The sequence below is a fragment of the Panthera tigris genome, chromosome C1, assembly GCF_018350195.1.
Source record: "Panthera tigris isolate Pti1 chromosome C1, P.tigris_Pti1_mat1.1, whole genome shotgun sequence".
NCBI classification, from domain to species: Eukaryota; Metazoa; Chordata; class Mammalia; order Carnivora; family Felidae; genus Panthera; species Panthera tigris.
This window is the reverse complement of record NC_056667.1, coordinates 14,575,879-14,858,471: the sequence shown is the minus strand read 5'-3', so window position 1 is coordinate 14,858,471 and position 282,593 is coordinate 14,575,879. Positions and strand designations below refer to the sequence as shown.

Genomic DNA, 282,593 nt, shown 5'->3' with positions numbered 1-282,593 from the left:
GTAACTGTCGCAAAAGTCCCCAACACACATTTGCTGACCCAGTGGAAGATGAATGAACCCTTGTCTTTGGTTCTAGGCCTACACCATCTCCAGTCAGTTCACATGCTTCTCCCTCACTGCGTGTGTCTGTGCTGTGTGCATGAAAGTGGGGAGGTGCGGGCAGAGGCCATGCCTATCAAGGCCAGTGGGGAACTGGGGGCACTCAGGTTCTGGTGGGTGAGTTGAGGGGCTGAGGGGGTGGGGGTGACATGTGATCACATCCAGCCTTGGCTCAGAGTGGTGGTCCCCTGCTGGGAGGCCACTTAGCCTCTCCGGAGGTGACCAGCTGGCCACTGGCATAGCACAGCATCCTGGCCTTCCCTCCTGACCGAAGGCTAGGGTGGGAGCCAGCCCTGGCAAGGCCATGGGACCCTGGCCTGCGCTGTGGGCAGATGCAAGGCACCTGGGGCCAGGGTATCCAACAGCCCCACGCTTCTCCAAGTTTTGCCATCGCTCTCTGATGTGGCCGCTTGTGCCTCAGTTTCCCCATCTGGGTAGGAGAGAGGGGAAGGGAACAAAGGGAACCAACATGTGCCAAGCATCTATTTTGCACCAGGTACTGCTGGGGCTGACTTTCCTTTTCTCTATACCCCAACACTGGGGTAGGGCTCCGTGCTCAACAGGGACTTGTGAAGACCTATTACTTTAACCCTAGAATGTCTGGGCCGAAGGGGCCATGGAGATGGTCCAGTCCTGTGGTCCTCAGTTCTACAGAGTCTTAGAGTCCAGTGAAGGAGCTTTCAGATGAAGTTAGAGCGGGGAGCCCCCCACCTTTGCCTCAAGCAGTTTTTGTCTGCTTTAGATTTGGGAGAACCGGCTGATTTTGCAGCTGGAAAAAAAAAAAGCTGTGATTTTCTTCAAGTTTCTCATTTTGTGATGTGGGGGTCAGAGGTGTAGAGGAGAGAATGAGCTTAGTCAAGGCCACAAAGAGTCAATCGCTAAAAATGGTAACTACATTTCTCCAGGACTCACTGTGTACCAGGCATATGACGCATGTATGATTTTCTTCCCTAGAGCAAGCCCGACCAAATAGGAAGAATTTTTATTATCCCCATTTGACAGATGAGGAAACTGACGCACAATGAGGTGAAATAATCAAGGAGTTAGGAAATGCCGGAGCAGAGATTTGAACATGGCGGCCCCAGTGAAGGCTGCCCCCTTCACCCTGGGCTACTGCACTGGACTGTGTATTGCCATTCTTCCTTGCTGGGTAGCAGGGAGGGCAGCTTCCACTCTTACATGGTCCAATTCCTCCATCTGGACCTGGCAAACTCAACACAGCCCTGGGCATCTGGCTCAGAGCCAGCCCCTCAGCTTTGGAGGGGAAATGGAATCCCAGGACACGTCTGTTTCCAGGTCTACTGCTTTGGGGTAAAGGGATGCTCTGAAGAAGGCCGGACAAAAGAGAGGATCGAGTGTGGACTTTGTAAGGGAGACAGTTGGGAAAGGGTACAGGTGGAGAATGTCCATGCAGTGTGGATTTGGAGACGCGGGTCAACCTTCAGGTCCCTTATCAGCAAAATGGGCTGGTCTGTCCCAGTCCTGCAGCTTCTAAAGGCCAAGGGGAGGCTCTAAGAAGGTTAATAGTCATGGAAATGCTTTTATGCCTGGGGTGTGTGTGTGGGGGGGGGGTGAGGGGGGCGGAGTGTGTAGTTCAGGAAGGGGGTGGGTACTGAATTGGGAAGGTGCAATGCGGCCACCTTTAACCTTATTTGGAACAAGGCAAGGAAAACATAAAAACAGATGGGGTATAAAAGCCGGCTTATCTTCTTACTCTCACTTGCCGGGTGTGCAGGGATTCATCTGCCCTCCCTGTGCTGTTCTGCTTACCTCTGACTGGGGGCGGGGGGCACTGTGGCAGGTGCTCAGTGTGTAAACTGCTTCGGAACACAGCAGCAAGAAAGGAAGCAGGTGAGTGCGAGAAGAGCAGAGTAGTTCCAGCCCTGCATGCTAGCACCGCGGAGTATCCCTTCGAGGACCTGGAACCACAGCTGGAAGAGTGGCTTCTCCTGGCTCCATCACTAGTCTGCGACCTTGGCAAGTCACTTACCTCTTTCTGGAAACATCAGTTAGACAGGGATGCAGCGGGCTCTTCTTTCTACCTCAGAAGGTATTTATTTCGAGAAGCAAGGTCAGTAATGGATGTGAAATGCTTTGGGGGAAAAATAGAAAGCAGGGTACAAACGGTAAGAGCTTCTTGTCGTAACCTAATCATCCTGCTTGTTATGCTTTTGTTTTCTCTTCCAGCAATTGGCCTGGTGCTAACCTCAAAGGGGACACTGTGTAAAGCCTTCATGAATGGAGCCTGGGGACTGTGGAGGGAAGCAAAGGGAAAGCTGACAAGCCGTGGGATTTGGGGACAAGCCCCTGAGCCAGTTTCAGTTTCCCCCTCTGTAAATGAGGGGGTTGAACTACATCATCCCTAAGGATCCTCCCAGCTCTGACAGCTCGGAAGCGGCAATGAATGCAGTAGTGGTGTTCTTTCTCACTCGGGAAGCACCAGGAGCCCGATTTCATTTTGTCTTCCTGACAGTCCTTGAGGCACAAAGGCAGCTGGCCAGCCGCGCGCCCCATTTTACAGCGGAGATTATGGAAGTTCAGAGAGAGGAGGTGGCTTGTCCAAAGTCACACAGCTAGCAAATGACGGGACCGGGATTCAAACCCAGGCCTGAATCTCATTCCACACCATTCGATCTGCCCCACTGTCTCTTTCCCATCGCTCAGCCTGCTTCCTCCCCTCTCTGCAAGGTGCCTGCCTCTGGGGCCCTTCTGCACCGTTGGAGGAGGGGGGCTGGGGTAGCTCCCCTCAGGTAGTCTTTCTATCACATGTTGTGTCGCTAAAAAAAAGCACACCCCTTTCCCTCCAACCTGTCCCCCACCCAGAGTTCTAGAATTAAGGGGAGAGTGTACCTGAGGGTGCTCTTGCACTAAGGATGGGACCAGGTGCAGGGAAGCAAGTTGAGGCAGTTGAGACCTCACGGCAGGGGTGGGAGGAGAACCTAGATGCGTTCCCTAGCCCTGCCTTCAGCAGGTTGCACGACCTTGAGATGGTTGCCCCTCTCGGCGGGCAGGCCGGCTCTGCTGAGTGAAGGCGGTCTCCAGGGGGAGAGCAGGTGCTGTTGGCTCTGGGCGAGGATAACGAGCCCTCCTCATGCACCTTGCCCCCTCGGAGTTACCATCTGCTTGGCAGCTGCGCCTCCCAGTCCTCTGGGGCTGCCCCAGCCTCGGCCCAGAAGCCAGTCTCTCCCCGGGGCTCAAGGCTGTTGCTGGCAGGGAGGTCCCCCCCGGGCAGAGGGCTGCAAGGCCCTGGGCGTCCCCGGAGGAGGCAGCGGACGCCGAGAGCCCGGCATCCCGGGCGAGCCCGGCATAATGAGGCGCTCCACTCTCCTCCGGGAGGCGGGGCTGCCCCCTTCCTTCCCCCTCCCCCCTCCGCCTCCACCCCGAGGCCCCGCGGGAGCCCGAGTCTAGAGCCGCGGCCCGGGAGCAGGGCCTTCCAGGACGCTCGGGGGTGGGAGGGATGGGAGGGAGGGTGAGAGACCCAAAGCGCCGAGCCCGGAGCGTGTGAAGCGGGGCGCAAACGTGGTGGGGGGAGGGGGCTCCCTGGTTTGAGGCCGGCGGCGGGGAGGCGGGGGGCGGCGTCCTCGGGTCGCCCTGGCGCCCTGCGACCTTTCGCCCCAGCGTCCGGCCTCCGGGGAGACGGGCGTCCGTCAGTCCTTCCGGGCGTGAGGTCTCGGGTCCGCTCCCCCTCCCGTCGCCGAACCCCCGCCCCCCACCCCTCGGGAGGCCGAGCGGGCGGCGGGTCCGGCGCGCACCCGCTCGGGGCCGGGTAAACACCCCGCGGGAGGGGCGCGGGGGGGGGGGGAGGAGGCGCCCGGAGGCCGCCGGGCCGGGGCGGGGCTCGCGGGGGGCCCCAGGGCGCGGGCGGGCCGGCGGGGGCCGGGGGCGGGGGCAGGAAGCGAGCCGCGGCCCGGGCCGGCCCGCGCGGCCCCGTGACGTCGCGCGGCTTCCAGGGATCTCTCCTCGCGGCCCCGGGTCCCCTCGTCCCCGCCCTCCTCCCGCCCTCCTCCCCGCGCCTCGCCTCCGCGCCGCGGCCGGCATTTCTCGCTCGCAGCTCGCTCGCGGGCTGGCTCCTGCGTCCCAGCCACCTCCTCCGCGCGCTCCCACTCTCCGCCTTCCCTCTCCGACCCTCTTTCTCTCCCCGCCGGCCCGGTCCCCTCTCCTCTCCGCTCCTCCCTCGGCCGCTGCGAGCCGGACCCATCGCCGCCTCCCCTTTCTTCTCTCCCTCTCTCCCTCCCCTCGTCCGCTCCCCTCCGTCTCTCCCTCCCGGTCCCCCGGCCTCCCTCTCTCTTTCTTCTCTGTTTTTCTCGCCGTCTCCCTCCCGGTTTCTCTCTCCCCTCCCTCCCTCCGGGCATCCTCTCCCCTCCACCCCCGTGCCCTCCCTCTTCCCTCGCTCCCCTCCCCCTCCGCCCCTCGCCGCCCCGCCGCTCGCCGCTCCCCAGTCAGCCTCCCCGAAGCCGCTCCGCCGCCGCCGCCCGCACTCGCCGCAGGACCGGCCCGCCCGGCTCCCCGGGGTGCGCCCTCCTCGGCCCCGCGCCCCGCGGGCTCGCCGGGACACCCTCCCCTCCGGCTCGCGGCCCCGCCCGGCCCCCGCCCAGCGCCCGAGCGCGCCGAGGATGTGAGTCCTGCTCGCCTTTGCCGGAGCAGCAGCCACTCGCGCGCCGAGCCGGAGCGCAGCGCAGCGCCGGGCGCTCGCCGGGTCGCTCGGGCGGGCGGCGCGCTCTCGCCCAGCGGTGCCCCCCGGCCGCTCGCCGGCGCCACCGCCGCCGCCGCAGCCCGCGGGCCGTCCCCGGCCGGCCGCCCCCGGCCCCAGCGCCGCTGACCCTGTCCGCCGCGGGCGGGGACGCGGGCGGAGGAGGCGCCGCCGCGGAGCCCCCGGACGCGACCATGTCGGAGGTGCTGCCCTACGGCGACGAGAAGCTGAACCCCTACGGCGACGGCGGCGACGTGGGCCAGATCTTCTCCTGCCGCCTGCAGGACACCAACAACTTCTTTGGCTCCGGGCAGAACAAGCGGCCGCCCAAGCTGGGCCAGATCGGCCGGAGCAAGCGGGGTGAGTTCGCTGCCCCCGCCCCGGACGCCCCCTTTCTCTGGCGCCGAGGCCTGGCCGAGGTTTGTGGGGGCTCTTCCGCACCTAGGAGCCGGTTCCGACCGAATGGAATCCCTTCGCGCGGAACTGGGGGGGATCCCGCACTGCAGGTCGGGCACCGGCTGGCCGCGGAAACCCCTCCCCCTCAGCCTGATTCTCGCTGGGGTCACCTAGGGGGCGTGGCGGCTTCTAGCGGCCGCGGGGGCTGGAAGGTTATTCCCGGGTCCCCACCCGCGCCAAAGTTTGCTTTGCGATTTCTCCCCCCTCCCCTTTTGCGCAGTGTAGTCGCAGCTGCACTCGCTCTGCAACCCGGGGTGGGGGGGGGGTCCCAGGGCTCCCCAAGGGACGGCGTGGAGAACTGCGGGGCGGGACCCCACTCCCGCCGGGGAAGGCGAGGGGCTTTCGGAGCGCCCGGGCTTCTCATTGTTACTTAGCAGGGGGGGAGGGGTGGCTGAGCCCGGGCGCTCGGCGCGGGAGCTGGAAAAGCCCCGGGGGGACTGGGACGCAGAGAGGCTGGGAGAGGAGCTCCGGAGGCGCGGGGACGAGGAGGGGGACCGACAGCTGCCGGGAGAGACTGAGACGCAGAGATGGGGGGGGGGGGAGGCGGGTGGTGGCTTGGGGTGGGGGGGAGACCGAGAGGGGCAGAGACCGAAACAAAGATCCGGAGAGGGAGCCAGAGCGGGAGAGACCGCGAGCAGGGGACGCCAGTCTGCGGAGGACAGGAAAGCAGCGAAACAATGAGGGCGACCGACACCCCAGATGGAGAGAGACTCAGAGACCCCGACAGTTGACGGCCACGCCGAGAGACTGATGGCGGGACTGAGGAAGGCGAGGCTAGGTAGAGATGGTGAGCGAGGCGGCGGGGCCGGCGGGAGGCCGGCCTCGCGGGGAGGCTCCGACCTCCGCGGAGGGGGCGCGCAGGAGGGGCCGCCCGCCCTGGCGAGGCCAGACCCCTGACCCGCCGCGCGCTGTGGTCCCCGGAGTCCTCCCTTGCACCCCGCACCTCCGCACCCAGAACCTTGGCCGCCCGCGCCGCGCTCGGAGCACCCCCGAGGGTCCTTGAGCCGGAGACCTGGGCTCCTCCTCCCCACCCTCTCCAGCCCTGGAGCCTTTTTTTTTTCTAAATAAACGCGCCCGGGGAGAGGTGAGGTGGGGTGAGGACGCGCGGCCAGAGCGCGTTTCGGCCGCGGCCCGGCCTGCGGGATTTGCGCCCTCTCTGCTGCCTTTTCTCAGAACGCTGCCGGGACGCAGCGAGCGGCTGGGGGGAGTGGTTCGGAGGGAAGCAGCACAGGGTCCCCGGGCCCAGGCCGAGGAGGATGGGGCTGTGTAGCGCTCGAGGAGCGCCCCCTCCCTCGCCCTCCCGCATTTCCCCGTCCCCAGGAGCCATGGGTAACGTCCGAGACCACCCCCGCCCCCCGCCCCCCGCGAGGCCCAAGCGCGCTCACGTCTCGTTTTCTCCCCTTTTTTTGCAGTTGTTATTGAAGATGATAGGATTGATGACGTGCTGAAAAATATGACAGACAAGGCACCTCCTGGTGTCTAACCCCACCCCCCCCCAAAGACAATGAGTTAAAGGGAGAGAATAAGAACGGCGGTAACAGTCATTGGCAAAACGCATGAAAAGAGAAAGCACTTTGAAATTTATTACTAGCTTGCTACCCACGATGAAATCAACAACCTGTATCTCGCGTCAGGCCGGGAGACAGATGAGGCGGGAGAAGGAGGAGGAGGAGGAGGAGGAGAAGGCTCTGGGCTCCTCAGCAAAAACAAAAATTAAAAAAAAAAAATTAAAAATTTAAAAATCACTCTATACACACATATAAAGAAATAAAAAAGACGTCTCAGTTGCAGCTACTTGTCAAAAGTAATATCTATTTCTTTTTATATACAGTGAATATTGCACAATTATAGATCTGGATTTTGAGCCACTTAAATAATGAAGCGGCAACACCGGGTGTTTTGAATGTTGGCATTGTTCGCTGATTTGGCTGTTCCCAATGTTTACATTATTTAATCTTGCAAAAATGGTTCTGTGCTCTTGGATGTGAAATGCTGTCCAGTTTTCTTTTTTTATGTTCTCCTTGGATGTACAAGAAAAAAAAATCAGCAAATGATCTCTATAGATATTGTTTTATTTTTGGTCATCTTTTGAAGTTACCAGGAAATGTGTTTAAAACAAGAAGAGAACTTTTCTAAGGAATGATACCTAGACTGAATCCTTGTCTTACTTTAAAATGACTTGTAAAGCTTGTGTTTCTCTGTTGCTGCAAGCTATTTGCCCAAGTTAATGCAAATGGACACATTTTATATGTCAGGAAAAAAAACACACAAAAACAAAGAAAAAAAAATGCTTGAGCTTTTTCTAACCTCTTCCTGCAGTCTGTTGTGTGAGCAGCCTGTTTTTTCTCTCTAATATTGTGTCAGTTTATTCTCTTCGATGGGCTGTAAAAAAAATGTAATCACAAGAGTGCCAAATATCTTGAAATGCCAAAAGGCATTTTGGTTTCTTTCTTTTTCCCTGTGCTCTGAGTCCACGTTAAGGAATGCTTGGAGAGTCTTTTCTGTTATTTATAGGGGTTCTCTTAAGGCACACCAGCTGCCTGTTTTGCATGGTATTTGCAAAAAAACGCCTCTTGCGTGAGGAAATCTTTTACCACTTTTTGTTTGCAACTTTGGACCTCAAGAGGTTTCTTCCCTGCCCTGTTCCCTCTTTTCTTAACTCGATATTCTGGATGTTGCACCTTTAACCAGCACACAGGGCTATTTCTCCAATGTACAATAAAAGAACTGTTCCTGTGTCTCACTCCTCTCTTGTCTCTGCTTTGGTCGGGAGGGGTGGGGGAGATTTGCTTTCTGTCTGCCGGCTGCAGACAAGGAGGGAATGATAGCTTTGGTCGGCGAGGCGGTGTAGAGGACAGTGTGGGTTGGGCGCAGATGGCAGGAAAGACAGTGCACTGGCAGGGCCGTCGCCCAAGGGAGAGCTTACCCGTTTGGATTTGCATTGGTCTCCCTGCTTCCTGAGGTTTCTGACATCCCTTGTGGGGTGTGCAGAGAACGAGGTCCTGTGTGTTGGGAGGCCGTCCGTCTTGTTTAAAAGCAATGTTTAGAGGCTGGCAGGCTTGGATTAAAATCCCAATTCCTTCACTTCCCAGCTGTATGGACTTGAGCAAGTCTCCTCGCTTCCTGAAGCCTCAGTTTCCAAATCTGTGGGGGTGGGGATAACGCAGGGCCTGCCTCATAAGGTTGTGGGAGGGACGTTGGTAGCACTCCGGGTCGGGCCACTGTATGCCCATATAACGCTTCACCAAAGGGCCACTTGTCCTCAGAAGCTGGGTTGAGGAGGGACTACATACCTTTGACTTCACAGCAGAGTTCACAGGTCACCGTATGAGGGATGAGCCCCAACTTCAGAGGCCCACAGCCTGGTAGGTCTCCGGCTTCCCTGAGTCACCACTTGAGAAAAAGCTCATGACGAAAACAAAAAAATCTCAATCCCTTGTCGGGCTCTGGAGCAGTTAATGGTGGTAGAGCGGGGCCATGTGGGAGGAAGGGTTGGGAGAAGGATTTTGGCTGAAGAAAGGCCTGGAGAGGTTTTTCTCCTGGGCTGTTCCGCATCCAGGAGCCTCAGTGCCGGGAGCTTTTAATGTGTTTGTTGTAAAACTGTCAGCCAGGGAGTCACAACACAGCTCACAGTGACAGGAGCCTGATTGTGACTCAGACATCAGGTAAGACAGGCCCCAGGGTGGTGGCGGTGGGGGGTAATGGGGGCTCTGGAGGGCCTGTGGGGGAGGGAGTGAGGTCTCATCCCCCTTCCCAGGCAGTGTGGGCCTTGAGCCTCAGGAGGGCCCAACAGAGCTGGACAGCCCATCAGTCACTGGTAGGAACAGTGGGCGAGCCGGGGCTGGTGGCACCAGCAGGATGATCAGGGGCGCTAGCTTGATTTTCCCAGGCGCACAACCCTGGTCCTGCTCTCCCTGTTGCCAACCCCGGAGAGTCCCAGCGTTTTGGAGCTGATGGGCCTTTAGGTACCACAGAGCCCGCCTCTCTTTTCCCCTGTGCTTTTCCCATCAGAAGGTCGAGTGGCGCCGCACCAGGAGTTAGGGGCAGGGCCCACTTTTTCCGTTCGGCCTCCATCTGCCAGGAGGGGCAGGGGCCCTATGAAAAGATTCATCCCGAAGGCACGTCTCTGTCCATACCAGGAGTAACTGCTGCTTCCCTGATCAAAGCACTGGGCAATTACATTGCTTCCCTTCTATTCTGTCACGGAATCAGCCCAGAAACCCTGGAAACCCACAGCGATGAACTCTCTGGCAGGTGAAGAAATCGATGGCCCAGAGGGGCTAAAAGGACCACAGAACAACTACATTCATTGAGCTTTTACTGCATGCCAGGCTCACAATAGCCCTAGGAAGCAGGTGTTAATCTCACCTTGACTGTACAGGAGAAAAGGGGGCTCAGAGATGTTCACTACCTTGCACAGGGTCACTCAGCTAGTAAGTAGGCTAGGCAGGAGTAGAACCCAGAGCCCATACACTCCGGGACGGGGATGCACAATGGTCTGGCCCCAGACCCAGGCTCCGTCCCAGCTGCAGCCCTGGTCCTTCAGCCTTAAGGATCCTTGTGTCGGTTCACTGTTTTGAGGTTATGTTCTCTGCTATTCTGCACAACAGACAACTGCGGAAGGGGTCAGAAGGGAGGCAGGGCTTGGATGTGTCAGCAAAGGCCTGGAGCTGCCCTCTTCTGGGAAGGGGTGGGGGGAGCCCGGGAGTCCTCGGCCAAGGCTCTGGGTCCATTGTAATAAGTGATGTATTAAAATGTTCTTGCTGGAGGCCACCCCGTCAGCCAAGGCAGGATCCTCTGCCCGGGGAAGACAGAGTCTGTCTTTCCCGAGGACTCCATTCAGTAAAAGGGAATATAAATCTTTTAAATATACTCTAACACGGGGGTAAACATTTGTTGAGAAGGCACTTTGGGGACTGGGCAGCTATCAAATTATACCAAGTACAGAATATGTTTGAAGTATCCGGTTAGGTGGCAATAAATACGGAAAAGGCCATTGCAAGTCCAAGGTGGGGAAGGTGTCTCTAAGCCTCCACGCATCGCTCCAGCAGCCAGGACTGCATTATTCAAACTTCACTAATTGAATGCTTGTAATAAGTGCCCATCTCCCTGGATTCTGCTTCCGTGGCCAGTCCAGGCTGACGGCCCCGAGGAATACCAAAAAGTACCTCTAAGGGGGAAATTGGCAAATTGAGTTTTAAAAAAAAGAGGCTCGAACACTGCCGCCGTCCGGAGGCCACAGATGAAGGAGTGAGCACAGGGGGCCTCTTCGGACAGCAGGGAGCAGATCCTGGGCCCAGTGGAAGGGGAAGGTATTATTAAGGTGGCTGGTGTTGGAGCAAAGGGCAAGGATTTGGGTCTTGCATGGCTTGGATTTGAAACCTCTCCCCTATACTTCCTAGTTGTCATGTGGGGCCAGTTTGTCAAGCTTTTCTGTGAAATGGGGGTGATGGTAATGCCTACCAACAGAGGATTAAATGGGAACCCCTCCCTCTCCCCCACATAGAGCCTGGTGCATAATAAATGGTAGTCGTCAATACGAATGCATATGAAGTGCCTACTGTGTGCCAGGTAACGGACTTTCAAAACCTAGCAAACAGATCTTGTTGCATGAAGCGTCTTTGTAGAAGTGTCCTTTGGGGGTACCGAGGGGGCAGTGGAGGCACCACTGTGGGGTTGGGGAGCGGCGGGATGGGGAGCAGTTTGGAGGAGTCTGCCTGCCTATTATCTACCAGCTCCTCAAAACCCCCAATAAATGCAATCGTAAGTAAATCTGAATGCTTGTTCTCCAAAGGCCGTGTTAAGAGAAGTCTCTTACCCACTTCTAACCAGATTGCCTGAAGCCATTCTCGGGATGGGAGCTAGCAGGTGCTGACTTCTTGCCCTGGGAAGGGAAGAGCATGGCTCTCTGCTTGGATCTTCTCCTCCGATGAGTCCTCAAGTTTCATTCATTTGACAAATATGAACTGGCACCCGCTATGGACCGGACACTGAGAATACAATAGTGAGGAAATGGGAGTTATCCTTGGGCTTGAAAATGACAGCTCCAAGGAAATGAGGTTGGGCCGGGGTACCATTAAAGTCAGCAGCTCACACCCTTAGTACAGGCAAAAAGAGGGAGCCAAGGAGAACTGGGTCTTGGGGGTTGCCTGAAACCCAAACATGGGGCCCACTTTTTAAAAAAATAAACTTTAAAAAAAATTTTTTTAATCTTTATTTATTTTTGAAAGAGAGACAGCATGTGAGCAGGGGAGTAGCAGAGAGAGAGAGGGAGACACAGAATCCCAAGCAGGCTCCAGGCTTTGAGCCGTCAGCATAGAGCCTGACGCGGGGCTCAAACTCACGAACTGTGAGATCATGACCTGAGCCGAAGTCGGTTGCTTAACCGATTGAGCCACCGAGGCGCCCCTAAAAAATAAACTTTTACTTGAGAATAGTTTTAGATTCACAGAAAAGTGGTGAACATAGCACAGAGTTGTCAATACCCCTGACCCACTTTCTCCTATTGTTAATATCTGACATTACTGTGGTACATTTCTGGAAGCTAAGGAACCAACACTGGTATTTTACTATTAATTAAACTCCATAATTCATTCAGATTTCATTGACTGTGTACCTAACATCCTTTTTGTTTTGCAGGACCCCATCCAGGACATTACATGTAGTCTTCGTGTCCCCTTAAACTCCGTGATAATTTCTCAGACTCTCCTTGTTTTTGATGGAGTACCGGTCAGGTATTTTGTAGACTGCCCCTCAACTGGGGGTTTTGTCGGATGTTTTTCTCATGGTTCAGCTGGGGTTATGGGGTTGGGGAGGAAGATCCTGGAGATAAAGTGCCCTTCTCATCACATCATATTAAGAGTACATGCTATCAACATGACTTAATCACCGTTGATATTGACCTTGATCACTTGACTGAGCTGGCATTTGTTAGGTTTCTCCACTGCAAAGTTACTCTCCCACCTCCTTTCCATACTGTCCTCTCTGGAAGGAAATCATCATGTGTAGCCCACTCAAGGTGTGGGGAGTAATTTGGTATGGGAGTATCTCCATAAATTACTTGGGATCCTTCTGCCCAGGTCATGTGAATGACCCACTTTTCAGCCGTTCAACGTTGCCCCTGTGTTGGGCAAGCCCACTGTGGTTTAGATGTAATCATGGATTCCAGGCAAACCGGGGAAAAACAAAAGTGCCCACAAGGCCCAAGGTGCTGCCTGATGACCGATAGATGGAGCCTTACCAAAAAAACAGATTTAAAAAAAAAAAAAACCCAACAATCTTAATAAAAGCAACTTCCTGTGGAGGGGAACTGTCACCCTGGTTAGAAACTGTGCAGAATTTTCTCTTGGAAGCCTCAGGCAGCTGCTCTGGTTTATAGAATCTGCCTATTGGAGGGAAGCAGAAGGGGAAAAAAATGTTGTCATTATTCCAGCAACAGAGATTCTCTCAAACCATATGCAAAAATAAATCCGAGGACCGGGCTGTATCCGGGGAAACCTGGCAGCTGGGCTGGAGCTTGTGGGGTGGCCCCTAGGGACAGAGAGACTGTGTCTATGGGCCCCAGCCTGTTCTCCAGCAGAACCCAAAGTCCCAGAGAGATAGCCCCACCTCGGTACCCCCCCACCCCCCACCCCACCATTCTGTGAGGAGGATTTGGTTTTTCTTGTTACCTCTCACATTGGAGGGTTTGTCCTTAACCCGGGGCTGTGCACACCCAGGGGCCTGGAGGAAGGTCCTTGACCCAGAAACAGCTGTTTGAGGACAAAGGGTCACCAGAGGGAAAGGGAGGTCGGGGAGGACGGGCTGAAGGGAGGAGAAGGATCTGGGAAGTGTGCCATGGGAAATCCTAACAGAGTGGCAATGGGGGCTGGGCAGATGGGGGACAGACAGGGATGGCAGGAAGTTGTCAGGGAAAGGGGTGTTCCATAAGGCAGAGAGCTGAATGGCTAAGGTCATAAGGGGCTTGGTCTGGGAGGGTGTTTGGGCAGTGGAAATGAACTAAATCTGCATTCGCTTAAGGACTCCTCTGCTAGGGATGGGGGTGGGGTGGAATGGGTACTGTGCTTGGCACGGGGGAGACAGAGCTGGCCAACATGAGGCTTCCTGTCGCCTTCTGGGACCTCACTGTCTGGCCAACAACCCTTTGATAATAGTGTAGCTTCAGGATGTTGGGAAAGGGGGGGTGGTCCCACAGGAAACTTAGGAAACTCTTGGGGAACCCCAAAAGTATGCTGCCAGCCTTGGCGGTAGGTGTCTTAGAAAGGACTGACAATTTCATTCCAATCCTGAATGTGCCAATACCGTGCTGGCATGTGTGACCCTGACCCCTGACTGTTCACAGGTATTTTGCCCCTCTGGGGCTCCATTTCCCAATGTGGAAATACTATTTATGAGGCGCTCACTGGTAACTGTTCTACACTCTTTGCATTTATATCGCTTAATTTTCACAACCCAAGGAGGTAGTTACTATTATCCCCATTCTACAGCTAAGGGAAACCGAGGCACAGAGCCACGGAATCTTCTGCCTGTGGTAGCCCAGCTGGAAAGTCGTGAAGCTGCGACTGAAACCTCCAGGCGACAGGTGGACGCTGACCCCCAGAGTCCCTGGTTTCACCTCCTCCAGAATGAGAAGGGGGTCGGACTAGGCTACTTGCAGCCGTCTGTGGCCCAGCCCAGGGCACAGCCCCAACGGCCCATGCTCCCGTGGGGGAGGGGAGGCTGAGGATCCGGTTGGCCGTGAACCCTGGACCAGCGGTTGCCATGGGGACGGCCCGCAGAGGCGGCAGGCGGGGAATGGGTGCCCCGCGGGGCAGTTCCGGGGAGCCCCAGCCAGTGGCAGGGAGTGGCCCGAGCTGGCACCTGGGGCCGCGTTTTCCCCGGGCAGACGGAGCCACATTAGTGCTCCTGCTCCCCTCTCAGCCGGGGAGACCACAGGTCCCCTGCAGCCGTCTGCGCCTCCTCTGACCTGAACTCAATCCCCCACGAAGCCGCTCTTATCTCCAGTTCATCTGTGTGAATTATTTACTGTGCCTGGCGGCCTCCCCAGCGGCCTCCCGCCTGCCTCCGCCCTCCTGATCCTCGTGGCTTTTTCACATCCTGGTTTGCAGCCGGGGCCTTGTCTTCCATATCCAAGAAGTTCCAATGTCAGGCCCCCACGGGAGCTCGGGGCAGGGGCTTCCCACCTTCTCCCACCTTCCCCTGGGAATCCTTGTCCTGGATGGAACCAAAGAGAGCACTGGACGAGGAGTCAGGAGCCCTGAGTTCTCACCGCGATCCTATCAATCAGGGTCACTGTAAATTATCCCCATTGCACATATGAAGAAAGCGACGCCTCGAGGGTTGGAGTAACCTGTGCTCAGTCAGTCCTCAGAAGCTTACTGACTCCTAAGTGGGATGCCACGTTGTCTCCCTAGGCTGAAGGCCTTTTACCAGCCCCAGGAGTTTGTTTGGGCACCGGTCACATCTGTGACACACCATGTACACAGAGCAGTGAGCCAGCCTGGTGGGCCTGGCCCGGGGCCGGGTGCTGGGGACACATGGATGAGTAAGGCACAGCCCCCCCTGCCCTCAAGGTGCTTCTGTCTGGAGTTGAGGGTGGGGGGGCGGGACCAGGAAGCAGGCAGGGCCAGACGCGGTCATGACTAGTTATAGTTCCAGGCAGAGAGCTGGGCAGGAAATAGTGAGTTCTGGGCTGGGGAGGGGGCATTCAGGGAGCAGGTGGGCTTTGGCAGGGCCTGGGAGATGGGGCTGGGGACGGAAAAGGCAGTCTTGGTGTAGGGAAGACGCAGCGGGACGGGGACTGGCAAGCTGGGGATCTGCTTGAGAAAGGTCCTCTGGGTATTGGTGGAGCCAGGCATTTCTGGTGGTGCCAGGGTTGGAGGAGGGGGCTTTGGGTCAGATCCTGAAAGTCCTTGAATGAGCCCAAGGGTTGATTTAGAAAAGCTTCTCAATGGGGGCAACTCTGCCTTCCAGGCGACATTTGGCTGTGTCTGGAGACGTTTTTGGTTGTCAACACGCAGCAGGGAGGGTAGCGCTACTGGCAGCTGCTGGGTGGGGGCCAGGGATGCTGGTGAACATCCTCCAAGGCACAGGCCAGCCCCCACGACACAGAATCCCCAGCCCCAAGTGTGCTGGGGTCGAGAAATCCCGAATTGGCGTGTTTAAGACCCCTTTCCGCTAACCAGAATAAAACTGTGGGCAAGCCACCGAGCTCCTCCTGCTTCCGTTCCCTCCTCCGTGGAATGGGCTGGTGATATTGGCTTCCATTTGAGGAAATAGCTGGTATTTTCACACTTGCCGCCAGGCCAGCCTCACCCTAAGTGCTTTACTTACACTATCTCATCTAATCCTTGTGACCCGGTGACAGGTGCCACTGCTACTAATAATCCTGAGTGTTTGTGGGGCACTTGGTAAGCGCCAGGCCCCATACTAAGCTCTTTACATATATGAACTTATTTTTTAAAGATGTTTATGTTTGAGAGAGAGAGAGAGGCAGAGACAGAGACAGAGACAGAGACAGAGCGTGAGTAGGGGAAGGGGAGAGAGAGAGGGAGACACAGCATCCAAAGCAGGCTCCAGGCTCTGAGCTGTCAGCGCAAGTGGGGCTCGAGCCCACGTTACCGTGAGATCATGACCTGAAGTCGGATGCTCAACCGACTGAGCCACCCAGGCGCCCCACAGATATGAATTTATCTAATCCTTGCAACAACTCCGTGAAGTGGGGACTGTCATCATCTCCGTTTCACAGGGAAGCAGGATAAGAGAGGGTGGAAGCCTCCCGAGGGCAGTGTCTTGTTTTCTGCTGTCTTGCCAGCATCTAGAGCAGCGTCAAAATATTTGTTGAGAAGGAAGCATATAAACCCTCCATGGCCTTCGCGGCTCCCGAGCCTCCTGCAACTGCGAAGACGTGGGGGCCCCGAAAGGTTGAGGGTCTCGTTTGGAGACACACAGCAGGACCTTCACCCTTTTGCTTTCCGGCTGAGGCCGCAGCAAAGCCCCTGGGTGGTTTCTCTGGGCCCCCGGAGCCTCACTAGGTTCCTACCACCTTCAGAAAGGGACCCTGGGACTTTTCTGAGATGTTCTGAGGGCCATGGGTCTCCCTGGAGTGCTGCCTGAGCTGGAAAGGACTGGCATCTTGGACAGTGACCAAACCTGGAAGTCACTTAGCACAAGAGTGTGTCTGGTGCCTGGGATTGGATTTACGTACTCCTCTGATGAATGCGGAACGATTTCAAACTCAATCCGATCCTAGTGGGTGCCTGCGGGACATGTGGGAGCATCAGACACAGCGTTAGGGAACCAGCACAGCTGCTGTGCAGTCTACGCACCACATGCTTTAGGAACACATCTCAGCCAGGCCTCACGGCAGCCCGCAGAGGTAGTGGCACTATCGTCACTGTAGGGACAGGTGTGAAATCGGGATTTAAAGAAGTGGTAATTTGTCCAAGCGTGCCAACGGGGAGGCTGCAGCCCAGCTATTCAAACCCAGCCTCTCCGATGCCTACGTTCCCCCGAACCCCAAGCTCACAGTCCACGAGTGGCTTGGGCCTACGTCACCACTTCTCTGACCCTCATCTGTGAGATGGGACCGTGAATCCAGGCTTCAGAGGATCGCCGGAAAGACCTAAAGGCGATACCCAGAACCTGATGGGTTCTTTCCCTGAGCTTCCTGGGGCTCCATCGAGTCTGAGCTTTGGGGTAGCCCCGGTGGGCCTAGAGGAAGCTGGGGGAAGCAGGGGCAAGAGTGGGCAAAGGCTTGGTGGGGAGGCCTTTAAAGACTGCCCTCCCCACCCCTTGCCCCCCGCCCCCAGCCACCATTCCCATGGGGCCCTTCCCATGATGCTGTGCTGCTCTCAGGCTGCAAAGTGGGTGCTGCTGCTCTTAAGGGTGCCTGGTGAGGTTGCCTTGCTGGGGAGTGGGTGTGCAGCACCCTCCCCATTCCCTAACCAGTTATGGGATCCCTGGCAGTTAAAAGAGCGGGGGGCGGGGGGGTGTCTACACTGCAAGCCTCCCCTCCTTCCACTTCTCTATAAATCTGCTATGCCCTGGTCATGCTTTCTTTTCAGAATATCATGCTTTTTTTTTATGCCTCTGCACTTTTGCATATGCTGTCCTCTCGGTCTCCCAGCCCTTTGTTCTAGCCAAATCCTGCTGGTCCTCCAGGTTTCAGCTGAGATGCCGCCTCTTCCAGGAAGCCTTCCCTGAGTCTCCTCCACCTGAATTAGGTCCCTCGCTTAGGCTCCTGCAGGGCCCATGCTGCCCTTTGTTCAATCGCTTGTCCTACTGTGTGTTATTGCTGGTCTGTCTTCCTCCATCAGACCGTGTTTCCCTCTCCGGTGGCACTGGGGCTCTCTGGCTGGTCTCGGTTTCCCCAGGGCTTCGCACAAATGCCTGGCATGTAGCAGCTCCTCAGGGGATGTTGCTGCATTAATGTTATAATAATAACAACCTCTTGCATATGCAGAGCTCTTTCCCGGGGTTCAAAAGCCTTTTTATGGCAATTTTGTCATCTGATCGTCACAGAGCACTTGTCATTCGAGGTAAGCAGGGATGGTTTGCCATTTTATAAGGAAGAAAGAAAGGCTGGTTGTGATGAGGTGCGTTCCCCAGGTGGCCGGGGGAACAGGTGCACAGCCCACACTGTCTGGCAGGCGTGGGTGTATTTGCGATATATTTGGTCCGGGGGGTGGGGTGGGGGGGCCTCCTCGGAGTTCCGGGAATCCCAGGCTTGCCGTCTGGGGGGCTGGGGCGGGGAGTGGGGGTGGGTGGGTGGGGAATCGGGGGCTAGGAGTCGCCTCTATCGGGTCCTAGCGCGGACTCGGGGCCAGCCTTGTGTGGTGGCCATGGGGCGGGTGCGTGTGAGCCCATGCTGTGGTGAGGAGGCAGCGGCTTTCTTCTGCAAAAGTTCGTTCACCATGGTGCTGCTGATGCCGTAGAACATTCAGGAACATTCAGGAAGAAGAGTTCCAAAATAGAAGAATGACTAAGTGAACTGTAGTCCCTCTACTTGGAATATTTAGCAACCATTACAAATGACGTTTCTGCAGTTTGTGCCCTGATGGGGGAAAAGCGCCGATGTCATAATGCTCAAGGCCAAAAGGAGGCCGTCAGGTGGGCCCATGATAGAAGGCGTCGCTGAACGGTTTGAACCCAGCTCTGCCCCTTAGTGGCTGTGACCTCAGACAAGCTAGCCTCTCAGTGCCTCAATTTCCTCATCTGCAAATCAGACAGAGAGTGCTACCTCAGAGGGCTGTTAGGAGGATTAAATGAGTTAATACATGTGAGGCACTTAGAACAATGCCTGCCAGATATTAAGATATACTTATTCTCATTAATTATTATCATCTCAGCCATTGTCAATGTATATAAGAAGAAATAAAAACACGGGAGAAAAGATCAATGCTGTTTTCCTTATGAGGGTTAACGGATGAGTTTTACTTCCTTTTCCCCCACTTCCCTGAATTCTCTAAATATTTTACAGTGAGGGTACATTGCTTTTATTATCTCGAGAGGGTAAGCTGTTTCCCCCCAAACCACGATAGTAGGGAGGCAGACTCAGGAGCACTTTCCTTGTGGACTCAAGAGGGGTGACCGCAGGGGAGTCGCCTCCATAATTAACACCTGGGATGCCTCGAGAACCCACTCATGGCTAGTTTTCCTCTGCCGGGGTCAGAGGAAATCTTGTAATCTTTCCCCAGGTAATCTTTCCCCAAACAGATCAGGCTGTCCCTCCCATCTCGCATCTGCTTGGTTCATAATTTTATATGAGGCCTATCGAAACAAATAGCCGAGCTGTTCGAATACCCACAACCATAAACTGTCACCACTGATGACAATGAGAATTCCCCAGGCATGGCGCCTCAGAGATGAAACTAAATCATTCTGACCACCCCTGTCATCATCACACTCTCCTTCTATCCAGGGAGACAAGGGCATTTACAGTGAGGGAAACACCAACTGCTGTGTAAGCGGATACGGGCTCTGTGAGTCGGCTGGCCAGGCCCGGGCCGGCAACCGGCCAGAGGGAGGAAGCCGGCCAGCCGGCCAGCTGGTCAGCAGAAGACTGTGCCCAGCACACAGTAGGTGTTCAAGAAATATTCCTCATCATATTCAGCTGGAATTTTGTGGGGTCTGGCCGGTGTACATGACTCTATCCTGGACACTGTCCTGTGTCCTTTGCTGATGGATGGTCTTCACCTTTAGGGAGCAAAGGCCCGTAGATACTTGCAGGCCCTTCCGCTGAGGGTGGCATGAGTTCTAGGCTTCGGGGATGGTGGTTGGTCCCTGACCTAGGGGTCTATGCTGAACCTTTATTTAATTTTCTCCTAATCCCTCGTGGAATAGGATTTTAAATGATCAGGAGAGCCGTCACTGCAACATCTTACCACCTCTCACCTCCCCATCCTCCTAATTTTTTTATCCATTCATCCATCCATGATCCATCCATCCATCCATGATCTATCCATCCGTCCAACCACCTAAGCGCCCATGCATCCAACCATCCACTGTGAAGCAGTATGATGGTGGATAAGTCATTGGACCGTTAGGGTCAGACTGTCTGGCTTTAAATCCCTTTGTGTCTGGGATGCAGACAGGTAACCAAACCCTGAGGTGGCAGCGTGAGTTCAGGGGTGAGACAGAGAGGAGGGGTTTGATTCCCAATTGGAGCCCCAGGGGGGGCTGCACGCTGGGTACCACCATTGCCAGCACCATCGCCACTGGGATTCCTTGGACCAGTAATGGGGCCTCAGTGAAATGGGAGTCACTGGCTTGGAAACCTTGGCCTGGTCCCTGGCATGCCTCGTCTTCCCCAGCAGCCCGCACCCCGCCCCCCCGCCCCCTATTTCTACTCTGCTGCCTTTCCTAGCTTTGTTCCCCATTCTTCCCTGACTCTTCCAGCCCTACTCCCTACCTGTCAAATCCATCTGTTTCCAGAGTCCTGATTCTTGCTGGATGACAACTAATTGGGTTGATAATCCAGCTCATGTAAATGGGCCGACGGGTGTTGACATGTTCCTGTGATACCCCCCCTTCCCCATGCCGGTAACATTTGTCATCACCAGCAGGCATCTGAGAAGTGCATTCGCTGTGCAGTATTGACTGCATTATTCAACACCAATTGTGTGCAGATGTCATGGGTTTGGAGCACCGGATGTGTGCATCGACTGTAATATCTTTCATCTCATGTGCACCTTTAGTGCCGAAGATAGAATGCTGGGAAGGGTGAAGTTCCAGTCAGACAGGCCCGGGTTCAGGTATCACCAAACCTCTTATTAGCTCTTGGGCAAGTCACTTCACCTCTCTGAGCCTCAGTTTCCTTATCTGTTAAGTGGAGAGAGTCGTACCTACCTGGATGATGTACATTAGGTCTTTGCAAGCTCTCAAATACCACGTTAGTGTGAGAGTCATTCCAGGACCTTTACGGCTCTGCAGATGTTCCCCCTGCAAAGGCAGAGGCATAGGTGGCTGGAGATACAGGGAACATTCGGAGTGGCCGGCCGAGACATGGTGTCACGGTGGCCTGAGACTGGTTGGTCTCTGATTGTCCTCCCCTGGGTCTCATTACACAGGGCCACACAGAGAGTCTTACAAGCTGATTTTGCCCACACGGATGTCCCCCAGAGTCTCAGCCACCATTGCTGGGTGGCCCCCCCGCCAGATTCATGTCATCTATCCGTGTATCTCTGTGTTCCTTGCCTGAAGGGGCGCTTTGGCCTCCCACCAAGCAGTCCGACCCCCTTCCTTGGGTTTTGAATCGGCACTTACCCCCCCACACCAATCCATTCATGCACTAATTCCGCACATGTTTGTTCAGGCCTCTGGCATGCTGGGGCCGGCTCGTGGAGCAGCGGGCTGTGGATGACCTGTGCTGAGTGGGGGTGCATCTGGGGAGTGGCTTAGTGCCCGCCCTCCCAGGGTCTGTTCACGTGCCTCAGTGGGCTCAGTGTCAGTGAGGTGGGCCGGGACCAGTACTTGATAATAAAAAGCACAGGGGCGCCTGGGTGGCTTGGTCGGTTAAGCGTCCGACTTCGGCTCAGGTCATGATCTCACGGTCCGTGGGTTCGAGCCCCGCGTCGGGCTCTGTGCTGACAGCTCAGAGCCTGGAGCCTGTTTCAGATTCTGTGTCTCCCTCTCTCTCTGACCCTCCCCCGCTCATGCTCTGTCTCTCTCTGTCTCAAAAATAAATAAACGTTAAAAAAAAATTTTTTTTTAAATAAAAAAAAATTGAAAAAAAAAAAAAGCACACACACACTTACAATTGACCATACCCACTTTTATGTTTCTGGGTCCAGACACTGTCAGTTTGCCTCAGCCATCGGACACGGGGGCGTCAGGACACTGGTGGAATTGGGACACGTCAGACAGAGAAGAGAAAGGAGACGAGGCTGAGGACAGAATCCGGGCAACAGCCGATGGGAAGACCGGGCGTGCTCTGAGAGGTGGGAGCAGAACCGGCAGGGACCAGAGCTTAAGGAAAGGGCGATTGATGGTCAATAGTGTCAGAGGAGATGGCCTGGCGGTCCCTGGCACTGGTGACCTTGGGTATGGCCACCTCTGTGAGCACGAGGCAGGAACCAGAACGTAGGGAGTTGGGCGTCAGAGGGGTTGGGTTGCCTCGGCCATTCTTTGGAGCAGGTGGGCAGTGAGGCAGAGGGGGTGCTTCTGGGGTGGGGGACAGCTTTGGGCGGGATGCGGTTTGAGGCGGAAGGCAAGGCTCTCCCCGGTGCTGTGCATACGCCAGGCCAGTGTTTGTTGGCCTGTCATCCTTTTATGTCTACAGCACCTTTTTCTTACTCCCCAAGCCCTGCCCGCTAATGGTGGTAGCTCGTTCACCCCTCAGTGACCACTGAGCACCTGCTACGTGCCAGCTTCTGTTCCAGGCATCGCGGATGCAGCTGTGAAAAGACAGACTGGAGCCTAGCCTTCGAAGATCTTCCCAGGTAGCCTGGTGGGAAAGAAATGAGCATATTAGAACTCAACTTTAAGGGCTAAAATGGAGAGACTATCCTTGGGGTAGCCATCAGAGAAGCAGCGTCATTACAGATAGTACAGAACATGGCTTTATCATCGGGGTTACACCTCACGCGAGTTCGAGAGCTCGTGGGGCGGTCTGCGCGCGCTGCCGCCCCTGCATCTGGGGTGGGCCTGAGACGCCGTAGGGGACCTCCCCTCGCCAACACGGTGGGGGGCAGATTGGCGACCCGGGTGGACCCTGCCCCCTGAACTTCAGAGCATAATAAACACACAGCTGTTGCCGATTCACTCCCGGCTTCCAGCTCTCACGCGAGATGTCTCTTCCCCCCAGCACCTGCCAGGGGAGGGAATCTGTGGAGAAGTCATTTCGGCTGGCTCGTACCTTGTTAGTGCCACCGACACAGTGGCGAGCCTGGAGGTGACGGGGGATAATGAGGCCAGAGTGACAGGGTGGGGTTGTCGCTCTGGCTCCGGCGGGTGGAGAAAGCCCCTCGGAGGAAATGGCATTTGTGACGAGGCCCGGGGGAGACAGCTGCCATGTTCCAGGGACAGGGAGAAGGGTGGGGTGACCGGGGCCTGGAGGTGAGGACAGAGGCCGAGAGGGGTTTGAGAGGACACAGGAGCCACAGCAGGCCGTGGATGGGGTTTGACTCGGGTCTCAGTGGGAAGGGGGCAGGAGGCAGTGATGTGGCCCAGCTTGTGCTGGATGGAAAAGGGAATGTTGTGTGTTGGGGGGGGGGTGGTGTTCGGGAAAAACCGGAAGCAGGGAGAGGGGGGTGGAGATGGGGGGCTGGAGGGGCTACCACAGTGGTCTAAAGAGGAGACATCAGCTAGAGAACTGAGGTGTCAGCTGTGACAGGAGAGAAGGGTGGTTGGATTGTGGGTCCATCTGGGGGTGGAGACAGGACAGAGGTGGGCTTGGGATGAAGGATGGAGAGGAATTAAGGTCCCCAAGAAGAACACTTTTGGTCCTTGCTTCTGGGAAAGGCTGTCCTCTTCTCCAGTGCCTTCCTTGCCGGTGGCCCCTGCCTTCACTGGCTGGGAGAATCCATCCCGTGTCCCCACCTGTCTCGTAGTGGCACCTCCATGCCTCCCCTTGGCGGCTCCCCGCCTCTGGGCTTCGGCCAGCTGTCAGCATCCCGGGTCCTGTGCCTTTAAGGCCGGGTGAGAAGGGCCAGATGAAATCTGTCTCCTCAAAGTCCTGCGGGTAATGAGAGGCAGAGAGAGAAGATAATAAAAGCGAGAACCAGCCTGGGGGGGAAAAAAAAGAAAAGCTTTTTACCCTCCCAACCCGGCAAGTTCCCCTCTGGCTCTGAGAAGCCTCAGAAGATTTCACTCCGAACATATGAGTAACACCCAGCAAAAACGCTGTCCTCCGAGCAGAGGGAGAAGACGGAATGATTCTGTCTTTGATTAGAATTTATTTCCAACCTGCAGCCTCCCTGCTGCCAACCTCCTACGTTCCCGCCCCTGCAGAGCTGGGCGGCCAGGGAGGCAAGGGGGGGTGGGGGAAGGGAGAGGGGAAGAAGGGACCCACGGGCTCCGGAGAACATCCAAGTGTCCTGCTGGCCGCAGGGACAGGGAGAAGACAGGCGTCCTCCACTCGCTGCCCCCCCCCAGAGAGAGGGTCCAATGGGGCTGCAGCTGTGGGAAAGAGCCGATTGGATTTACTGAGGCCGAAGCGGGGATGGGTGGCGGGAGCCGTGGGTCGGGCTGGGCTACCAGCTGGCTGTGCGGGGGGCTTATGTAGCCTCTCTGGGCCTCAGTTTCCTCATCTGGCCTCGACAAGTTTTTAAGGACTATAGTGGCTATGATTTTCAGGACAAATGCCACCTGCCTGTCTGGGAGCCAGTTTGGTTTTCACTGTGTTGGGTTGGGGAAGGTTCTGGAGTAATGTAGAGCAGAAGGGCAGGCTAAGACTGGAGTATTGTGGGGGGGTGCCTGGGTGGTTCAGTCAATTACGTGTCCGACTTCGGCTCAGGTCATGGTGTCACTACTTGTGGATTTGAGCCCCAGGTCGGGCTCTGTGCTCACAGCTCAGAGCCTGGAGCCTGCTTCGGATTCTGTCTCCGTTTCTCTGCCCTTCCCCTGCTCGCACCCTGTCTCTCTCTCTCTCTCTCTCTCTCAAATATAAAATAAAACATAAAAAAAAATTTTTTTTAAATAAAAAGACTGGAGTATTGTGACTTGGGGTAAGGGCTTTCTCCTTTATTGGGTCATGTCTAGGGGACGGGGTAAATCATACCAAGGGACTCTCTTTCCTCCATCATCTCATTCATTCATTCATTCATTCATTCACTCACTATCTATTCATCACAGGCCACATGCCCAGTGCTGTGCTGGGTGCAGTGAACAAGATATGGCTCCTGACCATATAAGGCTCCCAGTGTGGTGTGGGGTGGGGGAGGGGCAAACACAGGGTGCTGGGGACACTGAGGTGAGGCCCCCAACGTGGGTTTTGGAGGTCAGAGTCTTCCGGGGGAGGCTGACACCAAAGAGTGAATAGGGGGAAGCCAGGGGAGGAGGTGAGGAAGGGGGGCACCAGAGAAGAAGGGGTCTGCACGGAGATGTAAGTGGGAACAAGCAGGGTGTGCGTGGGGGGGGGATTGAAACACGCCAGCGTGATGGGAAGGAGGCCCAAAGCGGGAGGGGGTGACTCAGGGGTGGGTTCAGACTTCACGGTGGGGCCACGGGGGCCATGGGGGGCTGTGGGCGGCGACTCTCCTGGAAGGCATCGGGCCAAGAGCATTTCAGGGTCGTGGGTGTCTTTCTAAGACTCTAAGGCTCCACCTCCGGGGCTCCCTTCTCTCACCCTGGAAGTGCAAAGTTATGGTTGAAATATGTGTGGTGGGAGCTAGGCTATTTTAGGATCTAGCGCTCAGATGGGTAAAAGCTTTGTAGAGACAGACTTTGGCCCCATCACGGAGTCTCAGTGCTGGATCTGGGTGCCCTGGTAGGAGTTGACTCCTGTTCACGGACACCCTGGGTGGTCATCTGTCCAGCTCTGCAAGGAAGGGTGATTGGGATGGGCAGACCTTCATCTTAGAGTGGAGAGGCATGAACACTCATCGCGGATAGATCTGGTTTCCCGGTATTGGCTCTGTCATGCATAAGCTGTGCATCTTTGGGTAAGTCAATTGGCCTCTCTGAGTCCCAGTTTCCCTAAGGTGTAAAATAATATTAATACAGCCACTTCCCAGGGTGGTTTTGAGGGTTAAACAAGGTGATGATGATGATGATGATCTTAAGAGCCAATATTTACTGAGTCCTAATCTCTTTTTTTTTTTAATGTATTTATTTTTGATAGAGAGACAGAGCGCAAGTGGGGGAGGGGCAGAGAGAGAAGGAGACACAGAATCCGAAGCAGGTTCCAGGTTCAGGGCTGTCAGCACAGAGCCCGACTCGGGGCTCGAATTCACAAACCGCGAGATCGAGACCTGAGCCGGACGCTCAACCGACTGAGCCACCCAGGCGCTCCCCCTTTTTTTTTTTAGTCTTAAACTCTTTTAAGCAGAGGACACAGTGCACTGCTGAGGTCCCCCTTCAGGACCAAGGCACTCATTCCCAGTTTCCAGGAGTGTTGCCAGCTAAAAGCTCACTGCCGAGTGCCTCCTTGGAAGTGCCCTCAGCCCAAGCCCAACTTCCCCGGGTGCAGCAATCTGGTTTCAGTGTGGGAGAGCTGGAGGGGCGATCCCTGCCCTGGAGCTGCAGAGCGGATCTACACTCTGCCCAGCCCTGCCTCCCGCACCCCTCACGGGGGCTTTCCCCAGAGTCCTCCCTGACTCACTCCCGTGTGCAAATCTCCATCTTAGAGGCTGTTCCTTGGAGCCCGATGTACGACAGCCCTTTGCCTCCCACCTCATGTAATCCTCCCCACAGCCCTTTGAAGGAGGAGAGACCCCACGATGAAACCATTTTGACATACAAGGTAACTGTGGCATAAAGAGATCAGATCTCTGCAGCCACACAGGCAGGAAGGAAGTGGCAGGACTTGGTTTGCACACTGGGCACCGGGCTCCACAACCTGGCTTGTAACTACCCTCTGGAGCCTGGCTCTGTGCCCCCGGAGCATGGCTGAGGGTGACTGGACCACTGCCATTTGCTGGGAGACCCCACACCCACTCCCCAGCTGCCCATGTCACACCATCATTACCAATGCAAGGGTGGGTGTCCTCACCTGTGCAAGCCTCACGCCCCAAGCCCTGTGGTAGGTGCGGCCCGGGAAGCTGCTGGAAGAAGAGATTTGGAATCTGCTCTTACGTTGCCCCCAGGAGACCTGAGACCCTGCAGGACCAAGGCTCTGGCCAGGCCCGCACTCATGATGAGCAGCGTCCTGGTCACGAGGAGACCTGGTTCTATTCCCAGGAGGGGTCCCTGTTCTTCTCTGGGCGTCAGCTCCCCACCCAGAGGTGGGCAACAGACATCTAAGGCCCTTCAGAGCTCGTGTGACACAGTTCACCTCCACGTGGAAGCCCCGTGTGACTTTTGTTTCTTCCAGGCTTCCACCTCTGAATGTCCAGAAAGCCCTCTTCCCGTTCACCGGTGCAGAACTTTACAGTTTGTCAACACCTGCACAGACATGGTCCGGTTTGGACCCCGCAGCACTGCTGGGAGCCTGCACGATCACGTTCTTGTGTCAGATGCTAAGTACAGGGGGCCCCAAACTTGCCCCTTTTGAAAACCCTTGAACCCCCCTCATTTGTAACCTGCAAATAAAAATATATATGTTGCTGGATAGTAGAACTGAGAGCTCAGAAATCATTCTGTTGGGATCCTTTTGTTTGACAGATGGGGACCTGAGAGCACCTCTCCTCCCACCCCGTTTGCGCAGTGACCAGCGGCAGAGCCGGGACCAGGGCTGAGTCTAGGGCTCGTTCAATTACTCTCGGCCAGGTACTTTACACATTTCATGCCATGAATTATTTCCTGTTTAAGACTAAAACCTGAAGCACTGAGAAAACAAGCTTGTGGTCCTTTGATCCCTGTGTCTGATCGCCCCATTGGGGGAGGGGCACAGAGCTCTCCAGGCTGAGGATTGGATCTGTTTCCCCTTGTAACACACTGAGGCAGGCAGGCGGGCTGGGTGCAGAGGGCTTTGGGTATTTATTTTCCTATCAGAGTAGCGCAGGCGGTCCAGAGAGGAGGTGAGGGCTGAGCAGCAGGGACAAAGAAATGTGTGTGTTCTGGGAAATTTGGGGAATTAACTCTGAGGTTGTTCCAAGGAGAAAATGATGTTTTGAATCAGGATTTATTGTACATCTGAGCTCACTGCCTTTTAGAGTACACCTTGTTTACTTAACTGTTCTGTATACAGATTTATCTACACCTGGCTCTGTTTCAAAAGGAATCTGAAGTGGCTAATTATTTAATTAGATTGTGAGTTCCTTGAGGGCAGGAACTGGCCTCTTCTTGTGACAGGCTAATTCCTGGTTGCCCCGACCCCCTGCACACCCTTGGCTGGGTTTTCTGCCTCTCTATTGTAATAATCTGTTTCTGTCTCTTTGTTTTCCACGGAACTGTGAGCTTAGTGAGGACAAGGACTACATATTACACATTTCAGTATCTCATCCAACCATTTATCTATCCATCTGACAAGTAAACATCCATCTAACCCACCATCCATCCTTCCATCCATCCATCACCTGCCTATCCGTCCAACACCCATCCATCCATACAACCATCAAACATTCATCCAACCATACATGATCCACCCATCCATCTATCCATCCATCCATCCATCCATCCATCATCCACCTATCCATTCAACACCTATCCATTCATCCATCCAACCACCAAACACCTATGCAACCATTCATGATCTATCTATCCATCCACCATCCACCATCCATCCATCCATCCACCCATCTATCCATTCATGCAACCATCCATCCATTTTTTCAAAATCAAGAAAGTTGCACAAATAAAACCAAACAGGATGAACTACAAGTAGTCGTCCTTTCCCCAGTGTTTATTTTTTTCTAAGGACTGTGCTAAGTGTGGCACATACATTGAGGAAATGAAACTGAAATCTCTCAAGACTCCATGAGGTAGGATTATCACCACATTTCAGATGAGGAAAGGAAGATGGACAGAGTTTTAGTAACTTTCCCAAGTCACATGGTTGGTAAATGTCAGTGAGATTTAAAGCCGGGGGTCTGACTTCAGAGCCTGTATCTTTTGCTTCACCGTGGTGGGAAATATCTCTGAGGGAATGATTCAAGCTGACCTGTACATCTTTCCCCCAACAACCTAACCATTCTCATCCCCAACCCTCATCTTCTCTAGCTCTGACCACCTCCCTTTCCTGGTCCCCATTTCATTCTAATAAGGACAATGGCTCTTGATAGTAACTCCTGGGGAGGGGAAGAGAATGAGAAAAGTCCTGAAAGGCATTCCATCTGGGCTAGGTCTGAGGTGAGGAAGAACACAACACTTCACAGGCAGCCCAGAGCCCTCTTCTCACCTCCCCTCCTCTGGGGAGGATCAGATCAGCATGAGGTGTTCAGCTCTGCTGTGAGCGGGTGGTGGTGAGTCAGTGAGTCCAGGAGGGCCAGGGAGGGCCAATCGATGCTAAAAGCATTAGGCTTCACAAGCCCCCGGCGCTTTGGGGAGAGGAAGTTTGGCTGTTCCAAGTTCACAGGAAGCCAAATGGGCTTCCCAGAGAGGACTCCTTCCGAGTCTGATGCCCTCCTGGCAGGTTACAAGGCTTTAAAGATATGAGTCCTGAGCTCTTTGCAGTTGGATAGAGAAGGACAGCAAGACACCAGGAGGAAGAGGGTGTCCTAAAGCTGCCTGAGGCCAGGTTACAATTGCTCCTGAAGTCCGCTCTACTTCTGGCTTCCTCTTGGTTTGTTTTCAGGGCAGAGGTGACCGCGTGGGTAATACATTTGCTCTTTTCTCATATGATGTTTCTGTCACTTGCAATCAGAGAATCCTGGTGATCGTATCGTGCAAACCAGCAACGCAAGTGTCTTCCTTGGTTCAGCGCCCCCTTTTCCTTCTCATCCAATCAAAACCAAATTTCTTCTTTTTTTATTTTTTAATTTTTTTATTTATTTTTGAAGGAGAGAGAGAGACAGAGCGTGAGTGGGGGAGGGGTGGAGAGAGAGGGAGACACAGAATCCGAAGCAGGCTCCAGGTTCTGAGCTGTCAGCACGGAGCCCGATGCGGGGGCTCGAACTCACAAGCTGTGAGATCATGACCTGAGCTGAAGTCGGACGCCCAACCGACTGAGCCACCCAGGCACCCCTCAAAACCAAATTTCTTAAAGTCCACATTCTGATAAACTCTCAGCTCTGCTCACTTCTCTCCAACCATACACAGCCTCCTGGATGATTGGTGAGTCTATGAGTCCAGGCTTAGCCCCCTCCAATCTCTCCCTTTAGCCAGAACACTCGTATCTGTTATTCCATGGCTATAAACCTTCCAGTGGCTCCCCCATCACTCCTAAGATAAAGTCCTAGCCTTCTCGGATACAACCTTTTTATTTTGAAACAATTTTTGATTTGTGGAAGAGTGGTGTTCCCATATATCCTATACTCAGCTTCCCCTAATGTTAGTGTCACATAACCACCGTATGTTTGTCAAAACCAAGTAATTAGCATTGTATGACTCCATTAGCTAAATTACAGACTTCATTCTGATTTCACCAGTTCTTCCAGTATTGTTCTTTTTTCTGCTCCGGCCTCCAATCCAGAATACTAAAGTCCTAGCTTTTACATAGGGCATTGAAAGCCTTTTATGGTCTGATTTCTGTTTACCTTCAAGCCCATCTCTAGCCCCTCATCCTACCCCTTTGTGCTCAAGCCACCCTGAATCACCTGCAGTTCCTCAAAGAGCCAGGCCTTTTCTTCCTCCAGGGCCTTTGCACATGCTGTTTCCTCTGTCTGAGGGGTCCCTATTCCCTTTCTTGGCCTCATACTCATTCATGTTTCAAAACTCTGTTCAGACATCTCTCCTTCTTGGAAGCCTTCTCGACCAAACCCAGCCAACCCTTGGGCTTCTCCAGCACCACCCCCCCAACCCCAGCCCTCACTCTCTCCATCCCTGAGCTCAGAATCTGATGACCCATTTCCACCTCCTTCCCATTGGATTGGAGAGCCTTGGGGCCAGTGCCTTGCTTTGCCGTTCTCTGTGGGAACTCACTGCATGCTTGTAAAAGGGATGAAGCTGGGAAAAAGTCAATATCCACAAGAGTGTTGGCAATAGCTCAGAGGGAGAAATCGGCTGGCCAGGGGAGGCTTCTTGGCTTGAACAGAGGAGGATGGAGTAATAAACTGACATTTACTGGGGCACCTGGGGGGCTCAGTCGGTGAAGCGTCCAACTTTGGCTCAGGTCATGATCTCATGGTTCATGAGTTCGAGCCCCGTGTCGGGCTCTGTGCTGGCAGCTCAGAACCTGGAGCCTGCTTCCATTCTGTGTCTCCCTCTCTCTCTGCCCTTCCCCCACTCATGCTCTGTCTCTCTCTCTTTTTTTTTTCTGTCTCTCTCTCTTAAAAAACATGAATAAAAATTAAAAAAAATAAACTAACATTTACTGAGTGCAGACTATGTCCCAGACACCCTTCTAAACAACTTACACATTCTAACTGAATCCTTGCAGAAACTCTATGAGGTAGGTACTCATACCCATCTTACAGATGAAGGAATAGCAGTGGAGCAACCTACCAAGACACGCAGTTATTAGAGGTAGAGGTGGGGTACACCCTGAGCCACTTCTGCTTTGCTAGACTTTGGGGTGTGTGTGTACAGCCTATGGACAGGATAGGGAGCAGTATTCCAGGCTGGGCAACTGGTAAACCAAAAGCATTTTTGCAGGTAAGCCTGGGTGATCCAGATTCTTGACGAGATTCTGTCCAAAGGGATGTGTTGTGACCCCTAAGGGTGACAGGCAAGGGGACAGCTGTTTGGAGATGGGTACCTGGAGGAGGGGAGTTGGCCTCATCCTGGTGGCAAAGGCCACTGATACTTTCTGGAGAGTAAGTTGGCCAGGGGCTAATTAATTAGCACCGAGATCTAGGAGCAACCCAAGGGGAGAACGTCTCAAGAAAAGAAGAACATAGAGGCCCAGAGAAAGTGGAGCCCCCAGGCCCAGGGTGGGCATGGAGTCCGGAAGAGCTGCTACAGTGACAGCTTTGTACCAAATTCCTGCAAGCTGGATGATGCGAATCCTCTGGGCACCTAGGAACACCACCAGGTTTATCATTTACAGCCTGAGCTTTCCTCAGGCTGCACGTGTAAAGCTTTGTGCCCTAAATGGCCAAGGCTCTGGGACCTAGTAGATGACCCACAAATGAGTATTAAATGAAACTTTCTGAAATCTAGATCTGCTCTTGACTCTCTGGTATCCCCAAACTCATCAATGGATGTTCATCTCCTTCAGAAGTGCAGGGTAAGCTCTTTAGCCTGGCATTTGAAACTTCTTGTCATCTAACCCCAGAATCACCACCTCCCAGTACTCCCCGTAGCCCTCAGACCTGGGTGACTGGGGACCCTGCCCTGGGCCTGAGCTTTAGAAGGTTGGGATCTGGCCTTCCCTCTGGCCAGGCCCAACCCCATGGGCGCAAGCAGTCTGTAAGTCCAAGGGAACATGTCCACTCAGAAGCCATACCCCCTCTCCTGGACTATGCTTTGGGATCTAGGCCCCCAAGTCCCTGCTGAAATGGCCCCATGTTTGCTTCCAGGGCCCGCCTGGACCTCTTCCCTGGGTCATCTTCCGTCAGTTGGATGACACTTTTGGTGTGCTTGTCCCTAAGTCCAAGGGATGGCCAAGGGGTGGCCACTCGTCAGACCTGTGGATGGTGTTTGGCCATATTCATGTGAGGCCCCACCTGTGCACCTGAGGCCACTTGCAGAGTGTGATGGAACCAGTGTTGGGAAGAGAGGGGATGGGGGCGATGCTCCTGACACAGACCTCCATTTGTCTGCTTGCCCTGGGCTGCCCAGCAAATGTTAGAGGCGAGTCCAGAGCCCCCATCTTTCTCACTGCCCTGCAGGAAAGAGGGTGCTCAAGTGTGGGGGCAGGGAAGTGTGAGTGTGGCTTTGGAGGCCTCTGTGTTAGCGACTCCTCTGTTCTCTGGGTCTGGAGCTGTCCTACCTGCTGGTGCTGCCTCTGGGCAGGGATGGGCTGCTCTGTCCATGGGGAGGAAGCATTCCGACTCTGGGGACAAGGTGGCCATGAGTGATGTCAGGAGGTTCTGAGGAGGCTCTCTCCGGCCTGGGGTGGGACTGTAATGCCACCTGTAGCTCCGCTCCAATTTCTGGCCTTGCCCAGGAGCTGGTGAGGGAGGGCCACTGCAGAAAGGGAGAGCAGACACAGTGGGAGCCCCAAACCCCGTCCAGTGACGTCCAGGGCCAGGGCGTGCTGCGTGTTGTTGGGTGGGCCTCTAGGAGCAGCCTTAACGAGGGGCTCGGCCAGCTCACATCTGCTCCCAGCTGGGCTTTACCCACCAGGGTCAGTGATAGCCTGGCATTTACGAGGCCCCAACGCAGTCCCCAAGTAGACTCAAAGCAAGGCGGTGGCTTGTGCGAGAGAAGGGATGGTGGGGCTGGCACGCGACCCCAGACCTCCTCCTTCTCCCTTGTTTGGGTACTTCATCAAGGTGCAATTCACGCGCCAGGAGGCGTGTCGATTCCACACGTACAGTTTGATGAATTACGACAAACATGTACAGTGGCGTCACCATGACCACAGTCGTGGTAGAGAACTTTGTCACCTCCCTTGTGTCCCTTTGCAGTTGTCCCTCCCCCGCCCCCCACCTCCCGGCCCCAGGTAACCACCGATCTGGTTTCCGTCACTGTGGTTTTGCGTCTTTGTAGGATTTCACACAGATGGGATCATACAGCGTATGTCTTCTGCGCCTGGCTTCTTTCACTCAGCACAATTATTGAGAGACTCAGCCATGCTGTTGCTGTGTCTGCATATTCCTCTTGGCGGCTGAATAGTGTTCTATTGTGCACAGGCGTCACACTCTGACCGTTTGCTAGTTGATGGATGGCTGGGTTGTTTCCAGTTTGGGGCCGTTCTGCATAAAACTGCTGTGAATGATTGTGTACAGGTCTTTGTGCGGACATATGTGTTCATTCCTCTTGAATGAAATTGCTGGGTCCTACGGTGAGCGGACGGCAAGCGTTTGCAAAGTGGCTCTCCTCGTTCCCTTTTTCTCCAAACGGGTGTGAAAGCTCAAGTTCTTCCACATCCTTGCTAACACTTGGACCCGAGACTCCTGCCCCCAGAGCCCAAGCAGCAGACAGACGGTGAATGGAAGAGGGCAGGTGGGCGGTGGATGGGCTGCTTATCTCTGTGAGGATCTTAGGCTGTCGGAGTCATGAGAACCTCCAGGGATGTTAAGCTCTGTGTTGTCATTTTACAGATGGGAAAACAGAGGCCCGGGAACCAGCAGGGACCTCTGTTCCTCCGAAAGGGATTTGGTGCTGGTACAGTTTGGAGGAGGTAGTGGAACAATGTGGGATGAAAAACAGAGGTTTTAGGGGCGCCTGGGTGGCTCAGTCAGTTGTGTCTGACTTTGGCTCAGGTCATGATATCATGGCTCATGAGTCCAAGCCCCATGTCGGGCTCTGTGCTGACAGCTCGGAGCCTGGAGCCTGTTTCGGATCTGTATCTCCCTCTCTCTCTGCGCCTAACCCACTTGCATTGTCTCTGTCTCTCTCAAAAATAAATAAACATTAAAAAATGTTTTTTTAAAAATTGAAAAAAATCCCAGGGATTTTGGAGTTGGCTTAGCTCCACATTCTAATCTTGGCTTAGCCAATTACCAACCTCTCTGAGCCTCTACTCTTCCTTCTGCAAAATGGGGACAAAAACAACCTCATAGGCTAGATTGGGAGGATTAAGTGCCTGGAGCTTGGTAAGTCCAAGAAACACTTATTAAGCACCTACTGTGTGTTGTGTGCCAGGCACTTGGTACAGGGGATATAGTGGAGAATAAGATAAACACGGTCCCTGTATTCTCGGAGATTTCAGACAGCGGGAGGAGAATTATAAAGAAACAAACAAACAAATAAAAATCATTAATTGGGAATGGTGACAGGTGCTATTTGGCAGGGTGATCAGAGAATCTCTCCAAAGAGATGGTACTTAAGGTGAGGCCTGATGACGGGGAGGAGGTGACCATGTAGGGAGGTGGCGTTCCAGGGCATGGGAACAGCATAGGCAAAGGTGCAGAGGTCGGGAAGGACTGACCATACTTCAGACACAGAAAAGACAGGGCGACCCTGGCAGAGACCCAGGAGAGAGGAGTCTGGTGACACCAGAGGGATATGGCGGGGTCTCAGTTGTGCCGAGCCTTGCGGGAGTTTGGATCTTCCGTGAAGTACAGATTTATTTTAGACCCAGTGAGTGTTGGTTTTTGTTTTTCTTCTCATTTTCCACTGCTCAGGGGTCTCAATTCCCGGTTCAAGCTTTTTCCAAAAACCCGACGCGGGCAGGTGCAAGGCTGGGGTCTGCAGCCAGCTGAGCTGGGCCCCCACCCCGACCTCTCCGGCAGGCCTGGCAAGCCGAGTGGCACCAGCTGGCGGTGGGGAGGGTTGGGGAGACCATCTGCTGTCCTCCATTGTCCATCAGCCCATTGTCTGGTCCACGCCCTCTGCTCTGAGGACAGCGGGGACAACGGGGGAATGTGATCTGCGGGCTTCTGTTTCCTGGCCTGGCCCCTCGCCCCCACGATGACACCAGGAGAATGCCCCCCCTGGGGGTGGAGGCAGGGGCTCTGCCAAGCAGGAGGCAGCACCACTCGCATCCCTCATCATCTCCCTGGCAACCACAGCTGCCAAATTGTTGGTTGGAGGGTTTTTTTTAGCGTCCCGGGTGGGGGTTTTCTTCCTGCATCCCCCCCCCCCCCCGCAGGGGTGGGTGCTCTTGGGAGAGGATGGGCTCATTGCCTCCTGAGGGCCCCAGCTCGGGTCCTGAGACACCACAGGCCACCTGGGAGCCCAGGGCAGGAACGCGCCAAGTCACGTGCTCAAGACGCCAGCAAGACGGAGGCACCAAAATAAACTCAAATAATATGCAAGACAAAGCGTTCGCGCTCTTCTCTTCCCACAAATCAGAACGCTGTTAAACTTCCGTGCGCTCCTTTCCTGGTTTGGTATCGCTTTTATTTGGACTTACACGGTGGGGGTGGGGGTGGGGGGGGGAGGTGGCACCACACCCTTCTCATTGCACTGGGGTCTCTAAACGTCGGGACCGGCCCTGGGTGGTGGGGGGATGTGAAAGCAGAAGAGCAGAGCCCTGGACTGCCACGCCCCTCCCCCCCCCCCTCCCGCCTCCAGCCTACGGATTCGCGCGCTGCCGTAGAGGTGTTCCGTCTGGCGTCCCGGAAGCCAAGGGGGTCGGATGGTGACACGACAGATAGATAGAAGAATAGCCGAGGTTTGTTGATCATTTACTATGCGCTGGTAATTGCTTTCTGCGTATTAACTCACTTAATCTTTAGTACCAACCTGAGTACAAGTGTTATCATCCCCGTTTTATAGATTGGCACACTGAGGTGCAGAGGAATTAAATATATCACCCAAAGTCACACAGCTGTTGGGTGTCAGAACCAGGATTTGAACCCTGGAGGCTGAGTGAGCTCCATGTGCCAAGCTGTTCTGCCCCTCCCCCCGCTGCTACCCTGATTCCTGGCAGGCTCAAGCATACCCTCCTCTCTCAGGAGGTGAGCCCCAGCTCCAGCCCTACTCCAGGCCAGAACTCTGTGGCGATAAAAAGAGGAGCCCAGGCGCCTCTCCAGGCCACTCCAATGACTTGGCGTATCTTGTGGTTGGGCGCTAGACTGACCTAGGCTTGTGTCCCCTCTCCCATACGTATTAGCTACGTGGCCTTGGGCAAGCCACTTCACCTCCTTGAACCTCGCTCTCTCCTTCTGTCATCTGGGATGACAATCATACCTTCGTCAGGGGTTGGTGTGAGCATCAAATGAGCTAATAGATGTCAAGCCTCTAGAACAATGTGTGCGCCCTAGAATGTGCTCGGTAAATGCTAAGGGTGGTTGTTGTTATTGCTTTTTGCCCTCCCTTTAGGGTGATGGCGGGGACTGAGTAATGGGTGAAGGCACTTGGTACACGGAAGACAATTACACAAATGTCAGGGCTTGGTGTGACTCATATAAATACGGAGTGTTCAGTCTGGATAGCAGGAGGGGGTGGGGGCTGAGATGAGAACCAGCTTCCTGGGTGCTAAGTGCCAAGCGCCCGCTCCGTGGGATTGTAGCAAGGGCACCAGCAGCTAAGAGGCACGAGAAGGCTGCCAGTCTGCGCTGCTCCCTGAGCCACAGGAAAGAGCCTCGGGCAGCAACCCCTGGCACCTTTCTTTCCCTCTCGGGGCCTCAGGCTCCGCATCTGCAGAATGGGTGACTGGGGACGAGCTGATCTCTAAGCCTCCCCGTCCCAGCTCTGTCTTTCTATGACTCTGATAGAACGAGCGGATGTGAAAAATTGAAAGTGGGAAGCATATATGCAGTGAGGTAGATTGATTGCAAAAGTGTGCCCCGTTCTTCCCTTTTCTCTGTAATCACGCTGTCTGCAAATGACTTTGCAGCTTCTCCCTTTGGGAGGCGGGGTCTGTGTCCCCAGCCCATGAGTCTGGCTGTCCCGAGGATTTGGCTAATGCAAAGTGGAGAAGCAGGCAACAGAGGGCCGTAGCTTCGCCCCTCTCTCTCCCTGTCTTTCCCTTCCCCTCGCTCACATTCTCTCCCTCTCCCCGACCCTCGCGACAGCCATGCCGGCAACTGTGGGCTAGGCTGCTGGAAGTTGAGAGATACGTGGCCCAGTCACTTCTGTCATCCCAGCTGACAGCCCGCTGATCGTCTGGCGGGTGAGAGTGAGACCGTGCTACACCAGCCAGTCAGCTCAGCGTCCAGTTGTGGGCAGACACACGGGCGAGGCAAGCTGAGACCAGGTGAGCCCGGCCCGGAGCCGGGGAACCACCCCGCTGACTTGCAGACAGGTGAGACGAAACACGTGTGTCCTGTTGTGTGCATTGGAGGTTTTGTGGTTGTTACTCAGCATTACTGATACGCATCAGCCGATAACTGATACACATGGTCAGTGGAAAAAGCGTGGCCTCGATCCACCGCCTAACCTCTGCTGGGGACTGTCTGTTGCTCTCGTCGGGAGGGTTTAGTGAGACGCTGGAGACCTTAGGCTCCAGACGGAGACTGTCCTTCTCGCTTCAGATTCCAGCTTTCCCACTTTCTAGCTGCGAGGGTTTGGGCAAGCTACTCCACAGGGAAGGCTCTGTTTTCAGTAAAACCTAGCTGATCACAGAACCCATCTTTGGGGTTGTCCCGTGGATGGAGTTAATACACGTCATACACTGAGAGAAACCATGCCAGGGTCTAGTTTCCAGGAGTTTCAGGTCTGAAGTCAGAGAATGTGACATTGAATCCTGGTTCCACCACTTGCTGGGGGGGTGTGACCTTGGTCCTTTCCAAGCTGCCGTGTCCAGATCTGTAAATTGGGGCTCTGACTAGCCTCTTCCTCATCGCTGAGGTTGTGGGCGCGAAGGGCTTGAGCTGGTGACTGCCCCAGAGGGTGCTCAGGGGGGTCTCAGTTTCAGGGAGCTGCTCTTGGGGACGGGGAGACTCAGAACCGGATGTCCCTTGGAGAGCAGTTCTAAGTCAGATTCCTCAGATCAAAGACAGGGAGCCTGAGACCCAGGGTGGGGCTTGCTCAAGGTCACATGGCCTGTGGCTACGACCTACACATTCTGACCTACAGCCTGGAGCGCTTTCCCTGGTGCGAAGGTGGTCATGGCCTTGTGTTCTGGGATAGGTGGCTCAAAAGACCAGACCGAGTTAGACCCTGCAGCCTGTCCCGCATAAGCCATGGAAGGAGCAGGCCCTCCCTGGGTGGTGAAGCCTCTCACCGGCCTCTCCCATGAGCCGGTCCAGTACTGGTGCAGGCAAGGCCCCAGAGAGAGGGGACCGGGCCCCTGATCCTGCAGCACCGTGCGTTGCGGGGTCAGGATGTTGAGGTGGCTAGTGACCCACATGACACAGGCCTCCGTATGAGCACAGACGACAGCAGGGCCTCGGTTATTGCCCTGGGTATGCATGGGGAAACCGAGGCAAGGCCCGTTTGTGCAGAAGCAGAGCCAGGCCTAGAACTCAGGCCTCTGGGTCTCCATCCTGGGGCTTTTTGCTCAGCTTTCGCCACCCACCCCCCACCTCCCACACCTCTTTACCCACTACCTAAGGCTCCTGCCCCATGGGTGTGACAGACAGAAGGAAGGAGCTAGGCAGTTTGGAGACTGCCCCACCTCAGGCCTCAGCCAGGCTCAGGGAACCTCCCTGGGGCTGTCCTCCAGCCCCACCTCTGTCCCCGATGATTACAGGGCTGCCCGGCCTGGCTGCAGCCCAGACACTCCCTCCTGGGTCCTCTCCGGGGAACTGGTCCCTGATCTCATTGTCTGCAGGGGCCCACACAGATGCTGAGTCAGAAATTCCCCAGGCCTCAACCTGTCTCTGTGCCTGACCCTCCAGGTCTCAGCTTGTCTCCAGGGAGGAGGCAAGGGGTTCCCCTGCCTCTTTCTGTCCCTTCCCTGGGCTGGCCCCGAGGGGCTTGAGGGTGCTGCGTATGTGTGCAGAGGTTGTTCACATGCGTGCTGTATTTGTTCTGTGTGCTCCCTGAGCACGTGGCGGGTAGACTCTTCTGTCCGATGTGTGGGTCCCCCGGGCACGGGTTGTGCGTGTAAGTCACCCACAGCATGTGTGCATGCACTGGTGGGTAAGGGAGCCCTTGGGACCGGGGCACGATGGGCTGACACCCTGAGCATTTACTACCCCCACTGTGTGCACTGTGTGTGATCAGAGTGTGCGCACGTCGTGTGTGTGTGCACATGTGTGTACACATCGTGATCACACCATTTGCCGTACATGTTGTGAATGCGCAGGGGCTGGTCCTCAGAACCAGGGCTGGCTCTGGGGGTGGGCTGGGGAAGGAAGGGCTTCGAGTTTCAGTGCTATGTGTGTGTCCCACTAGCTTGGCTTAGATCCTCCTCCCACAGCGCAGACAGGCCCAGGGAGTGGGAACTGTCTGTAGAGGGTCGGGGGAGGTGGATCACCCCAGGCTGGGTCCTGCCCTGGAGGCTGGTACCACGCAGAGACCTCGGCACTGCGTCTCCTGCCAAATAGAAATGGTGAAGGCAGGCCCTGGGGTCTGCTCTTGGCCAAACGCCCCTTAATCTTTGGCCGCCAAAGATCTTTTGCCTCTGGGACCCCTGCTGTCTTTGAGGGTCTTACCTGTAACAGGTCCTTGAGCCTCCACGCAGGGGGGTTGTGGGCTCCTGGAAGCCCCTTGGTTGCACTTGACCTTACGGCTGGCCCTGCTCTCGCCAGGGAGTAAGGAGCTAGGTAGCCTGGAACCTAGGTCCGTTGGCATCTGGGTCCTGGGTCCCCAGCCTCTGCCCCATCTTGCTAGAGACTCCTGCAGCCACCTGATGGGGTTGGGGAGGGAACAATAACAGTGGAAGCTCATATCCATCCACCCATGTGCCCTCATGTAATCTAGGGCATAAGACACAGCATGGTCTCCTCACCCCCATTTCAGGGCTGCCATGGCAACGCAGAAGTTGGCTCACCATCTGCTGCCTGTGGGGACCTCAGTCAGGCCTTTGCTATGCAAAGAATTAGTGTGGGGAGGCACCTGACCTGATCTGGGATGGCTATTGGCCACATCTGGCACCTTTCAGCCCTGGAGAGTTCGGAGATGATGCAGCCTGGGGTCCATCTGGCTGCTGGAAAAGAGCGGACATCGAAAGAGCCCATGGATCTCCCTGGGGCTAACCTCTCCCGGTAGCGGCCTCTTCCAGGGAAGGATCAAAGACTTCCTCACGCTACAGTGTAAATGATTAACCCCTTCTGCGAAGGCAGTGGGTGGAGGGAGTGTAGATAGTCGGGCTTTCCTAGAAATAAGAAGCTTAAAATAACAAATGACCAATAGAGAAGGTTTGGGGCATGGGAGGGAAGTGTAGGGATGTTAAACATTTAAAAATGTAATTGCCAAGGAGCGCCTGGGTGGCTCAGTCAGTTAAGTGTCCAATTCTTGATTTTGGCTCAGGTCATGGTCTCACCATTCATGAGTTTGAGCCCCACGTCTGGCTGGGTGCTTGACAGAGTGGAGCCTGCTTGGGATTCTCTCTCCTTCTCTCTCTGCTCCTCTCCCACTTGCAAGTGCTCTCTCTTTTCTTCTCTCTCTCTCTCTCTCTCAAAAAAAAAAAAAAACCAAAATATTAAAAATAATTCAAAAAACTACTTGCCAAGGTGGTTCTAGGTCAGTGGTCTGGCCACTGCAAATCTAACTTGTCCCTGGGAGTTGGTGGGAGTCGGGGAGGGACCCTTTGCCTCTGCTGGGAGCTGAGTTTTTCCTAGTGGGCTCAGAGATGCTCCTACCCCCCACTTCTGGCTCCTCTGCATTTGTTTTCTTTGGGAAAATGTTCTCATGTTCTCCCTTGGATTTTCTGCTTAGTGTGAAAAGAGCAGTGGAGAGGGGGAGGAAGTCAGGATTCCAGGAGAGGAGTGAAGTGGGGGTGGGGAGGAATGGGTGGGAGAGGGAGACAGAGAGGGGGAGAGAGAAGGGAGGTCTGAAGAAATATGAGACCAGTTGCAGGGTCTGTTTGCATCTCTGATCTGTCCCTAGAGGGCACATGAGTGTGGACAAGTGGCTTTTCCTCCACTCCCCTGTGCCTCAGTTTCCTTGTCTGTAAAACGGGTACACTAGCTTCCCAGGGTGGCCGTGAGGACTGGGGGAGATGCCTGTGGAGGTCTGGCACCGCGACAGCACACAGCAGTTGCTAGGGAAACGGCAGTCTGCACCCCTGGCCCCTCTGCCATGAATTCTGTGACAGAGAGGGAAGTTTCCAGAACCTATCCCAGGGCCTTCGCTCCTAGAAGGAGGATGCTCTGGCATCTGAGCCTGTCTCCTGCTGACCTGGGTCCCACAGTCTGCCTGAATGAGGAACCACCTCCCACGGGCCCCGGGCAGGTGCCACAGGCCTCCTCATCAGGCGACAGGTCCACAGGCTGGGAGTAACCCACATAAATCGAGGTCAGTGTACTGTGCAGAGCTGGAATGCCCCAGTCCTGCACCTCAGGCACCCCCACCCCCGTCCCCCCCCACCCCCCCAGCCCAGGCCCAATCCCAGGCCCAGGAACTGGGACAAAGCGGGAGATAAACAGGGGAGTGATTCTCAAAGGCGGAGCCTACCTTCTGGTCACGCCCAACACCCGGGCCCAGCCAGGCCCCAATGGCACCCAGCTTGGTTCCCTAGGAAAGATGGGGGCGGGGTTAGAGATACCGATGGGAAGGCAGGAGCAGGGCAGGGTATCCTAACCGGCTCCACCAATGAGCTCCTTTCTGTGAAATTCTAGCATCTGCAAATTTATTTCCGCCAGCAATTTACCTTTTCTGCAAGCAAGAGAAATCTGTTCTTGTTTATGAGTCACTGCTTTTTTTTTTTGTTTGTTTCTTTGAAAGATTAGAAAAAGAAGCATCTGTGGTTGGGAATGAAATGGGGGGGGGGTGGTGAAGTTCAGCAGCAGGGCCAGTAAAAATAAGCTCAGGCATAAAGTCTAACAGGCTCACTCCCGTTCAACCAGAGAGATTATTTTGTTGGGTGGAGGTACCTGGCTTTACTAATATCCACACGGCATCCTTTTTGATAAAGCAAACATTTTCTAAGTAAATAAACTTTGAAGCTTAAAATTGGAAGCTCTGCTTGACACGATGTAATAAACTGGGAAATAGGCTGTCTGTAGAAACCTTTTAGAAACTATTAAGCCAAGTTAGAATGGTCTGGGGGAGCGGTTTAGCGTTAGATCCACAGCTGGGGGCTGGAGAAGGTGGCTGGACCCTGTCTCTGGGGATTGAGGCTGGGCCATCATCCTGTCCTCTGCAGGGGACGGGGTCCTCCTAGGAGCTGCACTCCTTCCCCCTTGGTGCCTCTGTCGGGCACCTCGGGCCACACTACCTGGTGTTGTAGCCTCTGCCAGTTGTCCTTACCCGCCCCTACTCCCTGATAGCAGTCCCCCAGCTCAAGACTACATTTCCCAGCCTCCATTGCTGTCAATCTGACCATGTGACTGGGATCTAGCCAATGGGATGTGAATGAAAGTGCCCCAGGCAATTTCTGGGTGTGCCCTTTCAAGGACGGAGTATACTTACCCTTTCTTCTTCTTAACTTCCTGCTGCTGGAAGACCTTTGGATCCCAGTATGGAAGCCGCAGGGGGAGGCTGGAAGAGCTGCCCCGGACATGTACCTCCGGACTGTCATATGAGACCGAAGTAACCTTTTATCTTATTGAAGCCGGTGTCTTTTGGGCTCTGTTACAACAACTTATTTTGTACCTTACCTTCTTCAGGTGGTAAACACAGCTTGACAACTGGCCCAAATCCTGAGTTGCTGTGCGTGGTGCAGCAGCAATTTGTCGAGCACGGTGGTTCCAAGCCCGTGAGACCTGCCTTCCAGCCCCTGTGCTCTTACCTGACAGCTGTACGACTTCCGGCCAATTACTTAATTGTGCTGGGAAGATCTCAGTAAGAATTGCTTTTTACGTGGTGACCCTGTGTCCGCATACACATGTCACTGGGACAGAACTTAGCCTTGTTACAAGCAGTGCCCTCTGATAGCTTCGATCCCAGTGGTTCTCAGAGTGGGGTCCCTGGACCAGCAGTACCAATATCACCTGAGAACTTGTTAGAAATGCAATTTCTTGGGCCCCATCCCGGACCAGCTGAATCAGAAACTGCGGGGGGTGGGGGGGGGGTGGGTAGTGCCTAGCAAACTGTTTCAACAAGCCTTCTGGATGGTTCTGATGCGGCTAAAGTTTGAGAACTCCTGTTTTACTACATTAAAAAATGCTAGTTATTACCTATGAAAATTGATCTCATAACCCACTAATGTGAGTCAGACTCATGTAGACTTCACAGATGTCAGTCGTTTTCCTGACAGTGTTCATTTCTTCTTCTTCAACTTCCCGAAATTTCAGTGGAGGTACTACCCCTAGTCCATGGCTTCAAGGATAGGTCAAGACCCCTAGCCAGCTGACTCAGTGATTGGTTCAGGGGTGAGCATGGGATCCTTCCTGTCCAATGAAACCCACTCCTAAGACTTTTGCTGGAACTATCGGGAAAGATAAACTCTTTCCCCAGGGGTTGCTGAGCTGTAGGAGGAGAGTCCAGGACTGTCCTTGTCACTGTCACTGCCACTCCGGAAGAGGCTGCCTGACCCCAGAGGCATCTCATGGGAGGGGCGGGGGGGGGAAGCTGAGGGGTGGAGGAGACAGCTGTCAGGGTCCACCTCAAGTGTCTCCGGAGCTGAGGAGCCCGCCCAGCCAGAGAACAGGGGTGGCTTTGCCACTCTGGGAGGTCAATACCCTGCGGGCCACTGTCAGCCCATGTAGTGAGGGGCTGCTAGGTAAATGCCCCCGGCTCCCGCTCTCCAGAAGGACAACGCTGGGAGGCAGCCTGCTTCTCAGAGATTCCAGAGGAGCCCAGCCCGTGTTACTTATCATAGCAAGTGTGGAAACACACCCTTTCTCCCCTTTCCTTTTCCTTGGTCTCAATCTCCTCCCTCTCTCTCCCTTCCTCTCTCTCTCTCATTCTTGTTTTCCCGTAATCCCCTCCCAAACACCACCAGGTGTCCAGGTCCTTGTCTCAGGCCTGTCCTCACAGAAACCCAAGCTAAGACAGAGTCCTGCTGACATTTGAGCTTTTGGATCCGGCCATACCTGAAACAGACTCTACTCCTGGACTTTTCAGTTCAGTGAGCTAAAAAACGTCCCCCCTTTTTCGTTACGTGTGTCAGTTATCTCTCACCAGATAGATAGTAGTTATCTGTTACTGTGTAACAAATTACCCCCAAAGTTAGTGGCTTTAAATGACAACCTTTAAATTAAAAAAGAATTTTTTTTAACGTGTATTCCTTTTTGAGAGACAGAGAGATAGAGCACGAGTGAGGGAGGGGGCAGACACAGAGGGAGACACAGAATCCGAAGCAGACTCCAGGCTCTGAGCTGTCAGCACAGAGCCCGGCACGGGGCTCGAACCCACGAACCGCAAGATCATGACCTGAGCCGAAGTGAGACGCTTAACTGACTGAGCCACCCAGGCGTCCCAAACAGTAACACTTAGTATCTCACAATTTCTGTGGGTGAGCGATCTAGGGGGGCTTTGCTGGGTCCTCTGGCTCAGGGTCCCTCATGAGCTTATAAGGAAAGTGTCAGCTTGGGCTGTATCCTCTGAAGGCTCAGCAGAGAAAGGACCTGCTTCCGGGCTCACTTGTGTGGGCAGAATTCAGCTCCTTGGGGGCTGTTGGATTCAGGCCCTCGGTTCCTCGCTTTCTGTTCTTTGCCATGTGAGCCTCACCACAGGCCAACTCACAACATGGCAGCTGGCTTCCATCCGAGCGGGCACGGGAGGGAGCCCGAGAGGGGCAAGCAACACAGAGGCCAGAGTCTTGTGTCCCCTAATTCTGAAAGCAACACCCCCGTAGTACTTCTGTTGCATTTTCTGTGTTAGAAGCAAGTCGCCAGGTCCACGGCACATTCAAGGGGAGGGGATTACACAAGGACACGAAACCAGGAAGTGGGCATCATGAGGAGCCATCTTAGAATGGGGGCCATGGGGAGGATGAACCCCGGCTGTTGTCCTTCTGTTTGATTTTCACCACGCACGCCGTTACGGCACCAGCTAACCTTTATTTAAGGTTTCTTCTGGGTCCATCCCTGGGCTAAGAACTTCACCTGCATGATCTCGTTTAATCCTCCCCTGTGAGATCAGACCTGAAAGCGTCCTCATTTTACACGATGAGGAAACTGAGGTGCAGAGAGGGGAAGTAACTTGCCTGAAGGCACACAGCTTATTAAGTAGAGTCTTTGGAATTCATCAGAGACAAAGCCTTCGCGTGCCAGGCGATCAAAACCACCTCGGCCTGGTGAACACAAAAGCATTCGAGGGGCTTGAACAAGTTCATTCACTCTGAGTCTTAATCTTCTGCCCTCTCACAAGGTCTCCATTTCCTCACCCGACGGGTCCAGTGCCTGTTACTGAATTTTCATTTCTGCCAGCATTTATAAACCTCCTTTGGGCCATGGAGGAATGGGGAATGTATTGAGGGCTATGGACCTTTCCCTCCTCTTAAGAATGCACTCATGCACTCAAATCCATAGTTGCCTTGTGATTTCATGGCGACCGACTTCCTGGAGGGACCCAGAGCGCCAGAATGGACTCTCATTGGCTCACCTTGAGTCATGTGCCCACCCTGGAACCAATCACTGCAGCCTGGGGAGTTTGGCGCTCCAGGTGGCCAGATCCTTAGGGACCATGACATCTCACCCTCTCATTTTACAGATGGAGAAACTGAGGCAGAGAGGGGAAGAAATGACTTGCTCAAGGCCACACAGCACTGGTGGGCCCTGGTCAGACTCAGGCAGTAAAGTCACGACTGCCCCTCAACCTGCGGGCTCCTGCCAGTCTGGGAAGAGACTGACTCATTAAGGCATCCCCAGCCACTTGTGCTGGGCCTGGCACACAGTGGGCATTTACTAAGCACTAGGGAAATTGATGTGAAAAGCCCCTGAAGGGCACAGAGCCTGAACCAATGGAAGTTGAAGTGGTGTTTACTCAGTGAGACCCTGGAACCCTGTCCTGCAAGATGTTATTAGGTATCCCAGAAAATAAAAGAAGAGGCTTTATGAGGAAATAAGTTTGTGAAACACAAAATGAGTTGACTTCTTCACATTAGAACTCAGAATTCTTTTTTTTTTTTAATTTGAGAGAGAGAGCGAGAGCGAGAGAGAGAGCGCATGAGTGGGGGAGAGAGGCAGAGGGAGACGGGATGGGCGGGTATCTTAAGCAGACAGTGTGTTTCAGTGCAGAACCTGTCATGGGGCTCGATCCCACTGACCGTGAGATCATGAGCTGAGCGGAAATCAAGAGTCAGACACTTAACTGGCTGAGCCATCCAGGCACCCCAAACTCAGCATTCTTAATAGGCTCAGTGCAGCGAATCCTTCAAAAGGAGGATATAGCATATGCAGTGTTTCCCAAGCTTGTTTGGCCACACAATCCTTCTCATTAAGTGGGATTTTTAAAGGATTAGTGTTGAGAAACGTATTTGGGGAAATGCCAGATGTAGAAGTAACAGCATGGACCAGGGTGGCGAGGAAAGGCTTCTTGGAGGAGGAGGCACCTCAGCTACATTCAAGGATACGAGGATTGAGGGAATCAGATGAGAGCAGGAAAAGCATCCCAAGTGAATCACAGGAAAAAGCACTAACTATGATATAATATATACAAGTGGAAAGACTTATAGCGGTCAAGACTCCATTGAAGATAGGCATCAGAAGTGCAGTTCAGATGGGCTTAGGCAAAAAGGGAATTTTATTGGTCTCTGTAACTGATTTCAGGCATGGCTGGATCCAGGTGCTTGAACCATGCCCTTAGGGATAAGTATCGGCTTGGTTCCCAGGCAGGATCTCTTCCCAGGGGTACCTGGTATCTCTAGGTTCAGATGCTGCCAGCCAGCAACCTCAGCAGGAAGTGAGATGCTTAGTATAATAATTTCAGTCAAAGTCCCAGGATGGACTCTCATTGGCTTAGCTTGGGCGATATGCTCTGTCGGGGACCAATCATCGTAACCTAGGAGATCTATCTGGGGCTCTGATTGGTCAGAACCTTAGGGATCGTTGCACCCCATCCTCTCATTGACAGATGGAGAAATTGGAAACCAGAGAGGAAGAGCAACTTTCTCAGGGCCGCCCGGCAAGTGAGTGGCAGCGTGAGAGCAGGAACTTTCAGTTCAGGGCTCTTTCTGCTGCGGCTGGGGGGCGGGGCGGGCACTTAGACCAGTGTGGCTGGACCGGTGTCTTTGTACTGAGTGCTGCGGGGAAGCCCCGCCTGGAGGAGCCCAGCCTGTTGAGGGGGCTGGAAAGGACAAGAGTTCCAAGGCCTTGAAGGACCAGCAGGCCGCGGCAACAGCCTTGTGACCAGGTTGGCTCTGAGCACGTACGGAACTGGTTGTGGCCAGTAAAGGTGGACCAGAGGCGAGTAAAGGGAATGGCTCCCTGGCTTCTGGTGGGGGTGGCTGGGGCAGGGGTGCGTGTGAGGAGGGAGAATGGGGGGGGTCTGTCTGAGGCCGGGTTCCTTCTCCCTGCGTTTCCGTATCTAAGCTGGTGCTGGGCCTCTTGGTGCTACCTTCTAAATACCTCCAAACTATCCACTTCTCTCTGGTTCTACTGGATCCCACCTGGGTCTGAGTGACCATCATCCTGCACCTGGCTGGGGCGCCTGGGGGGGCCCAGCCGGTTAAGCATCCGACCCTTGATCTCAGCGCAGGTCACGATCTCACGGTTTGTGAGTTCGAGCCCCGAGGCGAGTTCTGCACTGACAGTGTGGAGCCTGTTTGGGATTCTCTCTCTCCCTCTCTCTCTGCCCCTCTCCTGCTCTTGCATGCATGTGTTCACGCTCTCTCTGTTCTCTCTCAAAGTAAATAAATAAACTTGAAAAATGGTCCCCCTACTTCCATTCCTGCCCCCCTGCCCTTGCCCCTCCCTCCCCCCACTGCCTTAGCTTAGTCTCTTCATAGCAGTCTGGGTGCCCTTGGAGAAACTCAGGTCAGATGTCATCGTTAACATTTTCAATGGTTCTTCACCGCTCCCAAGATAAAATCCAAACAGTGGCCCCTCAGCATCAGTTTTGCCTCCTCATGGAGAATTCTCCCCACCGCACGGAGGACATATGCGTTTCTCCTTTGAATGAGTTTCTTCTTGAAAAAGCCACATTCCCTTACCTCTGAGCCTTTGCACACGCTGTTCCATTTGCCTGGAGATCTCCTTTTCCCTCTTCTCCTGGCTAAATCCTCATCTTCCCTCAAATTTTTTCTCAATGTCCCTTTCTTTCCTTGAGGAGATCTTTAGTGCCTTCCTTGAGACCGGACAGGGGCCCATCCACTACAGGTCCCCACGGTGTCCCCTCCCTGGGAAGCGAGGAAACTGAGTTCCAGAAACGGAAGAGACTCCTCTGACGCCAGATGACTGGTAAATGGCAGAGCCAGTGAAGTTCACTTCAGTGAAGATGTACTGAGTGCCTGCTATAGTCCCCTCCTTGTACCAGGTGTCCCACTCTAGGGGAGCCCTCAGACCAGCTGGGGAGACAGGCCTGTGAACAGGGGTGAGGATGGCAGCTGAGGGAGCTGGGAGAAGGCACTCCAGACCTAATCTCAGAGAGACAGGGAGAGCTCTGGGAGGTGGTGATGGCTGAGCCAGGATCTGATGGACCGATGTCCAGGTACATGTGAAATAATTCATTTGCTCACTGAGCGAATGAACGAATCTGCACATCTGTGTCTTTGGGGAGGTAGACATCAGGGGTAGGTGCACGTGTGTGAGTAGATGTTAGAAGGAAGCAATATCCGTGTATGTGCACTGGGGTGTCAATATCATGCAGAATACGCTATGCGCATAGATACACGAACAGGTGCATTCACAAGAGTGTATGTATGTGAGTGCAAATGTGGGTTTACGGTGTATACACGCATCCTGAGGCAGCATCATGTCGTGGAACCTGGCTGCCTGTTTGAATTTTCAGTCTGTCGCTTATGCATCCCGGGCAAGTTAACCCCTTGGCCAATCTGTTCATCAATAAAATGAGGAAAAAACCAGTTATCTCCCTGGCTGGGGAGGGTGCCCTTAGAAGCCTCCAGACAGGCATTCTTACGCAAGTGACTTATTTTGGGAGAGTCTGTAAGGGAGTGAGGGAAGCAGGTAGCACTGGAGGTGGCCAGGCACCAAGCTGAGAGGCGGGTTCATCCGCAGCTGGTATGATATTGGCCCACCCCAGGGAAGGAGGCAAGATCTTGCCAGTCAGTCCCTGGCTGTGTGTCCCCAACCCTTCACCTGGAGGAGGAAATAATCTCGTGGCATTTTCCGGTGAGGCAGCTTGGGTTGGCTGAGGGCAGCGTTCCAGAGAAGGGGGCCGATGGGAGCCCGTTGCAGCCTGAAGCGGCCGGGGGACAGGCCCTCCAGCCTTGACTATGCCCTTGCCTCTCAAATGACCCTCCGGTGGTATCGGCCTCCCCTGGAACCTTCCTATAAATGCAGAGTCACAGGCCCTACCCCGGACCCGCTGACTCGGAACCCACCTTTTCACACGATCCCCGGACTCGAAAGTCCCAGAAGTTCAAGGAGCACTGTATGAAACAGTGACCTCAATGGGCTGTTGCAAGGATGAAACGGGGTTAAAGTGTAGGAAGCACCTGAAAAGCGCGGAGTGGGATTATTTGTGCTGTGTTTGTGGGCTCATCCAGATACTTACGTGCAAACGAAGGCACACAGGGAGGAGGCCTGGCTACAAAATTGGCAGAAATCAGTGCGAAATGAAATGTGGGCCCCTTGTTAAGAGATTTGACAGTGGACAGAGCCTTACACTTCATCTTAGCCAAAAGGCCTAGAAGGGGAGGGACAGAGCCTTAAACCAGGCGAGGGTGGGGGTGGGGGGTGGGGGCTCTGAACTCTGGGGCCCTCTGGGAGGGCACAGGTGGCAGAAGGAAGCAGGCCTGTGAATGTGCATGCGCATTTGCGTTTCTGAGGCCTTGCTGATCCCTCGCTTTCCTTTCTACCGTGAGTTGGCCCATCCTTGTGGTTTTAGAGCCAGAGCGAGGAAAGTCTGGGTGAGGGGTGCGGCCGGGAATGGGGCTCCGGTCCCCCCCTCCCACCGTCTCTTGGGTTCGCCCCCACCCCGGAGCAGCACGTGCACGTGTGTCGGAGCCCGGCCTGGGCGACTTGGGGGAAGCGCGAGAACTCAACGGCTGAGAAATGTTCTCTCACGTCTGCACGCTGCGAGGAGAGTTATGTTCCCCCCATGAATCGTGGGCATCCGTTCCGGGGAGCTCTGACTGCTCAGGAGAAGGGGTGTGAAATTTAATTTGCACTAATTACCCCGAAGTGGGGGGCGGGAAATGAGCTGGCTCCGTGCACGTTCGGGACTCTCCTTCTGTGTCAGGGTGGGGGTGGGGTGGGGGTGCTGGTACCATGGCAACTGCAGCTGCTGGGATTTGGGGGGAGGCATTGGGGGAGGCTGGGTAGACCTGGGGCCTTCGTCCCTGTGACTGTGGGGGTCTCGAGGGGGGGTCAGCCCCAGGGCCTGGGCTGAGCTGGGGGGCAGAAATCCAGAGGGGCAACTGGCAGAGAGACGGTTGCAGGGGGAGGGGGGCTCTGGAGCCAAGACAAATGCCCTGCCGGTCTCCTCTGGCTCCTGTTCCTTAGCCTCAACTGTCTCTCCTTCTCTTCTCCCCTCTCCCCTCCCCCTTCCCGGCCACCTACCCTCCCTCCCGTCCTCCTCTCTCCCCACAGCCGCTCTCTCCTGCCACCACTAGAGGGCGCCGAGGCGCCGTGGTCGCCCTTGATTTACCTGCCTCGGTTGGGCTCTGGGCGCCCGGACCGGGTGGGTGACAACGTGCAGGAGGCCCCACAGCAACTGGGTCCTCAGAAGAGCTGGGCTGATTTTACTCTGTTTGGAGCCTGGGGCAGGTCTGGGCTGCCCCCAGTGGCAGAGACTGTCATCATGACCTGTCCCTAACAACCTTAACTAGAGGGAGTTTTGGAGGGGGAGTGGGTGTTCCCTTGCCACCCGGAGGGAAGAAGCCTGGGTGTCCATCCAGCCCTCTCACTTCCTCCGGCCCGGTGTGACCTTGGGCAAGTTCCATCACCTCTCCGAGCTACAGGGTTTTGATTTTTGTTTTCTCCTCTGCAAAATAGGGGCAACCAATGCCACCTCAGTAGTGAGGACAGCACAGAGTAACATACGGGCCCTCAAGTGGGAGCTTTCCATTGCCTTAGTAGGTCAGCCAGTCAACAAATGTTAATTGGGCACCTACTAAGTTCTAGGAACTCTGCTAGGCACTGGGGACAACTGGGAACAAGGAGGACACAGGGCTTATCGTCAGGAAGCTTTCAACCTAGCAGGGTGAAATTATTAAAAAAAATTTTTAAGTGTTTATTTTTGAGACAGAGACAGCTTGAGTGGGGGAGGGGCAGAGAGAGAAGGAGACACAGAATCCCAAGCGGGCTCCAGGCTCCGAGCTGTCAGCACAGAGCCTGATGTGGGGCTCGAAATCATGAACTGCAAGATCATGACCTGAGCAAAGTCGGACGCTTAACCTACTGAGCCACCCAGGCGCCCCGGGATTAAATGATTATACATAATTGACAAGGCATTTGAAAATTTTTATAAATTCTTGAGTCATTATAAATGTGTGTAACGCGTTATGAAAGAAAAGTTCAGGATGCCTTGGGCACGAGGATCAAGGAGCCTGATCCAGTCTGACATTCAAGTTCAGTTCTTTTTTTTGTTTTTAATGTTTATTATTTTTGAGAGAAAGAGAGCCAAAGAGCAAGCAGGGGAGGGGCAGAGAGAGAAGAAGACACAATCCGAAGCAGGCTCCAGGCTCTGAGCTGTCAGCACAGAGCATGACATGGGGCTCGAACTCTCAGACCGCAAGATCATGACCTGAGCTGAAGTCGGCTGCTTAACTCACTGAGCCACCCAGACGCCCCTCAGGTTCAGTTCTAAAGGAAGCTGGGCTTAGTCACAAGGGAGACAGGAGGGAAGGGTCTTCCAGGCAGGAGGAACAGCATGTGCGGAGGCCCTGAGGGAGGAGGAACAGGATGGCTTCCAGGCTGTTCTGTGTGGTGGAGGGGGGTGGGAAGGAGTGGGGTCTGAGATGAGCTGGAGAGCGGGCAGGGCCGGGCACCTGGAGGAGAGGGGTGCAAGTCCGGTCCTGGAGCAACAGGATTGCGAAGGAGAAGGCACAGTGGCCCTTTTGTGACAGGGGAGGTGGCGTGATCAAAGGGAGGTCCATGTTTCTGAACAGGAAAATGGATTTTTTTCTTCTTCCCCAACAGTCTTATAGCATCTAAAAATAAAGCAGACATGGAGAGGACTTCCCGGTAGTGGCATCATCACGCTGGATCTCAAATGTGGATAAGAGGGGGCCCAAGTGGACCAGGAGGCGAAGCCAGCCTCACCGCATCCAGGGGAGGACTGAGGGTCAGGACCCTGGGCTCCAGGCGGCTGCTCGTGGAGGGTCTTTTTACTATAGGTTGCCTCAGTCTACCCATCTGTGACATGAGGAGAGCTGGTCTTGACTCCCTCTTAGGGACCCTGAGAAAAGCTACTGTGAACTCCTTGCCAGAAAAGAGGTTTGCAGGTGCCACACAGTCAAGGTTTGGCCCATCGCTTCTAGTCCTAAACAGCCACAAATCTACTCCCTGTCTCTGTTTTCTCTATTCTGGACGTTTCACATAAATGGGTCATACAGCATGTGGCCTTTTGTGTCTGGCTTCTTTCGCTTAGCGTAATGTTTTCAAGGTTCATCCACGTTGTAGCATGGGTCAGTCCTTTGTTCCTTTTTGTAGCCCAATTATGTTCCATTAGATGATATACCACATTTTGTTTGTCCATTCGTCAGTTGTTGGACATTTGGGTTCTTTCTCCCTTTTAGTTATTATGAATAATGCTGCTGTGAATATTTGTGTACAAATTTTTGTGTGGACATAAGTTTTCATTTCTGTCGAGTATGTTATACCTAGGAACAGAATTGCTGGGTCATAGGACAATAGTTTAAACTTTTGAGATTCTCTTCTAGAGTGATCGCATCATTTTACATTCCCATGAGCAGTGTTTGAGATTTCCAATTTTTCCATATCCTCATCAGCGCTTGTCATTATCTGCCTGTTTGGTAATAGCTGTCCTAGTGGGTGTGAAATGCCATCACACTGAAGTTTTGGTTTGCATTTCCATGATGACTAATATCGTTGATCATATTTTCAAGTGTTTTTGGACATTTGTATGTTTTCTTTGGAGAAATGACTATTCAGATCCTTTGCCTATATTAATGAGTCTGTAGATCAGTTTGGGAGATATTGCCATCTTAATAATATTAAGTTTTATAGTCCATAAACATACCATGTCTTGTGTTTTTCTTAGGTTTTCTCTAATTTTTTCTATTCTTTATTTTATTTTATTTTATTTTATTTTATTTTATTCTTATTTATTTATTTACACCCAAGTTAGCATATAGTGCGATAATGATTTCAGGAGTAGAATATATATCTATATCTATATCTATATCTATATCTATATCTATCTATGTATATATATGATCATATCATCTGTAAATAGAGGTATTTTGCTTCTTTCTTTTCCTTGTCTAAGTGCCCTGGCTGGGACCTCCAGCACACTGTTGAATAGAAGTGGTGAGAGTGAATATCTTTGTCTTGCTCCCAATTTTAGGAGACTAGGAATCTGGTATTTCACCATTAAATATGATATTAATTGTGGAGTTTTCATAGATGCCCTTCATCGAGTTGAAAGATTTCCTTCTATTCCTAGTTTGTTGAGTGTTTTTTTTTTTTTTTTTTTAATCACGAGAGGGTGTTGGATTTTGTCAAGTGCCTTTTCTGTGTTTATTGAAGTAATAATGTGACTTTACAAATTTCTATTGATATGATGTATGACATTAATTGATTTTCAGATGTTTTTAAAAAAATTTTTAAATGTTTATTTTTGAGAGAGAGAGAGAGAGCACGAGCGCAAGTGGGGGAGGGGCAGAGAGAGAGGGAGACACAGAATCCCAAGCAGGCTCCAGGCTCTGAGCTGTCAGCACAGAGCCTGATGCAGGGCTCAAACTCACAAACTGTGAGATCATGACCTGAGCCAAAGTCAGAGGCTTAACTGAGCCATCCAGGTACCCCTGATTTTTAGATGTTAAACCAATCTTGCACTCCTGGGTTACGTCATCTCACTTAATCATGGTGTATAATTCTTTTTACACATTGATGGATTTGGTTTGCTAGCATTTTATTGAGGATTTTGCATTTATATTCAGAGAATGTATTTGGTCTATAATCTTGTGATTTCTCTTTCTGCTTTGGTAATACTGGGGTTGTCTTTATTTCTTCTTTTTTGAAAGATAGTTTTTCTGGATATAGGGCTTTTGACTGGCAGTATTTTTAAGCACTTTAAATATGTTTTCCCAACTGCCTTCTAGCCCCATTGTTTCTGTTGAGAAGTCAGTCTTAATCTTACTGAGTTCCCTTGTAAGTGATCACTTTTCTCTCACTGTCTTGGAGATTTCCTCCTCTTTGATTTTCAGCATTTTTTCCTACTTTGCATTTATCCTTCTTGGAGTTTTTTGAACTTCTTGAATCTACAGATTAAAGTTTTTCATACTTTGGGATGTTTTCAGCCATTACTTGAATTTTTTTCTGCTCATGTCTTTGTCTCTTCTGTTTCTGGTACTCCCATTATACACGCATTGGTGGACTTAATAGAGTTCCCCATTTCCCTAAAGCTCGTCTTCTTTTGTGCTTTTTTCTGTCTGTTCTTTGGATTGCATTATCTCTATCAATATATCTTCAAGTCTGCTAGTTATTTCTTCTGCCAGTTCAAATCAACTGTTGAGCCCTTCTAGTGAAATTTTCATTTTGATTATTGTACTTTTCAGCTCCAGAATTTCCATTAAAAAATAATTCTGCCCCCTTTTTTATGCTCTCTATTTGATGAGACAGTGTCACCATATCTTCTTTTAGTTCTTTAAGCATGGCTTTCTCTAGTTATTTGAAAATATTTATAATAGCTACTTAGAATTCTTTATTAAATCTGACATCTGGTTACTCTCACAGACAGTTTGTTTTCTTGTGTGTGGGCCAAAATCTCTTGTTTCTATGTATAACTTGTAAATTTTTTTGATGGAAATTGAACTTCTTAAATAATATATGATAACAATTCCAGTCTCCTTTGAGGATATAATTTTTGAGGTCATTGTTCGAGATTTTGTTCTGATCCAAAGAGGGCTCTTTTTATCTGTCTCCTTCCATGGTTCTCTCTGATAAACTGGTCAGTTTATGGTATCACTGAAATGTCAAATGAACTCACTGGTCTCCTCTTGTGTTTTTCACAGCAATCTCTATTGGTTTTGATAGCGTACTTAAACTTTATCTTCCCCAGACCGTGTTTGCAAACGAATTCAGTGCTTCTGAGATAAGTTTTGCAACTATTTGTGGTCTGTTTCTCCCTTTGGGCAAGGTCTCTGAGCCAGGTCTCTGGAACTTAGTGTGGAAATAGTGGCACTCTCCTCTCGTGAGTGACATCCCTCCTTTAGGAGCTGGGCACTTGATGGAGTAGGGGCTGGCTGTTGCCTCTGGTCTTCTCAGTTTGCTTCTCCTGGCATGGAAATTCTGCCTTATGAATGAGCCAAGATGAGGGTGATTAGGGCCCCAGCATGCAGGGCACAAGGCAGAGCTCTGATCCCCCTGGTCGGGGCTGGGAAGAAGAGGGGAGCCCCCACCTCTTAGCTGCACGCACCTAGACTTAGTCTCTGCAACAGTAAGCTGAGGCAGGATGAGATATACTGATATTCTGCCCTTCCTGGAAGATACTGTGGGTCTCCCACCAGAAGCCGGGACAGAGAGAGCCCTGTGCTATTGACTACACCCATCTGGAGTGGCGTTTTCATAATGCTGAGCTGAGAGAGAAGGAGGAAGCAGATCATAGTTCAAATGCTGCAGACTCTTGCTGCTTTTATAGAGTTTTATTAGGTTTTCTTAAATGAATGTTTCTTCATTTGCTGTGTGCCCTTAGGACCATTTCCACAGACTTTAAATGGTTGTTTTAAAATAATTTTCAGCAGTTTCCCTGGGAAACATATCTGCAGAGCTCTTCACATTGCCATGCCAGAGTGGAAGCCCAGCTATCTGATCCTTTGCTACATAAATTGAGGATTTAGCTCTCTTTGCTCCCTGCCCCACGACCTTGCTCTTCTGGTCTCCTATCCCCCCCATAATGCTATCACTGTCCCCCTTTTCTGTGCAAGTTTTTGTTTTCCCTGGAGTTACCAATTGTCTTTTAAAAAAAATCTTTATTTGCTTGTACTCATAACTAAGTAAACTCCAAACTCTTGGCCAATAATGTGAATCTCCTCTGGACACATTTGAATGCATCAATTTCCTATCAGTTTCGTCTCCTGAAGAAGTCTTCCAGAACCTGTGACCTGCTTCCCCTGGGCGGGTTGCTTTCTGCACCTGTTGTACGGGCGTCATCCTTGGATCCTTTGCTATCAGTCCAGAGGATTCCTCTGTCTCTCTCTTGTGTTGGATCTCACCTCCCTGTATTTCATGTCTTCTTTTCTCTTGGTTGATTCCTTGGTTTCAGTGGAGCACATCCACAAGTAGCTCCTGGCAAAAGATCCATGGGATGTTAAGTTTTGGAGATTTTGGACATCTGAAAATGGCTTCATTCTACCCTCCTCCTTGATTGGCTGTTAGGCTAGGTATAGAATTGCAGGTTGGAAATTATTTTTCTCTAGAACATTTGAAGGTTTTGCTCTATTGCCTGTTCCAGGAGAAGGACACTGTTCTCATTCCTTATCTTTTCAATCTGGAATCTTAGAGAATCTTCCCTGAGGTCCCAGGATAGTGACATTTCATGATGAGATGCCTTGGTGTGGGTCTATTTTTATTTATTGCACTGGAACCTCTGTGATGTGAGTCCTTGAAATTTAGAAAGATTTTTTTGATCTGTCAAATTTTCTCAATCTATTTTATTGATGATTCCTACACATTGTCTCTCCTACACATTTTTCTATTCTTTATAGAATTGTTATTATTTGAAGATGGAACTCCTGGACAAGTTCTCCAATTTTCTTTTATTTTCTCTCCTTTTTTTCCCCTTATCTGTCACTCTGGAAAAGATAAATCTTATTTTCCAATTTTTCCTTTTTCCTTTTTCCATTATACTTTTCATTGTGAAAAGCTTTTTTATTTCATGCTTTGTCTCTCTCTCTTTTTCAAAATGAGAATCCTAGTTTAATTCCACCTATGCATGTCTCATGATGATATTAAGACAGGTTTTTTCAAGTTGGTGTTTTCTGTTTGTTTTATTTTTATCTTTCAGGTTAAAGGCATTCTTCAGATGCCTGGCAAACCTTTGGTATCTGTGCATATTTAAAAATAGTAAAGTAGGAGCTGATTGGAAGCTCTGAGTACATGGGTAGGTCTTGTGGACTGTGGGCTTCCTCGCAGGGTGATCTGTCAGTGCTATTTGGTTGGAAAACCTCCACTGTTGGCATCTAGGGTTGATCTGGGTCTTTTCTGCTTGGTGCATCATGTTTCCCAGAAAAAGTTCTTCTGGTTGTCTGCCTAGAGGGTGTGAGTGTGTCAGCAGAGTGGTACAAGAGGGTTAGGTCTTGACATCTAGCCTGCTCGTATATGCGGAACCTCCGTGTCGTCAGGAGAGTACCATCCTGTACGCTGTACCTGGTGTCCCTCAGTCTGTAGGTGTCTGGGGTCCGGGGTGATAGCAGCTTCTTAAACAGCCTTTCGAGGAATCTTTATTTGAACTGCTCTTTACCCCAACTTCCAGAGGCACCTATGTGGTTAATCCCTGAGTCTTCGGGGGATTTTTTTTTCTTCCTGATTCCTTTTCCTCAATTGCCCATTCATTTTTCAGCTCCTAAAATTTTGTTGCCGTTGTCCCCTCCCCCATTCTCCCCATCCTGTGGGCTCATATCTTCAAGCATTTAAAGAAGCCTCTTTGCTATTGTTTCAGCATTCAAGGGGTGGGGGGAACCAAGATGTTCGTGTGTGTTCCGTTTGCCATCTATACCTGGACATGCTCAGGTCTCGCCCGAGAGAGTCCTGCAAGATCCAGCTCCAATGATGCCACCTCAGGGAAGCCCCCCAGGACTGCCCAGGGCAGAGTCAAGTGCTCCTTGCCTGCTTTGTCAGAGTTATGTAGACCCTGGGGGTCGGGTTGTGCTTAAAACGGGGGCCTGAACTGGACGTCAAGCTCTGCCACTCACTAGCTGTGTGACATGGCCAAGTTTCTCAACTCTCTGGGCCTCAATTCCTTTATCTACAAAATGGGGAGAAAAATCGTCCTCCATCCCATGAGGATTCAATGAGTCAATGAAATCGCTTTACATTGCCTGGCACAGAGAAGGCACGTGATAGAAATTGCTATTCTTATGAGCCAGGCATTCCCCGGCCCTGGCCCACCGGTTCCGCACCCCACCAACAGCAGGTGCCTCCCCCTGACTTCCTCCTGGTGCCCAGGGCAGCCAGCTGAGTCCCTGGCCCCCCAGCTTGGCCCTCTGCCATTTAGGCAGATTCGCCTGTCTACACTCAGTGTTGGCCTCCAAACGGCCTGGCCCTGGCGCATTGAGAAGTTACCTGCTGGCCAAGCTGGGGACAGTCATCACTGGGGCCACTGAGGCCTTTCCTGGCATAGCAGCAGGGCAGAGGGCAGCAGATGAGTGGCATCTGGGATGCCCCCAGGACCACAGCTGCCGCAGGAGCCGAGGCGGGCAGGGCTGCCGGGGCACGTGCATAAGGGAGAGGAGGAAGGCATCTTTATTTTTGTTGTGCTTTTAAAAAGCCAAAAAGAGTTTGTCTCTAATCAAGGCCTACAGATTTCACATGCCAGTCTTCTTTGGCAGGTTTTCAACTCCACACTAAGCTAAGATCCTTAACTTCTGAGGAGGAGATCCTACAATTCCTTTCTTGAAGCCTTGAGATATGGGGCTGGGGGCCTTGCCTGGGCACTCTGTGACCGAGTAGGCATTTCCAGTAGAACTTCTGTCCTGTATTATAATTAACTATTAAATGCCTGACTTCCCTCCAAGAAGATGTCAGGGTCAGGTCTATTCAACTTTGTGCCCCTTTTGCGTCCGGTGCAACGCTTACCACATAAGAATAATTATTATAGTTATCTTTTAAAAAATATTTATTTATTTTTGGGAGAGGCAGAGAGAGGGGGTACAGAGGAGCCAAAGTGGGCTCTGTGCTCACAGGCCAACAGCAGCAAACCTGACACAGGGCTCGAACTCACAAACTGCGAGATCATGACCTGAGCCGAAGTCGGATGCTCAACCGACTGAGCCACCCAGACGCCCCTATAGTTCTCTTTTAACGACCAGTTACACTGATCCTGAAGTACGTTCTACTACTCTGCCCACTTTTGGATGAGGAGACAGGCTCAGAGAGGGTAGGGGGCCCCAGACTGGTCACACACTTCCCAGGGGGCACTGCTGAGATCTGACCCCTCCAAGACCTGCCTCCCGAACTATTTCGCATGCCCTTTGCCATATTGCGCAGCACTTAGTTGAATGGCTGACAGTGATGATGTGCAGTGATGGGTGCATGTGTCAACAGTAAAGGGTTTGAGCAGCTAGCCTCTGCCAGCTGCTGGGTCTGTCGGGGACGGGACAGGAGAGGGTGACCTGGGGCCACCCCGTGAAATGGCTGGAGCGGACTTGGAGATCTACCAGAGATGGAGACGTTCCGGTGGGGACCGGAGCTGCCCAGGTTGCCTGCAGCCTCCCCCTTGGATGGGGTAGAATCTGGTCCCCAGGGCAAGGGGTTCTCCAGGCTCTTTTGGAGCCTTTCCCACAGTGGGGAAGCAGCACCCTTTTCAGGGATGAAGAACCCGGGTTGTTAGGGAACCTCTCCTCCCCACGCCCCACTTCCTTGCTTGGCCCCTTTTTCTCCCCTGGGGGTCCTGTAGAATTAGGTGGAGTCAGTCTGATGCCCCTCTTATGGGCGTTTGTTGAACAAATAATATAAAGTTGCCAGTCCGGTCCTTGGGTTGTTTAATTATGAGCTGAGATTTCTGCCCCCTTATCTCGTTTTCCCTGTCGTTAACATCTTACATGACTACGATAGGCTTGTCAAACTGAGAGAGACCAACACTGGTACTTGATGATTCACCCAGCCCCGGACTTCCTTAGGGTTTCGCCGGTTTTTCCGCTAATGTCCTTTTGCTGTTCTAGGATCGCACACTGCATGGGCTGTCCCATCTCTTCCACATCCTCTGGTCTGTGACAGTTTCTCAGCCTTTCCTTGCTTTTTGTGACCTTGAAAGTGTTGAGAAGTAATGGCCAGATGCTTTGTAAAACGCCCCCTAATTTGGGTTTGTCTGCTGTTCTCATGACGAGGCTGAAGTTATGGGGTTCTGGAAAGCATACACAGAGAAGTGCCCTTCTCTGTCCCATCACATTGGGGCGCACAACATCACCGGTGATGTGAACCTTGACTATTTGACTATCAGGTTAAGGTGGCGTTGGCCAGGGCACTCTGACAGTTAAATGCCTGATTATGTACTGACCACTCTCATGAATGTTAATTCATTTAATTCTCACACCACCCCAGGAGGGAGATTCTCTTATTCTGCCTGTCTTAAGATGAGGAAACGGAGGCACAGAGTTAAAGTAACCTATGCAAGGTGAATCTTGATCCCAGCAACCTGGTGATAGAGCCCATGTTTTAACCACTCCTTAGCGTGTCCCACTGAGCACCTCCACTGGCCATGTGGATTCCTGCAATGGCCTCTTCTTGTTTTCCTTCTGATCTCATCTACTGCCCCACGTCCCTCTATCACTCTGGTCCAGTCACACTGGCCTTGCTTCTTCATGAACATGCCAGGCACACTCCCACCCCAGGACCTTTGCACATGCTTCCCCCATTTCTTTTTATTATATTTTTTAAAATGTTTATTTATTTTTGAGAGAGAGAGAGCATGTGAGCAGGGGAGGGGCTGAGACAGAGGGAGACAGAGGATCCCAAGCAGGCTCCATACTGACAGCTGAGAGCCCGATGCGGGGCCCAAACCCATGAACCGTGAGATCATGACCTGAGTCGAAGTTGGACGCTCAACCAACTGAGTCCCCCAGGCACCCCCTTCCCCGTTTTCAAGAATGCTGTGTTAGTCGGCTTGCCTGATCTGCATCCTCTCCTTTGTCTTGTTAGTGAGGCCTTCCCTGATCATATTTAAATGTAACCCTCACCCTCCAGCACTCTATAGCCCCCACTTTACTTTTTCTACGGTGCCTACCAGCATCTGATATTCTCTTTCTTTTACTTATCAATTGGTTGATTATCTCTCTCCCTCAACTAGGATGTGAGCCCCATGAGGAGAGGTTTTGGTCTGTCTTGTTCACAGGTGTGTCCTCAGTGCCTAGAACAGTATCTGGCACAGAGCACCTGCTCTGTGAACATCTGTGCACGAACACCCCAAGCTTGCTGGGATCCAGGACTCCTCCATCATTACATCCTTGATGAGAATGTCCAAAGAAAGAATCGTGGAGCCAGCGATCAGAGACTTCCTGCAGGCTGACATTGACTCATTTACCAGCACCCCTTGAACTGGGTCATTTGATTATAGATCTACTGAATCACCCAGTCCCTCAGCCCTGACATGTAAGCTCCCAGAGGAAAGGAGGTAGGTCTGTTTTGTTTGCTCTTGGAAACAAAATATATTTAATGCATTGCCTTGTACACACTAAGTGCTCAATAGATGTTTGTTGGAAAAAAAAAAAAACATCGAAAAGAGCCAGCAGTGAAATGGTCTCCTCTGAAGTGATCTATAAACTGTCTTGTTTCCTTATGGTGCTTACAATTCCCACAGACCCTTTCTCAAGGGCGGCACCGACAGGAGGGGGATAACCTTGGCCTTGGGAACATGCATTTAACAAACTTTCACATACACACACACACACACTCTTTCTCTCTCTCTCTCTCTCTCTCTCTCAGATCGATCGTGGTGGGGAAATTTGTTTACGTACAAATATCTTAGTGGCCTGATTGGTCTGAAAAGAAACCAGGTGATGTTCTCCAGGGACAGCAGGGAAAATATCGTGTGGGTGGATGTATTTGTACCCAAAGAGTTTGCTGCTATCAGAGGCTCTGGGGAGGCTGGAGTAAGGCTGTGAGGGGGGAGCAGAAAAACAGAGAGGTTCCCTCTCCCCTTCCGTGGAAAACTGGGGCTCCAGGCACCTTTAAGAAATGAGATCTGTTAGGTGTCTCCTTCTCCCCAGCCCTCACCTGCCCTACCCTCTCCAGGTTTGGGGCCTGCTGGCTTCTGAAGTAGAGGTGATCCAGCCCTGAGACCATGGGGTGGACGACGTGACCTCTCAGACACCTGCCGCGTGTCCTTCCTTCCCCGAGTCCCTTCTGGTTCCTTGAGCCCCGGGCCAGGTGCTGCAGGAGGGCCGCCTGGCAGGCCCCGTGCCACCGTGGGAGTCGTGAGCCCGGCCGGTGAGGCAGGGGCAGGGGTCCTGGGAGGAGGGTGGGGAGGAGCCACGAGAGACGCCTTCCCCACTTGCACGTGTCGGCCTCAGCTCTGGAAATGAAAAGCCTTTTAATTTCATCGTCTGCTTCTCTGTTTTTTTCCTCTGTGAGGCTGTCTGGTGCCAGGAGGCCCTTGGCCACAGGATGCATGTTTAACTAATCCAATAAAGCCTTTATTTGGCCGGCTGCTTGCTCCCGGGAGCTCCCAGGCCTGGGAGACGTTACCTCATTCATGCTCCTCACCTGTGCACAGGGTGGGGCGGGGTGGGGACCAGGAGCGGGGCTGGTGAGTGGCCATGAGGGGTGGACACCAGGGAGGCCTGTGCTGCCCACGAGGGGTGACAGATAGTGCCTGGGGCAGTGTCCTGAGACCTGAGAGCCGGTCTCAGCCCTGCCGCCCCTTGTCCGCTGGACCTCAGTCATCCCTGGGTGTACTCATTTTAGTTTTCCTTCTGTGAAATAGCAGGATTAGACCAGGTCATTTCCCCACGAGGAATGGGCCTTTGGAAGTTTCACCTTGGATGGATGGCTCTGGCCCTTGGTCACTATCACCCTGAACTTTTTGTCGGTTTTTTTTTTTTTTTTTTTTAAAGATGGCAGGCTTGTTTCTGCCTCAGGACCTTGGCACTGGCTTTTCTTTTTGCACGAATATCCTGCTCCTAGAATCATGTGTACATAGGTGGCCCTTGGCAATTCAGGGGTGAGCTCAGAGGTTGCTTCCTCAGAGAGCCTTCTCTGGCCAGCCTGGCTAATGATGCTCTGCACTGGACCACCCCTCATGACCTCGCTCCTCCTACAGTCTTTGAGGCTCCTCCTTGCCCCCCTTTCGGGTGCCACAGAGCCCAGTTTGAAAACCACTTGGACTTAATTATCTCTGTGGCTCCTGGTCTGACAATCCATAACCAACTCTGTCCGAACACTGTGGTACAGCCAAGCGGTGCTGCGGTTTCAGAGAGATGCAGAGGGAGCAGTGGTTCCGGTCATCTCTGACGGGGTGGCCCTTGACGCTGGCGTGGAGATTCAGAGAGGCGCAGAGAGCCTCTGAGGAGGACACGGAGGGCTGGGAATGGGGGCTGGGCCTTTTCCAACAACGGGGAGTCAGCCCGCCTGGCAGAGGTCGGGACCGTAAGTGGGAAATGCTGGATGTGGCCGGGTGTCAGGGGGCCTCGAACGCTCAGGTGAGGTGGCCGTGCCACTTGGTGTGGGAGCGGGACGGCAGCTTTGGGCAGGACAGCAGGATGGTCGCGGCCTTGCCTGTGAGCCGCAGAACTGAGAGGGTAGAAGTGGAGGTGGAGACACGGGGAAGGCCGACGGTCCGGAGTCACGGGGCCTGGACCATGGCGGTGGGGGTGGAGTGAGGATGGGGTCAGGGAACTAAGGGTGGGGATGACAGGCAGTGAGCAGCATGGTGGGAAAGGAAGAGGGAACAGACTGAGGCAGTCTGAGGTTTCCCACCAGCTTGCGGGGATGACGCTGTTGTTCAGGCATCTGGACTGGGTGACTGTGTCGGCAGGGGTGGTGGGGAGGACTGGCTTGTGGACTACCGTTCCCCCCACCCCCATCCTTTCACCGCACCCCTCCCAAAGCCAGGAGGGGAAGGCTTCTCCACTCAGCTGCCCCCCCCCATCCCCCACCTCAGACTGCCTGGGCAGAGAGGAGCGTTTGGGCTGCCCTTCAGCTTGGCCTCTCCTGGAAGGCCCAGGATTAATGTGCTGATGGTCACCCAGGGGCCTTGGCAGAGAGTAGAGATGACTCAGCATCGACTCATCCCCACTGCAGAGAACAGGGTACACCATGGAAAGTGCTGGAAGCACTGGGCCAGGGGAGCTGCCTTTGACTGTGAGGGCTGGCACGTACCCACATGTCTGGGGTGGTCTGCACTTTGGGTTGGAGGACAAGGTCAATCTCCTCAACCCCTAGGCTCATCCCCAGCCCCTCTCCTCCAGCACGAGCCTTGAGTGCTCTACGGTCCTCACAGTTCAGACAGAAAACCAGGTCCTGGGAAGAATCTACTCACGAGGGAGATAAGAACTTAAGGACATGTTTATTCCGGGGCGTGTTTTAGAGTTTGGGGGAGCTGCCTGCAGAGTGTGCCAAGACAGCCAGAAGTGAAGGGTATCCTTTGGATATCTAGAGTGTGTTCTAGGCCTTGGGGAAAGTATTCTGGAATTCAAGGACAGATTTTGGAATTTCAGGCTCGTTCTGGATCTCTGGGCTCTGTTTCAGAATCTCAGGGATGCTTGAGGAGCCTAGGGTGTATTCTGGAATTCCAGGGAAGGTTTCAGAAACCTGGGGGCCCCCTGGAGACCTGGGCTGGTTCCTCATCCTTCGCCTCCTAGACCTATCTTGTCTGCTGTGATGTGCCGGGACACATGGTTGCAGGGAGGCTGTTGCTACGGCAACAGTAACCATGGGGTGTATCAACTCCCAGAATTTACTCTGAGCCTGTGACATTTTAGCTGGTGGAGAACCGCGGTGAGCTCCCGAGTGCCTGATGAGCAGAGATTCCTGCCAACCCTGTCTTTGTGCCTCCCTTCCCCCCAGCCTCAGATAACCTCCTGCAGGGCCCAGGGATCTGGCTGCCCGACACTCCCTTGGGCAAATGAATATTCAAAGGCAGCCAGAAAGTGTATTCAAATCTTATAAACTTCCGCCTGCCTTGATCCATTTAAATGTATCAGTATCTTCTGTTTTGCCCCATTTATCTGCCAGGAAAATGAAGGGTAATTCCAGGAGCTGAGAATAAGTGCTTTTCCCAAGTCGCTTTAACCTCCTAAGTGGGGTAAGAGAGGGGTGGGGCTGGGCTCTTCACTCTAGAGATTAGGCTCCTCTGACAAGTCTCACAGAGTCCTAGAATCCTGGAACGCATCCACTGAAACTGTAGTCTAGGGAGGGGGAGTGACAGCAGATAAGTGGCAGAGGCAGGCCGACACCTGCCTCTCCTTCCTGGTGGCTGTGTTCTTAACCTGTAGCGCACACCCCCTGCTGCCAGCTCCCCCCACCCCCTGGGCTACATGAGTAGGCTTTCTTGCCTGAGTCCCTGCTTCTGTCTCCAAAATCACAGACTGTCATGTGTGGAGGACTCTTGAGAATCACCTGGGCTCTACAGGTGGGGAAACTGAGGCCCAGAGACATCCCTCAGATGGTTGGTTAGTGGTGGAAAAGGGACCTGAATTTCAGGCTCCTAGTTCCCAGCCCAGAGCCCTTGCTGTCACACTCATCTCTTGTACCTCATACAATTCGCCTGTCCACCCATCCATCCATCATCCATCCATCCATCCATCCACCCAAGCATCCATCCATCCATCCATCCACCCAAGCATCCATCCATCCATCCATCCATCTATCCATCCGTTCATCATCCATCCATCTATCCATCATCCATCCATGATACATCCATCCACCATCATCCATCCATCATCCATCCATCCATCCATCCACCATCAATCCACCATCCATCCACCATCCATCCATCATCCGTCATCCATCCATCCCTCCATCTATTCATCATCCAAAGATCTATCCATCATCCATCCATCCATGATCCATCCATCCATCCATTCATCATCCATCCACCATCTATCCATTCATCATCCATCCATCATCCATCCATCATCCATCCATTCACCATCCATCCATCCATCCATCCATTCACCATCCATCCATCCATCCATTCATCATCCAAATATCTATCCATCATCCATCCATCCATGATCCATCCATCCATCCATTCATCATCCATCCACCATCTATCCATTCATCATCCATCCATCATCCATCCATCCACCATCCATCCATCATCTGTCATCCATCCATCCATCCATCCATCCATCTATTCATCATCCAAATATCTATCCATCATCCATCCATCCATGATCCATCCATCTATCCATTCATCATCTATCCATTCATCATCCATCCATCATCCATCCATTCACCATCCATCCATCCATCCATGATCCATCCATCCATCCATCATACATCCATCCATTATGCATGTATCCATCCATCCATCATGCATCCATCCATTATGCATCCATGCATTCATGTATCTGTATCCATCCATTCAGCCAATCGGAAATATATTAAGTATCTGCTGAATGCCCTGCACCACCTTGGGCTGAACATGATAGGAAGTTCATGGTTGGGCCACCTGGTCTACCCCACCTCATTCATATCCCCTTCAGCCAAGCAGATATTCTCCTATTCAGACCAATTCTTGCCCATCCCCACCTCCACCCTTAATGTCAACACTCCAAGCTCCTAGTTTCTGCCTTTTTGCTCATGATGTCCCCCTGCCTGGAATGGCCTCATAACTCACAATTTATCCAAACCCTACTCATTCTTTAAAGCCCGTGAAAAAGCCCCCCATCCTCCACAAAGCATTTCCTTGTCTCGAAGGCCATCTGAGCCCTCCTTTCTCCCAGGACTGTTTGAGTAGGAACTGCACAAATGAGCCTCTATTTTTTTGCTTTTTGGTTTTGTCCCATGTTACTCCCTGGGAGCAGTCCCCATGCTATATTATTATTAGTAGTGCTATTGATATATTATGTTTGGGCAATGCCATGATGTAAACAAAATGCCACAAGATGTGGAGTCAGACAAGGGGTCAAGTCTCAGCTCTACAGATGAGATACTGTGTGGCCTTGAGCAAATCACTGAACCTCTCTGAACTGCAGAAATTTGCAATGCAGTTTCACAAGATAATGCCTTTGAATACTCCAAAGTGCTGAATAAACAGAAGTCTTCCTCATTTCAGGATCTATTTAACCCTGTGCTACTTAGGCTTGTAGTCTTGACTAATTACCAATAGCCTGAGGCACAGAACCCCCCTCTCTTATTCCTTACACCCTGGGAGGTGGGGAGGCTTTGCTTCTGGGCAATCTCCCAAGAGGGGTCTTGCTAATAAGCAAGATTTTTTTTAATGTTTATTTTTGAGAGAGAGAGAGTGGGAGCGGGGGGGGGGGGCAGAGAGAGAGAGAGAGAGAGAGGAGGACAGAGGATCCGAAGTGGGCTATGCTGTAACAGCAAAGAGCCCCACGTGGGGCTCGAAGTCACCAACCGCGAGATCATGACCTGAGCAAGCTTTTCTTTTAATTCTCTTCTTTCCAAGTAAGATCCAAGGCAGTGGTAGGGATAGGTGGAATTTTTTTCTCCCTAGAAGGAGGGTTTCCTGATTGGTGGAGGGTGGGCTGGGGCCTGGACAGGCGTTGGAGTATTTCCCAAGACAACGGGCCCTCTCGCGACTGGGAAAACAGAAGCACTTGATGGCTTGGCTCGCCCTCTGTGAGCTCCCGACTTTCATCCTCACTTTGCTTCTCTTCCCTGTGGCTTGAACACTCCCAGGGGACCGGTGGGAGGAGGTTGATGCCTTGAGTACCTGTTTACTGTTTACCACCCCCCTCACCCCCCCCCCCCACCTCGCTGATGGATCTGTGATTTCCAGAGCTGAGATTTGTTCGCATCTCAGTGGCTCCAGGAGAAAAACTCAAAACCCATCTACGTCATGTGTATCAGCCTCAACCATGCATCCACGGTGCCCACTGCACACGCAGGCCCGGGGGTGCACACGCGAAACCACGTATTCACACGGGGCTGGGCCCACTGGGCCCGCGCATGCGTGTTTGCTGCCCTGCCGGCGCGCCACAGGTGTCCGCGTCCCATACCTTTGTGCTCAGCTGCGTGTGCCTCTCCCGCTCATAGCAGGTGTCCATTCAGGTCACCATTACATCACTTGCCCAATTTCCCACAGCTAGGACGTAGGAGGGCTGGAGTGTGAACCCAGGCGGTCAGCTCCACAGTCTCTATTCATCTCCGTTGGTTTTGCGGGCGCCGCAAAGATCAAGCCAATCAGTCCCTCGCCTGGCTCACACGGGAGTGTGAGTGTAGAGATGCCTTGCCCACGGCTGTGAAGACGGGCACGTGGGGGGTTGTGCACGCCTGCCTCGAGCTGCGTCCTCGGGAGCCACCAGGAGCACTTTGGTACTTTTCAAGGGGCCAGTGCCCTGTGGCTCCTGAGCCTGTCTCTCTGGCACTGGCCACCTTCCACTGCATTTGCTTTTCTCACATCGGGTACACCGAGTCCCAGCTGGGCCCCACCAGGCAGGGGGAGGAGGATCAGGCCACTCCCGCAGTTCTGGGTCTTGCCAGGTGGTCACGAAGTCCTGAGAGCCCCCACCGCACTATGCTCGTGTCCCTCCTCCCGTCTCCTTTTGTTGAGATCACTTTTGAGGACAAGACGCCTTCCCCATCCCGGACCAGCGTGACGGAGTTAGGGGCCCCCTCCCTGAGCACCTACGGTGTGGCTTGGGATCTCCCTGCGTCCTACGTTTGGCCCTGCTGCTTCTCAGCTGTGTGACCTTACACAAGTTTCTTAACTCCTCTGAGCCTCAGCTTCTTCATCTGTAAAATGAGGACAATATTGACACCTGCTGCAGGAGTGAATGGCAAGATTACTTGAGCTCATACATGGGAAGGGCCAGAAGTGCACTTCTCCTTCTGCTACCACCATCCCCTCACTGCTGCATTTGTCAGCCCCCCCAGGCGGGTAGCATGTGCTGTCTAAAGGCGGGGACCACAAGTTGTTTCTTCTTCTGTCCTGGGGCCTGGCTTGGTCCCTGGTGCAACATTGATGCTGCCTGGCACTGATTGGATGTCTGAATGAGGGAGCCCCGTCCTCTCCCCAGTGGGACCAGTTGCCCCATGAGTGGGATAAGCCCCGTCTCTCTGTCTTAGGGGGTGGGGTGAGGCCGCCTGCTCTATGCCAGGGATATAAAGTAGGACAGGCCTCCCCAGGGGGGTTGCCGTGGCAACAGGGAAAGTTCTGCTCAGAGGCAGACGTACAGAGGGTTGGCTGGGAGGCATGGCGGTGTTGCTTGCCTAGAGTAAGGAGATGGACTATGGAGATGACTTTCAAGCCTCAGTGACTCATCTGTACAATGGGGGCTAAGCTTCCAGCTCACGACTAGGGTCATAGGCAAGGGGTCATGGATGTGGAAGGCTGTTGGAAGCTCCAGAGGGGCTGTCCAGCCTTGGCCACTTTATGACCATCTTCCCCAGCAGCATGGACGTGTCACAAGAGGAAGGACATTGCTTTACTCACTGCTGCACCCCCAGCACCTAAAACAGTGCCTGACACATAGTAGCTGCTAATCGGCATTTGCTACCTGAAGAATTATTCAAATAAGAAGTGGGGGGGGGGGCACCTCAAGGTCCTGGCCCAACCCAGCATCTGGAATTCTACCAGGTCCTGATTCTGAGCTGCTTAGAGACTCTACATTAGAGACCCCCCCCCCAACTCCATCTATGACCTACCCCAGATCACCCATGGACCTCTGAGGACCACCTCTCCCCCAGGTGTGAGCTCTGAAGGCACACAGGGGACTAGGGTCCACCTAGCCTCGGGAAAATTGTCCTAGCCCAGGATTCTCAGACTTTGGCTGATGACAGAGGCTTGGGTGGGGATGGGGATATGGGTGTGGGAAGTGATCTTGGTGGCTATAAAGAATACCGGTCCCCAGACCCCTCCCACATCCTACTCAATCAGACTCTCTGGGGTGCTGCCTGGTGTTTGGGATTGTAACAAGTTCCCAGGGGATTCTGGTGACTGGCCAGGTTGGGGACTCCTGCTCAGGACACAGCCTCCTGCAGTTGGAGGGACTTTAAGGGGTCTCCCCAGTCAACCCAGGGTCTGGAGCTTCTTGTACACTTGGGGAGACTGAGGTCCAGAGAGTGGCATGACTTGGCCGGGCCCCCACTCTGGCACTCTTTTGCCCTGGGGCTCGGGGTCCCTACGTGTGCCTCTTTGTCAACTCTCACGGTGTCCGGCCGGCCCGGCTGACTGAGGGCTGACTGGACGGCTCTCACTCATGCATCCTGACCAAGACACAGAGCGGCAGGGAAGGAGCTAAGGGCTACCCTTCCCCCGCCCCCCCCCCCCCCCCCACCAAAGCCCTGAGTTTGCAGCCTGGCCCTTGTTTGGGGCTTCTTGGGCAAATGCTTTATTTAACCTTTTTGAGTGACCGTCTCTCCCCCTGAAAAATGAGCATAACAGGCCACATTTCACGGGCAGCTGGGTTGGGGAGGCAGTTGCGAGTTTGAACTCCGCAGCCAGGGTGTATTGGTTTGAGTCCCGGCTCCACCGGCTTGGCAGCTGTGTGACCGAGCAACTGACTTTTACCTCTCTGAGCCTTTGCGCCCTCATATATGAAATGAAGGGGAGGAATCCCAGCTTCATGCAGGTCACCGGGAGGATTAAGTGTGAGGTTGCCCATGAAGCACCTAGTTCGGGCTCAGCTAAAATGAATGCTCTTTTAAAGAAAGGCGGGAAGGTGAGGACCCACGGGCCCAGCCTGCTAGAGAGAAGCCAGAGGACGGGCCGGGAGCTTCGCCTCTGTGTCCGAAGGGCAGCCCGGAGCAGGGGCAGTGGAGGGGAGAGGTGTTTGTTGGAACAGCCAGGGACGCTGCGAGGCCCCCGGTGTCCAGCCATTAGCCGGTTCCTGCTGAGCTGCAGGGCGAGGGAGGCTGGGGAAGTGATGAGCCACGCACAGCTGTGTGGTACTTTCTCCGCTGAAAAGCAGTTTCCAACTCGTTGTCTTAATGTGTCCTCACAATAACCCTGTGATTGTTAGCCCAGCGATCGGGCTTCCTGTTTCAGCCGGGAGATGAGAGCTCAGAGGGGTCAGCCGGCTGGGCCAAGGTCACGCAGCATAGCAGCGGCAGGGACAGGACAGGTGGGGGGTGGGGGCGACTGCGTTTCCAAAGGATGTGACGGCCCTAGGGGCCTCCCTCCTGACTTCTGTCTAGCTTGCCTGCCACTTGCCCCCATGCTCTGGAGCCACAGGTCAGAGTTGGATTCCTGGATCGGCCCTTTCCTAAATGTGTGCCTTAAGGAAGTGACTTAACTCCTGTAAGCCAGGGTTCTTTGTCAGATGGGAAGCATAACAGGACCCATTCCATGGAGTTGGTTTTGGGGGAGTAGCCCGGCCAATATTTGTAGAACACGTATGTGCCTGGCACGCGGTAGGCTGGCTGTCTTATGCACAGCTGTGTGGCTCCCTAAAGTCATAGCACCTGTCTGAGCCTCAGCTGTCTCATCTGCCAAATGGGCATTTATTTCGTGCCAGGCATTGTGCTAGGTCCCCGCGAGTCAGGATGTTATTTAACATGAACAGTAACCAATAAAACCAATTTCTCTTAGTCCCATTTTCCAGATAAGGAAACCGAGGTGCAGGGGAAGCACCTTGATGTGTCTGTAGATATTTGGCTAACGACCAAGATAATCCAGGTCAGACTCAGACCACAGCCCATGGCCCCTACACGTGTCAGCCTTAGGTTTCCGTCCAGGGAATTCTTTAGGGCTTATGCGCTTGCCTGGGATTGTGGAGTCTGGGGACCGGTGTCTGCTCGAGCAGCAGCCTCAGGCTGATACCCCCACCCCCCAACAAGGCTTCACAGACTGTGATCTCCCTCTGTACCCTGCCTCGGCATGGGGCTCAGGTCCTACCTGGGCCTTCCCACTTCCCCCGGGGCCGGGAGGAGGCTGGCAGGCCCCAGGCCATGTTGGGAAGGCCATTAGCTGGCACTGGAGCCCGAGTGCCGGTAATGACCCTATTTTCACACGGAGGCAGCTCACAGCCTCTCCCCACGCTGGAATCTGCTCCCGGAGCTCCCATTCCGGAAGGAAGCAGCAACAGATTATGTAACTCAGAGCAGGTTATGTAAGGATGTAGCAGGCCCTGGTGGGACTGGGGAACAGGGCAGTGCCCCCAGCCCCCAGCAGAAGTCTCTGGGGGGCAGGACCAGGCTCCTGGCTGTCGCCTTGGGACCGAGACCCTCAGCTAGGCCTGGGCAGGAGAGGGGAGGGCGAGGCCGCCGTATGGAGTGGGACAGCTCTGGTCAGGGAGCCAGCAATCCTAGCTCGGGTCCCAGCTCTGTCATGAATTGGGCAAATCCTTTCCCCCTCCAGGCCTCAGTTTCCCTTTTTGGAAAACCGAAGAGGGGTGGCTTGGGTAAGCTCTAGGGGCCCTGCGGGTTCTGGGGGTGCTGTGTCTGTCACCTTGGAGGCGAGGCCCAGATTTCCAGGTTCTGACGCTCATGCGGTTGCCAGCTGCTTGAGCAGGGCACCGTCTCTCTCTGGGCCCTGACTTGCCTGTCTGTCTGTAGGGAGCCGGGCTCCCCTGTCAGCCTTGTTGGTGCCAGATGGGCCTGCACTTTTGGGGTTCCAGAGGTGGGTGAGAGAGCGGAGCCGGGACATTCCGCCCCTAGTCTCTCCTTCGCTCCCTGATGGAGTCCTTGCAGAGAGCCCCCACATCACCAAATAGTAACAGGACGAAGACAGCTCCAATGGCCCCGTCGGGCCTGTGCTCAGGGCCTCTGCGTGCGTCGTCCTAGCTCTCACAAGGGCCCTGGGAAGTATGTACCTTTATTACCTCTATATTACCAGTGGGGCCGAGGCTCAGAGGGGGGCAGGTGACCTACCCAAACTCACACAGCCCGTCAGCGGCCAGGCCAGGATGTGACTCCGGGTACATCCGACTTTAGCGCCCATGATACTGCAAGTCTGCACAATGCGGGCCTGCTCCTCTCTGGAGACTGGAGAACTGGGTACGGCCAGATGGTGTAAACAGCCCTGTTCCGTGGTCTAGGCTCTGAGGAATGTCCGTCCCCCTCACTAGCCACCCCCGGGCCTCTCTGGACTCTCCACCCCCCCTTGTTCCTTTTGTGCCACCCACGGCGTCCACGATGGCATCTGGGAAGTGGGCAGTGCAGGCTGTGTGGGCACACGGGCACTTGTATTTTTAAACCCTGGCTCTGGCCAAGCTCTGAAGTCAATTCAGACAGGGCCAGGGGTTTTTCTGTGGCTACTGTTGACCCTGAGTGGGAGGGCTGGGGGGCATCACTGGCATCAGGAGGCACCCCGCTGGTCAGTGGGACTGTTATCAGCCGGGGAGATGCTCAGCGCCGGCTGGGATCTCTGCCCCTTGGACCCTGGGAGCCCCGGAGCCTGAGCGAAGAGCATGACAGCAGGGGGCAGGTCGGAGGCTTGGAAGGAGGAACCTGGAGAGAGCAGGGGAGGAGGGAGGAGGTGGAATGAAGGTTGAAGGGGCTGCAGAATATGGGCGAGAGGGCCTTTACAAAGCTTAGAGTCCAACCCCCTGACTCTGAGATGGGGAAGCTGAGGTCCCAAGAAGGAGAATGTCCGGGTCACAAAGGGAGTTAGAGGCAGAGCCAGAACTCGAACCCAGAGTGCTTGACCCCCAAGCAAGAGCAATTTTGGATGAGCTTCTCATCTGGGCTCCCAGGGAAGTCCTGCTCACGGAGGCTCTGCTCCCAGGTAGGGGAGTTTTATCTGCCCTTTAGGCAGGCTGGGGAGGAGGAGGCCCCTCCTGTGCCCACCGATGCCACCTCGTTGAAGAAGTCAGGGCAGGATTTCATAATCAAGGCCAGATGACAGCGGAAGACGTGACTGGGGAGTGAGAGGACGCTCTATAGCCACTGGGTCCCACCGGGGCTACCCCCAGTCTCTCCCTCCTGGTTCTTGGCGTGTTGGCTGCTTTCCTTGCCCTGACTCCGGGCACCAGGAAGGTCCCTGATACCATTATACAGAGCAGGAAATTGAGGCGAGGCCACTTACCCCTCATGATAGAGAAACATGATAAAACTGAGGCATGGAGAGAGGGAAGACACGGCTTTTGCCCCAGGCTTGGATGCTCTCGAGCTGTATGACTTTGTCACAGCACGTTTCTGGGCGTCAGCTTCTTCATTTATCACACGGGGACAATCAGCAGCAGCATTTACCAAGTGCTAATTTTATGCCAAGCTCTGGAGCGATCACTTTCATATGTTATTCTTCTCAACCTTGAGATGGTCCATTTTTCAGATGAGGAAACCGAGGCTCTGCATGGCAGAGCGGGGCTGGGGATACACACAAGCCAGTATTTTCAGCCCTCTTCTCTCACCTCTGCCCAGACCCAGTCCAGGCCCCTCTCCAGATGCCTTCTTGCCCACCCGTGCCTAATCCACTCTCCACACCACTGCCACCAGCGCTGGCCTTTGGAAAACATGAGCAAACTTGGTTACCCGCTCCCCAGCTGGAATCTTCATGGATCTGCACTGCCTCTGGGGAAAGTCCGAATTGCCTAGCTTGGCATTCAGGGCTCTTTTGTAAGCCAGCCCCTTGCTCCTCCAGAGTCCCTCTACCCTGGCCACATCATTCTCTGGACAAATTTTCTTCTCCTCCCTCATGCCCTCACTCAGGCAGCTCCCTCTGCCATTTTCACTTTATCATCACACTCCTATTCCTCCCTTGAAACCAGCCCAAAGTCACTGCTTCTGTGAAGATTTCTGTGCCTGTCCCTGGCGGAACATCAGTCCCTCACGATGCTCCCTTGGCCTTGAGAGTGGTTCTCATCACGTAGTTTCTTAGGTACTTGCTCATGTGGTGCTCTCCCCAACTCACTTCACATCACCCAAAGATCCCCGGGGGGAAAGGAACTAGGTGAGCCTCTCCTGTGTCCCCAGCCCCGAGGCCGAGCAGATGAGTAAGAATGGATCAGGAAGCGGCAGAGAATGGCAGATCAGAAAAAGTTCTCTCTGGGTAGAGGCCACGTCTTGGCCGAACAGCTTTGTCTGCATCCCACTCACGAAGGATGGTTCAGGTTGAGAGCTAATGGCCCGCAGTTAGACAGACCTGGAATTGAGATGTGTGGTTTTGGGTAAGTCACTGAACCTTTCTGAGCCTCTGGTTCCTCATCTGTGAAATGGGCAAACAATATCGTTAAAATGAGGAATCAGTACTCTAGTGCCTGGGAAACTTCTAGAGCAGAGCCTAACCTGCAATAAGGTAGGTGCTCAGTACAAGTTTCTTCTTTATTCCTGCTATCGTCTTCCATCATCATCATCCCCTTCCATCATTATAACCAACGTCATCATCTCCTTCATCCCAACATCATCTTAATCACCTCCATCATTACAACCAACATCATCCCCTTCATCTCCCATCATCATCACCTCCATCATCATCACGTTCAACCCAACATCTCATCATCACCTCTGTCAATATAACCGTCATCATCCCCTTCATCCCAATGTCATCATCATCCTCACCACTGTCATCGTCATATCCATCCCCATTGTCATCATCATCATCACCATCTTCATCATCATTCTTCAAAGCCCTCTTCTTTCCCAGATACCTGCCCCTTGCACTGGAGATGCTGCAAGTATGAGGTGCCAGCCATGTGCCAAGAATTGGGCTAAGTGCCTTCCTTTCATCATTCCATTTAATTTTCACCCTGAAATACAAACGCAAGCAAAAATCACTTCTTTCCTGTGGAGAATCTTCACAGGCACCACATGGGTTGCTACAATGATCCCCGTTTTACAGATAGATAACCTGAGGCTCAGAGAAGTAAAGCAACTTGCCAAGATTATCCACAGCTTGTAAGCAGAGGAGCCTGGTCCAACTTTGGTCAGCTCTTTTAGCAACACCAAGCTGCTTGGGGCTCCTGATTCACTTGCCCTTACGGTTTTCCGCATTTGCTGCTTGTTGCCAGTGCTCCCTGCAAAGGGTCAGTATAAGTTTTCAGCACTTTCCTGGGTTCCCTGGGCCCAGCAGAGAAACAGCAGCATTTTTTAGTGAGAGTTTTACTCAAAATCTAGAAAAGCAAAATTGGGCATGAGCAAAGATGCCAGGGAGCTGGGTGGAGATTTGTAGGCTCAGAAGCCGGGGTCTTGGGACCTTACCAGCTTGCTCACTCTGGACACACGTCATCATTACTCTGGACTCACAGCCTGGGCCAGGGTGTTCCTGCCTGAGGATCCAGTCCAAAGGAGCCACTCCAGAGAAACTCCACTCCCACCTCAATCTCATTTCCAATCCCCTTCTCATCCTTGTCCTCTTTCCTTCTGGAGAAGCATCACTGGCATCTCTGAAGTTGGAAAAAGATTCCCATGTTGGCTTTTTTTTTTTTTTTTTTTTTTTTTTTTTTGGGTATGTCTGGTGAAGCTCAAAGGGGAAAATGGTAGATTCATTCATTCTTCAGATCTGTATTGAACACCTACTGTGTACCACAACGTACCACATGAGGACCCAGACATGACTCAAACACAGCCCCTGCCCCAGAGGAGCCCCTCTTAGATCGTTACCTCTAATTGTAGCTGAGACCTTTCCCACTGCCCTGCCATTGTTCTGCGAGGGTCCAAGGGTAGGAGCCCATCTTCTATCCCACAGAGATGGACACAGAAGGGCTTTCGGAGGATGTTTGTAGAATGGAACTAAACCGAGCTCAGTGGAAATCAACCTCACCATGGAACTATGACCTGACCCTCTTTCCATGGGTCCGCCCAATGTCTCTATGTGGAGGTACCCTCAATGGGGTTTGACTGGGGAGGTCCAAGGGGGATGGGGGAGGAGAGTGAGAGGTTGGGCATTTTGTATAAATGTGCAAATCCAAAATTCTATGTGAGAATATGGAGGTCTTTTGTTTCTTTTGCTGACCTTGGTCAGGTTCCTAAAGCTAGTAAGTGGCTGGTTTATTATTCTGTGCCTAACACACAAGGTGCTCAATAAGTGAATGAATGAGTGGATGAATGAATATTTATCAGTATTGTCTCACTTATTTCAGTAGATTTTGCTGATTGGAGGCTCCTCATTGATCGAGAAACATTGGAGGCTTACTCTCTTGGGATTTTGGGTAAGTGACTTATGAGGAACCCTCAAGGCAACAGTGCATAAGTTTTCATGCTTAGAGGAGTAGACCAACTGAAAGGGAAGAGGAGATCAGGGAGTCAACTGTTCATATACTGACTGACCCATCCATTCACCTACCTATCCTGAGTTGGGGCCAGACATTGCAGGTTTTCATCACCAGAGGGGTGGGCCCATCAGATGGGAGAGGTGAGGAGAGTGTCCACATTTCATCCATCCATCCATATACCCATCTATCCACTATTGACCCTTTAATTTGTGTGTTTATGTATCCATCCATCCATCCCTCCATCCATCCATCCATCCATCTGAGTCACATTGTTCATTGTTGTTGAGTGCCAGCCTCAGGACTTTAGACTGAAAACTATCTTCTGTGACAGCTGTCAAGGAGAGGAGGTTAATCTGCATGAACAGCCCCAATGCATGCTGGAAGCTAATTGGGCTTAAGCTGGGATAGTCAGAAAGGGACCTCTGCACACCGTCATGCTAGTTTTAGAGAGAGATGGGAAGCAGATGGGACATAGCAACTCTCATGAGCAAACACCCGGGTTATGCACTTATTAACCAGTTCATACTAACTCTAGAGTATAGGACAGCAGACAGATTGATCTGGATTGGCTCTCAAAAGTTCTTAAAAGGGAGAGTACCTACTTAGGCTTTCTGGCACCACTGTTGGGTTCAGGACTGAGTAACAAATACTTTTTGAATGAATAAACAATCTGGGAGGGGGTGACTTCCAAAAGCTCAGGGTCAAAGCCAAGATTGGACCTGCAAGAGGGGCCAGGCCTCTTGGAGGAACTGTCACCTTCTCTTTGCCTCCGTGTTCCTTTCTCCCCACAGCCTGTACTTGACTTCAGCCTGCACTCAGTGTCTGAGATATAGTAGCAATGTTTCCAGAATGAGTGAGTGGACAAATGTATCCACTAGTTGCACAAACATTTATTGAGTGCTTACTGTGTGTCAGGCACTGTTCTAGGAGCTGGGGGTACAACAGTACACAAGACAAACGCCCCATCATCGTGGATCTCAGTTTAATGCTCAACGTATTTAAAAAACAGAAGTGAGTCACACCTCTTGTGGGGCAGATGCTGCCGTTGTTGTTTCTTGAGAGTCTGTGCCAAGTGGTGTTTCCAGGTGCCAGTGGGAGATGGTTGTCTTGGAACCAAGGCTCAGTGGTTGTTTCTGGGCAAAAAAAACCCAAAACCAAAACCAAAAACAAAGCCCTCCCAAAACGGTGAAGAGCACCTAGTGAGGAGGCCAGCCTGGTGGAAAAATCCTAGGTGCTGTTGACTGAGTACTTGTTACACGCCAACATATAGGATCTCTCTCTGATGTCTCTGCCTTAGGAGGTAGGCTCTTTTATTTCCTCTGTCTTACAGAGGAGGAACTGAGGCCCCAGAAGCTCACCCAAGCTGGGACTCACCCAAGGCCACCTGGGGAGAGGGTGGTGAAGCCAGGATTTGATTCCAGGTCTGTTTGGATGCCCTAGGCCCAAGTTCTTGTCCTATGCTCAAATTCTTAACCACTTGGCTTGACTGCCAGGGAGGGTGGCAGGGGGTAGCAAGCTGCAGCCTATACAGGGACGGGGCCTGGCCGTGGAGAACTTTAGAGCGCTACCTTGGATGCTGTCTTAGCCCTAACACGCTCTTGTCCTTGATTGTGAAGCTGTCACGGGTGACTTCAGACCTTGCTCCTTGCTGCCTGCCCACCAAGAAGGCCATTCTGCAAAGCAAATCGTGTCTGCCCACAGCCAATATGGATCCTATACATTTACACACATCGCTGAACACAAATTACAGATTGTTGTAATTTCTAAACACTTCCCTGCCACTTGGAGCTGCAGGGGGAAGCCCTGAGCCTCAGGGAACACCATCAACAGCTCTCAGCCCTGCTGGGCACGCTGCAGCTCTGGGAGGGGACAGTGAGTCGGCATCGTAGCTGCTCCCACTGTCTTGGTGGCGGGATAGAGAACCTGGTTCTGCTGCGGCTTTGAAGGCTGACCCCATCCCAGCTACTTGTACAAATTTGCACTGATTCCCTCCCACGTCTGGAAGCCCATCCAGAAACTAGAGATGCTTATTATACTAAAACCGTGCACACAGCCACCTCTCATTGAGCACTTCCTATAGCCCAGACACCTAAATCTCACTACAACCCTTGGAAATAGGTATGTGTCATCCCCACGTTATTATGAAGGTGGAAACAGGTTCAGAGAGGTTAAGCAACTCACTCAAGGTCACCCAACTATTGTTGAAGTAATTGTTGGAGATGGTCACAAATCTGACTGTGACGGATTTAAATGTCTGGTTGTTGGCTCTGATGTGGTCCTGTCCCCGACCTGCCTCTTCTCTCTGAGACCCACAAGGAGACCTAACTTGGGGGAGCAGCCAGCAGCAGTGGACTCAGAGAGGATCCACAAGAACAAACTGAGGGGGCCAGCTTACCGTGTGTGCAAAGGTCTTAGGGCACGTGTCCTTTTGTGTTCACATCCGTGTCCTCACGTGTGTCCTTGAGGTGTTCCATATGTTCACGTGCTCGAAGTTGTATGTTCTGGATGTGTTTGCATGCTCACATGTATTTGCAAGTGTGGGACTGGGTGCTTTTATGTTCTTGTTCACAAGTATCAGTGTGTGTGTGTGTGTGTGTGTGTGTGTGTGTGTGTTCGTGCTAATGCGCATGGAGTGTGTATCTAATTTTCATCAGGTTCTCACTATGTTCCAGGCACGAGCTAAGTGCTTTACAGGTATTGACTAATTTCATTCTCATAGTAATCCCACGAGGCAGGAACTGTTAACATCCCCAAATCACAGATGAGGAAATTGAGGCACGGGGAGGGTACCAAGTTGTCCAAACATCCCTTCTTTGTGATTACAGAAACTCTTTACGTCCTTTATGCTGCCTTCCTCATTTTGGGTCCATGTGACTTAGGTACTGGCCCCCACGTCCCCCACACCTGGGTTGGCTGTGGGACCCACGTGTGGCAAATCAGAGCCACTGTGATTGGTTCCAGCAGCTGAGCCAAGCGGCTCATGAGAAGCATCTGGGGGTAGTTCAATGTTACTGACAGCGTGGTCTGCAGATGGCAACATCCATTCCTGGATGCAGCCCAAACCCCTGGAAGCGGGAGCCTGCTTCCACAAGCCCTCTAGGTGACCCTGTGCATTTGAGGATGTGGACCTTGAGGTCAAACTGCCTGGGTGGCTGGAATCCAGCCCCACCAGCCACAAGCCATGGACAAGTTATAGAAGGTTCCTGTACTTCCGTCTCCTCATCTGTGAAGTGGAAATAAGAGGGGTCCTGGCATTTTTGAGGACAGAATAGGCTTATACATGCAAAGTGCCTAGAGCAGTCCCTGGCGTGTGTCCAGTTGCGGGAGGGTTCACTGTCACTCTGTTATTACTCGGGGACAGGTAGGGGGCCCAGTCCTGCCCAGTGAGCGTCAGCCCGGAGACTTTTGCTGGCACCGGTAGAGAGAGTCTCCTGCTGAACTAGGATTAAGCCTGGAGCTGCCGTTGGTGACCTTGTACTGCCTCGGGGAAGGGTGGCCTGGGAATAAAGCGGCCAAGAAGGAAGTGAAGGGGAGAGGCGTCCTCTGGGACACTTCTCGAGTGCCTGGTCCATGCCTGAAGCCACTGGACTTTTCAATGTCGTGGGCAAATCCATTTTGTTCTGGCTTTAGCCACTTTGAGCTGGGCTCCTGTCCCTCATCCCTGAAGGACTCCCACCAGGTGCCTAATCTGACTCAAACCGTTTTTGCAAAGAAGTGACTCAAGTCAGTCCAAGACCGGACAGAGAGACGGGGCGGTTCTTGGATTTCTGACCCCCAGCCGGGCACCTCTTCATGGCTGTCTCATCCTGACAAAGCGACCCCAGGCCTCATCTCCTGCCCCGCCCCTGTCATTCTCTCTGGCAGGCAGCCTCAGGCCGCCCTGCCCGCTGGAGGCCCGCTGCAGGCCCACTGCGTTTCTTGCCAGCATCATTGCTTGCCTGAGTCCCAGCTGCACGTTAAGCAGCCTCGTCAGGAACCTGGGCACTTAAGCCACGTGGGGCCTTTTTGAAGAGGCCCTTTTGCCTTTTGAAGGTCAAGTAGGTCTCTCTTCTGCCAGGCCCCTCACCCCCAGCCTGGAGATGGGCTGAGGTCAGAGGCAGATGGACCTCGTGGGGGGTGGCTGACCTTGTGCCAGGACCGGGCAGGTGTGGGCAGGCCGGAGGGCATTTTCTGCCTTAGCTTCCCCAGTGTGCGGGCCTCTGGCTTCCTGCTTCTTTCCTCAGCCTGCTCAGGCTCTCTTTGCCTTCTGCCATCACTCCTGGCTTTCCATCCGTCTCCCCCAGCTCCGCTTCTCCCACCCACCCCCAGCTTCGCAAGCCCCTGCGGCCTCCCAGACCTGCCCCTGTCTGACCTCTCCTGGGTCCTGCGCCCCACCTCCCCAGCTCACCCCCACACATCCCAGGTCTCTGTGACATGGGCCCCTCCCTCTCCCCAGGCCTCTCCTGACATCTCCATCCTGTCTGCCTCTCCCTGCCTCAAGCAGCACCCCACACCTGTCTCCCTCCTCCCTCCCTCTCCTCCAGGTGGCCCGCTGCCAGTTGGGTACCAGTTGGGTTGCCATGGAAACCACTGAGCTGCTTAGAAAGCTGCCATAGATCTAATCATGGGCCATGAGGTTTCAAGGAACAGCTCACTTTCTGGACGAAGGACTGGTGCTGACAGCCGATTAGGCCGAGCCTGGGATGGGAGAAGGGGAGCAGGAGGTGTGGAAGGTGTCAGCCAAGGCAGGGCTAGGCCTCAGGGGCACCTTGGGACTAGAGGCCGGATCTACCCAGCCCCCACCGTCCAGCCTCCCAGACCTTCTAGGGTTTCCCTGAAGAGATCAGCGATGCTCGATTTCTTCTCTCCTTCTTCCCCATCACTCACATTCACTCATTCACATTCATTCATTCACACATCAGATTGCCCCCCACTTTTGGTCATGAGCTTCCGAGGCCTTCCCAGCCCAGTGGGAGGGACAGATCCTCACACGGCAACCTTCCCCCGGGGGCTGCGCTCTGCTGGACGGCATCCAGGGAGACGCAAGGAGGGCGGAGGTCCATGCCAACTGGGGACAGTGAGGGGATGGGGGAGGTGCTTCCCAGGGGATCCTTGAGCTGAGTCTCGAGGGATAGGAATGCATCAGCTAAGCAAAAGGTGAGGGCCCTTCTGGACCCACAAGTTCTGTCTCTGAAGGTGGGGCCACGGGCTCTGTTTTGGGGTGCACTTGAGTGAGGGCATAAGGAGACGCTACTGACTCCTCCAAAAGGTGTGCCTTCCGAGCAGAACCTTCTTACAGCTGTGCTGAGGATGGGTGGGCAGGGGGGTGACCCCACTCCTGGAAAAATAGCCCTAAGTTCCCAGCACCCAAGTCCCCCCGGAGTTGATGGGAGGACAGGAGGGCGGGGGATTTTTTGGAGGAGATGCTCTCACCTGCTAATGCCCCCCATCCTTAGTTGTGTAGCCAACGGGTTGCGTCAGAACTTTATGGCCAGAAGGGCCTGCCAGCTTCGTCTAATCTCAGATGGCTCCCCCTGGTACCAGGCTTTTGGTTTCTCTCATCCAAGCCAGAGACTGTGTTTGCACATAATTTGCATACATTTGCATGTGGTGTCGGCAGGGCCCAGCATAACACGGGAAAAACACATTTTTCTCGCCAGGGTGCTTGCAGCCTGGATTAGAGCCCAGGTGTGCAGAAACCCAGCCTATAAAGTTCTTCCCTTCTGGGGTCCTCTAGGACAGTCTTTCCTGCATCCCTCCCCTCACTGTGGAGCTTGAACCCCCAAGTCAGCAGGTGGGGAGTGTGTCCCAGTCAGGGAGCCTGGATTCTCCTGGTCCTGGCCCAGATGTCTACTTGCTCTGTGACTTGACAGGTCCCTTTTCCTCTCAATGTCTCCATCTGCCTTTGTAGAAGTCTAAGGTTTACAGAAGATCAGGAAGTGGAGGGTGTACACCTGCAGAAGCATCATGGCATTCGTTCATTTTGTTCTATGCGTCGTGTGCTTAAGATGTACCAGTGCCCTCTGTTCTGGAATCACAAAACCAGCCACGATCCTTGCCTCTGGGGAGTTCTGGGGAGACTGGCATTAATCAAATGTCCACACAAATCAATGCACAATCACGACTGTGATAAGTGCTCCATAGAGATAATGTGGTGCTTTATGGGAACCCAGAATTAGTCTGGAAAGTCACAGAAGACTTCCTGGAGGAAGTATCCTTTGGCTGAGATGTTAAATACAAGATGCTATTTAGGTAACAGGGGCTAGAAGAGCTTTTCAGGGAGAAGAAAAAACGTGTGCAAAGGCCCTGGGGTGGGAAGGAGCAGGGCAAGTGTACAGAAGGGAGAGGAAGGTGCTGTGTCTGTCTGAGTGAGAGGGGTGTGAAGAATAGACAGGAAGATGGGGCCAACCCACAGGACCCTCCTGACCCACTAGGGAAGGTTGTCTTTAAAGCAATGATGCCTTTATTCTAAGAGCAGTAGGAACCATCAAGCCAGGAAGTGACATAAGCAGGTTTGCATTTTGCAAGGATGGGTGTGATGAATGCAGGATCACCAGGCAGGAGGGTGGGATTGTCGCTGGAGAAAGCTAGGGCCTGGCTTAGGTCACAAGGGTGGGGATGCAGAGGAGGGGGGGCATGGGGCCACCAGGTGGTGGCACAGACCAGGCTCAGTGATAGGTGAGTAGGAGGCCGGTAGGGGGAGGGGTGTTGGCAACGCCCTCTTGATATCTGAACAGCCTTGGGGCCGTGGCAGTGAATGTGGGACTGGCAGGCTTGAAGATGAAAAGCAGGAGCTGAGTTATGGTCATGTTGAGTTTACACTGCCTCTGAGGCATCCCAGTGGCAGTTGGTAGAAGCATCTGGAGCTCAGGGAAGGGGTGGATGGGGACGTTGTGTCCTCCCAGTTCTCAGACCCAGGTAGGGGACTCCTCAGGATCTCCTCTGCATCTAGCACCTTCCAGAAGCAACCAACCTCATCTGTCTTTAGTATTTTAGACTTATTTCTTTTCTTAATTTATACACACACACACACACACACACACACATATATATATTTAAAGTTTATTTATTTTTGACAGAGAGAGAGAGAGAGACAGAGCATGAGTGGGGGAGGGGCAGAGAGAGGGAGACACAGAATCTGAAGCAGGCTCTAGTCTCCAAGCTGTCAGCACAGAGCCCAACGCGGGGCTTGAACTCATGGACTACGAGATCATGACCTGAGCTGAAGCTGGATGCTTAACTGACTGACCCACCCAGGTACACCTATAAATTTTTTATTTGAGAGAAAGAGAGAGAATGGGGGAGGAGCAGATGGAGAGAGAGAGAGAATCCCAAGCAGGTTCTGCACTCCATGTGGAGCCTCATGCAGGGCTCGATTTCATGACCCTAGGATCGTGACCTGAGCTGAAATCAGGTGTCAGATGCTCAACCGAGGTGTCCCTAGATTCTTTCTTTCTTTTTTTTTAAAGTTTATTTATTTATTTTGAGGGGGGAGGGACAGAGAGAGAGGGAGAGAATCCCAAGTAGGCTCCATACTCAGTGCAGAGCCCCGCGTGGACCTTGAACCCACAAACCGTGAGATCATGACCTGAGCCAGAGTCGGATGCTCAACTGACTGAGTCACTGAGGCGCCCATCCCCTAGACTTATTTCTAATCTAAGGATAGACAGAACACTGGGGAATGTGGCAAGCATCTTCCCACATTACCTGTATTAAACTTGCATCCTCCCTAAATGGGGAAGATATTTTCTGAACCCCAAGCACCCACAAAGGAATTCTAGGAAGGCTGCACATTCTGGAGAACATGATTCGGATGTAGAAACTTTAGGACTCCTGGGATCTTTGATGGTTTGTCGGGACAAAGGGACAGAATATTTGAGATCAGGACATTCAGAAAATGGAGGCTCTGTGGTTTCCATGTTATTTAGGAACAGGAGAAACCAGGAAGGAAGGGAGGGGAGAGAAAGAAAAGATCTATTATTTAGGAACTGCCAGCTGCCAGACCTTAGGCTAGCATTTTTTCTTTTTAGTAGTATCATACTGTTTACTTCTTACAAAAGTGAGGTAGCTATAAATCAGCCCATTTTATAGGTGAGAAAATAGAATCTCAGAAAGGTTAGATCACTTGCCCCAAGTTGGGTCGGAGCTGGAATTCTAGCCCAGATTTGTGCTCTTTCCACCACATCAGCCGTACCTGAAAGTGGAGTTTTAAGCTGGTGCCTAGGAAGGATTTGGCTTTCTTAAGGGCCAGATGCTGGGAGGGCAAGGAGGCACTGCCCAGTAGGAGTGCAGGGCTCAGCACAGGCTGTGTGAGGCTCCCAGTAGCCCTGCTTTCAGACCAGGGATCTGCACCTGGCCCTGCCTCTCACTTAGCAGTCTCAACTCCCCTTTGTCTGCAGGAATTTTCCAGCCACATTGCTTTCCTCACTGTCCCCTGGGAATGCTACCTGCTTTCTCACCTCCACGCCCTTGTTCCCACTGTGGCTACTTCTAGAAAGCCTTTTTCTGCCCATGCCCTGCCTGCCCTCTGCATCCCAGCTCCTGGCATAGTTCTCCTCATTCTTTGTGACCCAGCTCAGTGGTCTCCTCTGAACCCCCCTGCCTCATCCCCCAAGTAGAGTTGGCCCCCTATCTCCTAGGCCAGGAGGGTTCCTAAAAGCCTCAAAGCCAGACTCAAATCCTGACTCCTCCACTTAGGAGCTCTGTGACTTAGGGCAAGTGACTTCCCCTCTGTGGCTCCCTGGCTGCTTCTCTGCAAAGTGGGGATCCTAATGGCTCCAACTTCACAGGCTCATGGTAAGATTAATGTAATGAGATGACAGAAGTAAAGCCCTGGGCCCAGTGCCTGGCACATAGTGAGTCCTCTGTGAGGGAAGGCCATTGTATGGGTTGGAGCCCATTCTTTTGCGAGTATTTATTTACTCTGTTTTCCTTACCAGGCAGGGAGCTCCTTGAGAACAGAGCCTTCTTTTATTTTAGTATTCCCAGTACATACCATAGACCCGATACATTCCAGGTGATGAGTGCATGTTTGTTGAATGAATGGACAGACACCGGCATCTTTATTCTCTATATTTTGCTTCCTTTCTCCACACCTGGCTTTTCAAGGTAACATTTGGGTTCCATACTCAACTGTACCCCTTTGCAGAGCCCAGCCCTGCACCCGGCAGGTGCTCAACAAAGGTCTGTGGTTTATTTCCATAGGCAGCCCCTTTCCCAGACGAGTGGGATTCAGTCCCTGATCCACACAGGCGTCAGCCATCCTCTGGGGTGTAATGGATACGTATTTCTCATTGCCCACGTGTCTTGCCTTCCCTGCTGAACACTGTGTTAAATGGTTGTTTAGTAGCTCAAGTGCACAGATATTCCTTTCAAAATTACTACCTTCACCTTTTGTTGGCAAAACATGCCATATGAAACATCCCAACCTCTTACTGAGCGTGGCTGTATGCTTTCTGTTGCCACCTCAGTGGCAGTTCTTGAGGCCAAAAGGCCTTGTCAGGGTTTCAAGTACCTGCTTTGCCAAATATTATCTGGACTCAAGGGGCCAGTGGGAGCTGACAGGCCAGCTGGGTTAACCTGAGCTGACTTGTCGTTGCCATCATGGCGTCATCCTCTTTATCACTGACGCCACCATCACCACCATTACAGTCGTCACTACTGCCAATGCCACCAGCAACACCACCATCACTACCACTGCCATCACCCTCACCATCATCCTCATCACCACCATCACCACCATCCTCATCACCATCATCACCACCATCACCACCATCATCTTCATCACCACTGTCACCATCACCACCTATATCACCATCACCACCTCACCACCATCATCCTCATCACCATCATCACCACCATCACCACCATCACCACCATCACCACCATCATCTTCATCACCACCATCACCACCATCACCATCACCATCCTCATCACCACCATCACCACCATCTTCATCACCACCATCACCACCATCACCATCACCATCATGACCACCATCACCACCATCATCTTCATCACCACCATCACCATCCTCATCACCACCATCACCACCATCATCCTCATCACCACCATCACCATCACCACCTATATCACCATCACCACCATCACCACCATCACCACCATCATCACCATCATCACCACCATCACCACCGTCATCTTCATCACCACCGTCACCATCACCACCTATATCACCATCACCACCATCACCGCCATCACCACCATCACCACTATCATCCTCATCACCACCATCACCACCATCATCTTCATCACCATCCTCACCATCACCACCTATATCACCATCACCACCACCACCACCATCACCACCATCATCACCATCATCCTCATCACCACCATCACCATCCTCATCACCGCCATCACCACCATCACCACCATCATCCTCATCACCATCACCACCATCATCTTCATCACCACCATCACCACCATCACCGCCATCACCACCCTCACCATCACCACCTATATCACCATCACCACCACCACCACCATCACCACCATCACCACCATCATCCTCATCACCATCATCACCACCATCACCACCATCACCATCACCATCCTCATCACCACCATCACCACCGTCATCTTCATCACCACCATCACCATCACCACCTATATCACCATCACCACCACCACCACCATCACCACCATCACCACCATCATCCTCATCACCATCATCACCACCATCACCACCATCATCCTCATCATCACCATCACCACCATCACCACCATCATCTTCATCACCACCATCACCATCACCACCATCTTCACTACCACGATTAATACTATTAAGTATTAACATTTTGAGAACCTTGTCTGTGATAGATGTAGAGCTAAACATCTTACATGCATAACTTTATATAATCCTCCAAATGACCTCATAGGTATGTATGTTTTTTATTTTTGTCTTACAGATGAGAAAACTGAAGCTCAGAAAGGTAAAGAAACTTGCCCAATATCACACAGCCAGCAGGCACTGAAGTCAGTTTTTCAAAAAAATCAAGTCAGCAGACATTTAATGAGCGTCCATTGGCACACAGGTTACAGCACCCCCCCACCCCCCGCCATTACCAGGGTTGCAAAAATGAGTGTGCTTCTTTTTCTTTTTCAAGTTTATTTGTTTTGAAAGAGAGAGAGAGAGAGAGAGAGAGAGAGAGCAAGCAGGGGAGGGGCAGAGAGAAAGGGAGAGAGAATCCTAAGCAGACTCCTGCTGTCAGTGCAGAGCCTGATGCGGGGCTCAATCTCATGAACTGTGAGATCATGACTTGAGCTGAAATCAAGAGTCGGATGCTTAACCAGGCGCCATGAGGCGCCCCAAAATGAATGTGCTTACTGACTGTGGGGGTCTTTACAGCCCTGTGAGGGAGATTGGATGCGTATCGTCAATACTAAGCAGCCTAAACGTGTGTCCTGGGCAAGCTACCTGAGGGCAATGGGAAAGAAAGGTGATATGCGGTTAAGACTACACCTAGAGGCACTCTTGTGCCACATACATTTTGACAAAAGCCATCCTAGGCTTCTGGTCACTTAGGAGCCTTCTCATCTTCATGTATTCCTGCCCCAGAAATGTGACCAACCCCAGGGAAGTCTTGGTCCTCTCTAATTCCACGTCCCAAAGTTCCAGGCCAATTTCTTTTGCTGCTCTAGGTTTATGAGGACCCCATCTTGGTTTCCAGCTGGAAGGGAGTCTAGCAGCCTCTCACAGATGGACAAGCTGAAACTCAGGGAAGGGAAGAAACTTATTGAAGGCTCAGAGTATATTTCTTTTTTGTCAACTCCCTTATAGCACAGACATTCTGTGAGGACTGTATGGACTCTAGGTTTATCTGTAATGAAAGGGGATGAAAGGCACCCCTTTCATCCTGTCTTTCCTCATTGCTGGTTTATACAGTAGATGGTAGGGGAGGGGCTCCTCCGTCAGTCCCTTCCAAGGGGACCTCAGGACAGGCTGGTTGAGCCTGGAGGTAGGGGACTGAGAGCTCTTTGTCTACCAGTCTTTCAGGGGTTCATATTTCCCATGGCAGGCCAGGGAATCCTTCCCTTAGAGAAGGAAGGTTCCAGAGCGTCTCTAGATCCCTCAACGAGAAAAATGACCAGCAGCATCTCAGTCTGGGCTTCTGGCCTAGACTGGCCCATTTTCCTGAGAGGCTAGAGCAGGCCAGAGGCAGAGCTGGAGAGATTTAAAGATATTTGGTCTGAGTGATGGATGTAACCCATACTTCTGGCATTCTCTCAAGAAACTACATAAAGCCTTCAACTTGCCTTCTCGTGATTTCTGGGTATAAGACTAATGTTCTTCTGACTGTGACTCATGCTGATGTTGACTTCAGGGAGGAGGAAAAATGGTCTGGCTTGAAGAGGGTTACACTTGATTCTTTCATTGGCTCCCATGACAAACATTTTTACCTCCCACAAAGTGTCAAGCATTGTGGTCCCAGTGGCGAGGACAAAGTAGAAGTGGTCCTTGCTCTCGTGGGGAAGACAGACATGACTCCGGTAGTTACACAAATGGAAACGTAGTTACAAACACTTTTAAGCTCTACCCCAAAGAAGCAGGGGCTGCTAAGAGAAGTTATAACAGGGAACTCGAAGTGGTTTTAAGAGTCAGAGCTTCCTTGAGGAAGTAATGACCAATCATTATTTTACAGACTGGGAAATTGAGGCTCAGAAATATTGAGTAGAGTCCAATGTATACAGCTAGTAAGTAGCAGGGTAAGGATTTGAACCCTGGCCCTCTGGCTTTGCAAGCTAGCTTCTCAGCCATTTCACTCCCAATGTTTCCAGTGGATGAATGAGTTTAACAAGGCAAAGTTGGCATGGGCGTGGGGATAGGGGTGAGTGCCAGACAGGTGGAACAGAGCTCCATGGAAAATTATGGGTGGTAGGAAGAGTGCAGAGTGTTCACAGAGCCAGATGAGGGCCAGTGCAGCTAACATGAGCGGTCCAGTGGTAGGAAGGTGGGGGGGGGGGGGATGGGCAGGGCCAGATTGCATGGGGCGTGGTAGGAGCATTAGGGTTTGGGTCAAGATTGTGGCAGAATGAGCTCCACAGGGCAGGCACTCTGTCTTTCTTCACCATAGGTACCCAGCTGTGAGCACACTGCCTGGTGCACAGTAGGAAATAGTGAATGGCTGAGTACAGAGGGAGAGAACTCCCCTCTCTCCAGCCCTTGCCCTGCTTGGCTTCCTTAGTTGCCACAGTCCATTGAAATCCCCAGGGATCCTGTTAAAAATATAAATACTGGGGCTCCAGCCCTGGAAAATCCAGTTTAGTAACTTGGCTAAGCCTGGAGATCTGTATTTTCAGTAAGCTGCCCAGGTAATTCTGACCTGGCTATCCCCTGGGTAACCTTAGAAGCCAACAGTTTGATTTGCAACGGGCCACATGAAGGTAGGGTGCTGCCCTTCAGACACTTTCTGGGAGACACATCTCACTGTCTCCTATTACAGTGTTTACCTACAGTGCTCTGGAGAGAAACCCTCTTGGTAGGCGGTCTTCTGATGGACCAGCAGCCCTCTTCTTTGGGGAATGCAGAGCTCAGTTCCTGGACTGAGCCTGACCACCTGACCACCCGACCACCTGACCACCCGAGAACCCTGGACTGGATCATTGTTGACCTTGAGTTTCATGTATTCCTAGAAGTCTGTTGGGAACCAGGAGGGAGAGAAATGAATCAATCAGTCTATCAACCAATCAACTAGCCAATCCAGAGAAGAGAGGAAGAAGAAGGCAGGATGGAGACAAGGGAACAAGGTAAAATAGGAGAGGAGATGGAGAGAGAGAGGATGGGATACAGAGGGAGAGGAGAAAGAGAATGGAGAGAGAGACTGAGAGGGGAGAGAGAAGGCACAAGGTGGGGATGGGGTGGCTCTGCAGGGACAGTCCTGAGTAGTGCCAGTTCTGGGCAAGGCACCAACTTTCCCAGCCATTCTTGGAGGGGCTCTGAGGGGTCACCAGGAAACACGAGCATAGCTTACAGGTGTTGAGGGGGGTGGTGAGAAGATGTCTGCCCCCCCTTCCCCACACTCTCAGCCAGGTTCAAGTCTTCAGCTGCTGGGAAAGAGCCCCCTTCTCTGCAGCTTCACAGACCCCATCTGTCCAGGATTCCTTGTTTGTCTGATTGGGATGGCCACTCCCAAGGGCTCTCCTAGACACAAGGGCCACCCCTTCCTGGCATCCAACACTATACGGTGTTAAGTCACAGGAAGCAGGCAAGGCTGGAGGTTGCCAGAAAAGGTGGCCATGCCAGTCCCAGTGCAGTCTAGGGTTCCACCTTATCTTATTCAGAATGCCATGTTTGACATGTGGTGGCCCTAGGTACCCTCTGGATCGGAATGGACCACTGGGCCATTAGCAAATGGACTGGCAGTAACATGAGCCCATCTGTAGGACTTCTTCAGCTGGAAAATGAGGACATGGGAGCAGAAGATCATACCTACAGCTATTATGCTGAGCTCCCGTGATGTGTCCTATTTCTGTAAGCATTCTAGGACCCATCCTGACCTGGCCACACTCCCTGACCGAATCTCAGCCCCTGCCAATTCCTACCACTCCTTGTCTTCAATCTCTCTTGCCTGCTCTTGCCTCTGCAGAATGTCTCCCCCTCGTCTTTGCATGGCTGGCTCCTTCTTGCCATTCCTCCATGAACACCTGTCTCTAGTCACTTGTGATTGTATGACTCGGTTTGTATTTTTTGTCACTCTACTCTTTGCAGCCCCCAGCACGTGCAGTCCATTAAGACAGGGACCTTGTCCTTCTTAGTCTTGGGTATTCCACTCCTGTCCTGTCCCCATGCCTTGTTCGGTGCCCAGCATACACAGACACAACGAATGAGTGAGTGAATGAAATGCAGCAAAAGCAGTCAGTGCTTAGTTTGTGTCAGTTCATGTAGCTATTATGAATACTTACTTTCACTAGGTACTGGGGGGTAACATGGTCAGCATCCTACAAATGAGGAAGCCAAGGTTCTGAGAGGTGAAGCCAGCAGCGGAGGCCCAGACCAAGGACTCTGCCTCCAGAGCCCTCAGTCTTTCCATCACCCTGGGCTGCCCCACCCTTTGCTGAGCTTAGAGGAGACACAGGCAATGAGGAGGAAGTGGGAGTTATTATTTGCATTTAGACAGGAGGTGGTGGTTCAGGGTGGATCGCCAGCTCTGGCTGGTGGCACTCAGCACTGCCACCCACAGGCCTTTGGTGGTGATGACCTCCATGGATGGTCTTGGTTCCCACCCTCTGCAACTCTGTGATTTGGGGAGGCCCAGGGCAGGGCTGGGAGTGTTGTCCACCCACCCTGCTCCTGTAGAAGCCAGGGACAGATGCCCAGTTTGAACAAGGTTTTGGGCCATGGGAGAGACAGCGCTGCTCTCAGAACCACTTGGGCTCACTTCCCAGCCAGACCCGGCATGATGTTCCAAATGGGGAGAGGGTAAAGGCCTGACCTGATTTCTCCCTGGTGGCGTAGGGCAGCTTGAGGCATCCCACCCACAGGGCAGAGGCTCCTTGTCTTTGTGGTCATCAGAGAAGTACCACATGTGCCCTGAGCCTGCAGGGATAGGCCTTCATGCATCGCCTGTCAGGGGTGGCCTATACTCTGAGAACCACTGGGCTGAGGTTTATCAGGATCAAGGGGTAAGATCATGGCCTTTAGAGCTACCCAGGTATGGGTTCAAGTCCTAGCTCTGCCACTTACTTGCTGTGTGATGGTAGGCAAGTCACACAACTCTGTGAGCCTCAGTTTCCCTCTCTATACAGGGGAAAGCACTTAGCAGAATGCCTGGTCACAGGAAATCAAGCTAGAGGCACGATCTCCTCAGCATCTGGCCATACTGTCACTGTGGGCTACTGCTGGCTGAGTCCTCCTCTGTGCCTTGGCACACACTGTTCTCGCCTTGCCCTACCTTGCCTGCCCGGGCAAAGGCCTCATCCTCCTGCATGGTGGTCACCTCCTCAGATAAGCCTTCCCAGATACCCCAGAGGGCTGGGCAGCCCTGGCTTCTCTGGTGGGAGCTCTGGAGTGCTCTGGAGTGATGGGGTTGCAAAAGTCCATGTTGTGCCTTAAGGACCCAGGCTGTGTCTTGTTCATCCGTGTCGCCAGCGCCCAGCACAGGACTCAACACAGAGCAGGAGGAAAAGGGCTAGCATAGCACTTGAACAAATAGATGGGAGAGGAATTAAAAATAGGAATGAATTAATGAGGAGGCAAGGAGGGAGGAGGGAAAAAAAACAAATGAAGGGAAAGAAGGAAGGGAGAGGGGGAAGGAAATGGGGAGAAAAGACATGAGAGTGACAGACAGAGGGGAGATGAGTTTCGGGGGTGTGTCCTAGGCCCCTGCCCCCCTGCCACAGCACTGCCACCTCAGGCCTGTCCTGTCTCCCTGCCTGGTCCTCTCTGCCTGTCACTCTGCAGAACCCTAGTTGCCTCCGGCTCCCACAAAATATTCGTTGTTCTCTTGCCTGTTCTGCTCCCTTAGGTGCCAAAAATGGTGGAATTATCAGAGGTAAAACACGTCTGTCACCAGGCCTGGGGAGTGGGGGTGCTGCCACCAGCGGATTCATCCAAAGACACGCCTCTCCCCAGGGCAGGGCTTGGGGTCCAGAGGCTGACTCAGGCCTGACTGTGTCTTCCTCAGAAGACTCGGGGAAAGTGGCAAAGCCTACGAAAAATGACAGTCCTTGGGGCTGGAGAGTCCTTGGCTAGGGGTGGGGGGCTCGGTGCTGGAGGGGGCCTGGGGGAGTGGTGCACAGTCAGCTGGGCATCCTGGGAGAAACCTATGGGCAACTCCTTGAGCATGATTTGGGGCTGCTGGTATCTGGGGATGGGCTTGTGCTGGGGGCAGGGGACAGACTCTCCAGATGGGGCTGGAGGCAGGCTGAGAGGGCGGCAGAGAGTCAGAACTGCAGGTTGAGGGACAGAGGCCAAGACTCTGGAAGGGGACTGAGGCCGGAGCCAGAGCGGGTGCGTGATGATGGCCACACAAAGTCCAGCTAATAGCCGTTGTTTCCTGTGCACCCGCTCTGTGCCAGGCCATGCTACGTGCTCTAGAGGCCTTATCTCACTTTATCCTTACACTAAGCATCACCACCATCCCCATGTGAGGAAATCACAGCTCAGACAGGTCAAGGAAATCATCATGCCCATGGGTAGCAAATGTCAGAGTCAAGATTTGAACCAAGGACTGACAAGCCCTGCTGCCTCCCTATCAAGGCCAACTTAAAAGAAAAAAACGTTTTATTAATCTTTCTAGAATAGAATAATACATGTTAGCTGTAGAGATTTGGAAAGTAGGGTTCAAAAAGGAAAACAGAATTTATTCTAAGCCAAGTATTTTTTCCTATGCCCTTTAAAAAGAACCGTACAGCTCTCCACATTTGGCATCTTGTTTTTCCTACTTAACACCAGAGCACAAGCAATTTTATACTCCCAGTAACTATAATTGTTAACGGTTGTCACAGTGTTCTGTTTGGGGATATGTACCCCAATTCCCTTAGCCATTCCCTAGCAGCCAAAATGTGGACTCCAAGTTTTCCTTGCCTGAGCACAGATCCCTGGAAGGGGGGTGACTGGACCAAAGAAAGGGCTGCTCTCGGGGTGCCTGGGTGGCTCAGTCAGTTAAGCATTGACTCTTGGTTTCAGTTCTGGTCATGATCTCACAGTTTCACGGGTTTGAGCCCCGCATCAGGCTCTGTGCTGGTGGCATGGAGCCTGCTTGAGATTCTCTCTCTCCCTCTCTATCTGTCCCTCCCCGACTCACACTGTCTCTGTCTCTGTCAAAAATAAATAAATAAGCTTAAAAAAAGAAAAGAAAGAAAGGCTGCTCTCAGGGTTGGGTAAGTGGGAAGGGGAATCCGAGGTTCCAGGCAATCTGCCCCTGGGAGGTTGGTTTCTTTCCAAGGGAGACCAACTCATGAGGGAGGCTCCCTTCCTTTGGACTAATGTTTCTGATTTCTGGCCATGGGAATGAGACCTAAAACGCAGGTTGGGTTGATACGCTTTTGACTGTTTCCCCACCGTCTCTCCCTGGAGCTGGTGGTGGGTGGTTTTGTGGGGGGGAGGGGTGCGTGGGGAACTTCAGGTAGTCACTTAGCTACTGGAGGCATCCAACAAGTCAGAGATCTTTGGGATCATCCCATCCAATGCTCCCCATGTTCACACAGGTGTGCGTTTGACAGGTGAGGTCCCAGCAAGGACAAGGAAGTAACTTGTCAGAGTCACTCTGCCTGATGGTAACTTTGCTGCGGCCAGAGGCAGGCACTGATTCCCAGTCCGTTGCTCTACCCACGATGCTAGCTGCTTCTCATTGTTTGATTCTAGGCCATATAATTCTACACCCTGAGCATAATGAATACAACCGCTGGTATCATGGTTACCATGGCAACGTTGGCCCCAAATGTTCTCCCAGAAGTGCTGGGCATGGGGCTTGGGCTGGGAGAGACCTCAGGCTGGGTGGGAGCTGACCTGGATGGGGCTGGAGCCCACTGGTGTCTCAGGCTGGCAGGATGACATCACCCTGATGCCCTTAAGGAAGCCCCAGGGCTGGGCCTGGAGCAGGGACTGTCACCAATGATGTTCCAATTTGGTGTTGATGTTTCTGTGGAAAAAGAAGCAGGGTCTATGTTTTAGATTTTTTTTTTTTTTGAGACCAGGAAATGAGAGTTAGAGCTGAGTCCTGGAGCAGATAAGCCACTTAAGCAGGGAAAGGCCACTGGAGAGAAAGAGTGTCAGACTCTTTCGAAGCTCCAGGAAGTGCTGGTGAGTGGCAGGTGTTGGTTTGTTCAGGGGAAAGAGCACAGAAAAGTGCCTGGAGAGAGGCTAGGCCCAGAATAGGGTTCCAGGGATGGAGAGGCTCCCAAGCCAAAGTCCTGGGGCTCACATGCAGGACCAGCCCCCAAATCCTGCTCCCCAGGTGTCCCCAGAGCCCTTATGCACTTGGGGGCCTCACCCAGGCTGAGGCTGTGAAGGAAGAAGGTGCTGCCACAGAGGAGAATGGGGGCAAGTGAGGCCCTCAGAGGAAGGTGGGACAGAGCCCTGGGACTGAGGGGAGGTGGTCCCCACTTCCTGCTGTTCTCTATTCCCTTCTGTTCCCTGCTTCTTGTCCACTCCTTCCTCTCCACTCTGTCTCCCCTCTCTCCCTCTCCGCCCTTTGCTTTCTTCCTTCTCTCTTGCCCTCCTTCTTCCTCCTCTGCCCCTCTCTTCCTCTTCTCTACCTCCTTGCTCCTCCTTCCTTCTTTCCTGAAGGCACTCTCCATTTCTCTCCTGTCTCTGGTCCCTCACCAGGTGACTAGAAACTCAGCAGTTCTCAGCCTCCCTGCAGCAAAGCCAACCTGAACCTTACACATACACATGTACGTACATTCAACCACATGGGCTCTTCCTGCCTTCCAGTCATCACCTGGGCCTGCCACTGTTTGCTCAGGGAATCTAAACAGCAGCCCAAAGCAAATAAAACTGAAAAGGAAAATCTATTGCTAAAATCCCAGGTTAAATAGACATGCACCTGGGACAGCGCTTCCCAGACTGTGGCATGTGAACTCCAGTCCTCAAGGTGGGAGATGCATTTCAGTAATGCAATTTAAGTGTAGGCTCTGGAGCACACTAGCCACATGACCTTGGGTAAGTACTTAACCCCCGGTGCCTCAGTTTCTGTTTCTGCAAAAAGGTAATAATAGTATCTGCTTCATAGGCTGTTGTGAAGATTAAGTGCCTTAACGTTGGGAAGATCTTAGAACAGCTCCTGGCACATGATAAGTGATAGATATAGATAGATGATATAGATATAGATATAGATATAGATATAGATATAGATATAGATATAGATAGATATAGATATAATACTGTTAGCTATTCCTGTAGGTGTTCCACGAAAGGATGTTTGAGAAACACTGAGAACTTCTTGCCCGCCATCTCAGAAACAATCAACACACAATAGCACATTCGAGGGCCCAGAAGTCCTACAGCAAACAGATCTGTTTCTGTTTACCGTCATAATTCTCAAACGTGCTTTTACCGTAGTATTTCCCCTCCCTTCTTTGGAGGCACAAAAATGCCTGTCTCTTGGGACACGCTCACTTTTGAGGGTCACAGTTTGAGAAATGCTGGTTTGTATTATTCACTGTTTTGAGACCATGGTGAGTGGGGTAGAGGTAGAAAGCATTATCTCAGTCATCAAAAAGATCTGGGGTCAAACCCCAGCTTTGCTCTACCAGCCACAGGGCCCAGGAAATGGTGCAGTCAGGGCCAGAGAGAGGAAGTGGCTTGCCCAAGGGAGAGACTCAAGACTGATGCACAGGACTCCTAGTCCAGAACCCTTCTACTTCCCTCCTGGCTTCTCCCTCACTGTCAAGTAAAAGCAGGAAGCCTTTTTTTGGCTGGGGCGGTGTCCCTCATCTTTGAGCCGTGTGTGAGCCCACCCTCCCCTCCCCTGCACCATTGGCTTTTCATGTCCTGCAAGTCTTGGGCCTCAGTGGCCACACAGAACATATGCTTTCCTCCCAACTAGGGAGAGGGAGGAGGGAGGTAAGAAGATCCTCTTCATCTCTCCCTACTGAAAAGAGTAAAAGAGCTAAATTCCCAGCATGGGCAGTGACCAGGAGCTTTTGAGAGAGCCTGTGCATGTGCCCCTGTCCCTGGTGCTGAAAGATGTCTGGCCCCTGCGTGGTGGTCCCTCAACCCCAGACCTGGCTGGAAGGGCCGCTGCAGAATCTCCTAAGGAGAGTCCATCAGTACTGTGATCCCCAGGCCTTGCATCTCACCTGCTCACTCAGAATCTCCTGAGATAAGTACCTAGCTTCCTCATGTTTGGAAATCTTACGAGGGGTGGCTTGGGACCCCACTACCTTGGGGAGCATTTGTGTATCCCAACCCCAGCCTGCTTCTCCCACAGATCATTGTTTTTCAGTGATATTATTTCCTGAAAACAATTTGTAATTTCGATACTCTCACAGGAAATATAAATCATTTTATATGTTTTATATCAATGGAGCAGATTTTATGGGTGGTTGGCAGTTCCATTATTTTTACAGCAGTAGCGATTTTTTTCCACTGTTGGAGCTTGAGAGTGGATAGTCCCTCCTGATTCCATATTTGCAGTGCTCTGAAGTCCACTCCATTCTTTCCCTCGGCCTGCAGGCCTGGCAATTTAGGGCGCTAGAGCGGTTTTAATTATGTTTCTGTGTTCTCTGTCCCCACGTTGTAATGCTCCAGGCATCGATGAGATGCCTCTGTTGCTGTATTTACTCTTTTCAAATCTTTCTCTTTCCCTCTGGGACCCCAAGGATAATCCTCAGTGGAGAAGCAGGTGCAGTGGACATTCTACCAAGAAAGATGCAGGCAGGGGCCAGATAGCTTCACCAGCCTCTGATGACACCCTTGGGCTCTAATGCTGGTGGGGAATTTGGATCTGACCCTTGAAGTCTCATCACCTCTGATTTCCCTGATGCCGGAGCAGCTGGCTCTGAGGCTGTGAAGAGATACAGAGTAGTGATCACAATTACAGGCTTTGGAGTCAGATCTGGATTCAAAGTCTGGTTCTGTCTTTGGCTAATCATGTGATCTGGGACAAGTTGCTTCCGTTTCCTGGGTCTCCGTTGCCTAATGTGTGAAATGTGGACAGTGCTACCCATGCCCCAGCAGGTTGGTGTAGAGATATGGGAGAAAATGGACATCAAAGTGTCATCCTTTACATCACCATAAGTTATTCTCATCATACATACGAATCTCTATCCAGGTGATGGCAGCAATTTTAAGGAGGGCATTTGTATGTTAACACAATATTCTTCGTGTCCTGCAAACTTCCACTTCCATCCTCTCCCCTGGAAATCAAGTTCTAAGAATGAAGTTGAAAGTAGATGTTTGGGGTCATGGAAGGGCGGGGGTGTGTGTCCAGAGCAGAGTATTGCTCACTGTCCCCTCTAAGGCATCTTCTCGGGGTGCCTCTACAGGGCATTCCAATCCAGAGGAAGAAAAGAAGCTGTCCCAGGGGTTGGAGAAGGTCACTGAGTCTTCCCAGGTCCCAGGTGTGGAAGCCTTGGGCCAGTGTGGGCTTGGAGCTGCTCAGGTCTTAGGGTTGGGCTCAGGGGAGAGAACCAAAAGTCATAAACTGGGGGTCCCTTTACCCCCCTTGCACAGATGGGAAAATGGAGGCCCAAAGGCAACAAGCAGCTTGCTCAGGGCCACAGGGTTAGTTGGCAGCAGAACCAATGGAAAGAAGCTGGTGTCCTTTTCATCACCCCACGTGGCCTCCTGGACACAGCACAGAGTGCAGCCACTGAGTCTGTGTAGAGTAAAAAAGACAAGACTCACGAGGTCCTGGGTTGGTTTCTGGGGAGGTGGGTTGGATTGGCTCTGTGTGACCTCAGGGAGAATCAGTAAACTTAGGTGCTGGGAACATAGATTTTGGCATCAGACAGACTGAAATGTGAACTCAGGCTCTGCTGTCCTCCACTTCTGTGAGCTTGGCCTCTGAGAGACCCAGTCTGTTCACCTGTGCAGTGGGACTAAAGGGAAATACTACGTTAGTGATGTTGTGAGTCTATAAAACAGCCAGTGGCAATGCGTGTGATGATGCGCTTTGCTCCTTTTCCAAATGATACTTGAGTTCTGTGTCTGTGCATATGCTAAGATGCTGCGTGCAAGTGAAGAGGTTATGGTGTGGCCAGAAACAGCTGAAATTGTGTGTGTGGCCGTCCAAAGATGGAAGGAGCTGCCTCATCACTGGAGGTGAGCAAGCCCCTGGTGGGGATACCACCGAGAGGATTCAGGCATCTGCTAGAGAAACGAACCAGCGCCTCTGATGTTCTGTGATGCCACTCTCCCCCTTCTCAATTCCCTGGCTCCTGCTCACCAGGGGCCTCTGTTTTCCAAAGCAGCAAGCAGCCTGCATGGTAATTACTTTTGGACTTATTAAGCATAATTATCCCCTAATCGCATACAACCAGTAATTACTGTGGCTGTTACCAGGGGCCTACCCAGGCAGTACCGCCCGCAGCCCCGGGGTCCAACACCCAGCTGGGGCTTGAGGTGGTGCCGGTGCTCCCTGCCACAGGGTTTGGCGGGGGGGACCTTGCCTGCCACAGGGCTGCCGCACCCCCCACTGGGTGCTCCTTCAGCCTGGGCACCAGGCTGGTGAAGAGTTGCTCACGTCCGACAGCCCTCGGACCACTCCAAGCTCCAGCCTGGCCAAGTGCTCCCCACCCTGTTTCGCTTGTCTGATGCCACCCTGCCTCTGCCATGCTGTTTCCTCCTCCAGGGGCTCTCTTTTCCCCGTGCACTCCTCTTCCTTCCCTCCAACCACCCACCCTCTCTTCTTCCCTTCCTTCAAATATTTTTGAGTCTCTTTTATTCTTGGTACTAAAGATACAGCAGCAGTGTTGGGGGCGGGGGACAAAACTCATGCTTTCATGGAGCTTACTATTTGGGAGAGAGAGAGAGAGAGAGAGAGAGAGAGACAAAGAAGAAAATGGGTAAGTCATGTTATTAGAAGAGGTTGAGCACTGGAGGTTGAAGGAATAGAAAGCAGAATGATGACCATGTACAGGAGGGAGGGGTTAGAGAAATTCATAGCTTTAATAGGATGGCCCTGGGTTGGCCTCATGGAGAATGGGACACTTGAACAAAGACTTGAAGTAGGTGATGGGTTAACCTATGACGATATGTGGGGAGAGAATGTTCTAGGAAGACGGAGCAGCTAGTGTGAAAACTCAAAGGTGGGAACAGCCAAGGGGTCTAGGGTGGCTAGAGCAGGGGATGGGCGGAGGGGGGAGCAGGTCAGCGCCAAAAGGGAGCAGTGGCCGGTAGGGTCTGGTGGGCCCTTTAAGGATGCTGGTTTTCCTCTGCATGAAATATCTGAGCAGAGGATGGGCTTAATCTGACTAGTATTTCTGTGTCTCTACTCTGTCCATAGAGAGACAATGGGGAGCCCAGTAAGCCTGAGCTGTTGCAGCAGCCCAGGTGGGAAATGGTGGGGGCCTGGCCATGGAGCTGGGAGGAGTGGAAGGATTCCAGAGATGTTTTCAAGGCGGAGAGGACAGGATTTCCCAATTGGAGGGGAGAGAGGCATGAAGGATGCAGGTTTTTGGCCTCAACAACTGGAAGGAGGGAGTTGCCACTTACCAAACGGGAAAGAGGAGGGTGAAGCAGGTTTGGGAGGAGGGTGGGTGCTGGGCTGGGGGCATGTTCAGGTCTTGGATGCGCGAGAGAGGTGCTAGTCTGTGGTTCAGAGGAGACAGGTCTGGCTGGAGCGCACATGAGGGAGCCTTCCACACAGGGACAACATGTAAAGCATCTAGAGTGAAGGCACTCATCTAGTGAGCCAGTGGGGACAGGTGAGGAGAGGCCCATGTCCCAGCCCTGGGGTCTCCCAGGGTTAAGGGACGGGGGGGGGGGGGGGTGGCGGTGAAGAGGAGCGGGCAAAGAAGCAGAGACACAGGAGGAGAAACCCAGGAGGAAGTGTGTCAGCAGGAGGGAGGGAGCTCTCTCCTGTGTTATCCTGGGACACCAGATTCTGCCTCTTCTACTGTCCTCACTCCGCTCTTCGGATTTATCCCTCTCCTTCCCAGCCCCCCACTCACGTTTTCTCTCTCCCCACGGCATTTTTTGTCTTCCTCCCAGTCTCTCTCCCTTGGGCTCCTTCTCTGGGCCTCAGCTTCCAGGCCCAGCCCCGCTGCGGGTGAGGCCCCTGGGGCGCAGGGCACCTGCCAATGTCCTGGGGTCTTGGAAGCAGCTTGCGGGCCTCGGGGCTGCACCTCCTGCCCACATAAAGCGTTCTATTTATTTACATGCCGTTCAGACTATTATTTATTAAGGTAACACTGTCAGCTATGCGCGCGCTGATTGTTCTTAATGTGCCCCCACCCCCACCTCGGGTTCACAAGGCGACATCCTCGTGGCGGCAGAGCCAGCGCGGTTCGGAGCGGGGAAACCGAGGCCCGAGCGCGCGGAGGGTGCGGGGAGAGCGGGTGACCTCGGGGTGCGCGCCGGGGGCACAGAGGGTGCTGGGAGCGCGCAGTCGGAGAGGTGGGGGTGCCGGGGCGCGGGCTGGGGGTCGCGGAGCTCCCGCCAGGAGAGCGACACCGAGTCTTGGAGCGGGTGGGGGACCCCGAGCACGAGGGGGCGGTTCCGGGGGACTCGGGTGCGGCTCTCGGAACGGATGGGGGACATCAGGACGGAGGGGAGGTGCAGGGGACCCAGGTGGGGGTTTTGGAGCGGATGGGGGACCCCGAGCGCGGGGCCTGGCGGGAGTGAGGTTGGGACGCACGGCGCTGGGGCCTCGCGAGGTTCGCCTGCCTTGTGGGCGGACAGACGGACGACCGCTGGGCCCCGGGAGGGGACCGTCGCCTCCCCCCACCCCACCCGCATAGGCGGCGGCCTCGCCTCGCCCGGTTCTCCCGACGTCAGCAGCGGCCGCGGGAGCCAGAGGGAGCGGTTTAATTGGCAGGATTTTGGGTTAAGGACAGATGTGGCTTCGCCGGGTTTGGAGGCAGGGCGCGCGGGGGCGGGGAGGGTGCTGGGCGGATGGGGGGGAGGGGAGCGGGGAAAACAGATTGAGAGAGACCCAGGCTAGGCGCCCCTAGAAAGAGGGGACAAAGGCAGAGTTGGGGGGTGGGGTGGGAAACAGTGGGAGCGAGAAGCGGATGAAGGCGTGCGACAAATACAGCTGGGGAAGAACAGAGGCGACACGGAGGCCGCAGAGACCGCCAGGAGAGGGCGCTGGCGGGCTGGCTTCTAACCCCCGCCCCGCTTCTTGCCTGGGACCACCCCCTCCCTGTATTAGCCCAGGCCCATCCCAGGCAGCTTGGGACATTTATTCATTTAATTTTATTACTGGTATTGTGGGTACAGGGCCTGCCAACTCCCAAGCCTTGTTGGTGTCACCCTGAAAGTTCTCTCCGGGCTGGGAATCGCAGCTTAAGAAAACCAAGGGAACTGTGCCCTGCGCCTCCCGCCCTTCTCCCCCCCTTCTCCCCCCCACCCCCCAACTCTGTAAAAGCTGACTTGGGGCGGGCTGCGCAGGGGCCCCTGGGTCCCCCTTCCGAGCCGCACAGGGACAAACACTTTCTTCCTGCGAACACCGTGAAGGGAAGGATGGTGATTTTCCAGATAGGCACACGGGGGCTGGGAGAGGTGAGGTGAATCGCCCAGCCAGTGACAGGAGACAGGCTGGCTGGAGACGCCGGCCCAGAAACTCACACTTTTTCCACTACTCGGGGCCAAACCTTTCATTGATGGTGGTTGTCATTTCATCGGGCCTCCGGCCCTGAGGGACAGTGTTGTGGTGGCCTGGAATTGCACCCAGTGGGTCTGCGGGGTTGGTGGCTGTTCTGCACATTCTCTGGGTTCCCAGAGGGCGTGTCTCCACCCCTGAGCCAGGCGTGGTGGCACAGGACTCTGCCACCTGCATGCTGGGGCCTTGTGGCCCGAGGGAAGAGTCCTTGTCTCCAGGAGAGCTGACAACCTCTGGGCAATCCCCACCACCCCTCTCATCCTGGAATGTTCTGAAGTCTGGAACCAGGATGGTAAAGTCACCAGCCTCAGAGTCGGAGGGAACCTTGTCCAGTCTTCCTCCCTCATTCCCTGAATGAGGAAACTGAGGCCCAGAGTCTGTGTGCTTGGCGTGACCTGGGCCTTCACAGCAGGACTTCTGGGGTGTGTGAACCGTGCCCCCCATCTCCTTATTTCAGCATGGGGGGGGCTGGGTTTTACCACAAAGTGGGGGAGGGCAGCAAGATTTGTTTTGTGTGCCCCAGCCTTCTTTCCAGCTCTTGTTCCTGGTCACCTAGTGCTCTCTGCTGCCCCAGGACTCGAACTGCCCTGGGATAGTAGCCTTCTGCCCACCCTGGAGCTCCCGTTTCCCTAATAACGCTTCATTTTTCTGCCTTATCACCTTTTGCCTTAATGTATATTTACTTGATTTTGTGTTTCTTGTCCATCTCTCTCCACTAGAACATCAGCCCCACGAGTGTAGCATTATCGGTGAAATTGTGTCCCTCCACCCAAATCCATTTGTTGAACTCTTAACCCCTAGGACTCAGAATGTGACGGTATTTGGAGATAGGATCTTTCCAGAGGCAATCAAGTTAAAATGAGGTCATTGTGGAGGGCCCTGAGCCACCAATATGACTGAGGTCCTTATTAAAGGGAAATTTGGAGGGGTGCCTGGGTGGCTCAGTTGGTTAAGCATCTGACTCTTGATTTTGGCTTAGGTCATGATCTCACAGTCGTGGGATCGAGCCGCACATGGGGCTCCACGGAGCCTGTTTAAGATTCTCTCTTCCTCTCTCTCTGCCTCCCCTCCTATGCTCTCTCTCAAAATAAATAAATAAATGTTAAAAAAAAGGGGGGGATTTGAAGACAGACACATCACAGGGAGACGGCCATGTGAAGACAGGTTCTAGGGCCACAAGCCAAGGAAGCACCGGAAGCCGGGAGAGGAGCCTGGAACAGACCCTTTCCTTGTAGTCCTCAGAAGGAGCCAGCCCTGCCAGCACCTTGAACTTGGACTTCCAGCCTCCAGAACAGGAGACATGAAATGTTCTGGTCAGTGCCTGTGGATACAGGCAGAGGCTGCTGGGCTCACTATGTGGCCCCGGGCTGGAACGGGTTACCCTGGCTTGTGACATGCAGTGATGAGGGCCAAATTCTGGGTGACCGCACAGATGGAACGGGGGAACCTGCAGAGGCAGAGCCGACATGTGGTACAAACAGGGAGTCTGGTGTCTTCAATCCTTTCCAATCTCACCTACCTGCTTTCTGTTCTTTTCCCGAATAGTATCTCTCCTCTGATCAGACCCATCTTTCTCCCACCCAGTGTGCAAAGCTCTCTGATCTCCCCTTAGGGGAGGAGGGAGGAGGGCTGTCTTCAGACTGATGATTGCCTGGGGACAGAGACCTAAGACAGGTGTCACTGGAGGTGCACAAGAGTTACCTCAGAGAGTGAAGGGTCTGATGGGGGAGACAACCCCTGGTCAGATGGAGGACGTAAGGCCTGTGGCCTCAAAGACCCTCCAGTCTGATGGGAGCTACACAGCCTTGCCCCGGGAGAGATCTGCAAATATGGTTGGGAGCCCCCTGTCTGATGGGGGAGACAGAACACACATATGTATACACTAGTAAATATCCCGTAAGAAGCTGCTGCTGTGGGAAGACCTGGGAAGGCTTCCCGAAGGAGGTGGGTTCTCGCGGAGTCTGCAAAAGGAGGGGTGCTAATATGGCGGAGAGGAGGAACAATGGGCAGAGCAAGGAAGCCCAAGTAGTCCCCTTTCCAGGTCCCGGGAGCTGGCCCAGCGTCTGGACTCACGGGTGAGTACGTGACCGGCGCAGCCTTTCAGTGGGCTTCCTAGCTATCACGAATCACCCATTTTTAGCAGGGAAAAAAGGCTGTTGACAGGGGACGGGAATAGCTTCTGAAGCCTCTCTCCATCCCTGCCCCTGCTGCCCCTCCTCTCTCCCGGAATGTTTCTGCGGGGCCCGGGTCTGGAAGGCAGGGCACGCCCACAGCGCCCTCTGCTGGAAGGCACCTGAACAGCTCTTCAGGCCGGGGTCCCTGCTCTGCGGCAGCCCCAGATTCCGAAGCCAGGAGTGAGGATAGGACCTCGGTTAGTGCCTGGGAGGGTCCATATCTGTGACCTGGAAGATCTTGGAGTTTAAGAGTAGTGGAGGGGTGGTCAGTTCTGCTTGGAGCGGCCAAGGGAGCAATGGTAGACAACTCCCCCCACCCACCCCAGATCACACCGGGAGGCTCAGGAGCTCTGAGTATCTAGGGACCCTCCTCCCCCCAGGCTAGGAGAGGGCCATCTCCCAACAGATTACCCATGTCTCATTATATCAAAGAGGATGTGTCCCTTTCTTTCTCCAACCGTGGGTGTGGGGTGGCTAGACTTTGGGTGGGTGGTCTGGATCCTTCCAGGAGGGATTTAAGATTGGGAGATTCTAGGTGATGCTGAGAATGAGGGTGGCTGGTGCTGGGGGCAGAACAAGAGAGCTTGGCAGAGCTAGGCCGGGACTCACCGTGATGTGTTCTCCCCATTTCAGACCAGGATTAAGACTAATCAAGCCTAATGGAGCTCAAGTTTCCCAGGGGGTCAGTAGTGCCTTGGAAAGGACTGGCAGCCACAGGACAGAGGACCTAGGGGGCCAAGAGACCTGAACCACTGGGCTCTCTTCATTGTCTCCGTCCACCGAGTTCCTGGAGAGAACCCAGGGGTCCTGAGTTTCTGCTTTCTTGAGTATGTTTTCATAGCATGAGGAGTTAGGAGACCCTTACTGCCATCCCAGCAGGACACACACACACACACACACTGGCTTTTACAGAATGCACAACCGGAGAAGGAAGCAAAGAAGCAAGTTTAATACAAAATGGAGTAGTGCCTGCTCACATATTAGTGAGATGCTAAAGGAACCTCAGGTCGAAGCTGCTGGGGGCTCAGAGAAAGGGCTTGTCTATGTCAGCGAAGGCCCATCACTCATCTGAAAGTCATCCAAGAGGGCCATGCTTGTGAGCAGTATTTCTGTTAGCTTTTGTAGTCTCAGCCCATTGGCTTCTCAGATTGTTCCTATTAGGGGCTGTTAGTACGTCACGGCCATGTTTCTGGCCCCTTAGGAATTCCTGTTTTAATCAACCGTCCTCCCTGGAGGCTGCAAAGGGATGACCGATGCAAGGATACGATGTAAGCTGCTAACGGATTTCCAGATGACTCAGGTTTGCTTTGGGGGTCCGTTTGTATGGGCTCTCAGGCAAGACGGTGGCTGGCGATGATTTTCGAAGAAATATATTTGTGATCGCTAATTGCTTCTGGGGAAAATCCGAAACGTGGACGTCAGCTGTGCAGAACGACTGTAGCAGGTGCTGTCAGCACCTTGCATTGTATCCCCACGGCTGGTTTTCAGCTCCGGGGCATGGGGGCTAGATACCTGCCAATACCTGTACTTCTTTGACCGGAGGCTTTCTCTAGTTGCAGAAGTGAGCCCAGCTCAGCCCCCCGTGGCAGGCCAGACGTGCCAAGGAAAGAATGCCTGGGAGTGACCCTCAACCAGTGACCGAGTGGAGCTGGAGCCTGCGCTCACTCCTTCCTTCTCTGTGAGCTTTGAGATGGGCATGTACTTTGGTTTCCAGAGCCCTGTGGGATGAAAGTCCACACTCATAGTAGTAACCTGCTCACAGGATTCCCTTTGTTGGTGTTTTGTGCTGCGATTTCATTTCCTCACTTGCCTAAGGGTGTGCTTCCCGGGATCATACGATTACCCTATTTGCACTGAATCCTTATCTCAGGCTCCTCTTCTGGCTGAACTACTGCGACCAACTTGTCCCGATTTCCCCGGGGTTGCCCCAGTTTTAAAAGTGAAAGCCCCACGTCCTGAGACTGCCCCACACTTCAGTCCCAGGCAAACAGGGACACTTGATCAAGGGGGATCCCAAACCAAGACAGATGTGACCACACTAAGCAAGGCGGACAGAGCACTGAACCACGAGTTTGAAAGCCCAGTATCAGTTTCGAGAACAAAAGAACAGACACAAGTATAATTTTGCCATATCGTCGGGTTCATTAGTTTTTATGAGCTAAATGCCTATAAGAGAACAGTAGCCACCATTTACAAATAAGCCATTCCTTTGAAGACAGACACGGTCATACAGCCCCAGAGCGTGGTTTGCTAATTATTGGTGGACATAAGACAGCTGACATCCAGGACTCCCACAGTGTTGACATGACCGGCTACCGGGAAAAAGGCAACGTGTATTCTGAGGACAAGAAGTATCACAGGCACGGTGGGGACATTACAGATGAGCAGGCAAGGGGATGGGGCAGCACGGTGTAGGCACTTAAGGCTCCGAGGGGGACAAGCACCGGCCATGCCACTTGAGCCAAAGCCACCTGGGCAAATAGTGAAACTACACGGCGTGTGTCACCACATTCGACCACATTGAGGCAAGGTGCTTTGCCTCGGGAAGCGGCTGTAAGCTCAAGGCAGCTGGCTCCGAGCCAAGGAGGTTTGCAGCATGAACAGGAGAAATCCCACTTTGGCGGGTAACCTGGGAGGCAGTGCTGTTGAGAGGCCAAAGTCAACAGGCTGGGGGCCGGGTGAACACGCAGGTCAGGGGGCTCCACTGGAGGGGGGCTGGGAGCCCGGCTGGGAGATGCAGCCAAGCTCCTGACCTTAGGACAGATCTCTGAAGATCAGATTATCCAGCTGCAAAATGCCACACACGCCCCTGCCCTGGTTATTTTTGTACTGGAGCTGTGGTGCGTGCTCTGGCTGAGGAATGCGCCCGTTTGGTTGGGGGGGGGGATTGTTGATTTCCCTGGTCCCTGCTAGTTGGTGGCAAGAAAAAAAAGATCTCCCACGGGTCGTGAACACAACCCGTTCCTGGTAGCAATGCCCTTCTCTTTCCCTTCCCAAAGCCCTAGGATACAGGATGCGTTTGTGTCTGGGGGCCACTTGGGGATGCTCCAGGACGCAAGTAGGGGACAGCAGCATTTGGATACTGCAACAGCAGGTGCTGTGTCACAGGCTGTAGTGGGGCAGGTGAACGGGGTGGCCGGTCACACAGATCAGGGGAGACCCGTTTCCTCGCTTCCTTTCACCGGGAGTCCCTGCCAAGAAAGAGAGAAGGTTCCCCTCCTAGAGAGCAGGTGAAACCCCCACCCCCACCCTCACCCCCACCCCCAGCAGGTAGTTTTGGAACTAGCTACTCCATTCATCCATCACAGCAGCACAGGCCAGTAGATGTCGTTTGTCCACAGGCAGGGGAAGGACTGGGCAGCCGCAAATGCGTCGGCTGGAAACCAATGCCTCTTCTCAAATCCAGTGCAGGCCTGCCTAAGTGCGGGGCCCAGTTTTCCCCGGGATCCAGAGTTGATCTCCTCCGCTGAGGGAGGACTCTGGGTGTGGCGGGAGGCTGGCTCCTCGGGACACTTTTGTGGCGGGGACTCCCCTGCTCCACCTGGCCAAGGAGGCTCACTGCCGGTGCTCCCGCGAGAGTGCCACGCCGCCTCCATTCTGGCTACACCATACACGCGCTGCTGCGGGCAGCTCTATCGTGCCATCCGTGTCAGAAAGCTCAGGGGCTGGCCTTGGGTGCAAATGATGCCCAGACAGCACAGTCTGAGGCCACACCTGCACGTGACAGAACCACAGGCCGGGGATGTCGCAGCTCAGGCAGCTTAAGATACAGCGCCCCCCAGGGGTGGGGAAATGGTTCACGGAGGAGACATTCTTCAAATACTTCTCGCCAAGCTCCAAAAGCACAGGAGTACCACCCGACATGTTCACTATGCCGCCCGGTGTGCCTGGCATCCAGAAGGATCTCTTTGAATATCAGTGTCTGCAAACCCCTGAGGGAGATCTCCACCAGAATGTTCCCAGCTGAATAACCCAGGGGACAGCAACCTTCGGAATCACCTCATTGGAGCCTGACAATACATATTTACATATTCATGACTCTGAGTCGTCTTGACCTAAAGAGATCTGTTTTCCTAGTGTTTCCCCAACATATTTGTCTGCCCTGACAGTTTCTCATGAATTGCTAATTCACATATCCACCAAGGGATAGTGTTGGAAATGCTGATGGAGCGTGACCTCCTCATTCTACAACAGACAAAACAGGGCCCAGAGAAAGCAAGCAACTTGCCGGAAGTCACACAGCACGCTGGTGGAGTTTAGACCAGCACTGAAATCCCCCACTCTCCTCAGCGTTCTCCCCACTGAAGTGTCCAGCCTTTGCTGGTCAGTACCACTAGGCATTTGTAGTCTCCTGATTCCCCAGCCAGGCAGGGCACAAACGTTTCTTTCCGTGACCTAGAATGCAAGGGTTAGTTTAACAAAGGATCCAGGTTAATCCAAGTTAATCCCAAGTGCAGGGATGATGTTTCCCTCCTTGAGAATTTCTGGAACCGTCTTAGCTTCAGCGCCTGTGCTAATTACCTAACGTTCTTAACTTTTCCTTAAAGCGAGTCCCTTCGGTTCTCTGCTTGGCAATCCTAGGGGCAGATTCTAGAGAAACATGCCATCTCAATACCTCTGAAGGTTTTAAAAAAAAATGTCTTTTCCAGATGTCCCTCAGAGCCCTTGGGTTATTTGCAATCAATGAGAGTTTGTCCCTTTGCACCTTTGGGTGCTGGGCAGGAGAGCCAGGGGGTCAGAGGTCAGCAATTTGCTTATGCATCAAAATTGCCTGGAGCCCCAGCAGCCACTAGAGGAGTAGGAACTGAGGACGTTCCCTGGAGAAGGGGGTGGTCCACCCACCACCTTGCTGGGTGCTCGATTACCCCTTTCAGTTCCACACTGGGCCACCTCGAACCTGTTCATTGTCCACACTGAGCCTGGAGGCCCAGAATCAGGTGAATCGCGAGGCCAGACAGCCCAGTCCAACCTCACTGTGTAAGAGGAGGGAGGAGGCCCAGGAAGCCCACGCCACTGGCTCAAGATCACACAGATAATGAGAGCAAGTCCACGGTCGCTAAGAGGGAAACATCTCAGAGGCAGAAAATCTGGGAACGTCCGAGCACGGGGGAGCCTCCCAGCTCCAGGGCACCCAGCACGGGGAAGCCGTTGCCCAAACCGGTGCCAGGAGTGCGCACTCTCAGCCTGACTGTTGTTTCCATTCATGGTGAGCCAAAGAGGGATGTCACACTCCTCTCTCCTGACCCTGAAGCTGGGCTGCTGGCTGCCGGCTGCAGAACCACTACTTTTGGGCGGGGGTGTGTGTAGGGAGATAACGCTGTCCTTACACCTGCTTGAGGCCTTGGGCACGAGAGCCTAAGACCCTTGTCCCTCTCAGTGGCACTGATTTTAAGCCAACACCCCAGACAGTCACCCTGCCCCAGCTGGGGTCGTGGTGGCCACGGTGTTGGTGACTGCCCGGCTTGGTTCCTCCCCAGAGGGTGATTCGGAAGCAGAACAGTGGGCCGGGCAGCAGGCGGGACTTTATATGAAGCCTCCAGCCCCTTCCCTCCCCTGGGGATAGATCAATTGCCTGCTTTTTGGAGCCTCAGCAGAAGGCCAGGGCAGAGCTCTGCTCAAGGGCGGGCTGCACAAGGGGCACATCCAGTGGGGACTCCTCTTCTCCATGCCCAAAGGGCATTCTGCTGGACGCCCTCTCTCCCTCAGCCCCTGCTGCAGACCGGGCATTTCTGGAGGCTTTGTGAGGCCGGGACTTGTGCCAGAGCCCATGGCTCCTTTCCTCCACAGGTCAGTTTGCTCCGTGGGGACCTCCAGACCTCCCTGAGGGGGCTTTGTGCCGGGGCCATGGGGCCTGAAGGGACGGCTGATGGAGACATTAAGGCCTTAGGGAGGGGGGCCTGTGGGTTCAGCCTGGGGTCTCAAGCTCGTGGACTTCCAAGGGAGTCTTCGGGGCAGAGATGACTGGGACCAGCCCCCAGGGAACCTGAGGCGGCCACAGGCCCGCCACCACATGGTGTCACAGGTGGGCCGGAGACAGGGAAGTCCCCAGGGGCTGTCTGCTTTACAATTCAAGCCTTCCCTGTCTTTGAATTAATCTCCCCTCCCCGCTGGAGCTGGTGGCCCCAAAGGCATGGCAGCTGAGCACTGGTTCTCTGTGCAAAGGGGGCCCCTCTCCCCCACAGTGGTGTGGCTGGAGAAGGTTCCAACTGCCCCCCGGTGCAGCCAACACGGGGGTCCCTCTAGCCCCTCAGGGCAAGCTGAGTTCGCCTCGCACAATTCTGGAAAGTGTACAAATGACTTCAGGGGTCTCCTGGTTTCTCCTCTGACTTCTGCCAGCATGTCTATTCTTTTGGGACTATTTTTGCCCACAATGAAGCTTCGTTTCAACACCTCAGCTCATAGGGGGTCTCAGACCCCTTATCTTCCCCGCCTCCTCTCCTTAGATAGGAAGTCACAGTAAATCTGCAAACTAAAAAAGACCGAGGGCTTCCTAGCCCAGGGAAAAGGCCCCCAACGGACTCTTTTGTAACGTGTTGGGAAGGATGGTTCTCCAGTCGGTCTGTAGGTGGGATTTTGGGATTTAGGGGTCCTGGACCGTCACTGTGGAGCGAGCAGAGGTGGTCTCCTCGTGCTTAGATGAGGCTCGCAGTTCTGGTTACTGGCAGCCTTTGGGTTCGCTCATCCACCCTTTTATTTGGCGGGGGTGGGGGGCTTTGCCTACGTGACTCTCCTCCAGGAGAACTTGGGTTTAAACTGTATTTTCTCTCTCCCCACCCAAGGCTCCCTGGATGTCCAGCAGAAAGGAACCTCCAGAGCTTCTAGAGATCTAGTCCACCTCCCTCACCTCACACGCTTATTTTACAGGTGGGGAAACTGAGGCCCAGACAGGGGGCAGGGGCCGGCCTAAAGTTGCACAGCTAGGTGGTAGCAAAGTTGGGATTGAACTCAGGCCTCCCGGCTGCCAGTCCAGGGCTCTTTCTAGCAGCCGATATATTGGCTGTAGCTTCAAAATCTCCCCCCACCCAGGCCCAAATGGTCCCCTCCCTCTCCTCCCACCCCCCCCCACCCCCCACTACACATAATTCGGGTTATAGCAAAGCATATCGAACTCCAGATTCTCGTCCCAATGCCGCAGGAGCACGAACAGCTGGCGGGCGGCCGCCTTGAGCGTGCCCCGCGTGCGGCCCTCGGGCACCTCCTGCTGTTCCAGCCACGAGTTGGCTTTGGCGGCCACCAGCTCCCACTCTACAAAGTAGGAGGCCGAGCTGTGCTCCAGCCACGCCAGTGCCACCACCGTAGCCCAAAGCTTCCCTGTGTGTTCGATCGCAGCCCTGGTCTCCCAGCCTGGCTTGCCCCCCGCCGGAGGCTCTGGGGAGAAACCATCACAGGAGGGGTGCTGGGCCGAGGGGCCGGCGGTGCACAGCTGGGGACTTGGGGTCTTGGGCTCGGGCTGGCGGGTGAGGGGCACTCGGTGGCAGGTGAAGGGTGAGGTCCACTTGAGCTTCTCCATGGGGACGTGGATGGCCTCGCAGAAGACTTGGTTGAGCAGGAAGGCTCCGGAGGCCAGCTGCAGAGACACCTGTGTGGGGGGGAGCCCCTCAGTGGGCCTCAAACTTTTCAGCCTGTGCAGCCCCGGGCCGGGCAAAAGCCTGAGTCCACACCGCCCGCCCGTTCATCCCCCCCTGCCCCTAGCCTGCCCCTCCTGCCTGGGAGACTTGAGGGGTACCCAGGCCAATTAAGCCTCTTAGGATTGCCTGGTTCCTGGTCTGTGTCCCCACAAGACACTTAGTGCCATGAACTTAGGGACTCTGTTCATCCAGTTCAAGGTTGTCTCCCAGGGTCTAGCACTGTGCCTGGCTCAACAAATACTTACTGTAAGCACAGTGCTGTGCTGCTCAGGATATTTGGAAATTCAAAGTGACACTATGCCTCGGGAGTGTAGGGACTGGGTCTGTGCGGTGAAAAGCTCACACCGCGTCCGTCTCCCAGCACCCTCTGATCCCCAGATATGCTGGGGCTAGGCCCCTTTGTTCCTCAATTCAGAGACGCCCCCGCCAGACCTGGGCACCTCACCCTGCCCGCAGCACGCCGGGCTGTCTGCAGAGCCGCTTACTAAACACATCACGTGTCCCTGGGGTGTTAATGTTACTCACTTGTGAGCTATTCCAAGGCTTATTTTTATGTCTTGAAAAATAAACACACATAGGTGGTGGAGTAGAATGCAAAATTCCTGTGAATTTTTAAAGCAAAGACAGCGGATTGCAAAGAATGTTCACGATGCTGGTGCTGGATTCGAGCGACACTCCGAGGCCCCAGGCCCTTTCCCTGTTGGCTACTTGGGTGGGAAGGTGTAGGTCTTCTTCCCTTTGTGAAGGGGGAGGGGTGGGCAGGAGGCTCACAGGAAGGCCCCTCGGGGAGTGTGGGGGGCTGAGGTCTGGGGTCTGGGGCCACTCACCAGCGGAATGTAGTCGAAGTTCTGGCTCCCTGGGGTTGGCTCCGGAGCCTTGGTCAGTGGCTTGCTCAGGAAGCCCTTGGCTGCTCGAGTCAGCAGCCTGGACTTGTGCAGATTCAGCCTGTGTGGGGGGAACCGGGGACAGGAGGCCGTAGCTGCCCCCATGGTGTCCCTGGGAATCTCCCCCCTCCCCCCTTGCTCACTCAGCAGCTTCTGAAAGTCAGGGCCAGAAAGAATGTGACAGATGGTTTCCTCCGACCTCCTCATTTGACAGCTGGGGAAACTGAGGCCCAGGGAGGGAGGTTTGCATTTCCCGAGACATTCAGTGAGTTAGCGGCAGCCTGGACAAGGAACGTCCCGTATTCTTTTTTTGACCCTCTTCTGATCATGTATTCCTTTCAGCCCTGGGGGTCAGAGAGTCTTGGGGCAGCCCTCCCAGGGGATTTGCACCTGCATAGAGACCATGGACGTGTGGGGGCTTCTGCTGTGTGATGATGGGAAGATGGTGATATTTCTGGGTAGGGAGCCTCCTGGATCCCTTTCGGATTGTTCGTTTTTGTCTAAATGTCAGGCTGGGCCTGCTTTCTGCCTTTCACACTAGGGGTGGCCACAGGGAAGCTGATCCCACGTACCTGGATCCAAAGAGACTCTCTGAGGCCTTCAAGGAAGACAGGGTATTGGTGGCCAGACTGCGCAGGGGACCTGGAGAGCCACAGAATGACAGTTGGGACCTGCCAGATGACCCTGTCCAATGGCTCACTCCCCAGCTGGGAAACAGCGACCCAGAACGGGGCAGGGTCCTGCCTAGGTCCCTAGGGATCCACGCTGATCATTAGGCTGTTTTTATTTATTTATTTATTTATTAAAAACTTTTTTTAATGTTTATCTTTATTTTTGAGACAGAGAGAGACAGAGCATGATTGGGGGAGAGGCAGAAAGAGAGGGAGACACAGAATCTGAAGCAGGCTCCAGGCTCTGAGCTGTCAGCACAGAGCCTGATGCGGGGCTTGAACTCACAGACCACGAGATCATGACCTGAGCTGAAGTCAGACGCTCAAACGACTGAGCCACCCAGGTGCCCCTCATTAGGCTGTTTTTGACCCAGGTGGTGTGGGGAAGGGTGAAACGTGTGTCCACATATAAGAAATAGGCCTCCAAGTTTCCTTGGGTGGCAGCCACTGGTATCTTCTGGAAGGTTACCCGTGGGGGCAGTGACAGTTTCTCATCAGCCCCCCTCACCCCCGAGTGGGGACACTGAGCTTCCTTCCCTGGCATATTGCTGGAGGATTCTAAGCAGAGTTAGGTGCTAGAATGCTCCCTCCACGGGGAATTGGGAGGTCTGATTCCAGGCCTCGTGTTGTCACTAACTTGCTGTGTGACCTTGGGGAAGTCACTTCACCTCTCTGAATCTTAGTTTCCATGTCTTTCAATTAAGGATACTCCCATTTATCTCACACAGGGGCATTTTGAGGAATAAATAAACCACCAAAGACTTTGTTGGGCTAACACTCTCCTGGCTCAAGGATCAATCACTCCACTATCTTAATGAAAGAGAGAGTCAGCTGACTGCCTACTCACCTTCCGAAGCGGCATGCTTTTCGCGGCCCGGGGATGTGGTCTCTCTGAAGGGCGCACTGGAGCTTTCCTCCACATCTACAACAGAGGAACCGGTGAGGCCTGAGCCCCCTGGGCCCTCCCTTTCCCCACCTCTCCTGCCCCCCAAGGAAAGCGAGGGCAAGAATTCACAGTCCCTGGGGGTAAGTTGGACGAACAAGGCCAGGGTTTCCATCCCTGTTTTATGGTCCTTCGTCTTCCAAAGATAACACCATCGCTCCACCGTAAGAGTCAGAGAAGCCTGGGTTCAAATCCCAACTCACCCATTGACTAGCTGTGTGACCTTGGGAAAGCTACTTCCTTTATAAACTGAGGTCGCAAATTGAGGATAATAGTATCTACCTCGCAGTGTTGTCTTAGGGATCAAGGGAGACAATACACAGATGACAGTGCCGGGTGCCTGGCCCATGGTAAGTGCTCAATAAAGCCCTGAGCTCAGACCCAGCAGAGAAATGCAAGCAGCCCGGGGGTCTGAGGGTGGGGGGCGAGGTGGGCATTCGCTCACCAGGTCTGTGCCTCACTGAGAAGGGGCTCCTGCCAGCTCTCCAGAAGGCATGAGAACATGGCACTAACTTGTCAGAGGGCTCTGAGCCTCAGTTTCCCCATCTGTAAAATGGGGATAATAACTGAACATAGCTGGTTCAAAATGCATACTCACGGTGCTTATTCTTATGATTGTTTCAAGGGCTGGACAGCGATGGGCAATATACCATAAGGGAATTTCCAAAATATGGAAAAAGCTTCATGCATAAATGTTTATCAAAGCCTCTATGTTCCCTAGGAGGCCATTAGTGGCTCTGTGAGGGCCAGGAAGATCCGTTTATCGCTGGGGGTGCGGGAATAGCACAACAGTGCACCAGTGACTGAACGCCTGAGTGACGGAGGCACTGGGAGGCAACATGGCAGTTAGCCTCATGGCTCTGGAGCCAGACACTGCCTGGGTTCAAGTCCCAGCTCTCCCAGCTGTGTGATATTGAGTAAGTCACTTAACTCCTCTGAGCCTCAGTTTCCTCATTTCTCAATGAGGAAGAGAAACCGTGTCAGATAATTAGAACAGTGGCCAGCACACAGAAAGTTCTCAGGAAATGTCAGCCATTGTCATCCTTGGGGAGGGAAAGGGCTTGGGATAGAGTCAGAGTGTAGAAGTTATAGACACTTGGGTGTGAATCAGAGGTCAACTGAAAAGAAGGTATTTGTGGGGCGCCTGATGGCTCAGCCAGTTAAGTGTCTGATTCTGGATTTTGGCTCCAGTCATGATCTCCCAGTTCATGGGATCAAGCCCCACATCCAGCTCTGTGCTGACAGCATGGAGCCTGCTTGGGAGTCTCTGTCTCTGTCTCTGTCTCTCTCTCTCTCTCCACCCCCCCGCCCCTCTTCTGCTCATGCTCTTTCTCTCTCTCTCTCTCAAAAATAAACTTAAAAACATATAAAATTTAAAAAAAAAGAGAGAAAAGAAGGGATTTGTGATTTTGAAGGAAGCCATGGGCCACCAAGAACTGAGCTATGGAGAAATGAAAAGGTAGACAGAAATTTCCTCTAGACTGGAAGCCCGGCTTGGTTCAGGGGTTACAGCATGCTCCCCCCAGTTTTGGAGGCTCTGAGGGACCAAAGAAATGGCAGAGCTTTTTAATTCTGGAGTTACACTCTCTTCTACCCCTCACACACTGTTCCTTTTTTAACCCACCAATGTCTGTAAGGACTTTCTAGTCTCTCAGGTAAAAAACAATCAGGATCTGGGTGCCTGGCCTAGTGGTCAGGTGGGACTTCTGACGTCCTTCCCATGCACAGAAGAAGGCAGGACATCCTCACTGAACATGAGAGGGCACGAAGGAAAGGGTTAGGACTAGTGCAGCAGTTAAGCTGTCTTTGGAGGGACCAAAGGACGCACATACATTCAAGACACGCAGGGTGAAAGCGATCCCGTGAATTAGTGCAAGGTCACAAAAGGGTCGAATCATGAATGTTTAAGGACCCAAGCTGTAGGCACAAGGAAATCAGGCGAAGGCAGAAAGGAAGCTTTGGGAATCCTGACAGAAGCAGATGGTAGGACCCAACCAGATGAAACTGCCTCTTTGTTCCTGGCTTTCCCCCTGGTTTGTTAGCTGTCTTGGCATTTGCTGCCTGGGAGGACTCGGGAGACTGGAGTCAGAGAACAGCCACCGGCTTGGCAAACCGTGAAGGGGGAGACGTGGAGGGATGGCGCGAGCATGCAGGTGCCCCGCAGCTCGCTCCGCGAGGCTGTGTTGATGGTGGCATGCTTGGGCCATGCTGAGCCTCGGGGAGCCCGGGAGGCCTGGCCCCACCCAGGCCCTGTGAGGACCCAGAGTGCAGACTCAGAGACTGGCCTCCGCGGCCTTGGACACGGGGCCCAGGCTTCAGAGCACGCCTGAGGCAGCTCTTACTCAGGTTCTGGAATTTGCCATCTCCTGCTGCCGCCGAGTAGTCCCCGAGGAGGGTCTGGGACCGTCTGAAGCCGGCAGAGGTTCCCCTCCACTGCCGGGTCAGGACCTGAGAGCTGACCATCCGCCATGCAGCACCTTCACGAGGACAAGGAGAAGGGGGTCAGATGGGTACTGTTGTGTCAGTCCTTTGCCTCTCCCCGGAGGCTAGCGGGAATGATTCTGGCTTCAGTCTGTCACTTATCCAAAGGCAGAGAGACATTTTACAAGGCAAGACCGTGAGCTTTGGAGCCAGAATGACCTGGATTTGAACCTCAGCCCCATCTCTTAGCAGCTGGATGGGGTGCTCACCACTCTGTGCCTCAGTTTTCTTATCTAGAAAATGGGGATAATAACCTTGCTGCGTACATGCTATTGCTGAGCTAGCATTCAGAAAGCAGCAATGTTTTCTAGTTAGTTAAAAGGCTTGTTTTCTCAGGAACACCCCATTTTCCTTCTCTCTTAGTTTACTGTCCCAGAGACTGAGGTCCCAGTTCCTCTCCCACAGGGAAGGCCCCTGAAGTCCTAGGGCCCCACAAATGGGGGATGGGTAGAAGACAGATGAAACTATAGCACCCTCGAGTATGTTTTGGGGAACCCCACTTTTGGATAACACTAATCTGTAAATTATGTCTTAAAAGATACCAAGGAGTTCTATGGGGAGGTAAGTTTAGAAGATGCAAACTGCAGTCCATTCTCTGAGCCTCCTGATGTAGATTAACGTACTAAAAAAGGCTCTGACAAGTTCTGCAATCAAAAGTTCTGAGCTTAATCCAGTGGTTCCTAAATGCATTTCCTAACTAGTACTTCCTAGTTTTGTGCTGAATGGCCATGAATGGCACATGGAACTAGGGTACTGATTTCCTGGAGCACACTTTGGGAGGTACTGATCCAGGTCTTAAGGGGCTGGGGGACTTGGGTTAAGACGTGGGCCAGGTCCTCAGACCTTACAGGCTGTGGGCTACAGACACTAGGAGGACAGTCTGAGATGGGAGGGGAGGGAGAGACATCCTGAATGTCATTCAGGATGACAAAAGCCCCGTGAATGAGAATGCCCAGTGGAGGAACAGCCTGGGCTTCTGGCCAGAACCTGAAATGAGACATCTGAAAGAGGGAACGGGTCATTGATTATTTTGGTACCACAGATGAAAAACAGCAGGGGGAGTGGGGTGGGGGTGGGGTGCACAGGAGAAATGAGGAGAGGCACATTTTGTTTTCAAACATTCTTTCAGGAGGTTTGCTAAAGGAAACAAAAAAGAAAGAAAAAAAGAAAATGGAGCTGGCAGCGGACGGGAAAATGAAATATAGGAAAGAAAAAGTACATATAGTTTATGCCCCTATGGAGAGTAACTCACCAAAAAAAAAAAAAAACAAAACAAAACCAAAAAACCAAAAACAAAAACCAAAAACCAAAAAACCTAGAATAATTCCCCGAAGAGAGAATCTTTCCTTGTCTATGAGCCTGGCAGCGTTTAGAAAGATAAGCAGCATGCAGTGTTGGGGAAGGGAGATTTCTGAACAACCTCTGGGCAGGGTCAATTTTGCACAATACATCACAGTTTTCAACGGGCAGAACTTTGGATGTGCACTCTTACTTCTGAGAGTTAATTGGCCCCAAGGAGATAACCAGACAGGGGCATAAAGATGTTTTTTGCACCGTAATTTACAATAATCAAAAGGGGGTTAAAATGAAGGTCTAATAACACAGGGCTGGTGAAATAGGTTCTGATAAACCTTAAGAGGCGGCGGAGAGGAGCAGGAGGGAACACGTGCTGGAGGCAGATCGCTGGGATTCAAAGCCTGGCTCTGCCCCTCCCTGCTGTGTGACCTTGGGCAAGTAACTTAACTCCCTCTGCCTCTGTCTTCCCATCTGTAAAGTGGGGGGGGGGGGCTCATAACAGCATCTGGGTTGCAGCGCTGTTTTGAGAATTAAGTCATTTGCTGTAAAGTGCTTTGGGACGCTGTCTAACTGGCTGTTACAATGATGAAAGTAGAAAACCCTGCAGGTATTAAAATGGTGATATAGATTCAGCTTCGTGGAAAGATATTTTCTACACCCATAGTTTGGAAAATGTAGCGCATATTGGTATGATCCAATTCATGAAAAAATTATCTGTCTTTTGATTTCGCTACATGTAGATATTCATAGAAGTCTGGAAGGATGGTCACACCAAGGAAGTAATTAGTACTCATTTCTGGAGGACTGTCAGTTCCAAGCACTTTTATTTATTTTAGGTCTTTCTGTATTTTGGAACTTTCTCCAGTGAGCACACATTGTTCCAGTTGGAAAAATACAATAAAATCATATTCACTTGGTGGGAAAAAGGGAGTGGGGTGGTTTCATGGCTTTCTGCAGAGCAGTGGGAAGGGGGCTCATGCGCCCCCCACCCTATGGTGACCAAGTCATCTGCCAGGGGCCCCTTTTGCTTCTAGGTCATTCCTTGTACTCCTCTCGGTAGGCCTATGCTCCTTTGTGTCTCAGTTCCCCTCTGCCAGCCAAGGGGGCCACTGCTTGTTCCTCAGGCAGGCCCCAGCCACCCATCCGCCTTACCAGAGTTGGGGTACCCCACCACGGTGGGCAGGTACCGGCTCTCGCTCACGTCCACAGGAACAAAGGCCGTGTATTTGCTGATGATGTTGCAGGCCTTGCTGGTGTGCACAGCGTTTACCTGGTAGCGGCGGCTGGACCCTGCAGAGGGAGAAGTTGGGGGTCAGTGTGCAGGCTCGGAAAGTCCCTCTTGACGCGGAAGTTATGGAAGCTAAAAGAAGGGCTAGACCAGTGGTCCTCATCTTTGGGATTAAATAAGCCTTTCAGGGGTGCCTGGGTGGCTCAGTTGGTTAAGCGTCTGACTCTTGATCTCAGCTCAGGTCATGATCTCAACGGCTGCGTGGGTTTGAGCCCCTCATCGGGCTCTGTGCTGGCAGCGTGGAGTCTGCTTGGGATTCTCCCCCTCTCCTCGCTCTCTGCCCCTCCCCCACTCGGACTGCTTCTCTCAAAATAAATAAATAAACTTTAAATAAATGAATAAATAAATAAGCCCTTAAAATTGAGGGGATGGCTTGACCTTAGCCCCCACCCCAGATTTTTAACCTCTGTCATCATTTCCTAAAAGGACATTTTAATGTCAAAGAGCTAAGACGTCTTAAGACAAAAAAGATAGTTACACTCCTTAAATAATTTCAGCATTATTAAAAAAATCCTCTAGGGGCGCCTGTCTGGTTTGGTCTACTGAGCATGTGACTCTTGATCTTCGGGTTGTGAGTTCAAGCCCCACGTTGGGTGCAGGGATTACTTAAAAATAAAATCTCAAAAAAAAACCCCAAAACCTTTCTGTTGTCTGTATTTTCCATTTTCATTTTGCAGCTATCTGGTAAAAACTTTGTAGCAGGACTTTGCAGTTTCCCTGACTGGGTGGGGACCCCTGGTCTGGCCCATTGGGACAATCTTGCCAAGAAGAATGAAAACCAGAGAGGAAGAGGGGCGAACACAGGGTCACACAGCGAGTCAGTGATGGATCTGAGTCAAATAGATCCATGGAACAGGTGAGCAGTCTCTGGCTTGCTGCCTCCAGAGGGCGGTCTGTGTGAGGATCCAAGGAGATAAAAGGTGTACAAGTGTTTTGTAAACTGTAAGGTGAGGTGCTCATGGAAAGAAAATGATGATATATATTAAACGAAAGTACAAATAATATAAAATATAAGCAATACATTATTGTATAAACAAAGCATGAGCCTATAAACAAGTACTATTCTCTATTTATATCTATATCTATTCTCTAAGTGTGCACCACCCTGATCCCAGGAGTCACCATCTTAGGAAAGTTTGTCCCACTTCCTGAGCTAAATTAGCTCCCCTCTCTTCCCGTTATAGGATTTCTTGGATCCCTGTATTTCTTAATAGCACTTAGGACAAATGCACTCAATTAATTGTGTGTATAATTATTTGATTGATGTCGGCTTCCTGGCTAGTCCTTGTCAATCAAGCACTCGTAAGTAAGGGTAGGAATTGTGGTGGTCATCGCACTGTTCAGCCTCGAGCCTGGCCCCCCGCTGATCCAAAATCAATAAAATGACCTTGATGAGTGAGGGAGTGGACCTACTGGGTTTGGGGGGGGGGGGTCCCTAAGAAGGTGCGTCCCAGGGGAGCGGGTCAGGTGGGACAGGGCTGGCTCCATCGTTCTGTCTCCGGAGCCCTACAGGGGGCGCTGTAAGGGGAAGCCGTGGGGAGTGAGGGGGAATGGGGGACCTGTAGTAGAGGGGAAGAAGGAAAGAGGAAAGGACGGATCACCGGAGGGGGTGAGAGGGGTGGAGGAGTCCCTGGGGAGGAGAAGGCGGCTGGGGGATGGGGGCTGATCAGGAGAGGATGGAACACCTGGCTGTGTGTGTGTGGGCGGGGGGAGGTGGAGGGAGGGCTGGGGGGTTGGGGGAGAGGAGAGGCACTTGGAGGCTGCAGTGTAGGGAGAAGAGGTGGAGCATAGACAATGGCAGCTGTGGGAAGACAATGGCACCTGAAGCCAGGGGAAGGGAGCAGATCTCCGGGTGGGTGGGCCGGGAGGGCGACGGGGCATTGGGCGGGGCTGTGGGGAGGGGCCGAACGCAGCAGCTGGGAGGGGGCGGATCATGGTGGGAAGCGTGGGATGGGCATTGGGCGGGGCTGCGGGGAGGGGGCGGATCATGGTGGGAAGCGTGGGATGGGCATTGGGCGGGGCTGCGGGGAGGGGGCGGATCATGGTGGGAGGAGTGGGATGGGCATTGGGCGGGGCTGAGAGGAGGGGCTCCGGGAGGGCAGATAGGAGTGCGCAGGCCGTGGGGCTCACCTTGCTCGATCTCGTTCTCGCGCTCCGCCAGCTGCTCGAAGTCGCGGATGATGGCGCGGGCCGCCAGGTGGTGGAAGGTCTCGCTCCACAGGTCGGCCTCGTGTGCCCCTCCCCTCTCCGGGCCGGGGGGCCCCAGCTCAAAGCTCACTTCCCACTGCAAACGTTGGCTGTCGCGCAGGCCCTTGACCACGGCCTTGCCCAGCACCGGGGCTGGGGTAGGGGGCCTGCTGGGACTGACACGATCCTCGGACTCGGCCAGGGGTTCCCAGTCTGAGGACGTCTCGGTCTCGAAGGTGGAAGGGTGATGGGACGGTTCTGCGAGTGGAGGGACAAGTGCTCTGAGCTGGGGCACGGAGGGTCAATCCCTAGGGACATCATTCCTCCCCAAGGCGCAGACATCCCTAAGCAAGTACTGTCTTCCCCCGACCCTCCCCACCTCAAGGAACACAGAATTCCTTCCCTCGGACAGCTGGAGGGTATGGCTTCTCCCCAAAATGGGGCAGACCCAACTCCCAGGAATCCAGTACTTGAGGTGGCCAGATAGAATGGTGTGGGGACACTTGGGCGGCAAGAATGCAGCCTCAGGGACATCTGGGATCCTCACAGCCAGCCCAAGGGCTAGGTTGATTGGGAGAGTGAGGTTCTCTGGCAGGGATGGGCAATATCGGATCCTTCTCCCTCAAGGGCACAGAGGAAGGCATTTGCCATCAGTCCTATCATCTGAAGGTGAAGGATTCCTTCTTGTCCCCAGTCAGGTCCTGGACCCTGCAGGCACTTACCCAGGTCCCCAGGGCTACGGCTGTCTGAAGCAGGCTTCAGGTTAAACCCAAGATCGGGCTCTTTCATGGGGCTCCAGGTCTGGGTCTCCTGGCTGGAGGGCAGGCTGGGCTGGCAGCCTTGGGGCAGCAGAGACGGCCTGCGGGCACCTGGGCCTCGGAGTTTGGGGCCCTGGCTCAGGTCCGGACCGCTGTTGAGCAAGGGCTAGGAGTGCAAGAGGGAAGGGAGGAGGCTGAGCTCCTGGTGGCTGCCCTCTTCCCTCCACCCCTAGCCACAGCTCTTTCCCTGGGCACTTCAGCTCCTGCGGTTCCCAAGGACAAATAACCTACTCTCTACTACCCATGAGGAACCATCAACACAAACAATCCCAAAGCATGGATAAAGCCCAAAGCATGGAAAATCATGGAAAATCACATACCATGGATAATATTCTAAATCCACTTTTTTTTTTTTTGCCATAAAGTTTAAAACTTTGTGTGTGTGTTGGGAGGAGGCTAAAATTATCAGCATTTTCCTTATGTCTTCTCATATGTCATGCTTAAAAGGTCTTTCCCACTCAGAAAAACTCTTCTGGAATTTTTATGATTTATTTTTGTTTGCTTAAATCTTTGATTCACATGAAATTTATTTTGGTGTCAAGAAATAGAAACCAGCCTTTTCCTTGATTTTCTGAGTAGTACAGATCTCAACACTGCTTCCTGAATATGGTCCATTCATTCAGTTTCTAGGGTTTATCAGTTCCCTGCCTCTCTCCTGTCAAAGCTCTCATGTACATTTGGTTTTATTTCTGGACTTTCTCTTCTGTTTTGTGCGTTTAATCTGTCTGTTCTTGCGCTGGTACAAAAAAAAAAAAAACATCAAAAGGCAAGGGATAAACTGGGAAATATATTTGCAACATGCATGACAAAGATCATTTTCAAGAAAAAGCGCTTGTAAATCACTGGGGCAGGAGGGCAGAGGTAGAATGTGGGTTCAGGGTATCTACAGGCAATTCAAAATGTATCAAATAAACCCATGAAGAAATGTTCTGCTTCGTGAGCATTGCTCTAAATTAAAATAAGTTATGATTTTTTTCCGTTTTCCAGATTGGCAAATACTTAAACATTTGATGACGCACATTGTGGCTAATTGGGGAGACAGGGTAGGGTCTCTCTCTTGGACTGTCGATGTGTGTATAAACTGGTGCACGCCTGTGGGAGGAACCTTTAGCAGTGTGCTATCAACATGAAATGTGCACAGACTCCTTTGACCCAACAATTCCATTTTCAGAAATTTAATTCTGTGGAATACACAAGGATGCAGATATCTACGTGCACGTACTGTAGATTTGTTGCAGTATTGCTTGTAAAAGTGAAAAATCTGGACCCTGTCAAAAACGTGCATCAATAGGGGTTGACAAATAAGTTATTATGGTCGATCCATACAATGGAACGCCACACAACCCAGAAATCAAAGTGGCAGATCTCTTCCTACCAACGTGGGAAGCTGTCCGAGATCAAACATATTTTAAAAAAGTAACTTGCAACTGTTCGGTGTTTTGATTGTGGAGATAGTTACAGGACTATGCGTTTGTCAAAAGTCACAGAACAATTCACCAAGAATTGTACACTTTACTGTATACAGAAAAGTGAATTAAAAAGAGGCACCTGGATGGCTCTTCCAGTTAAACGCCCGACTTCGGCTTGACTCATGATTTCACTGCTCCTAAGTTTAAGCACCATGTTGGGCTCTCTGCTGTCAGCACAGAGCCCGCTTCAGATCCTCTGTCCCCACCCCCTCTCCTCCACTCGTTCTCTCTCTCTTTCTGCCTCAAAATAAATAAATAAACTAAAAAAAAAAAAGACATTAACAAAGTAAATCAGAGATTTACTTATGGACTTTGGAGAGATCCAATAATAATTGGATAGATTGGAGATTTATAATGTGATTCTTCAAAACATGTGTGTGTGTGTGTGTGTGTGTGTGTGTGTGTGTGGGTGTCTTTGTAGTATTTCTGAAAGGAAACACTGAAAATCCAGTGGGTTTGGGCACAAGGAAGGGCTGATTTTAGTTTTACTTTATATCTGACTGCACTGTTTGAGGGTTTTTATTGTAAACTCTGAATGTGTAGTACTTCTCTAATTAAAGAGTATTAATTAAAAATGAATTTTGTGCGTCCGGGAAACTTGCTATGCTTGGTAGGGGGAGCGGATTGGGAGGGGCCAAAGGCACTTACAAGGTGAAACAGAGAAAGCGCCTCTTAGGTTTTAAGGCCAACAGTTAACCATGGAATCTTCCTCATCTCTATCAAGTATTTACTGAGAAGAGGACTGTGCCTCTCCATTAGATGGGGACTCCTTAGGGCAGGGGCCGGGATCCTCCTTCCCATCTCCTCTGGGGCTGGGGACAGTACAAGGGTGTGGGAGAAGGAAAGGACCGTCGGTCATTGTTAGGATGGCCCTGATGGGAGCTGGTACCCAGTCAGGGCTGCTGGGTCCCAAGGGATCCTTAGTCCCCCTCTCCCATGACAGACTGGGATTCCCCTCACCCCTGCCCCAACATCACAGCCACAGCAAGAAACAGACGCTGCTACAGCTTCCATGGTAACAGATTGGTCTAAGATGCAGTCCTTCACCCAGCCAGAGGCTGCAGGGTGTGTGTACATGTGTGTGCTTGCATATGCAGGTGTGTGCGTTTGTACCAGCATGTTGGGGAGAGTCAGACTGGAGAAGCCAAGCAGGGGCTCAGGGAGAGACGAGCAAAGGTGGGCCAGAAGCAAGCAGGAGGGAGCAGATGCTAAGCTGCCCAGAGCTCTCACCAGCTAGAGGTGCATCTAAGGGACACCTACTGCATACCAGCTGCTGCTCCAGGGCACTTCATCTCTTATCAGCCATTGCCTGCAAGAGCCTTCCACTACAGTTGGCTCTCAAAAAAATCTGTTGATGGCTGTTATTAGCTCAATCATCTGCACAAGCTATTCTCCCCATTTCACAGAAGGGAAAATCAGGGCTCAGAGAGGGTAAGCAACATGCTTAAGGAGCAGAGTCTGCCTGAGTCCAAGGGTAGTGTCTTCCAACTGGCTAAGCACAGAGAAGGGCCTAGGTGGCCGAGTCTCTGCCCCGGGGGGGAGGGGGAGGGCAGGAGCTTACGGAGGGGCGGGGATGGAGGGGGCGGTGGGTGGCATGGGAGAAGTTAACGGCTGCTTTTATGGAACCAGGACCTAATGATGACAAAGCTACATGAAACCCATTCCTAAGAAAATGGGAGAAAGGCATGCAGATAATAAGAAACCCCAAGCTGGTTTAAGACAGTGTTTCTCTGGTGACTCTACCCTCTTCCCCAGGGGGATTTGGCAGTGACTGCTTTTGGTTATGGTGATTGGGGGTGCATTTCAGTTGGTAGAGGCCAGGGCTGCTGCCAAACATTCTACAAAACACAGGACAGCATCTGCCACAAAGAATTATCGTGTCATAGTGCTGAGGTGGAGACACTCTGGTCTAGCTGAATGGCGGGCGACTGGTCCTGCTCTGGCTCTAACTCTGCGATGATCTCTGCCAGGGGTGAATGTGCAACACTTGGGATTTGCAGAAGGTGCAGTGCGATGGAGGGAGGGAAGCAGGGGCTTTGTAGGGAGAGGGTCCTGGGTCGCAGTCCCCCGACTGGCTATGTGACCCTGGATAAGTCACTTTACCTTTCTGGCCCTCAATTTCCACATCTGTACAGAGTGGGGGCGGTCAGCTCCCCCACCCGCTCGATGCTCCCTGCTGGCTGGGAGGTGTTTGTGTACACGGAATGAGTGATGTCACTGGCCAATGGGTACCATTATTAGAAAGGGGGTCAGGCAGGTGAAGATCCAGAAAAATGAAGAGGAAGTGACTTGTTTGGCAGAATAGGATGTGGCAGAAAAGGCCCCATCCTTGTGGCTGAAGCAGGACACACAGTTCTCTCCCCATCTATGGTCTCCCCCAGCTCCAACTTGCCCTGCTCGGTACCTGCAGATCAATCTGCCACCACGATGCCTCTGTGCTGGTCTGGTTGGTGAGATCCTGCGGCTTGGCTTTCCGCAGTGGGTATCTCCTGGCAGGCACTGTGGGGTCGCTGGCTGTGGTGGCCCTTGGGGAAGGCTTGTGGTTGGTGATCTGGTTGGTGCTATATGCCCGCCGTCGCTGGGAGAAGTCCAGACCTGGGTAGGGTGGTGACAGGGGAGCCGTCAGGGTGGAGAACAGTGGGGAAGGAGAGAGGGGCTTGTATGCTCCTTTCCTGCTTAGAAACATCTTGCATTTTCTACCTCTTGCCTGGTGAAAGATTTGCAGGTGTCTCGGCTCACCTGGCATTTAAAGCCTTGCCTAATCTGGTCCCAATCCATCTACCCAGCTACTGTCCTTTCTGCTCATTTTTCAATGTATTATGTGCTCCAAATATGCCAGATGAGTAATCAGTTGTGTATGTGTTTTCTAGGTGTCACACTTCCACATCTCAGGTCCATTTCTGCTGCCTGGAATCTCCTCTCTTCCCGCTTCTAAGAATCAGTGCCCTCATTATGTCTTTGTTGATATCCTCTACCGATGTGTCTTTCCTTGGGACCCTCACAGCTTGTTAAACTTTCCTGTGGTCCCTGTCACTCTACTTCTATCAGAGTTAGGGCCAGTTGTATCTGTTTCACTAGGCAGAGAGCTTCTGAAGGACAGGAGTCCACATTTGGGGTATCTTTGTTTCCCAGATCTGTGCTGGGTAGCCTAGCCTTAGTAAGTGATCCCTTCTCTTTCTCTGCCCCTCGTGTGATTCTCTCTCTCTCCACCCTTGCTCACTTGAGCCCCCCCCCCCCCCACCAAAGTAAGTAAGTAAGTAAGTAAGTAAATAAATACCTAGGACCAGAAATTAACACCATAAAGAAGCTTTGGGTCCAGACAGCTCTTAGACCCTTTGTTTGTACTCTCCCCCTCTTTCAAGTTTCATGATTTGGCCAAATTGCTTAAAGTCGCCAAGCCTCCGTTTCATCATCTGCAGATAGGGAGAGCAGTACTCATCTGCACAGCTGCAGTGAGATTGTTTGTATAAAACAGCTTAGCACATAGTAACTGCTCAGTAAAATGTAGCAACCATGGCCTCCCTGGAAGAGAGAGTGGAGCACAGGCTAACCAAGATTGGCGATGGAGTCTCCGGTGGACAGCTGGGCATCTTTGGGCTGCCTTGGGCTGCAGGGTGCGCCCATGCCCCTGACACAGTCCCTGCTGTCTGGGCTGGGCCCCTCGTCCTGTGAGTGGTAGAAGACAGAGCTGCTGGACTCTTGAGAGTGCAACATGCTGTATCGTCTCCTTTTGTCCTGGAGGGAGGGAGAGAGAAGAGGGCAGAGAGTGAGGCTAGGTGTCGGAAAGAACATGTTCAGGGCAGCAAGCGTGTGACAGGAGGTGATGGACATTCCATCTTTGAAGATCTGGAATAACAGGAAAGCTTTTCGCTTGCTTGATTTGTTTAGGCAGACTTCTGTTTAAGAGATGGTGAATGGCATTGGCTCTCCATATCATTTATACTATTTATATTTTTAATTATCTTATTTATTGAAACATGTTTAAAAATGTCATTCTAAATGCCACTGCTGTCTCCAAATAGGTCATCAAAATTAACAGAATGAACCATCTGTTCCTTCCATTCCATTCTCCATGATATAAATATATATATATATAAAACATAAAGGCTTTGGAGGGTCACTTTTATTCTACCAAAGCTGGACTGTATTACTTACATTTATCAGTATCTTGAATTTTGCACTTAAAACATTTTGGAAATCCTGCATATCAACTATTCTTTTTAACAATTGACTGAATAAATATTCTCCCACCCTTTATTTTTAAGCATTCACTTTGTGGCCATTTATTTTTGCCGCCATAAAAAATTGCTACGGTGAATCCTTGGGCACGAATCCATTACATCACTTTTATTTCTATGTGTTAGATTCTTAGGAGGGATTTCTGGGCTGAAAAGTTATGTATTTCAAATTTCATTAGGTATTTCTAGATTGCTTTCCAGGGGGAAAAGTCATGTTTCCACCACGATATACAAGGGTACCCTTACCCAACAGCTTTGGTAAGAGTGGGAGAAAACTTTGCCATTCTCATGAGTAAGGAAAGGGAAGGGATTTGATGGTCCCTTCTAGTGGTAGGGTCTGCTGGTGATCTGCTGCCTCCAGACCTCCGAGAAGGGTCTATACTGTTCAAAGACTGACCAACTTCTCCCTGCATTTGAATGCCCTGCTCTCCACAACACATTAACCATTACCCTGACCACGATTCTTAGGAGATTCTATAACATTCTAAAATCTGGAAATTGCACATAAAATTCTAACTTCTCTTGTAAGACTGAAAACACATTTAACACAGAGCCCACATTCCTGCATGGGAACAGTTTGTTAGAGCTGGGTAGGGGACCACCCAATTTAGATGGGTGCATGCTGTCCAATTTGCCATATTCCTTATCACTCCTTATGGCCTTTCTATGGACTCAGTGATCACTGCTATCCTTCATGGCGTTTTCCCTTTTATTTTTATAAGTTCATTTCAATCATTTTATACCTGCACAATCCCTCTAGGCAATGAGTTTGTGACTCCTGCTTAAAAATAAAACAAGAGGACAAATCCTTCAAGCAGGAGAGGAGAGACTCACTAAAGAGGGAAGATGGATGGGGAAATAGCTTCTCGGGCAATCTCCCACATTTTAACATGAACTCCACCTTCCTTATAGACATTCCTCACTTTTATCTCACGTCTGTCACCACATACAAGAGAATTATCCATGCAAATAAAACACAAACTCATCTGAGGAGACATGACCTGAATAGAGTGTTTGGGGAAAGAAACCTGAACGCAGTTATTCTGAAATGAATTGTTTATCAAAATCACCTTGAGGAGATTATATAAAATATAGGTTCCTAGGCCTTACCCTCAAAGACTTTGATTCAGTAGGCCCAGGTTGGAGGTTGGAGTCTGCATTTTAAGCACGTTACCCCAAGTTTTCTGCTGCAGGGGATCTTAAGAACCACGTATTGCGAAGACAGCACTTAGCCAAGCAATGTCATCATGACCACATGCCCTTGGCCTGGCCACCATGCCCCACAACTGTAAACACCAGATCCAATTAGTTCCTAGTTCCCAGTAGTCTTTCCAGCTAAGGATGGCGTTGTGGGCAAGGTTCTGGAATGTCTAAGATACTTACATATCTGGGATGGGAGATGTATAAGGAGGCATCACACACAATGCCATACCCCACCAGCCGCTCTCCAGGGAAGAGGCAGCTGGTGCTGACAGGTGAGATTAGGACCTCGGTGGTCTCAGGGAAGACCCACTCCACAGTTACATCACTCAGGACTGGGGCCATAGCCTTCTTCAGGGATTTGATCATCTGTTGGGCAGAGTCAGAACACAGGTTGGAAGCATGCGTGAGCAGGGACATGCACATATGAGGAGCACCCACAAAGATCGTGTGGGTATGAACACGAGAGGGTGTGAGCAGATAAGACACAGTGGGCTTTGGGTGGCTTGTCCAACAGTGAACATGCCTCTGAGCTTCTTAAACTACCAGAATGCTCCTCTAAGCCTAGCATATTATAATGGGAAAACCCAAGACCCAAAGTAAGGTTGTGACTAGCCCAGGGCCCACAGGAAGCTTGTGTCAAAGCGTGGACTGGAGAGTGATCTTGAGCAAGTTAATTTGCCTCCCTGGGCCTCAGTTTCCCTACTGGTAAAGTGAGTTAGTAATTTTCAACTCTCAACGTCATTGGGAGGATTAGGCGAGATACTGGATTTGAAGTAGCTGCCTCATGATAAATGTTCAATACATGTCATCTGTGGGGGTGGCCTGGGTGGCTCAGTCAGTTGAACATCTGCCTTCAGCTCAGGTCATGATCTTGCAGTTTGTAAGTTCGAGCCCTGCGTTGAGCTCAGAGCCTGGAGCCTGCTTTGGAATCTGGGATTCCCTCTCTCTTTGCCCCTCCCTCACTCACACTTTGTCTCTCTCTGTCTCTCAAAAAGTAAATAAATGTTAAAATTTTTTTTTTAAAAATGGAAAAAGTTTCCATGCTCCTGGATAGGAAGAACAAATATTGTTAAAATGTCGATACTATCCAAAGCAATCTATATATTCAATGCAATCCCTATCAAAATAACACCGGCATTCTTCACAGAGCTAGAACAAATAATCCTAAAATTTGTATGGAACCAAAAAAGACCCCGAATAGCCAAAGCAATCTTGAAAAAGAAAACCAAAGCAGGAGGCATCACAATCCCAGACTTCAAGCTATACTACAAAGCTGTAACCATCAAGACAGTATGGTACTGGCATAAGAACAGACACTCAGATCATTGGAACAGAATAGAGAACCCAGAAATGGACCCACAAACATACAACCAACTAATCTTTGACAAAGCAGGAAAGAATATCCATTGGAGTAAAGACAGTCTCTTCAGCAAATGGTGCTGGGAAAACTGGACAGCGACATGCAGAAGAATGAACCTGGACCACTTTCTTACACCAGACACAAAAATAAACTCAAAATGGATGAAAGACCTAAACATAAGACAGGAAGCCATCAAAATCCACGAGGAGAAAGTAGCCAAAAACGTCTTTGATCTTGGTCGCAGCAACTTCTTACTTAACACGTCTCTGGAGGCAAGGGAAACAAAAGCAAAAATGAACTACTGGGACCTCATCAAAATAAAAAGCTTCTGCACAGCGAAGGAAACAATCAGCAAAACTAAAAGGCAACTGACAGAATGGGGGAAGATATTTGCAAACGACATGTGAGATAAAGGGTTAGTATCCAAAATCTATAAAGAACTTATCAAACTCAACACCCCAAAAACAAATAATCCAGTGAAGAAATGGGCAAAAGACATGAATAGACACTTCTCCAAAGAAGACATCCAGATGGCCAACCGACACATGAAAAAATGCTCAACATTACTCATCATCAGGGAAATACAAATCAAAACCACAATGAGATACCACCTTACACCTGTCAGAATGGCTAACATTAACAACTCAGGCAACAACAGATGTTGGCGAGGATGTGGAGAAAGAGGATCTCTTTTGCATTGTTGGTGGGAACGCAAGCTGGCACAGCCACTCTGGAAAACAGTATGGAGATTCCTCAAAAAACTAAAAATAGAACTACCCTACGACCCAGCAATTGCACTACTAGGCATTTATCCAAGGGATACAGGTGTGCTGTTTCGAAGGGACACATGTACCCCCGTGTTTATAGCAACACTATCAACAATAGCCAAAGTATGGAAAGAGCCCAAATGTCCATCGATGGATGAATGGATAAAGAAGATGTGGGATATACATACAATGGAGTATTACTCGGCAGTCAAAAAGAATGAAATCTTGCCATTTGCAACTACGTGGATGGAACTGGAGGCTATTATGCTAAGTGAAATTAGTCAGAGACAGACAAAAATCATATGACTTCACTCATATGAGGACTTTAAGAGACAAAACAGATGAACATAAGGGAAGGGAAACAAAAATAATATAAAAATGGGGAGGGGGACAAAACAGAAGAGACTCATAAATATGGAGAACAAACAGAGGGTTGCTGGAGGAGTTGTGGGAGGGGGGACGGGCTAAATGGGTAAGGGGCACTAAGGAATCTACTCCTGAAATCATTGTTGCACTATATGCTCACTAATTTGGATGTAAATTAAAAAAAAAATAAAATTAAAAAACAAACAAAAACGACAGCTGTGGTTTAGCACCAGCTAGGCTGATTTCTTCAAAGGTACTGCAAAGCTGGAGAAAAATGATTTGGGGATTGTGGCAGCCATAAAGGCGCACTCCCAGATCTCCCTCGGAGGAAGACTGTGTTCTTTGCAGCAAGGCATGAAGTTAGGTGATAGTCTCCAGATGTAATGCTCCAGCTTCTGAGCCAAGACCACACTTCTGCCTGGAAGCCTCGAAGCAATGGCTGAGCAGGGCGGACCTGATGTTTCAGCCTAATCTGACTACCTAATGGGAGATCTTTGCTCCAGAGCTCTCTGTTGGGTCCTTGCTGAGACCTTGCCAGACCTGCAGTCAGGCTCTCCCTTCTCCATGCTGCTTCCCTTCCTCCCTTTCACAGGCATGCAAATGCATCATGGGCTGAAGAGTGCTCTGTCCCGCTTCTTCCTCTTTCCTCTTTCATAGATATTATCCCCCAGTGAACCTCTTTCACTCTTAACTCCAGAGCTGTCCCTGGTTCCTGGAGGACCTGGGCTGACACAGGGTTTTTCTAAGGGTTGAGTTATTTGTGCCAACTGTGCAGAAAATGGAGAGAAGACTATAATCCCCTTGATTTCTGGGTCCTTTAGATTTCTTCTGAGCCACCATTTGTCACCATCAGGAATGTGGTCAGAAATGACCCCAAACACAACTCGTATCCATAGAGGCAGTGACTTTCAGAAGCCCCTCTCCTGCCCAGCCAGGGGACGGAGCACGTAGATCCGGTGACTGGAGACCAGTGGATCTAGTGTCTTGGACTAGCTCCAGAAGGTGCCTGCTCTGTGGCCTCCACCTCTCTGATCCTCACTGGGGTGTAGTGTGGCCTAGCGGGGAGCTCAGACCTGGATGAAATGAAGTTCCGGCTCCACCCCTGAGGTACCAGCACCAGAAGAGACTGAGCCCCTGTCGCCCACCTTGGGTTGCAGCCGTTCTCCCTCCATCAGAAACTCAGCACTGCCCTTGGACACAGTTGCCAACCCTTTCACCAGTCTGTGGCACACGTTGGGTCCAATTCCAAAGCTATAGCACCTGGGAGAAGGGGAGGAGAGAGGCTGCTACTTCTGGTCCTCTGTGCCACCTTTGTCCCTTTGGTGGGGAAAGGGACAGAGCATGAGCCGGCAGAGCTATCTCAGAGCTGGTCCTAACATCAGGCAGAGGGTGAAGGTGAAGGAAGAGGTCCAGCAGCAGGCACTGACATTCACAATAGCCCATCAACCCCCACCCCAGGACAGAGTCAAAGCAGCAGGAAGGACTTCCTCTGACGAGGCTGCCCTTTGGAAGCAGAGGTGTGGGCGTCTCATTCCATCTGACCTCTTGAGGCAAAAAGGCAAACTCTGAAGTCAGCTACACCACCCTGGACGCAAAGCACTGTAGGAATTGGGAGTTCTCTCCTCCCCTTCTGGCACTTTCCATGATGCCCTGGTTCAGCCACCCCCAGCCCAGGGCCACCCAGGATAACCAAGCCCTAGACCTCCAGCCTGTGCCCACCTGGTGGAGAAGGCATGGTTTCGCACCAGTTCTAGCACCTTCCCGGTGTTGTTGATGGCACCGTCCGTGATCAGGAAGAGAATCCGTGGGTGGCCTCGGTGCACTGGCTGCCGGATGATCCACTTGAGCGGGGAGAGGATATTGGTGCCACCCATGTCAGCCCGCATTCTCTGGATGTTATCACAGGCCATGGCCACGCTCTCCTGCAGGGAAGTGCCACAGGCAGGGAAGGTAGTCCCCAGGATCACCATATGGCTCTGAGACTCCAGGCCCCCTGGAGGATAAGTCCTTTGTTTCCCTAGATCTTAGTTGGGTCTCGCTGGATTGACTCATATTCCCAATTTCAACCCTGTCTGTGCACAGGAGGAATAGATGACGACTCATTTGGGGTGATTCTGCCCAATAACACCCCCTACCAGTGCCCTAATGCTGTTGATGGTGTGTTAACTTACCTTTCTCCTTTCTTTGTTCCTCATTAAAAATATAAACACCCCTTAAAAGGTAGCATATCAAGCCCCAACTGCTCAGCACAAATGAGGTGTCCTTTTCTGATGAGCAAGGCAGGAGGTGTAGTGATATAAGAACATTACACTAGAAATCTCAAGACTTGAGTCCTGGCCTGCCTGGGATGCTAACTCCCTATGGTGCTTTGAGGAAATCAAAGTACCCCGACGTGGGCTTCAGATTCCCCTTCCCCTGGATCAATACCGTGAAACTCAACTGGCCAAGGACTGCTGTACCAGATGGATGTCACTGCAGCAGGAACAGATTCTCACTGGACATCAGATGTCCTGCTCCCGATTCATGAAGATGCGCTTTCAACTCCCATGATTGGGGTAACGGCGTATAGCAAAAGTCTTGAAATGTATATGTCCCTTTTGAACCAACAGAACTAAGGATTTATCCTAAAGGAATCATTAAGGATGGGTGCAGAGTCTTTGCTACAAAGATGACTGAATAGAAAAATAAATGGAAGCAATTTAAATGCCCAAATGTAGGGATCTATTTAAGTAAGTCCTGATTTACCTGTGTAGTGAAATACTAGGCAGCCATTTAAATTATGCTGCAGATTAATAGTTACTGGCACGGAAATATGCTTATGATAGGCTGTTGTGTTGTGGCAGGTCTAATCCTATCTTTATTAAAAATGTGTGTAAATACATAGAACAAGGTCTGGAAGGCTTTATACTAAGCCTATAACAGTGGTCTTTCTTTTTTTTTGTGATGTGATCATGGGAGATTTAGATTTTTTTCTTTTTGATTATCCAGATTTAGAAATTGTGGGACAATCAATATATAATTTTTAAAAAATATTTTAAAAACCCATAAAGTTATTTTTCACTGAAAAATGTTCTTCCTTCCTCTCTCCTCTCCCTCCCTTACTTTCTTTCTTCCTGTTCCTAGGTCTGGATAGGATATGCTCCAATTTTGAACATGCTGCTGGGGCCCCAGCCCTCTTGTTCTAAATTGTAGTTTGAACCTTGTGAGTTCTATTCTTAGCCCACCTCCCCACCTATTCACTCCACAATCCCCTTTCCATTCCCTCCTTTAGCTCAACCTTGCATGGGTCCATCGTTCTCTTGAAACATAGGCTTCAGTGAGTGGCAGGCCTAGGATATATCCTATCTCCACCCCTTCCTTGTATCCCCTCTTTGTGCACACCTACACTTTGCCTAAAATATTCCTTATTTTCAAGAGGAGACAGGGCGCCTGGGTGGCTCAGTCAGTTGAGGGTCCAGCTCTTGATTTTGGCTCAGGTCATCTCAGGTTATGATCTCATGGTTGTGGGATTGAGCCCAGCATGGAGCTTGCTTGGGATTCTCTCTCTCTCATTCTCTCTCTGCCCCTCTCCCACTCATGCACATGTGTGCATGATCTCTCTCTCTCTCTCTCTCTCTCTCTCTTAAAATAAATAAACTAAAAAAAAAAAAAAAAGAGATGTTAGAAACCGGCCTACCCAGAGATAGCCTCCCTGGTTCTCTGCTTGTGGGCATCACTGAGGTGCCACGTGAGGGATGGCTTCTGAGGCTGGCCTCAGGGTTACCTGCTCCTTCTTTTTCTTCTTTTCCTCTGCTCCTCACCACCCATCCACTCCTGGACCCAGCCCTTCCCCCTCCTTACCTCACTGTAGGTCTGGCTGGAAGGGAAGAGGGTCTTAAATGTGGATCCAAACCCAATGACATTGAAGAGGCAGGCCGGCATGAGGCTCTTAAGAGCCACCAGCATGGCATCCTGGCAGGCAAGAAAGGGATGTTCAGAATTCAGAAAGGAGCTACGACCTTTGCCACCACACACCAGTGTTCTCATCCCAGCCAGAAGCGGCCTCCAGGCAGGCCTTCCACCCCCCGCCTGCACCCAACATTGCCTTCTCCCTCAGATCTAGAAATTTGCTGACAGGGAGACCAGAGGCTGGACCAAAGCCATCATCATAAAACTTCTCACCCGTGTAGCAAGCCTGACTTCTCAAAGTCCTTCTATTATATTTGCCAGTTCCCTTTCACCTCCTGCTGACCCTGAGAGTTGGGGAGAGCAGAGAATATCCATTCCCTTCTGCAAAAACAAAATCAATGTCTAAGGGAGGCACGTGGCTGGGTCCAGGGCACACTGTTGATGGAACAGGCTTCTGGCTTTCATCCAGGGCCTTCTGCATCAGATGGGCCCCCTCCCCACTGTTAACTAGGGACAAGTCTCTTAGGGACAGTCTCTTCAGCTCATATTTGTTAAATGCCAGGAGATACTTAACACACATTACTGTATGTAATCTTTGCAATAACCCTTTAGGCAGGCACAACATTATTCCCCTTTTATACAAGAGAAAATTGAGGCACAGAGGGGTGCGATAAGTCATTGATGAGCATTCTGACAATAGTGGAGTCAAAAACTCAAACATGTGTCACCTTGCCTCTGAAGTTTGTGAACAGTAGAGTCCTAACCTGCTTAACTAGACAACACCAGGAGACCTTGATGAAGGTCTGTTGAAATAAATAATGACAAAGAAGAAAGGTGGAGAGATGGTGGGGGCGGGGGATGATGATGATGATGATGATGATGATGTTGATAATGATGATGATGATAGAACAGTGCAGTGGTAAATATCAAGCAATTACTATGTGCCAAATCCTGTGCTAAGCACTTTCTATTAATTATCTCATTTAATCTCTTTAACATGCATTACAGCACAGTGGTTAAGAAGATACATTTTGAAGTTAGATGTATGTTGGTTTAAATCTCACTTTTGCCCCATTACTAACTTGACCTTGGGTTAGTTATGTCCCTCCTCTAAGCCTCAGCCTGGCACTTAGTAAACATTCAGTAAATGGTTATTATTACCACCCCAATGAGAAACATATTAATAGCAATGCCTCTGTTTTACAGGTAAGAAAACTGAGACTCAGGGGCACCTGGGTGGCTCAGTCATTTAAGCGTCCAACTTTGGCTCAGGTCATGATCTCACAGTTCGTGAGTTTGAGCCCCACATCAGGCTCTGTGCTGACAGTTCAAAGCCTGGAGCCTGCTTCGGATTCTGTGTCTCCCTCTCTCTTGGCCCCTCCCCCCACTCTCTCTTCCTCTTTTTCTCAAAAAGAAAAACATTAAAAAGAAAACTGAGGCTCAGAGGGTTAAGAAGTTGCTCTGGATTGCAAAAACTAAGACAGCTTTTAAAACATAGCTCTGAGATCCTTATTCATGTTGGCTCTGCCTTGGCACAGAGCTCAGAAATGAGGGGCTCTCTGTCACCCTCAAGGAGTTTATTGATGGCACCCCAGGGATCTCAGCTGACTTCACAGAGAGACAAACTGTTATATTCCAGAATCCAGAAGGAAGCACTTGCAAGTCTGTCTTGGCAACTTCCACAGCAATACAGCCTTGCAGGCTCCACAGACCTGCAGCCCCTCTCCCATCCCCCTCCACAAACATCAAACATTAACATCAACCTTCACCGTTCTCTCCGTCTCTTTTTGTTGCCTGTGTCAATACATTTTGTTTCTCTACAAAAGAAGTCAATATCTGCTTATTTTTTTCATTAGCCACTAATGTATATTCCTGCTAGCGGGAGACTCTGCTGATCCATACAGATTGTCTCTGCTCACACCTATTAGAATTTTTAAAGCCACGTTTTTGGCATCGAGTGGCAGCTGAAGAATGAGACCAGCTGCAGGAAATTAAATTGGCTGAACTTTCCCCCTTGGTGTGGCTGTTTGGATTTCTATTCTCTCCCACCTTCCTGAGCCTAGTTTTCCCTAAAATGTCTACCTAATGGCACACAATTAATGCCCCAAGCAACCCCCCTATGGCCTCGTTGTCAGTGGGGAAAGGAGCGTGTGCCTGAGTGATTTCTGTACCTTTTTCTAAAAGGGGCATGTGTAGCAGAATAGATTGTGCCAATGCAAAGCCATTTGTGGAGAGATGACCTTGAGCTCAGTGAGCTGAACTGGAAAAGAGAGCAGGGGAGACTCCAAAGGGGGAAAGGACTGAGAAGAGAGTCAGAGGAAGTCATTGTCTGAAAATTCTAGAGGGTAAAGTTTGGAAAGGTCTTTAGTTCAGGAAATAGATTTCCACTCATAAACTGACTCCCTTTAACTGGTAGTAACAGCCTGGACCACTGAGATGACAAGGGTGTAGAGAATGAGTCCAGGCTCAGCATGAGAAAAAAATGCCATGGTCAATTATTGATGTCTGTCTGGCCTTAGGAGAGAGGAACAAAGGGACGTGTGACATATGTTTGCCCTCCCTGAATTAATCGTTCTTGCTCATTTTGCAGAAAGGATAAATGAATCCCAGAGTTGAGAAGCCACTTGTCCAAAGCCACATAGCAGGTCAGTGGCAGAACTGATCCCAAAACCCAAGCATTGCTCTTTCTATTAAGCCATGCAGCAGAAATGACATAGAGAAGAGAGCTTTTCTCAGTAAAAGAGTATTCTAATACCCTACCAGCAACCTAAGGAAAATGAGCACTGATCCAAGATATGGGAGGCTTTGACTTCCTCATTAGCCCTGTGGTGCTGGGGAGAACACCTGGCTTCTTGGGGACTTAGTTTCTTTACCTGGAAAATGGCAGGAAAAAAATGACTTAAATGCTAAGAGCTATCATAAGATCCCATGATACTTAAGAATAACTGAAGAGATGTCTTAAAAACTGATACAGCTATGGAATGAAATACACATGGCCACACAGTCCTGGAGCATACTTCAGCAGAACTATGGACAGCTCCCCATTCTAATTCTTGCTTTTGATGGCAGACAAAGGTGGGGAGAAGGTGAAAACTAGTCCTGTACCTCAGCGTCTAGAGGCCTCAAACAGGAGCTTGGGTCTCATACATGATTGCTCAGGCATACTTCAAGATTAAACCTAGTCATGGAAAGCCTGAGGAGATACCTGGCATCACAGATCCCATCTAACCCCTCCCCTCCTTGCCAATCCTGTTGCCCTGGGAACAAGAGTTTGCTCCAGAGACAAACTAGGGGGAGGGATGACATTTCAGGTGACAGCAGCAGAACTGTCTCTCTTCCTGTTCCCGCATCCTTCATTTCCTCGAACTATGAGCCTTTACCCAGTTCAATAAACAGCAACTGGGGGCTTTTTATGAGTAAGTACAGAGCGAGGCTCCATGGGGAGAGATAGATGAGAAAGATCTGGTCCTTTCCCTTAATGAGTTCATAACTCCAGCAGAGGAGACATACATCTCCACAATGAAAAATACAAAGGAGAGTTAGATAATGCCATAATCGAGGTGAATAATCTTCTGAAGGAGAGGAAACGCTTCTGGATATGTGTGTGGGGGGGAAAGTTTATCACTCTTCTGTACTCCTTCAGAACTTCCCACTGCAGTGGGACCACGCTCCCAGCTATGACTGGTTAGCAGGGCTGCTCCCTCACTCGACTGTGAACCCCTTGAGGCCAGGAACTACATTTACAACCTGTTGTCTTTCCAGATGGCCAAGCACTGGACTTTGCCCATATTAGGCACTTGAAAAAAAAAAAAAAAGAATGAACCAAATATTTTCTAGTGGTTTGTACACAGTCCTTAATGGCTGAGGCCATGTGCAATGAATCTCTGATGTCAGGTGGTAGGAACAGACAGACATGAGTTTGATCTTAGACCACACTAGCTGTGTGACTTTGGGTAGGTTACTGAAATTTTCAGGATTGGCTTTCCCATTTGGAGAATGGTGACAAGAGGGCCAACCTCATGGGATTATTGTCTGGATTCAACACCACGCTGTGCATTAAGTGGCTGGTATTGTATCTGGCACATAAACCTGATGCTATGTGAGTTCCCTCCTCTCTTCTCTGTGCCTCTTTCCACTCAGTACCTGGTGAGATGTCTCAGCCCAAGCAGGCACTCAACAAAGGTTTGCAGAGTGCCAAGGAAAGCTATTGATGATGACTTTATCCCTTGGTAAATGGGCAACAGTTCTACCTCTGCTCATCCATTTCAGGGTTTTATTTGGGGAACAAGTTGAGTTTGGGTGTCTGTGTTCAAATGGATTTTAGAAAGTTGAGTTGTTCCTTTTAGTCCCGGAGTAACTTAGGAAAGTAGTTCAGGTGTGGAAGGAGGGCTGCTTGGAACAGAGAGTGCTGAGGAAGCTGGTTCACCCTGAAGCCCTAAATCCCGGGGCATGGGTCCTCTTATAGGTACCTTGACACGATGGATGTTGGTCCCACTCATGCTGCCACTCCGGTCAATGAGGAAGATAAACTCCCCATGGGTCTTTCTCAGGTTCGGCTGGACTGACTGGAGGTCGGGACAGAAGTTGAGCATGATGACCGAATGGTGGAGGATGTCCTTGTGGAGACGTTTCCGGATGATTTCTGTCTGGAGAAGAAAGGAAAACTCTCTCACTTGAGCACTCAAGGCGTCCAGAGCTGCTCCTGGGGGCTCACGCTGGTCCCCCATTACTCACCAGGTTTTGTCAAGATCCCACTCATGCTCCGCACGAGAGACACTTCCAGGTCGACCATACCCGGTTCTTCCGTTTGCTAGACTTTCACAGTGGCAACAAACAGCAAGCATAGACTTTGGAGGCAGAAAGACCGGGGTTTAAATCCCAGCTCTCACCGTCCAGCTGTGTGATCTTGGGCACGTCCCTCCTCTGGGTCTGTTTCTTCATTTATAAAATGGGGCAAGTGGCATCCCCTTCTCAGGGTGGTTACGGGATGGACACGTGCAGGACCTCAGCTGAGAAGTGTGTCTCTGGCTTTCACCCCCAGCGTCTAAGCCACTCCCTCCGGCTCATCTTGGCTGTGAACTTGGTATCCCTGGGTTTACCGCTTCTCTCCCTCTGATAACTTCCTACTCCGTCTTCAGATTTTACCTCTTTAGAATGCCTGCCCGCATCTTCAGGGTGAACTGACTATTGCTTAATTTCCTCATGCATGGAGTGAAGACAAGAGTACTGATCTCACGGAGTTATATGGACTAAGTGCAATGCCCATGAAGCCTGCCGCCTGGCGCAGAGCAAGTGTCTTTACACGGGAGCCACCATCACTGTATCTGCTGCTGTTTGTTGTGGGGACCCAGGCGCTTCTCACATTGCAATGTTTTGCTTACCTGGCTGCCTCCTCCTAGCTTGTACGCTACTTGCAGGCAGGCCATACCTGAGTCTCTTTCCATCTTACCAGGGCTTACCTCAGAGCCCGGTACAAAGATGGACTCAAACATCAAAGGCGGGACAGCACCACACTTCTTTATCTTTCTGTGTGTTCTCTTCACTTGCCCTGGCACGCTGCTGCTGAACCCTGCTTCCAGACTCACCACGCACGCTGTGCCGAATCTCATTTCCTCCATCCTCGCCCTACCTCTCTCTCTCTCCTCACCCCCATTTCCTCTGTCTGCCTCTTCGTCTGACTGTGTCTGCGTGCGCGTGCCTCTTTGTGTCTGTTTCTCAGTGTTTTCATTTCAGCCCCTTCCCCAACTCGGTAGGTGACATCATCATCCACCCAGGTGTGTTCACCCAAGACCTAGGGCTTGTCCTTGGTTCCTCTCTTATCCTCCTCCCCCCGCCCCCACAGCTCGTCGTTCAGCAAAGCATTGTCAGCTCTGTCGCTGAGATGCGCTCTGAACTTGTCTTCTTCTCTCTGTCTCTACCCCCACCACCAGCCCAGTTTGGGACCGTGCTGTCTCTAGTCTGGACCTTTAATGCCTCTGTCAACCACTTTTACCTCCCTGTGGTCTGTTCTCTACATAGAGCAGGGAGTGTGATCATCCTTGTCGTTCTGCTGCTTACACAGCTTCCCCCATGCCTTGCACATGGTTATGAAGCCCCCTAGTGCCTGACCCCTGCCTACCTGTCCCCACCATTTTTGCCCACTACATTTCGGCAACGCCGGGCACCTGTTTCCCAGACGCATCGCCTTTATTCTGCTTTCAGTTCTGTGCACGGTCTTCCATTGTTCACCACTCACCAGGCCTCATTCTCAGACAGGCTTTCTCTAAACACCAGGCTAAGCAGCGCCCATGCTTATCACGCATTATATCCCATCATTCTGCGGTATTTCTTTCTTGGTCCCCAGCCCTCTCTGCCCTTGAACTTGCTCATTCGTTTACTTCTAGTCTGTGCTGGAATGTAAGCTCCATGAGAACAAGGACATGTCATTTTTAGTGTCCTCCCAGTGCCTAGAACAGAGCCTGACATCTCCTGGGGGACATAGTGTTTGTTGAATAAATAAATGAGAAATGAATCTGTGTGGGCACCTATGTGTGCATCTCTGAGTTGCTTTTTTTTTCTTTCTTCCAGTCGCTGTCTCTACTTGTCTCTGCTTCTCTCTGCATCTGTCTCTTGTACGTGGCGTCTTCCTCTGTCATTTGCCCCCCTCTTTGCTAAATCACAGCCTCTGACGGCTTGTCATACCCACTCTTCATGATTGATGTTCACCTTCTGGATGCCTGCCTCCCTCCTCCGTGAGGGATCATGCTCTCCCTCCCACGTGGAGCTCCTTTGCCAAAGGCCACTGCCCAGCCTGGCTTTCCGGAAGACAGAGCCCAAGTCAGCAACAGCCTCATCTGCCAGTGACAGGAGCCCCTTCTGGGAACCTGAGTTTTGCCTCTCAGCGAGGTGGCGTGGGGACCCCGGCTCAGGATTCACCAATGTCTCCTCCCGCTGCCTTTATCCAACTGCAATAAACTCATCTCTTCTTAGTGGCTCTGGGTGATCCCCTGTCATCCCTGGAGCTCACGAGAATACAGGGTACTTGCATAACCAACCCAAGGTGGCAAATTCTCATTTGCTTCCGCCCTCCCGGGGCTAATTGATTTAATCTTGGCAGGCAGAAGAGCCCCGGGCCTGGGAGACCCACTGGCCCCACTGTTGCCCACATGCTACAGTCCTCAGAGCTCGGGGACACCCCCACTCTGAGAACCTGGCCCCAGCCTCTTCTCCGAACTGACTCATCTGGGTGAGGGAGCCCCTCTGGGAAGGCAGATGTTCCCAGTGGGGTCCCTAACATGCGACGACAGGGGCAGTGAGTTACTGACCCTTTCCTTTCGCCATCCCTCCTGCCCCCCACCAAGCAGGCCCTGCCAGGGGGATGTCTGCTAAGGGGGTTGGCACAAGCAGGGAAGGGTCTACATATTCCCATGCCCTCCCCCTCTGCCATGGTCCTCTGCCAGTCAGGGAGGGGCTCTTAGACCCAGCCAAGCCGCCCCCACAGGGTTGACTCTGAGTCCTTAACCTCATGTCACCAAAGCCAAGGGTCTTCCCTTCCTCTCAGCTGAGTGGTTCTTCTTGGGTGCTAAACCTCAGCGTTCTCGTCTAAAATGGGGATACCAGAAAAAGAAGTGTGCCATCGTCCTTACACCTGCCTTGGCATTCAGGGCCTGGCTCAGCCTCCTACCAGCCTTCCCCAGCTGCCCCCCCCCCTTGCTGAGGCCTTCTCACACTGACACTTCATGAGGGGAGGGGGCGGGCAAGAAAGGGTCTCCTTCCGGCTTTCTCTGCTCTGCCTTTATTCTTTAGGTAATAGTTGCAAGGATCTCAGAGGAAGGAAGAGCAGGAGACCCATTCAGCAGATGGGAAAATGGAGGCCCAGGGGTAAAGGTGGGACTGAGAGGGCACCTGGGGGCTCCTTGGGATGAAGTGACCTGGAGAAGACCAAGGTTATTTCTGCCACCAGCCTAGAACGTCACCTGGCTTAGGCACCTCGGTGGCATTAGGAGAAGGTGGGCTGGCAGGAGGCAGGAGGACAGGGTGCCTGACGGGTGACGGGGAGACAGAGTGACGGCTGCGTCGGGACATCCATGTCCCAGCAGCGCCCCAGCCACAGACGGAAACAGTGATCAGGATGTGCCAGCAGCATGCTGAGGGAGGGACCCGGGCAAGCCACCCTCTTCCCCTGCTCAGCATCCTCATGGGTCCCTTGATGACCGAGCCCCCGATGTCACCCCAGTTCTGCCGCCGCTGACTCGGCTCCAGCCACACTCACCTGTCTCTCTGCACTGCTGTCCTTCTTCATCCCTTTAATGAAATCCGTTCTTCCCTTCAAGTGCTGCTCAAACTCTCCCAGGGTCATGTCCCCTTTCTCCATCAGGACGTGCGGCATGTGGGGCTCTGCAGAGATGAGATCAACTCTTGGCACTTGTCCAAGTGGGAGGGCAAGGCCGGGGGCCTTGGTTTAGGAGGAAGATCTTCATGGAGTGGGGAGGACTCCCAATGTGGGGAGGGGGAGGGAACCCCTGGCTGCCTGGAGTGGCATGGGGTCTCAGGAAGACTCCTCTGTCAGGCAGGGGAGCCTAGTGGCCATGGAGAACTCACATCCTTCTCTGGGCCTCAGTTTACCCATCTGTCAAATGGGGGTGAGACTGGGCTCTGATCTTTTCAGATCCTGACATTTTATGAAGCCTTCAAGAGACAAAAGAATTGTTCTCTGAGGGTTCAGAGCTGCGAGGGTCTCCCTGAGCTTGGGATTTCAAAGGTTACCTGCTCAGCTGGCCTGGGGGCCAAGTTCCCCATTGGGTGGATGAGACCCCCAGGGCCTCTGGAGCTAGAATCCGGCAGGAGGCACTCAATTCCGCCAACTAGAGTCAGGTTTCCAGGAGCCACTATTGCTGGTTTCCTCTCTGCTGCCTGCCCCCCACCCCCCCCCCCCGCCCTCTCCCGGGCTGGCGGCGTATCTCTGCCCCACAGGATCAGCGCCTCCTCCCTCCCACAGGCCTCCCAGGGGCCCCGCCTGGCGCGTAGTACCACTGGGGTGGATGAGGATCTCCACCGGCCGGTCGAAGGTGTGCCTGTTGGCCAAGGTGATAATGATGCTCTTGGCCGAGCGTGCAGATGGGGCAGCATCAGCTCGGATCTCGTGGGTGGGACTCTCCACCCCTGAGTGGCACAGAAACATGGAATAAGCTCAGGAGTCTCAGGAGAAATAGGGGCTCCGTTGGGGACAGGAAGACCCGTGTCAGAGATGAGGGGCTCCTGACCTGCTGTGCAACCATGGACAGGCCTCCTCAATTCCCCCGTCTGCAAAATGGGGGCTTAGACTGGTGATGTCTGTGGCCCTTCCTGCCCTGACCTCAGGATCCACTGGGGTCAAAGGGTGGCTTCCTCGTAGTGCACATAAAGAAAGCAAGAGCTCAAGGCTCGATGGCTGGGCACTCTGTAAATGCCATCACGCTGCTCTGGGAGAACACTCATCGACAAGAAACTGCGTCCTCGTGTCCCTTTAAAACCTTGAGTGGGCTGGGGAGGGGAGCCATCAGAACAATAGTCCCCAACTCTGGTTGCATGTTAGAATCGTCTGGGAGCTCTTAAATATTCCGGTGTTCAGGACACAGCCCAGACCACTGTCATCAGCAGCTCTGGGTGGGATCTGGGTGGTGGGATCTGAAAACCCCCCAGCCGATTTGACTATGCAAAGGAGCCATTGAGGTGGGCATGGGGGCAGCCTTGAAGCCTGTCGTTGGGAGAGGCTCATCTTTGGGCCACACGTTGGGGAGCAGGAAGTGGGGGTCCACGAAGCTCCATGTGCTTCTGGGCGGGTCAGCTTCCCTGCCCTTCCCCTCTTCTCTATCCCTGGCAGCTTTCAGCTGGAAGCCCTCCCCGCCTCCGGGCCTCAGGTCTTTCCGGCCCCGATCCAGGTCTGGGTGGCCCTCTCTCACCTGCGAGCAGGCACGGCCCTCGAATCTCCAGCTGGAAGTTGAACTCGTATTCCATGGGGTTGGACACATCGGTGTCCAGGAGAGTTGCCAGGCACAGCTTGTTCCAGGAGTCCAGGGCCCGGGTGCCAAAGCAATGCTTGTCTTTGCTGGGGAGGTGGCCGAGAGGAGGAGGAGGTGGAAGGAAGGAAGGAAGGAAGGAAGGAAGGAAGGAAGGAAGGAAGCAGCAGGAAGACAGAAGACAGTGAGTCCCAAGCGGCCTCGGCATTCCCTGCAGCCCAGCCCAAAAGGGGGCTGAGGAGCCTCCTCCCACCCCACACCCTTACTCGGCCACCGGACCTGACCCCAGGGAGAGCCTGGACTCCGACATGAGGCCCAACGACTCACGGTGGATGGGCCAGGCGCCAGGCCTGGTGCCCCAAAGCATTGGCACCTGTCGTTCTCACCACCTCCCGCAGAAGAGGCATCAGGGCCCCCAGGACCCCCATTTCCCATATGGGAAAACAGAGGCTCAGCAAGATGTAGCGGCGAGCCTAAGCTCCCACAACTAGCACTTGGCAGAGAGCGTGTCCTCGCCGGGTGAGTCTGGCTCCGCTCTGAGGACATTCACACAGCGTCACACCATGTCTCGGATCCCTGCTCTTCCTTGTGAGCCGGGGGCGCCTTGCCCAAGCCGCTTCTCCAAGTCTGGGTTTTCCATCCATTAAATGCGGATAATAATGACAGTGAGTTGCTCAGTGAGTCACCTGCTGAAGGCTCAAGTTCCCAGGCTCTCTTTCTGGGTCATCCCCCACCTGTCTTTGACCCTACTGTATCCCCCACCCCTCAGGGTCACACCCTCTAAGGTCTTTGTTCTACGTGCTTAATCTGCAGGTCTCCTTGTAAAGCACCCTGTGGTGTGTGTGTGTGTGTGTGTGTGTGTGTGTGGCCCATCACTTCCCTTGTTTTGCTCACTGCTGTTTTTTTAAGCTCTGTCCAGGTGTGCTGTGCAAACCAGTCTTTGCTGGGACGCGTGTCACCTGGGGGCATCTGTTATATTGTACTTCTTCTCCCTGCCTCCCTGGGTTAACAGATGACATGGCAGGTCTGCATCCCTTTTGTGGACTTAGGAAACAATGTCTCTGGGGTTCATGGGTCAAAGGACAGCCGCTGTGTTTCACCAGATTGCTTTCCAGGCTGCAAAGTTTCCATTTCTGCCAGCAATGGACAGGAGTCTCCTCCTCTCAGCACCCTCACTAACCCTTGGTATTATTATCTGTTATTCTTATTTTTTCTCGTGTCACTCTGTGTGCACAGCTCCGAGGTTCCTGGGGATTTGATGCAGGCTGCTCCTGAGAGCGTGTTTTACTCTGCCTGCTGGAACGGGCAGGGATAAGCTTCTCAGGGCCTCCTGGGCCCTTGTTCTTCCATCCACCGAGGTCTTGAGTGTCCCCAGCTCCGGTAGGCCCCGTGTCTCAAACACAGAAGACTTGGGGCCAATGTCAGCACGTACAAAGACAGCACACAAGCTGGTGTTCCTGGTCTGAGACTGGCTGGTGCCTCAAGTTTCTGTGCTGTGACAACAGGTGTCCTCACTTAGGCTTCAAGACCTTATACAGTCTGACTCCCCATCATCCCTCTGACCTGTCTCGCACTCTGCTAGATGTTTTAGCCTTCCGGCCGCTCCTCCAACACATCATGCCCGCTGCTGCCTCAGGGCCTTTGCACTTACCCCTCCCGCTGCCCTCTGCGCAGAATGTTCTTCCTCCAGCATATCTCCACCCTCCCTTTCTTCAGATCACGCTTCAAATGTTGCCTAAACTGTCCTTTCTAGCTAAAATAGCACTCAGTCTATCCTCCCTAGCCTCTACAGCATTTAGCTTCATAGAACTTGCCTAACATATTACATGTTATGGGCTTATTTCTTTATTAACTGTCTGCCCCCCCACCCCCCTTCTGCTGTCAGAATGCCAGCCCCATGAGGACAGCGACCTTGTCTGTCTGGTTTACTGCTGTATATTCCCCGAACGCAGAACGGTGCCTGGCACACAGTAGGTGTTTAATTACTGTTCATGTAGTGACTGAAAATTGCACTCGAGGCTCACTCCACACGGGAAGCTGCCGTAACCCTCCCCCCGGCTCAGCCTGAGGTCGGTGGCACCTAGACATTTGCTGACACTGCTGTCTGTGTCCCGATGGGCACGTGTTCCCGGCTGTCCCGGAGTCCTACCAGGGTGTGTATGAAAGTCCTGGATGTATATGGTACATCTTCACGGATTTCAACTTGGCCCAAAGGTTTGAGACAAGACTTGGCGGGGGGAGGGGGGGGGAGTTAAGCAGTTCAACCGGTCATTAATTGTAAGTGTTATTTTTATGCCAGAGTGGCACAAAGACACTATGGCATAGATTTTAAAAATTCACATGTGAATGATAAAATGCAAGACCTCCAAAGACATCTGAATGCTGCAGGCTGCTTGGCTGCTTGACCGTGGCCTCCTCTCTCCCTGCATGGGAAATGCTCACCCGCCTCAGTCCCCACGGGGTGAGGGGGAAGGGAGGAGCCCCAATTTCAGCAGCAGGTGCCTCAGGCTGTGACCCACCTTCTTTTCCTGTTGGGGGGGGGGCACGGCAGAGCACAGAGAAACCCTCTTGTCCTGGGCTTGTAGTTTTCCCAGTCCCACCTTCCTAAAACCCCTATTACTGGCTTTTTGTTGCTTTTGGAAGAAATCCAAAGTCAGCCAGGGCTACAGGGTGTCCTAAGTGTCTATAGCCTCATTTCGTGTCACCGAGCTTCAATTCTCTGGGGTCTGTCCTTGCTACCTCAGGGCCTTTGCCCCTGCTGTTCTCACCTACAGGAACTCTCCTCTCGGTGCCCACCTCCTTCTCATCGCTGAGCTCCCAGCTGAAATATTGGTCTCCGGAACTTGGAGAAGCCTGGCCTGGCCCCTGGCCTTCCAGGGCGGGTTCCTCTTTCATACTGTCAGCCCTGTCATTGCACTTTTCACATCATTAATTATGCATGCAATACATAAGCAATTACCTATGCATCCGTTACGTTATTAGTTGGATAATGATCTCTCCCCCTAAGTCCCAAAAGGGAAGGAGCCATGTTGGTTGGGCGCCCTCTGTATCCCTAACACCAGTACTAGGGTGCTCAGAAAATGCCTCAAGTGCATTAAAAAATAAAGCCTGGAAATTCGAATCCCAAGCTGTCCAAATACCTGAGCTTCCGGCCAGTAGCAGCATGGGGCATTTCAGGGAGATTATTTAAAAAAAAAATTTTTTTTATGTTTATTTATTTTTGAGAGAGAGAGAGAGAGAGTGTGAGTGGGGGAGGGGCAGAGAGAGAGGGAGACACAGAATCCCAAGCAGGCTCCAGGCTCCGAGCTGTCGGCACAGGGCCCGTCGCAGGGCTCGAACTCATGGACCGCGAGATCGTGACCTGAGCCGAAGTCGGACGCTCCACCCACTGAGCCACCCAGGCGCCCCTCAGGGAGATTCTTAAGCGAGCAGAAGGGAGCAATTATCCGGGTGGTGGCAACTGCACCACCAAGCCTTGTCTTCTCTCCTCTCTCCCCGGCCCCACACTCCCCTGCCTTCATCCACCGCCTCCCTGCTGCCACCCGAGACTCTGCCCTGGGCTGGGCAGGGCTCCTTACCCTTGGGCCTGTTGGCTGGAGGGGCCAGCGCTCTCGGTGCAGAACTGAGGCACGGTCGGGGCGCAGACAGCAGGCAGCAGGACCCGCACAGCCCCGCTGGGCAGCGTGGGGAGCTCCGAGGAAGTGCTGACGAAGATGGTGACGTTCTCCATGGGGACAATGGTCCCCAGGTTGACCACGAACAGGACCCGCTCCAAATCCTCATCCAAAGCCACCTTCCCCGGCGTGCAGGAATGAGGGATGACAGAAACCCCCTCTTGCAGAGTGGTCCCTAAGTGACAGGCCTGGAGTCAGCGGCTATGTGCGTATTATCTCTAGTCCCCTTGAAGTGGGGTAGGTTTGAGAGCCCCTTTTGCTGATGGGAATATTGAAGCTTAGCGGCAGGGGTGGGGGTGGGGGTGGGGGGTGGGGGTGGGAGGGGTGCAACTCGCCCAAGTTACTAGGCAAATAACTAACTCGTTGGCCCGGAATCTGAACCCACGTGGGTCCGAGGCCAGGCTGGAGTACTTCCCACTGGCACCCTGCTGGGAGTGGGGGGCTGGGACCCACACAACCCGGACAGAGGCCACGCCCCCACCCGCAGACCCTGCTTCCCCTCAAAGAACCACATTTCAGCATCCCCCCACCTTTGGGGCAGATGCCTTTGTTCATGAATATTGCTGTTGTCTGAGAGGCCCGTTCCCTCGCCCCTACTTGACCAGCCCCTCCACGAAAGCCTCTCTGGTCCCCAGTCGGACCCTCCTTCCCTCCTCGGACGTTACGCAGACCCCTTCTGGCACAGCTGCCTTCCACCTCCTGTTGCGGCTCCCCCGACGCCTGTACAGCTTTTCTTCCAGACTGCGAGCAGCCCTAACAACTTGGAGGCAGCTTGGTGTCTTGCCCACAGTGGGTGCTCATTCGAAGATTCTTGACCGTCTTAATGATCAGGTGAACAAATGTCACTTTGATCACAGATCCAATGGTAAGAGTCTCTTATGTCACATGATCCTTGGTCTGACTTCAAATCCTGACTTGTCATTAACATGCTGTGTGAACTTGGGCTGAGACAAGTTCAAGTGAGACACTGCATGTAGAGGGCTCACCCCAGGGCTTCCCCTCAGTACATGTTGGGGATGGCTTTCCTTTCCTTTCCTCTCTGGGATTCCTTCCTGGTCTTACTCTCCCACCAGCTCAGACTGCATCTGGGCACCTGCGTGTTTCGTATGTCTCCTTGGTGGTCATGGCCATCGATAGACCCCAGACCTGCCACCCGGCCACCCCAGGGACCCCCCTTTTCAGCACCACCCGGCCTGGGTGTTGCCTGAAGAATATATTCACGGCCTTAACTTCCTCTGAGGTCCTGGGCCATGCTGCGAGGTTACCGCACTCACACGGTCCCCTCAGATGGCACAGGGAGGCTGTGTGGGCCCTCTCTGTGCCTCAGTATCCTCAATAGCAGGCATCCGCAGCCATGATTTGGGTACTTACTCTGTACCAGAGACTGCCATCTCCACAATCACGTCTCTGTTCGGCTTTGGATGCGTAGGATTATTTGTTCCATTTTACGGATGAAGTGTAATTTTTTCTTTAAGCCCATACCATTTGCAACAGGATGGGGAGTCAGGCCCTGGTGTGATTCATTCCACAACCTCTGAGCTTAATGGACATGCTGTTCTGCTCTGTAGAGGCAACTTAGCAACGCTTTTGTCGCCTCCTTTGATCCTCACTCTGCTTTTGAGGTGAGAGAACAGGAATGAGGTTCAGAGAAGTAAATTATTAGCCTGAGGGCACACAGGATTCCTGACTCCTAGTTTAGTGCTCTCTCTACCCTATCCCACTGTTGTCCTTTCAGACTGCTTGAGACCCCAGCCAGACCCAGGCCCTGCCACGGCCCTTCCGTCCTCCTCACCTGTGACATTTGTGGCTCGGATGCGGGTGCCATCAAAGTGGCTGCTATCCATCTTGGCTTTGTCCTTGATCTGTACTGTCACGACACGGTCGGCAATGACCGCCTCAAAGCCGATCACTGTGGTGTATTCATCCAGTGGGTACACAAAGAGGCCTGCCAGGGAAGGGCCCAGCATCACGGAGGGTCCCAGCCCCACCCTGCATCAGCATCACGGAGGGCACCCAAGCCTTTGACCTGCCAGATCGATGGTTGGTTCTCACTGTCACAGAGAGGGTGCCAGAGGACTCTGGCTGGGACCTTGTGGCTCTGGAGCCACGCAGGCAAGTGCAGCAGAGGAACTGTGGGAACAGTGGGGCGACTGGAAAAGGGACATCTGCTCCCTGTCCCAGCTGACTGTGCAGGCACATGAGACCCATGTGGCCAGGGCTTTTGAGTTTTCAAGACACAGTGGAAATCTGGATTTTTATGTGACCTATTCTGCATGCTGGGACACTGGAGGAAGAAGAACCTTAGAACTAAGGTTCTAATCCAGTCCCTACCACCTCTCTTCGCCTGGTGATTTTGGATAAGACACTTAGCTTCTCTAAGCCTCCCAGCCCCATCTGTAAAATGGGCTCAGTAGAGCCAAACTCATGAGGTTGTCATGCAAATGGAAAAAGTAGCCACCATTTATTGAGTTATGTGCCCCAGAGTGTGTGCCCCGTGTGTTTAGACCTTAGTGCCTCCCAGACTCTAAGAGCACATGAGTCACCCTGGGGGTCTTGTTAAAAGGCAGATTCTGATTCAGTAGAGGGATCAAGGTTATATCTCATTTAACATGGCCACGAACACCAGGGCGGCGCAATGCCTGGCTGATGGTGAGCCTACCCCGGCTCCCATCCCTCTGAGCCTCAGTTTCCTCATCTACGAAATGGGCAGAGGCTGGTTCTTCCCACACGTGGCATGCCAAAGGACCATCCTGACATTGGCCCGTTGTTTAGTCTCCTGGGTCCCCAGCAAGTTCTGTTTTGTCACCCTCTGGAGATTTTCCTAAACAGATGACCAGGGTGAGCCACGCCTAAGAGTGGGAGCTCCTGGGTTTGCATGGAGTCTTGACGACTCTCCTGCTGTGGGGCTCCCTGAGAAAGTTGGGTCTGGCCATTTGATGTGGGTGGGCATGCCCATGTGGGACACAGGCAGTCCTGGGACAGCTGGTGGGGGCTGAGCCCAAAGCCCGACCTGATTTGCTACTGGCTCTGAGGCCTCTGGGGGCAGAAATGCCATTCTTATTTCTCAAATGGGGAAACAGACTCAGAGAAGTTACATGACTTGCCCTACGTCCATTGGCTTGTGTGTGTCAAAATGAGGAAAAAACGTTGAGAGCAGGGTGGCCCTGGGGCAGCCATAACAGGGGTCCTCACCTTGAAAGGGCTGGGCTTCCAGGTTGCCATAGGTGAGAGAGGCCGTCAGCCCCAGCGCGTAGCCACTGACGAAGGAGGTGACATCGGAGGCGGTGAGGGGCAGGGCTGCCCCTGTGAGCTGGTTCAGCAGCCCAGGCATCCCGCTGGCTACTCAGCCTTCAGACCCTGCAAGAAAGAGACAGGAAGGACAGGAAGTGGGGAAACCCCACCCCCACCCCTTCCCAAACCAGTTCTCCACTTCAGCCCCCACAGGCGGCCAGCACACTATCCTCTCCATGTTCCCCACACGCTTCCCGGGTGGTGACCCCTGCTATCTCTCAAGCACCCCTGAGAGAAGTGGGAATTTCATTTCCCTCCATGTCACAGCAGGGAAACTGAGGCCTGAAGACAGGTGACCCGCTTGGTCTTACTCAGCGAGATGGGGCACAATCAGGCCTTGAGTCCAAGCAGGCTCACGGCCAAGCTGGAATCCTCCCCGGCAGATGGTGCTCCCCTAACTCTGGATGGGAGTCCGGGGCCTTGGGCTCTGACCCCATCCCTATGTCAGTCCCATAATCTCTGAGCTGAGGCTGCTTCCTGTGCAGCATGAGGGAACTGAAATCGCTCACCGCATCCCCCCTTCTCTGATTTCAGGGGGGCGTCTGAAATGAATCTGCCCACCACCAGCAGCCCAGGGTTGTGAGGGGAGTGAGGAGCACCCCCAAAAGAGACTCAGGTGAAAGGGGCCACCCTCCCTCCAGGTGTGCAGGTCAAAAGCCTGGGAGTGATTCCTGGCACCTCTTTTTCAGCACCCCCCCATCCCCAGGCCATGGCCAAGGCTTGTGATTTACCTCTGGAAAAGCGGTGGCATCCATCGTGCCTTCGCCTCCCTGACACCTGCACCCTCATTCCAGCCACCACCGCGTCTGTCTGGACCGAGGTGCCCCATTGGCCTCTTGAATCTACTGTCACCGCTCCCTCCAGCCATTTCTCTACTCAGTGGCCACGCCCCCATAGCAAAGCACCAGTTGGTTTGGTCTCTTTCCCCCACCACCCTGCTCCTGGGGCAGAGACGGAAACCCTTAGGCCCGCCTAGGGCCTGTGCAGTCTGGCCCTGCAGACCTCTCCCGCTGGTCAGTCACCACGTCTGCACCCAGCCTTTGGGACTCTCCCAGGCTTCCAGTCCATTCCTCAGAGGTATCCTGTGACCTCCCACCTTTGTTCTGCTGTTCACCCCCTGGAAGGTTCACCCCACCACCCACTTTAAACTAGTAACCTCCTGGGGCACTTGGGTGGCTCAGTCAGTTAAGCCTCTGACTTCGGCTCGGGTCAAGGTCTTGTGGTCTGTGGGTTCGAGCCCCGCCTTGGGCTTGGAGCCTGGAGCCTGCTTGGAATTGTGTCTCCCTCTCTCTCTGCCCCTCTCCCGCTTGTGCTCTCTCTCTCTCTCAAAAATAAATAAACATAAAAAAAAAAAACTAGTCACCTCCTTCTTGTCCTTCAGTGTCAGCGGAGGGTTGCCCCACAGGGAAGTGACACCACCTGTGCCCAGCGTCCTTCATTCGTCTGCCTCCGCAGAGACAAGTCTCTTTCCCTGAGAGCAAATGTATCCATTTGCAGGGATACATTTTGTTGTGTGACGTTATTTTGTTGCTGTCTGTCATCCCATTTACAGTGTGTGCTCCTGGAGGGATAGGCCGTGTCTCTTTGTGCTTCCTATTGTACCCTCAGTGCTGATTAAACCGATATGAGAACGGATGACTGTCGTCACTCCATCGCGAAGGACAGAGCACTTCACGGGGCAATGATGTGTCCATTATCTACTGGGCTCCCAGGACCCTCCTGGGTAATCCCTGGGCTTGAAGGGTGGGGTGGGAACGGGAAGTGCCAGAAGCCGAGCTCTCCAACCAGCCTGACGGCAGGGACCGGGCGGTGGACGGATCGGGACTGCACGGTGGCCCGCTGACAGTGAAGCTTCTTGTCCTCCCGCTTTTATGTAATTTGGCCTTAAATAAAAGAACCTGGGTAATTGTCTGTTGGGGAATTGCCCTCGACAGGCCCCCTGGGAAAAGAACTATTGGGGAAAGAAAATAAGGTTCTGCAAGGAAATTGCACGGCCCTACATTTAACCCTTGCCACCCCCTATAAAGACTCCTCTACCTAAAGGAAGGATAGCCCCATATATCTCCCAGCCAAGGAGAGACAAATGGAGTTGAAAGTCCCACTCTGGCAACAAAGGAGTGTTATCTATGGGCACAAGTTACTCCAACCCCTAGGCCCACTTGGCCCCCAGGAGGCATTCCAGATGATGATTGAACCTAGTTGGTTAAGGTGCAGAATGGTTCATAAGTTCCTAGGTGCATGGTCTCTCTGAGAATGCCTAAGGCGTGGGTTCCTAAGGCCCTCTTGGCCCCCTCCTGGCACCTCAGACTGAGGCGAACACTCTTTTTCCTCAAACCACAAGTGGTTCAGGGAAACAACTAAGAGGTCATGTCCCTGTAACTGTCCCACTTGAGATGTTGAGAGATAGATGACCTTTCATGAAAACAGCAAAGCAAATGCTTTATAGATTATAGATAAACGTAGATACGTCGTGAAAATAATGTAAGAAATTAATCAATAAGCAAAGGGCAGGAGGGAGCGTTATGAGAAAATAACCATGTTATTCCTTAAAGGGTGATTACACACAGGAACATTTTAGAATTAGGTAAAGCCCAGAAAACATAGATGACGCACGCTACAAGGAAATTGCTAGCAAATATAATGCCACGTTTGCCACGATAAAGCGGCCAGTCCAACACACTGCTGTGGTCTGTGTCCACTTTTATTTTTGTTTTATTTTATTTTCACTTTTTCGCCGACGCCGTTCATCCTTCGGGAACCCCTGGTCCTGCAGGAGCTGGACTCCGGCAGGGAAGCAAAGTCAAAGGGTGGGGAATACAAATTTGAGGTCAAGTTCAAGGCAGGTTTTCCTCCCTGTGGAGCGCGAGCCAAGCAAAGCCCGATCGATGCGCGTGCTACTGCGCTGCCTTTTCCCAAGGAAGCGAACTCTTCCCCTGCAAGCCTTCCTCATGGCCCTGCGTGGCTCCTCCGGGGCTCCTGCCCTCTCTGCCCAGCAGCAGCGTCTTTATAATTATGTTCTCTCTTGTGGTTCCGGCCCAGACGCCTCTCAGCCCTGCCTTATCGAGGCAGGCTGACTGACGGCAGGAGGCAGATAAGGAGCCAGGAGGGAGCTGCTTGATCCCCAGCCACCCTCTCTCAGGAATGTTCTCTATCCTGGTGGCCTGAGCAAAGCCTCACCACTCCCAGGGGTAGAACAAGGTGGCGGAGTTCATTTCCTGAGCCGTCTCAGCTGCCACCCACACTCCCTCCCTCCTCCTCCTCAGCCCGGTTCCCTCCTGGCCAGAATATTTGGACTTCAGCTTCAGTCCATCCTGGGGTGGAGTTTGGCCAAGGGCATCTTCCCACACAGTCCCTGGTGCCCGTCCCGGGGCACCTTGCCCTGGAAGGGAGGCTTGGATGACAGTGATGGTGATAACAGGGGGCAGACTCACTCAGAACTCACCCCTTTAACAATATCAATACCTTCTCTTCTCAGGAAGAGAGAACTTGAGATTCCTTGGGGCCTAAACAATGCATATTTTTCATGAATTCATCCAGCATTAATAAGCACTTGTTGTATTCAAGGCCCCGAATTAGCCACTGGGGGCACATGAGACACAGCTCTGTCCTTAAGGAGCTTAGATTCCCACGATTCAGCACTTACGATACAACACCCAGGGCTCGTCCCAACAAGTGGAATCTACTCCCGAAGCCAAGAGCACACTGTATACACCGTATGTTAGCTAAACTTGATGATAAATTATATTAGGGAAAAAACAAAATAAAAAATAATTACAATTGTGAAAAAAAAGGAGCTTAGAATCTTGTGGAGGGGAGATCTGTCGAACATCGAAATTGCAGAGGGGCCCCTGGCTGGCACCTCACCAGCACCATGAAGATTACATTGAGTAATGTATGAAAAGTACCCAGTACCATGCCTGGCACATACTAGGTGCTCAATAAATATTTACGCAGGGAAATGAATGAATGAACGTCGGCTGCTTCCCAAGGACACGAAATTTCAGTGATCACCCAGGTGCCGAGGAGACCGTGGGAGACAAGCCAGGTGTGAGACATAAATTAATGGGAGAGACACATATTAAATAAAGCTGCAAGCCAACAGACTCACAATCCGACCCCTTCTTGTCACCTTCCCCTGCTGCCACCTTCTTGTAGTCCAACAGTCTATCCCCAGTGGAGCAGACAGAGTGATGCCTTGAAGCCGTGATCCAGTCACGTGACTTGATGGCACAGCCCTCTTGACGGCTCCCTGCATGCCTCCAGGCCCCCCAGGCCTGCTTCCTTCTTCCCATTGAAGACATGACATCCTTCCAGCTCTTCTCCTGGCTGTGCTCTTTTGCAATGGCTGTTCCATACCCAGGAATGCTTTCCCTTAGACATTCCTGTGGCTCGTTCCTTCGCTCTTTCAAGTCTTTGCTCAAAGGGGACTTGTTCGTGGAAGCTTACCCTTAGACTGGCGACCTGTTCGTCCGTCTTCAAGTTCAATCCCTCAACCTACGTTTCATTTATATTTCCCGTAGCATGCACCACTATAATATGATGTAATACAATCTATGCATTACGTTTGCTGCTTATAATCTACTTTCCCTGCACAAAGGCAAGGATTGGGGTCTGTTTTTCTCACTGATATATCCCAAGTGTCTTGAATAGTGCTTGCACCAATGGTAGGTGGTGAATAAATATTTGTTGAATGGATCAATCAACATGTAGTCATAATGTCAGGCTGGCCATTTCGGGGTTCCTCAGCTCTCCCAGCTGAGGGAGAGATGTCTTCTGACCACCGGGCCCAGAGCAGCACCTCAGAGAAGATATTGATGCTAAATCCATTAGACTCTCATCTCAGTGTTTGTATCAGGGCCCCAGATACACCCTCGTTGGTGGCACCAAGGTCCCGCCATCTTGGAGCTCGCCCATCGGTCCATAGTGGATGCTGCTATCCTGTGTCCCTGAGCCAGCCTCTGGCCACCTCCCATCCCTCAAGCCCACCACAGTGCCTTCTGCGGCTACCACTCTGGATCCAGCAGGCCCCCTGTATTCTGGGGCTCTCCTGGGATTTTCTCAGAGTCCTTGGCCAAGGACCTTGCTTCCCCTGCAGCCCTAGACAGGAAGGACTGCCTACTCCTTGTCACCCCTCAGTGTCAAGGGTGGGACAGTGGCCTCCTTGGCCTCAGCCGCTGCTCCAAAACCACCATTTTGCTTCTGCCTATAAAACCCCTTCTCCGTGGTGGTGGTTGGGGTCACTGTTGCCTTTTGACTCCGTACCCGACCATTGCTTGCCATTCCCAAGGTCCTGATCTCTCCCTTCTTTTAGCAAACACTTGGCACCTGGCTCCCATCTTCCTCTGCTCCCCAAACCCTGCCATCAACCAGGTGACTTTAGCATCCACAGGTGTGGTGCATCTCCCAGCCCTTTTATCTCCTGACCCCTGCACCTCAGTAACCTTTGCTTCTGCTCCAGCTCAGCTGGTGACTTCCACTCCCACACCTTGAGCTTGACATACCACCCATGTGTGCCCCATCTCCAAAACCACACAGGCAGCCACATAGGTTGTTCTAAAAACCTCCAAATCTTGGCACGTCTGAGCCCTCTTTTCCTTGTGTTCTCCTTAGCACTTATCACCATACTGTATATTCTTCTTATTAATAGTCTCGTTCGACATGTCTCCCCAGCTCTCCAGGGTGTAATCCCCAATGAGGGCGAGGGTTTTGTTTCAGTCCGTTCACTGCTGCATCCACGACCAAGAGAATAATGCCTGGGTATCGTAGATGTTCAATAAATATATTTGTTTTTGAATGAATGAAACATCACTCCATGGACTTTTTCTATAAAATTTGGCAACAGCCCTCAGCGGTAGGTATACGCTTAGTATCCCCATTTTATAGATGAAAACACCAATCTCAGAGAGGCGAGGTAGACTGTCCAAGGCCACACAGCCAGAAGGTAAGGGGGCTGAGAGCTGAACCCAGGCAGAAGGACTGCAGAGCCATGCGCTTAGCCTTGCGGCTGCACTGCCTCCTGCTTCACTTTCTCCTGGGCTGGGCCATCTCTCTCCATGCGTCTCTTGCCAGCCTCCTCTCCCCTCCATTTCTACTGCTGCTGCTTCCTTATTCTGCCCTGGACCATCTCTACCCTCCCTTCCAGTTCACTCTGTCACCTCGGGTGCACACACACACACACACACACACACACACATACACACCAGCCTTCTTTTCCCCTGGGCTTAATGGCTCCCCATTGCTCTCGTCTGATAGGGCAGGTCAAACTCTTAGCCTTGCGCCCAGGGCTCTTCCCCATTTGGGTCCCCATCTCTGTCCAGTGTCACCTCCTGCCGAGTTCTCCATCACTGTGTCTCAACCACGCCAACCTTCTCACTGTGCCCTGAACCGGCCAGGTTCTTTCTCACCCTTGGGCCTTTCCCCGGAATGATGGTTGCTTTCTTTTCACCTTTCAAAGTGCTGTTCAGCATTCAAAGCCCTGTTTCACTGTCACCTCCTCTCTGAAGCCCCCCACCCCAACATCCTGGCCCATCAGACACGCCCTTCTCAGTGCCTCCACGGCCTCTGAGCACTTGTCTGACACATCTCTCATCTGGACGGACCAGAACTGCTCGTCGGTAATGCTTGTTGACCCCAAGTGCTGTACGAACAGGGTGCACCTCCTTCTCTGCCTGTGTCCTAGCTTCCTGCACAGGGCTCAGTTCAGAGGAGGGCCTCTAAATGGGGCTACCGGGTTCTAGTGCTTTGTAATCCTCGCTAAAGCTCACACCCACCCTCACTTTATGGGTGAGGGGAAGGAGGTGCAGAGGGGAAGTCTGGAAGCATGTTGGTGAGCGGTCAGGCTGGGTGGGTGGTCAAGCAGCCTTCCACCGGCCAATGCCTGTCCTTTTCTTCCCCAGTTGCTTCCCAGTCCATGCTGAGCACAGGAGAGGCTGGCGAGGGAGGGAGGGTGAGGAGGAGGGAGCACCAGGAGCCTGGGGGACCGGGCTTCAGAACACCGGGCTTCCCCTGGCTGTGATGCCTCTCAAGCTGCTGCCGTGATCCTGACCACCATGAGCTCAGCAGGCCCCTGCATACCAGCCCCCCGCCCCAGCTGCGGGCCCCAGAAGATGCCTCTGGGGAGGCTGTGGTCTGGGCCCCAGTCGTCCCGGAATCACCTGGCATGCAGCGTTCTAGGCTGAGAACACTCTGGGCCATCAAGAACCTGCAGCAGGTGGCGTGAGTTGGTTTACATGTGATGTGGGGACATGTGCAGGGAAAGGAACTGGGAGAAGAGAGTGCGGGGTCCCTGCTTGTCTTCAGTCATCATGACAGGCTGGGGAACGCCTGCATCAGGGTCCTGGGGTACAGGAGAGGGGCCTCCCGCTCACTTGCCAGAAAGGGATTGGAAAGTGGGGGTTGCTTGTGGGGTAGCAGCCGGGTCCTAGGATCCAGAGCATTGCCTGGGTTAGTGTCCGAGATGGCCACTCCCTGGTGGCCTGGGGCCAGTTACTCAGCTGGGCTCTGCCGCTTATATATCGTGTGACCTTGAGCCCCTTACTTAACCTCTTTGTGCCTTAGCTTTTGCATCTATAAAATGGGACCATGATGGTGCCCACCTCCTTAGAAACTGGATGGATAAAGGAGACGATGTCTATGAGTGGTGGGCAGGAAGCTGGTGGGTCCTGAGGAGGCTGGAGGCTTCTCTTCCAGGCCTTTTTTCCATAGAGTCTCCTTGCAAGGCCCCCTTCCTGGACTGGGTGAGCTTGCACAGGCATCAAGCTCGCACAGCTGGGAAGATCCCCGGGTCCCGGCCCAAGCGCCCACCTCTGGTTGTGACCTTGGAGCCAGAACGTGCCCTGTTCCCTTTCTTCCCTAGCTCATATTGTTCCAGAGACAGCATGGCAGGCCTTCTTTCTCCACCTGGAAGGCCGTTCTGGAGACCTCTCCCCTTCCCCCTGGTCAGGTGCCCCCAGATTGTGTCCACGGGGTCGGGGCTTCCCAGCTCCGTGGTCTCAGCCAGGCCTGGGCCAGGCACAGACTGTGAACCCACCAAGCAGTTCTGGCCTTGCCACCCTGCCCACTCACCTTGGGCTGGGGGTCCTCATCGTATTTCCTGTCACCAACTGTCTAGGAAGTCTATGCATTCATGCCCCTGCTGGGAGCCTGTCCTCCAAGGACCGCCCCACACACAGATGAGCCCCAGTATTCCCTTCAAAGCTGGGGCAGAGTCGATGGGTTCTCAGGCCCCGCTGATTGTCCTAAGCTTCTAGAATTCTGGGGTTCTCACAGGCTGGTCTCCTTCTCTACATCTCCCCCCTTGGGCCCACACCTATGGTCCTGAACTGCCCCCCACCCCCCCCCCCACCCGCCACCCACCCCAGCCAGGAGGCTGCCAGCTCCTGGCACTGGAGGCAAGGACTATCTCCCCCACCGTCTGGCCCACAGTGGGTGCTCAGCGATGGCCTGAATGGATGGATGGCGTGTGCTCTATCTACCCAATGAATGAATGAATGAGTGAATAATGAATGAAAAATAATGAATGAATGAATAAATAAATAGGATAGAGTGTATCAGGGGTGGGAATAGGCCTCGGCCACGGGTTCATTTAAAGCAGCTAACAGTGAGAGAAATCCCTCTATTTCAACCCAAAGCCTGTAGGATTCCATCCCAGAGCCAGCCGTGGTCTCCCGTTGGGGTGGGGAGTCGGGGCTAATCAGGACAGAGGGCACCCCGGCCTCTCAGTGCTTGGTGTTCCTGCCCTGCCGGGAGACCTGGAGTCCCGCCAGTCCGGATGTCCAGGGCAGTCAGCCCTGCAGGTGGCTGAGGCCCAAGCCGCCCACGGCTGCAGAGGCTTCCGGCTAAGAGGCTGCGACCGTGCCTGCTGCAGGAGGGAGAAATAGACATAACTAAGCCAAAAACTGCGTGTCCCCCAAGCCCTCCATGAGGGCTGTCGGGTTTCTGAAAAGAGTCTTTGTTGTGTACCATTAAGGTGACGGTGGGAATACTTGTGAACAGGTGCCGGATGCCCGTTTTCCGGGGGCCCCGTGAGGCTCCAGCCCTGGAGTCTCTGCCCACGGAGGGCCGTTCAGACACGAGCCACCACACCGCCGGGAAAACTGGACTCCGTGTACACGGATTCGGTTTCTGCCCATCTTTCCAGGGCCGCACGTGCAAGGCGAGCCCCCTGTGCTGAGCAACCAGCATCCCTGCGGCCCATGAAAGGTGCTAACCGAACAGTTGTGGCCTTGGCCTTCTCCATGCCTCCCTGTTGCTAAGGGGCTCACGGAACAACCGCGCCGGGAAAGGGCCATTTTAGAATCCACCCCCCAGGCATTTCCTTTCTAGAACTGCTGTCTGGCACTGGGGGCTCCTAGGAAGTTGAAGAGGCACCCTTGGACCGTGCCTCCCCCAGACACTTCTAAGGGTGGAATGACAGCCTGGGAACCTACTTCCTGCTTCTGGAACCTGCCTTGCCTCTTCCTTTCCAAGTCTTTCCCACAGAAACTCAGTATTGCCCTCTGTGTAATGGGCATGTACCGTGGCGATTTATCTCCCAGGGCTCCAGCAAGGATTACAAGTGAGACACTGCATGTAGAGGGCTCACCCCAGGGCTTCCCCTCGGTACATGTTGGGGATGGCTTTCTTTTCCTTTCCTCTCTGGGATTCCTTCCTGGTCTTACTCTCCCACCAGCTCAGACTGCATCTGGGCACCTGTGTGTTTCGTATGTCTCCTTGGTGGTCATGGCCATCGATAGACCCCAGACATGCCACCCGGCCACCCCAGGGACCCCCCTTTTCTGCACCACCCGGCCTGGGTGTTGCCTGAAGAATATATTCACGGCCTTAACTTCCTCTGAGGTCCTGGGCCATGCTGCGAGGTTACCGCACTCACGCTGTCCCCTCAGATGGCACGGGGAGGCTGTGTGGGCCGAGACAGGGTCCCCAGGCCCAGGTGCCCGTTCTGCCAACCACTCCATATGGGCCCCGGACCGGGACCCTGCAATCACACATGCTGCCAGCATCCGTCGCTTGGGCCCCACACACAGTACACCTAGTGGGACACAAAGATGGGTGGGTGGCTGGCTTAGTGTCTGTCTTTGCCCCACTTGCCCAGCGGTAGGGAACCAAGCTGTCTTGCTCCTTGTTCTATTCCCCAGCACATGAAAGAAGTCTTTAAAAATAATAACAGCTAATACGTACAGAGCAATTAATATCCACCAGGCGTTATTCTAAATGCTTTACATGCGTTAGCTCAGGGAACCCTCAGGACGACCCTGTGAAGTAGGCATGACCGTTATTCCCATTTTGCAGATGATGAAACTGAGGCCCAGAGTGCTTACATCCCCTGCCCAAGTGCTACTCTCCTAAGCGGTGGAGCTGGGATTTGGACTCTTCACTTTATAGGAGAGGAAACCAAGGCCCAGAGAGGTTAAGGGAATCTCAAGGTCACACAGCACGCTAGCGGCACAGTCCGGATTTGAACCCAAGCCTTCCGGTTCCAGAACGTGGGTTCTTAACTGTGTCGTTCTGCAGCCTCCCAGTCAGATCCTGGGCCTTGGCACCTGAGAGGAGGTGGCGCCTCCTGGAGGCGCCTGAGAGCCTGCTTGCTATTCTAGAGGCTGTCATCTTCGGCACCAAGTGGCCAGGTTCCACGCCACACTGGCTCCCACCCTTCTGGGGCTCCTTCCCCAGGCTTCGAGCAGCAATGTCGGATCCGCATCATGCCCTCCTCCTACAGAGTCGGCATATTTGAGGCATCTCCCGCTGGGAAATCATCTGAGCTAACAGGCAAACAACACAGCGGATGCGCACAGAGGCCTCCAAATGGGTCTCAGGGGGACGGGGAGGCGGACAGTGCGGGAGAGACTCTGGAAGGTTTGCTGTGTCCCTTTTCCTGGGAGGGCTCCAGGTGGTGAGGAGCCAGTGGAAGGCTAATAGGGAGTGGGGAGGCGGTGGAAGGAGCTGGGTCCAGGATACAGAGTCCCCACTGCCAACCAGGCTTAAGGAGATAGGATTTAGAGGCTCCCGACACTTATCACAAACTGTCCCTGAATCAGGCACTGCGCTAAGCAGTTTATGTGGATTAGCACACTGATTCCTCATGAGCCTGTAGCACTTCTTTTTTTTCTTTCTTTCTTTCTTTCTTTTTTTTTTTTCTGCAGATGATCTGGGTGAACACAAGGGGAGCTAAGAAACTGGCCCAAGGTCACAAAGCTAGTAAGTAACAGGTCTGGGACAGGAAGTCTGGCAGTCTCTTTCTGGCGCCTCTGTGTCTCTCACTGTGCCATTATGGAGTCCGTCCTAACAATATTCCTCACGTTCAGGGGCAAAGGAAAAGCCCTCTCAGAGTGCCAGGTACAAAGTGGGTTGTCAGTACCAGAGATTAACCCAGCTGGGGACGAGAAAGCAGGGAGAGGAGGCCAGCAGCAGAGCCCCCCACCTCGGTCAGCCAGCCTGAAGGTCAAGAGCTCAGGCTCTAGAGTCTCAACAGTTAGGCTCAAAGCCAGGCTCTGACTCGTACCTCTGAGTGACAAGGACAGGTTTCCTCATGTCTCTGAGCCTCAGTTTTCTGATCTGTGAAAAGGGCACAGTAGCAGGTCTGCTTTCGAGTGCTGTCATGAGGCAGTGAAGCAATGCGTGTGAAACACTGAGCCCAGTGCCCGGCCCAGAGTAAATGCTTCCTGTGTCTGCACAGGTACGTATCATGGCTGGCCTGGAGCCGTGTGAGGAAGACAGGGCTGGATCTTGAAGGTGAGTGGGCAGCTTTGGCCTTGCGGGGGAAGATGGGGTGAGGGGCAAACCGGGTCAAGGTCAGACCTCCCGACAGGCTCTTGAAGAATCTCTTAGAAAACCCTTCAAGGTTCAAAGAATTGAAAATGATGGGGGCTCAGTCGGTTAAGCATCCGACTTCAGCTCAGGTCATGATCTCACGGTCCGTGAGTTCAAGCCCTGCGTCAGGCTCTATGCTGACAGCTCAGAGCCTGGAGCCTGCTTTGGAGTCTGTGTCTCCCTCTCTCTCTGCCTGTCCCCCACTCTCTCTCTCTCTCAAAAATAAACATTAAAAAATTTTTTAAAAAGAAAATGATGGAGTTTACAGTAGTGAGGGCGTTCTAGTCTCTGACCAATTTACGCTTTTAAATCTACCATTGTTCCATAAGAGTATGAATAATGAGCATCGAGCCTTATATGGAGTGATTTATAATATACTTTCACATCTGTGAATTAAATTGGAGCTCTGTGAGTTGGGGCAAAATAAAGATTATTATACCCATTTTAAGGATCAGGGACTGAGGCTCAGAGGGGGAAGTAACACAGGGGAATTGGAGCTCCTATGGCAGAGCTTTCTCTATGCTATGGGCTGAAGGTCTGTGTCCCCGCAAATTCAAAGCCCTAATCCCCAGTGTGACGGTATTTGGAGATAAGGCATTTGGAAGGTAATTAGATGTGGATGAGGTCATGAGTGTGGAACCCCTTGATGGAATTAGATGAAAAGAGGAAGAAGCCAGAACTCTCTCTTTCTCACCATGTGAGGACACAGCACAGCTGTCTGTAAACCAGGAAGAGGGCCCTTACCAGGGAGCCAACCATGCTGGCATCCTGATCTCAGACTTCTGGCCTCCAGAACTGTGAGAAGTAAATTGCTGTTTGAGCTACGCATTCTAGGGTACCCTTGGTAAAGCAGCCTGAGCTGACTGAGACACTATGAAGGCTCTCCACCTGCTTTGCTAGGCTGGGCTTCAGGGTTGGCAGAAGATGAGTCCACTGGCCGTGAGGTATTCAGTGGCCAGGGCTGGGGGCTAAGATACCCAAAGGGATTCAACCCAAGATAACTCTTCTTCTTCCCCCCATTTTCTGTTTGCATTCTCATAAAGGCTATGATGCTCCTCTCTGAAGAAGCCCACATGTGATCTTCACATTGTTGGGCAGACTTTTCCAGTTCTCTGGGCACTTGGTAGGCTGTCTTCTAGAAGGTATGGCTGTGTGTCTTGTTAGGACCAATGAACTGAGTGGAAGGGAGGTGTGTCAATTCCCAGGAGGAAGCTTTCAAAGCTGCTGCGTACTTGGCCATATCTTTTCCCCTGCCACTGTGATCATGGGGACACATGTCTACAAGGAGCCTCTGTTATCCTGGACATAAGAGTGACTATATTATGTGACAATATGCATGACCCACTTTGATGTGCAGCAGGAGCAAGAATGAAAACGTTGCTGCTTTTTACTGCAGCACAATCTAACTTGGCAAGTAGAGCCATAAATGTTTGGGTCTCTGAGCAAAGACGATGGTCCAGAGACAGAAACCACAATATTGGGAAGGGAGTAAGAGATGGGGGAGGGGGGATTGCCCAGTGGGTCCACTATAATATAATCTCCATGAAGGCAGAGATTTTTGTATGTTTTGTTGACAGTTATATCCCTAGTACTTAGCAGAGTGTCTGGCCATCAGCAGGTGCTCATTAATGCTGAAAAAACAAATGAATGACCTCCATATTTGCCCAATAATTGGACCAGAAAGAGACCACTCCAGTGAATCCACTGAAGACAGGGACCAAAATTTCATATGAAATTGTGAGTGAAAAAAAAGTTTCAACTGGGATTTTATTTTGAAAAGTAAAACTAAAAATATGAAAATAGAATCTTATATTGGACCAAAATGAGATTATAATTACAGCCATGTGCTAAACCTTCCAATGAATGAAGAACAAATCAAGTATTGATTGGGCGGCGGCAGAGGTGGGGAGATAAATTTTTTGTGCAAAATCATATGCTAGCATGATATGACATTTTCTTATTTCACATTTCTCCATCACAGAGCGACCATTCAAGTTTTCTAACCATGAACTCATTGTTGCCAGTTTCCCCTTCTCTTATTTTCTAGTCTACCTCTGCTGGGTTCTCGTTTGTCTGTGGCTTTGTGTGAGATGAGAAGAGAGGAGAACCTTTCTTGGTTCATTAAATCCTACAACCTTCATAAGACCTCAGTTCCACTTTGCAATCCTTTGGCATTGTGTGTTCAGTTGCTGATGCTGACACCACCCCAAACCCAAAAAGAACCTGATGGACACCAGTATTAAGTGATGGCCAGGGATGGATGTTGGCATTGTGGAAGGAGAGATTTCAGGCAGGGACTACTTTTTAAGTGGTCATTTCATTAACGTTCTTCTATCAGGGTACTCTTTTTTAAACCTACAACCTCACATCTGTAGGTCTCAGATAATGATGACTCAGACCCCTGTATGGGATCTGAAGAAGGAACAGGGAATACATGGCCAATGAGGCGGACTCATCCCCTGTCCTCCAGCCTCTCTCACCCATGGTTCCTTTCTAGGCTGTGTTGGGAGCATCCACCTCAGCTGCCTAGCCTCACCTTGCATCCTTCACTGTCTCCAGAGTGGCACCTGTAGAAGGAACCACTTCTTGTCCTGGACCCAGTAGTGTGATTCCCAGCATGGTTACAGGAAGAGGGAGAAGAGCTTTGTATTAAGACCACCTGGGACTCAAGAACATTCAAAGCTCATCATCTAGCAAAGAGTTTTAAACAGAGGACTGTGATCCCCCCGATTCCAGTGAGGATTCATGAGGTGAAATTTTATCTCCTCAGGTTCATCAGTTTGTCTTCCTGGGGTCCCCATCTGACCAGTTCTTCCTACTCCAGGACTGCCAATAGCTTTGGCTAAAGCCCTACTCTTTCATGCCAAACTCAGCCTCCTTAACGGTCACCCCCTTACCCACTTCTGCCTGATCCTATCTTACACCTCCCCTCTTACCCTATGTTCCTGGAAAAGCAGCACGTTTGTTCCTCCCCAGACCTCTGTGAACCCAACTCCGTGTCCTTGTTTATGCACTTCCCTCCACCCAGAGCACCACTGGCCCATCTTTTTTTTTCTTTTAATTTTTTTTTAACATTTATTTTTATTTTTGAGACAGAGAGAGACAGAGCACGAACGGGGGAGGGGCAGAGAGAGAGGGAGACACAGAATCTGAAACAGACTCCAGGCTCTGAGCTGTCAGCACAGAGCCCGACGCGGGGCTCGAACTCACGGACCACGAGATCATGACCTGAGCCGAAGTCGGCTGCCTAACCGACTGAGCCACCCCATTGGCCCATCTACCAGTTTCTTGTCTCTGGGCCCTTTCACGTCCCACCTCCTCCGAATCCCTTTAGCTGGCTGTGAGGCTCCCTCCGCTGACCCCCTCAGCCATATCCTGCTCTAATCCTCCTGCTCCATGGATGGTCCTAACATCTCTTCCAAGAGGATGGCAAAGAGGCCTTTCTTATTCTGTTTCTGCCCTGGCACCAGGCGGGTAGCACGAGCTCAGGACCATCCTTTGCTTCATTCCTGGTGAAATGGTTCTGCATTTGCTAGGTGACCTTAAACCTAGCACTTGGAGCTCTCCAAGACTCAGCTTCATCAGCTGCAAAATGGGGACTGAATAAAATACCAGGGGTAAGGTCCCCGGCAAGGGGAAAACACAAGGCGGGGAAGACACGAGGTACTGTTCCCTCCCTCCGGCTTCTCCTTCTCTGTCTCTTTCGCAGATTCATCCTTCCATAAGGCAAGTAACCAGCATGGAGGCAAACATTCCTTAAGGGCCCGCCTCAGGCCTTCTGTCCCAAAGTGGTTTTCCCCTGTCCTGCTCCAGCGTATGAGCAGACGACCCACAAGTGTGACTCTGCATCCTGGCCCCTTCTCTACCTCTCAGGCCCAGAGAAACTCCCTTGCATTCTCCTCTTGGCATGCTCAAGGAGGCCTCAAGTCCAAGTGCCCCTCTCCTGGGAACTATTTTACATAATCATGGCTGGTTGATAAATGTCATTCTCCCCACTAGAGACTACAAGCTCCTTGAGGACAGGGGCCCGATACTCAGCACAGAACCTGGCAGAAAGTGGGCATCCAGCGCCTGGATGATGGCCATGCTTTTCCCTCTTTCCGCTTGAGTTTGTCTGTTCGTTCAAACTGACTGACCATCGGCCATGACCTCCTGCCCCTTCCTACATGTACTCATACCTCCGGCCCATATAAAGCCTCCCGCACTCTTCTCTGTCCATCCATATATCCGTATCTCCCCCCACTGCTTTCTCCAAGTCCTCACCCCAGCACCGCTTTCTCCAGGAAGCCTTCTTAGCCCCACACTGAGCACCCCTGATCCCAATCCCCTCTCCCAGAGGGCTTCGTGCACCAGCCATGCTTCTCGGTGAGCGCCCCCTGAGAGCACTGGCCAGGGTTTTCATGAGGGAGTGCCCAGTGGCCACATTTTCTTAAAGGAGGTTAAATGAGATGAGAGGATTTGTTCATCCCTGGTGACCTAGAGCCACACTTCATTCCCTGAGCCCACTGGACTGTTCCCAATGACCGAAAGGAAGTCTGTGGACTTCTTGTTTATGATGACCCTCTGCGTGGCATTGCCCAAGCCCCTCTCCAGTCTGGCTGGGCTGGGGACGCCGGTGAGGATATGGGAAATCTAGGTTGGCTTGGCCTTTCGTTATCGAGGCCATGTAGGTGGAGGGACTTGGCCAGGAGGTGCTAGAAGGGATCCACTTATGCAGCAGAAAGGACAGCTTGAACTTGAGCAGGAGCCTGAGGCCAGGGTCCTGGAGGAGCTGCTGATCTGGAGCCCCTGGGTGCCTCTTCCACTGTCCCCACTCCTCCAGGGCTGTGCTTTTTCCCTGTAGGGCTGGCCTCCCGCAGAACCAGAGTCAGCATTGTTTGTCCATGAGGAAGAGGGACTGCACCAGGGGGCTGGTGCAGGTGCCCACTCAGAACGGTGTGCAGTGAGGGACACCAGGCACAGAGTGTTGCTTCTTCCCTCTGGGCCAGGATGACTTTACCAACAGCCCATTCAACCGAGCTGCAAACCAATGGCCAATGGCTGAAATCTCTTCTGAGAGCTTAGTCTGACCTGGATTTGAGTTTGGTCCTCATGCTGTTTTCTGCGAGGCCACAGATCCCTAGTCACCTACCCACCCAGGCTGGAAACCTTGGCCCGTCTCATGTCTGAAAAGCAGTCGGGTCTGCGGTCCACCCATCAGGAACACTGCCCACCTCACCTTAGGCCCTGGATCACCACCTGTGTGGGGTTGGATGGAAAACAGCACTCCCCACGAGGGGGACTCTGACCAAGGCTGGGTGACAAGGGAACTGCATCAGGCCTCAGGGGTCCTGCCCAGCAACCTCTGGGTCAAGTTCAATCCACAATCATCTGTACATGTGCACATGTGCACGTGTGTGTGTGCACACATGTGCCCCACACTCTTAAATCCCTGCAGGCACAGGGCATCCCTCACAAGTACCCTTAAACACGTAATCACATTTATACATGCACCACTGCCCCTCCCCCCCCACAACCACCAACTTATGGAGCTCACTCTATACGTATCACTACCCTCCAGGGACACACCCCTGCCTGCACATGCCCCATACACTTCTCAACATACATCCCACACACCACACGCACACGTGCTCAGTGACCCCCAGCCCAGCTAACCAAGGGAGTGTCCGTGCCCTCTGCCTCCACTGTGCAGGAGGCGGGAGTTCATCCGACCTCCTCGGTGCCTCTGCCTAGTTCCCTGGGACCTGCCTGGGCTCAGACAGATGAACCCAGGGAACAGGGTTCTATGCCAGCTGAGGAGGAGAGGAAGAATGCTCTGTCTCTGCTGAAGACTACTAGGAAGAAAGAAAGAAAGAAAAAGAAAGAAAGAAAGAAAGAAAGAAAGAAGGAAAGAAAGAAAGGAAAAAAGAGAAAGAAAGAAAGAAAGAAAAAAGAAAGAAGGAAGGAAAGAAAGAGGAAAGAAAGAAAGAAAAAAAGAAAAAGAAAGAAAAGAAAGAAAGAAAGAAAGAAAGAAAGAAAGAAAGGCAAAGAAAGAAAAGAAAGAAAGAGGCATAGGAGCAGAGACAGGAAGGTGCCTGTTGCTTTTGGTTGGGGGAGAGGAGGGGAAGGTTCTGGCTTCCACCCCACCAAGCCTCCGTCAAATTTCCTCTGCTGCGCGGTGCGGAGGGAGCGGAGGGAGCATCGCATCGGACTGAACTGTTGCGGCTGCAGGAGACGTAATGACGGCTTCCAGCGGGACTTGACATGTTAGCTGACACCAATGCTGCACTCGGGGCCAGGTCCCCCCCTGCGCCCACCCACCTCCCACCGCTGGAGGACCCCTTCTCCGTCCTGGAGCCCCACTTACCAGGCAGGAGTAGGGGTCGGGGGGCACACACGCTGCACTTGGCCAGTGGTTTTGGGGACAGTCACACGCCGGGCACCTGGAGGGCAGCAGGCACGAGCCAGGCAGCCAGGGATGGACAGTCTGCGGAGCTCCTGGCAGCCCCAGGGCTCCGGAGGACAGACTAGAGATGACGGGGACCCAGAGACGGGGAAACAGGTGGCTGGGATGGGTGGGGGGTGGGGGAAGGGAGGCAGAGACGGAGGGGAGAGAGACACAGGGAGGAGGAGATGCTGAGAGAATCACACCCAGAAGAAAGAGAGGAACAGACCGAGAGCTCCAGAGAGAGGGAGAGAGGGGAAAGGAGTGGGGAGAGAGAGAGAGGGAGGGAGCGGGAGGGAGAGAGGGACGGGAGGGGGGAGGACTCCAGCAGCAACATGTGGTAGTGTTGCCTCTCACTCCTAATGCTGGAACATCCCGGCCTCATCTTCCTCTGCCCCCTCCCCTTGTGCAAACGCACGACGTACACATCCTGATGCACACAGACACACACACTCACGCGGCCACTGGCACACAGGGGCACCTGAATTCCGCGAACACACCCTGGCCGCACACTCAGGACAGCCCCCCTGCGGCCCCTCATCCACCCACCCTTACCTGCCCCAGAAGCAACACGTGTCTGGGCAAATACTCCCTCGGTCCGCTGCCCCTGAGGCTGCGTGCCTGCACCCAGAGCTGCTGGAGGGGGTGCCCGGGGCTGGGCTCCGGTGCCCAAGCCCAGTGCCCGCCGCCCTGGCAGCTGGCCTGATGGATGCCCACATCGCGATAGCTGTTTAGGTGGCCTGCGGGAAGCAGAGAACCATTTGTTTTGTCAGAGCGTAACCATGACAATCACCCCCTGCTCACACCGCTGGTGCTGCTCACCCCCCCACCCCTTCCCTCCCCCCTTCTCTGGAGCACTGGAGGAAGCAGAAGGCCACTTAGCAGCCTCTGCTAATTCCTGCTGGGACTGATGTGAAGGGCCTGGCCAGTGATAACAGGCTTGGGCAGCCCCTCCCTGGGGGAATAAGGCTGCCTCGGGCCATTCAGCCCTGTGCTGGGCCTGCCATGGCCCCGGGGCCCCTGTCGCTGGGACCAGAGCAGAGCTGGCTCTTGTCCCCCCGCAAGTCCATTCTAGTGCCCGATGACATAAGCTGGAGGTCCATTGCCTCCCGGGGACATGATGCCACCAAGCAGATGGCTCTGGTGACTGTGGTCATGGACCATGGGTGAGTCATCTGCTAAGAACTTTGGCCATGCCTGTCCCGTCTTAGCGTCCCCAAGCCATCACCTCCTGCCCTTGGTCAAGCCAAAGTCACAAGGGAAATTGTTAGGCTTTTAGGCACAGCTCCAGGAGTCATCAGACTGGAGGTCTGGCCTCTAGGGTACAAAGTTGGACCACCCAGAGACCCAGAGATTGTCATCATCAAGGACAGGTAGATCTGGAAGGCAAGAGGCCTGCCAGGTGGGTCCGTGAAACCTAATTTGGGGTCTAGAGTTGAGGAGTCCTAAGCTGAGAGGGTAGATGCCTCGGGGGTACAGAACAGAGCTAACAGTCATCCGCTCGCACATCTTGTGGGGTCCTTATGAGAACCTGAGAAGAGGGGCTTAATCCCAGAGTGAAGAGAGAAACTGCACTTCAGAGAAGTGGAGCGACTTGTCCAAGGACATGTGGTAGGAGGAGAGGAGAAAGGATTCAAGCTCACACCTGTCAGATTCCGGCACCTGGGAATTTTCCAGTACACCTTGTTGGCCTTTTCAAGCAGTCACCGTGTGCCAGGCACTGCAGGCAAGGCCTGGAAGAAAGTCATGCTCGCCTGCTCTGTGCCAAACACAGGGAGGTGGGTGCTATGTTCCTCATTTCAAAAACAAGCCCAGAGAGGTGAAGTAACTTGCCTAAGGCCACACAGCAAGTGGAAGACCCAAAATTCAAGTCCAGGTCTGTCTGACCCCATCTCTCCACCCTGCCTCCCTCACCACGTATCAGGGGCTACATCCAGGGCAGAAAACCTATCCCCTTTCTGGACTCTCTGCCTGAGGAGGGCGGAGTCTGAGGGTGGGGCGGGGACAGTGGGCAGAGGGGTAAAAAAGGTGTGAACGAAGCAGAGATGTCATGTGAGGTCCAAGACATGTGATCTTAGAAGCCTGAGAACCGATGATTCCACCATTAGAGAGTCACATCTCAGGATTCCCTGGAGCCTGAAGTTCCCCCAGACTTCCGTTAAATGTCTACCTGAAACCCCAGGTCTTTGCCATCATGGCAGGTGTCAGCCAGCTGAAAGGGAGGCCCCAGCAGGAGAATTTTGGAGAAGAGTCTGGAGGGAGGGATCTGGGAGGCTAGTGCTGGGCAGAGGGAGTGGAGGGGCGGAGAGGGGAGGGAGCGAGCCTGAGCAGAACTTTTCCGACCTGGTTGTTTAGCCTGGTTTGCCTCTGAATGTCTGCTGGGGTGTCATAGCACCGAAGACAGTAGAAGATGGTGTTTGGGGAACGGCGCGCTGCCTCTGTCCTTTGGAGGACGAACCCGGATACGTGGCAGAGTTGAGTTCAGTACTTACGTTCACCCAGTGAGCCAGGCTTTGGGTCCAGTGCTTGGAGAGGGTGCTGAGGAGCGGGACACAGGTTCCAGGAACTTGGCCAAGTGGGAAATGGGCACAGGGGTTCACAACCAACTTCCAGGCCACTCGGCAGGTCCCCTGAAGCCTTTCCCCCTGCATTGTCTTATCGAATGCCTTAATGAGTCACCCAGGTGGCAGGCAGAATCAGCCGTGCTCTGGAGGGGTGGGAGACGGAGGCTGACAGGGCACTGTCACCTGGCACCTGGAGTCACCTGCAGGTCAAGAACTAGGGCTTAAGGGACACAGCCATTTAGAATTCCAAGCCTTCCCCAAAGCCCGGTTCTCAGCCCCATGAAGTTCAAGATCTCTGCCCCCCTATCCAGGCCATTTCCAGACTCATCCTTTCTACTCAGCCACCCCACACCGGAGTTCTAGGACCCAAATTCTTCGGGATTCAAGGTCAGCCTGGGTGCATGGCGATAAGGCCGTAAGGAGAAACACGAGGTGGCTGGAGACAGAGGATCTGAGACAAGAACTGGCTGGGTCGAGAAGCCTGCCTGCTTGGAGGTGTTTTCCAGAGCTGCCTCTGCTTAAAGCCCCAAGATTTCCTTACTCAGTGTCTCGGGTTCCCAGGGCTGCTGTGACAGACGACCACAAAATTAAAAGAAGAGACATTTATCCTCTCACAGTTCCGGAGGCTAGACATCCAAGATCAAGTGTCTGCAGGGCCTTGCTCCCTCTGAAGGCTTAGGGAAGGAGCCTTCCCTGTCGTCTGCACCCCGGTGGCTCCTGGCCATTCTTTGCCTCCCTACACTTTATGACTGGGCTGTGCCTCTGTCTCCCTCGGACGTCTTCCCTGTGTGTCTCTGTGTCTTGGTGTGCCTGTCTCCAAATTCCCCTCTCCTTTCTCTTACAAAGACATCCACCACTGATTAGGGCCCGTTCTCAACTCAGCCTGATTACATCTGCAAAGACCCTCTCCCCAGGAAGGTCATGTCCACATATCAGGGGCTAGGACTTGAGCATATCATTTTGGGGGACACAATTCAACCCGCAAAAGGAACTCAGAAGGTAATAAAGGCATGGGACTAGCATGACCCCAAGAGGCCAGTCCTTCTAGAAATTCGGAGAGGAGAGGAAAGCAACTGGCCGTGTTATCAGGTGGTTAAATGTGTACTCTGGCACTGAACTGCTGGGTTCAAGCCCTGACTCTCTCATTCCCTGGCTGTGTGTCCTGGGGGGAAATCACTTAACCCTTCTGTGCCTCAGTGACCCCTCTGTAACATTGGGAGACTTGAAGTGTCATCATGATAATTAAATGAGTTAATATTTGCCAAGCACTTAAGACAGGATGGCACTTAACATCACATGAGTGTTCAGGTAAGCATTGAGTGTCCCCTAGACCGATGTTACTGTTTCACAGGTGCAAAAACTCAGTTGCAGAAAGGGGAGGTGATATCCCCTAGGTCACCCTGTTGGGCCAGCTGGGCTGCAGGGTTGCCCTCAGGGGAGATTAAATCTCCTTCCCATTTCTTGTGCGGTTGGAGAAGTCAGGTGGATGGTCTGGAGGGGCAGCAGGCAAGGAGGAGGTATGTGTAGACGGGGACCAAGGATCCCAGTGAGAACGGAAGCAGTAGCTTCCTCCCGTCCACACATACACACACCTCTTTTCCCACCCAGCCCTCTGTTTGCAGGATTGGAAGCTGCCGTGAGACTGTTTCTGCCCACACAGAGGAAAACAAGCCTCTGGGGTGTGTAATCAACACAGTCTGGGTGAGACGGGAAAGCTAGTCCCCCAGTGACACAAGCTGGGGACCCAGGGCACGGCTGACAGATCAGGGAAGGTCTGGCTGGGGGGTAAAGGGCAGGGGTTTGGCTCTTTCCCCAGAACGCCCGGGGCCGGGTGGTCAGGCTGCGCACACAGCGCATCAGAGCAGAGCCCTGCCTTAGGCTTAATTCCCTAAGGGGCTGGATGCAGCCGTTGTCTAGCTGTGGGGTGCCAGACGGACCAGGTCCCAGCTTTGGAGGCAGGGGGCTGACATGTACCACGTTCTTAGCAACACTCATGACCCCCCCTTCCTTTCTTTGCCACCCCTCCCAGCCCCTCATCTGCCTGCAGGAAATAGTGAGATCATTCCAGCCCATTACTGCTCCGTGCCTGCGTATCTCTGCTCTGTGCCATGTGATTTGGCAGTTCTTCCTCTAAAAAGGTGGATATAGCCCCGCCCCTTCACCTTGGCTTTGGGCCCATGACTTAACCAATGGGATGTTGAAGGAGATGACGTAACTAAAGGCTTGGAAAGTGCTCACCTGATTGGGCTTGCTCTCTTGTGCCTCTGCCCTCGTTGCCATGAGAAGAACATGCCCAGATTGGTGCACTGGCCCTAGGAGGGGGGCAAGGGACACACAGAGCAGGACCAAAATTCCCCAGTCAAGCCCAGCTGAGATCAGCCAACTCTTAGCTGATCCAGAATAAATGATTGTTGTTGTAAGTCATGGGGTTTGGAGTGGTCTGGTCAGCAGCATTTTCTGGCAATGGCTAAGCGACAAGCCACCTCTTGTGGATTTCAGCTTCCCGATGTCTTCTGAGCACCTGCCTCGTCTCCACCCCCAGCCTCGGTTCCAGCCTCCTCACGGCTTCCTATCCCCATGCTGCCACCAGATCTTTGTAACACCTGATGATGCTTGTCTCTACTTATTACCCCTTTCTCAACCAAGCCTAAACCTTTTCAATGTCTCTCCGTGGCTTTCGGTAAAAAGTCCCCTTCTTAGCTTGGCATCCAAGGCCCTTTCTGATATTGCCCCTGCCCTCTCTCTGGCCCGGCTCCTGCCCAGTCCCCCATACGGACCCTTCCCCTAGCCACATAGAACTACTTGTGGTTCTTCGAACCTTGGGTTGTTTCAAACCTCTGGAGTTTAACCCGTGTTAATCCCTCTGTTCCCCATTTCCATCTAGCTATCTTCCATTTGTCCCGCGGAGCTGAAGCACCAGCCCCCTGAGAAAGCCTAACCATCTCAGATAGATCGCCTGGCCAAGGGGCCGCACTATCCCACACCCGATGCAGAGCCCAGCATACAGTAGGTGCTCAACTAACACCATGTTGGATGAATAAGTGAATGAGGGCATGGATAAATGAGCATCGCTCAAGAGCAGTATCATGTCTAACACACCTGTATTTATAGCATCTAACGCTGATCCGGACTCCTAGCGGGGCTTCATAAAGATTGGTTGAGTAAGTGAATGAATGAACATGACCGCATCACCCAAAGACTGTCCCAAGACACTCTCGGCAAGCTGCCCCTGTCCTCCCCAGCAGGGAGGAAGCTGGGAGGGACGTTGAGGGGCCAGGGCAGTGGGAGCCATCTGCTCCGAGTCTAGCAAGAGAAATTGCATTGTCTGTGGAGAGCTTAAAAACCCTCACATAGACTACAATCAGTCCGTGCTTTATCATCGCTCAGTGGTAAGTTAGAACGATGGCCGTGATAAAATCATCCTCCCCACCGAGCAGACCACTCCCGCCGTCTCTGCCCTGATGTCCCGCTGCAGGGAAGGGATCGCTGATGCTCACCACCCCGACAGTCTGCCTCGTACCCCCCAAGGACATCCTTGGAGGGATAGGGCAGCTCAGTCTCAAGAAGGGGATGCTGGAGGCCTCATTGAACCCAGCCTGGGTTGTAAGGGCTTGCAGTCCCGGTTAGACTCCAGGAAGCTACTGGCAGGACGTGGGGGCTTATGGCTAAAAGGGAGCAAAGGCAGGATTTGCACCAGGTCTGTGTGCGCCCAAAACTTTCTTCTCCACCCCTTCCAGGTCCTGTCTCCAACTGGTCCTCAAGCTTTGGTCCCCTCCTGCCCGCTGCTGGCACCCTTGGGCCTTGGCTGAGGACAGGGCCGGTCAGCCCAGAAGCTGCCCTCATCACCCGGGGCAGCATGAGCCTCAGGGAAGAGGCCAGCCCTGGCCTCAGGAACCAGTCTTCACCCAGCCACCCAGGGCTCACCTACATAACGATACCTGACACTGGTCTCCTGGGGACTGCACCCCTGAGTCGGGAGCCAGGTCCTATCACTTGCCATTTGCGGGGACTGCTTCCCCTTTCTGAGGCTTGATTCTCTTCTCTCCAGAGCGGGGGTGGTAATTCCTGTCTCCCCCTGGTGAATGGCAACCCCCTCCTTCCCGCTGCACTGCCAGCGACTGGACGTTCTCTCCAGCCCTGCTCCACCACCCTTCCAAGTCACCGTCATCCCCTGCAGGGCACTGCCATAGCCTCCGGCCCCTGCTTCTCCTCAAGCCCTTCCAGTCTGTTCTCCAAGCAGCTGCCAGAGTGAACGCTGCAGAGCATCAAACCCGATCTCGTGAAACCCTGGTTAGGCCCGTAAATGCTTCCCATTGCTCTCAGGATAAAGACACAATTCCTCTGTACCTCGGCCAACAAGGAACCCCCGCAGATCTGGTCCCTGCTGACTTCTTCCACCTCGTTTCCGCTCTGTGTCCTCCGGAGGCACCGTATTCCTCGTAGACCGTCGTGGTCCCTGAGCTACCTTCTGACTCAGGGTTTTGTCCTAACTGTTCCCTTTCTCCAGAACATTCTTCCCGCCTCTCTTAACACCTGTGCTTCATCAGATGGCAGCTCAAGGATCACTTCCTCATGGGATGCTCGAGGTCGAATTCCCCAATCACAGGCTCTCCTTGCCCCGAGGACCTGTCCTTGGTAGACTTTGTGGCTCTTGTCACCGCTGCAACTGAACATTTCACCATGGGATCACTTGACGTATGTCTTTCTCCCCGACTACAATGAAGGCTCCTTCTCTTTGGACAGCCATATATGCCACACCCGGCATGGGGCCTGGCACAGGGTAGGCCATCAGGAAATATTGTTTGAACAACCAAACAAGTGAAACAAAATGAAACCCGTAATGGAAGCGACCTTTATCAAAAATATAAATCCTGGGTACCCATTTGGAATTATTATTATACCCACTTTACAGATGAGGAAACTGACAATCAGAAGAGTTAAGGGACTTACTCAAGTCTCCTGGCTTGGTGGCACAGCCAGGGCCCGAACCCAGACCCGGCCACGGTTGCTGGCATGTGGAGGGGCTCAGGCCCTGCTCGCTGAGCCACCTCCACTGCCTGTGCCCTGCACCCTGCTGCCTCTCCAGAAGGTGGGCTGCCTGGAGTTTGCAGATGGCTGCTGGCAGGGGTCAATGCTGGCGGGAGAGAGCTGCTCTGCAATCAGGCTCCTGTTTCTTATTCATGATCTGTTACCATACGTGGTGCCTTCAGTACAAACAAACAGGCAGCGACAGCTCCTGGCTTCAAAGCTGTCCCGGGGGCAGGAACACAGCCGCCCTGGCCAGGGGTCCAGTGCAACTCGGTGCTGCAGGGAGAGGCGGGGGCTGGGACAGATGCTGGCGTCTCGGAACAGGTGGCTGGCTGCTCCACAGAAATTGGAAGGAGGCAAAGATTTGCTCAGGGGACAAAGAAGGGCCGAATCTCTGAAGCTACCAATCTTGTTCCGTGATCTTTGGCTTTTGAAACATAGACACATTGCAAAGAAGGAAAGGAGGAGAACAAAGGAGAATAAATTCCTTCAAATGTGGTCTGGAGTACTTCCTTCTGTTTCTTGCCCTCTCGTCTCTTCAGGCTTTGTCTGGGAAAAGAGGATAATGTGTTTCTAGGCTCTGCAATCTGCAAGCCAGCCTGGGACACTTTGTGCATTGAGGGCCTACAATGAGCCTGGCACTGTGCCAGGCGCTTTCTCTCTCTCTCTTTCTCTCTCTCTTTCTCTCCCACACACTGTGGCACATAATTCTCACAACACTCTGGGAAGCTTTTCCTGTTGTTGTTGGGTTTGTTTCAATTCAACAAACGTTTGCTGTGTCTCCTCTGCTAGACGTGCGGGACCCCAGTGATGAACATGGACGCTACCCCTGCCATCACGAATCCTACATTCTCCATTCAGGAGAACATTCAAGATTTGATAAATGCCCGAAAGGGGACAATTTGAGTGGCATGGCCCAGAGTCACTAGGGTGAGGGATGGGACGTTAGATACGGAAGTCAGGGGAGGCTTCTCTGAGCAAGTGACGTCTGAGCTGAAGCGTGAAGGGTGAGGAGACAGCCAGCTGTTTAGAGAATGGGGTGGTGGAGGAGTAGAGGAGCAGCAGGTGCAAAGTCGGGGAGGGTTACCCCAGGAAGGGAAGGGGACCAGGCTGGCTGGAACAAAGTGAGAGCGGCCCACGTGGGCGGTGGGGGAGTGATGGGAGCAGTGCCTGTCCCTGTGGAGTAGGAATTTTACCCTGAGAGCAATGGACAGTCCCAGCAAGATGATAAACTGGGGGAAATCGGATTCTGCTTCCAATTGATGAGGTCATCCCGGCCACTGTGTAGCGAATGGATTGGAGCGGGGTAAGCTGGGAGAAGGTCAAGGGGGAAGCTATCATGGAACTAAAAGTAACAGAAGATGGTGGTGATGGAGAGCAGTGGATAGCTTGAGGGGGGGTGGTATGCGAAAGACAAGAACCGAGGGTACTTCCTATGCTATGGGCTTGTGCAGGTAGATGGGTGGGGAGGACCAGGTTGGAGGTGGCATGGGTGAGGATCTAGAAACCTGGACATAATGAGTTTATGGCAAATCAAGTATCCAGGGAGCGTTCATAGTTGGATATGAGTTTGGAGCTCAGATGATACTGAGCCGAAGATAACACTCGGGAGTCATTAAGCTCTAGATGACAATTAGCACCATGCAATGGGACCCTCTGTGGGCTGAGAATTGGCTGAGCATTCGCTGTGAATTCCATGGCAGCACGGGCCATGCCTGCCATTTTCACTGTCCTATAACTCCAGCATCTACAACCCAGTACATAGTAAGCATTTAAGTCATCGTTGAAGATGGAAAGACAAAGATGCAAAGGAATCCAAGGTCATGATCTCTTTCTTCAAGGAGCTTATGGTACACAGGGCCACCCAGAAGCAAAGGCAGCTTCATATGCATAGAACAATAGTCTCAGAGCCAATATGGAATCCGGGACCATTCTGATGAGCCAGGGAGGACCCTTACCTTAGCCTGCCTTCATGTGTGGTCCAAGTGAATGGGCTAAGCACACTTGTGAGGAAGACATTTAAGAACAGGTATTTCCAAGCCCTTTGGAAGTATCTGGTACATGCTCCATATCAGATATGTGTTCAGTGGATTTATACACCGTTTGCCTTTGCTTTTCTGTAGGCTGTTTGTGTGTGTCTTTGCTACTGTCCTTGACTCACTGCATTCTGGTCCTTTCCTTTGGAGATGTCCTTACCATCTTTCCCTCAAACATCCCTCCCTATCACCCACAAAACTCCAAGCTTTGCAAGGCTAGGGGACTTTATCCGATTTGTCTTCCTAATTCCAGAGGCTGGCTGAGTGCTGGGCATGTGACAGTTAATAAACCACCAGTGCCCATGATAGATAATAGAAGCTCGATGGGTTTATTGAATAAATGAATTCGCAGCTATTTATCAAAGCAAATTCTCTAAGGATCTCTCTTGGGTAAGTAAGTCTCTTAACCTCCCTGGGCCTCAGTTTCTCCTAAGCACAGCTTAGAAATGGTCTGCAATGCCTGATTTCTTGCTCACTGTAGTGTATACGAATTTATACATATTCATTCGGGTGGCATGGAGCTCCGGCTGAGCTGAAGCTAATGCAGGCCACTGAGGTGACCACAAGCCCTGCGTGGGGCAGGAGGACTGACTGCAGGAAGATTTGGGTGCCAGTGTCCAGAGCCAGAGGGGGAAAAACTTGTAAAGTGTGGTCTGGAGCACTTCCTGCTTGAGAAAGGCATTGGAATGATGACTATACATGTATTCTATCTATATAAAAAAAATTCGCGATACCTGTTGTTAATCCATCAATGGGCATCGTTGATTTTCCCTCCAAACTACCTCTTAGATCCATCACCTGGCCCCCAGCACCCCCTCCACCAACCCCAGACTCTGCAGCATCCTCCCACCGCTCTGTTTCCCTCTTGTTTTCCCCACAGAGTGACTTTTATTATTTTATTTTTATTTTTTTAATATATGTATTTTTAAGTCCATTTCTTTATTTTTGAGAGAGAGAGAGAGAGAGAGCGAGAGTGAGAGCAGGGTAGGGGCAGAGAGAGAGGGAGAGAGGGAGAGAGAGAGAGAATCTCAAGTGGATTCCGAGCTGTCTGTGTGGAGCCTGATGCGGGGCTCGAACCCATGAAGCATGAGATCATGACCTGAGCCGAAATCAAGAGTCAGATGCTTAACTGACAGAGCCACCCAGGCGCCCTTACACAGAGTGACTTTTAAAAACATAAATCACATCACATCCCTGCCCTGCTTAAGACACTTTGGGAATGACATCACACTCAAAATCCAAACTCCTCACCCTGGCCTTGCATGACCAGACCCAGCCTCCTTGTCCCATGTGTGTGTGTTCCAGCCATTTCCTCTCCTTTCAGTTCCTCACGCCCAGCCCTCAGGTCCTCCCCACCACGCTGCTCCCTCTGAGGGCAGTGCTCCACCTCTCCCTTTGAGCAAGACTGTCTTAGACGCTCGCCATAAATGTAACCTCTTCAGAGAGGTCCTCCTTGACTACCGATCCCAAGGCAGACCCTCCTCAGTTTATCTAAGTGAACAGCATCGTGTTTATTTCCTTAGCAGCTCTTCCCACAACTTGAAATGTCTCTGTTCATTTGTGTGTTTGTCGTTTCCCCCTGCAGACCACTCGCTCCTCAGAGAATGAACACCACATCACGTCTGTTCCCCGGGGCACCTCCAGAACTTAGCACGGCACCTGGCACACAGAAGCTCAATAAATAGTCATTGCATGAACAAATCCTCCCTGCTCCTCGTGGTCCCCAGCCTGGTTCCAATACAGTGAGGATGGAGAGAGAAAGGGGCCATTCTGGCATCTTGAGGCTTCAGCCCAGAGAGCCCTGGACTACAGCACTCTAGCATAGGTAAAAAAAAAAAAAACAAAAAAACTGTACCCACAGCCCTCTCAGGCAACACAATGTGGCCTAGCATGGCCGTGTTTGCAGGCATGTGGTGGGCAACTTCCCCCAGGACTTCTGGCGACACTTGGTGGAGCCCCGAGCCTGTGCGTCTGTGTATTCATGTTAGGACACTCGCTCCTGGTTACTCGCCTCCACTGGGGCCCTTTGCTCTCACTGATGAATGAAACCGTATTTGGATTCAGTAAGCGTGTCTGCACTGCCTTGCGTCCTCCAACAGGGAGTCAGGCTCAGCCACGGTTCCAGAGTTGGCTCTCACAGAAGCAGAAGGCCTCCTTGAAGCCACATGACTTTTGTGCTGGGGAAGAGGCATGCCCAGAACCGTCTCTCACAACTTGTTCTTTGTTCCCCTCACTTGGCAGACATTACATGGCAGATGTAACATGAGCAAAAAGCATAACCTTCACTGGCTTCCGGTGGAGAGTTGCTGGCCCGTGCTGAGCCTTCATTGTCAAGGTGAAAAAAGGGTTTGATGGAGCCTAAGAACCAACGGATGTCCATTTGCCTACTTGACTCCCGGATGCCCATTCATGCCCAGGGTGAGTGCTTGTCCACTCTGGTTCCCGAAGCCCCACTATGGAATCAGAGGGAACCACCCACGCTGGCAGAGATGCTCAGAGTCGAGCCAGGACCATGGTCCATCCAAGCAGCTGCAATCATACAACTCTCCTCCTTAGCAAGGAGCATTTCTGTTTGGGGTGGGAAGGAGTTAGGGGAGAGGCTGGGGCCTGTGGTTGTCAGGCAAAGGCGGCCACCGTGGTCTTCCGCAGCATGTAGTCTAACAGCTAGTGCTGTCCCTTCTCACTTGTATTTGTGAGAACGTATGAATTCATTTCCTGATGGACCTTGCATAATTGCAGTTACCTGGGCTCTGTGGACCTGGAAAGCCTCCCCTGAGAGCAGGGACAATGATACCTGCCTCACAGGTGGGTTGTGTAGACAGACGAGATCAGGTAGGCCAAGGGCGTGGTATGGGCTGAGCCGCCCCTGACTCTGACCCTGACTTGGACTCTGCCCTTGTAGCAGAACCAAAACTTTGGTAAATCACTCTCAACAGGCTGCCATCCAGTTTATTAAGTATCCACATAGGAACATATCACACGTCGTCATGTCGCCCTCTCTACATTACCTGCCGCGCTGCTGATAAAAACAGCTATGATTGGGGCACCTGGGTGGCTCAGTCGGTTGGGTGTCTGACTCTTGATTTCAGCTCAGGTTTGTGATCTCTCAGTTCATCACTTCAATCCCTGCATTGGGCTCTATGCTGATGATGCAGAGCCTGCTTGGGATTCTCTCTCTCTCCCTCTCTGTGCCCTTCCCCTGCTTGCACTCTCTGTCTCAAAATACATAAGTAAACTTAAACATATATATATATATATATACACACACACTCACACACATATATAAACATATATATACATATATAAGCATATATATGTATATATATACACATTTAATAAAAACAGCTATGATTTTGCGTGTATTTTCCAGGTTGCAGGAACTTTTCACTTGTTAACAGATCTGGTCCTCACAATAGCCCTGCAAAGTTTCTATTATGATCCCCAGTGTATAAATGAGGACGCTGAACTCAGAGGGGAAGGGAATCAGAAGGCACAGCCAAGATTTGAACCCAGGACAACGGCCCATCCCTTGGTACCATGCCCATCCCCCACCTGCAAGGAAACTTTCCATGACCTCTTTAATCATGATTCTTCATGCCCACCTGGGAAACTCGCCCCCATGGGGACAGTCACTGTCCACATGTGGACTGAGTGGTCTATGGTTCCCCTGGGCTCTCAGAGGCAATTAAGTGCAATGACGCGTTCCCACCAAGGTCGTCCCTGTGAGGTTGGACCCTGGGCCCAGTCTCCAGAGACTGGAGAAGTCTGATTTGCCGTCCCCAGGAGCAGTCCGGGCCCTCCCAGGAGCTAGGCCGTTGCCATAGCATCCGTCTCAGCTCCTCTGAGGCTGAGCCCAGCCGGTGCGGTCCAGATAAGCATCAGATGATGCCAGGCTGGTGGCAATGTTGCCAAGGGGATGCTGGCCTTCGAGACGCTCGGGTGCTGTGAATACTGATGAGGAGCCAGAGGGATGCAGGGACAGGAGTTCCAAAGGACATCTCTCTCCTCGGGGCTGCCCCTCTGCTTCAGAAAAGTCCCTGATGGTTGATGTCTCCCACGGTGCCTAGCACCATGCCTGCCAAATGGTGGATGCTCATTCACTCCCTCAAGCAACGTGTGTTGGGCACACCCACATGCCAAGCACGGGGCGTTCAGGGAGAGAGTGAAAACACACACAGGACCGACCCTTGCAGAGCTTATATTTTAGTGGAAGAGGGAGCTACTAATGAGTGTGACGAATGCCACCAAGGGAACTCCATGGAGCTTGACTGATGGGGGGAATTTGACCTAATCAGGGAAGTTGGAAGTCTACTTGAGTTGAGATCCAAATGCAGAGGTGTTCATTAGAGGATGGGGGGTGGAAGTGGAGGGGGAGGAAGAAGAGGGGGAGCAGGAGGGAGAGGAGGAGGAGGGAAGGAGGGAGAGGAGGAGGCAGGGGAGGAGGAGGGGGAAGAGGAGGAAGAGAAAGGGAGGAGGAGGGGGGAGGGAAGGAGGGAGAGGAGGAGGAAGGGGAAGAAGGAGAGGAAGGGGAGGAGGAGCAGGAGGAGGAGGAGGAAGAGGAGAGGCAGAGCTAAGAGCATTGCAAAGCGTGTGTGTGTTTGTGTGTGTGTGTGTGTGTGTGTGTGTGTGTGTGTGTATGCAAAAGAAGATGAGGGCCAGACACTGCAGGGCCTTGAAGACTGTGCTGAGGAATCTGGCCTTAATCTCAAGGGTGATAAGAAGTCATCAGAAAGCTGTAAATCAGGGGCTGATGTGATCAGATCCGTTTTGAAGCCATCGGGTAGGTTCAGAATGAAGGTTTAGAGGGAAGGCCCTGAGATGATATGGAGAGATCAGAGGGGGTGGGAAAAGTGCTCAATCAATATTCTGAGACTATTTTCCAAATCTGTTTCCTGCCTTCCTTCCCCACCACCCCTATCTTGTTTTCTCTCTTTCACAGGTGCAACCAGCCCCTAATCGGACTCCTGGCCTCTGTGGTTTCCCACCTCATCATGACTGGCCAAGGCCCCATTTAAGACCCCAAGTCTGATCATGCTCTCCATGGACTACACCGTGATTCTCTGTGTCTCCCTTCCTTCAGGCTGGAATGCGGGGCTCTCTCATCACAGATCTGGCAGCTGCCTCTCTCGGGGACAGGGCTTGGGGGATGGTTGTCATTGGCTCCCTAGGACTCATTGCACCTGGGAAAGGAAGACATCAGGGAACAATGCACCTAAATAAAGGTAAACCTCTTATTCTCCCCATATCTGCTCTTTGCCTGAGGTCCCTCTGTCTCAACAATGATATTATTGCTGGGTATCTGTACAGTATTAACATTGACACGGTATATTTACATCATAAATAGCATTAACATATTTAATGCATATGTATCTGTGTCAGGCTCCATGCAAATTGCTTAGCTAGCATTATCTCCACAGAAACTTTACAAGAACCCTGCAAGGGAAGTGCCATTATGCCCCGTGGTGGAGAAGAAACAGAGCCAAGTGCTCACCTACAGTAGAAGAGGCTGGACTAGGCTGGCCCCAAGCCCACAGTCCCTTCCTCTATGAAATATGCCTTGTGTATGTACAAGGAATGGTTTGCCTGGGTCTCAAGGTCATTAGGGGCTGAATTACTTTTGTGGTCTTCATAGTTTTTCCCAGAGCCTGAGCCCCACTGCTCCCCCAGCCCAGCTTCACATGCTCCTAGAATTCTCTGGCAGAAAGGAGGCAATCTTCATTTAGGCTCACAGGACTTCATATATCCATCCATCTATCCACCTGTCCATCCAAGAAGCATTTGTTAGTGCCTACTGTGTGCCATGCCTTACTATGTTCTAGAACTACACAGATAAAAAGCAGCACAGCACACAGGCCAGTATTGTTCTCTTCCCACCAAAGGTATCAGTGACAACATAGAGAACAGTCAGCAAATCTGATTTCTGGAAGGGCCCAGGGACTTGTTGCACGTCGACAGCCTGAAAGCAGGTCCAGAAAGTCCTTCTTTTCTCCACCTCCGGTAAGGGCTGGGGCAGATGCCACAGATCTGTGGGAAAAGAAATGAGCTCAGCGGTTGCTTGTCCCTCATGAGCATCAACAATTAGGAAACATCTTGCAGAGTCTGGGCAGCGTCATCACAGTTGGATTTCCCCTGGCCCAGGCAGCTTGCTGGGATCTTTCTAGAGGCAGATTGTCACGGCTCTTCTGCCAGCAACAGCTCAGGAGGCATCTCTCAACATCTCGCCCTTCCTGTCGACACTTCTGCCAGCGGGGAGGCTGCAAGGCGGGCTCTCCCTTCCTCAAGAAGATTCTATGACATCTGGTGGGTATTCTGTGACCTCTGTATACCACTCCCCACAATGATCCCAGAATGTAGGGGGTATTATCCCCATTTTCCAGCTGAAAACAGTGAGGCTCATTGAGGGAGGGGGCACCTTGGCCAAGATCAGACAGCCAGACAGTGGAGTGCTGGGTGGGAGCCTGGGACCCCCTGATGTAAGCCTGCATTAACAGTTATGTACTAAATTGTTTCGCAACCCAGCAGCCCTACCTGCGGGGTAAGCGCTAGACAAGGTTGTGGTGTCTTCTGGGTTTCTGATCCCTTTGTTTGTGGGGATTAAGGAGGTCTGAGGGCCTCAGGGGAGACCATCAGATACAGCACTTAGCTTATACGAAGGTAGTGTCTAAAAGTTTGGAATCTGGAATCCATTTGCCTAGGCAAGATGGTGGCTGGATTTCCAGACTGGCCCTCAGAATCCCATTTGAGCCCTAAATATTTGGAGGATCAGTAGTAATATTTCAGCTGCACTCAACTGCCATTTACAACTCTGTTCCCGTAAGAAATGCATCCCAAGATGTCACTGGTGATACCAGCACCATGTCTCTCCTCTTTGATGCCCCCACCCTCCAGCCACAGCCTCAGAGCACCTCCAAAAGGGCAGGCATGGGAGCTCCACTCCTTTGTCTATGAGGCAGAGACCCCTTCGAACCCTGGCGAACACTCCTGTCTGAGACAGAGCCTGACACACAGCAGGTTCTCAGTAGATTTTGCAACCCCCTCCCCCCAAAAAAAAGAAAGAACAAGAAAATGGGGGGAGTGGGGAGGACAGGGGGCAGGAGGGAAGGTAAGAAGCCAGGAAGGAAAGAGTGATGTGCAGCCGGGAAGCCAGTGCTTTGCACAGGTGTTTGAGGGGCTATGGGCAGATGATGCAGGTGGGCCAGACAGACGTGCCTGTGCTATACTTGGCCTCCACCTACACACTGGCTTCCGGCTGGCTGGCCTGTCTCAAAGATAAAGAGCTCTCTCCCACAGCAGGGAAGTCAGTCCTGGCTGCCCTCCACAGGGACACAGATGCTGTGGCACCAGCCGTAGCCCCACCAGGCACCGGTTGCCCATGCAGGGCTGTGAGGGCTGACGCTGCACCTCATAAATGACTCCTTCCCACCCTGGGTGTCCATTTGCCCTTTCCTGATGGAAGCGACTTTGTCTGGCAGACAGGCATCGCTGGGCGTTGCCATGGTGATGGCTATGATGTCACCAGGGAGTAAATCAAAGCGCAAGTCTCACCGGTTGAGCAGGAGGCTCGTTGAGACCAGAAGAGCGGAGGCAGGGGAGTCACAGGGCGGGTCTGCAGGGCCACCATCTTCCAAGCCCCTGCTTTGTTTCCTGAGATGAGGCTCATTTGTTTATTCATTTATGCAAATAGTTTTTGAGTGCTTACTGTGTGTCAGCCACCAAGCTAGGCACTGGGGATGAGGCCTGGGATAAGAAGACAATGTGGTTCCTGTATGGCTGCACAGCTCACAGTCTAGTGGGAAAGGTGGGCACATGAGAACGTATACAATAACGCATCACTACCATTGTGGTTCGTGCTAGGAAGGAAAGTGCCGGAAGTGTATTCGCTTGCTGTGGCTGCCATAACAAAGTACCACAGACTGGGCGGCCTAAACAACAGAAATGTATTTTGTCACAATTCTGGAGGCTAGAAGTCCAAGATTCAGGTGCTAACTGGAGTGGTATCTTCTGATGGCTCTCCCTGGCTTGCAGACAGCCGTCTTTTCCCTGGTCCTCCCGTGGTCTTCACTCTGTGTGTTTGTCCTAATTTGCTCTTCTTATAAGACCAGCAATCATTGGATAGGACCCACCCTAGTGAACTCATCTTAACTCAGTTACCTCTTTAAAGACTCTCTCTGCAAATATACTGGGGTACTGGGGGGTTGGGACTTCAGTACGTGAATCTCAGCCCATCACAGGAAGTTAGAAAATGTCTAAGAGGGGATCCAAGGTGGCAGGGTGGAAGATGGGCCAGGAGGGCCTCCCTGAAGAAATGGCATTTCCTTAGAGTCTTGGAGAGCTGGAAGGGTTTCCAGGAGGGCAGATGGGGGAAGGTGGGATGAATTTCCAGATGCAGGGAACAGATGTTGGAAAGGCCAAGAGTGGGGGAGTGTCTTCATGAGTGCAAGGAGTTAGAAGACCCGTGTGGCTGGAGCAGAGTGAGTCAGGGTGAATGGTGTAAGAAGTGGGAAGATGCCAGATCACACAGCACCTTGTGGACAACAGTAAGATCTGGACTTTCTCCCAGAACCAGTGGGAAGCCATCAATGGCTTCGAGGATTGATCAGAACGTGATCAGAGGCTCGAGGAACAGCTCAATCAGAATGTTCTTTTAAATGTTTATTTATTATTTTTGAGAGAGACCGTGCAAACAGGGGATGGGCAGAGAGAGAGAGAGAGAGAGAGAGAGAGAGAGAATCCCAAACCGTCCCTGCACTTGGAGCCTGGACACAGAGCTCAATCCCATGAACCATGAGATCATGACTTGAACTGGAATCAAGAGTCAATACTTAACTGACTGAGCCACTTAGGCATCCCAATCAGAATGTTCCATTAAAAGATATCTCTTCCAGAGGTTTTGGGACGATACCCATTATAGAGGTTGTCATAGAAGCTCTGGAGTGGCAGTTTATACTATTTGCCTTCAATTCTGCCTCCCTTCCTGGCCCTCGGTATGGCTTCCCTTTTATGAGAGGAACAATATTTTTCTGCCTCATCATCTTTGGGCTTAACTACTTGCTTTAGTAGAATATTAGTGGGTGTAATAAGCAGGGGTTTCGATTTGCATGGTTTGGCTTACACTCTTATGCATCTGCCATGGGCCATGAGAGCATGTCCTGGGTAGCTGCTGTCCACGGAGAATGGGGAGACCTACAGAGAAGACCAGAACCTGACCTGTAGCCTGAGGAAGTACTGTCTCAAACGACTTATAAGCCCATCATCAAGAAAAGCATATGTTTAAGTGGCTCAGTTGGTTAAGTGTCTGACTTTGGCTCAGGTCATGATCTTGCTGTTCCTGAGTTCAAGCCCACGTCAGGCTCTGTGCTGCAGAGTCTGGAGCTTGTTTCAGATTCTCTGTCTCTCTCTTTCTCTGCCCCATCCCCACTCGCTCTCTCTCAAAAATAAATAAACATTAAGAAAGAAAAGCATATTTGTTGTGGCAAACCACTGAGATTGGGGGTGGTGGTGTTTGTTTTACAGCATTATCATAACAATACCGGGCTAATGTACTGAGAGAGGAGATTGGCTTGAGTTAAGGTGATGACAATGGGGCTGGAGAGAAGTGGGCAGATTCAAGATAAATTCGGTAGTTGTCAAGTTACAGGTGACATTTAAGTCCTAGGATAGATCTGCAAGGAATAGAATGTAGAATGAGGAGAGGGACCATGGTTAATTCTTGAGAGATTCCCCCAACTAATGAGCAGTGCATTAGTCGGCTTGGGCTGCCATAACAATACCACAGGCTGGGCGGCTTAAGCCAAGTTTAAACCTCACAGTTTTGGAGGCTGGAAGTCCAAGATCAAGGCAGCAGCAGAGCTGGTTTCTGGTGAGGCTGCCTGCCAGCAGTGTCCTCACATGGCTTTTCTTCTTCTTTTAGGGACATAAGTCCTATTGAATTAGGACCCCACCCTTATGACTTAACCTTAATTTTTTCCTTGAAGGCCCTGTCTCCAAACATAGTCACCATGGGGTGACATACACCTTTTGAATGGACACAGTTCTATCCATAACAGGTAGCATGTCCTATGCACTGGGTACTGGGTACAAAAACCAAAGCTGCCAGCCTTCTGAAGATGTAGATGGGTAAGTGTCACACAGCTTTGCCACCAGCAGGGTGTAGGGCCGGCTCAGACTGGAGGGCACAAGAGAAATAGATTCCGTCTCTTGGTGGGAGGAGGGGCAAAGCCACGTCCGAAGAAGGGCACGCAGGAGGGAGGGATCATGTGCCCATCTTTGAAAGTGAGAATCAAGGATGAGTGAGTAGGAGACTTCAGAATCCCCCCTGGTCCTCTGGTCACCACCAAGGGGCTCAACAGTTATCTGGAGGCAGACAGACATGGAAGCCAAGACACCCCCCCACCCCCCCCACCCCCGCAGAGAGTTTCTCTCCCCTGTCCTTTAGTCTAGCTGGGTATTTGAGAACATCCATGCTGGAACCCTCCTCATGTGACAGCTCTGACAGGGACCTAGAATCATCTGAAGTGTGAAAATGATGGGCCCCTCAGCATCTTCTAAAGGTGGCAGATGACATTGGATACCTAGGTTTTGCTGGCCTAACCCCCATCCTCCTTTTCAGGATAATAGAGCTCTGATGCTGCTTTTGTGAGCGTCCTCCTCCTTCACCATGGACAGGATCTGTGGGACTGTCAATCAAGGTGTCCTGCCCATCCCCCAGCCAAGAGGAGAACAGAGAGTAGGAGGCTCCTGGAACTCAAGTCTCCAGGGAAGTCACACGAAGACAGTGTCAGGGTGAACATGACTCACCCACAAAAGCCCTGGCTAGGCTTATGCTGTGGTTCCTGCTGCCTGGATTCTTGCTGTCTTGTTCTGCTTGCGATCTGGCTGGTCTGTTTTGTTTCAGTGCTTCCTTTGATCTGTAAGCTTTGCCAAATCCTTCCCAATAAATTTCTTCTTTGCTTAAGTGAGCCTGTGTGGATTTCTGTTCCATGCAGCCAAAGATCCCTAACATCCATCTTGGCTGCAGAAATCTGACATGGTGGTGAAAGGAAGATTTGGTTCAGAAATGGGAGTCATATGAAGAGGAGTCCAACTGTCCTTTGAGGAGAAGGAGGTTGACCCTGCTGGGAGGGTCCCTTGCGATACCTTGATTACATGAGGGTAAGACAGATTTCCAAGCGTGTTCTCAATTTCTTGTCTGTCCATTCTGGGTTGCCCCAGAAGCCACTGCGATGGGGGCTGGGGGGAAGGTTCCTGGACCATGTATGACAACATCAAATGCTGCCAGGATACAGAGCATTGAGCAAAGAGAGAGCCACTGTCAGCCCCCCTGATGGTCATTCTGGCAGAGCCGTGGCTGCAGAGTCACTGCTGGGGACTCAGGGAAGGGCTGGTTAATAGGACATTGGGTGACTGTTTTTCAGGGCAGTGGGGAGAGGGGTATCATTAACAAGGGGTCCCAGGTTCCCCAATTTGCTGGCTGTGTGACCTTGGGTCAACATCCTCATCTGTCAAATTGAGAGAAATGAGAACCCTACCACATACAGGTTGTTGGGGGAATCGATTAAGTGCGTACCAGAGTTTTCCAGATACACATCCAGAGTTTTCTTGATACAACTACCACTGGTGAAGCATTAGATCCTTTCAATTGGTACACAAATAAGCACGTTCTATTTTAATAGTGGGTGTTTATTTCTAGGGGCATCACCGCGAATAATGAGCATCCCATGACTGCAATTTTGTGGATATTGTTCTTCAGGATGAGGCCAAGTTAAAAGTCAATCTGGTTCTGCCATTCACTGGCTCTGAAGCCTTGGTAGGTCTCCTTCTGTTTTCAGCCTCAGTTTCCCCATCTGTAAAATGGGAGCGATAGGATTTCTTGGAAAATGTATACCCCACCTAATTCCTATAACGGCTGATAGGGAGCAGAATGGCTTGGTGAGCCCAGCACAGGGCTCTAGAAATATGTGCTTCCTTCCACTGCTCATACAAGGCTTCAGTGTGTCCATCTGTGAGAGGGAGGGGCAATGGGAAGGCTGAGCGGCACCCTCTCCAAGATTTCTCCCACCTCAAACCCACCTTCTTCTCTGTGCTAGGCTTTGTTCTGCTGTGAAAAACACTGGGAAGCAAGATGGGTGTTATGTGTCTTCCTCCCCCCTCTCCGTTCCCCGCCCCCCCTTATATCAAGATGACCTCATCTAAGTTCCTTAACCTTTATGTGCCTCAGTTTTCTCATCTACAAAATGGGAATAAAAATCCCGACTCTTATACCTCATCAATAAGATCAGGAATGTGAAAGTGTTAGAGCATTCCCAGCACATAGTGGATCCTGTCCCTTCCCTTCCTGGCAGGAATGCATCGTGTCATGTTCCAAAATTGCATTGTACAACCTCATTTCACCCTCAGTGACCATTCAAGCTCCTTCTCTACCCCTCCCCTCTTTCTCTTTCTTTCCCCCTGCCCCCCACCTCCTGCTGTGGACCCTGGACATGAAACCACTGTGTCTGTGTGTCCAGATCTCTTGGATTCGAGTGGAGGGCAGCTGGCTCAGTGACAGCAGCCTGGGAGGAGGGCCTTGGCATTGGCAAGTGAATGTAATTAGCACTGATGAGGCCCAGGGGTCCCTCTCCATATGGGCCTGTGAACTTGGCCATTGCACTCCTCTCGATGAACACTGATGAACAATGTTGCAGCAGGTACTGCCTCAAGGTGGGCGAGCGGGAAGGCAGGGGTGGGTCACAAAGATTAGCGACAAGAGCTGTCATTTACTGAGCACTCAGCCTGGTTGTTCTAAGAGCTTTGGGTGCGTTACTTTGTTGAATCCTGATCTTGGCTCTTTCATGAATTTATGCTAATACGAATAGTGATTGTAGTTGGCATTCTTTGTGCTGATTCTGCTCTAGGCGCTGGGTTGAGCACTGTGCATACATTTTCTCAGTTATTCCCCCGAAACCCTATGAGCCAGGTACTATCATCTCCATATCTTACAGGTGATGGAACTGAGACTCAAATAAGTTTCTGGTGCTAAAACAGAGCTTCTCATACTTTGGGGTACATATAAAACAGTTGATAATCTTGTCCAATTCCAGATTATTCAGATCCAGCAGGTCTGGGGTGGGGCCTGAGACTCTGCGTTTCTAACAGGCCCCAGGGTGATACAGATGCTGCTGGCCCAGATCACAAGGGAATTGGGAGATCCTAGATCACCCGGCTGGAAAGTGACTGATTTGGGATCAGCACATGCAGCTAAATCAAGTGTGAGGCCAACTTGGAAGAGCACTGTTGGGAGAATGTATGAGAGGAGAGAGGAAAAAGGGACTATTTATGACCAGAGGGTTGAAGGAAGGCTGCATGGAAGAGGTGGTTTGAGTAAGGCCTTCAAGGATGGGTAGGATTTTGAAGGGATGGAAGGGAAGGGGCGTTTCAGGTCATGAGCAAAAAACACAGAGGAAGAGAAGAGTGGGTGTATTTGGGGGATGTTACTGTTGAAACATAGGGAAGGTGATGTGTTGAATTGTGTCCCTCCCCCCCCCTCCCAATTCATATGTCGAGGTTGTAATCCTGGGCATCTCAAAATGGGACTTTATTTTTTATTTATTTTTTTAATGTTTATTTTTGAGAAAGAGAGAGTGAGCGAGTGAGCTGGGGAGGGTCAGAGAAAGAGAGGAAGACACAGAATCCGAAGCAGGCTCCAGGCTCTGAGCTGGCAGCACAGAACCGATGGGGGGCTCAAACCCATGGACCACAAGATCATGACCTTAGCTGAAGTCGGAAGCTTAACCGACTGAGCCCGCAGCGCCCCTCAGAATGGGATTTTAGTTGGAAGTAGGGTCATTTCTGATATAATTGGTCAAGGTGAAGTCATGCTGGAGTAGAGTGGGCCTTTAATCCCATATGATATGGTGTCCTTAGAAAAAAGGGAAATTTAAATACAAAGCTGTGCACAGAGAGAACACCATATAAAGACGGGAGTCATACCTCCACCAGCCGAGGAGCCACCAGATTGGGAGGGGGTCCTGGCCCAGATCCTTCCCTAATGCCTTCAAGGGAGCATGGCTCCGAAGACACCTTGATCTTGGACTCCTTTCCCCAGAGCTGTGGGACAATATATTTCTGTTGTTTAACCTACTCAGTATGTGGAACTTTGTTCGGCATCCCTAGGGAAGGGATACAGGGTAACTGCTATGTGTGTGTGCTGGCAGATGGCCTTGAGGAAGAAAAAGGCTTTTTGTACCTAAGCACTTCACTTTTAGATCCAAGAAGATCCCTTGGCCCAAGGGGAAACAGATCGGACAATGGCTAACTTGTTCCAGAGGGGCCTGTTCCTGGGACCTGGTTGAAAGCACATGTAAATGTGTACACTCAAAGCTAAGTTAAGGCATAACTTGAAGCATTTCTAAGTACTGATCTCAATCTCTTCCCCTTCGAGAAGGTTGTAAGTGAGAAAATGGGGACAGGAATGACTAGGCATTGAGTCTTGCTGTGCTAGGCATGCTCCATGCTTTAGTTCCATCTCTACTGCACTCTTGGAAGGAAGATCTTGTTACCCTCATTTCACCAAGAATGAGACTGAGGGTCAAAGAGTTTAGGTCACTTACCCCAGGATGCATAGGCAGCAGATGGCACAGTGGACATGGGGACCCAATGGTCTAACTTCTCCCATGCTTCCTGCCATTACGTGAGGTGTAACGACAGGAAAAGTGACCCAGAGCTGGGCTGCAATTTGAGGAAGGGAATGAGCCCAATATCAAGAGGTTGGCGAAGAGATCTGTCTACAGAATTCTCACCATATGAGACAACAGCCCCCTTAATGTTCAAGCTACTTTGAGTTGCACCGTCTGTTGTTTACAACCAGAAGCTTCCTAACAGAATCAGCTGTTAAAATGAGCCAGGTCTTCAGGTCCAAGATAGATTGCAAGTGCTGCCCGTCCAGAGGAGCTAATAAACACTACCCTTGTTTCTGCACCCACGTTCTGAACCAACCAGAAGTAAGAATGAGGGAAAGGCAGATGGAGCCCCCAAACATTGCCTTTACTAAAGATAAAGCTGCTATTGGAGAACATGGCTTTACGTGCAGGAGAGTGGGCTGCCTTATGTTACACCCGGAATAGGAAGGCTTGCCCCCCTCCTAGGGTGTAGGCAGCTTTGGGCCGTGGAAGGGACTGCAAGAACCATGCAGAACCTTGGTCCCCATGGAGACAGCTGGGCTACCGTTGCCAAGTCCCTTATCCCAGGTCACTCACCAATGAGCAAGGTCACTCAATGGGCCAGAGCTGTGAGGGATGGAGAGCGGTGAGTGGCATCCAGAAAGCATTGCTTCTGGAGGATTCTCCAGGAGGGGGGAAGAAATTTTCTTCCAGGAGGGCAAAATTGAAAGAAAAGAGAGAGAGCACGTGCACACGGAGTGATTATATAATATAAACTTATTTTTGTTAAAAAAAAATGGGAAAAACCTACACATGTACATGCTTGGGTGAGCACAGACAGGTGTGGTAGACACCAAGACTACCCCCAAGGGGGGAGGGTGGAGAGGGAGGGAAAGATGATAAGTGGGAGTAGGGACAAGAAGGTACAAGGTTCTCACCCACTGGCAGCGGCCATCTTTTGGGCACATTCAGATGACATTCTAGGATCCCATCTGGAAAGTGAGATAGGGTCATGCATTCAGGTTGGAACTGGATTGTGCAGACTGTTCACAGGAGTGTGAGGAAATCAGAGGAGTGTTCACAGAGGAGACGGACACTGACTGGGAGGCCGAGAGTGTAGACCAGTGGTTCTCAAAGAGTGGTCCAGCACCCACATCATCTGGAAACTTGTTACAAATACAAATTCTTGGGCCCCATCCCAGATCTGCTGAGCCAGACACTTGGGGCAAGTCTTCGCTAGCCTGAGGTGACCTTGATGTTTGCTACACCACTGTTGTAGAAGGTACAGCTTTGGAGTCAGATCACCTGGGTTTAATCTTGGCTCTGGTTCTTAATAACTCTGTGGCCTTTAGCAACTCAAGTAACTTCTGTGAGGCTCAAGTTTCTCACTGGGGAAAATAGGAATATTGTTTTATTTTATGCCTTGATTATTACTAGGTACATGTGAGGCACCATTCTCAATACTGAGGTCAGAGTTGAACAAACTGACCTCTGACCTCAAAGAACTGGCAGTCGACAGGCTGTAACAAGAGCCAATATTTATTGAGCACCTGTGATGTGCCAGATATTATGCTGACTGATTTATGTGTAGTATGTCATTTATTTCTCAGAACACCCCTATAAGGAAGGAACAATTATTATCCCCATGTTCAGATGGGGCTGAGTGACACATGGCCACTGACCATGGACAGCTGAGAGCCAAAGACAGGTTGTTTGACTCCAAAGCCCCAGACAGAGGAAACTCCATGGTTTTGAGCAAGGGGAAGGAAGCCCAGCCTGAAGGCCCCATTTCCCACAGAAGACGGACCATGACTGCAAGAGAGGCTCACATAGATATGAGGAGACCTTTATCAGGACCCTTCCTACGGCTACTCCAAAACCCAAGTCTGGGGGGTAAATTTTCCCAGAGTTTCGCACTACTTTCCATTTCAAAGAATCTACATTTTCGAAAATTTAAAGCTTTTGCCTCAAGGTCATTGCCAGAATTCTAGAACAAAGATTTAGGGCTAATGGTCTGAAAGTATTGTCATGTCAAAACATCACCGCCATATTGAATTATTGGTTGTGTTTCCCTTTGGTCAGTCTCTGTTTGCTCCCTGCCCCTCCACTTCTACTGCCTCTTGCTGGGTTCTTATCTGCTGTTCTCTGACCTGCTCTGTGTCCCCAGAGGCTGACCACTTCACACCCATCAGTCAGCTGCCCGTAGCTTCTAGCTTCCAGTTGGAAGTACCAAGAGGGGATTGGAAGGCAAGAAGAAAGAGAAATGGGGCCTCTATTCTCTCTACTCCCTTCTGCCTGGCTGTGGTGGGTCTCACCCACACCAGCTGTGGCTGCTTTTCTCTGTGTCACAGCCCCTGTGGAGCTCTCTCTTCCGTGGCCCCTTCTCTTGTCCCTCAAGATCTGGAATAGTAACAGCATTCTGCTATTGCTGGCCCCTTGGGTGCTTCGCCATCCTTCATAGCTTCCCTTAACCCTGCCCACACCTCCTAAACAGTCTCTTTATTACATTCTCTTCCTGGCAAACCTTTTGAGCATTCCATCTGCTTCCTGAGTGGGACCCTCACTGATACAGACAGCAGCACCATTCATGGCTAGCGTTTATGGGGTGATTTCATACGTGTGGCCTTGTTCTAAGAGCTTTTCCATGCTTTGACTCATTTAAACTTCTCTGTGTAGTAGGTGCTCTCTGGCATTATTCTCGAATGAATGATAGTTACCTTTGGCCAATGAACTTCAGGCAGGGTTCCAGGTGAAGGAAACAGGGTGGTAAATCAAACAGAAGCTCCTGTAATGGTATCTGACTTTTATTACCATGCCGCGAAAGCTGATGTTGCAAAGGCCTGATGCCTCTACAGTGACAGCCTCTTGTTGGGGTTTATTTTTCCTCCCCTTCCCCCCTCCCTGCTCTTTGAGTGCTGGAACTGTTTTTTATGCTGCTGGGCCCCTCCAAGCACCCAGCACAGGCCAAGAGGCTGGCAGCAGATATGCCACAGGCTCCTGTGGACTGATTGATTGGCTGATACCGTGTGGCTGAATGAGTGGATGCTCTCCGAGCAGCTGCTGCCAGGGGAAAATTCCAAGTGCAAAATATTATTATTAATTATCACGATTGCTCTTTCAGCTGTAGGCACAGTGTCTGCTTAGAAGGAAGAGATAAGGCTTCCCTGCCAAAGCAAAAAGACTGATTAATGCTGATGGATTTTGTCCTCTGAGAGAAGGCTGCGGAGAGCTATTATTTTCTTTTGAATGACTTCTAGACCGAAGTTAATAAAACACAAAACAAAACCTGGATTTGAGGCCTGGCTAGGCCCAAGGCTGCATGACCTTGGATGAATTACTTAACCTCTCTGTGCCTCAGAGTCTTTATTGATTAAGTTAGGACTAGACTAGGTAATGTCTAAGATTCCTTCTAGCAGTTCTCCAGAGATGCTGGGCAGTGCAACACCAGGCCCTCATCGATGGGCTGTGCTCAGCCATCCTTTCTTCTTCCAAGGGGCATTCTCGAAAGCCATGCCCCCACCTCCTGGGCTCCTCAGGACGTGAGTTGAATGTGCCCTCCTTTCATGGCTGTGGGAGTCATGGACACGGTAGGGAGTAGGGGTCTGACACAGAGTCCCTGCCTCTTCTTCTTTCTCTTCTCTCTTCATGGTCACAATAAAAACACCCCCAGCTCCCACTGTTGGAGGCTTTCTGTGGTGCCCATCACCATTATCAGCACCTTATAGAAATGAATCTTTTTAATCCTCATGACACCTTCATGAGGGGTAAGCTGCTACTGCCCTTTCTTTACACATGAGGAAATGGGGGCATGGGGCTTTCAGTCCCATCTTTGAGGCCACCCAGCTGGAAATAGGATCTGACCTTGGAGTTGGAAGGACCCTTAGGGCCTGTCTAGCCCAGGTCTCAACCTGCCTGCACATTGGAATCACCTGGACAGTCTGATAAAGGCTGATGTCTCAGTCCCACCCAGAGACTCTGAGTTGGTTGGGGGCACAGCTGGGTTCTGGGTTTTTTTTTAATCTCCCCCAGATGATCCTAACATGCAGCGTAGTGTGAGAAGCACAATTTCATCTAATTACCTATTTGCAGATGAGGGAGTTGAGGCTCAAAGGAGGGAAGCAGACTTATCTGAGTTTCCCTACCATGGGTGGCCCTGCCCCACAGCTCTCCAGGTGGGAGTTCAGAGGAAGTGATGCCGGATGGAGGGCCTGATCCTGCTCTATGAGGCCCCTCCCAGCCAGTATCTCTGAATCTCCCCAGGGTATGACGGGGGTGGTTTCTGCTACTTCCCCCCACCCATCAGGCTGGCATCAGCCAGCCAAGCCTTGAGGTAACTAGAAACTCCAGAGGGGGGGCAGAGTCAGAGGATATCAGAGATGGAGACCTTGCTGGACTCAGCCCTGGGGACTTAATTATCCTTCACCTTGGCCTGAGCCTTTGTTCTTATCCTCTCCCAACACATGATTTCCTGAGCAGAGGGCTTGCAAGTTTGAACTGGTGGGGATTGCCAGTGTCTGGCCCACCCAGAGCACGGGTGCCAAGCATACTGGGGCTCGGACCAAAACAAAATCCTAAGAGTAACTGCCTAAGAAGGGCTTCCTGGGAGCCAGATACCACGGACGTTATTTCATTTAAGCTTTGCAAATATAAGTGGAAAATATTATGAATTCTATGTTTCAATTGTAGGAATGGAGGCCTAGAAGAGTTAGCTAGCTACCTTAGCTAACATTAGTTAACTAGGTACATTAGCTAGTAAGGGACAGATGGAGAATTGAACCCAGGTCACCTGCTGATGTTAGCCTAAATTCTACCTCCTCCTGGAAGCCTTCCCTGGAAATCAAGACAGGTCAGAACAGATCCTTTTAGTATGCTTCTCTGTGTGTTACTTCTATCCTTTTACAATTGAGTATTCTTCGGTGCTGTTGTTCAAGGAGGCTTTGTCTCTCCCACTAGACTGTAAGTTCCTTGAGGGGGGCTGTTTTGCTTATACCCCCACATCCCCAGTTCTCAGAATAGTGCCTACCACCTGGCAGACCAGCCACCTAGTAAGTGTTGAAAGAAAAAAGATGAATGGTCTAAATGATCCCAAAGTCAATATTTATACTCATGCCACAGTCTTACATTTACATCGACTAGTTGGGAATGGTCTCCAAAATTAGCCTCTTTTTTTTTTTTTATTTTTGAGAGAGAAAGAGACAGAACATAAGCAGGAAAGGGGCAGAGAGAGACACAAAATCTGAAGCAGGTTCTAGGCTCTGAGCTGTCAGCACAGAGCCCAACATGGGGCTGAACTCACGAACTGTGAGATCATGACCTGAGCCAAGATCAGCTGCTTAATTGACTGAGCCACCCAAGGCCCCCCAAAATTAGCCTCTTTTAAGAAATGTGGTGCTCTGGGGTGCCTGGGTGGCTCAGTCAGTTAAGCTTCTGACCCTTGATTTTGGCTCAGGTCATGGTCTCGTGGTCATGAGATCGAGCCCTGCATCAGGCTCCAAGCTGAGCATGGAGCCTGCTTGAGATTCTCTCTCTCTTCCTCTTCCTCTCCCCTGCTCATGGTCTCTAAACAAGCAAGCAAGCAAACAAACAAACAAACAAACATTTAAAAGAAAGATGGTGCCCCAGAAGGTGAAATCCCTGGGGTCCTTGCCATATTAGGGATACTGGGAACCCCTGAGAATTTTTAACCCAATAAGAACAATCCTAAGGATTCCATCACAGTTGTGTATTCATTATGCATGTTTATTGGCCTAGTGGAGGCTAAATGGTCTGACCTGAGCGGGTAGCTATCTAGCCATTCAATTGGATCATCAAAGTTCACTAAGCATTGCTTATGCATCCAGTTATAGCATTTAGGATTGCATGTAGAATGTAGCAGAAGCCTGTCCAGTAGAGTCATCAAACTGGGGTTTGATTTTTATATCTTACAACCAGTTCAAAAGAGGAAAATCCTAGGAGCTCACAGCTACTCAAGGAAGAAGTCCTTAAGGATTTAGGATTCTTCCAGATGCCTGCTCAGCTATCCCCAGTGTGATTTTTCATCCTCATGGTCACAAGATGGCTGCCCTACCTTGAGGTGTGGGGTCCAAGGTTATAGGCAAGAAAATGAGATGAGAGTGCGTGGGTATAAGGGACCAAAGGCAAAGAGTCAGATGGGTCTGGCCCTTTATCAGGAAAGCAATGTCTTTTCTAGAAGCCCACAGTATAGAACTCAAGTTGCCTCTCATTGGTCCAAGCTGGGTCACATGGCACCTGAACTTCAGGGGAGCCTGGGGAGGTGAATATTTTTAATTAAACATGTTGTTTGGTTGGGATTCTGTTAAGGAAGACGGGAAGGATGGATGTCAGTAGGCCACTGACAATATCTGTCATGTAGGCTCTGTTTTAGGCGTGTGGAACATGAAGATGTCCAGAGTCAGACACAAAAACAGTCTTTTATAGTACAACATATATAGTGTTAGAAACATGGTGGGAGCCCAGAAAAGTAAGGAGAGAGTATGTGGATTACCTGGGGGAGCTGGGTCAGTATGACAAAGAAGATAACATTTCAACATTTGAGATTGAAGACAATGGGGCAATAGTTTGCCATGTAAATAGAACAAGGCCCCAACCTTTCAAAATTTGGTCTCAAACTCCCTGTTAGCCCCAGCTCTTGGGATTATTCCATTCTGAATGCTTCAGACCCACATATAACTAGCTCTATTTGTCCTTCTTTGGGACAGGTCTTGAAGGATGAGTAGGAATTTGGCAGACCAACCGTAAGAGCCTGGCCATTCAAAATCTGGTTCCAATCTCTTTCAGCCTCAGCTGTTGGGATATTGCATGCTGCAGGCTTTAGAGCCCCCCAGACCACTCACCATTCCTGCATATTCCATAGTTAGTAATTTCTCCATGCCCTCCCCTCTGTGCACAAGCTGGTTTTTTTTTTTCTGCCTAGAATGCCCCTCCCCCTTCATTCTCTGGGATATGGCTCTCCTGTGGTGGTGACTCATCCTTGGCCAGCTGTTTGGAGGGTGAGAAAGGACTTCATCAGAGTGAGATGTATGCAGGAAGTTGGATAGCAGTCACATGACCCAGATGCAGAACTTGGCTTTGCTGGTTGAGGAAACGAGAGAAGGGAAACTAACTTTATGAACTCCAATCATGTGAGGACCACTAGATGCATCATCTGATCCCTGAAACAACCCTGTGTGGTGGGTATTTTTATGTGCCTTCCTTGGGAGACCAGAACTCTGCAAGGCGAAGCAGTTTGTCCACTATTGCATAGTAATAAGTGACGCACCTGCCTGTCCAATGCCAAAGCCTGCGCTTCACTCCTTCCATCAAACCACGAGGCCTTCTTGGTGCCCTTCCTTGTCCTGGGTTCTGCCTTATTCTTGGAGGTCAGCCATTCTGTTTAGAGGTTTTACTTCTGGGGGTTCCAGATGAAGAGTTTCTGCTTAAGTCTCTCTCCTGCTCTTGACCTTCATTCCAAGCCAGAGCAGTGGTTCTCCAATGGAGGAAGGGGTGATTTTTCTCCCCCAGGTGGCATCTGAAAGGGCTGGAGACGTTTTTGGTTGTCACACTGGACAAGTGGGCAACCGCAGGCATCTAGAGGGGAGAGACCAGGGATGCTGTTCAACATCCTGCGGTGCGCGGGACATCCTCCCACAACAAAAAATGATCCCACCCAAAATGTCAGTAGTGTGGAGGATGAGAAACCCGAGTTAGAGTTATAGTCTGTGCACATTGAGGAAGCAGGTTCTTTCTGAAAGATTCCCTGATCAGTTCCTGCTGTGCTTACTTCTCCCACTCTTAACTTGGTGCAAAACAATGACATTACCGTATGGTGGCGGGTAATCTGTGCTGATTGTGGTTCCCATGCATGGGGCGCAGGGGTGGGAGGTCTCCCTTCTGCACCCATCTCCTAAATTCTTGCTCATCTTAATTGATTCTTTGAAACTGTAATTCTCTTGAAGAGCTTGGCCTCCAGAGTCAGTCCATCTGGGGTTCAGGTTATGAGCACATAACTTACCTGGAACAAGTCATTTAACTCCTGGAAAACTCAAGGTCCATCTTCAAAATGGAGATAACAAGAGCACAGAGCTTGTTAAAGTAGTTTTGAGGATTTAATGTGATGATTCCCATGAATTGGGGTGCCCAGGCAGATGGTAAATACTCAATATGTGTCTGGAATTGTTGTTACTCTGAGTGTTTTTTTTTCACCTGTTAGCTCTTCTTTGAGCCTTTTTGTCTCTTTGGAAAGCATCTGGTAGGGTGAGAAGGACACAGACACTGAAGTGAGGCATCTCAGGGTTCCGGTCAGTTAGTTCTGCTAACTTGATGGCCAGGGACCTTGATCAGCTTCCTTCTCTGAGACTCATTTCCTCATCTGAAAGCTGAGATAATACTCCGACCTTATAATTCTTGTAAGGACTAAGGTGATTAACTGTCTGACACTTAATAGGTGTTCAGCAAACCATGCAACCCTCCTCAGAACACAGTGCCAATAAAGCAGAGATAAAACTCAATGCACGGACTCATTTGGAGGTCTCTGATGAAATTCAGTATTGACAGCGTTGTTTAGAAATGGCATTCCCAGACTGCAGGAGCTGAAGGTGAATGTGGGTTTGCTCCATTTCTCTGCAGAGTTAGCAAGCAGAAGATAAATGTTTAGACAGCAAGGAGGAAAGAGGGTGCTGTGCTGGAAACTTCCATTTGGCCCTCCAGATCTACTCTCCACTGCTCTGTACCCCCAGAAGTTTGGATCACAAGGACCGCATCCATGACTTCTGCCATTTTTGAGCCTTGACTGGCAAGGAAGGGAAGAGAGTAATATAGGGGTATTCATTTCCCTGCCCCCCTCCCTGTAGCTCCCCAGCCAGCTGGCTAGTCCCCAAAGGCCACAGCTTTTATTCGGGCAACTCTGCTTCCACAGAATGTTCTCCCTGCCCCTTCCCCAGCAGCCCAGAGATAGTAATGGCTCCCCATGGTTGCCAGCCTCAGCATCCTTCACTCTCCCTCATGCTGTCCCACACTCTGCCTGCAACTCCACAAATGGTCCTTTTATTAAACTCACCCAAAATTATCCAATTTGAGTGTGTGGTGCACTTGCTGCTAGTACCTTAAATGATAAAGAAGAACCCATCACAGACACTCCATCCAGGGTTTTCTTGCAAGCTCCTGGTTTTCCTCGTGGTGGTGTGTATGAGTTTACTCTGGCTCCTGTAACAAAGCACCACAGACTGGGCGGCTTAGACAATAGCAGTCTGTTTCCTCACAGTTCTGAAGGCTGGAACTTTGAGATCAGGGTGTCAGTAGAGCCCTTCTGAGGTCACCAGGGACCTGTTGGGGAGGGATCTGTTCCCAGCCTTTCTCCTTAGCTGGTAGCTGGCCTTCTTCTCTCTGTGTCCCCCACCATGGTCTTCCCTGTCTGTGAAGGGGTCCAAATTTCCTCTTCTCATGAGGACATCAGTCATACTGGATTAGTGCCCACCCAAATGACATTACTTTACTTTAATTACCTCTTTAAGACCCTCTCCCCCAACATAGTTTCATTCTAAAGCCCTGGGGGTTAGGACTTCAACATATGAGTTTTTGTGGGGCTATAGTTCAGTCCGTTACTTGGTGGTTGAGAAATGGGGATGTGATCACTGGGTAGGAGTAAGACTGGGGGAAGGCAGCGGGACTCAGCAGCACTCCAGAGCGATGAGATCACTGCTTTCAAGGGCCAACATTCTAGTTGGATGGGGAGAAGAAGCAAGAAAGAGATAGATCACATACAGATCAATAAACAGAACTCTTCCAACAGTGACAAATTTGGTATATGACAGAAGGACTGGGCCAGCTCAGACAGGTCGGGGACAGCCTCTCTGAGGAGGCCATTTGAAAGCAGATACGGGAAGGAGACAGAGGAATCACCACTCGACTTCCCCGTTTGGGGCAGCGCCTTCCTGGCAGAGGAAATGCAGCAAACAACAAGTAGGGAGCGGTTTTCATCCAGAGAGCAGACTTTGCTGATGTAGAGAGCAGGAGAATTTGGAAAGAAAATTTTCAAACGAGATTAAACAGGCCTCCTGAGGGTGGGCCGTTTTCCAGGACATTCTGTTCACACAGCAGCCGTCTCTGTACTTGGGCTTTACCTCCTCCTTCACTGGCCTGCCCGGCAGCAAAGTTCAGCCCGGCTCCGTCCTGTCTTAACCGCTGCCAGGCAGTGCAGGACCCAGATGTGCTGCCTCTATGTACAGAGATGACTGGGCATCCCCACCAAACCAATCACAGCTTCCCCCATGGTCTGCTAGGCGGCACAGAGGATTACTGTACCAGAGCCAGGCTCATATTAAAATATTAATTTACATTTAAAGTGTTGCCAATATGTCCATGTGGATCTCCATTCCATATGTTTGTGAGAGCCCTGGGGCCACCAGGGTGTTTGATTTTGAGTGTTTTAAAATGAAGGCTAAAGGTGACTTTTGCAATAAAGCAGTGCAAGTGATAGCATCAGAGGCTGCTAGGCTGCAAAACACCCTAGAGACCATCTCCTTTAACTATTTCCGCCTCCCTTGGTTTTAAACTCCTCCCTTCCTCCCTCCCTTCTTCCCCTTCTTCCAAAAATGGTTCAGCTGACCACTTATGTCAGTTTCTTATGACTGCTATAACAAACGACCACAAACTCGGTGGCTTAAAACAACATGAATTTATTAGCTGACAGTTCTGGAGGTCAGAAGTCCAAAACAGACCTTAAGAGGCTAAAATCAGGGTGGTGCTGTTCCTTCTGGAAGCTCAGGGGGAAAACCCACTTCTTTGCCTTCCCCAGCTTCTAGAGGCCACCCACACTCCTTACACCATGGCCGCTTCCTCCATCCTCAAAGCCAGGAATGTACCGTCAGGTCTTTCTTATGCTGCCTCACTCTGACTCTCCTGCCTCCCTCCCTCACTTATCGGGACTCTTGTGATTCCATTGGGCCCACTTGGCTAATCTAGAATAATCTCCTGTCTCAAAATCTTTAATTTAATCACATCTACATAGCCTCTTTTGTCATGTAAGGTGACATATTCACAGGTTCTGGGGATTAGGTGGTAGACATCTTTGGGAGGTCATTATTCTGCCTATGACACTACCCCTCAAGCAGTTCAGTTTCTCCAAGTGACACGCTTCATACCTTATTCACAGTGTCCAGCAATGCTGGGGCTCACTGTTTAGTTATGCAATTATCAGTTTAATGTCTGTCTCCCATAACTGGACAAAAAGCTCTCCAAAGGAGGTCATCAGAGATGTTTTGACTACTACAATCACTTTCTCAGAGCTTCCTAGCAGCCCAGGCAAGAGAGGAAGCATGGTGAGAAGAGAAAATGAAGAGAAAACAATGGCTAACATTGAAGGACCATCACCTCTGTGCCAGCAATATTCTAAGTGCTTTTAACCTATTCAATTCACACTTTGTAAAGGAAGGTCTATCATCTACTACAAGAAAGTGACATAGTAGGGATTTGAAATCCACACTCTTAACCACTATGTCATACGAGCACCCTCAAATAGTAGTTCATGTGCTATAAGAGAAGTCTGAGAGGCAGAAATGAAGGAGGAAGAGATAAGTTTTATAGACCTGTCAGGCAAAACTTTCCAGAGGTCATAATAAATGGAAGGCAGAGAAGGGTGTGCCAGGTTGGGGATGTGTAGAAGGGGGCAGGAGAATTGGGGAGGAGAGTGGGATAGGATGTTCCAGGTTGAGGAGACTGTGTGATTCAAGTTCCAGGCAGGAAATGGGCTTGGTGTTTTCTAGAAATCGAAGGTAATACAGTACTGCTAGAGCTTAGGTGGTGACAGGGCACAAGTCAAGAAATGGGGTTGACTTGGAGTGCTGGGTGGCTCAATTGGCTGAGCATCTGACTTTGGCTCAGGTCATGATCTCACGGCTCATGAGTTCGAGCCCCACATCGGGCTCTGTGCTAACAGCTCAGAGCCTGGAACTTGCTTCCGATTCTGTCTCCCTCTCTCTGACCCTTCCCTGCTTGCATTCTGTCTCTTTCTCTCAAAAATAAAAATGTTAAAAAAAAAAAGAAATGGGGCTGACTCAGGAGGCAGAAGTGCCCTTCTGAGGATGCTATGGGCCATTAGAAGCCTTTGATACAGAGGTTTTAACAAAATTAGTTTCCTCACCACGAGGAGGAAGGATTGCAGGATGCTAAAGACAAAGGGGCAAACAGAGAGGGTGTGAATGGGAAGCTTAGTGCTTGAACCCAGAGTTTTGTGGCTCCAGTCCAGGACATTCTCAGCCATGCCTCTGGACCTTCCCAAAGGCCTCATCACCATGCACAAAGGAGGGAGGTGATAGCCAACACTCCGCTGTTTGGAATGAATACACTTGAAGTCCAATCACTGTTTGAGGACCAGTCAGAGGGAGTGGAATTGAGCCAGAGAGAAATGCATTTCTTAACTCACAGCCCCTTCCTTCAAGAAGCTTGCCTTGCTTAATTCTTTCAGAAATTATTTCTCCCTCCTGTGAACACTTCCCACTATTGTTTCTGCCACTTACATTCATTAAATCGACAAATACTTACTGAGCACCTGTCATGTGCCAAGCACTGCATTAGGCACTGTGGCAGATTCAGAAATGAACAATCCTGATGTGTTCTTTGCCCTTGTGGGATTTATTGTAGTGGTAGAGTAAAACATCAAACAAATAAACGCATACATCATTTTAAGTGTGGTGAGCCCTGTGGAGAAGTTGAGGGTGCCTGGAAAGGATGCGAGAGGGAAACTGATTATGGCAAATTGCACCCCTGGTTCCAATTCTTTGCTTCTCCTTGTAGTTTCAACCTTATTACATGACTTTGGAAGTTTCTCCCATAACCACAGGGTGTGTTTCCACATCCCGTTGACTTTTGGCTTGGCCATGTGACTTGCTTCGGCTAGTGAGATGAAATGGGGATGACAGTGAGCCAATTGCAAGTGTAGGTATTGACAGGTCTTGGTGTGTTCCCATTTGCCTTCTTGTGCCTCTCCATCATTCTGAAAATACACCTCCCACGAGGAGGCTGAGAGGCAGGTGGAGCAGAGTCACCCCAGGGGAGCCACTCTAGCTAAACAGAGTCTCGATTAGCTGACCCATGAGCCTTGAAGATTGGTGAGAGACACTCACAATACTTTAGGTCTACCCACGAACCTGTAGGAACTGAAACAGAGTCCACTAATCTTCCTGTGAATGGTGCCTTGAAATCCCACCAAACCATGGGGGGATCACTGCTGCCACTTCTCAAACTCCAATGCTCGTGTGCACGGACAGCTTTTGGGGCAGCCCTATTACAGGCTAAGTAAACTCATCTTTGGAAGGCTCAGTTTTCTTCCATGCATCTGTGAGGAATATGAGGAAAATCATCAACCATGCTCAAGCACTGAGTTTTCAAAAAAAAAAATCTCATGAACGAGATCTCCTGAATACTAAGTACATAGCATCAAACCATTCATTTTTCTAGCACATGATAATTTAAACACCATTCAAGGAACCACACCATATGCTTTGAGTGATATGGGAGGTATGATGATCATGATCCTTATGCTGGGGGACTTTCAAGAAATCTGTAATTGGGCAAAGGAGGGGAGAGACGTGACATGACATGGGCGGGTCACTCCCTGTTAGAGAAATGTACATGTGTTGGTCAACAAAGAGATGAATGTACTCTAAAGCAATGAATGAGAAAGCCCAGCTGAGACCAGTAGAGCTGCCCAGCCAATCCCAACTCAGGTCAGCTAACCTCTAGCTAACCCGCACCATTGTGAGTTCAATAAATGCTCATTGATGCAAGCTGCTAAGATAGCTGTGGTCCTTTATTTTGCAGCATTGTTGTTTATAGTTAACTGGTACACTGACAGTCTGAGCAGGCAGTGGCAAGATTCCCTACGATAATGGCATCTTAGTAAAACCTAAAGGAAATAGATGAAGGAGGAGGAGAGGAGCATTCTAGGCTGAGGGATGAGCAAAGGTCCTCAGGAAGGAAGGACACAAACATTTAAGAAACTAAAAGAAATCAGGATTTCCTGGAGAGTGCCAAGGTGACCAGGTGAGGTGGGCGAGCACTGGTGAGGAAACAGATAACCTTTATGATTCCCTGCTCTGGGGTGGCACAAGCAAAATTAATGTGCTGTGGTACTGTGCATTTTTGTGATGCTTCCAGGTATAATTCCCTTGGGGGAAGGACGCATGGTTTATTTATCTTTGTTTCCCTCTTACTCTGCCAGAGGAATATCCCACACCACAGTAAATGCCCAATGAAGAAAGGTGTTAGCCAAGGGGAGAGGTGCTGAAAGAACAGCTCCCTGGCATCTCCTAAACTTGGGACAACAGCTACAGATTTTCTTCCTTGGTAAATTCTTCCTTGTTCATTTTTATCACTGTTGTTTGAAATGCAAGGCTCTTCTCCTTTACCTGTCTGTTTTCACACTGAGCTTTTTGTTTTCTTGTGGCATTTATTATTACCTGATGTTATATTTACAGAATTATTGTTTTGGCATCTGTCTCTTCCACTAGAGGGCAGGGACATGACTTGCTCATGACTGTATCCTCAATGCCAAGGACATGCCTGACACAGATATAGATGCACAAAAAATATTTATCAAAAGAATGCATGCTCAGATGCTGAAATATTTAATGCTGAAGAACCTTCCAAAAAGTACGATTCAGGAGTTAGTGTACTAATTATCTGTTTGTTCAGTAAGAAAGTGAGACAAAGCTTTCTTATATGGAATGGGGAGCATCCACGGACACAGCAAAAGGAGTGGTTAAGTCACCTGTGATTCTTACTGGGGTAGGCGGGGCCTTAGGCTTTTAGTATAAGGCCCTTTAGTTAAGGGTTTACAATATCATATCAGTTATTTGTTGCTGCTTAACAAACCAAAACTATGTGGCTTAAAACAACCACCATTGCATTTGCTCACAATTCTGTAGGACAGAAATGTGAGATAAGTTCAGCTGGATGGTTTTGCTGGTCTCATCTGAATTAACTCACATGGCTGCTATCATCTGGCAACTAGACTAGGGCTGGAAAAACCAAATGCTTGTGGTGCTGGATGTTGACCGGGCCATTCTCTCCTCAAGGCATCTCATCCTCAAGGATGATGGCAGCTTCAAGGCAGCAAGTAGGGTGACCAGCCATACTGCTTTGCCTGGAACTATCTTGGTTTTAGCAATGAAAGTCCCATGGCATGGGAAACTTCTGGAGAATCAGGATGGTTGGTCATCCTACCAGTGAGGAAGAAAGAGGGTGGGAGCTAACAAGGTTTCTGAGGTCTAGGCTCAGAACTTCCACAGTGAGACTTCTGTTTCATTCTGTTAAACATGTCACAAGGCCAGCCCTGATTCAAGGGGTAGAGAAATAGACTCCATCTTTCAGTGGGAAATGCAGCAAACACATATTGCAAAGATGAATGCATGTAGGGTTGGGGGGATTTTTGCAATTTACTACATATATTGTGGAAAGTAAGACCACAGACTCTGAAGTCAAAGTAAGGCTTTTGTATTTATTGAAAAAAAAACTGTACAAAGGAAGGAAATATTACAAGAGCAATCACTAGCCAAATGTCGAGTGACAACCGACTTCGGTGTCCCAATGCATCAGAATTATAGGCTTTCTTGTATGTGTAAGCACAACCTAAGACCCTTTCCTTTGGAACAATGCCTGCGGTCAGCAGATTAGGAGGGATGGTGAAATATTCAGGTGAAGGAGAGAAGGCTTCCTGGCAGTTATGAGAGAGGAGAGCAAATCTCATCATCACATGTTAATATCAAAAACGCTATTTCAAGGGTAGTATCGATAACCTGTTTGTCCAGTGAACTATTTGGGATAATACAATATCACATTTATATAATGCTTACTGTGTGCCAGACGCCGCTCCAGTGTAGGCGATTTACATCGATTAACACATTTGATTTTTTTAATGTTTATTTATTTTTGAGAGCACGCGCGAGAGACAGAGCATGAACGGGGGAGGGGGGGAGAGAGAGAGAGAGAGAGAGAGAGAGAGAGAGAGAGAGAGAGAGAGAGAATCCAAAGCAGGCTCCAGGCTCCGAACTATCAGCACAGAACCCGACGCGGGGCTCCAACTCACGAACCGTGAGATCATTTCCTGAGCTGAAGTCGGACACTTAACCGACTAAGTCACCGAAGCGCCCCAATCGATTAACATTTAAAACGTACATCTACACACGAGGAAACCGAGGCCCAAGATCACCTAGGTAGTAAGTGGTGAAGTCAGGATTGAACTCAGGCAGTCTGACTCTTAATCTGCCTCTCCAGGAGCTACTATTTTCCCAAGACTTTGACTTCCTTTTTCTAACTAGCAGTTGGGAGTAGTACTCTAACCGTCTGTTAGGGCGATTGCTTTTGCTCATCAGGGTTAGAGAGAGGGCGGCCCGGGAGTTTGGCCCCGGAACAGAAGTTCAAGCCTCGGGTTCCCACCCGGGCGAGAACGGAGGCGCGTCCTGCGCAGGCGCAGTCCTGCACTAGCCTGCAGCCGCTGGAGAGCTCCGGGGTCCGAGGGTTAGGCCGCCCTTCCCCCACCCGCGGACCCGGCGCGCAAGGGTCTACGGGTCGGGGTGGGGAGCAGAGCGGGAGCGGGCGGGGGGGACCCCGGGAAGCTCTGGAAAATGTGGAACCCGAAAGGGCCCCCTGTGTCGCACGTGGGATGTAGAACTTCTCAGACGTCGTGGGCCCGACCTCAGAATCGGCTGGGCGCCCGCGCCCATTCTGCAGATGCGCAGACTGAGTCCTGTCCTCCCGGGAGCCCTGGAGAGAACTTCGCTTCCTTTTCTTTTCTCTGAGCCTGGGTCCCTCATCTGGGTAGTGGGACGCTCGGCTCCTGTGTGGCCCAGTGCGTTCAGAGACTACTGATTAAGCGCTTACCGGTCACTGCGCTAAGTGCTGCTTATTCACGAGATTGTCGAGGGGAGATCAAATGAGATCGCGAGAGCGAAAGCACCTGCCATGCTTTTAAGTACGTCACACATGTGAGCTCATAGGAACTCGCATTTGTTATTTGTAGTGGTTTTTATTAAGGAAGAGTTAAAGGGGCCCTTGAGTGGCTCGGTGGGTTAAGCGTCTGACCTCGGCTGAGGTCATGATCCCACGGGTTCGTGGGTTCAAGTCCCGCGTGGGGCTCTGTGCTGACAGCTCAGAGGCTGGAGTCTGCTTCGGCTTCTGTTGTCTCCCTCTTTCTTTGACTGCCCCCCCCCTCAAAAATAAATACTTAAAAATTTTTTAAGAAAGAGTTCAAGCTTTGCTGTTTCCTGGCCTCAGGTCACCCCAGTCTCTCTGGCCAGATTCTTTGCAATTGGCTCCACTTTTAGTCCCTAGAAGAGTTGAGAATTGGATCTACTCAGTGCAGATAGATGGCTCTGATATTGCCCTTGCTCTGCAGTGTATCTTGACTCCTCCTTCGAAGGGATTGAGGTGAGTTGGTAATTTGTAACTGCTCTGAGTGTAGTTCTCTGGCAGGTTCGGAATAGATTTCAATCTCCTAGTTAGTTCAGGAGGTTGAAAATTGTCTATGTTGAAATGGAACTCTTGGCTGCTGCTCTCCTCCCTTCCCCTTTGGTTGATAAAAACCCAGTGATAGGAAAAACACCCTTGCCATTCTCACTGCTTCCTGGTGCATTCATAAGCCTCGATGCTCCATTTGTGGAATGCAACATTTATTCTCCAGTAGTTTAAAACATGTTTGTACAACAACTAAGTTGGATAAGACCTTGGGGCAAGCCATCAAGACCCGAGAAAATGATTATGATGTGGTCCCTACTCTCAAAGAGTTTGCAGTATTGAGAGGGGAAGAATGTGGTGGGGAATCTCATACGAGTCAAGTTAAATCCAGACTAAATGGGGATTTCACAGACAACCAGCATTATTTTATTAAAGCCGTTGGTTGTTTTATTTTACTCATGATTGGCATTGTATCTTTCAGTGAATCCTATTTAGAGCCGAAGGTACATGCTTTACAAACCCCTTAGCTATCATGAAAAATAATTTAAGTACTTTACCGGCTCCCAGGTCCACCATCCACCATCACAGACATGCTCCTGCCTCTAAGAACATATTCTCAAATGAGCTGTATGAGGCGCATAAGAGGAGAATTTCTGAGTCTTAACAAGAAAATGCTTTTCAAGTGGTGTGGCTTTGGGGTTTGCTGACCTGTCCCGTGAACATACATTCTTGACCCTCAAACTCTCTTATCTTCAATTCAAGGCACAGCTAATTTACCATACTTTTCTCACTGTCTGTATCATACTGAGATTCTTTTTCTTTAAACGATAGCATTCAGAGTCTACCACTCTTACCTAACATTTTTTTTTAAAGAAAATGTTTGTTTATTTTGAGAGACAGAGAGAGAGAACCCCAAGAAGGCTCCGTGCTGTCAGCACAGATTCTGAAATGGGGCTTGATTCCATGAACCATGAGATCATGACCTCAGCCTAAATCCAGAGTTGGATGCTTAAGCGACTGAGCCACTCTGGTGCCCCAACTACCTTGACATTTAATCATGGACCACTTTGCATTGTTGGCTAACTTCCTTATATTGTGTGTTGTTGAGCGGGGATTCAGGAACACTGTATAGTAGATGAAAAAGCACAGGTTTGGGAGATCAGCAGGTTTGAGTTTGAATTTCAGTATCCCTGCTTAGTGACTATGTTTCTAAAACTTTGTGGACCTCAGTTTCCTCAGGCGCCACATGTAAGACTGTCTTTTACAGGAGTGTTATTCACAGGCGTCTAGTGAAAATAAAAGGGGAAGCCCCTTTCTCTCCTTCCCTCCTCCCCTTTTCTGCTTCCGGCCCTATACAGTATGTGTGTTTATAGGTTCTATTTAATACCAGTGGAATGAATGAAAGCCTGTCACTTACAGTTAAGTTGGGAGTGTGGATTACAAGTTTTCACCCCAAATCATTACATTTTAGAATACACGCCTTCTGATTCTCAGCCCAATGCCACTGTTTGGTGTAATCTACACTGACTGTTTCTCTGCATACTAAGTTCAGAGCACTGTCTCGTCAAAGAAACAGATGAGGCTGGGTTCCTGTCCCCAAGAGGTTTCAGTCTGTCTGGGTAGCGAGAGATCCCCATCTCCCATCTGTGTTGCCTCTATCCCAACAACTAAATCCCTAAAATTTGAAGTGTTCTGCAATATAGGCTGGGTCACTGTTGAGCTTTATCATCTCCTGGGCTGAGCTCATCCACCTCCATGGCTTTGCATACCTGGGACATGCAAGAGACTCCTAAACGTGTATCCAAAGTTTAAACTGTTCTTTTAAACTTCAAACACATAACTACTTAACAAATGCGCTCATTCCACATCTACTGCAAGTTAAAGTTATCTGGAACAAGCCTCCTTTTCCTCCAAACCTGTTCTGCCTCCAGTGTTCCCCATCTTCCTTCCAGTCCCCATCCCTCTGCCCGCATTCAACAAATCCTGGAGTCATGCAATGGCTGTCTTCAAAATGTAACTGGATCCACCTTTTTCTCTCCAGCTCCATTGATACCACCAAAATTGAAGCCACCATCATCCGTCCCCTCTACTACCATAATGGCTGCCTCTAATCTAACGGTCCCCTCTAATCCGTTTTCCATGTGCCAACAAGAGTAATCTTTTACAGTACAGAGCTGGTCTGGCTGCTTCCCCGCTGACAATTCTCCAATGCCTTTGCCAGTAAGTTAAGGTTCTGAGTCATTCCCAGCCCTCTCACGGTCCATATAAGTTGCTCCTGGTGATTTCTCTTACTCATCTCCTACCACCCCCCACCCAGATGCCTTCTGGCCACAGAGTGCTTCTCTTTGTGCATCAATGATCACCTTTTCAGGGAAACCTTCCCTGCCCCCCACTATTTAGACAGGTTCCCTTGTTATACCTTCTTATGGGACCCTGACCTTTTGGGGGCATACTATTTACCTTAATTATAATTATATAGTACTCTTTGCATAAATATTTGGTCATCGATTTGCTCATTAGTCTGCAAGCTCCTTGAGAACAGACATCACATCTTCTGAGCACCCAGAACTGTGCCCAGCATACATGGGTGCCCATTAGATAATGGTAGAAAGAATGACAGCAGTAAGATGGCTCGTATCAAGTGTCAAAGAAAAGCTCAAAACAATGAATGTATTAGAATTCAGAAACAGAAGAGATCACTGGGGCCTCGGGTGGGTAAGACTTGAGTTATTTCTTAGAGGAAAAACAGAAGACTCTTCAAAGGTGGCTGTGGGCTCTGAATAAACAGGAGTCAAAGAGTGTGCCAGTTTGACAGAAGGAGAGTTTCATATAAGGAAAGAATTCGAAATACAGGTTGGGAAGTAAGTTGAGGCCATCTTGTGGATGGCCTTGGGTGCTAGGCTAAGGAATGTAAACTCTGGTCTATGGACAGTAGGAAACCATTGATATTTTCTGAGCATGAGTGGTAACATTTGCAAATCAGTGGCAAATCAGTGGGGCTTTCAGTTGCCAGTGAGAGAAACCCATTCCAAATAGGCTTAACCAAAAGGGAATTTTTTTGGCTTATACAACTGGAAAGTCCAGGGATAGACCTTACTTTAAGCATAGCCTGATCCCAAAGCTCAAATGATGTAACTGCTTGCTTCCTGAGTCTCTGTGCTCAGCATCCTTTGAGTAGGCTCCTTTCTCCAGTAGGCTTCCCCTCGTGGTGATAGGATGGTTGCAGCAGCTCCAGCCAGGATCACCTCTTTCCAGATTGACGTCCAGGAAAAAGAGATCATCAGCTTTGCTGGTGGCTCCAATACTGATCCTGGAATAGAGCCTCGATGGCTGGGACAGCCTGATTTGGTTCAGGTACCCCTTCCGGGGCCAGTATTTGTTACCAGAGGAATGCAGTGTGCCAGGTGGCTTGGGGCTATGTAGTTCCAATTCACAGCCCAGCTTCCCCGGTTCAGGGTGGAGCCCTCCCTGACCGAACCAGAGTGAAGGAGACCAGGGAGGAGTGAATTTCCAAATAAAAAGAGAATTGTGGCCAGAAGCAGGGTATTTGGAGGCTGGGCCCCAATATCCAGTGAACACCCAGAACGGAAGGAGGGTCGGCCTGTCCATGCATGGAATAGACCACAGCAGACTGCTGGGAGCATGACCACGCAGCTCAGCCACGCAGCTCTCTGCAGCCATCAGAGCACCTCTTACAGTCCTCTGCTTGCCAAAGACCCCCATAGATCTGCTGGGTTGTCTCCACGGAGATCAGTCAGAAGGGGAGGAAGGAGTTGGGATGGATACAAGGTGCCTAGGGGGCCACACCTGTCTCCCGGCCCATAAATCGGTCACATTCTGCCGTTTAAGAAGACTTGTTGTTTCCTTTTAGAAGCTGGTGCAGCAGTATGTTTGGAGGGAAAGGCTGTGAATTTGGCAGGACTGTTAATCTGTCTAGGCTTATGGTGATTTCATTCCTTCTGGATTTGTTGTTATAAAAAATGGGTTAAAAAAAGATCAGATTTTTTTTTTTTAGTTTCCTTGTCATTTTTATTTATTGCACAAATAATATCACAACAATAAAGGAAGACTAAAAGACGGGGGGGGGGAGATACTGTAAATGTCTTCTTAAAAAGACACACGGCCCTTGGCAGATGTGTAAATGTCTTCAATTTATCTCATATGCTCTAAATGAGCACTTGTCAAAAAAAAAAAAAACAACTTCATTTTGTAATAGCACCAAAAGGCACATTAGTACGAAGTACAACGTGGCTCTGGTGAAGTTTTTTTTATAAGTATTGGCTAGACAAGAAAAGCTATCATCCGCACTTGTCCAATTTCAGATGAAAGAGCTTGAGGAAAGTGGAAAGGAATCTGTATTACGTGTTTTTCCTTTTGGCCTGTAGGCATCCCTTCTGCAAAGTCTCCTGTGTGAAGGCAATGCAGCTTCTTTCTAAACCATTTTCCATCTTCTGATACGATCTCTTGAGAGCTGGCTAGGTCACTGAGCTCTCGACTTTCTGAAAACTCCATAGAACCAAGAGAGCATTAAATACGTTTTTGTGAAGCAGAGTGATGAATTGTTTCGCTGTGACCTTGGCTGTGAGGGGGATGGGTTGCTGTTGGGACTCTCTAATGGAAAGATTGCCATCTGATGGATTGACCTACTTTGATACAGTTTTCCCCACTCCCCGCCTCTGACACTTTTAAGTCTTTTTTTAAACAATTCATGGCCCACCTATTAATTTAATGTGATTGAGACAAGCATTTTAAGACTGTAATTGAAAGAACACAGCTTTTCCACATGTGCGGGGAAGACTAATATTTGCAAAGCCTCTGGACTTCAGGCATATCTGACGGGTGCGTAGGTGGTAAATTGAATGAATAAAATCTATCATGTGCTGGAAGGTGGTTTCTGTAAATAGGAAATTAATGTTGCCCATAATGAATCCGATCTGAAATGGCGGTGTTTAAAACCGTTGACTCCCCCTCCGGTATTTTAAGGACTAAGCCAGCCATTCTTAACCCTTTTCGAAATGTGAGGTACCAGGATATGACAGGCGGTGACCCTGAAGCATTATCTGTCCCCTCTGGGCTCATTTGCATAATACACACACAAGCCAGTACAATCAACATTTATCAGCTCATGCCCTTCAAAATTAATGGAGCCATTTCCTGAATCCTTCGTGGAGGAGTCTTCCCTGCGTCTCCGACATTCAGCCTGCAGTTAGCCAATTCTCCCTCCTTTCCTGTTCCTGCGAAGATGCCCCTGTCTTCCGTCCCTGGCTAAGCATAGAGAAACGCTAGCTTGCTGCCCTATCTTCCTGGCCTCCCCACACCCACCCACTTGTGTTGGGAGCTCCTTTCAATGAATTATGTTCTTTCTTCCTTTCAGAGCTTAGTTTTTGTGAAAACTGAAAAATCATCAGTGTGTGGAAGTTTTAAGAGACTCTTTTTTTTACGATGATTTTTTTAAATGTAAGCCATTTCCCCTCATAGTAATGGTATCGATTATACACTGCCAAGTACCTGACATGTAGGACCAGCAGTCTGAACTAGGCTTTGCATTTGAAGCAGAGCCATGCTCTGCTTCTGCAGGTGCTTTGTTGGGTGCAGACAACGGTGAATCGCACCCCCTCACCTCTCTGTCAATCACACTGTGTTTATACCTGTCCTTGTGCTCTGGAGGGCAGGGCTCTGACTGCCCCCCACCAGCCCCCAGCACTGTGCAGTCTGAGTCGGTCCTTGCTCTGCATTGGATGTGGGTAATTCTGCCCCCTGCACTCCCGCCCCAGCTCTCTTCGTCAGCCCTGAGCACTTCGAGTGAAAACGTGGTTGGCAGGAGGAGATGTGTGCTGCACACCCAACCTTGCATGTCCTCATTAGCTGTCTTTCTTCAAGGCAGAGCACCAGAGAAGTGCAAGTTTCAGCAGACTTCTCTCCTAAGCAGGTCCTGCTTCCCCCCTGTACATCCCTTGAACCCAGCTTGAGAAAATAACATTCCTTTGGTGCCCAGGCCAGGAATGTTCTAAATGTGTTGGCATACGATCACTTATCAAATGTCTGTTAGGCAGAAGGCACATCCTCTCTACTACATCCTTTAATCCCCATACTAACTCTGGAGGTAGGCATGGAGTCTGAAAGACCTGGGTTTGAAGGGTGGCACTGCCGTTCACAAGCTGTGTGACCTCAGGTACCTTAAGTGACCTCTCTGAGCTTTACTTCCCTGTCTGTAAGATGAAAATAATATTCCCCCCTCTACAGGATTACTGTGAGATTGAGGCAGGATGGTTGATGTAAAGCCCTTAACACAGCACCTTGGCATAGAAGTGCTTGAGAAAGGGTAGCTATTATTATGGAGACTTTGAACTTGGCCAGGTTAGTTGACTTATCCGAGGCAACACACCTAGCAAGTGATAGAACTGAGCTATGAATTCAAATCTTTGTGATCTGTTTCCTCTTCTTCTCCTCCTCCTTTATTAAAAAAGGCTGCTGTGGGGCGCCTGGGGGGCTCAGTCGGTTAAGCGTCCACAATTCTTGGTTTCGGCTCAGGTCATGATCTCACGGTTCTTGGGTTCGAGCCCTTCATCAGGCTCTGCGCTGACCACATGGAAGCTGCTTGGGATTCTCTCTCTCTCCCTCTCTCTCTTCCCCTCCCCAACTCGCGCTCTCTCCTCTCTCAAAATAAATAAATAAACTTAAAAAAAAAGGCTGCTGTGTCAGTGCCAAAGTGCTGCATAAAAGCTGCCAGAGTTCCTGGATACTTTGGCAGGTGAGCTGGGCGATTAAACTCCAAGGCTAATAATAAAAAAATTACAATACGATAGCTAATATCTACTGAGTAAGAAAGCCGGCATCATTTAGCATAAATAGAAAGTGACCTGGAACATAAGTACAATAAAGACAAAGCTGTATTGTCAAGGTCCAGTCAGATAATTCTCTGGGCCTGGGGTTAAAAAGGGAGATTAGCAGGTGTCAGAGGAGCAGTAAAGACACCCAGAGCCTTCTGGTAGTTCTTCTGGCCTTAAGCAGAGTGACAGAAAGAGAGCTGGGAAGCGAACAACATTCTCACGTGAGGTGCCGTGTTCTTCAATGCCGTGTCAGTATGCCACCTGCCATCACGTGGCTCCGTGGCTCCATGGCTCAGTGGCTCCGTGGCTCCGTGGCTCCAGGGCTCCATTTCCCTATGAGGGAGACACTGCCACATGAGAGGTGTGGGGGGAGCTATCATTGCCGCAAGTTACAGATGGCGCTCTCATCATTTACCCAAGATCACACATCTCATACGCGATGAAAGACAGAGTTAGGAACACGGTCTTTCTCAAAACGTGAGGGAAATGTGTCAGACGTCAACAAGCTTGAATGATGGGGTCTGCCCAGGGGCTTCAGAGAGCTTGCTTGAATTTTCCTTTACAGGTTCATGGTCCTCGAGCTCATTGAGCTGCTGAGGTCTGTAGCAGCTTGAGAAACCCTGACACCCTTGGGGAGGCGGGTGGTCCAGGGGCCTGGAATCGGGCAGGAAGGGGGTCCTTGCAGGTGGCAGGCAAGCACCCGATGATGCTTCCCTTGATTGACACTTGAGCTGCAGCCCCTCCCCGCTAGAGGGGAGACTGGCTGGGTCTGTGGCGGGCTGTGGGGGAGGTAAGAAGGTGTCAGGACCCGAGGCTGTCCTTGGCATGCCAAGGTCATTGACTGGTCGCACTGGAGTGGTGGAAAGAGGAGAAGCCCGAGTTCAAATCCCAGTGATTCCATTAAATTACTTACCAGGGTAAATGCAGGAAAATGCTTGCCATTTTGCCCCTCAGTTTCCTAATCTGAGAAATAAGGATGATGCCAATCCCCCCTCATAGGGTTCTCTTGAAGATGAAATGAGCTAAAGCCTGAATATCTAGCAACATACTGACTGCTTATGTTTTTTTAATTAATTCATTTATTTTGAGAGAGGGGGGCAGAGAGAAAGAGAATCCCAAGCAGGTTCCACGCTGTCAGCACAGATCCCGCCTTGGGGCTCGATCCCATGAACTGTGAGATCATGACTTGAGCTGAAATCAAGAGTTGGATGCTTAATGACTGAGCCACCCAGATGCCACCTGACTGCTTATTAGGTAATGTTTTTCTTTTGTCCCTCTTCCTCCTCCAGTCGGCCATATATACTTCCTTAAATCCTCCTTCCCCTCCCAGCGCCATCCTCCAGAAAATGAATATAATAAATGCCTATAATTGTGAGGACATAGTCTGAGGCCGGGGCATCTTTGGGAATATAATATCTAGGGGGGGGGTATAATATCTCTCCCATATTAGGAGTGTCTTTACCATTTGTAGCTGTTCATATTCTCCAACAAATTGTGGATCATAGCCTGTGAAGGTTTTTTTTTCTTCATTAAGAAACCTTTGGGGAGCCTGGGTGGCTCAGTCGGTTAAGCGTCCGACTTTGGCTCAGGTCCTGATCTCACACTTCATGAGTTCGAGCCCCGCATCGGGCTCTGTGCTGACAGCTCAGAGCCTGGAGCCTGCTTCGGATTCTGTGTCTCCTCCTCTCTCTCTACCCCTCCCCTACTCATGCTCTGTCTCTCTCTCTCAAGGATTAATAAACACTAAAAAAAATAAAATAAAAGGAAGATGCTAAGCAGCTTTCAATAATATTAAAAAAAAAAAAAGGAAGAAAAGAAAACCTTTGGGCTTTCCGCCTGTTGCTGTTCCAACAAGAGGAAACATCATGGCATCTGATATCTGCTCAGGTCAGACTGAGCATCAGGTCTGCTCAGGGAGGACTATTCTCTCCCGTGTGGTATTTTCTCTCTCCAGTCTCTCCCACTGTGCTGGAAAGTGGCCCGCAAGCCCTCGAGTGCTGTGAATTGTCCTCCAAGTGGGCCGCATGTAGTTTTTAAATGCTGCAGCTTTTAGAGAGGAGGGACAGACCTGTCATGTGCACGAATAACCAGAGCATCTCCCATTTTGGCTCCAAAAGTCAGTCTGTCAAAGCTTGTGAATCCTGTTAGTGATTTGGTTTTCAACGAATGCCCTTGAGGAAGGGCACCTGCCTGTCTTGTAATAGGTGCCATTGTCAAGGCTGATAATGCGTGGAAGGCAAGAGGGGGCGGAGAGAAGGGTAACTTCCATTTGAGGTTCTGTGACAAGAGAGGGTGAAGAGGTTCTGCAAAGGTCCTGGAATAATGAGGACAATGAACCATTGTTCCCAGGCCTTCATTGTTAGACTGTTGTGATAAGTACCTTGAATCTCAATGGTTTACATACAATCAGGGAAATTCCAGGAAAGCATAAAGCCCATTAAAGCGATAGATGCAAAAAGTTCTACCAAAGGCCTGCGTTTTGGGTTCAATTGCTCTCAGTTAAATCAATGAAAAAAATATTTTCTGACTCCAGAGGTTAAAGAACGTGTTTCTAGGAGGAGAAGAGGAAGCGAGGGACTGAGAGAGGGAAGGATACAGCAGAACAAGGTGAGGCATGGAGGGGACAGGAACTAACCCTTGTGGGTCAAGGCTGCCATGCTCAGCATGTGACAAATGTCCTCTCAGATAGTAGCCATGAAACCTCTGTAAGGAGAGAGCCCGTTACTCCCATTTTCCAGGTGAGGAAACAGGGGCTCAGAACAGAGAAAAACCCTCCTAGGGCACCCTCAGGGTGGTCTGGATGGGATGATCGAGGCAGGAGCAGGGTACCAGTGTGACGTCGTTAAGTTCAAGATGCTCTTTAGTCAACTTGTGTCATCACCCTTGTGATATGTGGGGACAGTGCTGCAAAGGCATGACCAAACAAGATATTCCTACGTAGTGACCTTGGTTTGTTAACAACACAAACCAAGAAAGTTTTGTGACGAATGCATACCTACCCCCCACCGCCCCCCCAACACTCCCCTGAATTCACACGAGGCTTTCGGAGGGCTTCGGTTCTCTACATTCTCATGCTACCCATGGCTCAATCCGTTGTAGCCAGATGGATCGAACCTGCTTTCAATTTGCTTTCTAAGCTTAGAAAATTCCGGATGCAGGGTGGTGTTATACTATCTGGGTGCAGAGACAAGGCCCTGTGGTGGCCAGTCAGTGATGATGGCCATCCTTCCGTCACATGTACGCACTAAAACTGTAGCAGGTGACCCATGTCGGCCTCCTGTGACCATCTCAAGTGACCTCAAGGAGAAACCCAAAACAAGAACTGGCAAATCAGTTAAGTGGGGGCAGGCCGGCATTGTTTTTGAAGGATCCAAAATGATCGAAACATGATGTGTTGACATCACTAAGGGTCTTTTACCTGTCTATGTGGACATCAGTAAGCCTTAATTTTTACAACCAAACAATGCACAGCTAGACGCCTTCTTGCAAGCCTCTTCCCCTTTTTACATAGAATCCCCTGCAAACTGACAAGTTTTGGAGCAACCTGAAATACTGTCTCCCGGGGTATAGTCCCCAGTAAGACAACAAATAAAGCATTTACTCTCCTAGTTTCAGAATGGCTTTTTTTCTCCCAGTCAACACGTGTGTGGAAAATTCTTGCTTATTTGAGGAGCCTTACCCAATAATTTATTTGATGCCCTTTTATGACTGCTGTGAACATAGGAAAAGAAGGAGAAATTATTTGGAAGGAGAGTTTAGGAAATACATGAAGATGCTTTCTTTCTTCTGTGCTTGATTTTTTAAAATTTATTTATTTATTTTAAATGTTTATTTATTTTTGAAAGAGAGAGAGAGACAGAGTGTGAGTGGGGGAAGGGGAGAGAGAGAGAGAGAGAGAGAGAGAGAGAGAGAGAGAGAGAATATGAAGGAGGCTTGCTCCAGGCTCCGAGCTGTCAGCACAGAGCCTGATGCAGGGCTCCAACCCACGAACCGTAAGATCATGACCTGAGTCGAAGTCGGATGCTCAACTGACTGAGCCACCCAGGAGCCCCAAGATTTTTTTTTTTAATCTTAGTGTTGAAGACTTGTGGTTTTGAAGGCTACAATTCCCAAGCCTTTATGTTGGACTTCTGTGGGGCGCTGAGCTGGCTGCCTTCCCACAGTGCGTTCAGCTGAGCATGAATGGAGCACTTCGTAGTGGTGGCCGAAAGTAACATATAAGCCGGTGAACACCTGTCACGGGCTCCCGGCAAAGAGCTCGAAGTGAGGTACTTTTAAAGGGGAGCGTGTGCCAAGGTCTCTGCTTGCCTCACTGTGGCGCCTTGCGAGGCATGGCGCTGGGTCTCCGTGAATCTTAGGTGTGAGAGGGTTTTTTCCAAGGTTCCCCGTGGTTGCCTGAAGTCCAAGGGTTTCGTGCGTAAGGCCAGAGAAAGTCATCCAAGAGAACTGGGGCGGACAGACTGAGCCACAGGCATCCACCTTGCATTCTGCCTTTCTTCCTGCCTGTGAATTATTTTCCAATTATGTTTCCATGCTGTTCTTAAGCAGGCAGTTCCTTGTGCTTTATTGCCTAGACTTTCTAAGGACGGGGTTGAACCATTCGCTCCAGAAACAAAATGTTCACAAGACGCCCTCTATCTGGAAATCCACAGGCAGGAATGAGGTTGGTGCCACTGCCTCAGGTTAAGAGAGTCATTTGCATCTCTTGCAAGCCTCCAGTCCTACCTGCCCCCACCTTTCGCTCTTGGGTTCACACTCCTCCCAGGTTCTGATTTAAAAGCACTTAATTAGGATGCTAATTAGAACCTAATCAGGTTGCTAATGAAGTAGTTGACAGCCCAGATCAATTAAAAAAGGGAAAAAAGCATCCCTGGCCTTTTGTTTGCAGCCTCTACAGGAGATGACATTCTCTTTTTAATTGCTTCCAAGCAGGCTGAGCTGAACAAATCAGCGCCTGTGGTTGACGCTTGTCTCCTGGTCACGCTTGTCTCCTGGTCACGTTGCCTGTGCCTGAAGAGGCTCTGCCGCGGGAGGCACGCAGTCGGACTTTGGAGAGCAAGCTTTCTCCTTTCTGTGTGCCTGAAGCTCTATAAATCCCACACCTCTAAAAGGATTGTTCTGCCTATCTGTCCCTGCTCCTGACCACCGACACTGAGATAGTAGCTCTAAAGCCTGATGGAATCGAATTATCACTGAACGGGCGCATCTCCCCAGAGTCTATACATATGTAGCTGCCTGAAAAAGTAGCAGTGAGAATTGAAACCAAATAAATGTTTTAAATAAGATTTCTTCCTCCTCCTCCTCCTCTCCTTCCTCCTTCTCCTCCTCTTCTTCCTCCTCCTTCCCTTCCTCCTCCTCCTTCTTCTCCTTCTTCCTCTTCTTCTTCCTCCTCCTCTTCCGCTCGTCCTCCTCCTTCTCCTCCTCTCCTTCCTCCCCCTCCTCCCCAACCCTTCCCCCTCCTCTTCTTTCTCCTCCTCCTCCTACTTCTTCTCCTTCTTCCTCTTCCTCTTCTTCTTCCTCCTCCTCCTTCCCCTCGTCCTCCTCCTTCTCCTCCTCTCCTTCCTTCCCCTCCTCCCCAACCCTTCCCCCTCCTCTTCTTTCTTCTTCTTCTTCTTCTTCTTCTTCTTCTTCTTCTTCTTCTCCTTCCTCCTGCTAACCAGGACACTGGAGTCCACACAGCATTTCAGTGATGATTTTCATAGGACTAGGAATAACAATGGCAGGTGAATTCTGACGTCAGCAGGCATTACTCAATAGAAAATAAAATTGCTTTCAAGACTGCCGTCATGTCAAGAACGCGTGAGGGCTTCAGCGAAGCCAGGCCTGCAAACCAAAAGGAGGTCCTGGTGGCCGGAAGCAGACTGGAGGCCAGGGAGGCAGGCACGAGAGAGTGGGCGTGCTGGACCTGAAGAAGAGAAGGGCTATACAGCGGTTTAGCTACATACTTTTTAAAAATACATATGGAGCGTCTCTTGTGTGCCAGGCGCTATGCTGAGCTCAGGTGATGGAGCAGGGAGCCAAAGAAGACAGACAATAAACAAATGATTGTAGATCAATTAAGTGTGCACGGTGTTGCCAAAGACCTATCCTGAGATGCCGCAGACTTCCTTGAGGAACGAAGCTGCAGCCAAGGTGAAGGTCTGAGAAGTCTGAGATGCCCGGGCACCGGGGCGGGGCCAAAACAGTCGCCCTGGTGGGAATAACACCTGGGAAGGGGGGGGGGGAGGGGGAGGGGCAGCCTTTGTTCCAGGAGCCATGAAAAGTCAGCCAGTGCTAGAGCAGCGAGAAGGGAAGGGTTTCGGGAGTTGAGGCTGGGGCTTTGTCCAGTCTTTCATGCCCTTTTAAGCCACACGGATTTGGGATGGTAAGAGCTGTGAGGAAGGCATTAACAGATTTTAAGCAGGGGATTCTTCAGATCAGACTGCATGCTTGAAATATCCCAGCAGCTGTATTGGAGACTGTTGTCTGCAGGGGTTCAGATGCGAAGTTTGGGGAGGGGGGGATCAGTGGCCTAAGTGGGCATTGATGGTGGCCTGAGCTGGGATGCCGGCAGTGGGGATGGGAAGAGGTGGGTAGGCTCGAGAGGTCTTTGGAAGAAGGAAGGGGCAAGAGTTGCTGGTTAATTGCATGTTGGGGCTGAGGAAGAGGAAGTAGCCAAGAATGGTTCCAAAAAGTATGTTCCTAAAACAGTGGCTTTACGGTGAGTCCATTTACTGAGATTAGCAGTGGCAGGGAGAGGGGGTGGGGGTGGGACAGTCATAATTCCAGTCCTGGCCATGTTTGGTCTGAGCATCAAATGGCCATGTCAAGGAGGGCAGCGGGATTGGAGGGTCTGGAGCCTGGTTGAGCTGCAGACGTGTGAATCCTCCGCCAACAGTGGGCTGTGATCTACGGAGCTCCACAAAATTCCCTTGCAGTGGGAGGCAATGCCCTCCTTGGGGAGGAAGCTCAAATCCAGAGCAGAGCTGTGAGGGATTCCAAAGTTAAATGGTCTCTTAGCAGAGGAGGAATATGGAATCAGCCAAGGTAACTAAGGGGGAGCTGCCAGAGACAAGAGGAGGAGCCGGGGAGGACCTTTTTTGGGGGAATGGCTTTTGTATTCGAGGCTTTCTGCGAGGAGATCACTGTGAACAGATAACCTATACTCCAGGGCTGAGAGTGGTGGTTTCCAAAAACATTTAAGCAAACAGAAGTCCCCTGAGAGCAAAGCCTTCTGTGGATGTCACCTGGAAAGGTAGAGAATGGACTCTGCCTTCCTCCCGTCACCCCACCTCCCACCTCTGAACCCCAGGCTCTGAGGAAGGGCGTTGGAATAGCCCCACCCTAGAAGATACCCACTTGGTACACCGCCCCATGAACCAACCCAAGGCCTGACTCCTCTGCACCAAGGGGGCTTACAGAGTCTGACCCCTGCATTACTCCAGGTTGAAAGTATCAGGGAGCCCCTTACTAGACACCATGCCTTCTCCACCCATCAATAAATGCCTCATAATCCTTAGAAACCCAGCGTAGACATCATTGGCTTTGTGAACCTTCCTGGGCCCCCCAATTCAGAATTGGTCATGTCTTCCCCCCAGTTCAGCTTCTTCCTGGACTCGTCACGTGGACTACTTGGCTGTTTATTTACATGCCCTTCTCCTCTACCGGACTTGGAGTTTCTCTAGGGCAGGGACCGAGTCTTTATATCTCAAAGACTGTGCCTGACACAGTGTGGGTGTTGGGTAAATGTTTGCCCAATTAGATTAAATTACATTGAATTAAATTTGGAAGGGCTCTCAGATTGGCCACGGTCCTTCCTTTTCATGCAAAGGTGAGAATAACCTCCAGTTCTTTGCTAGCAGAAGTGATTCTGGAATCCCCAAGTCCTGATTTCCAGTCCAGTTTTCTTAGGATTTTTTCTTCGGTGCTTAAGAGTTAACAGCACTGAATAAATGTGTAAATGTTGGAAAAAGAACCCCCTGGTCTGTAGGCTGTAGGTGGCTCTCGCTCATTTAAATGGCATTATCTGGGTCTCACCCACCAGGCCCACGGCGTGAAGTGACTTTCCTTGGAGTCATTTTTCATAAGTAGAAGTGTGACTGTCTCTCCTACTTGTCCTCACCACCTGTCATGCCTCTGGCTCTTTCACAGGTTTCCCCATCACGTTTAATTCTTACCTTCGAGAAAGTGCCACCGCTCACATTTTCTAGTGGAAACGCTCTATTTGTTTTCTTTTAAGCTCCTTTTACAGGATTTGGCCCAAGACTCGTTGCAATATAAAGGCTCTGGAGCTTTCTCTGTGTGGGCGGGGCTAGGAAATTCCTTAGGGGAGAAGCAAAATTGGCCTCCCTGCCCTGGAGACTGCATAACGGTTCTTTTTTTCTTTTTCTTTCTCTCTCTCCCTTTTTTTTTTTTTTAAAGACTCGTTGAAGAAGGGTTCTCAAGAGCCATCCTTGAGGAGAGAACCTGTAAACATTTCTTGTTCACCATCCATGACAGTGGCGCTCTGAGCCTCGATTTAGAAGGGACAGGCTGACTCTGCATGGAGAAGCCAGCTGCTCACTTCCCTCTCCCACTTACCATGGACCTGGGTCAGTCACTTCTCCCCTTTGGATCTGCCCCCCCTTCCACCCTTCTGCCTCCCCGGCAGCAATCAGCCAAGAATTATTGTTCGCCTACCAATTCTGCCGAGAAAAAGCGGAGGAGGCAGAGGGAAGGCAGAGCAAGGGCAGGGCACTCCATCCCACATTCAAGCCCCAGCTCTACCACCTGCCTGTGGGATCTGTCCCTTAACTTCTGAGCCTCATTTTCCTCCTCTGCAGAATGGGACTAAGTCTTGGCAGGCCAGGTGGGGGGGGGGGGGGATGTTAGCAAAAATGTACATAAACCCCTGGCAGTGTGTTTTCGTCCATGCAGTCGCCTAAGAATATCTGTTAATCAGCCAGATATTTTTTTTTTCAGGGAGAAATCATTAGTGTCACTTGCTTTCATGCCGGCTGTGCATCCAAAATGGCTATGATCAATCCAACTACCCACTGTGTTCGTGGAAGTGCGTGCCTGGTGCGATAAGCAATCTGCTGCTCTGAATTATTGTTGTTACTGCCACTCTTGTGATGCTTATTGATGGGACGGGCTCTTTTAAAGATAGGTTGTTGCATGATAAGTATGACTTGTAACCGAGCACATACAGAGAAGGAAACCCAGATCGCTTTATGTATTTTGCCTGTTTTGAGTTTGAAAAATGTGAATTAATGTGTCAGAAGAAAAAGAAAAAGTGTTTAACCAATGGGGACACTTGGACTAATTGAGTGTGGATTCTGTAGCTACTCAGGGGGTATCCTTGGCAACTGTTTAGGCGAGAGCTCTGCTTTCAGAGGGAGGACACACAAAGGTTGTACTCTCAGCGCGCTCTGTGTCTGTCAGCCAGTGTCTGTAGGCAATGCGTGCTTTTTAGAGAGCCTGATGGATTACAAGGAAAATGTGGGTGGCCGGAATCTTTCCCTTGCCTAGAAATACTACACTTTTTGAACTAATGTCTGATTTTGATTTAATAGCTCTCTAGTTAAGAGGTGCCATATAACAGTATCTTAACCCTGGGGTAAGAGCAATCTGCAGGGTTACTCTTTCTTCGCATCTTTATGCCAGAAGCCATTACTTTTCTATTCGCGGGGCCTGGAGCTCTGCTACTTGAGTGGGCCATTTGTGACATCAAATACAATGACGGGACTCTCTTTACTCGTTTCTTTTGCTTGAGTGTTTGCTGGAAAACGTGCGAGTACAATCCAGTTGCGCAGGAGAGTACACCCAAAGAAAATAATCAGGAATACCAAAGAAGCCTAAGAGATTCGTCTCAGCCACCAGAAATGTCCAGCAACGAACTCCTGGCTAGGGGGGTTCAGAATACACCGGAAGATAGACTTCTACGTAGCCAATAAGTTGTACTCGTGAAAAGTTTTTAATGGAAGACACGGGGGAAATACTTACGGTGTTAAGGAAGGACAGAAAATCCTGTGTTGGCTATGATCTTAACTAGGAAAGATATAAAGATAAAGATCGAAAGATATGGGCCAAGCTGATAATTGCCCCCAGGTTGTACTTGTGAGTGGGACTGTGGTTTTTATTTTATTCTTTATAGCTTCCCATATTTTCTAACTTTTCACAGTGCACATGAACAACATCAATTGAAGTAAGAGTGCTGTGTACCAAAAGGAAGGACAAAATCTCCTCGGGTCCTGGAGGTGCTAGCGGTAGAATTCTTAAATTAGAAACTGGTAGCGAGGGACAGCCGTTGGATATTAATGTTTAGCACTTAGATAACATTTCGTGGGAGGCTTTGAGAATGCTTCATAGCACCTGAGCTCATTTTCATACCATCCCTGTGTGGCAGGGTAGCGGGGGTTGTAATGATTTTGTGGACTGAAAAAAAAAAAAGAAAGAAAAAGAGAAGGATACAGATGTTTCTACGCTGTGGAATCTGATTCTGCATGAGGACACATTGCCCCTGCTTCTCGCTTATAGGTGCATAGATGGTCAGGATGGGCAGGAACCCCGGAAACAGTGTGTCGTCCACTACCTTGAAAAGAGGAGACAGAGATGTAACAATGAGCTTGCCTAGTGTTTGAAAAGCTAATTCCCATGCCCTCTTGCTCAGTCAGCATGGAGAATGCTTTCACATATAATGTTATTCCTGCTGAAGCCCTTTTAAAGAGAAGGGAGTGATGCTGAATTATTATGGATTGGATTGGGTTGGATATAGAAGGAAGGCTCTTGGAAGCCAGAGAAAGTGGCCCCAACTCCTGCTTGCTGAATTCCTGCCGGTCCTTCCTGAGGCAGCCAGGCGACCTGAACTCCTCTTCTGCAGCCCCTCAGTCTCCCAGCTTTCCATCCCGGCTTTCCAGGCCGGATTTCCATGTGTCTCTAGCACACTGGCCCTTCTATGATAACCTTCAACTTTAGGAGTCAGGGTATAAAAGAGTTTGAAGCTTCTCCCCCTCCCAGTTCTCTGATATAGTTTTTAAAGGTAATGTGGTTCAAACTCGGAGGGGCAAATAAAGCATTCCCCAACAGCTACCATCTCTGATGTTTTAATCAGGGCTCGACCGAAGATGGGCTTTTTTTCCCATAGCCCCCAAAAGAGTTTGCAGGGCTTTCAGAAAAGGCCAATGTTAGTGTGATAATGCTACTTTCTGAGTTCCGTGGATACCTAGTTTTGAAAGGAGGTCCCCCTTGTGGCTAGTTGACCCTCAGTGTCTTCAGCGCACAAAAAGGTTGTAACAGTAGCTGTTTTAGTCAGGATAAGTACACCATGCTTCAGTAACAAGTAAACCCGGAGCTATAAGTGGCTTGAACCAGCAGACATTGATTTTTTTGTGCTCGAGCAAAAATCTGATGTGTATCTTCTGGGCCTCCTTCCATCTAGTGTTACCGCCATCTCAGCAAGTGGCCTCCGGGGTCACTGTGTCGGAGAAGAGAGAGCTAAAGGTCATGGACTGGCTCTTAAATGTTGTGTCCAGAAATGACACACGTCACTTCCAACTCAACCTAGCCGCGTGGCTTTGCTCAACCACCAGGGGATTGGGCGTTTAGGACACACGGGCGACCGAGCGAGGGCTGAATGTCTCCACTGCCTGACTGACTTCACCGGAGCCTCTCCAGTGGACCAGGCCCTGTTGGAAACAAATGCTTACGTGTGCATCCCATTCGGTCCTCGATCTTATGAAGTAAGTGCTAATATCTCCATTATACAGATGAAAAGATGAGCTACGGAGAGGTTAGGCAGGTTGCCAAAGTGTCCCAGCTGGTAAGTGATGCAACCAGGATTTAAAGCCAGATAGTCTGACTCCAGGGCCTGAGTTCTGAACTTTGGCACTGATCATCTCTGTAATAATACCTCTCTCCTCAAGGGATTTCTGTAAAATTATAGGGAATGTCAATAAAACACCTGGCATGCTGTATCTGACATGTAATAGTTAATCACAGATGGCAGCTACGTCTGTCATTGTTGTTGGCTACCTCCAATCATTTCTGAGTCAAGGCAGGGTATAAATAGATGGCTGTGGATAGAACTTTATTAAAAGGTATCTCTTTCTTTCTGGCATCTGGGGTTGCACAGGAATGCTTTAATATAACCTTGCAGAGAAGTATCAAGTAATTGCCATTGTATGGATGTATTTTGGCAAGCCGTGCCCATTCTTACCCCGCAAGGGCATGAAAGCAAAGTTTCCATTTTAATTCCTGGCCTGCCATGTCTCATCACTGGTATCTGCAAGGCTGCTCGGAACAAAATTTAAGGACACAACAGTAGTTCCTTTTGGATTTGTTTTAATTAAGCATCAGTGCTGGTCTCGACTGGTTCTGTGGGTAGTTACAGCAAAAATGCTGTGTGGTAAAGTGATTGCTGAGTCCCTTTGGGTAGCCAGAAACATATTTGGTGTTGAAGTGACTCCCTGCCTCATTCCTGCCATGGGTTCACTGATAGCACTCCTGCCCTTTATTGGGGAGCCCCAGCAGCCGGAGACAGCCCGGCGTGTGGGTGAACAGGCAGCAATACCCTGAGAATAGGGACTGTTTGGAATTCTCTAGATTTGCGTAGACCAGTAAAGGGTATCGTTGAGATTGCAGAAGTGCTGGGGCAATGAATGGTGTGCATAAGCCCGCGTGGCTACAGTGGTTGGTGGCATTCCTCCCTGCCAGGTGGGAGGCGGAAGGCAGACTCTGGACACTTGACAAATATTTCTAATTCTCTACTTCTGGGCATTGGGAGATGGCTCCTTTTTATTTTCTGCCTTCTTTCTTCTGGCCGGTTTCTGCCATAGATTGCAGCCCACCATCTCTGACAGAGGAAGGTGCCCTCCTAGGAATCACTCACCCTGGAGTTTAAACCCTATGCACAGCAATGGGCCAGGGGGGAAAGGTAAGGAGACATTGCCCCAGCGCAGGCCACACACAGACAGGTAGACAATAAACTACGTGAGACAGAACTTCAAAAGTGCTCAACAGAGACACGGGGCGGGGAGGGGGGTGGAGTGCAGGGGAGGGCACAATGAACTAAAAATTAGGCTAAGGATCGCTGAATCATGTCTGTGGGGGCCTCATTGTCCTCTTAGACTAATCAGAACCCATAGATATTACCATTTCTAAGAACTAAATAGGTCGTGTTAGGTAATGTAATCATCACCAGTATCATTTGAGCTTCATCTGATGCTTCATTCTGAAGGATCTTTGGATCAGGTATTGACAATTTTGGCATTGGAAACCATGTGAGCCAGATATTGGGTAAATATTGGCAGGTCTCTAGAAAGAAGCATTCTGCAAAATAGCATGTATTCTATGATTACAACCATACAAAAATAGCTATGTATGTGGCCAGCATCCAGACGGGAATATGCACTATTTTATAGTGGTAAGATTATGACTTAATTTTTTTTTATGAAATATCTTTCTGATATAATATTGCCTTCAACTTCGAGAGGAACAAACAATTATTCTGTTATATCTCACATATTACATTTTTAAAAATCAACGGGAAAAGCATTAATGGTGAGGCTCAGAAAGAGAATCTTTAAAAATAACTCAAGAATACTCACACTTGATGGAAATTCTGACCTTTGGGCAGAGAACTTGGAAAGGGGTTTTGTGAAACAGAAACATACTCTTAGGGAAATCCGGGAAGCGTTTTAGAAATCAGTAGGTCCTGGGGCGCCTGGGTGGCTCAGTCGGTTGGGCATCCGACTTTGGCTCAGGTCATGATCTCACAGCTCATGAGTTCAAGCCCCGTGTCGGGCTCTGCGCTGACAGCTCAGAGCCTGGAGCCTGCTTCGGATTCTGTGTCTCGCTCTCTCTCTCTGCCCTTAACCCACTCGCATTCTGTCTCTGTCTCTCTCAAAAATAAATAAACATTAAAAAAAATTAAAAAATAAAAGAAATCAGTAGGTCCTGGTCATCAGGGATTTGTCACTGATATTTTGTAAACATCAGAACAAAACTAAGAGCACTCTTAAGTTCAAGAAAGAAAATTTCGCCGGTAATTACACAAATGCCATAAACGAAACTGTCTCTCTATTTGTTCCTTATAATATTTGTTCACATACACACACAAAATTTGACACAGTTTTTAGATACACTTTACACAAGTTTTTTTTCTCCCCCTACAAAAGGATAAAAGTATTTTTATCCAACACTCTATGGTTTCAGATTTTCCAAAAAGGATTTACTGGCTACGTTTTAAAACATGGTTATCCTGAACATTTGTTGAATTAAGCTATTGACCTTCTCTTTAAAAAAAAAAATCAAATTATAGTTGAAAGGAAAGAATGTCAGTCTTATCTTTGATTTGAACAGATGTGAGGGAAGGTGCTGGTCACAGGTGACCTGGGCTCCTACAGCTCGCGGACCCTAGGGCAGGGACCATGCAGCAGAGGGTATTTGCCCTAGGGTTTTTTTAAATGCTCCAGAGCCTTTTAAAAAAATGTTTATTTATTTTTGAGAGAGAGAGAGAGAGTGCATGCAGGGGAGGGGCAGAGACAGAGAGGGAGACACAGAATCCAAAGCAGATTCCAGGCTCTGAGCTGCCAGCACAGAGCCCAACGTGGGGCTCAAACTCATGAGCTGTGAGACCGTGACCTGAGCCAAAGTCAGACGCCTGACCAACTGAGCCACGCAGGCATCTTCAAAGCCTTTGGGCTGCGAGGCTGACCTTCTAGAAAGCTGAGCCTCAAATGGAGCTCCAGCGCAGAGCCTGCACCAGAATCCTCTGGGACCTTGTCCTGGCAAAAACAGGGTACACACGTGGCAACCCCAGGCGATGCTGTGGAGTTCAGAGTCCAGGACCTGCCTTGCCTGCCCAACCTTCACCAGAGCTTTATGCCTTTAAAACCAAACGGCTTTTTGGAATATAAACTCCAGTCCAGTTCCCACTCTGCCCTGATTCAACCTGCAAAGTCCAATTGCACCGTCTCTGCCTGGTCCCGGAAGAGCTGCTACCACGCTTGCCTTTGCTGGGCTGGCCAAGTTGGGGCGGGGGGGGGGGGGGGGTGGCGGGGCACCTGCTGAGCCAATAATACCCGCGGGACTCCTCCAGGTCCTGCCAGCCGCAGTCGAAGGCACAGTGCCATCTAGTGGCAAAAAGGAAAAAGCCCCCTCTGTTGCCTTTCTTTCTTTCTTTCTTTCTTTCTTTCTTTCTTTCTTTCTTTCTTTCTTTCTTCTTTCTTTCTTTCTTTCTTTCTTTCTTTCTTTCTTTCTTTCTTTCTTTCTTTCTTTCTTTCTTTCTTTCTTTCTTTCTTTCTTTTTTAATTAGTGGAGCATCGTTGAAATAGACCAAAGAATCAGCTGTCCTCATTTGATACCAAAGAAGCTGGAGAACCAGAGAAGGAAATAGATTTCCCAAATGTCACACAGCCAGCTAGAGGCAGCTTTGACATTACAGAACCCCATCAGTTGAGCCTTGGTTCAGCACTGTTGGCGCAATATATCCCACAATAAAGAAACCAGAAGGTGATAGAGCTTCCAGCTTCTGTTGAATGCCGTTTCAGACCTCTACTGACGTGGAGGCGAACGCAGGCAGGGGAACTCCATTATTTACTGTCCTATAGAATGCCTTGGCCAGACTCTCTCAGTGACGAGTGCAAGGCAAGAGCAAATTCGGTTGTCCGTCTTGCCGCCCCCCTCCCCAAATCCTCCCTGAAACTCTGCACGGGATAAGGCCACGTTCACGACACTGTGTCAGGGAGCAGGAGACGCCACTGGCTACCTGCACCCTGAGGAGAAGAGAAAGAGGTGTGGGCTGCCGGCCCCAGCCGCTCCCGTGCTCTTTCCCTGTCTCCTCTTTGGAGAGCCAAGGTAAAGGTTGTGCCTCTGATCTCAAGCCTACTTCCTTCTCCCACCTTTTGGAAATTCCCCGCGAGTCTAAGTTCCCGGTCCCCAGGGGCACAGGCTACCCGGATCCCAGCAAGAGGGGTGGGGTGGGGGAGGCGCTCGGCACCCTCCTTTCGTGCGTTCTGGGGACCGCCTGACCTTGATGAGAGCAGATTGCCGGGAGGAACCAAGCACCATGTGGGTTTCTCAGCCCATCTACAGCTAAAAGGCATATACACCGTGTAGACTGTTACCCGCGATTGTGGAAAAGGCACGCTGCATTATTCAGTGTCAGTTTGAGGGATGGAGGGAAAGGTGAATGCCAATGCCTAACTTCATTCCCTCAAAATAAAATCCTAAATGTTGACTCGAAACATATGGCTATGCTTTGGGATAATTCTCAGATTAGTTTCTCATGGGTTTCCTAAAACAGCAAAAGGATTTCTTGAGTGCACTCTCTTCCTTCTGAGTCCGGGCCTTCCCTTGACTCCGGGACCGGCACTCTGGCCAGAAGGTCGAGCCCACCGTGCCCCAGAGCAAAGCTTGCTGGCGGAGTCCTAAGCTGTGAGCATGAGTACGAAGTTGTGTGCTGTTAACCTTGACACATACTCCTTTCATTTAATATTTTCAAAGCTGATTAGAGCAGGGGAACTTTTAATGCCACTTGCTTTTCTAACCCAGGGAATCTGGATGGGGGACTTTCGTGGATTGGAATGTCCTGAACTGGTCAGGATCTGACAAAACCTTCAGTGCCCAGAGCCTGATTTATCCCCAGGCCAAACATTCAGAGGTCTCTGGGTGACGGAACACCTACGGATGCCGAGCGCTGAAGGCCTGCTGTCTGGAAGCCCCCTGCTCCCCAGAAAGCCCTCCCCACAGTGAGGTCCTGCTTCCACCTGCTTCTAGAACCTCTCCGCCATCACTGTCCTGCCCCCTAAAGTTAATTCTCCTCCAAGGCACTTGGCTAAAACCGGCCTTTGCTGCAGTGCCCAGGAGACTGTAGAAGCATAGATGGCCTTGCTTTTCAGCCCAACACGTCCCTGGAAAAGAGGCTAGAAAGAGGACTCTCACGACGCAGGTTGTATTTTCCCACAGGAAGCGTTATAATTGGGGTGCGCTGTGCACCGGAGACCGGGCACCGAATGAATCCCAATGACACCCAGCAGCATGTCATAAAAGGCAAACCACTGTAATCATCTGTCAGAAGAAAGGCTCGGGCCCTTGTCTCTTGATTCTGGCAGGGCCTCGGCTCATTACTCAGTGTTCCCGAACTGAACTGCCCCTCCCCAGCTGCACATGCTGGAGCCCCTTTCTTTCCTCTCCTGGCCTTGATCTTGAGGCTGTGAGCCCGCTAGTTGTTCCGCACGGGCCAGCTCCTCTTTCTTCACTGAATCCCTTTAACTAAAAGGCCTTTGAACAATTCACAATTTCCTATGCCCTCCTTTCCCTCCAGGCCCCACATCGACAATAGTGCGCGCTGTGACAGGGCTGTGACAGGCAGTGCTCCAGACGGTCGTAACAGTGTCCCTCCTCCGGTTGTTGAATCCGGACTGTAATTAGCATGTAAAGAAAGTTCCCATTTAATGCACTTGTAGGTCAGAGCCCTAAAACAGCCTGATACATCCCAAATCCACGATGCCCCAAGGCATACCTTAGCCTTAAGGTAAATAGGGCATTCATTTATTCCAAAGATATGATGGGTTTCTTTCTAGATGCCAGGCATTTTCCCAAGGCACTCAGGCTATAGCTGTGAATACAACAGATAAAAACCCACATGGAGCCCTAGAGGGAGAAGTGGTATCTGTCTAAGGAGTAGAAAGACCGTTGGCTGGGGAGTCCGGGAGTCTGAGGAGCCAGTCCACGTGCGTCCACTAACCAGCCAGGCCTCTCCTCCCTCTCTGATCTAGTCTCTTCATCTGGAGAATGGCGACACTGGGCTTGGTCCCAGGTAAGGACACGTACCTGAGACCATCTGAAGGCAGTTTGCTTTGCGACCCTCCTTATACTATACAACTTTTGGCTTCCCAGTCAAGAGTATAGAGAGCTCCCCTGCCTCTCCATGAGTGAGGCATTCACACCAACTTCCCTCTCTGCCCTCACAGGTCTTGTCTGCTTTGATTGGTCTTAAGAAAGCAGACAGCCTCTCCATCAAGTTAACCCGCCTGCCTTCCCCTCTTATCGCCCCCTGCACTCTCTCTGTCCCCATTGCCATGTGGTCCCAAACGTCTTTCAAGAACGGTCGCATGAGCCCCTCTTCAAAGATGGTTTTTGTGGGTGGGATGCCTCTTTGGGGTCACTGTGATGCCTTTGGGGGCATCTGTTACACCCCTAAGCATGCTCAAGGAAGCCAGTGAACAGATCACAGGGAGGGATTCAGTATAGTTGGTGCAACAGAACCACTGGAAACCAATTAACAGGCTGAAAGCCAGAGAAAGGATGGGGGCCAAAGAACAGGCGCCCCGTGGTTAACAATTACCAATGTGAGAAGGGACGGCCATGTAGGTCAGCTCTCAGCCAGGAAATAGTTTTACAAGTGCAAAATGTGAATCCCTTCTGGAAGCAGAATCTAGGTAAAGGTTTTCTTTCTATATTTGGGCTGATGACCACCTGGTTGCCTTGAAATTCCCCCTTGGTCTCTGAGACAGCTGGTCTTGCCTTCTACTTCCTCTCCAAAAGAAAATGGCTCAGGGGCCTTCTAAACCTTGACCTTCTAGTTGATGATCATGAGAGAGGGCTAGGTTTTGCTTTATAAACTAGGTCTGGACAGGGTGCCCATATTGTACTCCCATATTCTACCAACACTGGATGTTTTCTGGCACAATTGTGGTGGATCCTTTTGTGTTTGTTTTGGAGAGCATATCTTTTAGCATCTATGGTGCTGTAAAGGTTTACCAGTTGGAGAACCCTAAAATTAACACCAACACCCAAGGTTTGAGGATTATTCTGGCAGGGATTTGGTGAAGCAGAAACAGGAGACTCTGGGGTTCAGATCCAGTTGGGTGTAAAATCCAGTCCCATAAGCCCTTCGGTGTCCATATGCAGAGGCTTAGGTGGGTAGGGTCACTGAGACATTTAACCTCCTAACCCTGCGTGGGCATAAGCTTTTTCCGTGTACAAAGTGCTTCTGCGTTTACTAGCTCTTTGATTCCTCAGACCCATTCTGGAAAGTGGGCAGGGTAAGTGTTCACATCATCTCTACCGGGTAGAGGAGACGGAGGTTCACAAAGGCTCCGGGCATGCGTTTGCTGAGCTGGTATGTGAGTCAGACCTGGGGTGTGGGGGAGTCTCCCAGTGCTGAGGCCAAGGGTCCTTCTGCCACACCGTAGCGAGCTGGGGTGTCTTCTGAGAGCCCTGGGTCAGGCAAGGCGGTAGTACTTATGACAGCACGTTTCTCCTATCTCTCGTTAACCTCATTCTAGGCAATTCTTCAGGTTTACCAGTAACTCGTGGAGGCTGATCTTGATACACTGGGAGAGGTCTGTGGCCCACGGATAACCGCTTTCCTTCAGAGGCCAGAGCCACCGAACTCTGATGGGCATTTTTCTCGGCAGTTCCTGACTCTGCTTCAAGGCCAGAAGGGAAACTGCATCTCTGAAATATCTATGGCTTCTCGGGGAAGCCACAGCTGCCATATGTCAACGGCTTCAGAGGCTGTCCTCTCTGGTCCCCACTCTCGTGCAGCTTTGCACTGAGGCTGTTTTCCTCACTGACACCCTTGGCCTCTAGATCACGTGCAGCTATTACCAACCCTCAAGATCCTCTCTTTCTCAGGCACTGCACAGGGCAGCTCTCTGGCTTACGGCCCTAGCGACGGCTGGACTTTCTGTTGGCCTTCTCGTAGAAGAACAAAGAACTGTTCTCCTTCCCCAACTTAGCAACACAAATCTGCCCGTGGAGACACCTGCTCACAGTGAGCCACTGCAGCATTTCTTAAAATGGTACACAAGAAAGTTCGCAAAAGCAGTTGTTCAGAATCCTTCTGCTCCTAGTTAACTTTGCCAGCGGAGTGGTCTTCCTAAGTTAATAACAGTAGAATCCTACATGGACTCATCTCCAACTGGTTGGACTTCCTGTAGCTCACACCTGCCCCCGCCACCCAAATATTGTCTCGTGCAGTAAATGCTTGGCATGAGCCAGTTCACTTCCAAGGCACTCTCCAGGGCCTCCTTAGAGAGGGGGGTAGATGTTAGGGGGCAAGGAATTCACCGATGTCTATTTATTTATTCTAATGTTTATTTACTTTTGAGACAGAGAGAGACAGAGCATGAGTGGGGGAGGGGCAGTGAGAGAGGGAGACACAGAATCCGAAGCAGGCTCCAGGCTCTGAGCTGTCAGCACAGAGCCCGACGCGGGGCTCGAACTCACAGACCGCAAGATCATGACCTGAGCTGAAGTCTGACGCTTAACCCACGGAGCTGCCCAGACGCCCCGAGTTTAATGTCTTTTTAAAACTATGGATGAGGAGTGTAACTGATAAGCACATTGTAAAAGCCACAGACCACCTCATTCAACGTTAGAGTCATTTCTCAGGTTGAGTAGAAATGAGAATCCCCAAAGAAAGACCACTTTTATTTTTCAGTGTGATAAATACTCAGCAGACATTTTGATAAATAAAGAGCATTTATCAGCAGCCTTCCAAAAAGAAAAACCACCCTGATTTCTGGTGGGACGTGGAGGGGTGAGAGAGGTGGGGAGGAAGAAGAGATTTCTCTACATGATGTTCTCCGTTATCAAAATAGAGCAGCTGGTTTGGGATTTCAGGGTTCAGATGATTCTGCACCATTCATCCCTTCTCTGCAAGGACCCTTCTGTCATTCTGGCATTTGCTTACCCTTCCAGAGCTCCCCCCACCCACCGCCACCCCGCTAGGATTGTCATGAGGTTGAAAGAGGGACTTCACAGAAAGCTTGTGATTCAGCGGGGTGCCTGGGTGGCTCAGTCAGTTAACCAACTGACTTTGGCTCAGCTCATGATCTCACGGTTCATGGGTTCAAGCCTCACATCGGGCTCTGTGCTGACAGCTCAGAGCCTGGAGCCTGCTTCCGAGTCTGTGTCTCCTTCTCTCTCTGCCCTTCCCCCCTCTCAAAAATAAATAAACATTAAAAAAATAAAGAAAGCTTGTGCTTCAGCACGCCTGGCACACCGCGCCTGTTGAGGGTATCCGTTGCCTGTGTTATTTGCAATATCAGTGGTAGAGGGGATGTGTCTCTTTCTGTGAACGGTGGAACAGAGGCAGAGGTCTGGGGGGATGGCTGCCCCCATGGCAATGGAAGAAGGCCTCCCTGCACTCAGGCTCATCACAAGGGACAATGGTAGAGAAACCCGGGCTGCAGGGTGGGCGGGGGGGTGGGTGGGGTGGAGAGGTTGCCGCTGGCCAAGGTCCAAGTTTTCGTTAGTTCCACTGAGGCCCCCACCTCTTCTCCGTGCAAGCTGACAATCTGGGCTGTGCTAAGACAGCGATGCTGACCCACCAGCATGATTGTAAATGCAAAAAGCCCCACACTGCCCTTTATAAAGAAACTTAGGAGCTGCCTCGTGGCTTGGAGTGAGGCCATGCTTTATGCTGCCACAGCCTTAGCTCAGGCCTCCCAAGCCGATGTTCCTGCTTCCGGTCTGTCTTCTCCTCGCCACCCTCCATACAACCACCAAGAGGCCTTTCCAGAACTGGCTTCTGGTCTGGGACACGATACACCCCTGTTTTAAAGGACAGGCTCTCCTTTGCCCGGAGTGTGGTCCAGTCCACACTCCTTAGCGTGACCTGCAGGGTCCTTTAAAATGACCTCATCAGACACTGTCCCAGAAGGACACTCCAGTCACTGTGCAATTCCTTCACAGCAGGGCAGGCCCTTTCCCCGACTCCAAACTTCAGCACAGGCCCTTCCCACTGCCTGAGGCTGTTCCCTACCTGCTTCTCTGCCGGAATCATTCAAGACTCAGCTGCAGGGGGCGCGCCTCTGTGTGGCCCTCCCTGACTTTTTCAAGCAGAGGTCCACGCTCCTTGGGGAGCAGGAACCTCCTGCCTGGTGAAGGCACATATGTTTTCAGTTATTCACTCAGGAGCTGCCCCTCCCGCTCCGCACGACCAGCATTTCTGCACAGGACTGGGGTGCTGCCGAACGGTGGAGGCTGGCCGTGGAGAACCTTCTTCCAGATCTGGCACGTGCTCTCTGTTTCAGCCTCTTTGGGAGACATCGTGAACCTTGGCACCAGAAATCATCCTAGCCATGGAAATTGGGGAATTGATGAGGAGATCTTAAATGCCATTCATCATTGCTGCAATCACAAAATGGAGAAATACCCGGAAATGGAAATGGTCTCTGAACTCCAGCAAGGGGTTCCCAGCTGGCAGTAAGACCGCAGAAGGTGTTTCTTCCTACACAGATTAGAGACCAGGGTCCCCTCTCCCCAGAGCCCACCCACACGTCTGCCACCCCCGTGCTGGTCGTCACTGAGCATCAGACACCCGCGTGCTGGAAGGTCACTCTTCCTTTCTGAACCTCCACTTGCCTGGTCGTCACATGCCTGGTGTGGAGGAACATGTTGAAGACCGGGGGAGGGGTGGTCTGCCTGTGAACTTCTTAGTAGACACGAAACACAAGTCAGTTCCATCCTCCGTCCACGCACCCCTTCAGCTGGCAGCTCGCCCCGGGCTGGGCAGCAGCCACAGAAGATAAATTCTCAGCCGTGGCACAGAGAGGGGTCAGGCCAGGGGGGGAGGGCAGGAGCGAAATGCTCTCCTTCTCCTCTTAATTTTGCTGCCCAGGGAAAGCATCTGCCCACAGACACTTCGTAGCAAGGGGATCCATGGATGTCAACTCCCACGGTGTTCCAGTAGGATTTGCAGAGGTGGGGCCTTTGCTATACATTTCCGGTCAATGCCCAAGTGTCTGCTTGATTTAGTCACTGGGTGTGGCCTGGCCCGGGACTGGCCCCACTAGGTGGTGCCCATGGAGTGACAGAAGGGTCCGCAGGGTGGGACTGAGAGGGGGCACCATGGGAGGGGGACAAGCAGACCCCTGGGGATGGACTGAGAGCCCTGCTCGGGAGTGTACCCTCTGGCTCCAAGATGGCATTTCAGCTCAGGCCAGAGACTCTCCACCCGTGTTTCTTGCTGTTGACAAGGGTCACCGGGTGCCACATTCAATTCTAGGCGCTTCATTCTCACCACCCTGGGAGCTTAGGACACTAACTACCCTAACTAAAAACTCTGGGAAACTGAGGCACAGAGGGGCGACCTGGCTGGCAGATGGGAGGCTTCAGATTGAGCCCAGGTGATCTGGCCCCAGGGGACATGTGCTTCAACACAGCTCATTTTGCCCCAGCAGCTTAACTAACTGTACGTGGCTCAGATTATCTCTGCTTGTTTGAGGTTAAGTCAGCAGAACTGGCGCACAGAAGATATTCCCAGGAAGCTGGGGACTCCACTTCCTCTTAGACAATGCACCTTCCGGTCGCCATTTTCAGGAGGCCAAACCCCAAAGGGCCAAGGGTGTGCTCTGGGCATGGAACATCCATTCACGTATTTAATATGTGTTTAGCAGCCAGACAGTGGGGACCAGAGGCACAGACAGGCAAGGTCCCAGACCTCGTACCGGGGTTGGGAAAACAGCTAACAAACAAATCCATAAATAAGACAAATTCAGGTAATCATAAAAAATAAAGAGTAAAGTCAGGTTAATAGGGTAGAGATTGAACAGCATTGGGTGGGGAGGGAGGAAGAGGAGAGAGAGATGAATAAGCTTGTATAGAGGCGGATCATTCTCTATGAATTTTGAGCTAAATACTTCCTAATTCTGTGATCTCTTTCAGGCTGAGAAAGTATCCTACGCACACGCACCCGCCCGCCCATACAGCCACCTCTCCTGTTGTAACATCAGTTTGGCCACAGGCTATGCATTAAATAAGAGAAGACTCGTACCCGGGGGCGCCTGGGTGGCTCAGTCGGTTGAGCGGCTGACTTCGGCTCAGGTCATGATCTCACAGCTCTTGCGTTCGAGCCCCGCGTCAGGCTCTGTGCTGCCTGGAGCCTGCTTCGGATTCTGTGTCTCCCTCTCTCTCTGCCCCTCCCCCACTCTCTCTCTCTCTCTCTCTCTCTCTCTCTCTCAAAAATAAATAAATAAACATTAAAAAAATAAGAGAGAGAAAGAGAGAAGACTCGTACCGCAAAGATTCTGGGGCTTGGTCAGGCCATCTGTGTGCCTGGCTTGCTCCCCTGGCCCCAGGTGCAAATGGCACAGAAACGCAGTCCCGTTCAGGCTGGGTAGCTGGCCACGTCAGAGGGCTCGACGGCAATGATCGGACTTAAACATCAGATCTGAGATTCTTGCAGAAAAGACCCTTGTTCATGCCTACAGCTTGGCAGCCGCACTTGCTTTTAGCAAAATCTCCAGTTACAAGAAATAAAGACCCAACCCCTGGTGCGCGGTGGAGTCAGAGAATTGAAAGGGTGCTGAGAGATTGCCTGGCCTCTGTCTTCAAACAGGGAATGTGTAAACCACCCGGGGCCCAAGGCCCCATTTCTCTTCTTGGATATATTCAAGGACAGGGATCGGGGTGGGGGGGAAACCCCAAAGTCATCAGGGTTACAGCTCTGTCTCGGGCCGACTCTCTGAGTCCAGGTCACGGTATTTTCATTCAGAAGCGGAGTCCCCGAAAGAGGCCTGAGCAAGGGCCAGTAGAGAATCTGATTACTTAAATGGTGGCCGTCTCAGCCGCAGACCGGGCCTCTGTTTTCGTGAGAATATAAAATATTTCTTTTTTTTTTTTTAATTTTTTTTTTCAACGTTTTTTATTTATTTTTGGGACAGAGAGAGACAGACAGAGCATGAACGGGGGAGGGGCAGAGAGAGGGAGACACAGAATCGGAAACAGGCTCCAGGCTCTGAGCCATCAGCCCAGAGCCCGACGCGGGGCTCGAACTCACGGACCGCGAGATCGTGACCTGGCTGAAGTCGGACGCTTAACCGACTGCGCCACCCAGGCGCCCCGAGAATGTAAAATATTTCGAGAACAGGAGCCTACCTGCCTCCACAGCCCTCCCTGCTAAGAGAATATTATCTTAATGAAGGCAAGGAGACATGTGTTCTGCAATACGAGGACCAAGTCGACCGACTGAACCAATCTCTGTCTGCCAGCGCCACATGGAGCACTTGTGACACTGAGCCAAGTTCACCGGGGACGGCCTCGTTGTGGGACCCGTCGCTGTGAGCTGGCCGAGGGGCTTGGGTGACCCAAATGACTCGAGTTAGTTTTATGCCTTTGATGCTAATTAGTGGTTTTGTTTTGAAAGCGGGATATTTTTCATTTGGGGGAGGTCGGCACCTGCCACGTGTGGGGGCCCATTGCTCGGCGCCCAGAGCGGCCAGAGGATGAAGGAGTCACGCCGATGTCCAAAGGCCTTGCGGCTTGGAAAAAGGCCAGCTGTGCGCTGCTTCTAGGATACTGCTCCTTCCTTGGCTGCCTCTCTCCTCCTCGGCCCTCTGAGCCTTGGCTCCCATGTCTCTTTCCAGAACCTTCCCCCATCCTTAGTCTGCGATCCCTTAACATCTAGTGCATCCGTTAGCTCCACAAACACTCACTGAGCACCTACCGTGTGCCAGGCACTGTTTAGACAGTAGCACTAATCCCGCCATATTATAGTTCTCTGGGTACGATCTGCCTCTCCCCGCTGGACAGGGGCTCCTGGGGCCCAGTGAGCACATGCTCATTCTTGGTCCCCCAGGCCCTGGCCCAAAGCAGCTGCTCAGTAAATGGGGGAACAAATGAAGAGAGAAAGAATAGCAATAGAAGATGGGTAGTTATATTTATACATATTTTTGCAGATGCCAGACATGCTCAGTAAACATGACTTCAGCTGATTCTTGACAACAGCCCCTCGGGAAGCAAGTGTTTCCATTTGTGGGTGGGAAGGCTGAGGCAAAGTACGGCCCACTCAGTAGAACACGGGACTTTGGGTACCAGGTCCTGTGCTCTTTGTCCTCCACGTAGGACTGTTTCTTCTGTGAGAACCGGAGGGGGATAATGAGCTGGGGAAGCTCAGAGCACAGAGAGAGGACTTCCTCAGAAGCTGGGGCTCACCCTGGAACCAGGTGGGTCCTGACAAGCAGGGCCCGTGAGGAGGAAGCCCCAGCAGAGATTTGAGAGCGGGTCTCAGGTTCAGAGGCCAGTCACTGGTCTGGCCCAGTGAGACAGGGGAAGAGACTCATAGACCACAGGTGTTGGAAGGGACCTTGAACTGACCTAGCCCAGCCCAGCAGTTCTCAGCCCGGCTGACCCTTAACATCCCCTGGGGGAGGCGAGGAAGTGGGGGCATTCTAAACCCGTGGTTCCCAGGCTCCAACCCCAGAGACTTTAATTCCGAAGATCTAAAGTAGATCTTTTTAAAAAGCTTCAGAGGCTTTTGAATGCTGAGGCACCCCTTTTAAAAATCTGTTACTCGGGGGCACCTGGGTGGCTCTATCAGTTAAGCGTCCAACTCTTGATCTCAGCTCAGGTCTTGATCTCAAGGTGATGAGTTCAACTCCCATGCTGGGCTCTGCGTTGGGTGTGGAGCCTATTTAAAAAAGAATTTAAATCTATTATTCAGTGTTTGCCTATTAGACACCGTCTTAGTGTTCAAAGGCAGTTTGAGAGGCATTTCCGGCCACGCGGAGTCACAGGTCTGTTGGTGATGGTCTGCCTTTGCCCGATGCTTTTCTGCCATCTGCACCTGTCCTGTCCTATCTGACACCCTCCTCTGCCTGAAAATGAAGGGATGGCCTCCAGGTTTGACTGTGAATGCGTGTGTTCATTTCTTCTCTCATGAACAGGCGTCTGTGGCTCATACCTTGACTTTCTAGAGGATGGGACTGAGGAATCCAGACTGGTTGATACCAGACGCCTTGGCTGGCCCGGCCCGGTGGGGAATGATCTGAACAGCATAGCACAGCCTGGACAGCGAGGACGCAGTTCAAGAGCATTTCAGAAATTCCCAGGGGTGTCTCCTCAGTGGTCCCCTTTCCAGTATAAATGGCAGTGGAGGCAAACGCTCTCAGTAGAGTGGACAGATTCCCTGCACTCACAGACTGGCCTTTGCCTCGGTCTGCCTCTTACATCTCTCCTGCCTTCTTCTAAAACCCAAATGAAAATGCATTAGGAGACAGTGGCTTGGTAGCCCGGGTCCTCAGACTGAATGCTCATGGCTTTGACCAGGCTCCTGTGAGGCTAAGCATTCTAATATTCTTCCCAGACTACTTGTTGTAAATCATTACGACTCTTTTCCGCCAGTTGGTTTCAGACTATTGCCAAATGAGATAAAAGACTGGTGTAATACTTACCACACATGGTATTTTTTTATTATTATTACTCACATGACTCTTCCCACTAGTAAGAACGAAGAAATTTATCTCTCCACCCTCCATCAATCTCCACGTGCTTTGGCTTTAATTGACGTGGAGTGCCCCGGATTATGACAGCAAATGAACTGTACCTTAGGCTTTTTACTTTAACATTAAAAATAGGCTGAAAGACATGTAAACATTTTAATATTTAATAACAATAAAAGACATGCAAAATTAGAAAAAAAACTTCGTTTTTATTCTCAACCAACAAAAGTAAGGAAAATTCTATCAAAAGCAGTAGCCTAGCAATTGTCAATGCTGCATTGGGACTTGAGATGCTTGCTATATAATTCTTTGAAAAGCAAAGCAAAATCCACAAGTTAGTTTGTTTTTTTACACAATTTGACCTACCAATCTTATTTCTTGAAATTGTCCTAAAGAAATCATTCAAAGATGCACAAAGCTGCATAAATGAAGATTCAAGCATTGACTTCTATAGCAAAATCTAGAAACACAGACATGTTCCAGAAAAAGGGAAATAGTTTAAGAAATTACAGTACATCAACACGTTGGAATATTACTCAGCCTTAAAATAATCACGAGGACTGGAGAAATTTGGAAAGAAAAGATCTAAACCACTGTGTTTGTTAGGATGGCAAATGTTAAATGCACGTGTGTGCCTACTGGCAAGACAGTAATGTGCAAAACGATTTAATCTTTAAGAAAGAAATAACATATGTCAAGATATTAATAACAATTATGTCTGACTGAAAGGATTATGGATGATTTTTATTTTCCTCTTCAATCTTTTCTATATTTTCTAAGTTTTCCTTTTTTAAAAAATGTTTATTTTTGAGAGAGAGAGAGAGAGAGAGAGAGAGAGAGACAGAGCGTGAGTGGGGGAGGGGCAGAATGTAGAGGGAGACACAGAATCCGAAACAGGCTCCAGGCTCTGAGCTGTCAGCATAGAGCCTGGCGCGGGGCTCGAACCCATGAACTGTGAGATCATGACCAGATCTGAAGTCAGTTGCCCAACTGACTGAGCCACCAGGCGCCCCTAAGTTTTCCTTAAAAAAAAAAAAAGGCAGGGGCACGTGGGTGGCTCAGTCGGTTAAGTGTCCACCTTTGGTTCTGGTCATGATCTCACAGTTCATGAGTTTGAGCGCCGCATCCGGCTCTGTGCTGACAGTTCAGAGCCTGGAGCCTGTTTCAGATTCTGTGTCTCCTTCTGTCTCTCTCTGTTCCTCCTCTGCTCACACTCTGTCTCGCTCTCTCTCAAAAATAAATAAACATTAAAAAATTTTTTTAAAAAGGCACATGTTTTGTTTTGGGGACAGAGCACAATGGATTCCGTAAGAGTGAGCCTCTCCTGCCTGGAAAATTGATCAACGATGATGGTGAAGCAAGTTATGGGTTAGCATTTACTTTAATACTGTTTTTACAATGAAAGTGAGTACTACTTTTTAAAATAGTAAATGGAGGATATCCCCAGAAGCTGACCGCTTCTCATGACAGCTGTGGCCACCACTCTGGTCTCCATCTCTTACTTGGATTATGGATATCATAGCTTCTACTTGGGTTTCCATCTTGTAACTTTGCCTGTTTTCAGCACGGCAGCCAGATCTCTGATCGGAACACACGGGTCAGGTACGACTCCTCTGCTCAGCGCCCCGCAGTGGTTTCCCTTTATGTCCAGTGACAGCAGGTCCCGTGTGATCTGTCTCCCCACCCTGGTGTCTGATGGCTCTACCCTCCCTCACTCCAGCCGTCCTGCCTGGAAGGTACTAAGAGGCTGGATGTACTCGCTCCTTCTGACCTCTGCATCCCCTCTGCCAGGGACAGGCTTCCCCCACCGGTCTCACTACCCCCTCACCTCCTTCAAGCTCTCCGCCCAGATGCTCGTGTCAATTCCGTCTGCCTTGACCACCATATGATGTCTCATCCTCCACACACACACCCCATGCCCTCCAGATCCCCCTTAGCCTGCTGTTTTTCCATTTTCCATCACATGTATTCCTTTCTATCACACTGTATTATTTGTGATGCTTATTGTTCTTTTTCTGTCTCCCCACGTGAGAATGTAACCTCCCTAAGGGCAGGGATTTTTGGTCTGCTCTGTTCATTGATAGCCCTAACAGGTACCTGGCATAGAGGTTCTTAATATGTATTTGTTGAGTGAAACTGTCACAGATGACTTGAATGAGATGAGGGCCTGAGGGGAACTCTGTTAAGAAGGCATAGAGCAAGGCTGGGCCCCGGGTGGCTCAATGGGTTAAGCGTCGGACTTTGGCACAGGTCATGATCTCACGGTTCATGAGTTCGAGCCCCGTATTGGGCTCTGTGCTGTCAGTGCAGAGCCTGCTTGGGATTCTCTGTCTCTTTCCCTCTCTCTCTGGCCCTCCCCCACTTGTATTCTCTCTCTCTCTCAAAATAAATAAATAAGTTTAAAGAGCACACATTAAAAAAAAAGAAGAAGAAGAAGAAACAAGGCCCAGGCCGGGTTGGGGAAACTAATAAACGCTCTGTAGAGTCTAGATCCAGAGGCTCTGAGTCAGGGTTCCCATAAGTCTGGGCTAGGCTGACCCTGTAGCACCCCAAGGCTGGGGACAGGGCTGGAATGGGGGCGGCAGGTGATTCCCAGGCTGAACCTCCCAGTTGGGAGAACGAAAGTTACCACCACTCTCCCACAGTTTGTCTGCAGGTGGCCGGCCACTCTGGTCGACAGGGGGCTGGGTCTCGAGCCGACCCGGGGTGTCCATCAGAGCAGAGCCGTGACCCCTACCTCTCTGTTAAGGGGGCAGGTGTCAGAAGGTGCAGTTCTCAGCCGGTCATAGAGAGGACCAAGGCCCCGCCGCACAGGTCTTCTTGTTGTAAAGAACAGGGGGGGCGTGAAACTCATGAAATTGGGAAGCTTTGTTAATTAGGTCAAAGGACAGTGGTTTTATTTGCCCTCCTAAGAAAAGATGCATCCCCAATCAGCTGCTGGATTTGAATGAACGGAATCGAGGCAGCAGAAAGGGAGAAGGGGCATGTGAACAATCTGTTAACTGGAGCAAGGATTTCTTTCCTTTTTTTTTTAAGTTTTTTTTTTTTAACGTTTATTTATTATTGAGAGACCGAGAGACTCAGAGCATGAGCAGGGGAGGGGTAGAGAGAGAGCAGAGACACCGAATCCGAAGCAGACTACAGGCTCCGAGCTGTCGGCACAGAGCCCGACATGGGGCTCAAACTCACGGACTGTGAGATCATGACCTGAGCCGAAGTCGGTCGCCCAACCGACTGAGCCACCCAGGCACCCCTGGAGCAAGGATTTCTTTTCTTTCTTTTTTTTTTTTTTAACGTTTATTTATTTTTGAGACAGAGAGAGACAGAGCATGAACGGGGGAGGGGCAGAGAGAGAGGGAGACACAGAATCGGAAACAGGCTCCAGGCTCTGAGCCATCAGCCCAGAGCCCGATGCGGGGCTCGAACTCCCGGACCGTGAGATCGTGACCTGAGCTGAAGTCGGACGCTTAACCAACTGAGCCACCCAGGCGCCCCGCAAGGATTTCTTAAGTAACCTTGGTCAGTAATCAGGTCCTGAGGGTCAGATGGTAATGAACTGATTTTGTTGAACCTATGCATTAAGTGAAATAGTGACATTTTTCGTTGCCTCCCGTCTCAATTAAAGCAGTTAATGGCTTTGGGATTCTCCGTACATTTTATCCCAAAGCGTTCATGCACTTCCTTCCTATGAACATTGCCGCTGGTCAGGGTTTATCCTTGCCCGCCATGTGTTTGTTGCTGACATGTTTGTTTGCTTGTTTTTTTTTTTTTTTTTTTTTGCAAGAACAGTCCACAGTGGTGACATGGTCAAGTGACATCCACTTGGGTAAATCCCAACCTGCCAAACTATCTTGCCCTTTTCTCCCCCCCTTAACTGCTATGTGTCCAGAATCTGACACCTCTGGTGACATCTGTGGCTACTGTTCTGGCCCAAGTCAATATCATCTCTCCCCTGGTGCCTGTCCACGGCCATAGATGGTGTCCCCTCTTCCACCCTAGCCCCTGCAGTCTGCTCCTAACACAGAGTCACAGTGCTCCCCAGAGCACAGCAGACCTTTGGAGCCAGGCTTGCTTGACTGCACCCACCGGCATGTCTCATCTGTTGTTCAGCCTCCTCGGATAGGATTCAAGTGCATCCAAAAATACCTCCAGAGACTTGATCTTCCACATAAATTGTTCAGGAGCACCGCTGCTTCCTCTACGGTTTGAAGGTAGAGGAACACAGACGGACGTCAGAAGGGGCTGCCAGAAACTGCCCTAATCGGGAAAGGAAAATGTCACATCACCAGTGTAAACGCAAAACAAAACACCCAATTTTATTTTTATAATGTGAGTTGCCGTCTTGTGTGTTAGTGAGTCACCCGAAGTCGGCTCCGCTTGGATTCTGCCAACTCCTCCGCGGTGGCCTCTGACCTTCGCTGGGTTTGGGTTGGTTCAGGCTCTGGGTGAGGGTGAACGGGCTCCAAACTTTTCACTTCCTGGCGGGGTACTGCTTAGTGGACTACGGAAACAGATGTTCCTGTCTGCTTCTCAGACGGACTCCAAACTCAGGCTAAAGTAGAATCATCTAGTTTTCTTCGCAGTTCTGTTTAAAAGATAGGAACGTGGATCATCTTGCCATCTAAAACACTCATCTAAAACACACCTCAAACTATGGGAAGCTGTGCATCTTTTTATCTTAACTTCTTGTGAAGACCTTAAAAAAACTGGAAACGGGAACTTTTTTGCCTCTTGGGGCAGCATGGCTTCATTTGACTCCAGAAACCCACTGGAGGTCGTGGCAAGAGCACGGATGAAAGCAAAGCTTAGTTCCTGGAATGCCCACTTCTGTACCGCATGGCGGGGATAGTGATCTATCCTTAGACGTCACGGTTTTTCATTGGAATGGAAACCACAAGGCTGGTGTCAACCTTTTTGTGGAGTGTTTTGTGTGGGATCTCTGGGGTGACTGCCGGCCCATAGTCATGCTCATGTACATATCTCTTCATCAGGACTGCCCTGGCTTGCCGGCTGTTGGCCAGATCCCCAGGTACTTTCAGGGCGAGGACTGTTGTGTTAAAACCACCTGCCATCTGTTGGTGAAAATTTTTTGGACTCTAAATGATGAGTCACTTATTTCTCCTGCTGTTCCTTCTGCTGCCAGGACTGATTTACCTCTTGGACTACATCAGGAGAAACGCTGGGAAAACTGGCCCTGAAGCTTTGTCCTATGCAAAGCTCATGTCCCTGATGACCAGACATGCTGGTGCCATCACGAGAAAGGTGGGGAGGACTTCCCTTTGCACTTCCACGAGGTGGCGAGGAGATAGCAACAACTGGTCTGGTCCTCACTCCAGGGTCTTTCACGGGGAAAGCTAACAGCCAGCAACTTCAGCCGGGTTGGGCTGGAGTTGAGAGTCAGAGGCAGTTCCACATTTTCTTGCCAATGCTCTCTTGGTAGGGCACCTAATGCCTGTCACCCAAGTGTTGGCACAAGGTAGGTCCTCAGTGACCACTGGTTAAACCAATGAGGGAGGTCTGTGACCACAAAGTGGTCACCCAAAGCACCAAGCCACCAGGAGTAGGGCGCTGGACCCAGTTTAGCCCACTAGGCCAGGGTGCCCAAGTGGCAGTGCCATCGGCAGAACCACCACGTTGAAATTCTGATACAGTGTCTGCTCTTGCCAGCCTCAAGAGGAGAGTACTTGGAATGATTTGTAGGAGAAGTTCAGGAAGACTTCTCATACGAAGCTTAGTGCTAGATCATATAAACGGAAAGGAAAGGCTACAGGAAGGGCGGGCACCCAGGGTGCCTGGGGGCGAGGACGTGGATTTCACAGCAGAACCCAGTGGTTTCCCAAGAAGCTCAGGTTAACGAACCCCTCTGTCCGCTACAGCGTGGTAGCCAAAGTCCTGTGCTAAAACAAGATACGCTTCTCTGCTGACTCAGTTTCACACAAATCGATTTTTATTGTAGCCTTTCGTCCAAAAAAAAAAAAAAAGTTGATTAAGGTGTCTCAGATCTAGCTTTATTCACATGTCCTAAAATACCCTAAAATATTTCTGTTTCATGCCTTCCACTTTGTTTTTGCCACCCCCAAATTCTAGCTAAATAGCAGCACACCCCTAAGTGCAGAAGATTCTAACTCCCTCGAGCATGCTCCGTTTCACTGAAGTTTTCCAAAGATTTCCTGCCTGGAGAAATTACCGAGTCCCAGGTGGGTGGGATTTTATTCTTACACACAGAGTAGGTGTGATTTTGTGGGAGGCTCTTCTCCCAGCCTCCTAGATCAGAGGCAGATATGTGCCTGAGTCCTGGGTGGGAGGTGAAAGTCCCATACTTTCTTGTACTGTGAGTACCAGGCTTGAGCCACCAGTCCCTTCTGCCACGGTCGGTGATTGGGAGAGGGGACCAGTTGCGTGGGCCTGCCCAAGGCCCTGAAAGCCCCAGCTGACCTTTGCAGCCGAGACGGGATTGGGAAATTTTACCCCGTGTTCAGAAATAACCCACTCTCCAGTGATCTGGGTGGTGTGGGATGCAGTTAGGACAAGGCGAGCCTTCTTGAGAGGAAACGGCGTTGGTGCTAATCTCCGTGGCTGAGTAGCGATTTGCTGGAAGTAACGAATCCAGCCACATTCCTTATCTAGGCACAAGATGCACTTGTTGCTGAGGCCGAAACACTGATATGCTTCTAAAACTCCTGCCTTCTCTGTGGACCCAGGAGCAGAGGGAGCACATCGGTACTCGGGGCTTCATGATGGCTGAGCTCTTGAGGGACATGTTTCCCTGCTCTGAAGGGTGATTTGGCCGTACAGAGAATCCAGATGAGAGGTGGAAGTCTCGCTAAGCTCCCAATACAAGAGAACTTTGGCAAATTGTCCGCGTTACCACTCGAGAGTTGGAAAACCAACGCTCTATGCTCTAGAGCACAGCTACGGGCTGAGGCATTCAGATGCACTTCATGCCAATCAGACAGACCCTTAGGCACGTGGTCTCTCGCAACAGGTGCAATACAGTGACACCCGCCCGAGGCACCCTTGTCCCCTGGAGGTTACCAGATCACAGAACAGGGGCACTGCTGTCCTCGCTCTAGGGAGTCTCCATGTTTGAAGTAGATGAGACACCCGGGAGATAAAAATCTGTATCCCCACCCAGATAAGCCAAGGGGGCCTTCAGCGCAAACATGCACAGACTTGCAGATTTATATGATTTAAAAACAAAAGATACCGCAAGTGACAAAAAGGGAAATCAGAAAGGGAAATCTGAAAGGGCAATCAGATTACACTGGCCTTTCTGTTTGGGAAGAGTTTTGCATACATAGAGTAGTTACCAATATTTGCAAACCTACTTAGTCTCTATTTAAAAGTAGCTACTGAGCTAATCCATGGTTGTGGACGCAATTTACTTTCTAGCTCCAAGACTATTTCAGAAATGCCGATGTGTTGGGGGATTTGTATTAGCAAGTCTTTCCTCTGAAGCCACATCACACAAACAGTAATCCCCAAGAAACTCTAGCCACCCGATCCCAGCACAGTTGCTGCTTCTAAGATAGCGTCAACTGCCAGTTTCTTAAAGATGCTTGCAAGAAATACAAATGCCACTTCGACATTTCCTGAGCCCTGGTTATTTACCAGGCTAGAAGCCTCTCTGGGAAGTGTTTAATCCTGCATCAAATACAGAAAGGCAAACCACTGGCTTCAAGAGAGGGAGGGTTCGTTGGGAAGGCAGGCAGGTGCTCCTGAAAGGACCCAGAACTCTGGGGAGGAGGAGGCCTGGTCACAGCAGTTTCAGGAACGTCCCTGGCAACCTGCCGGTTCACTCCAGGGGTGGGAAGGATCGAAGAACTGGAGGAGAACCTTCTCAGTGCCCCGGGTGCATGTACAAATTTCGCTGCTTCCAAAGGAGATGCCGTGGAGAGGGAGCCCCAACGATCACAGCGGCAGCAGGTTCACGTGGCACTTGGAACCGAGCTGCCTGGGAGGTCACAGCACCCAAGCGTGCCCGTTACTCAGAGCCCCAGGGCCCCAGCTGGGTGGCTGTGGGCTCAGGGCCACTCCTCCCCTTCTTCCTGTGAGATGCCCAGCACCGACTTGTGGGGGATCCTGCACTCCTGCAGAGACTTGGTGAGGTCAGAGAAACGTCTCCGGGGCACCTCCATCGTTTCAATGCTGCAGTGGTGGTAGGCAGCCTGGTCCTCGTGTTCAGCCACGGCCACAACGCTGGATAAGTCATCAGTTGGCCGGAAATAGCGAACGAACCTTCGGCCCGACGGCGACCTGACCGCAAGCAGCAGCCGTGGCTCCCCTTCTGATGGCTCCTTCAGGTCTCCAGCCCTGGAGGAGGCCTGTGTCCTGGCTCGGCCAATGGCTTTCCTCTCTGGGGAACAAGATGGAGCTCTGGGACCTTCTTCACTTGTCTTCATAGTGCCGGTCTCCTCCTCTCGGTACAGAGCCTGGGTGTTGCTCAGCTGCAGGGAGCTGGCCTTTCGAGCGACAGTCTCCACGGCCCCCTCCTCCAGCGTCTTCCTGTGGATGGAAGGAAGGACTGGGTATTTATTGAGGGAAGAGGAAGCCCCCAGGGGCACCTGTTGCAGCAGCTCAGGGATCTCATCGGGAGCTCCAGGGTTTGGAGATTTGGGTGCACAGGCTCCTGGCTTCTGGCTGCTTGGCGACTCACAGCGAATGGCTGGAGGCAGAGAAGCCGGCGCGCGGTGAGAGCACAGCGCCGCGTCCTGCGGTCTGTGCCGACTCGGCCGCGTCCGTCCCTTGGCGGATTTGGGCCTGGTGAGGTGCATGTTTATGGAGTCTGGCTGCCAGATGAAGCTGTCAGCTGCTGTGCGGCCAACAGCGTTGCGTTCAGGGGGAGTTATGTTCACCGGGGCTTCCGTGGCCATTGCTTCTCAAGACCCCTAAGGAAGCAGGAGAAAAGAAAAGGGAAGCCGTGGATGAAACTTCCTGGGGCTCCCCGATCCAAGCCATTCACACCACCACCCCCTTCCCCCGGGTGCCAGAATTAGTGCCAACTGGCTGGGAGTTAGCGGCTTCCCTCTGGATTTCTCGCATGGGAAGAGGGGCGCTGGCTGCAATTCATTCATTCATTCATTCATTCATTTCAATTACTTGGAAAAAAAAACATCAGTGAACCAAGAGTGACGGAAGACAGGTGTTGAGCCCACAAGTAAATAGATATTTTCAATGAGTAATAGTTGCCGTGAAGAAAATAAACAAGTGTGCACTAGACGGTGACTAGGGTGGGAGACGAATTCTTATTCTTATGGGGTTGGGGGCGGGGGGGGATGGTGTGGACTTTAAGCTGAGAGACCAGACTGATGAGAAGCAACAGGTCATGTCACAATCTACAGCAGGGCTGGCTAACTTGTTTGGGAAATGTTTTCGGCTTTGGGGGCCACGTGATCTGTGTTCCAATGACTCAACCTTGCCATTTTAGCCACTGACCCGTTTCCCCTTGCTCCCGTAGTCCTGACTTTTTTCCTGTCTACCCACAGCTTGACCTTACTTCAGTTTCCTTCCTTTTGCCTTTTCTTTCAACCTTGCCAGGTGGCTGTGCACAAATCAATGTAAAAAAAAATCCTCCCTCCACTGCCCTCACTTTGTCACCAGGTGGGGAGGGAGACGGGAGGGAAAAGGAAGAACAGTGCTCCCACCCCCCCCAGCACCCCCCGCCCCCGAACCTCCCCGCCTTGCTGATCCACCCATCGGCTAGAATTCACAGGGAGGTACGTGGGTTCTAGACCAGAGGTCAGCAAACCTTTTCTGTAAATGTCCAAACAGCCAATATTTTCAGTGTTGCCCACCATAGGGTCTGTCACAACTATGCAACTCTGTCCTCTTAGTGGGACAGCCACCACAGAGAGGATGTAAATGAATGGGCGTGGCTCTGTTCCCATAAAACTTCATTTATGGATGCTGAACTTAGAATTTCATATAATTTTCATGGGGCACAGGATATTCTTCTTGGTTTAGTTTTTTCAATCACTTCAAAGTATAAAACCTATTCTCGGCTCGTGAGCCACACAAAAACAGACGGCGGGCCAGATCTGGCTCGAGGGCCATCATTTACCAAGCCCTGTCCTAGACCAACTCCCCAGGGGACTCTGGGCACTTGCGAATTCTACAGGTGCATGAGCCAGAAAGGCAGAGCAATTGTCCTAGGGTCACAAAGCAGAGCCTGAAATAGAACCCAGGTCTTGTGACACCTGGTCCTGTTCTGGAGGACCAGGCTTCGCCTTCTGTCTTCCCAGCTACCTTGTAACACTTTGAGGGCCTCAGTGTCTGGGTCTCCCGCTAGGGGTGCTCGTGAGTGCTTAGCGAAACCACACAGAAGGCGGGTTCCCCGGAGGCACGGGCATTTCTGTGTGCGGGCCCGAATTGCCAGGTCAGGTGTCCTTCCTCACCATCTTGGCGGCCCCTTCATTAACACAGTTACCACCACCTGGTTACGTCCTTCCCAGGACACTTGGATGTCTCAGACTCCCCTCCTCCCTCCGAATCCTGACCACCACCAACCACACTGCTGTTCTGTGCCCACAGGCTGACCAGGTCTCTCTCCACCCTCTAAAGACCGTCCGGTAACTTTCCAGGGCCTCACGGTCCCCAAGAAGCAACGTGTTTGGATGCAAAGGACACAGGACCTGGTACAGTAAGACCTGGGTTCTATTTCAGGCTCTGCAGAGTTAGCTGTGTAGCCAGGGGACAGACATTCTCCCTTTCCGATACATCTCTTTCCTAATCCATAGAATTCGCCATCTGAGTTTGAAGACATTGTGTAAATACCTCTAACATCAGTCCCTTTATCTACAACACGATGACAGTAATATGAGATAATGTAACCATGGCTGTAGGCACCAGGCTTGGCGTATGCACGGTAAAGGCTTACTAGGTAGGAAGGTTCTTTTGCTTGTGTTTTTGGTTTTCTGTCTGTCCAATGCTTTCTCTTATTTTAGGTCCAAATGCCTTACCTGTTGCTTCAGAGCTTTTCCCCCAGGGGGACCTTGGTGGTTCTACTCCTAGTCACCTCTAACCCACTGGGCAGATCATGGAACCCACACCCGCCCTGCCCACCGCCCAGAAATACTGGAAGGTTGATTTCAATGAGCTGCCGCCTACGAACTTGCCTCAAAAATGCAAAATAATGCCTTTCTAATACATGCCTTCTGATTCCACACTCTAATTGCATCCTTAGCTCAAACTCACTCAGAGCTACCTTCGTCACACGATCCTGAACGATGCAATGCCCACCCCGCAGTTTTCCATTCTAACATTACCGTTCTGTGCATGTTACCAATATTGCCAAATTTTAGAAAGAATCCTCTCCCTCTCCGGCAAAACCAAAACCAGACAAAACACAGTCTTCCTGTATATTCCTGAAGCTCTACTCAGTTCAAAATCTGCCCTCTCTCTCTTAATGTAAAGGCCTCTGTGTTTGTTCTAGTCTATCCACAGACTGGGTCTCTCCACACTTCTAGCTAGGTTTTCACACCCAATCTGGCTGCCGGGAGTTCAGGAACCTTCTCCCCGGCACCAAAAAAGCCTGCCCATCTCCTTGTTAATTTAATCTATTTTCTGATCAACTGTGAAGCGTGTGTGGTCCCTCCCTCCACCACCACCCCCACCCCCCACCCATTCGCTTAGTTCTGAAGTCTTTCTCTTGTAATTAAGCAGCTCTGCACTTGAACTCAGGATGACAGAGGGGGTCATAACTGTCCAACTGTTCTGCCTGAGATAAACTCCAGCGAGGAACCAACTCCCCTTCTCGGCCCACCCTCCCCCCTCGAGGAGTGGCTATTAATTTGCCACAGCTTCTACAGAATTATCACAGACTTGGCTTCTCACTCCCACACATGCCTCGGGAAGGTTTAACTGTCAGTAAGTTTGGTAACTTAGAAACCTCTTCCTTAACAACTTTGATGAGGAAAAGTCATGTGTTCTCCCAGGCTCCTTGCTGGATTATTTTTAACAGTTAAACTTAAGTATGTGCATGCACTTTCTATACCTTTTGGTACTATATAATTATCCATGTTTGGGGGGGGTGTCATATTCAAGACACCCTGGTCATAAGATAACATGACTGCGAGCTATCTCAGAGAAAAACCTCAATTATGACTAATTCCTATAAGCCCACTCATGGTTATTTAGAGACTAACACCTCCTTCAGGTAAAACCGTTCCATCGAACCTGCTTTCATAACCCACTGCCTCCTCCCGAGTGCAGGGACCATCTGTTACATGGAGGGAACACCAACTCTCCCCAGCATCTACCCCATGGAGAAGGAAAGTGGGGGAAACAGGTGTTTGGGGACCTGGTCCAACCTTGCCTTTGTTCCCACACTTTGTGCCACAGTCCGGGGCTCTGCCCACCCCCCTCAGTCCAGGAAGGTTTGTGCAGCCCCCGTCATTACGCCTGCTCAGCTCCTTTCCCCACCTCTAGTCCTGGCAGATTCTCAACCACAAAGTGATTTGACAAGATCTAGGCGTAGGCATCCGTCAAGCTGCCAGCTGAATAGGCAAGTGGCCTGTTTACTTAAACAGAATAGCTGCGCCCCAGAGGCCAGCGAGGAGTCAGGAAAACAAACACTGATAACTGTTTCCAGGGAATTGCCAAAGAGCAGGCGCCCATTCCTTGAGATTAATCGCCAAATCAACGGGAAACAAAGAACGTGTGATGGGAAAGGCGGAGGCCATATTCCTGCTTTCCAAGGGAGCCCGCCTCGCATCACAGGGTCAGACCACCTCCTATCACTCAATACCCAAATCGAAACCCACAGTAAAGGCAATAAAATATAACCACCCACATACCATCTGCTCATATCCATCAAGGATGCATACATTTGAATTGGTCTTTTAAAAATGTTTATCAGTTAATAGTATCCCCTGCCAACCCCCAGCCCTCCCTGGCGGGACTTGCAGGATGAAAAGTGCTCAGAAGAACTAACAGGAGACGGGTTGGCCTGAGCAGGACAAAACTCTGGTACTATCTATTTCCACTTCTACCCTCGACGAAATGATCAGAATGGACCGTCCCAGGCACAGTGCCTTGTTTAAAAGGGGGAGTGGAGAAACTGGACCAGGAGCCACCAAGTGATCAAAGGTTTGGAAAAGGCAGTGCCGATGGTTGCAACAGCAGTGTGGGGAGGGGGTAGGTGGAGGAGGAGAGCTCAATTATTTCCAAGTACTGGCAGCTCTAGAAGAAAACAAACTGGAACGGCAGAAGCAGGCATTTGGGGGAGGGGCAAGGAAGCAAGACCGTCTAGAAAGTGAGAGGTGCCTTGGGTCTGGGGCAGGCTCTGATCTGGTTCCGGTCTCTCCGTGTGTCCCTGTGGGTCTGCGTCCCCGTCCGTACTGCCCAGCCAGGAGGGCACGGCCCGCGCTTTCCCGGGAGTTGTCCCATTCCAGCAACGGTGAGCTGGGCTGGGCTGGCTTGGCCCCCGGGGGGGGGGGGGGGGTGGCCGCTTCTCCCCGGGCCCGTCTTGTTCCCCCGAGGGCGCCGCCGGGTCGCCGCAGGGTCGGGGCCGGGGAGGCCCGCCTCGTCGCCGGCGCGGCGCGGGCACGCTCACCTCGCCGCTGGTCCATCCGCCTCGGTCGCCTGGCCGCGTCCCGCTGGTAAACAGCCGGTGTCTCCCCGGCAACCGCGCCGGAGGGGGCCACGTGCTTCCGGTTGGGCGGCGGGTGGCGCGGTTGGGGGGGCCTCCTGGCTCCTCTCCTGGGGGAGGTGACCCCTGGCCTGCGGGCGCCAGGCAGGAGAGCGTTCTGCCTGCTTGCTGGCTTCGGGGCAGGCCCCCACCCTCTCCGTGACCCCGGTTGGGGAGAAGCTGCTGGACTGATTCCTGGGAGCCCTAGAACCTCCGTGGCTGCTTTTAGGGCACCTGTTGAGTTGGGCCACTTGTCTGCCTTGTGTGTCCTCAGTGCAATTCCTTCAGCACCACTTCCGTGACCCCCATTTCCACATGAGCATCCCCATTCCCCGCGGCATCTGGACCCTTGTTGTCAACCACATCTGCCCCTGCTACGATGACCCCCACCCCAACCACCACCCGATACCTCCAGCAACTCCAGGCTAGCCTACCACGTTTGTCTGGAAACTCCAGTCCATTGCCTTCTGGGCTTTCCCCCTGCAGACCAACCTGCTTCTGCCCTACTCTGTCCAGCCCATCCATGGTTCTTTACCTGGGCCACTATCGCCCCTGCCCTTGTCCCACTGGTCTCTTCATCCCTCCCATCTGCTGAAACTCCATCAGTCCACCTCTACCAGGGTGCTGACGAATCCTTGACCCAACACAGACGTTGCCCTAATGGAAACGTGTGGTCTCCAACCTCTACCGGACCCTCAACCCCTACTCAGAAATCCTTCCAACTCCCCCCAGTTCAGTTGTGTCTCCTTTCTCCTCCCGGGTTATTGCAAACCTTGTCCTCTCTCCTGAAACCTCTCCCCTCTCCCCCGCCCTCCTCCCACTCAGAAGAATCCTTCCCTCCTCAGAGACAAAGTAGAAGCCATCCTATGGAAGCCTTCTTGGTGCTCTGACATCAGATTACATACTCGCCTGCTTTCCTTCCTCCCTCCTTCTCCAATGGGAGGAGACCTGTCCTCTGACTCTGTCCAAGACCTCCAGCTCCTGCAGATGGCCCTGAAGCCCATTCCCTGCCACAGGGCCACACACATACACATCCTCCCCTCACTCCAGGCCTTTGCTCCCGCTGTCCCCTAGGTCTGGAAGATTCTTCCCCACCCTCCCCGAACTTCGCTTCCTCCCTCTTTTTCCCTAATGCTCACTTACCCTTCAGACCCCGACTTGTCAGATGAAGACTTGCTTCCAAAATGGACTTAAGATAGCTTTAGAAAAGGTTCTTACTGGTCTATTGCCTACCTGCCAGGCACAGCACTAGACTCTTGGAACATACAGATGAATAACTTAGTGACTCTGTTGTTGGCAGATAATGTTACTCCACATCTAAGAACCAGATTACCGGAGGAAAGAATTAGGACTTATTACCTGGCATTGTGGCCAAATATGTACTATCTTGTCCATCCTGGATGCATGGACACAGGATTGGAATAGGGTCCAACTCTGGCCCTCCTGCAAGATATTCACAATTTGGTGGTGGTGGAGGGGGGCGGGGGGGGCATGTCACACACCCAAAGTTACAAATAAGATTATTTTCAATACAATTTGAGCCAAGAATGGAAGAGTGGGTACAGGCTGGACATGATTATGTGCCAAATGATTGTCGCAGACAGGAAGTTCTTTGGGCCTGGAGGGGGGGGGGCGATGGATCATCTGGGAAGTGGGGGGTGGGGGTGGGGGAATCATTTCAGCAGTGATGTCTCTTCCCTTCTCAGAAAAGCAGCACCTGATCTGTGGGAGCTGCTGGTGGGCAGGCCTCCTGCTAGGGTCACCCCCTCCCCCTCCCCCCCACAGCCAGGGTGGCGTCTGAGGCCCCAAGAAGGTGCAGGAGGTGGCGGTTTTACGAGCTGTTGGCTTTGAAGCTTCCGGCTGGTAGCTTAGTTCTTGTAAATGATTCTGTCAGAAATATCTAAGCAATGCTCTTAAGGCCTTCAACGCCCACCCAAAAAAGATTAAAGTAGATCCTTCATCAGCTATTTTAATATCACCTAAGAATTATGCAATCTTTTGGAAAGTCAGATTGGCTTCTCACCCCCTATGTGTGTTTGTGTGTGTGTGTGTGTGTGTGTCCCAGTACCCAGTAAAATGTTGCCTATGCCCAGGGGCTGCTTAGTATTTAGTGGTATGTGCCCTTTGCTCCCTGGGGCCATGTAACGCACGGTGCCAGGGGAGGCTGAAGGGAAGGAAAGGACACCAACCAGCCAATTGCTGTGCCTTCCAGCTCTTTAAAGAGATTGCTGGCTTGGCTACTTCTGTGTCTTCTCTTTCTTTAAAGAGCGTGTCTTCAAAGGACAAACCCTATAATGTCTGGTCTCTGGCACACGAATGGATTCTCAGTAAACGTGGCCAGAGGTCTCTGCCCTGAAAAATTAAATGTGGACTCATCCTCCTTCCCAGCCACGGTTTCCTTTCTCCCCAGCTTGTTCCCCAAATGGACCTTCAGCCTTTTCTCTCAGGGTCATGCCTGCCCCATCCTGCTTCCTTCCTTGAAGTTAATCCAAATTTATCCATCCTTCAATGTTAAGTCACCTCTTCCATGAAGGCCTTTCGTGACCACCTCCTTCCCACCCCCAAACCTCATGGGCTTTGGCTGATCCCTTCTGGTCCAATGGAACATGCCCAAGATGGCACCATGCACCCTCCCCAGGCAAGCTCCTCTTTCAGTGCTCTCGTCCAGAAAGGCATCATTGGCCTCAGGATCCTTCAAGTTAATGAGTGGCAGAGCACTTTCCAAACCCTAAACCAGCTGATTCCAAAGCCCACCCTGTGCCCCACCCCCAGCCTGGCATTCCCGCATGGCACCTTTACCTGTACCCACCTATTGTGCTGGTCGTGAGGTTGCAGGCATGGCCCCCGGAGTCAAGGCTTGAGTTTGAATCCCTGCTCCACCCCTTGGGTAGCTGATTACACTGCTCTGGACCTCGGTTTCTACCTCTACAGAATGTAGGGCATAAGAATGGGATTGTGGTGGGGGTGAAATCAGATAATACATGTAAAAGTCTTAGCACAGTGCTGGGCACGTTGTGAGTGCTTGGTGAGGGTTAACGCTCATTATCATGTTGGTTTCATCCTACAGGGTGCCTCTCCTTCCGTAGGTTATGAGCTACTTGAGGGCAGGAACTTGCCTGTGTCTGAGTCCCCTGCTTTGCCCACACAGTGCCTGCTTCATGGTAGGCGCTCAGCAAATGAGAATAAAATTAATGAAGAGGCACTGCTGATTCCACAGTGGCTTTTCCACCGAGAGACCCAGCTAGCTGCCATTTGGTGTTCCCCAGGGATATGTGGTTTGAAGTCTAAATGACCTGCCCCAGGGGCTGGGCTGAAGCCAGGAGCTTCAGTTTCTCAGCAGCTTGTCCCCAAAGAGCACTTGGCCTCTTTTTGAACTAGCAACTCCTAGATTCTGGAGTCTATACCCAGTGTCCTATTCTGCCCTCAATCTCATCAGATGTGTTGATTGAGACTGTGGATAATCTTTAAGCAGAAGGAGGACTGAGTGCATGCTCCGGTGGAGAGAGCTTGCCTCCTGATGCACCAGCTTCCCAGGGGGACCTGCAAGAGGGAAGTTTCCAGGTAATGAAATTTACCTCTGGAAGTGCCGCATATTATCGGAAAACATCCATAAATGCGCCTACTCCCCAGTCTTCTTGAGCAGAAAATATCAAACACGGTAACTCACCTTGGCTACTGTTGACCAAGGGCTTTCAACTTCAGGAGCTTGTTGAAACTTGCTGGCAGTCCGCGGGAGGCCAAGGTCATTGTCTCCACCTCACAGATAATGAAGCCAAGGTTCCAGGAGCTTAAAGGGCTCTGCTAGGGAGTGGTGGAGGCTTGCTCTGACCCCCTTCTCTGACCTAGAATCTCGAGTTCTTTGCTCTGCACCTTCACGGTCCCTTCCACGATGCAGCCTTTTCTTGGCGACCGGAAGCCAATAACTACTTCAGGTGCACTAGTGTTGATGCGGCTAGAGCCGTCTGTCCCTACACTCAATGGCCCTGGGTTCGTAGGCCTGGTCATTTATCGTTGTGATCATTCCTCTCTCTCCCTTGCCTTCCCAGTAACGGCCGCCGCTGTAACTCCCTTCCTGTTCAACTGCTGGGTCCGAGAAAACAGAAGCTGACACCTTTTGCTGGAATGGTGTCTAAAATAAGATCGTTTGTGGCAGCTGCTTGGACACTCGGGTCGTTTTAGTTTTGTTTTCTCCTCTGTGTTTTGGGTACGTACAGCCCTTAGCTCGAGGACCCACAGGGAAACAGGAGAACAGCTAAGTGTTAGGGACGCCGCCTTTGGAGTGGACACACCTGGGGTGAGTCCCGGCTCTCTCAATTTGCAGGGCCCGATACCTCCGCCGGGCTCTATTCCCTGGTGGAAAAACTGGGGTTGATCTTCTAAGCCTCATCGGGAGTGCTGAAAGAGGATTTTAGGAGATAGTCCACAACCCATGCTTTAGCCCTGTGCTGGCCCTCAGCAGGTTGTAGTTTTGCTTCCGTGTCTGTAACTCGAAGCATGATCAGACTCTGATCATTCATTCATTCATTCCTTAAATGCTTGTTTACTTCCCATCTCTCCGTGCCTGGTCTCCTTATCCGAGGGTCATGGCAACACTTCTCCAGCCGGGGGACATGAGGACTTAATGGGTAAATAGACATGAAGTGCTCAGAAGCCACGCAGGGGGGAGAATAAGTGTGACACAAATGTTACCATCCTCACCGTCAGTACTAGTGTGCACTGGGGCCTGTGCGGGCCAGTCAGGCACCAGGGACAAAGAGGGGAGCAAAATGGAATGATCTTTGACTTATGCAATGTGCGGGTTCCTTCCTCCTTATTGTCTCCATGGGGGAAAAAAGCCAAGCCATGTTTCATCACTGTCTACACAAGACGAGTTGACGGGTCTGAGAGCATAGCTCACAGAGACCCACCAGCTTGCCGGCTGCTGTCTTAGAGGCTGGCACTGGAGTCCCTGACGGGCCCCCTCCTGTGTTCTCACCCTTCATCAAGTCCCTGGGCCTCCGGCCCTGTGCTCTTGGTTTTAGTTCGGCACAATCCAAAGCACCTGCAAATAATCAGTCCAAAGGAGAGAACCATGGCCGTCTTGCCCAAGTCACGGCCGTGAAGGCGGGTGTCTGTGAAAATGCCCTGTAACCCTCAAAATGCCACACGGGCGAGAGCTCTAGGCCGCGAGCCTGGTGAGGTGGAAAGAGCACTGGATTTGGAGGTTGGGACCAGAGGTGAAGTCCTGGTCCTGCCACTTGGCAGCTGTGTGTCACTTGTCTCTGAGCGCTTGCTCTCCACAGCTACCAAGTGAGAAAGCGAGAGGCTGTTTCTGGTAGGGTTGTATGAGGAGCAAATAGGAGCAGAATGCAAATTTAAGGAAGTTCAAGGCCCCCTCAAACACCTCCTTTTGGAGGTGGGCTCACTGCTTCTCACTCTCCATGGGCTTAGACTGGCGTCCCTGGACACAGACTCTGCGACAGAGAAGTGCATTCCCAGGAGGCTCCCAAGAAAGACACGTGTCGGGAAGTGAACAGGGCAAGATTGGAGGGAAGGAGGAGTTGACACACAGACACTGATTTCACTGTCGGTAATGCATCCAGGTCTCTTTCTTTGTCTCTCCAAAGCATCATCACCTGCTCGTGTAAAAGACGTGCGTGCCTTCTTCATGGACTAAACCCTCGCACGGTTATTTTTGCAGACTCAGAGGAGGAAAGGGAGCCAGACTGTAGAGATGGAACCTAATTTAAAAACATCCATGCAGCACTTGAAACAGAGGCCGGCTGGGACCAGGGCTGGTCAGGGCCAGGCCTTCCAGCATCCACCAGAATCTTGCCAAAGAGGGTCAAAAGTAGCAAAGGTGCCTGATGACCCCTCCCCCGCCAGGGCTCTGCAGGAGGACGCTCACTTTGAAGTTTTCCTGGGAAACTTGGTCACAAAGAGTAAATCTAGCCAAAGCTCTGTACCTGCCAAATTCTCTGGGCTCAACGGAGCTATTGTTCATCCTCCAAGTATCAGATTTAGCCTGATTTCTAATGAGCAAGACCATGGGTATTTAAAGAGAGCTGTCGACTGAGCAGTGGGGGCTCCACAGAATGATGGGGGACCCTGAGCCCACGTCCTCCTCTGTTGTCCTGTGGGAAACGGGCCACAGATAGGCACCCTCACCGTTGCTCATAGTAACAAGAGGGGTGTGTTTCGCCATCCTGGCATTTGACTGCACTAAGTGGGTTTATTTGCTTTGTGTGTGTAGGGCCCCGCAAGTCTGTGACACTGGGGGCTGTCTGGGCTCGAGGAAACTGTTCTGACTCTGTTTCTCCATCTCTGCAACAATCACAGAGACTCTCAAGTTGTGGGGATCAAATAATGAAACACCATGAAGACCTTATAGAACACAGCAGCTGGCATTTAGTAGCTTCTTAATAAACGTTTCAAATTACTGATAGGTACCTGACACTCACTCTGTAGGAGGGGCAGCCGAGGTTCCGAGGGGCTAAGTTCACGAATAAGATCCCTGAGTCTCAAGGAAGGCAGACACGGGCTGGGGGGAAGGGGGCACCATGCAAATGCGGCTAGACTTCCTGGCACTGGATTTCCATCATGGACCCTAAATATGACTTTAAACTTGGGAACAGAGGAAATGCTGACTTCTCAATATCAAAAAGAGAAGCGGGGGGGGGGGGGGGGGGGGGGGGGGGGGGGCGGGGGGGAGATGAGGTTGCCAAAAAAAAAATCCTTTTGCTCTGAGCCCTGCGCTGTGATTGGGGTTTTGTACCCACATGGCCTCCCCTCTTCTTGGTCACGTTCAGGAGTTCATCTGGCAAACTCCTCGTGAGCAGAGGAAGGTGTGACTGTGGTGCCTCCGACCCCCAGATGTCCTCGGGAATGAAGGCCATTGGGGTTCTCGTGGTCTTTGCCTCCTGCCGTAAGTAGTAAGGAGCTGGGAGAGCTCCGGGGTGCTGTCCTCGTGTCTGGGTGTCTGTGTCTTGGGGTGGTCCCTCCTGAGGTGGCATCGGGTGAGGGGAAATCAGGTGTCATTCAGAAGAGACTCAGGAGCGGGATAGGTTCCCACCAAACTCCTTCTGCTTCTGTTTCTTCTAGAAAAGGGGGTGGTCCCAGCCTTAGGACCTCACAAAACTTCTAGAAAATCAAAGGTTGCTAACTATTTGCTAGAAAAAGGGCCTTTGACTACTGTTTTACCACACGCCCCCTCTGGGACCCTTTTTTATTTTCCTTTGGATGCCAGTTGCCTTTATTTAAAGTCTTGTAGATGCCAGAACAAAAACACAGACCTGTATCTAGCTAGTTTAGGGACAATTAGTTCTCATCAGAAAGGCTCTCTTGTGGTGACTTATGGAATCATGGGTGATTATAGGTCATTGCTACCAGGAGATCAGATAACACAACTCCGCAAAGTGAAAAAGAGCTTCACAGGAAACAGTGTTGGAAACAGTTGTTGGAAAATTCTTTGACTCTGCTCTGGTTAGTTTGATTAGTAGAGATGTCTCCAAATCCGTTTCGCTGCTTCAACAGTGTAGCTTTCGGGTCCCTAAGTCGAAAGATGTCAAAAATGGAGTTCCCATTTTCCCTCAGTCAGTGGTGGAATTTGCTGTTTTCAAGACCATGGTGGGGGGTGGGGGGCCCACGCAGGGAGAACCAGTTCCCTCCTTGGTGTCCCCCACCCCATCAGCGCCTGAGGCACTCCTGACCACAGGAGCTTCCTACCCCTCTGCAGTGCTTCTGCTCTGGGACAACAAAACCACAGGAAGTCTCCTGTGAACGCTTCCCAAAACCCTGCGTCTCCATCTCCGTTTTCTTCAAGTTCATGTTTTTATGTTATTGTATGGCAAAATTAATATATGCAGGTAATTAAGAAGTAAAATGAGTGAGTATAGAATACCAAGATGAAGCCACATCTTGGGGCGCCTAGGCGGCTCAGTTAGTTAAGTGTCCAGCTTTGGCTCAGGTCATGATCTCACGGTTCTCAAGTTCGAGCCCCGCATCCGGCTCACTGCTGTCAGTTCAGAACCCGCTTCGGATCCTCTGTCCCCCACCCCGCCCCTCCCTCCCTCTCAAAAGTAAATAAACATTTAAAAAAAAGCCACATCGCATCCCTCCCAGACTCCAGTCCTTCTCCTACACCCAGATGTAACTAACCACTCTTAAGAGTTTGATATACAACCTTCTAGGCTTTTCCACACACACATTTTGAACATTTTAATACAAAAGTAATACATGCTCATTATAAAAAAAAAAAAGACAGCATAAAAGTATATAAACAGTGCCTATCTTTTTCTCCGCCTACTTCCTCAATCTCACTGCCCGGAGATATTGCTATTAAAAGTAGATGTTTTCAAGACATCTCCCCCGTCAGTGGATATGTAGGTGGTGTTCAATTTTTTTCATACCACAGGGGACGCGCTGCAGCAAACATCCCCCAGAATATATATATTCTTTCCCCACTTTTGTAAACATTCTGTAGAAGCAAAAAATTGCTGGGTCCATGTGTATTTGCCATTAAAAAAAAAAATAGACTGAGGGCATCTTTTCTGCCTCTCAAGTATTTTGTTTCTCCTGCGAGATTGTAAATGCCTGATGATATTTGGAGAAACTGGCGTCTCTAGCTTTGAACTTTTCCCGTTAATGTTGCATTAGACCTAAGGGTGTTTCTGCCTAGGGTGGTGGATTTGGGGTTTGTTTGGTTTTTTCCGCTGGGGGTGGGGGGTGGGGGGAAGACCTAGTTGACAGTATTGTCCTGAACATCGTGGAAGCTGGGTTTCTCATCCCGGACTAGCAAGAAACTGGCCATGGGACACAGTGTTCCAGCCAGATTGTCTTCCCCACGACAGGGGCTGGTGATCCCAGCCATGCTCAGGCAGCATGTTTGGGGGTCTCCTGAGGTCCCGGATGCAAGCCCTCTAGTTACTGGTATTGTTCTCACTGCACCCCGCCTTCTTTCTTACTTCCTGCCCTCCAGTGATGGCCCCTGCCCACAGCAGCTTCTGGCAGTTTCAGAGGATGGTCAAGTACATCACAGGGCGGAGCGCCTTCTTCTCATATTACGGATATGGCTGCTACTGTGGCCTTGGGGGCAAAGGGACCCCCGTGGATGACACTGACAGGTGAGTCCAAAGAGCTCATTGGATTTGCACTGAAACCGGTGCCCAAAGGGAGGCAGGAGGTTAGGACGCTTGTGTTGTAAGTAACAGAAGCCCATGGATGGTTGGCTGTCCTGTAGCCGCCATCTTGAAATCCTCGTGTCTGAACAACGTGCCCTGGATTCCCGTTTTGCACCAGACCTCGAAAATTATCTAGTCAGTCCTGCCCAGAGCTCCAGAAACGTTTTCAGTTCTCAGACGTCACAGCAAACATGGTCTTCTCTCAGCAACCCAGTTTTTTAGGCTTAGAGCACAGCAAGACTGCCCTGCTGTCTCCCGGGCCTAATTCCACATTCGGGGAGAGAGAATCCCAGTGGCCCAGTTTGCAAAAGTTGTCCATCTGGGCGAGGCCACATGGCCCAACGTGGCTGCCAGGCCTACTCCTCGGCGTGGGGGTGGGGAGCGCGAGCCCCAAGAAAAAGCGGAGGTTGGGGTGACCTGGAGAGGGTACGGGGAGACAGGAACCAGGATAGTTTGCACGTCGTGTGTCTGAAGAAATAAGAAGTGAGGTGTTTCTTGCCGCTTTCAACCCCACGTGGATAAATACGTCCCTGCAGCGGGGCCTCAAATGTCGCTCCTGGAGCTTGAGTCCTCCGGGCCGGGCATGGAATAGTCCAGCTGGAGGGACCCCAGAGCCCTGCGGGGGCACTGACACCGATGAAGTGCCCATCATGGGCCGAGCACGGGGATTGGTGATTCGCACACAGGGCCTACCTTTAAGCCTTGCGTCCAGTGGCCAAGGCAGTGTGAACGTCTGCATCCTACAGATGGCGACTGTGAGCACCCACTAAACCAACGTGGCAAAGCCGAAGACACAGCAGCCCCTGAGTGGCTAGGTCAGGATTTGAACAAGAACTTGCCTGGTTCAAAGTCCCGGCTCTTTGACATTCTGTGCCTCCCCTTCCGAGACCAAAGGCTGGTGAGAATTTTACCACCGTTAGACAACGACGACAAATAGCAGAGAGCCCACTTGCAGGTGGGGATGGCGAGAGGAAGGACCGAAGCGTCTGGCCCAGAGCATCTTCTTTTCTGTGTCTTAGAATCCAGTCCCCGGTCTCTGCTTTCCCGCCCCTCATGCTCTGGTTGAGGCATGCCGAGCTGTTTTCTCTTTGTGGATCTTCTCCCTTCCTGTCCCCGGCCGCTCTCAGCACGGTGAGAACAAGGACTAAAGAGTTATGGGTGTTTTTGCTGACACCTGTCTCCTCAGGGACTGTCACAGAGCTTGGCACATGGTAGATGCTCAGGAAAAAGTCATTACATGAATGACTGAGCCACACGGACCTAGATTTGAGCCCCGTGTCTATCATTTGCCAGCTGTACAGTTTTGGGAAATTCCCCTCTTGGAATTCTGTCACCTCCTCTATGAAATGGGGACAATGATCACCCTTCACAGGGTTACGCTGAGGAGCTAATGGGATAGCAGAAGGTGCCAGAAAGAGCTCACTAGATGTTAGTGGTTATTTTTGTAGTTTTAATATTTTCAGGAACTTACCTCCTTACCCTTCAATGCCTTCTCACGCAGGGGAGGAGGCGGGGGAGTCCTTTCCGGTTTCCACCTATGGTCTTCCCGCTGATTCCCCAGGGCCCACCCGCCAGGGAAGCCCCTCACCTCTCCTCTGCTCTGGCCCCCAGATGCTGCCTGGCACATGACTGCTGCTATGAGAAGCTGAAGCGATTCGGCTGCCAGCCTGTGCTGAACAGCTACCAGTTCCACATCGCCAATGGGTCTGTGGCCTGTGAGTAGCCCTCTCTGTAGGGAAATGGCTTTGAACCTGGGCCTTTCCTAATGTCTGCCTCCCGGCAGAAGAGTGCTTTGAGACAGAAAGTGACCATTCTAGGAGTCAAAGCTTCTCGGGAGTCTTTGCTTGGTCTCTGGTCTCTCCCGTCCAGCATCCTCTGGGAGCATGGAGCAGGTGCCTGGGGTATAGTACCTGCTCAATAAATAGTGGCTGACTTGAGACGACATGGAATCTTGCAGCTTCGCCTGGCAACCGTTGCTGTTGAGAACATTCCTCCTTATGTCTGTCATGTGTTAACAAAGCAGCTCGGCTGTCTTTCAGTTGAACAAATATTTGTTAAGGGCGACTCCACGCCAAGCGCTAGTAGGTGCCATGGGGGACACAAAAGTAAATAGGAGGGGGACGGGGAAGAGAACTCACATGTCGTTGAGGCCATTCAGGGAGGAGAGCAAAGGACAAGGGTGGGCAAGTACTGAGTGTCCCGCACGTGGGGCGTGGCCCCTAATATCCCGGGGCATGTTCTGGGGCTACCGGGGTGTGGGGTTTGTGTAGGGCAAGTTTGAAGAGCAAGCCCATTTGAAGTCACTGGGCTGTAGCCTTCTCTAGAATGCCGTTCATTCTGGTGGAACCAGTGGTTTGAGTGCCCCTTAGGGCGACTGGCCTCCTACCCCGCCTTGTGGAGTTGCATGAACCGCTTTCTTCCCCGTGTGTATTCGTGCTCAGCTGTGTGTTGAAGTCCACCTGTCTCCTCCCGAGGTCAGGGAACCACCACCTCCCTTCCTTTCATCTCCCCCTTAGAGAGGGTGCTCAGCGCCTAGACCCTAGGGCTCCCCAGCACCCCCCCCACCCAGGGCCCCAGCTCAGGACACACCCAGATTGACCGAGCAATACAGCTACACGGTCTCCCTGGTCCAGTGGTGAGACCTGAGCCATGGGAGGCTGCTGGTGGCTCAGATCCCTGCCATCTGAGGCCAGATACAGCCTGGTCTGTTTCTCAGCCTTCACAGCCTCTGGCCCCAGACACACTGTTGATGGGGAGAACCCTCTTTCCAGCATGAGCTCAAGGAGACTTCCGTGTTGGAGCTCTCTGGCCATGACTGTGCTCACACCTAAAGCAGTGTCTCTTCTGGGAGGTCCCCAAGGCCACGTACAGGAGATGGGACAGGATCAGGACCTAGTGGAGGGGCAAGGAGAGGGGGCTGGAGGAGATTGCCCTGGAAGTGTTGTTTGCTTTGGGTCACGATGCCCTCGGAGGGAGGGACAGAGTTTCTGACCACCTCTCCCCACCCCTCTGGGCCCCACGTGGTGGGATTGGGGGCGGGACAAGCCTGGCCATTGGCTGTAGGGGGGCACACACAGAAAAGGTGCCCCTGACTCTTCTCAGCCTGGCACATGGTCCTGCTTTCATATGGTTCCTTCTCATCTCTTTTCGTCTTGATCATAATATCTGTCATGTCAAGTGTTATCTTAAAGTGGTTGAAAAGTTCTCCCTTTTAGAGGAAATACATTTGAGGAGCTCTGTCTTCTGATGCCCCCATAAAGTGCAAATACCAGGAAAGAAGGGAAAAGATGCCCTGAGGAGGGAAGTGGATTTTCAGCAGGTGCAGCCTGTGCGCGCTGTGGTCGCAGCCCTGGAGGAAGCCTCAGCCCTTTGCACCTGCTGCTGCTGCGTTCTTTTTTTTTTTTTTTTTAGCATCTTCTTTAGCACCTCTCTTCCCCCTCCCCCGTGAGGCCAGAGCCGCAGCCTGGGAGCCCAGGAGACGGAGAAGAGTGACCTGGGGGAGAGCCCGGAGCCCCTTCCCCCGAGGTGGCACACAGGAACATCTGCTTGGCACATGCTGGGCCGCGGTAGGCGGTGTGGGCAGGGACTGGGCACTGGGCTGGGAAGTTTAGGGTCTGGGCTGTGCTTTCCAGAGATGCCGCCAGGCAGTTAGCGGCTCCTGAAGCTTGAGCAGGGCCCCCGCAGTCCAGAGCCCTGCTTAGGGAGTTAGCACTGGGGTGGGATGGGGGGACATCAGTATCCCCCGCCTCAGCTGACCCAGCCGGTGAGTGCCAGGTTGACCCGCTGTCCTCCCCACCCCACCTTGCCAAGCCCCTGCTCCCAAGAGTGGGGCCGGGAGCTGAGTGATCTGGGTTCTGATCCCGGGTCTGCTGCTGATACGTGCTGAGCCCACATACCAGACACAGGTACATTCACTTACTTGCCCAGCATTGCTTGAGCGCCTGCTGGGTGCCCCTCCAAGGCCAGCGCTGTGTGGGGGCCGGGCGCAGAGCAAGGCAGCCTTGGGTCCTGCTCTCCTGGCACGCTCCAGAGCTGAAAGCGCCCTTAGAGACCCTCTAGACCCACACCTTATGGTAGTGACAGGGAGACTAAGGCCCAGAGAGGGCAAGAGTGTGATCCAAGTAACAGGCAACATTAACACGCATGTGTCTGGAGCCTTTCCAGTGCTCTGGAACACACTGCTTGGCCTGAGTTTTCTGGGCCTCAGTTTCTTTATCCATGAAATAGGTATAATAGCAGCAGCTGCGGTCTCTGAGCATCTGTGACATGTGCATTACATACTGCACCTTGGACCCCTGTGATACACCCCTGGGGTGGGCATGATTATCAGGAAGGACCCTGAGGCTCAGAGAGGTTAGCGGAGATGGCCGAGGTCACGCAGCCAGGAAAAGAAGAGTCACGATCCCGACCTAGGCCGTCTGCTCCCAGAACCAGCATCCCTGCCTTACACTGCCCTCCCCAGCGACATGGGGCTGCCAGGAGGGTGGCGGCGGGAACACACTTGGTTGGAGGGCTCACACAGATGCAAGTCTTGTTGTCCTGTGGGCAGCATGCTTGTGAGGCGGCAGAGAAAGGCAGATGGTCTCGGCTCATCTATAACGCCCCAGATCTTTCTGTTCTAGCGTTATGGACCCTGCTAAGAGGCCCAGAGAGAGCACATACTTCGGGGTCTGGCAGAGCTGGGTCTGAACCCCAGCTGCACTCCTTCTAGCTGGGTAATTACACAACCACCCTGGGCCTCAGTCTCCTCGTCTGTAAAATGGGGATAAGAGCCTGCCCTTCCTAAGGTTGCTAAAGTAACCCCGCTGAAGGGGCTGACCCATAGCAGGTGCTTAGGTAGTGCCTTTCCTTTTAGAAGCTGAGACTTCTTTTTGCATCAAAGTTTTCTTTTCCCCTTCGCTTTGGTGGAAAAGCACTGGGATTTTCTTCATCACTGTTAGGAGGTTGCTCTGAAGCATTTCCTCTGCACCTGCATCCCCTTGCGCTAACGTCATTAACTCCCTAGAGAAGAAAAGCTCTCCCCCACTCCGGGTTACGCTGCAGTTCAAAGAGCTGCCTTGCAAGGGTTAATGCCCCTCCCCTCCCCCCAGCCTCCAAGTTCTGAAATCCTGTACCGGAGCCTGGTCCCGGGTTGCCTAGCAACCAAGGGCTGATCTGGGATGTAGTTGGTGAGCAGGGAAGGGGAAAGGAGAAAAACAACTTGGCCTGTCCGTGTCTTTAAATGTCACCGGAAGATCCGTGCAGAGAAAGGCCTGGAACCCAAGCCCTGGGGCCAATTTGCCAGGTGGGGAAGGCTGCCCTCAGGCAACCAGGGAGGTCATTATCCCTCCTTTGAAAGGGCTTACATAAGCACTTGGAATTTGCAAGGGACTTTAAGATTAGCCCGCGGAGGCGCCCCCTCCTCCACCCACACATGCTTGTGTGGCTTGTGCAGGGGCCGTGGGAGGCCAGCCAGGTTCCAGCCGGAGGCATGTCGGAGCCTCCGCCCTTCTCCCTCTGCCAAAGAGGGAAGGTGAACATGAGAACCACTGGAATTTGCAGTTTGCAAAGATCTTTCTCCATCACTGCTGAATTGATCCCTCACAACACTTCCATCCCTGACACATCACCCCTTTTCCTCTCCTAGCATTGGTCTCCACCTGAAATTACCTTGTTTACTTAGGCTTCCCCTCTCCCGCCAACCCAAATGTGAGTTCCGGAGAGCAAGGAACAAGCCTGTCCTGTGGGGGCGTGGGGGCACTCATCCTCAATGGAACCCATAGAGAGGGACGCCCTTGGAGCTAAGTGATGTGGGGTCTGCTTGCTCAGACCTGTACCCCCAGGTCCTAGCCAAAAGCCAGGCACATGTTAAGAACTCAGGACCTGTCGGTTTGATGAGTGAATGAACGAAAACCTCATGAGATAGTTAACATAAGTATCTGTTTCCTGATTTGAAAGCGGAGGACACAGGCTTGGGGACACGCAACTTGCCTGAGGTTCTAAAGCACACACAGGTGGTGGGTCTGGCCTGAAAACCAGGCGTCCCGGGTGCTGGGACGGGGACCCTTTCCCTGACCCACAGACCGTGAGCGTCCAGGCAGGCAAGCTGTAGCACATAGCGATGGAGTGTTCATTGCATGTTCAGAGCTGAAGACGTACGATGAAAACACAAACTCCCTGGGCAGAAAGAGCCTGCCTTCTGGGAGGAGTCCAGCTCACAAAATATTCAGAAGTAAAGTACACTCAGGTGTTGACCAGTGCTATGACAAGGTGACAGGCTACAGAATGATGACAACAGAAGGAGGGAAGGCTGGCTACTCCAGGTGGCCTTTGGCTAGTGTGGCAGGAGCAGAGGCAGCGGATGGCCGGGGCTGGTGTCGCACAGGGGAACGGGTTCCTTCGTGGGGCTTGGGGGAGAGGCAGACAGGGAAGGAGCTTACCGCCTCCTCCAGTGGCAGGGGAGGCTGTCAGAGCATTTGAAGCGGGAAATGATAGCTCTAATGTTGCTCTAGAAAGATCACTCGGACCACTGTCCGGGGTGGTTGGGGAGCAAGGGAGGAAAGGTGGGGCGGTGTCAGTGAGCTGCTTCAGGAGCACCGGGGAGAAGCTACCACGGATGGTAAAGCGGAGGGGAGAAGTGTCAGATGCTGCGTGTCACGGAGGTAAATTGTCAGGGCCTGCTGATGGGCTGGATGTGGGGTGGGAAGGAAAAAGAAACCGAATCCAAGGTTCTGGGCCGGGGCGGCCACACGTAAAGTGTCGTGTATTGAGCTTCTGCAAATGGGGAAGAAACAGCTGTGAGAACACAGCAAGGAGTTCAAGATGCGAATCAGACACCCACCAGCGAGGGAAGTCGGGTGGACCTGAGCACATTGGAGTATTGAGCTCAGGGGGGACACTGGGCTGGGATGAGAACCCGAGAGTCATCGGCACTGTGATCGGTATTGAAGGCCCTGAGATCGAACCAGAGACTCAGGGAGAGAATTTGGAGAGCAGGGAGGAGGCCTGGGACGCAGGCAGGTGGCGGCCTCGGCAGGAGGCTGAGTTCACGGAGGGCAGCGATGTGGAGCGTCCTGCTTCATCCTATTTATGGGAGTCTGTCGTGGAATGAGAAAGAATGCCCTGAAGCCATGTTCCTCTCTCATGCCTCAGTTTCCCTGCTAGCAAACTAGGAGATGCAGGAACAGATTCGGGTTTGTCTTTTGAAAAGATGGCTTGCAAACAGGGCATTTCTCGCCTTGGGGCTGCTTCTCCTTCCGGGTCTTAACAGGCCTGGTCCTGCCACGGCTGTGGGATGCCCCAGGAATGAGAGTCCATGCCGTCGACCCCTGCTCGGGATCAGTTCCAGCAGGCCTGGGGCCCGGGGGAGCATCAGAGGTCACACTTGCATCAGGAGAGGGTCCTACTCCATGCATCGGCAAGGACAGGACAAAGTGAGAAAGGGACGGGAAAGTGAGTGAAAAGACAAAGGAGGTGTGGAGAAGTGAGACGGTAAAGAAGAAGAGAGGAACAGAAGACAGAGATAACCAGGAGGCCAAGGCAGAGTGAGAAAGGTGTCTCAATTCAGGCTTCCAGAAAGACAGCGCCGGGGTGAGTGACAGCACAGGGTGCCAGGCCCTTTCCGGAGGAGAGCCAGGCTGAAGGGGGCAGGGCCCTGCACCCTGAGAACACCAGCCACGAGACCAAGTGGCGGACCCTTGGCCCCTGCAGACTGTGGCGGCCACCTGGGAGGGAAGCAAGGGGCATGCGCGAGGCAGTAGAGGCGAGAGACCCAGAGGGGATGGGGCGTGGCATGCGCGAGGCAGTAGAGGCGAGAGACCCAGAGGGGATGGGGCGTGGCTTGGGAGGGGCTCCCGGGGGAGCTGGGGCCTGGAGGATCCTGGAGGATGCTCACAGATGGAAAGGGGGAACACGAGGGCAAAGGTGACCCAGGTGTCAGGGAGGGTGGGAGCGGCGGGAGCCCAGAGCCAGGGGCGCGAGCATTCCTGGCCCATTTCCAGTGGGTGAGTGGAGGGCGCAGCTGAAGCGTGGGGTGGGTGTCGACGTGCCTTGAGAAATCAAGTCTCCAGGGAGACGTGGGAGGACAGCTTGCTGCAGGAGTTGGACTTTGGAGGGAGAAAGGCAAACAAACAGAGGACAGTCAGCACTGGATCCAACTTCAAAGGCCTCTTCTTCCCGGATGCACCACTGCCATCACCAGAAGCTCGTAGGGAGCACTCTGTGCATGCTGCAGCCAAACCACTCTCCCTGTAAACAGGGAACTGGGGTGCAGTTCTCTAGAAAGGGGAAGCCACAACCACACACACACACACACACACACACACACACACTCTCACACACACACACACACACACACACACACACACACACTCTTCAGCTCCAGTAACTAAATAAAAGATCCCCATCTAGTGGTAGCTCGGCCAAAGGGCAGACACTCAATCCCAAAGGCCCGGAGGGGCTTCATTCGCTTATCAGGGACTGTCGGTTGAGCACCTATGGTGTAAGGAGCATTTGCTCCGCATACTGGGCATACTGTGACGGACGAGACGGGCAAAGCCCCAGCCTCACAGAGCTCACACTCCGTTGAGGAGGGATAGACGGAAGCAAGTGAATACTCAAGAGATGTGCGGGTTGTGCAAAGCACGATGAAGGCAATAAACGGGGATGCACGGGAGGGGGGCTCCTGATCAGGGGTCAGAGAGAGCCTGTCTGAGGAGGGGGCATCTCATCCCAAACGATGAGATCCTGGTGAGAAGTGTTTTAGACAAGGAGAACGGTGAGAGCAGAGTCCCAGGACAAGACCGAGCCAGGCCTGTGACAAAGTGGCCAGTGTGCCTGGAGCAGAGCAAAAGGCAATGGCGACAGACCAGTTGGGGAGGCCGGATCATAGCAAGGCTGCCCTGGAGACCCCGGTGAGGATTTGGACGTCCTCCCCCAAATACTAGGAAACCCAGCGGCTTGAAGCAGGAGAGTGGCCCTGATCCAGGCTGCAGTTTAAGAAAGTCCCTGTTTGTTTCTTCCCATTAGGGAGGAAGGTGGTGATAGGGACGGGGGGAGGGGGGTAGCGGCCAAGAAGGTGGAGACAAGAGGGCGGAGAGCGAAGTATTTTAAACAGAGAAATCAGCGGCGCTGGCTGTGGACTGGATGTGAAAAGTTGGAAGGCGGGTGGGGGGAGCCCAGGCTGCTGCTCGCTTTCTGGCTCGAGTGGGAGGTGGTGCCGTCTGCGAGCTTTGAGCGTGGGTGAAGGCCGGGTTGGTGGGTGGGGGGAATGCTACTTCAAGTGTTCCTTTTTGAACGTCTTAAGTTGGAGATGCCTAAGGCGTCCGAGCGAGATGGCCAGCAAGCAGCTGGACATAGTGAGTCCTGAGAGAGGGGGTCCCGTGCCCTTGGCCTGTGCGCTAACTCAGGGCGCCCCTCCGTGCAGCCCCCTCCCCCTGCCCTCCTCATTTCCTTCCAGGCTTCTCTTCCCTCCCGTCCTCGTGGCATGTCCAGGTGTGACTGGGAACACAGGGAAAGGACGAAAGAAAAGGACTCCCCGTTTCTTCCCTTTCTATTTTCAACCCCCGACCCCTTGTAGCAAGCCCCCTGTTCTCCCCAACCTTAGGACCAAACGGAACCCCACCCCCCCCCCCCGGTGGCTCTCTGTCTCTCTGCAGGTACATGTGCCCTCAGTCCCGGCGTCAGCTGTCTCTGTGGGCTGCGGGCATGCGAGTGTGACAAGGAGTCTGTGTACTGCTTCAGAGAGAGCCTGCCCACCTACGAGAAAACCTTCAAGCAGTTCTCCACCCGGCCCCACTGTGGGAGGCGTAAACTCCAGTGCTAGGCAGCCACAGGCCCCTGGCCGGTCAGCATGTGTTCCGGAGTCACCCTCCCGGGAAGCCTTCTCATGCCGTCCCCAACAGGCTCCAATGGTGGCTGCAGCCACCATTCAGCACAGGGCCTAGGGTACTCCTTCGTCACTCGACACCAGAGGGCTGCAGACCAGCAATGGAAAAGATAAGACCCTGGCACGCGAGGGAGGGAGACTGCCCGTTCACATGTACACAAATAAATGACGCTTTCTGATAGTAGTAAGTGCTAAGAAGCAGTACAGCAAGGTGACAGGGTAGAGAGACGTTCCCAACCCCCATCTGGGAATTCCCAGGAGGGCAGAGGACCCAGGATCTGCCCTAAACTCCCCCTCCGCCCCCACCCCAAAATCAGGATGCAGGGCGGACTTGGGAATGGGGCACACGACCCAGATCCAGCCGGGGACAGAGCAGGGACCCTGCAAAACAGGGATCCAGCCAAGGATCCGAGAAGCATGCTTTGGACTTTTTTCTCATTTGCTTGGGTTCTGCTCTCTGAAATCCCTCCGGTGGCAAAAATTAAGGCCACTTTCACCTCTCAAGAGACAGAGCGTGAGAACAGCCACATCCACTCCACGTGGATGTCGGGGCCAGGAGGACGTCAAAAAATTGGAGAAAGATGGCCTCGGAAGAGTGCGTCAGAGGGACCCGAAATTTCCATCTGAGTTCAGGAGGCCCTGGAGATATCAGACTTTGAACACCAAAGTCACCTGACGTGGGCGGATTCTGTTCTTTGTCACGCCCACGTGGCGTGGTAGGTTGCAAAATCAGCCGCACAGTTGTCCTCTCTGGAGGCTATGCCTCTCTGTATCCTCGCCTCTCATGAAAGGAACGCTTGGCGTTTCCCATCAGGAAGTAGAGTCTGCTCCTCCCAGTGGTTGAATCTAAACTCTGCGCTGACCTCGTGAATTACTTTGGTCGACGGAACGCAGTGGAACGTATGAATGGTCGGTCTGCCAGTTCCCGAGCCCAGGCCTCAGCCCAGGTCTCAGGACATCTGGCGCTGCTGAGAACAAGCCTGGGCTGGCCCGCTGGCAGACGGGGGCGAGAGTGTCAGTCCGGCTGTCTCAGCTCAGACCTCAGACGTGTAAAAGCACCCAGCCAAGGTCAGGCACGCCCACTCATTGCCGACCATGACCCACGAGAGAAGCTAGCTGGAACCAAGGCAACCGCCCAGCTGACCCCAGGCTAAGTGGCCGATTGCCGAACTGTGAGCTGCATAAAGGCTGCCGTTTTAAGTCACTCAGTTGTGGTGTGGTCTGTTATACAGTTAGTACTCGCCGGTCTTCGTTCACGGCTCGCTGAGAACTGTGACCAGTTCTCCGCACTGCGCTGCACGGGGAGGCCACAAAACGTTGTGCACGTGGCCTCTGCCCCTCACCTTGTAGGTCTGGGAGGAGAAAGGCTGTGATCAAATATAATAAGGACGAACGCACAAAGGGCTGTAATCACACAGTCATCCAACAGACGTTTATTGAGCCCCCACTACGTGTCAGACACAGTGCTGGGCAGTAACGATTCAGAGATTTAAAGAAAACAAACCACATCAGGTCTGAATATCCTGGGGAGAACTTCGAGAGCCATAGCAGCTTTTAGAAGTTCAAGTTCAGACACTTACAATCTGGATTGGGTGATGCTGTCACTGATGTGAGGACAGAAAGGGAAGCCACGGGCAGGTGGTCAGCAGAGAGTCTGGGAGCCATGGCTCCTGGGCTCTGCTTTGCTCAGCTGGCAGAGTCCAGTGGTAAATTCGTCTGCCTTTCCTTCCTCCCTTCCTCCCTCCCTCCTCCCTTCCTCCCTTCCTTCTTCCCTCCCTTCCTTCCTTTCTCCCTTCCTCCCTCCCTCCCTCCCTCCTCCCTCCCTTCCTTCCTTCCTTCTTCCCTTCCTCCCTCCCTCCTCCCTTCCTTCCTTCCTCCCTCCCTTCCTTCCTTCCTTCCTTCCTTCCTTCCTTCCTTCTTCCCTTCCTCCCTTCCTCCCTCCTTCCTCCCTTCCTTCCTTCTTTCCTCCCTTCCTCCCTCCCTCCTCCCTTCTTCCTTCCTTCCTTCCTTCCTCCCTTCCTTCCTTCCTTCCTTCCTTCTTCCCT

At 51.6% G+C, this 282,593-nt stretch overlaps 4 protein-coding genes and 4 long non-coding RNA genes across 18 annotated transcripts; 6 read left to right on the top strand and 2 right to left on the bottom strand.

The window, feature by feature from the left end:
* Positions 1 to 4,892: 4,892 nt before the first annotated feature.
* CAMK2N1 (calcium/calmodulin dependent protein kinase II inhibitor 1) lies at positions 4,893 to 7,986 on the top strand. The gene is made up of 2 exons (XM_042996094.1): positions 4,893 to 5,149; positions 6,658 to 7,986. The coding sequence occupies exons 1-2, from the start codon at positions 4,984 to 4,986 to the stop codon at positions 6,726 to 6,728; spliced, it is 237 nt and encodes a 78-aa protein (XP_042852028.1). The 5' UTR covers positions 4,893 to 4,983; the 3' UTR covers positions 6,729 to 7,986.
* A 954-nt stretch (positions 7,987 to 8,940) lies between these two features.
* Positions 8,941 to 12,076, top strand: LOC122241268. Of its 3 annotated transcripts, XR_006221309.1 has the most exons (5): positions 8,941 to 9,062; positions 9,257 to 9,499; positions 10,752 to 10,816; positions 11,078 to 11,249; positions 11,885 to 12,076. It is a non-coding gene; the product is annotated as an uncharacterized LOC122241268 (long non-coding RNA). The 3 variants fall into 3 exon arrangements; XR_006221308.1 differs by lacking the exon at positions 11,885 to 12,076 and having other exon boundaries at positions 11,078 to 11,450; XR_006221310.1 differs by lacking the exons at positions 10,752 to 10,816; positions 11,885 to 12,076 and having other exon boundaries at positions 11,078 to 11,450.
* A 37,671-nt stretch (positions 12,077 to 49,747) lies between these two features.
* On the top strand, positions 49,748 to 91,773 carry LOC122241227. Of its 3 annotated transcripts, none has more exons than XR_006221261.1 (6): positions 49,748 to 50,145; positions 61,232 to 61,510; positions 76,989 to 77,054; positions 88,025 to 88,048; positions 90,750 to 90,863; positions 91,428 to 91,773. It is a non-coding gene; the product is annotated as an uncharacterized LOC122241227 (long non-coding RNA). The 3 variants fall into 3 exon arrangements; XR_006221259.1 differs by having other exon boundaries at positions 76,986 to 77,054; XR_006221260.1 differs by having other exon boundaries at positions 76,986 to 77,054; positions 88,025 to 88,150.
* A 20,800-nt stretch (positions 91,774 to 112,573) lies between these two features.
* Positions 112,574 to 162,205, bottom strand: VWA5B1 (von Willebrand factor A domain containing 5B1). 2 transcript variants are annotated; one of them, XM_042996769.1, is made up of 22 exons: positions 161,995 to 162,205; positions 153,832 to 153,996; positions 152,432 to 152,584; positions 150,544 to 150,814; positions 146,909 to 147,054; positions 145,998 to 146,129; positions 145,240 to 145,364; positions 141,458 to 141,634; positions 136,941 to 137,051; positions 134,820 to 135,022; positions 134,246 to 134,360; positions 130,788 to 130,973; positions 128,718 to 128,901; positions 127,571 to 127,761; positions 123,602 to 123,803; positions 122,823 to 123,137; positions 120,557 to 120,694; positions 117,970 to 118,104; positions 115,532 to 115,606; positions 114,586 to 114,655; positions 113,957 to 114,074; positions 112,574 to 113,080 (listed from the first exon to the last, which is right to left on the bottom strand). In XM_042996769.1, the coding sequence occupies exons 2-22, from the start codon at positions 153,968 to 153,970 to the stop codon at positions 112,574 to 112,576; spliced, it is 3,693 nt and encodes a 1,230-aa protein (XP_042852703.1). In that variant the 5' UTR covers positions 153,971 to 153,996; positions 161,995 to 162,205. The 2 variants fall into 2 exon arrangements, with proteins under 2 accessions (XP_042852703.1, XP_042852704.1); XM_042996770.1 differs by lacking the exons at positions 152,432 to 152,584; positions 153,832 to 153,996; positions 161,995 to 162,205 and adding an exon at positions 152,011 to 152,096.
* Positions 162,206 to 166,481: 4,276 nt separating this feature from the next.
* On the top strand, positions 166,482 to 167,469 carry LOC122241241. The gene is made up of 3 exons (XR_006221276.1): positions 166,482 to 166,682; positions 166,782 to 166,880; positions 167,357 to 167,469. It is a non-coding gene; the product is annotated as an uncharacterized LOC122241241 (long non-coding RNA).
* Positions 167,470 to 189,343: 21,874 nt separating this feature from the next.
* Positions 189,344 to 192,718, top strand: LOC122241244. The gene is made up of 3 exons (XR_006221278.1): positions 189,344 to 189,588; positions 191,765 to 191,906; positions 192,400 to 192,718. It is a non-coding gene; the product is annotated as an uncharacterized LOC122241244 (long non-coding RNA).
* A 61,166-nt stretch (positions 192,719 to 253,884) lies between these two features.
* On the bottom strand, positions 253,885 to 262,905 carry UBXN10 (UBX domain protein 10). 4 transcript variants are annotated; one of them, XM_015538200.2, is made up of 2 exons: positions 262,885 to 262,905; positions 253,885 to 256,786 (listed from the first exon to the last, which is right to left on the bottom strand). In XM_015538200.2, exon 2 carries the CDS (start codon positions 256,769 to 256,771, stop codon positions 255,923 to 255,925), a length of 849 nt encoding a protein of 282 aa, XP_015393686.2. In that variant the 5' UTR covers positions 256,772 to 256,786; positions 262,885 to 262,905; the 3' UTR covers positions 253,885 to 255,922. The 4 variants fall into 4 exon arrangements, with proteins under 4 accessions (XP_015393686.2, XP_015393687.2, XP_042852201.1 ...); XM_015538201.2 differs by lacking the exon at positions 262,885 to 262,905 and adding an exon at positions 262,669 to 262,722; XM_042996267.1 differs by lacking the exon at positions 262,885 to 262,905 and adding an exon at positions 261,451 to 262,282.
* PLA2G2C (phospholipase A2 group IIC) lies at positions 260,695 to 282,298 on the top strand. 3 transcript variants are annotated; one of them, XM_042996269.1, is made up of 6 exons: positions 261,212 to 261,294; positions 265,572 to 265,729; positions 268,314 to 268,429; positions 270,482 to 270,626; positions 272,295 to 272,398; positions 280,319 to 282,298. In XM_042996269.1, the coding sequence occupies exons 3-6, from the start codon at positions 268,378 to 268,380 to the stop codon at positions 280,483 to 280,485; spliced, it is 468 nt and encodes a 155-aa protein (XP_042852203.1). In that variant the 5' UTR covers positions 261,212 to 261,294; positions 265,572 to 265,729; positions 268,314 to 268,377; the 3' UTR covers positions 280,486 to 282,298. The 3 variants fall into 3 exon arrangements, with proteins under 3 accessions (XP_042852205.1, XP_042852203.1, XP_042852204.1); XM_042996271.1 differs by lacking the exons at positions 261,212 to 261,294; positions 265,572 to 265,729 and adding an exon at positions 260,695 to 260,984; XM_042996270.1 differs by lacking the exon at positions 265,572 to 265,729 and having other exon boundaries at positions 261,219 to 261,294.
* The last annotated feature ends 295 nt before the right edge of the window (positions 282,299 to 282,593 follow it).

Bases quoted from the DNA above. Each gene is read 5' to 3' on its own strand.
- CAMK2N1 (XM_042996094.1), top strand. From the start codon at position 4,984: ATGTCGGAGGTGCTGCCCTACGGCGACGAGAAGCTGAACCCCTACGGC. The intron at 5,150-6,657 runs GTGAGTTCGCTG...CTTTTTTTGCAG, and splicing joins GATCGGCCGGAGCAAGCGGG to TTGTTATTGAAGATGATAGG.
- UBXN10 (XM_015538200.2), bottom strand. From the start codon at position 256,771: ATGGCCACGGAAGCCCCGGTGAACATAACTCCCCCTGAACGCAACGCT.
- VWA5B1 (XM_042996769.1), bottom strand. From the start codon at position 153,970: ATGCCTGGGCTGCTGAACCAGCTCACAGGGGCAGCCCTGCCCCTCACC. The intron at 127,762-128,717 runs GTTAGCCTGTGC...CACCCTACCCAG, and splicing joins AGACTCCATCGCCAATCTTG to GTCTGGACTTCTCCCAGCGA. The intron at 123,804-127,570 runs GTACCGAGCAGG...TTGCACTCCTAG, and splicing joins GGTGGCAGATTGATCTGCAG to CCCTTGCTCAACAGCGGTCC.
- PLA2G2C (XM_042996271.1), top strand. From the start codon at position 268,378: ATGTCCTCGGGAATGAAGGCCATTGGGGTTCTCGTGGTCTTTGCCTCC. The intron at 268,430-270,481 runs GTAAGTAGTAAG...CCTGCCCTCCAG, and splicing joins CGTGGTCTTTGCCTCCTGCC to TGATGGCCCCTGCCCACAGC. The intron at 270,627-272,294 runs GTGAGTCCAAAG...TCTGGCCCCCAG, and splicing joins CCCGTGGATGACACTGACAG to ATGCTGCCTGGCACATGACT.